The sequence below is a fragment of the Eublepharis macularius genome, chromosome 4 (assembly GCF_028583425.1).
Source record: "Eublepharis macularius isolate TG4126 chromosome 4, MPM_Emac_v1.0, whole genome shotgun sequence".
Lineage (NCBI taxonomy): Eukaryota > Metazoa > Chordata > Lepidosauria > Squamata > Eublepharidae > Eublepharis > Eublepharis macularius.
In genome coordinates this window covers 43,887,747-44,161,983 of record NC_072793.1, presented here as the reverse complement: position 1 = coordinate 44,161,983, position 274,237 = coordinate 43,887,747, and the positions used below count along the sequence as shown (strand labels likewise).

The 274,237-nt window shown below is 42.3% G+C and overlaps 4 protein-coding genes across 8 annotated transcripts; all 4 read right to left on the bottom strand.

The window, feature by feature from the left end:
- Window positions 1–33,698: 33,698 nt before the first annotated feature.
- LOC129328430 (epoxide hydrolase 3-like) lies at window positions 33,699–42,924 on the bottom strand. The gene is made up of 8 exons (XM_054977495.1): window positions 42,645–42,924; window positions 41,578–41,836; window positions 41,075–41,160; window positions 39,954–40,129; window positions 39,568–39,696; window positions 39,104–39,207; window positions 35,201–35,349; window positions 33,699–34,696 (listed from the first exon to the last, which is right to left on the bottom strand). Exons 2-8 carry the CDS (start codon window positions 41,815–41,817, stop codon window positions 34,477–34,479), a joined length of 1,104 nt encoding a protein of 367 aa, XP_054833470.1. The 5' UTR covers window positions 41,818–41,836; window positions 42,645–42,924; the 3' UTR covers window positions 33,699–34,476.
- Window positions 42,925–80,310: 37,386 nt separating this feature from the next.
- Window positions 80,311–198,598, bottom strand: LOC129329171 (bromodomain-containing protein 4-like). The gene is given in 22 exon segments (XM_054978615.1): window positions 80,311–85,097; window positions 86,030–86,282; window positions 87,133–87,344; window positions 93,879–94,006; window positions 94,149–94,305; window positions 94,510–94,622; window positions 97,945–98,431; window positions 98,433–98,491; window positions 98,904–99,210; window positions 100,141–100,193; window positions 113,313–113,423; window positions 114,627–114,925; window positions 122,080–122,279; window positions 124,677–124,886; window positions 131,863–131,991; window positions 135,734–136,096; window positions 138,482–138,756; window positions 141,247–141,382; window positions 142,003–142,140; window positions 143,170–143,488; window positions 156,332–156,416; window positions 198,429–198,598. Coding segments are annotated over 20 exon segments (3,984 nt in total). The 5' UTR covers window positions 143,455–143,488; window positions 156,332–156,416; window positions 198,429–198,598; the 3' UTR covers window positions 80,311–85,028.
- Window positions 198,599–205,281: 6,683 nt separating this feature from the next.
- On the bottom strand, window positions 205,282–235,349 carry LOC129327374 (A-kinase anchor protein 8-like). Of its 2 annotated transcripts, XR_008596812.1 has the most exons (14): window positions 235,264–235,341; window positions 232,257–232,295; window positions 224,421–224,453; window positions 221,903–222,191; window positions 220,735–221,269; window positions 220,154–220,298; window positions 219,700–219,744; window positions 216,219–216,312; window positions 214,447–214,588; window positions 213,956–214,049; window positions 211,554–211,684; window positions 209,843–209,938; window positions 208,337–208,530; window positions 206,686–206,864 (listed from the first exon to the last, which is right to left on the bottom strand). XR_008596812.1 is itself a non-coding variant. In XM_054975956.1 (13 exons), the coding sequence occupies exons 1-13, from the start codon at window positions 235,277–235,279 to the stop codon at window positions 206,433–206,435; spliced, it is 2,091 nt and encodes a 696-aa protein (XP_054831931.1). In that variant the 5' UTR covers window positions 235,280–235,349; the 3' UTR covers window positions 205,282–206,432. The 2 variants fall into 2 exon arrangements, 1 of the variants encoding a protein (XP_054831931.1); XM_054975956.1 differs by lacking the exon at window positions 208,337–208,530 and having other exon boundaries at window positions 205,282–206,864; window positions 235,264–235,349.
- A 5,820-nt stretch (window positions 235,350–241,169) lies between these two features.
- Window positions 241,170–274,023, bottom strand: LOC129327524 (A-kinase anchor protein 8-like). 4 transcript variants are annotated; one of them, XM_054976266.1, is made up of 13 exons: window positions 273,610–274,023; window positions 262,022–262,054; window positions 259,538–259,778; window positions 256,697–257,156; window positions 255,747–255,864; window positions 255,559–255,602; window positions 254,703–254,757; window positions 248,226–248,334; window positions 247,563–247,707; window positions 247,026–247,131; window positions 245,930–246,060; window positions 242,948–243,043; window positions 241,170–242,338 (listed from the first exon to the last, which is right to left on the bottom strand). In XM_054976266.1, the coding sequence occupies exons 1-13, from the start codon at window positions 273,620–273,622 to the stop codon at window positions 241,988–241,990; spliced, it is 1,902 nt and encodes a 633-aa protein (XP_054832241.1). In that variant the 5' UTR covers window positions 273,623–274,023; the 3' UTR covers window positions 241,170–241,987. The 4 variants fall into 4 exon arrangements, with proteins under 4 accessions (XP_054832241.1, XP_054832242.1, XP_054832243.1 ...); XM_054976267.1 differs by having other exon boundaries at window positions 247,563–247,704; window positions 273,610–273,722; XM_054976268.1 differs by having other exon boundaries at window positions 259,721–259,778; window positions 273,610–273,717.
- Window positions 274,024–274,237: the final 214 nt, after the last annotated feature.

Genomic DNA, 274,237 nt, shown 5'->3' with positions numbered 1-274,237 from the left:
AGACAAATCTTCAAACTAAGATAGCCGTCTTGTTTTACTGGCCTTACTCCTGTGCCTTTAATAGCATAGCAACAGAGAAGCTTAGCAGATGAAACTTTTCCAATCACTTTATTTCTACGCTAGGAAAAACTTAATCTGCTAACTCTCTCCATGGCAGGTTGCTATTGAAGAGGAGGGACAGTTTTAAAAAGTGGCAGCTTTAACCCCAATGTGTCTCTGTTGCACAAGGCAACTGTGACAACCCACCACTCAGCTTGGCCCGTCACAAGCAGTACAATGCAAAATACTGTGCATTAATTACTGCTAGCCTTAGGGATACTTGTGGCAACCCTCACTATTTTGCTAGGTTGTTTTGTTTTTGTTTTGCTGCTTCACAGGTTTTCCTCCCTGCAAGCCCAGATAAAGGCCTGCTCCTTCCTTTTTGCTTTGATCCGCCTGCCCCAAGGCCAGGGCAAGAACGAACATTGTCAGCTGAACAAGTTTTTGTTTTGTCTTGCATTCTGATCCTAAACAGACTTGCATGGAAGTTTCACTGAAATCAGTACAGATTACTTCCACATAACTGCTCCAAAAGTATCTCCAAGGACATCTTTTTACTTTATCCTATTTGAGAGAGGTGGAGGAAAACCTTGCACCCTGCCCTAACACAACAGTAGCTCAGTATCCATGGAGGGATTTCCCCTGGGGCATAATGTATGTCTGTGAGAAAACTACATCGAAACACATTGCTCCTCACAATAGGGTTCCCCCTTGCTCATGCCTTCTCTCTGCCCCCACCCCATCATTATAGGCATTTGGCTAGCACAAAACAGTGAGCAGAAAGAGTGAAGAAGGGGCCATTTTTAGTCTGAAGTAATTATAGAGGCCATCAGCCATGTTCCCCTCTGGTCCTGTAAATCCTGGTAGGACCCCTGCATGAGAGCTTGAGTGAGCCCTCACATTATCTCCAGGGTGCCAGGAGACTGTAACTTCAGCTAAGTGAATGTTTATTCCCTTGTCCTTACAGTCACATCTGGCATTGGTGTACTTTGGTCCTCCTTGCTATTTGCATGGAGCTCACAGGCTGCAGCTATAGGTTAATTTGTAAAAGGAAACATTGGGACTTAAAATATGTCTCAAAGTCACCTATCTCAACGGAGAAGACCTGTCCTTAATTCCAGATGCATAACAAACTAGTTGTCTAATCTGTACATTCTAAGAGAGATTCTTGGTCATTCTGTCATGTGGTTCAGAGCTAAACAATTCCTCCTACAATACATGTAGACTAGGCACTTGGGGTACATATCTGTACAAAACAAAAAGTGGATTAACTATCCTCCAGGTCCTTAGTCGCTTGTACCAGAATTCTAAAGTTCTTTGCAGAGCTTAGCAGGGAGAAATTTATGGATAAGACAGTGTGGCTGGAGATGTTGTGGCAGGACAAAAGTGATATATATATCTGGGGCTCCTTGTTAGAAAAGTTCACCTGACACACTTTATAACTTAAGATTTCAACTGTATTATTTGTGCCCAGAAGTCCAAATTCTAAGCCAATGGCATTCACATTCCACATTTATTATAACATGTATTTTAAACAAATTTGCTTAGTCACTTCATTTGCATAATGGTTTATTCTGATTGTAAATTTTTGGTTGCTGGGGCATTTAGAGGATTTCCCCTCCAACAATTTAAGAGGATGAGTAAATTTGTGGGGGCAGCAACAGCACAGAGCAGAGGAGCAAGATAGACAGCTTCCACCAGATCAGACCCCTTTTCTGAGCTTTTAGAAGATTCCTCCACCACCACCTCACCATACTTCAGCACGTTTTCAGGATCATGTTCTCAGTCATGAAGGCTAGAAACTCTTGTTTAAAGGAAAACTGATCCTCAGGAATCCTCGTCCTGTGCCAAAGCCTAGATTCAAAGTTTCACTGAGCACATACAAAAGCACAGACACAAACAATAAATGTTCACGGCCATGTGTTGCTGTCTTTCATTATGCCAGGTGTTCCATAATGGACAGCTATGCTAGTTTTTGTCCCGTGCCTAGACACCTATGCCATGGACACTCTGTTGCTGTTACAGGATCTCAATGCTGTGGCTTCTCCCACCCATCTTTCCCAGCCCACCCCCAAACCACCCAGTCTATAGCTCCTTCTTTTTTCTAGTGGTAACAAGCAGCAGAAACAGACATAGAATACCAACAAAATGTCATGGAGTTCTTACAGAATATTCCCTCCACGGTCATCATTACTGGATTTAGAACATCAGTATAGCATTATGGGAGTTCCAAGGAAGAAAAAACAAATGTAAACCACTCTCATCATTCCATCCTGCTCTCAGTTTCGTCCAGGCTCTGCCCTCTGCTCCTCTGGGCATCCTGCCCAGATCTGTTTGTTTTTCTTTGTCATTTGCACCAAGAAGGGGACCAGCATAAAAGTGTTGGGGAGACTGCAAGGGAAAGCACCTATAATGCCCAGAAATGGAAATCAAGAAAAAATTAGAAAGGGGGATGTATAGAGTGCTTGTGCCCCAATTGTGGGTGTAAGGGACTGGCTTCAGGAGTGACGGGCAGAGGCATGCTTTGGTATGAGTGAAGCAGGCTATTGGCACTGGAGGCAGACAATGACCATACACAGGCTACCAAATATTCTGGAGTGACTGAGGTAGTCCCCAGTCATTATTGTTTTGAGTCTGTGTCCCCCAGTATATATCAGGGCTCAAGCTTGCCTGAAAATGCTACTCTAACATGAAAGCTCTATGCTTTAATCAGAACGTATCCAGGTGGTCTATGGTAAGGAAGAGGCACTTTGCCCATGCACAGAGACATTCTCTTTCATTTATATTATTTCACATTATCCACAACTGAGCTCTGGCACTAAAAACTCCTCTGGGGCTAAGAGCCCTGTTGAACCTTAACACAGAATAAGACAAGGGAAAGTTGACCAGTTGCTAGGCACAGCAGGGGCAAGCTTTGCCTGTGCCAGTCCAGGTAGAGTAGGCAGAGGCATGAAAGCTTTGGAGGCCCCAGTCAAGGTCTCCACATGCCTGCTTTTATGTTTAACACCCTCTCCCCACATGCTGGTCCCAGCTCAGCAGGGCTTTGGCTGGAGCTGCTGCAGCTGTTTCCCATTTAGGCACGGATGAAAAAGATGCATCTTTCAACTTTAAACACACTCCCCTCCCCACCAGGCCTGGCTTCTGGCCCATCCAAAGTCTAAATTCCTCCCCCCTCAAAACCTGCATTACTGTAAGGCCATTCAACTCTCTCCAAATCAATGGCAGTTGGGTGGCATAATGATTTTTGAGATTTGCCAGGATATACAGGGACATAGCCCTCTGGTAGCTGACAAAGGAAGTACGCAGTGTCACCCAGAACATTGCTCTTGGGGTTAATTCTTTTGTCAGATGGACCATAGTCCATCCTTGATCTGGAGTTTTATCCTGGCAATTAGTCGAAGTCTCCAAACCCATGTTTACCAAGATAACACAAATGGGGAAGTGGTAGGAGCACATGCTGGGAAAAGGGTAGCAGGGGTGCTTAACTCCTTCCACATCCACAAATTCAACTCTGCAGTGATCCTTCGAATGTCCTTTTTCTCCTGGGCAATTTCCAAGCTAAACAGTAAGCCTAAGTTGGATTTAAAAAATGTTTAAAAATAGCTGGAGGAGGGGATAGTTTAGGGAATAACTGGCAGGTAAACGACAAGTGAAGTGCCTTCCTCCTGCCCACTGATTCTCTCCTATAAACATTGCCCCTTACTTATGCATTGTAGCATTGTGAGGAAAATAATGGGGCGGCAAGCCTCATAATATGTACTCTTTTTTTACACCTGAAGGAATTAGGTGTTTTAGAGCCAAGCTACAAGTGATGCCTTACACAGGTTGGACACTTGTCAGCTTACCTCATGTTTTGATGGGAAATGTAGGCACAGAGAAAAGAAGGTGTTTCCCATACAGGGGCAGGCTTATGTAGTTTCTTTGTTGCTGCTGCGGCTGCTGATACAGCACAGTAGCAATGGAGCATCCACATGGCGGGTTTCTCCTCAGGCTCCCTGCTCCAATCCTCAGGCAGCAGCCTTTTCTCCCCTTAAACCCTGGCAATGACAGGGTCTAAAGACTGACTTTAAAAAAACAATAAAGCTGGAAATTCAAGCATAAATGACACCTTAGGACTTTTAACAAATCATATCTGGGTTCCTTGGACCCAACCCACATTCCCTGCAATCACACAGCAGCTGCAGGGACCTGATTCTGTTTAGGATTGGGGGGGGCTCCTGTTTCCTCCATGCTGTCTGCTTGAGCCAAAACAGAATGGAGGGGTGTTATTTGCCCCATTTACTTAGGGCTCTAAAAAAGGGATAAACAATGCCCCCCCCCCGGACTGTTTGGGCTTGGGAAAATTGTGTGTGTGTGGGGGGGTGAAACAAGAGCCTCTCCTTCTCTCATGCTGCAATCCTGAGCATAATTGGGCTCCTGCGGCTCTTTAAAAGGTAGTTTTCTCTAGCTTCTGTGAGACTGTGGGGAACACAAGTTGGTCTAGTTTAAGCCAGAGCCTAATACACATCATAGTGATATTCAATTGCCAATTAAAAAAACAAGAAAGCCCCTTAGCAACTCGCAGGGAGGGCAGGATAGAAATCTAATCAATCAATCAGCAGGGGCAGGGAACAGCCACTGCAGAAGCAGGGGAAATGGCTGCTGTTGGGGGGGGGGGACCAGGAAACCTGAATTTTCCTACCCACACAACAGCCATCCAGGCTTTGCTGTGATCATTCCCAAAATCTTACAGCAAAGCAGGACTGCGAAAGACTGAAGAAAAGCTGAGAAAAACTTGTGAGGTGAACAAATGCATCATAATGCTGTGGGACTGCTTCCCAAAAGCACGGAACCCAGGACAAACAACCTATGGGGAAAAGGTGGAAAATTAATTAGGTTGAGGGAGAGATATGCTGACACTTCCAAATGTTTTTAAAAGTGAGACAGCTCCTTATATCCTCTGAGGCTAGGACAAAAAGCAAGGATTTTACATACAAGGAGGTACCTTTAGGATGCCTTTAACCAGGGCTTTACAACTTACTGGTTCTCCCAAGACAGAAATGCTTTCTACTAACCATGGATGGTTGGGTCCCACCAGGAGTTTGGCGAGGCTCCCACTTTTGCTGCCTGCCTGCACCTGCAAAAACAGGGTGGGGTGTCAATAACCTGCCAGGCTACAGTGCACAGCTACTGTGTGGCGGGGTGGGGGGGGGAGTGTTTGGCATAGCAGATCACACACAAGTTACACAGGCCTCTATTAAATGTCACAAACATTTCAGCAGTAGAATGAACTTCTGGTGGAGGCTGCAGTATCACTTTCCTTGAAGGTTTTTGAGAGTATTCAAATCCCAAATATATGTGATGGGAAATTTAATTAATCTTCCTTTTTTTTTTTTTAAAGGAAAGCAGTTTCAGGAGGCTGAAATTGAGAGTAGAGGATCAGTGGGGGCTGCTTAATTCTTTTTCTGCCCGTGATCTATTTGCTTTAAACAACCTTCTTTCCTACTTATGGAGGGTGTTGAGCCATGCTTTTCTTTCAAAGGGAAAGCAGTAGAGGAAGGGCAATTTTGAATAGACAAATGGCAGGAGACAAATGAGTTCCACACTTGCTGTTGGTCTTCTGTTTCTCTTTTCAGCCTTATGTGGCTGCTTTTCATTTAAAAAAGAAGAAGGAAGAATCACATTCCTGTCTATCATCTCCAGTTTGGACCTCAAGGCAGATTAATAAACCTTTACTATTTTTCTTAATTATTAGTTTTTTACAGAATGCAGCCCCAGGGACATGAAACGCGTCAGTGTGTGTTCGTCAAGTGTAGGGCAACGCTATGTTAGCCAGGAAGGGTAGTTTAAAAAGACAGAGCCAGTGGAGATTGCTCCTCAGAGTTAATTTCATCTTCGCCTCTCCCAAGTTTCTGTCAATTTCACCTCTCTAGTCTAAAACTGTATGAGATCACAGGGAAGAATGGAAATGGGCTGGAGCTGCCTTCCAGAGCCAGGCTTGGACGTGGAGAGTTTATAATGGGCTGAAGTTTCTCTTCTGGCATTTCACAGCCCCCTCACATAGCTCCAGTGTATAGCAAAGCCTTTGCCCTGCCACCAGCTGTGTCTTTTAAAACTACCCTTCCCGGCTAAGAATGCATCTCCCAACATGTGTTCTTCATGTGTCAGATGTCTCATGTAGAAAGACTCTAACACATACCAATACACAGAGAGAGAAAAAACTAGAGGCAGGCTGAACTGCAAGAGAAAACATTCAATAAACTCTAAACGCTAAAGCTGCCCCTAGGCTACAAGTGGACCAAACTACCTTTTCAGCAGTATTCACAGTAACTAGACTCTTAACAGGCTGTCACTTCTTCAGCATGTCAGCGATTCTTGTACTTCTTTTTTTCAGGGCCCTAGAAATTTATGCCATGAGCAGACTGATAGGAAGAGTCCTTGGCAAGCCAGGTGTTATTACTGCTGTCAATTAAAAATAGATCCTACTGTATCACTTTATTTATTAAAAATATTTGTATTCCACTTGTCTCAAAAGAAGGCAGCTTTCAATGTGCTGAAGCAAAATCCAGCATCTAAAAGCAAACAACACAGACCCATTCAACTGGTGCTGTTAAGAAGACAATAAAACCCCCGAACAAGAAGCACAGCACAAATTATGCTTGCCAGTTATGAGATGATGCCCTACGGAAAACTTCCATCCTACACACCTTTCTCCCACTTAAAGCAAGAGTCCCTTGCATTTCTCCTGGCAAGATTTTCCAACATGTTGGGCTGATGACTGAAAATATGTTCAAGCAGAAGCAAATCAAATCATTCTTTGGGAAGCGATGCAAAGAAGACAGTAGTCAGCAAAATCTGGCTCCAATTCAGCCATTCCCAGTACCCTAACTTGACCCATCACTTACGTGGCAAACATTCCTCCACACTTGCTCTGTGTATTAATTCTGTTTTCTCTTTTGACTATAGAACAGACTTGTTTGCACACAAAACCATATTTGTCTGCAAAACTACCCAGAACACACCTGCAGCCTGCCAAACTGTGCTTTTAAAACCAGATTCACATTTTTACTATTTAGGTTCTATATCCATTGTATTTTGCTGTTAAGTACAGGTCCAGCCTGTGCAAACTTACTAATAAATTTTAACTAACCCTATGAGTGTAATTGCACTTCTTCTTGCTCATAATGACTCATTCTAAAGAAATTTGGCTGAACTTCATAATTTGAAAAGGGGACTAAACAAATTCATGGAGAATATATCTATCAATAAATATTTATCAGCTATGGTTAAATAGGACCTCCATATTCAGAGGCAGGACACATTTGAAATATCCACTGCTAGTAAGGAACAGCGAGAGAGGGCTGTTCGCGTCATGCCCTGCGTGTGGGCTTCCCAGAGGCATCTGGTTCACCACTTTAGGATAGGAAACAGGATGCAGAGCGAGGTGAACCTTCAGTCTTATCCAGCAGGGCTCTTCTTATGTTGATTCTCATAATTTCACTAGGCTCTCAATCCCAGAATCCCTTTTCCTGTTATAGGGTTATTCCTCTTGTTATGTTTTGTCTATTATATGTGGGAATTGAGGGATCAAAATGTTCTGGAACAGGCTTATTTTACTCTTTAGGCTAAGAATGGGGGATAAAAGCCCAGGGCTGACCCTTAGGGCTTCACTGCCTGCTGCTGATCTGTTCCAGCAATCAACAAGGAAGCATAGTGTGGGTACACCTGCAAGATGTTGTGTCTTGGACCCTTCTGTGGTATATGTACTATCAGCCTGGGAAAAGCCAAGCGATTGCTTGAAGCTTCTATTCGTTGCAGCTCCTCTTTTGCCTCCTTGGTGTGTGTGAGAGTTTGTAACTACTAATACAGGCACATAGCAAAGCCTTGGCCACTAAATGTCAATACAACATCAGAGATTCCAAGACACCCCTCCCATCTCACACGTATAGATATAGAGCTGGAATTTTCAGTGTCTGAAAATTGTTCCCTGTAGTCCTCATGGTCTCAGAGCCCAGTTCTCCCCATCTGTGCCTCAGTCCTGACCTTCGGCTCTGTGCTATGCTAGTCGCCTTGCCCGTTTTCTCTGGGCATAAAATTCCCATGCCCTTCAGAGGTCTCTGATATCAACAGCCCTTTTTTTCTCCAACAGAAGCTCTAAGCTCTTACAGCCACAGCATTTGCTTCTCTACAGAAGCAACCTTTCCATGAGACAATGTACAGTCAATGGCTTCCGTAGGTGCCATTTTTTTTAAAAAAAAGCAGACAACATCTGTTGTGCTTAACCAAAAAAGCTTCAGGGTTTTTTTTCTGGGAAAGGTGGTGGAACTCTCAAGAGGGAAATGAGGAAGAAACACATGGGATTCTTTGAAATAATATTATTTTCATGCGCTATTGCCGAGTTTTTTCAAGAGGTGCCGGAACTCTGTTCCACCGCGTTCCTGCTGAAAAAAAAGCCCTGCTAGTAGGGTAATGTTGTATGAGTGTTGTGTGAATAGGGGGCATGGTACTATCTCAAAGATGACGGCAGGCACACTCTTTAAGCACAAGTTTGCTAGAGTGTTTAGGCTGCATAATTTTGTCCTGCTTCAGGACACTGCTAAAGGTAGCCTGTGCATAATGGACAAGCTGGGTGCTATTTTGGCAGATGCTTCTGCACTACTGAAGGAGGAAAATGATTTCTGATGAGATTCATGGGTTGGGAGCAGAGAAGAACAAAATGCAAGCTTCAAACTGATTCCCAAAAGGCTATTCATAAGATATACATCCAACAAGTGCATCAGCAATGCCCATTACTGGTTCAATCAGAACTAGGCACAGTGATCCATGCCTTAGTTACATCTCAACTGGACTATTGCAATGAGTTCTACTTGGGGCTACCCTTGAAGAGTGTTTGGAAACTGCAGCTAATGCAGAATGTTGCAGCTCAACAACTGGTTGGGGCTTGCTACTGGGAACATGTGACCCCAATATTACAGCAATTACACTAGCTACCGATTTGCTCCCAAGCCCAATTCAAGGTGTTCGTGTTGTCCTTTCAAGTTATATATGGCTTGGGACCAGGGTATCAGAAGGGCCGTCTTCTCCCATATGTTCCTGCCTGGGAGTTCAGATCACAGAGATCGGTCATCCTGACTGTTCCATTGGGGAAAGAAGAGAAGGTCTTTTTGATGGTAGCCCCATGATTATGGAATCACCTCTCCTGAAAGGTACACCTAGACCCCACACTTTTCATCTTTAGGAGGTGGCTGAAGACAGTTTCATTTAGAATGGCATCTGATTGATAATTTTAGGTTGTGATTTTAAATTGAGTTTTTAATTTTTTAGTATCTGTTGTAAGCTGCCTTGAGTGGGGTATGGTAGAAAGGCAGCTAATAAATGTTTTACAAAATTACTAATAAATCAGCCATTATTTATTTAAAATATTACATTTTTATCCTGTCCTTCCTCCCAGAAACTGAGTGTCATTGTACATGATCCTCCACTCCCTCATTTCATCCTCAAAACAGTCCTCTGAGGTATGGTTGCCAACTCCAGATTGGGAAATTCTTGGAGGTATGGGAGAGGAGACTGGGGAAAAGAGAGACCTCAACAGGTTATAATGCTATATAATCTAGCCTCAAGAGCTGCCATTTCCTCTGGGGAAACTTATGTCTGTTGTCTGGAAATCAGTTGTGGTTCCAGGAGTTCTCCAGGGTCATCCTGCAGGTTGGTAATCCTACTCTGAGTTCAGCTAGCCTGAGGCTGAGTGACTATTTGAATCTGGGAGCTAAACTACAAGAGACGAATTACACGAGGATGCTCACATGAAGGGAGTCACAATGTTAGCCGGAAGCTGAGTTTTAAAAGAGATCAGTAGGCTCTGTCAATTTCCCCTTTTTACAGAGCCAGCAAAGATGGCTCCTCAGAAGGTTTGTTTATTTCCTCTTAGCCTCCTAGAAGGGGAGGTGAAACTGACAGAGCTTTTGGGAGGCAAAGAGGAAATTAGCAAACCTTCTGACATGCGATCTTTGATGGCTCTGTAGAGAGGGGAAATTGACAAAGCCTTCCAATCTCTTTTAAAACTCAGCTTCTCAGCTAACATTGAGACTCCCTTCACACATATTCTCATGTAATTCATCTCTTATAGTTTAGCTCTGAGTGACTGACTATTTGAATCTGGGTCTGCCCTTTTCACCATTTTGGGGTGAAAAACATAAAATATTTTGTAAGAAAATACCTTCAAGCTTCTTTATCCAGGGAGTAATTGAGAGAAGCTTTCACTAGAGAAAGGATCTTGAGAGGGTTGCCTACCTATAATTTTATTAAATTATGATGAGCATTTTACATTATGAGACTGAATCCTTTCTTCAGTAGCCAATGGAGACATGCCTTTCAGGTCTGTTTGTTTCACCTTCTGGTGCTGCCCCTCCTCCACTTTTGCTTCTGGGGGCAGAGAAGGCTTATGTAAAAAAGGGGAGGGTGGTGGAAGGTGACAGAAAGGGCGTGATGACTGGAAACTAATAGCCAGGCTTCTCTGGTACAAGGAGGAGTGACTAGGTTAGACAGAGCCACTGCGGAATACCTTTTTCAGAATGTGGATTACAGGTTTCTGCTCAGCCTCCTATCAGCCCAGGCACTGTGAACAAGGAAGCCCAGGCATCCTCGACTGTGCAGTCATCCTCCACACTCGGCTCTCTTGCTTCTCTTCTTCCTTATCTAGCCACACATGAGGAAGTTAAGCAATACTAGCAGTAACTTCGTAGCAGCCAGGGTTGTTGAATAATGTCTCCAGTGGGAACAAGTGTTAATGAGGATATGACCTCAGACACTGAGTTGGTTCTAGCTTACAGATCCCAGAGCAGCGCCATTTTAAAAATATCACACATTCCAGAGCTGTGGTGTTCACCCAGAGAGCAGCAATGTTCTAAAGTGCTCAAGGGGTCTAGCAATTTTTGGAACCATCCTTTAAAATAAGAGATTTAGCAACACTGCACTCCACTGACCCATATTTTTTTTAATGTTGCTAAGGCTGCTTTGAGTATTTAAATATTTGTATCAGCATCACCACCACCACCATCATTATTAGCAACATTACTTCATGTTTTACAGATCTCTAAGCACTTCCCATGCATTACTTTAGTAAGGGAAGAGGCCGATATTTAAAATTATTGTCCTACTGCCTACAGTGGGTAGCTGAGTTAGTCTGCAGCAGGAAAATAAAACAGGAATTCAGTGACACCTTAAAGATGAACAAAATTTATAAGGTTTTATGAGTTAGAGCCCACAGATGAACAACATGTATCTCTTCCACACACAAGTATTTATACAAAAAGCTGCAGATAACAGAAAGGTGGGAAGGGGAGAGATGTTACAAAGAAAAGGCAGTTTAAAACAATATCCAGTCCAAAGAGTAATCACTCCATTTGGCATGAATGAGGAGGACTGCTCCCAACAGTTAACAGATAGGCAGAATAGTAAGGTTGCCAGCTCCAGGATGGGAAATTCCTGGAGATTTGGGGGGTGGAGCCTGGAAAGGGCAGGGTTTGGGGAGAAGAGGGACCTCGGTCGGTTATAATGCCATAGAGTCTACTCTCCACAATAGCTATTTTCTCTAGGGGAACTAATGTTTGTGGCCTGGAGATCAGTTGTAATCTCAGGAGATCTGTATCTTGGAAACCCTAAAGAAACAACAGTACTTCACAGCTCTAACCAATTCAATGTATCATCAGTGCCCTACAGCCTACTCTTGATAATAATATTTCTGTCATACCAGCTTTGGATGGAAGGCCTTTCCTTTTTCCAGAGAGCCCCCTAACCTTAAACTACTCACCACCCACAGCAAAATGTCTAAGACACAGACTCGGCCGGGAACTACACCAGAGGAAGACTGGGAGGTCAAAGCGACCCTGAGCAAGGGTGCCACTCCCCAACCCCACCTCCCTGATGGAAGGAGTGGAAGAACCCACCCACTTGACACAAACTCATGCCTGCCTACCCCACACAAAGCAAGGGCTCTTGGCTGGTGGGGGGCAGCAGCAGCTCCTGGTGGTGCCTCCCCCCACCTCATGGGAAGTGAGGAGCTCCATCTCCTGTCTGCCTTGCATGAAGTGAGGGCTGCACTCTTGCAGTGGCAGCAGCTCCTGCCAGTCCACCTCACACAGAATTATGGCTGCTGGCTTGCTTGCAGCTGCCCTGTGTAAAGCGGGACTTGCCTCACTTGGGGTCAGGGTGACCCCAGGGGACAACCCTCTGGACCCATCAGGACTTTTCCCCGTGGCCTTAATGACCGATCTGCCTCTAAACCAGATCCTGCAACAAACCTAGATGCCAACTTTGTCTTCATATACATTCAAACAAAAATGATCACAGGATAGAATAATATCATCTATACCACTTTATTTATTATGTCATTTATAGTCCACCTTTCTCACTGAGACTCAAGGCGGATTACATAGTATGAGATTAATACAGTCAATATCAAGGACATTTCAGTAAGCAATGTCATAGGGTACATAAATGCAAGTTTACAAAGACATAACATTAGCAAAAATCCACTTGGGCTCATTCATTTGCTCTGTTTGAGTACATCAAAGAACAAGAGAAGAAGAACCTGCAGGGGGTAGCAAGCTCTAGTTAGACTGTACGGGGAGTACCTTCTAATAAGGGGTTTTCTCCTTGACTGCCTGCAGAATGCTACTCTCAAGGTAATATCCTCCTTCTGAGAACTCTCTAGATTTCTCTTTACCAGCAAGCCAGCTAGTTCATTTCTTCTCTTTCCTATCCAGTTGTTTTGTTCTTTTAATAAAGCTTTTGTTACTCTTAATCAGTTCAATATCCTGACTTCTGCATAGGCACTCTGCCAACATGTTCTGGAGGATATGATATGGAACATGAAAGAGGCCCTGTTCCCATCCCTCTCAAAACCCTTTTGAAACAAGAGTATTTTAATCTGTTTTACCTCAGAGGAGGGAAAGTACAAGATGGACATCTGGAAATCACTACTGGCTTCTCAAGTGTTCATCTATTTCTCCACAGAGACAGGTGGACACAGAGAAATCACATATTACATTTGGACCCCTTCCTTAGAGGAGCTCAGGGTGGCATACATTGTTATCCCATTATATCATCTCAACAACCCTATTAAATAGGTTAGGCTGGGAAAGATCAACTGGCCCAAGATCACTAAACAAGCTTTAAGATGGGCCAAATCTAATATTCTGTTCACTTAACTGGCTCATAGAAACTCACAGTCCCACTGACTTCATGTAACCATTGTGTGCAGGGATAAGAAGTCAGTGGTAAAAGATAAGTAACTTTAAAAAGAGAAGGAAGAGCCAGTTTCATAGCAAAAACAGAAACAAAAATTGAGCCTAGGATACCAGAAGGAGAGGTAAAGAAAACAAAAAGGCCAGTAGTTTGCAAAATAGTCACAGCAAAGCGCTCTTGTGCTGCCTGTCAACAGTTTTCAGTTTTAAAAAAACCTTTACAGTTCCTTACACATCAGGAAGAACAAGGCTGGAGTATACCTCTGTTGGATCACACTCCGTCCCCAGCTCTGTCTAAAATGAGCTCCTGCTTCATTGAACGGAGGAGGCTCAGAGTTGTTCATGCCCTACCCAGGGCCCCCAGCATGAAGCCAAGGACCACTCCACACTCCCTTCTAGGCAACCAGCTGTTCCCATCCAGCTGCCAGCTGTGTAAGACAACTCAAAACAGCAGTCCATTGTAGTGTGGAACTGGAGAAGTGCCAAGGGATGGAGGGTGAGAGAGAGGGAGAGAGAAAGGGGGGGGGATGCTATATTCCACGTCCCAAAGTCCTGCGCATCAAGGGTCCTATTTCTCCCCCAGCCCTTCTTGAACAACACAGTAAGATTGCACCACAGTTTTATTTGAGCCATCAGCATATTCTTATCCAAAGCAAAAGTTCTGAAGATGGGTTATCCAGCCAACATCCCGGAGGTGGCTGGAGATCTCCCAGAATTACAACTGAATTACATCTGACAAAGAGAGCTATGGCTCTCAAAAGCTTATGCTACAATAAAATTGATTAGTCTTAAAGGTGCTACTGGACTCTCTACTATCTTACTGAACTACAGACTACAGAGATCAGTTCCTCCCGCCCCCCAAAATCGCTGTTTTGGAGGGTGGGGTCTATGGCATTATACCCCACTGAAGTACCTCCCTTCTCCAAACCCTGCCCTTCCAAGGCTCCACCCAAAAATCTCCAGGAATTTCCAAACCCAGAGCTGGCAGCCCTCTTTATAAAGCATGTTCTACTCCCCTCATTTCCATTCCATACAGATGATCCCCTCCTTCCCAGTTTCTGAAAATGTATTTTTTAAAAATAGCCTGGTTAGAGATGATAGCAACTCAGCATCAATCCTTCCTGTGTTTCTGTCTGAAGTGCAATCATCACGTCTCCAGTCTGCCCACCCCCCTCCACAAAGATGATGGTTTACAACCCCTCCTGGGTGCTTATTCTATTCCTTTAGATCCAAAGTTATTCTGGATGAATACTTGAAGATATCAAATACTCAGGAGGGCTGCAAATCCCTCTGCCTTATCAGTAGTCCAATCCTATGCAGAGTTAGGAGTAGGTGACTAAGCACACTGAGAAATAGCCTGTTGGTCACTATGCCTTCAATTATGGTAGACTGGGAGTCTGCTAATATAAACGTCAACATTGCCCTCACATAAGCCAGAAAACTTCCTGCCGGAGAGCTTGAAAATATTAATGCACGCCTCCTCCTGAATCTGTCCACAGCTGTCTAAATTCTTTAGCTTGTTGGCACTTTCACAAGGAGAACAAGAACACATTTGCAATAAAAGACCATTTTTTTCCATAAAACTCTGCTTCTGGATTTTCACCCACTCAGGTAAAATAAAGCCTTGTTCTGAACTCCCAAAGTGACCTTCTTCATGATCTACAATTGGTTCACCTCCTATCACCGCAGCTGATCCACGCCTATTGTCTGGTTTCCCAATAGTGTTAAGGCTTTCATTTCACATCTGGTTTTTTGTTGTTGTTGTTGTTGCTGTAGTTCAGGTACACTTGTCATGGCTGCGTTGTAACTGGAATGTCCCCACTTCCTCTCAAAGTACTGCACTAGGGAGCCACGTAGAGACACCTAATTGTAAAGTCAAAGTCATTTTAGTTTTCTACCACAAAGACAGTTTTCTTTAATACGTCTGCTATACAGTAGATTTTCGGGGGCGGAGGGATCTGTCTTCTCTATTTGTCCTTCCTTTTATTTTCCTCCTCCACTTTATTTTTAAGGTTCTGTCAACCAATGACCTTAAATCGCTGTTTTAAAAATTGGGGTATCTAATGCAGGGACCTATACAGATAAGCCCTGGAAGATTAACAGGGCTCTGTCTCATACCTTGTACACATCCAGAAATTTTGCTTTTATCCACCTCTTGATTCTGCTGAAGTGGCACTAAGTGATAAGGGAGCAGCAACACGAAGGAATAATAAGCAGCTCCTTCTGATCAACTTGATGACCAACTTTCCCCCCTGCTTTTTGGCTTTTTAACTGAAACTTTTTCCATCATGAAGGCAGCAATAGGAAAAAACTGAATGGCTTCATCCCTGCCTGGCATGCATTTCTTAACAGCAGAAGAGCTCTGCCTAAAAAAAAAATATGCATTCTTGCTTCTAGCTTACTGTGCAAGTCCTGAATAAATATGGCAGACGGGTCCCCTTAGGTTATGATTCGTATCTATGCTGCTGAAGCATGGAGAGTTTCTCTGTTAGTGGCTGCCTTTGTAATTAGCAGCTTTGGAGCTGTTCCTAGAAAGCTGCTGATAGTTGAAGAGAGAGTAGTTGATGCCATTGCACTGTCATTACGTTCATACGCCTCACCTAACCCCTCTGGAAGGAGAAGAAACTGCAGTGAATACCTTTCCACTAGCACTTCAGCAAAGCTGTGCTGCTAAAGATTGCAGAATAACCATCAATGCAGTAGAAACAGATTCCAAGGTTCAGTACAGGGATGACATTTCAGTTGGGGGGGGGGGAATGGAATTCATAAGGTTCAAAGGTCAGAAGTTGCATTACACTATAGATTAAATTATAAAAATAAAAGCAAGTTTCAAGAGCATTTGTTTTGCTTAAACATCTACACTGTAGTCAGAGAGAGGGAATAGTCGCATGTGGTCTGAAATGCGGAATGGCCTGTTGCCTCCTGCCTTCTCTAATGGCACCCCTGCAAAAGTCCTGCAGCACATGCATATGTTCTATCTCCTTGCCCAGAGCTGAGGACAGACACAATGCTTAGTGGTCTTCTTGATTCCCTCTCTGACCTCTTTCTCCACCCCACCCCTCTGAAAAGCCACCATCTTGGGAAAAAATGGTGGTGTTAAAAATAAAGGAGAATGGAAGAAAAGGTCAGAGAGGACTGGAGCAATGCCCCAAGTCACGGGACACAAATAGCTAAGAGGGCCAGGAAAGGAACAACTAATGCTGATATAAATAGCCCTGAAATGCAGACTGTTCCCAACATTTGGGGCCTTTCCTGTACCCAACTACAGGAGGCTTCCTGTAAAGCCTCACACCAGCACACCCCACCAGGCCGAGTTGATGGCACAGCACCAATAACAGCATTCCTTTAGCTTCTGGTGAAGAAATCAGATCTGCAATATAGAAGGTCTCCTGGGGCAGTGGAAGGGGATGTAAGCAAAATCAAAACGGAGGGAGCAACATAGGGAGTTGGGAAGTTTCTTTATCAACACTAGGCTCAACCCAAATGGGCAGAGATCTATTTCTACACAACAGACAATTTTGCAAGGGTTTTTGCACTCTCTCAGCCTTAGTTCAAAACTCAGAACTCATCTCCCACAAATGTCACAGGGTATTTTCCTATTGCTACTGCCAATTGTTTAAAAATACACTTTTTTTGTTGGGGTGGGGGTGACATTTCTACAGGATCTGGGATAACTTCAGTGTCCTAAAGGAACAAATAGGCTTAAAGTGCACAACTTACGGAACAGTCAAGTTTTAAGAGTAACTGTCCCAACTCTTTCCCTGGGCTGACTTTTAGTGGCTAAGTACATCTAGTGCCCTGACCTGGATGGCCCAAGCTAGCCTGATTTTGACAGATCTTGGAAGCAAGGCAGGATCAGCCTTGGTTAATACTTGGATGAGGGACCACCAAGGAAGTCCGTGGTTGCTACGCAGAAGCAGGCAATGGTAAACTCTCTCTGTTCATCTCTCGCCTTGAAAACCCTATGAGGTTGCCACAAGTAAGGTGTGACTTGACAGCACTTTCCACCACCACCAGGTCTAATGTGGTATCTGCCATGTTAGGACTAACCACCTACTTCTCAACACATGCCACAGAATGAGGCATTCTTTAGATGGTAGAAAAGTAACACGCATGGGGAAAGGTTTAGTCCACCTTTTGCTCTGCAGTTATATTCGCAAGGAATTTTTAAGAGAGAAGCATTCAAAAATTTCATTGTAGGAATTTTAGAACAGATGAAGAAAATGAATTGAAATAGTAATTTTTTGGAAGTGTGAAAATTTGTAGCAGTTTTAAATGACACGTTGACCCAGTAAAGAATCATTTCACTTATTCTGCATGTGGAACTAACACAGCTACAATCAAACTCAACCCCCCCACCCTTGACAATTTAGCAGACTTTGGGATTAGTGCTCCTCCTGCTGGAGTCAGGGTGTCATTGTAAAGCAGGCTGCCATCATGAGGAACTGCACAAAAGCAGCAAATCTAAGCAACTGATTTGTCTAGTTCAAAGCAAATAAAAATGGTAGCTCATTACAGTGCACCATGCATCCACTCCCCCCCCCCAAATATGTTCCTCTTAATCACTTTAAAAACATTACTTGGGCAGGTACCACCATTATCAGGTCCCCCTGTCCTCCCCGCGGGAGTTGGGGGCCCTAGCACCTACCTGCTTTGGTGCTCATTGCATGCAAAGTGCACGCAGGTTCCCAGGCCCACATGATGACATCACTTCTGGGAAATGACATCATCATGCAGGCTACGGGCACCTCGGGAGCGCTCCCGCACTCCGCAGGGGGAGCGGATCGGGCCAGATCAGCCTGGAATGGGCCACTGCGGAGCGTGGGAATGGTCCTGCACTCTGCAGCAGCCCAATACGGGCCAATTCAGGCCCAAATCGGCCCAGATCAGCCCCATTGGGCACAAATTGGGCTGGATCAGGCCTGCTGAAGCGCACTGCTCCCCTGAGAGCACGCCCCAGGAGGCCTGTGCCTCCCCTGCCGGCCAGGTAAGTAGGGGTGGGGGTGGAGGGTTGGAGCAGGGGATCCTCCACCCCCGGCCGGGGAATGGCAACCCTAGTTCACCAATAGCTACATTAATCATGGCTTTCTATTTTCCTCCCAAATCTTGTAGTGGCTGAAGTAATTTTCTCTCCCACACCACTGGAATGGGCCAAGATGTGTATTGGGTCCTAGAAGAGGGAGAGCTGAATTAGTATGGGAAGAGGGTACAGATGAGAGTTCAGCAGATTAACAGATAAAAGGATCAAAGAGAGAAGGATGAAGAAGTTTATGAATAAAAACATATACTATAAGATCCTGGTCTCTCGCTTGAAAGGCAGATGCTTTGGAGGCAGCATTAGGCCTGGTCTAGACACGCAGCAGGATGAGGTGGTAACAGGTAGCAGAGTGCTAAAGTGGTAGAATAGATTGTGCCACTTCCGACTGGAGGTGAGAGATTAAATTTCTCAAAGGTCTCTCCTACATTAATAATTCACTCTAAGTTGAAAACTAGTACAACATGTGAAGGACTATGTAGAACTTTTCTCTCTGATGTGCTCAGTGTTTATCTGTAGGGACTTTTTACCTGGAGGAGCATTAAGAAAATGATCTTTCCTCCTGTAGTGTGAAATAGTACATTCTGTTCTCCCATTTCATTCTCTGCATGTGTAGACCAGACTTTATTAAGAATAAAATACACGTTACCACATTTGGTCATGCTACAAACATAACCTTTGCAAAGGGTGGAGCTATATATTACCTTTTATTTTGAGGAGTTTTTGATTTGTTTTGTTTGGAGAATTTTTTTACAGCTGTTGGGTTACAGTTTAAAGGGTCAGTTCAAGGCTATTGGGGACAGTGTCTTTGTAACTTTCCCATCATACCACTGTATGAGGCAAAAAGTACCAGCCTTAGCTGCTTTGCCCCCCCCCCTGTACGTTTTCACCAGCTTGAGTAAAAGTAGCTTTGAGTGGTGTGTGTGTGTGTGTGTGTGTGTGTGTGTGTGTGTGAGAGAGAGAGAGAGAGAGAGAGAGAGAGAGAGAGAGAGAGGATGGCACAAGAGAGATAAAGTGCAGGCAGTCCCTGGTACAGTTTGTTAAGAAAAAAATTCTGTGGGGAAAATAATCACAGAAAACTAAGCCATTTTTCACTGATTATGTTTTGTTAGGTGGACACTCAAGATTCATAGGTGAATTGTGAATGAGATAAACTTACTTAGTAATGTGTTCATTTTATGGGCACATACAGGGCTTCGGTTCCCAGGAGGGTTGCCAACCTCTAAGTGGAGTCTGGAGTGCTCCCAGAGTTACAAATGATCTTGAAACTACAGAGATCAGATCTTGTGGAGAAAATGGCAGCTTCAGAGTGGCTTCTATGGTATCTCATCCCTACTGAGCTTCCTTCACTCCTCAAACTCCACCAACCACATGCTCGATCCCCAAATCTCCAGAAATTTCCCAACATGGAGTTAGCAACCCTAGCTCCCAGTAATAAGCATGGGTTTACTGCCATGAAGTGTATGGAATGGGATGAACAGTACACATGGAACGCTAGTAATGCTGCACCAACTTAGTTCCATATTCCCCATATCCTTCCCATATGTTTTTTCCAACACACATAGATATCCTTCTTTGTTATTCTACTACAATTAGACTCAAAACAACTATTGGGTGGGGCACCAAGATAACTATTCAACTTTGAAGGATTGACTCTATAGAGACAGCAATGTACCCTAAACGGGTATAGCTTTAGGACAAGCACGCCAGCAGTTCCTGGAGAGATTTGAGATAGTGCTGGTAAAGACTTGATAAGAATTTATTTGGGAGATAAGATAGAGGAGGGGTCCATTACCAGAATCCGAAGATAACTTATCACATGAAATGGCTGCTTTTTCTAGAGTAGAAGTCCCTTCTCCTGGGCCACTTGCTTTCATTTTAAGAAAATGGAAAAGGGCTAGAGGAAAATGGAAAAGGGCTAGAGCTGTGTTTCCAAACCAGAGCAACAGAAGGGACAGCTGCTTTTCAAGAAAGTGGGGTTTTGTCCTATTATAATGTAACATTAAAGACCCAAAGCTAGTAAAGCCTCCCCAAACTACATCCTAGTGTTGTTGACACATGACCCCATCAAACTTCCTCTAAGCCTGAGACCATTCCAGATACTTCACATGTACTAGCCTGTTAGCCAAACAAATATTCTTGCCTATGTTTGATAAGAACTCTTCTGTACCTGGGGCCAAGGGACATAGGATTCTACCAGAGAGTTAGAGGGAGTTTTCTGGATGACTTTTTCCTAAGGGGGTACACAAGGAGGCCCCACACTTACAAGGTTGTCATGGAGACACTCTTTTGAGTTAGAAGCTGAGCCAGGAAAAGTGTAGAATCCAAAGTAGGCCTAGATTGTCCCTCTCTCACTGTCATACTCTCTAGGCTCTAGCTGAGCTGCCAATACCCCCTCTCTCACTATAATTACATTACAGAATGGGGCTAAACAACATAACTGACAACTTCAGCTCAGCGTGCCACCCCTCTCTAGCTCCCTATTTTTCCTTCATGCAGCCCTCAGTGGGATTCAGTAAAGAAAGATTCCATTCCACTTTAGCTTTAAAAAATCAAGGCAGTTTCTGGATTAGAGTGATGCAGCAATTATACTAGGATTTACCCTCTCCTGTATTATTCAATGGGGTCAAGACTCTGGCTCCTAGTTCATTATTTACAGTTACTAGTTCTCAGAGTTGCACACACTATTTGAATAAGAATTTGAGTTTCTAGCCCTCCTCCCAATGTTGAGCTTCCCCAAGCCATACAATCCCTGCAATCAATATACTGACCGTATGAAGCAGCCAAAAATTTCACTAGGGCACTTCCAGGTGGGTTGAGCCATAGAATGCAGTTGACATTCCTCAGGTCTACCTGCTATTTATTCATATTATTTACTTACTTTGGATTTCTATTCCATCTTCCCCACAAAGGGCTCAGGGCGGATAACAACAGTTTAAAAATATATTAGAATTTTAGAATTATAACCATAAATAGATTTAAAAGAAAATTTAAAAGGAGAAATTTACTCATAAAATATACACTAACTACAATCAGATGGCAGCAATCGATAGGCAGCAAGCACGGCTTGACAAGATAAGGTAGTGGACAGCCCCAGTAAGGAGGGATTCAGGTTTTATATTCTTCATGTTTTGGTTTTTTGAGCCGGCGGAGGCCAAGCCTGACCTCAACCATATGCCTAGCGGAACATCTCTGTCTTACAGGCCTGGCAAAACAATAACAAATCCTGCTGGGCCCTGGTCTCAGTAGACAGAGAGTTCCACCAGGCTGGAGCCAGGACCAAAAAATGTCCTGGCTCTGGTTGAGGTCAGGCAGGCCTCCTTGGGGCCAGGGACCACCAATAGATATTTCTCTCCCTATTGGAGCATCCTCTGGGGCACATATGGGCAGCAGCGGCATCAGGGTTTTCGGCGCCTGCAGCCAGCCAGCGAACCGGGCGCCTGGGCGCGCACGCACACATGCACCGGCCTGCATGATAACGTTACATGTGACGTCATCACGGACACGCGTGCGCCGCTGGCCCAATCGTTGCGTTGGGAGGCTGGGACGGCACGCGGGTGGCCTCCGAGCTCTCCCGCTCAGTTGCCCTGTGCCACCGCAGACGCCTGCCCGCAGCAGCGGCGCCTGACTGGGGGCATGTGCTGGCAGCAGCAGCAGCAGCAGCAGCGCGGGGCAGGAAGGCTAGGAGGCTGCAGCTCCGTGGCGTGCACTCCCACTCCCGTCCCCCGCGCCTCCTCCGGCACCCCCTCCAGCACCCCATGCCCTGAGGCCACCACCTACCTGGCCTCAATGGGTGCACTGGCCCTGCATAGGGGGAGAGGCGGTCTCACAGATATGCTGGTACCTGATCAGGTTCTCCACTGGCAGCCAATGCAGCTGGTGCAATATTGGTGTTCTATGTGTTCCAGTTGGCGCTCCTACAATAACACGCACTGCTGCATTTTGAACCAGCTTCAGTCTCTGGGTCAGGCTCAAGGGAAGCCCCACGTAGAGTGAGTTACAGTAGTCCAACCTAGAGATGACCATTGCCTGGATCACTGTAGTTAAGTCGTTGGTTGAAAGGTACGGGACGAGCTGCATGGTCCATCGTAGATGGAAAAAAGAGGACCCGGCAACCGCTGCGACCTGTGCCTCTATTTTTAAGGAGGCATCCAGAATCACCCCCAGACACCTAACTGATGACACTGGTGTAAGTGCTATGAGTGCTCTGTGTCAGAACAAAGCCCAGGCTAAACATGTCACTATGGTACCTTGTAAGGCACAGGAATCCAATTGCGTCTTAAAGACTAACAAAATTTATTTTAACATAAAATTGAAATTTGGCTGCTACAGATTAACCTGTCTGGAATTACAAGGTATGGTTTCCCAGTGGCAAGGATACATGGTTTGGGATGGTCCAAAGCTTGTTCTGGGGTGCAGAATTCCAGAGTGCAGAAAACATGCAGGTGAATTACCAAGGCAAAGCCATGGCATTTCTGAGGACAGCCTGCTTCTGTCCTCTTTGTGCTAAAAACTAATTTTAGAGCTGCATTGGTAAAAAGATAAATACTATTGACTATACTACTACTATGTACAGTATGTTGCTCTAAATACAATCCTACTGAGTCAGCACAGATTTGGCCCAAACAGGTCTTTCCAGAACAACCTGATGTTCTATGACTAAGTGACAGGCTTACTGTAGTTTACCTGGATTTCAGTAAAGCTTTTGACAAGGTTCCTCATGCTATTCTAATGGGTAAATTGGAAGAGTGTGGGCTCTAGGATGGTTAGATAGATAGGGAACTGGCTGGATAACCACAAATGAAGAGTAGTTGTCAATGGCATCACGTGTGATTGGAGGGAGGTGTCCAGTGGAGTGCCACAGGGTTCAGTTCCAGGCCCAGCACTTTTCTATATTTTTATAAATGATCTGGATGAGGGTGTAAAGGGATTACTCATTAAATTTGCACATGACAGCAAACTGAGAGGAGTAGCAAACACCCTTGAAGATAGAGAGAATTCAACGAGATATGAACACACTGGAAAAGATGCCAATATTTAATGCCACCATTGTCTCCAATTCAGGTAAAATTGGTCATATGGAGTTCAGTTGAAATGGAAGGAGAACTTGAGGTGTGACCTGGAGGTGTTGGCAACCCTACTATGGAGAGACCTCAGTAGAGTATAATTCCATAGAGTCCAAACTCCAAAGCCACCATTGTGCTTGAGATAACACAACACCTGGGGGTGCTGGCAACCCTCCTAAGGAGGGTCCTCAGTGGGATATAGTGACAAAGTGGCTACTCACCAAAGCATCCACTGTCACTTAAATTGTTAAAATCTCTCCTTTGAAGGTCATTTTGAAATCTGGGAGATCTCCAGGTGAGTTGGCAATCACCTTGAGATGCAATTTAACATGGATAAGTGCTGCATTATCCACCCGGTTAAAAAATGCAAAGCATGCATACTCAGTTAGGGATACACTTCTGGGTGGCAGTGTGTTTGAACATGATCTTGGGACATAGGTGGCTGGAAAGCTAAATATGAGCAGTCACTGTGATGCAACAGCAAAAAGGCAAATGCAATCAACAAAGGCATAACATCCAAATGACAGGATGTCATTCTTCCACTATATACTGCGTTGATTGGGCCCCATTTGGAGTACTGTGTGCGGTTCTGGAGGCCTCATTTCAAAAAGGATGTGGGCAAACTGGAATGGGTGCAGAGGAAAACAAGCCGGATGATCAGGGGCTGGGAGACCAAGCCCTACTAGGAAAGACTGAGGGTTTTGAGAATGTTCCGTTTGGAGAAGAGGAGGCTGAGGAGAGACATGATTGATTTCTTTAAGAATTTAAAAGGCTTTCACTTAGGGAAGGGAGCTGTTCTTGTTGGCCATGGAGGAAAGGACTCGAAACAATGGGTTTAAACTACAGGAGGGAAGGTACTTGCTGAAAATTTCAGATTTCATGTTCTTCCTATAATCTTCTGCCTGAGCCATCTTTGCCATGATGATATGTAAATCTATAAATCTGCATCTTGGGAATGCTATCAGTTGTAAAAAGACAAGTACACACTAGTCTAATCTAAATAGTTTGACCACAGAAATGTTCACAGAGGGTTAGGAGACTCTTAGTGAAGGGTCTAATTGCACTTGCAAAAATGGAGGTACAGATCTGGTTTTTTCAGATTCCTCCTATCATCTTCAGCAAGTCTCCCTAGGGACTTAGGGTACTTTTTACACTAAGCAGTGCTTGGAATTAGCACATTGCACCTCATGGAAATCTTGCGGAGGAAATGTTTGAGACCCAGCCTGATCTGAGTGTCATACTGTGTGACAAGAGAAAACAGTACAAATCCCTATTCTGCAGTGGAAGATGGCTGGGTGACCTCGGGCCAGCCTCTATCTCAGCTTAACCTACCTTACAGGGTTGCAGTGAACATAAAGTAGATGAGGGGAGAATGGGGTGATAAATTGTTTTGGGTTCCCAGGGGGAGAGAAAAGCAATATATGAATAAAAATAATAAGGGAACATAAGTGTATATATAATGCAGCTGCAAGGGTTGGTTGGGGATTGTCGTACACCACCACCACCTTTTGCAACTTTGGACTACTTTTTCCTGTAACTTTCCTGCAGTTCTAGTTCAGAACCAGCTTGTACAGCCTGTATTATACCATGTAGAAAAGACACAAGAGATCAGATCCTGGGAAGAATATGGCAGCTTCGGCGTGTGGACTCTGTGGCATCATATCCCTGCTGAGATCCCCAAACCTCCCAGAATTTCTGAGCCTGGAGCTGGCAACCCCATTTAGGGATGCAACTGTGACCCAGTGAATGATTGGGAAGCATTTAATCATACAACAATGATCAAGTTAGAGAAGTGTGGACTTGATCAGAGCCTCATCAGGGATCAGAACCCCCAATGAGTTTTCCAAAGTACCAGAGTTCTGGGGTCCTGAATACAGATGGGCACAAACCGAAATACAAACCAAAATTAAGCACGAACCAGGCCGGTTCATGGTTCGCGAATCGCGGTTCGTCAGATCCCATTTCTGATGAACTGCCACGAACTTTAGGCTGGTTCGTTTGGTTCATTTTTGGTTCATGACTGCAGACAGCTTCGTGCCAATCAATCAGTTTCCTAGGCAACGGGGGATGGGCTTCCTGCAGACCTTCTGCTGACCCGGAAGTGATGGTTTTCTGACCCGAATGTGATGCTTTCATGAACTAAACGAGCCAGTTTGCGAACCTGGGGCAGGTTCATGAAAGTTCATGATTCGTGGAATTTGACGAACCACGAACCTCATGGTTCGGGGGTTTTCTGGTTCGTGCCCATCTCTAGTCCTGAATTCTTCAAGGGTGTCTGTAAGGGGAGCAAATGCCCTCTGCAGCAAATGTAGAAGCAGGAAGTATGGCATCTAAGGTAGTGAGCAGAGGACCAAAACATCCTGACTTTCTCTTTAAAGCCTTTTGACTTGGGGCTTGAGCTGGAAATTTCTTTAGAGCAGTGGCTGCATTAACCAAAGCCACTTGTTGCCAGTACGAGCCGCTCTGTTAAGCGGTCGCAGATCAGTTTGTGCCATTCTACTGGTAAGCACAGCTGCCTGGAGCAGTTCCTCTTGTGTACTGCCAAGTGCCAAGGAGCATGGGCAGCTGTGACCCTGTGAGTAAATAAAATGTCTGCCTTTGAAGGAAGTAGAGACCTCTGGCCAGAAAGGGTAGGGAGCTAGACCAGAGGTTCCTGTGAATGAGCCTGGAACCAGCCAGCATGCAACTTATCTCCATATGCCTGGCTCTCAGCCAGTGCTCTGTCTCCCCCCTTCTGCCCTCTTTTGCTGTGGGAACATTCTTACTTAAGCACAAGAAATGCTTTGCTCGGTCTAATAGCTAGCACATGGTGGGCGGGCCTAGCCTTGGGAATGTGTATCTTAGGTCCTGCATGCTGCTCATGTCACACTCACACACACACCCATGATATGGGAATGCTGCTGCCTCCTTTGCTGCAGATCAAGGCCCACTGCATCACTGGGGGCTGGACACAAGTTGCCCTATCCTCTTAAGGGGGCAAAGGTACTCTAGGGTAGAGATTAATAAAAGCTCCTAAATCCATGGCTTGTTTGAAGGGAAACAAATGTGTCATTGTCGTCCCCCCACCAAACCCCTGGTTTTGCCTTCAGTCATCAATGATATTGGGCATGTCAAACAATGCATTCTATCCCGGTGGCTAGACTCACTGTGCTGAGATGCAGTCTGCTTCTGTGTTGGAGTGGCTCTTAATATAGCAACTGATTCTGAGGCAATTATTCAGGGAATCTCCTCTCAGTCTTACAAAGCAAATTCTTAAATGTGGCTAAAAGGTAGCATTTAGACAAGAATGCCTTGCTTGGCAGATACTGAAATGGGCCTGTTTCTCAAGTAAAGGTATATGTTTTCAGACATAGCCTGAAGGTACAGGTGCCATTGGACCAAGCTCTGAGAAGACTGAGCCTGCTAGGACTTTGGATATATTATACAGCCAGCCACCATGGTGTCGTTGTTAGAATGTCAGTCAGAGTGTCAGTCTAGAATCTGGGGAAACCAAGTTCAAATTTCCACTCTGCTATGGAAGTTCACTGGGTGACTTTGGGCCAGTCACACATACTCAGCCTAACCTACCTCACAGGGCTGTTGTGAGGATAAAATGTAGAAGAGAATTATGTCAGCCACTTTGGGTCACCACTGGGGAATAAGGCAGAGTATAAATAAAGTAAATACATTCTTTACAACCTACTAACCTGCAATAAGGTGACTCAAAACATTTATAGCGCAACCTGCTAGTAAGTGAATAGTAGCTGTTTAACCACATTATGCTGGGGTCCTTTCAAGACTACATTCATTTCACACAGACTTTCTATTATTCCGCTCATGGGAGCATGAAGGAGTTCATAACCAATCCTGTAAGGCATATGAATTTAACTTGCTTCTCTTGCATGCTTTATACTGGAATTGGGTGCGTGTGTTATGCCTGCTAACCTCCAGGTGGGGTCTGGAGATTTCCCAGAAGTACGACGGTTCTCTAGACTAGAAATAATGGTGTTTCCAGAGAAAATGACCGCTTTTTAAGGGTGAACTCTATGGTATTATACCCCTCTGAGGTCCCTCCCCTTTTCAAATCCCACTCTCTGCAGGTTCTACCCCCAAATATCCAGTAATTTCCCAACCTGCATTTGGCAAACCTGGTGTATGGGGGTGGGGGTGGGGGTAACTGATTAATGGTAAGACAAGACTTGCTTAATATAATTTTTCATATAAATCATATGCTCTGTTCTGGAAACAAAATCCCAGATCTGTGAGGTGAATGATGGTTGAGAGAAGTGCAATCATTTTATATACAGAGGTAATAAGCAGTTGCTGATGGTCCCTGGCCCCAGGGAGGTCCGTGGGGCCTCTACCAGAGCCAGGGCCTTTTCAGTCCTGGCTCCGACCTGGTGGAACTTTCTGTCTGAGGAAACTAGGGCCTGGCGGGATTTGTTATATTTCCACTGGGCCTGCAAGACGGAGATGTTCTGCCAGGCATTTGGTGGGGGCTAGGCTGTCCTCTCTCTGGCCATACCACTGAAGACCGTCCACCACCCATGCAGGAGCTCACACGTGTGGCGCAGAACATGATGTAAGAGCCAAGCCCTGTGCCTAAAATGCTGTATTTTAATATTTATTCCGCCAATCGAGAAATTTTATTGTATATGGAATAGTGTTTTAATGTTTATTTATAATATTTTTATTGTTTTTAAACTGTATGTTACAAATTGTATGCTGTTACATCGCCCTGAGCCTATCTGATGGGGAAGGCAGTCTAGAAATGCAATAAATAAATAAATACCAATGCAGCTCTTTAAAACCATTTCCTCCAGTACAGCTCTGCTATCTAAGTAAAAAAGCCTTCTCAAATAATTCAGTTTTGCATAGTTTGTGCAAAGCCGGGACAGTGGGAGCCTTCTTGACCTCTTCAGTAGTCCACTCCATGAGCCAGGGGTCTCCATAGAGAATGCATGAACATGGGCAGCTGTTGATTTTGCCTACATGAAGGGTGGCACCCGTGGAGGGCTCTGTTCAGCTGCCTTGGTGGAACATCAGTGGAGGCAGTCCCATAGATATGAGGGACCAAGGCCCTGATGCCAAAATCTTGAATTGAACCTGGTAACTGATGGATACCCAATGGAGTGACTGAAGAATGGGAGTAATATGCATGTTCCACCTAGCTCCTGATAATGTGGCATTCTGCACCAGGAGTCTCCAAATTGACTTTGAGGGGAGACCTATGTAGAGCGCATTACAGTAGACTAGTCTCAATGTTATCATGTTGCAGTTCCAGGGGGCTGGAAGGGAGCATTCTTCCAAGCTAGACTGCATTTGAAGAAGGTATTTTTTGCAGCTGCATTAACTTGCTTTTCTACCAGATGTGCTGCATCCAGTATAACACTAAGCTCTTAACCAAGTCTGCAAGGGTCATCTGAACCCCATTAAAAGTGGGGAGCACGATGCCCTTCAATATATCTGCCTTCCCAACCAGCTTTACTTCCATCTTGTCTGGGTTCATTTTCAATTTGTTGACTTTCAGCCACTTTACAGATGTTACACAGCAACTCAAGAAGACCTCACCCACTTCACCATGGGACTTGGTCAGGGAGAATAGTCATGTGAAAAAGACAAGAAGCAAACCTCCAGTTCAGAATCTTCATATGCAGTAAAGTGACACATGTATTTAGCAATCCAGTCCTGACCCTAGGCAGTGCCAAGTGTTGGCAAGTGTTGACAGCTTTAACTTCCTAAAGGAAGGAAGGCAAGACAAAAACTGAGTTCAGACCCTCTTCATCCAGCCTAGCTTTCAATCTTCATAACGAAGGCTCCCTTAATTGTTCCCACCAGTACCCTCTAGGAGTTTCCTACCAGAAATGAGCAGGAATACTCAAAATGGTCCCAGAGCATTATTAACAGCATGGCATGATTACTTAAACGGGTCAGGAAAAATTGTTTCTGCAGTCTCCATAGATAACTCATCAGTCAAGACTGCAAAGTCAAGGCAGTTCTAGACTTAAAGGGGAATGTGTTGTGTATGCTTGAAGCTGTAATATGACTACTTTATCAGTGGTGGCTTTGGAGTGGTGGAGAGAATAACCTTAAACCCAAGCAATCTAAAAATGGGGGAGGCAATCCACACACATTAGCAATGCTGAAAGCACTGGAGTCTACTGGAATAATGTTGCAGGCAATCCCTATTTTGTAAAAGGTAGATGGATAAATCACAAGCAAGGTGAATAACACAGGTTCTTCAAAAGGATATAGTGCCCACAGAGAAGGTTTCATACCTCGTCACAGCTTCGGTCCGAAGTTCTGGTCAGGCATTCCTAGAAGTCCTGTTTTCTGTGCCTCTTTACAGCAACCTGCCTTTGGTTCCTATAAGAGGGGTCAAAGAACAAACAAGAGAGCATAAGGAAATTTAAGGCATATAAGCACATATGTTTAATATCTATGCCCTGCAAGAGAAAACACAATAAAAACAGAAGCACAAGACAGACTATGACTTGTACAGACGATGTAAGCAGAATTCTAGCAATTTTGTTCTCCATTCATGTATACAGGAGAGGTGACCTTGTCTTGAGTAATAGCTTAGAACTAACAATTTCTTTTACAGGTATCCAGACCCCTTTGTCAAAGTAGTTTAAAAGTCCTGCAGGGATGACACGCTGCTGCGTTTTCTATGCTGACTCTAGCCCAAAATATGGCTCGATAGACAAGAGACTGAACTCGACAAGGAAACCTGATGCAACAGACTCCCTCTGCTGGTGTTTTGAACTATGACAGGTCAAAGCTGGAAATCTGAAAAATAGGAGGATCAGAAAGTAGAACATTTACTTAAAATATTTTATTTAAAAGGAGCGTATGAGCGGGAATTGTGACATTGTAGAGACTAAGAATTACTCCGTTACAACTCCTTGAGTGTAAGGAAGTGCAAGCACGCTAGTTCTGTAAATGGTTGCAAACTCAGTTTCATTAACAAGGACACAAACATGCACCTGATCTTGGTAAAAGGACAGCAGACGGCAAATACAAAATTTCACAGGTGTAGGCACCTGTGGTTACATGAAAGGAATGGCCAGAAATAATTCCAGCCATTAAAGAATATGCCTGCAAATGATGTGATATGAGCACATCATTTCCAAACTCTATCACCTAACAGTGGAATCTTCTCCTGTTTTAGCTAGACCAGTGGTCCATAAACTGAGGGTCGAGACCCAGCCATGGGCTGTTACTCTTTTACAGGTGACTTGTGAGGCCAGGAGAGGCCAGCTGCGAGAGGTGGCTCTGGGGAGCTTAAGGGCAAATTTGGCTCTCTTTCTCATATGGTATGACATGACCATAAAATGAAACTTGTCACTTAATAATGCTACTGTGTGTGGTTTGTTTGCAAATTTTTGAATTAATGACCTCCCCAAAGTCCCATTGTTAACAGCCTTGCAAACCAAAGGCCGTAGCTTCCTTTATTGAGGCAATCTATCTCCTGCTGGGTCTTCTTTTCGTATTGCCTTTCATTTGTCCTAGCATGGCCATCTTTTCCAGTGAGTCATGTCTTCTCATGATGTGACCAAAGTACAATAGCCTCAGTTCATCATTTTAGCTTCTAGGGAGAATTCAGGCTTAATTTGATCTAGGACCCAATTATTGGTCTTCTTGGTGGTCCATAGTATCCATAAAACCCTTCTTCAACACCACATTTCAACTGAATCAATTTTCTTCCTATATATTATCTATTAATAAAAATAAAATATAATTTTTTCATTGTTAAGTGATAGGAGACTTTCTTTTTTATATTGTGGAGTTATTTTGCAAATGGGTTCTGAAAAGTAGAGTAAGTTTAGAGGCGGGTCCTGTTGAGCTAGACCCTTGTCCATCTGGTTTCTTCTGTTCTAACTTTGACACTGAAGCCTAGGTTGCCTTATCAGGCCACACACCCAAGAAGTGGACAAGGATATTACCTACCTGTTGATGCTCCTAGACCTGTCAGCAGCTTTCAGCACCCTTGATCATGGAGTCCTGCAAAGGTGGTGCTGGGTCACTGCTGCTTTTCCTCCTTGCCTTTGGAGTTAAGCAAGCGTTCATCTTAACATCTATTTGAAGCTGCTTGGAGAGGAAAACTGAGGGCTACAGTATCAGTTCAATTAAAGAGACTGGATCCTTTAAACTGGGAATCAGTGATGGGATGGATGGGGATAAACAAAAGATAATCCAACCAAGACAGAAATATTTTTGGTTGTGAGCAAAGGTGATACTGGTGGTGGCATGCAATCTGTATTAGACAGCGTAGAACTCTCTTTGAATAATTAAGTTTAGCCATCCTCTTTGACCCAGCTGTACTCTCAAATGTCCAGGTGATGGTTGCGGTTCTCATCACCCTTTAGCAACTTAAGCCAATATATAACCGCTGCAATGCTTTCTTAGGGAAGTTTGACTTGGCCACAGGTACACATATCTGAGTAACTCCAATATTGAACTATTATAACATGATCTACATTGGGTTGCCTTTGAAAAGTTCTCAGAAGTTCCAGCTGGTTCAAAATATAGTTGCCTATACATTGACAGGGACAAGTCAAGCTGAGCTTATTCCATTCAACACGATACATCTTTAACACCTCTCAGGTTGTTCCTAACCTCAATTCAAAGTGCTGGTTTTAATCTTTAAAGCCCTAAATTATCTGGTGATAAAGTACCTCAACTGACCAGGACAGCCCAGGCAAGCTTGGTTAATAATTGGATGGGAGACCTCCAAAGACCGCCAGGGTTACTATGCAGAGGCAAGCAATGGCAAACCATCTCTGTTAGCCTTTTTATCTATTTACATTTATAATCTGCCCTTCTCACTGATACACAAGGTGAATTACACAGTGTCAGTACCGTTAATTGCAAGGACAGTTGCTTTAAAAATCCCAGAAGCGGGTCACGTCTGCTATGACTGGATGGCACTCTCCACCACTACCAAGTTATCTCAAAGAATAACAACTACTCCAACATGCACCTGTCCAAGTTTGTCATGACACTCTCTCTGCCTGTAAGAGACTCATTTAGTACTGTCCTTGTGAACTTGGAAATTGATGTCCGGTTTCCTAACTGTACTAATCAAGCAGCCATATCCGAAGACCCCTAACATGGCACCAGTGGCTCTGGTCAGTGTCATATGCAGGCCCAAGTGAGGAAATATATGTAAAAGACCCCCCCGCCCCAAATCAAGGTACAGAGAAGATAGCAATGACCAGAACCCACAGCAGCCCTGCCACAACCCACCAATCACAGAGTGGGATGCCAACAGCACTCCCACAGCAGGCACATGGAAACAGCTAGCCAACATACACTGATGAAGGCACAAACTCATGACACACACAGGCCGATTCCAGACGGCCCCCTGCCTTGCGAAACGTCGCGCGTCGTCGCGCGTCGTTGCGCAGAAAACGCGAAATATCGCGTTTTCTCGCGCGAGTTTTGCGCGACGTCGGAAAACTCAGAACACATAGGGAGAGAACACAACACTCCCCATACATGGTGGTGCAATAAAGAAAATTCTCTAGGGAATTCTGCACATGTGAACTTGAGTCCCCTCCTACAACTATGTCCCATTCAGTCAGCTGCACACAGCGGGAAGTAAATGTAGCCACTCTGACCACTGTATTCACACGCTTCTGTAGCACGATCAGCAGGACCAATCCCAAGATCTTTCCTGCAAAGGAGATCTGGTCTGAGGGGTGGGAATGGGGTGCACCAGTCTTATTAGGCAATCAGAATATAGGCACTGGGGCAGCAACAAGGGAACTCACAACTCCATAGAGGAGAAAAAAAGACACAACACGTGTCAATCGGGTCATGGATGTAGGATCCCATTAAGGATGGGATAGATACTTTAAGAGTATAAGTATTAATAAATGCACTTTGGTGACACTTGCTTTCCTCAGCATAGCAAAAGATCCATGAACTTAAGAAGAAATGGGGGGGGGTTTGAGGACCATGTGTCAGTCAGTTTCTTCTTGGTCCTTATAGTCCAAAGCAATTATGGCAGCCTTCAGCCCATTCCCTGTTGAAAAGATCACATTGTTGAAAGCCAGATCAGTCAAATGACATAGATGGTACAGTGATTCCACTCCTTCCCAGTTAAATCACTGTCTTGCTAGAAATTCAGAATGGTTTGTCAAGTTGCTTGTTCTTGTGAAGTATTAGGGAGCTACTAGGTATTCATCCCCTAGTCTGCATTCTACTGCTGTTTCTTCTTCTATTTTATGCTGTAATTCTAGAGAACATTCCAAAAATGGCCAACATTACATCTTACCAACTTTAACAGAACACAGGCTTTGGGGTGAACAAGGCTAGTTTTGAAAATCCAATTTGTTGCACAGAGTTTAATAACACATTGACAAGTTTTCCTTGCAAGTGGTACACAGGCACTCCCTTTTACACTGAGCAGTCCCTTTATTTATACACACAGGGCATGCTATACACTCTTAAAGCAATTATTCAACTCCGCTTTGATCACAGGAATAAATTAATTTTAATCTTTTCATCCCAACCAATTATTTTCCTGCGCTAGTAGGTGTTGCCAGGATGTTCACATCTGTGTTAACACCTATTGTGCTAGTAGGTGTTACCAGGACGCTCATGCATCCAAACAATTTTACATGTTAACAGGCAACTTCCTCTTGATTTGTTGATAGTTCAACTTGCTCAGGTTAGTATAAGATGTACAATGGCAGAGCATAGCTTGAATTCATGTTGAAGAACCACTGATTTTCACACAATCCAAGACTAATCCTCTCCCCCTTACAGCCAAGGCAATTCAGTGTCAATGCAAAAAAAAAACCCCAAGGCTAGAACAGAGAACACAGAGATTAGCTGAAGACTCAGCAGTGTCAAGGTACAGAGAACAAGAGAAATACGAAAGATATTGCTCTTCCTCAAGTATTACAACATGACACTACAGAGCTAGACCACTTGTTGTGGAGCACAGCATCTTTGTGGTTCTCTTGTCAGGAAGCCCCATACCAGAAATCCTGAAGCAATCCTCCTTAAAGAACAAGTGTCCGATGGCAAAGTCATTTAGTTCCGTGGGATTCGGGCTCCAATATGGTGCAGAAATGAGCAGAGAAGTTGGGATACTTCTGTATACAGAGCAGTTAATTCATCCTCATTCTCTCTCCCGAAGAAAATCCCATATCAGCTGATTGACTTTTTCAGGTTGATCCTCGCTAACCCAGTGGCCAGCTTCAGGGATGCAATGCACCTTGATGCTCTTCCGTACATACTGCTGTATAGATGGGATAAGTCCTTTTTCCAAGTATGCATCTTTCTCTCCCCAGATCAGCAAGGTGGGCACCAGTATATCCTTGCGCTTTGCAGGAACCCAACTACATGGACAGACAGGGACATATATAAATGTTTATATGAGCACTGAACAGCCACTAGTTCACCAATTTCTTAACTTACTCAGCCAGGGATAACCCTATCAGTTCCCCATGGAGCTCTAAGACATGGGAAGTCTGCAGAAATCTAACATCAAAATAGCATTTTTCTCCCCACTGCAGGTCAAACCCTGGAATCTACTATATCCTATTTTATTCTATTCATAATTCCAATTTCTGACAGCTCCTAAGAAAGGTCACTGCTTTCATGCTAAAATATATGTTTAGAGAATGAGAAAGATGAAGAAAAGTGAAGCCTGGGATTATTTGATTCAGTGGGGTTTTATGCCCTTCTTAAAATGTTAGGTCTACAGCATTACGGCAACCAACTACATTTTTCCCTAAGAGAAAAAGAATGTACTGCAGCCCCAACCCCTGGTGAGAGAGCCACCAAGCTCTAGAACTGCTGCCTTCTTATATGAACAGAGCTGGGGAGGGTTGGGCTTTCACCTGTGCCTGTTCCTGTAGTAATTAATGGGCGGAGTTAAACCTCCAGGACCGGAGAGTCCATAGAGATAGGCATCCAACTCCTCCTCTGTCAGCTGGTGTGCTGGATTCTGAATTCCTCTCTTCTTGCTAGTCATACTCTTCCTTAGTATCTGAGGAGACAAACAATGTCATGTAGTGATTGGATACACCCCCACAACACCCACTCATATTCATGAGTACTTTGTGCATCAAAGTATGCTAAAGAATGCTCTCCTATGTACACATTCCTGTAGAACTAGCCTCTTCTGTATTTACTTTGTATATCTCACTAAATACCTGGTTAGGCACAGGGGAAATATTGCCATTTAGCAGGCAAAGTGTTCCCCAGCATTTATCTTCATGAAGGGAATAGTTTCACTTACTAAATTTCAGGGTACCAGACTGCAGCTGGACTCCCGGGATCAGGGGAACGTCACCCCTAGGAGAAATGCAGAGTGGAGCATAGTACCCACTTCCTACAAGGAACATTTTACACACCAGACTATGCAGTGTGTTACCACGGCCATTCTTTCCCAACCTGAAGACCCTTAACAGAAGACTTGCATCACTCACTCCCACTACCCACAGAGATCAACTGCCAGTGATCCATGGCCTTCCCTGGTCTTCTACAACACTTCCACCATGGCCAGTCTTTACTGGTAACCTTTAAAATGATGAGGACAGGATCATAACAGACTTCTAAAACCCAAAGCTGCTTACGCAGAAGGAAAATGGTCCATTCTAGAGAATTAGGCCAGACATTCAGAAATCGCAGGTTGTAACAGTATTGCAAGTGAGCCACTAGGCTGCTGGCAGAAAGTCTTATGGGGCACCACTACTCCTCTGCAGCTTCCAACACGTTAAGGAGAACACGTTTTCCAAGAAAGTGACAATCTGCTTGAATAACGCACAGGACTTCTTATTCAAAAGCACTAAGGACACTCTGCCTTTAACTGAAAATATATAAAACATTACTTGGCTTCACTGAAGTCAACGGAACTAACAAACTCAGTGGCTCAGTTTGTTAGTCCCGTTGACTTCAGTGAAGACAAGTAATGTTCAGAGGACTGAGACTCTGCTTGGGAGGGAACTGTAAATATACATGGATGTGCAACCTTTAACAATTCTATGTTTTTACCTATGGAAAACAAGTTGTTCACACACGCACAAATCTTAATGACAGAAACACATGGAAGAAATGATATCTGAGCCTGGAGATGAAGTTGACTGATCACAGCAGGGACGGAAATCTTGGGCATATGCCTCTGTAATGATTTCAAGAAATGTGTGCATGTGTCTTTAAATGCTTGGTGTGATATAGGTGAAGAGTGGGGGTGAAAGAGAGAGATGAGTGAGTGATATGATTGGTCGATGACAGAGCGTGGGCAGAGTGAAGGCAGTTTTAAATCTGAGGATGTTTGTGAAAGAACATTCAATCAGGGAAAGAGGCTAGCTGTGTGTTGCCTGAGCAGATTTAAGCATTTCTGTGAAAAATACTCAGTCAGAGCCTTAGAAGAGATCTGTGTGAATCAGTTTAAATGAAGTAACTTTAAGAACCAAGAACTACTTTTATGAAACTGATACACTTCTTGACAAAATAAGGTTATTTTGTTTTTGTTATATCCCAGAGTAGCTGTCATTGCTATATCCTATTTCTATCCTCAGGGCCACATAGAACCATGAAGTAAGAGGGCTGCATGGATAATTTACCTGTCTCAGCATCTCATATGAGCTGTTTATCTTTGCACTATATTGTTCTAACAGGGCCACAGGGTGGATACCGATTAACATAATTTAATGTGGTATGCATACAATCCCTGGTAAACAGGCAGGCTGTTGTCTTGTGAAGAAGCAAGTAGGTTTTCACCATATTTTATCAAAAATGTTTTTATCTTGCCTACTAATTCAGGGTTCTTGTGGCAGCAGGAATTATCTGCATCCACCCATTTATTATGTTTAATTTAGGTATTTCTTACACATTAAGATTCTGGCATAATTCTGGCTCACCTAAAACCAAATGTCTATCCAAGGCAAAGCAGTTCATAAACCTGTGCTGACAAACCAGCTTGGCAGAAAAGGCTCGGGATGAACTCATGAAACTCAGGCAAGATATGCAGTTCACAACTGCACCGTCACCAATGCAGAAATGCACCGTCACCAATGCGGAAAGAAATGTCTGGTCTAAGCAAAATCAAAAAGAGTCCAGTAGCACCTTTAAGACTAACCAATTTTATTTTATTGTAGCATAAGCTTTCGAGAATCAAGTTCTCTTCATCAGATGCCTGATCCGAACTGGTCAAATACAGAAGAGGAGGGGAGGGGAGAGAACGGGACATATATCACAAGAAGACAGGATGCAATTAGTGTGAAGGCAATCAAAACATTCCTTTGGTTGTAAATGTAAACATCTCCTTTTGGTGTGGAGTCAGTTTGCCGCAGTGGAGGTATACAATTCCTATGTAGTATAAGCCCTCGATAACCACAGCTCTCCCTGCCAGCTGCATCTGACAAAGAGAACTGTGGTCCCCGAAAGCCCACACGCACTCAGGCTGAGATAATTGACAAACAAAGCCCACACCAGGCGTCTCTGATGATACGTTGGATGGGTTTGAGCTGGGAGCTATAGGTGACAACCAGTGGTGTTCTGTTGTTAGTTCCTTTAGGTATGTCCTGGAGCAGACTGTTTCAGGGTCACCTATAGCTCCCAGCTCAAACCCATCCAACGTATCATCAGGGAGCTACAACCCATCCTGGAAAATGATACCTCTCTCTCAGAAGTCCTGGGTGGAAGACCTTTCCTTGCCTACAGACAGCCCCCCAATCTTAAACGACTTCTCACTTACAATCATGAATCGGCCAGCAGAGTCACCAGCACAGGTACCAGGCCCTGCAACAGACCCAGATGCCAGCTCTGCCCCTATATCTACCCAGGGAATACAATTACAGGACCCAATGGCATCAACTACACTGTCTCTGGCTCTTACAGCTGCTCATCCTCCAATCTGATATATGCCCTCATGTGCCAACAATGTCCTTCTGCTCTGTACATTGGACAAACCAGCCAACCTCTACGCAAAAGAATAAATGGACACAAATCTGACATTAGAAATGGAAACGTCCAAAAACCAGTGGGAGAACACTTCAATCTACCAGGACATTCCACCAAAGACTTAAAAGTCGCTGTGGTTCAACAGAAACCCTTCAAAACCAAAATCCAACGGGAGGCTGCTGAATTGGAATTCATATGCAAATTTGACTCGGTCAAGCTGGGACTGAATAGAGACTATGAATGGTTATCACATTATCACAGGTAACAGATTTCCTTTACAGAGGCGTGGTCTGGGGGAGCCCAGAGACGCCTGGTGTGGGCTTTGTTTGTCAATTATCTCAGCCTGAGTGCGTGTGGGCTTTCGGGGACCACAGTTCTCTTTGTCAGATGCAGCTGGCAGGGAGAGCTGTGGTTATCGAGGGCTTATACTACATAGGAATTGTATACCTTCACTGCGGCAAACTGACTCCACACCAAAAGGAGATGTTTACATTTACAACCAAAGGAATGTTTTGATTGCCTTCACACTAATTGCATCCTGTCTTCTTGTGATATATGTCCCGTTCTCTCCCCTCCCCTCCTCTTCTGTATTTGACCAGTTCGGATCAGGCATCTGATGAAGAGAACTTGATTCTCGAAAGCTTATGCTGCAATAAAATAAAATTGGTTAGTCTTAAAGGTGCTACTGGACTCTTTTTGATTTTGCTACTACAGACTAACACGGCTAACTCCTCTGGATCTATGGTCTAAGCAGTCACTGAGGATAGATCCATTCATCCAAGCTTGAATTCCTAGCATATGCAAAGCCAGAACTACCAAGCCCATACCCCACTTACATGAAAATCATCACAGGACCACAGAAACTCTGCCACTTTGGGAAGTTGAAACAGGAACATGTAGCTGGACTGCAGTATCTGCCTGGGGTGTTGTGTAATATATTCTGCAAGGTTGAAGGGAAAATAAACCAGGCAAAGTGGCATTTATTGAGGGAGTCCTGGTACCACCTATATACCGACGTAGTAAACTTGCGTCTGTGGCATTGCTTATCTGGAAGGCCTAAGGCACTGGAAGGAGAACCCCTCCTTTTTCTCAAAAAGGAAGCCAGTACTGCAAGGAGAACCCCTCCCTTTTCCTCCAAAAAGGAAGCCAGTACTGCAACAGTGAGGGCCCAGCCTGTCTCTGCAATCAGTGCAGGGAGTCCCCAACTGAGCCAGGCTCCTCTCTCCCTTGCCTGGAATAGCAGGGTCCCAAAACTGTAAGTAACAGCTATGACCCTCTAAGCACAGAGCACTAACCTTACCTAAGAAGACATATGACTGAACACCATTCAGGATAATTAACTTCTCCAGCATGTTGGGGTAATTGGCAGCAAACTCCCAAGCAATGGTTGCGCCCCAGTCATGTCCTACCAGGATGCACTTAGTGAATACTAAAAAACAAAAGCAGGACAGATGTAAGAGAACAGACAGACAGCAAATATTTGCATGTTTGGATGCTACAGGCCTCTCAGACCCTTTCTCAAATCCCTGCTGTCATAAGAAGCCCCAACAAGGCTTCATGCAGACATTTTGGAAGGTTAACCAGAAAGACTGGAAGATGTTTTCCTCCCAACAACAGCAGCCAAGCCCCACTGTAGCCACCACTACAATGGCAGACCTCACCCTCCTCCCACATTTCCCTTCTCACCATTCTTCTCATTAGAGCCTAGTGTCTCGATGATCCCTCGTATATCCTCCAATAAAGGTTCCCTTTGATAGTGCTCACAGCCAACTGGTGAATCAGAGAAGCCATAGCCTCGCAAATCGATTGCCACCACCTTAAACGCCTGCCTAAATTCCTTCAGTTGATGGCGCCAGGCAAACCTGTTGTGATACATTCAAGCCATAAAAGGAAGAGCTTCCCCACCTCCTAAGACACATCACTAGAGATGGGCATGAACCAAAATACAAATCAAAGTTCATCACAAACCAGGCTGGTTCAAGGTTCACGAACCGGTAGTTTGTCGGGGTGCATTTTTGACGAACCACAACAACTTTTACAGTGGTTCATTCAGTTCGTTTTTTGGTTCATCAGTGGGATTTGCCCCCTTGTCCACCAACTGCCCTGCTCGCTCCCAACTGGCGCAGCAACGTCACTTCTGGGAGTGACATTGCCATGCTGGCACTGGGGCACATGCACATGGCACTTTCTGCAGACCTTCCACTGCCCCATAAGTGATGTACCACGAACCAAAGAAATCAGTTCATGAACTGGACAATTTCATGCCAGTTTGTGGTTTATGAAACATGACGAGACAAACTGCAACAACACGCCATTTTCCCAGTTCATGCCCACCTCTACACATTACTCATCACTGCTTATTTGTCCTCCTTTTCCTTCCATAGGATATCAAGAATCTCTTGTAAGTATCTCCTTTAACTTAACCTATTCTCTTCACACTGGCATGGCATTGTTTACTCTGCAAGTCTACTTGCCATCTTCCATTCTATTTAGTGTAAAAGTGGTACAAGATATATTTTACATTTAGATTATACAATAATGAATACCTGAGATTCATTCAATGTAGATCATAAAAACTGTAAGCTATACAGCAAGTGAGTAACATCACCACTCACAGGATATTTCTTTTGGGAACCTTGCCTTTGGATTCTAACAGTATATATACACATATATACCATATGTCAAATGTCACACTATATAACAGAACTGCAGTCTGTCACTGCCTGCGAGCATCGAATCAGGAATAAGCAGGAAACAGCTCACAAATTCTCTGTATTTCTATTGCTACTTACCAAAGCATCACTTACCAATTCTGGGGAAATCCATGCAAGAAAAGCATCAATTGTGCCCCTTCCTGGCCAGCTACCACATAGTGGAACCTCAGCCCTGAGTTCTTCAGCCCCCAGAGGACAAAAAAAACAGAGAAGTTATGGATAGGCGTCCCAAAACACCTCTCTCAGCCTTTCAAACCCTTACAAAGGAGCCAGTGTGGTGAAGTGGTGAGTGTTGGACTAGGATCTGAGAGACCCAGGTTTGAATCCCCGCTCTGCCATAGAATCTCGCTGGGTGACCTTGGGTCAGTCATACTATCTCAGCCTAATCTACCTTACAGGGATGTTGTGAAGACAAAACAGAGGAGAGGAGAATGCAAGCTGCTTTGGGTCCTAAGGGGGAGAAAGGCAGAGTATAAGTGAAATAAATAAAATACACCATATACTTCCTTTGACCACAATTCATTTGCACACCCACACCAAGGATCTGCCTTCCTCTGCCCTCGGAGCCCCTAAACATAGCCGCTCAGCATACTCACCCCAAGTATCAAATATCGGTGCTCCCCGCAGGATGTGTCAGTTAAGCAGCTTGGTGGCACATCACGCTTCCTCTTAAAGATCAGGCTAGTCCCCTTCGTCAGTACCAAATATAATACCCTCAAAGAGTAGAAGACTGCAGTGAGGCAAGCAATACCAAACACACCCAGCCGGTACAAGACCGTGGAGACTTTAAGTGTTAGGCGAGTGGGGATCAACAAAAAGCGATAGAGTTGCACCATCCTCTCACAGTGTCCAAGACTGAAAGGGAAGGATTCTCCTTTTAGGTCTGGTGTACTGGATTAACCCTTCAAAAATCCACCTGTGTATACAACACACTTCACCCAGCTACCAGTTCAATTAACTCTCTGAAAAAATGTGACTACTGTTTTCCTGTGTGTGTCTGATGTAGAGCAAAGGACAGAAATCTGCACTCAGGGCTGAGCCTTTGATACACCCAACAGAGGGAACCCAAGCTTCCACCACTATAGCGGAAAGACTGAAAAGCTTTCACAGAATGTCTGGCCAGCACCTGCTTCTGGGGATGAGGAGAGAATGTTGCATAAAGGCTACAGGTACTGGAACTTGTTTTTTTGGTCAGATTTCACCTGCCAGGGGAGAGGAGTAAAATCAAACGAAATCAACAAGTCTCCTTTTAGCGACTGACTTGACAGACGTTGGAATGCCCAACCATATGACAGGCCAGGCTTTGTCATAGGCGAAAGGGGTAGTTCAGGGTAAAAGCTCCCACCTGCCTATCTTTGCAAAGATCTTCTCCTCCCCTTCTCTCTTTTCTTCGAGGGGAGGGGGGGTTAAACTTTCCATCCCTTGTCAAGATTGGACCTGGAAAACGTGTGGGAGGGGGAGACAGGTGGTCGGTCCCCTGTTTCAGGGCGCTTTCTAAAAAGCTTCCGGGGCCCGCCTTCACATGCAGTGGTAAGAAGTGGGGCCAAGGCCCGCTCTGCAAGAGACGAAGTTAAGCAAAACCACTGCTCCTCAAGCTCCTCGGGGGTCCCCCACACAAACACAAGTGTGAGCCTCCATCGTGCTCCCCTATCCATCCGCTTACCTCGATCGCTCCTACAGGTTTGAGTCCATCCAATTCATTTCTGCAGGACCTCCCTCCCCTTTAAAGCTCCGCAGCTCCGCCCAGCAGCCACACTTCAGCTGGCTTCGTACTGGGAGGAAGACCGGCAAGCAGAAGGTCCTCCGGAATGTCTGCTCAGCTTGCCTGGCTGTCTTCGAGCGCCCTCTAGTCAGAGCCGGGACAGCCAGGCGAGGGCTGGTGACGCAGCCACGGCCACGTTTGAGCCGGGCACAGCCGCCCTCGCCGACTCACGCAGCTTCCGTTCCGGCGGCCGGCCGGTTCTACTACTAGCGGCTTGAGTGGGCGAAAGGAAGCCCAGCCTCCCGGATTGAACCTCTCTGCAAGGAGATCCGCCTCCGCCGGCTTCTCGGGTCCTGTGGGCGGAGAGCGCGTTCATCGCCCGCCCGTTCCTTCTTCCCAGCGCGCTAACCCTCGAGGCTTGTAAGCGCTGCTGCGGAGTACTTAGCGGGAAGAGGGGCGATGCAGTCACTACGACAATCGCTGTATAAATGCCAGAGGAGTCGCCCTGTTAATCTGTTATATCTGAGGTCTTATAGCGTTCTGCTTTCAGTCTATCCCCCTCTTTTCCCACATGGAGCCTCCAAGGGTTCTTATTCTCACTGTGACAACGCGAAGTAGGCTCCCAGTGAGCTTCATGACTAGTTGGGGGGATTTGAACCAGACTCTCCCCAATCCTAGGCCACTGCTCTGATCACTAATACCACATTGGCTCTGATTTTGTGTGCCAGGGCCAGATACATTAATTATACCGTTAATAATTCTACAAATAACCTTTGTCCCTCAGTGCTCTAGCTGCTGAGGTCAGCAGCACCCTCAGAGGATTCTCCAAACAAAATTCCTTCTTAGGTGAGCACCACTTTCCTCTTCTCGCCACCCCTGCACACACTACCCAACCCAAGCTGGTTACTTGTTAACTCCCTTGGGAGCCTGTTGCAATACTAGGGAACCTCTCTTGATCTGGATCGTTTTGAGAGTTATAACCAAGGCAGAGAAATTGCTGTGTGTTAACTTAGCTAAAAGTACCTCAAGTTTAGTAGGCAGAAGCACACTCTCGCTCCACCGATCTCCTTTCCTGGTACAGTTCTTTTGGTCATAGCCTTAAGCCTGATCCCACGTTAACAAAGACCAAAATACTAAAACTACTATTGCCAATAATAGTGATAAAAGAGTCTCTCACTCTACTGTGGAATAACTTAGCTAGCTGGACTCCATGCAGATTAAAATTTGTCTCCACTTAGACCCTCCCTGCTCCAGAATGGGAGCAAGCTTCCATGTCTGCCTCTACAGTTCTCCATCCTTTAGCTCTTACACTCTTAAAAATTGCTCCACACACCAGCCCATGCCCAGCCTGGCCCTGACTGTTTCTTCCCCATTCCCAAGGCCTTTGGGCAGTCAGCTTACTTGCTCCCTGTAAAGGTAATTTGCCATTGACCACATCCATATCTCCAACCCTGGTAATTCTTCTCCCCAACCTTGACAATTCTTGTCAGGCAAGGCTTTCAAAAAAGACGGTTCTACACAGAGGATTTAGAAAATTTATTCATGATTTGGATGTAGAGTACATTATTTGCTGAGTTTTTTAAAAAGTTAGACCAGAGATACTTAAATGGTAGGTTATGAGCCTTTGGATCATGAAATTGTTAGTAATTGGTTTTGTGAACAAAAAAACATAAAGAACCAAAGCGTTTCACATAATGTTATTTCTGGAGAGAATACTCAGGATGTACACAATGTTATTGCTGGTGAAAATACTCAGGATACACATCCTCATTCTTGGGATGCATTAAGCCTCTTGTTGAAGTGAGTGTCAGAGAATGGAATCTTCTTGCTTCTTTATTTGTAGCTGTACTGAATATCTACACAGACTCACTCACTGGCTAATGAGAGGTTTGGAATCCTTATGGAACATCAACTTGAAGGTATAGATGACGTTCAACAGTGCAGTCCTACACTGAGAGCCAGTATGGTGTAGTGGCTAGAGTGACAGACTAGGATCTAGGAGACCCAGATTTGATTCCCCGCTCTGCCATGGAATCTTGCTGGGTGACCTTGGGTCAGTCATATCCTCTTAGCCTAACCTTCCTCGCAGTGTAGTTGTGAGGGTAGAGGGGAATGGAGGAGAAGCTAATGCTGTAAGCTGCCTTGGATCCCCTTTGGAGAGAAAGTAAAAATAAAAAATAAACCCCTTGCCAAAAAGGGATTAGGATAACTTTCCACAACACCATGCCTGTCTTTGCACAATATGGCCGCTGATGATGTCAGGCTGTTGGGAAATGTCCCATGCCCTGAGCAGTATCTTGTTCATGTGTGCCCAACTGGACAGGAGCTGTTTCCAAGTGTGGGACAATGGGATTCAAGCCCGGCTCTGTTTCACATTTTTCTGGCACTCAGCCTATTCTTATGCCAAAGATAAGCTATGCCTTCTGGCCAATGTACCCCTTCCTGGAAATTGAACCCATGTCTCCTGTTTGGCACATGGGTGTCCTTTCGCAGTGAGCTGTTGGGGGTGGACAACAGGCTGGCCATTGTAGAAATAGCAGTTGTATGCTCCCTTGTTGCTGCACTAATTTCTGCATTCCTCCTGCCTAGCAAAAGGGTACTTTGCTGCAGGCAGGGACTCAAATCTATTGTCATGGAAATATGGATTACATTATATTATACTTAGTGATACACATGTATTCTAGTGAACTCTGTATGAACTTTACTGTAGTTTTTTTTCTAGCATGTTGTATCAGGATGTCTGTCTGCCATTCACAGGGTGGCCAAGCCACCACACCCAGGGAACAATGAACATAAAATTAAAACAATTTCTCTGAGGACAGTTTATCAGTTCATGAATCTATTAAAGTGACTAGGTACTATAAAAGTGCAATATTTCATAAATACAGATTCTCATAAGTATATAACAATAAACATTCAAACACTAATCCCACACATTAAATATTTCAATAAATATCAAATAAAAATAGACTCTTTAAAGGTGGCCGCAGCAATTCAACATTCCCCAACGAAAACACTATAACAATCAATCATGTATCCAATGGAATGTCCATTCAAATCTATCTTGACTTCGTTGGAAGAAGAAGCTCCAGGTAAGAATCCAAACAGGTAAGTGTTGTACGCTGACAGACTACATAAATATTATAATGATGCTTGCTCTTTCTTTTTTTAGGTGAAACAGTGATCTCAAGGGATGAGAAAACGAAGACCCTGAGTGCCCAACCAGGGGTCGGCTGAAAAGACAGGTTTCATCCAAAGACTTCCTCAGGGGCACAGAAACCATCCATCATAAACAATAAAAAGATTCTTAAATAGATACATTGTGTTGTTCACTGGTCAATCTCTACTTAGAATGTCAAACAAACTCACCACCCTTAACTCATCCTGTAAAGCGGCACATTATATGATGGGATTGTGCGCACAACATTCAGAACAAATTGACAATTTAAAGAGGTTGCAGTTACATGGGTGTACCATTAAAGGGGTCTTAGGATAAAGCTACCCAACCCCCTAATTACTAGATAATTGGACAACCAGAATAACTTTGTCTCCCTCAATATGGATACAAAATATGAGTAGTACTCCCACACTGAGTATATATATAGCTGAAGAGACCTGGTGTAGAGTAGCAAACTAATTTTAAAAAAGTTTCCTAGTTTTCTTGTTTCTCAGCCGGATGCTAGAAAAACAAGGGGCAAGGCAATTTTTCTTCCTCTCAGATGGTTGTCTTCAGCTGTATGTCTTTGGTGAAAGGCAGTTTTTGTACTGACTTCCATTTCTGAATGCTCTGGAAATCACACCTGGACTCCATAGAAACTACCAGACCTGGCTCCACTCCTGAAGCCACCAGAAATCATTGAGCTTCCATCCCCAGTCCAAATCTTGCCTGGACTAACTAGAAATTGTTGGGCTCTTCACCTGTTTTTACTATTGGGTTGTGCCCATGAACCAGAAATTTTTGCAACCCTACCTTGACTTCCAGAAGAGTTCAAAGACATGTTCTGTCTCAAAATGGGTTTCAAGTGACCTTATTAAAATCTATAAAGCATGTGGATGTTAGACTCTAATCCATTATGTTTATTTTATAAAAGAGGCCAGCATTCCAGCAGGGAAGAAGCTAAGCTCCATATGCGATGGAATGTAAGACTGGGAATTCAGTTTCAAATTCACACTTAACAGTCAGGAATGGACTGGAGAGGCAGGATGGGGGGACAAAAGGGGACTTCCAGTGCAGCCAAAAATAGATATCTGTATTTGCAGAATGCAAGCTCTATGGACAGTACCCAAGAGAAGAGGAATATTGGATACAACTTAAAAATGTATTTTACCCTTGCTTTTCTCATCAACCCATTTACTTGCCCTGCATCTCAAATGCCCCATCTTTACACTTTATAGATGGTGCCACTGTGTTTTGTTCTGTGTGGATGTTTTTTATTCAGCAAAGAGAGCAGCTGAAAATATTCTGGGAACAAAACAGTCACCAATGCAGAATGAGATCTCTGGGCTTGCCCCTCCTGCCCAAACCTTACTGGGAAAGACCTGTTTGTAACCTTATACTTCTAGTGTGTCTGGGTATGGGCTTCCAAATTCATCACCTTTCCCCCACTCTTCAGTAATTACTGCAGTTTTGAGAATAGTTGGAACAGGAAGATGTAGAAGCAGAGTAGGATCTGAGTAGAGTGGTAAACAGCATATCATGCAAAAGTTAAAAATTGCTAGAATCTCCCTTTGTCTCTCTACACATTAAATATCATCAGATCTGAAAAGCTCATCTTGAAAAAGATGAGAGAACAGCTCTATTATGTTCACCATCTGCCCACTTTTTGAATTATTTACTTACTCATAGTCCACCTTTTTCACTTTAATCCAAGGCAGATTATTGGACCGTCTGATGGTCCAGGAAACGGGAAAACATGCTTGTGCATGTGACTTCCTATGGCCTTCTGCCCCAGTTGGTTTATATAGCCAAAGAGCGAGATTCTGTGTACCTAGTATATGTTATACAAGAATTAGGGATTCCCCACCCCATTCTCCAGGACAAAACTGCAGACTTATCAGCTGCCCAATTTACATACCGCTAAAAGAACAAGTATGTTTACATCCTTCCTGCCACATACAAACCTAACTAGAGCAAAAGCCACTGCTGCTGGAGATAGGGAAAGGGGGAAGGAGTCTGTGACAGACAGGTCAAAGTCCTGCACTTTCTGCCAACTACCAACCCTCTTTAAATATTGGTGGACTGTTCAGTGAGATCGTAACGACCAATCAGGCCCCTTGGAACCTTGCTAGCTCAAACTGGAGGAAGGAGTTGGATCAAAAAGTTGCAAACAACCCTTTGCTTCAGAGAAGATTAAGCTGCCAGTGAGGCAAGTTAGGAAATCCTTTGTCTCAGGAGACAGTATTTGTCGTGGAGTCAAGCTACAAGTGATGCCTGACACAGGTTGGACACTTGTCAGCTTCCCTCAAGTTTTGACAGGAAATGTAGGCATCCTAGTCTTACAGCTTGGCTCTCCATTTAATTGAAGTTTATAGAAACCCACACACACACCTAGCGGAGGGGAAGGGGGGCACCCGGTGAGAGCCTGATGCCTGCAATCCCCTCCTGACCGCATGTTCTCCCTCCCATAAACTGCCGCTCTGTAAGCTTCAATTAAATTGAGAGCCAAGCTGCAAGACCAGGACCAGGACGCCTACATTTCCCATCAAAACTTGAGGGAACCTGACAAGTGTCCACCCTGTGTCAGGCATCACTTGTAGCTTGGCCGGTAGAGTGAGGAGTCAAAGAGAGGCACACACTGAACTGTTTGTTCTCATGCTTTAGTCTTCCGAGGCTGGGGAGAAAAAAGAGACAGGCTGTGGATGCATTTTATTATTGTTATGAACTGGGATTTAGTATTCAGGGGCCAGTCACTCATAGCTTTTCTCTCATATTGTAGATTGGTTGTTATTTTCTCTCTGTCCTCAGAAAAGACTGTCTAATGCATAATTATTGCTATGTCCTGTGACCAGCAGAAGCTGAGACTTACATTTGTACATAGTTTCAAGCCTTACTGTTCTACCCTTGAACCTTTTCCAGTGAATCAATAGAAGTTGTTTGGGATTTGGAGGGGGTTAACTCCAGGACTCTAGTGTGATTATAGCGTAGACAAGATATTTTCCTGATTAATAGCCAAAACAGGAGAAGGGAATAAGAGGTCTATTATACCTACTCAAGTAAGAGGGGAACAAGCCCTTATAGGTTACCTCACAGGTGACAGCTTACTAACCATAAGGATCTATACATTTAAACTAAAAAAAAAGTTTATGAAAACCCTTGGTCCAAGTTAAGAATCACCAGAGAAGGCTCAGGATGGTGGCTGCAAATAAAATGAGAACTTGTTACTGAGGTTTTATTAGCTTTTATGTATGAGTCTTCACAGAGTCTTAGAGCCAAACTACATGAGACAAATTACATGCGTACAGCATGTGAATGCACTTACACATGTTTCACCTTTGCTTTCCTGTTCACTTGCCCACCGTGGTCAGCACTGCACTCGATCCCTGTGCTCGGACTGGCATGGGTTTCTTCCCCATTCCTCCCAGACGAGGGATAGTATCCCATGATGCACCTTCTCTTTTTGCATGCTCAAACCTTCCTCTGTAGCTTTTCTGAGAGGGAGATTTATTTACTCAATTGGATTTATCAGGGAAAAAATATATCAAGGGGGCTAAAAACCCAAAGAAGTTACCCCGAGCCACCCCATTTGTTCCTATTGTGGGGCAAAACTGACAGCAACTGCAGAAACACATAGATCATGGCTTCCCTAGGGTCCCATCTCCCTGAAACTTGGGAAGTCTTTAGAGTACAGTTAGGAGTAGGTCCTCTGCAAATTTGATGGATGTTGCTTGCAAAATGCCACCCCAGTCCCCTAGACAGTTCCCCTAATTTTCCCCATAGGGAATAATGGAGATTGGAGGAGTCTGGGGACACTTTCTATGGGGCCCATAAAATTGCCTCCTGAAGTCCAACCTTCATGAAACATGGGGTGTCTTTAGTGAACAGTTAGAAGTAGGTACCCAGCAAATTTGGTAAAATTCAGTCATAAAATGTCCCCCCAGACTCCTGGAAAGCCCCAAATCGCATTTCCCATTGAAAACAATGGCCAAATTTTACCCAATTTGCTCTGGATGTAAGTCAGATCTAAGGGCAAAAAGAGGGGAGAGGGAAGCGGAAGCCACTCCAAACCAATGCTCTGCAATGGCGATTCACTGATTATGACCATGGATACTTGCAACTACGACTATACCAGTCACCCGACACGTAAATGGATTAGGACTACATGACACATGTTCACTTGGGGTAAAATAGACATGGGCAGGTAGTAACAGACATAAGAGAGCCACGGTTTGGTGTAGTGGTTAAGAGTGTGGGCCTCTAAACTGGAGAACTGGGTTTGATTCCCCACTCCTCCACTTGAAGCCAGCTGGGTGACCTGGGGTCAGTCACAGCTTCTAGGAGCTCTCTCAGCCCCACCCACCTTACAGGGTGCTTATTGTTATGATAATAATGAAATACTTTGTAAACCTCTCTGTGGGTGTTAAGTTGTCCTGAAGGGGGGTATATAAATCGAATGTTATTATTATTATGTTATTATTCTAAACACTTGCATAGCCTTGTGTAATTCATCTCATCTAGTTCAGCTCTTAGACTTAATAAGCCAACAGCATCATGAAGAGCATCATCACCGCCCAGAGCCCCTGAGGATGGGCGGTTTATAAATCAAATAATAAAATAAAATAAAGAGGTGCTTTCTGCAAACAAGGGATTGTATCTAACTCAAAGATAAAACCACCTGGGCCAAAGGGCATGAACTTCCTGGACCAGAAGAAAAAAACACCCAGTCGTTTCTGTCAATGTGATCTGAGAGTTATTTCACACTCACACTTAGCAGCGTATCTGTCCCTGGTTTGCATCCCATGTTTTCAGAGTTTTCACATTAGCAAGGCATCCATGGGACGCAGAGCCGCTGTCAGTCCGGGTTATCCCCGATTTTTCTCACTGCGGACATACCGCGAATTTTCCCATAATCTGCTGCCAACTCAATGCTGATCCGATAAATCCCAGTGTGAACACTTTTGTCCCTTTTTTGCTTCTCTCTCCCCCCGCTAATTCTTGTCGTCGGAAGCTGATTGGTCTGCGTCTCCAGCTCCCCAAATGCTTCGTCCGCCATTTTTCCCCCGCTAACTAAACGTTTCAGCGGTACATCTCCATTGGTGCCATCTCTATTCTTCTCTCCCCGTCTTTTGCATCCTGATAACTTCGTGTTACGCGCCTCACATTTCCAACCCCCCCCTTAAAAAAAATGTTTGCCTAGCGGTGAGCGATTGTGGTCATGATGAACCAAACGTTTCATTCCTCAGTGACAACCCCTCTCCACCCAAAACTCTCTGCATTTTGACAATTCAATCAGGAACCACCATCGACATTTTCCAGTAATGAAAAATAAAATTGGCCATAACGTTTCTGCGTTCTGTGGATGCAAAGGTGCATTGGGACATCTCCACTTGTGTGATCTACATATTTTGACTCCTTTTTTCGGGATGGGAATGGGGTTGGGGCAGTGGGTGGTGCCCTCAAACGAGGTTCAAACTCACCCCTTCTGGGATCACGTGATTTTTGTGGACCAATGGGGTGCCATTATTTGCTGGGCGGGAAATTCAACTCCTGCGATCTGTGCCACCTCCGCGCACTGCTCAACGGTTGCTCAAGGAAATGGCTGCACTAAAACCAACCAGCGGGAGAGGGGTCTCCTGGAGGGAGAAGGAGACATTGGACCTCATTGAATTTTGGGGTGAGGAGAAGGTGCAAGAGGCACTATTGCTCTGTCATAGGAACATTGATGTTTTCGAGCGCATCTCAGAGCAGATGGTGGCGAGAGGCCATGCAAGAACCGCACTCGAATGCCGGACAAAAACAAAAGCTTTGAGACAGGAGTACAAGAGGGTCGCAGCACACAATGGAAGATCGGGAAATGCCCCTGCAACATGCCCTTTCTATGCACAGCTTGCAAGAATTTTCAGAGGGGATGCAAGCATACGGCCACAAAGGGTGGCAAGAAGTCTTAACCTGCAGTCGGTGAGCAATGCCGACCCCATGGGGGAAGATCTGTCGAACCATGGCGTTCCCGCTCCATGGGAGGGATCGGAGGAACTATTCACACATCCAATGGTCACTCTACATCTTCAGGCGGTCCCCGCTTCCACTCCCAATGATTCAGGTGAGCATGCAGTTTTGACCGACTTGACTGGTCCTTAGTTGGGGTGGGTTCGCTGTGCCCTCCAGTGTGCCCCGCCTGGGCAGAACTTTCCCGGAGTCTCAGGGGCATTTTTTCCTTCTGCTTAGGATTTCGGAGATATGCTCAACGGATTGATTGTGTTTGGGTTATCACTGCAGGAGAGGGATGAGGCGCAAGTGGGGGGGCATTTCCCTGATTTAACTTTTGTGCATGGAACGCTTCCAAGGATGTGTTGTTTATTCTGCCTATGGGGACGTATAACCAATATTGTGGAAATCCGCTTCTCAAGGCAAGCTAGTGGCGGGAAACGTTGTTTTTTACTGGGGCTGGCGCAGGTTTCAGCGGAGAAGGGCTCTGTGAAAGGAGAGGGGGACTTCACCTTGATCAGCAATGTGCAAGGTATCCCAAAGGTGGTTGGGTTATCTTCCACCAAGCATTAATCCAAACCTGACAATGGTCTGTAACGTCACCTCCCTTTCCCCCCCCCTGGAGAACCATGGTACATAAACTGTTTACCAGCCTATCACTTGTTTTCAATTACTGCAGGTTCTTCCACAGAACAAGAAACATCAATCGGAGAAGCCCCCCCCCCCATGGCCATGACCGATCAAGAGGATGAAAATGCCACAGACAGTAAGATACAGATAGAGTGGGGTGCTTGTGGTCAACAATCAATGCTGCCCTCCCAATGAGCCCTGGTATGCTCCGCTCCATGAGGAACATGGCTATAGACTCAAAATAATTATCTGTTTGTGGGGGTTGGGCTACCATGGCAAATATTGGTGTAAACATCGTTCTGCTGATGTAAAGAAGACTTCTGTGAGCATGAATGAAGAAGATCAACTCATTCATTTTACAACCAAATCTTTTATTTCCAAGATCCAGATTTAACTCAGATAGAGGAGTTCCCGGAGGTGACAGGACAGGGCGCAGAGGATCCGCAAGGTAGGAAAGAGCTGAAATTGTGACCTCCGCAAACTCCTTTGTAACTACTACTTGCCTAACCACTGTCCTTTCCAACAGGAGATCTGAACAATCCACCAGCAGTGGAACAACCGCAGGTCCCCACGGCACAACTGTCTCCTGCTACGCGCTTAGAAAAGGCGCGCACCAGAACCAGGCGCGTCTCTGTCCTCACCAACGTTGCAGAGAGAATGCTATCTCAGGCACAGAGGGAGGAACAGAACAACAGAAAGGAACGTGGAGAAATTCTGGAGGCAACCAGCCATTGGCGTGCAGCCATGGAATCAGAGACAAGATGGCACGAGGACATTATCAGGGAGGCAAGAGAGGATTGTAGGGCTTTTATTGAGGCACAGTCACAAAATATGGAGGGGCTTAATAGGGCTGTTGGTGCTCTCAGCTCCTTGACTGAACTCTTTGTCAGGGAGCAAAGAGCAGGCCCGGTTGCAGAAACTTCCCAAAATGCCAACAGCAAAACACGCGATAACGATCATGATAAGGCACCACTAAGAAAAAGGGCTCAGATCATTAAAAAGAGAGAAAGATATGATCCATCCCTCTGAGCCCCACATGTTTTTCCGGTGCAGCATTTGGGTTAGAATCTGCATATCACACGTATCATTGCTGTTGAAATTATGTTTGTCACAGCTGTAATTGTGTTTTTCGATGTTGACGAGGGGTTGACAATGGCCATTAAAAAAAATTGGTTTTTGTTACCCACCGCAATCCAGGTGCGGTTTGCCAGATCTATTTTTTGACTACGGTTGTTTGAAATGTTGACCCACGGGAGAAACTTCACAGTTTTAAATTTGTTTTTTATTCTTTTCAAAACTTGAAAGATTACATGTGAGGCATCATATGGACACTTAACTAACATGCATGTTAAATAAATCTTTTCTACATCTCCTTAAACCTTGACAGCACATTATCAATGTCGGACCTCAATTTCTTGTTCTCCTCATTCAAATTCCTCACATTGTTTTCTAGCTTCTTCACCAAGGCCTGCAGGCTGTCCATCCTTCTGTTGGTTTTCTTTGCTGTGGAAATAAAAGGTGTAAGCGCAGAGTGGCCACTTCTGTGTTCACAAACGTAGTAAGTCATTGATGGTTACTTACCGCAGCTGAGGCATGTTCCCACTGCCTTGTGAACAGTCTCCAGTATCTCAAGGGGCTGTTCCCTTGCCAAAGGGGAACCCGGAAGTGTCGTGGAAACATTTCGATGCTTCCAGATTGACTTTAGTTAAGATTGAAATCAAAACTTTCCACTATTTCCTGTAGTCCTGGGTTCCCCAGTCGAAGAGGCCAATCCTGATTTGTCAGAGACATCATATTCCGACCAAAATAAACGTCTCTGATTGGCTGTGTCAGGGTTAATCATTGCGAGCAATTCCCCCCCCCCAAAAAAATTCCGCCAAAATAAAGGTTTGCCATTTCTACACACAGCATGAGTGCAGGGGCGAATTCAAATACAAATGTTTCCCACCTTCGCCGAAATGCTTGATAAGGAAGAAAAGGTTCATGCGTACATCGGATTGCTGAACAAAGCTACTCAAAACATGAGCTGGAAATATTTCGGGGATAATAGTAGGGGTGTGCAGGGCCCGCCTGTCTCAGCTGTATATATTTGGTTTTAAGAATCAGGAATTCTTGTCAGTACTCGGGGAACACCGACACGGAAAGCCACCACAGAACCAGCTTACTGGCTAGAATCTCGATTCCGAAACCTTCTGCCAGAGTTAGCAGAGCTTGGGGCGGGGGGTTTCCGACCAAATCCAACACAAACCGTTGGAGACCTTCCCTTCCGTCTCCACATGAATTTCATAAAGATTTTATGGCCTCCCAAACAAGGTGCCCCATTCTTCAAACAATCTCCATGTTTCTATATGGGGAAAAAGGAATTCATCTTCCCAGGTAGTTCAGGGTGGCCTTTTGTAATCAAAATGCTGCCAACTTTCATGGTGCCTGCTCCCACCTGTCCTAACTTCCTCCAACATGGTTCAGGCAGATGCCGGTTGGGTGGTCCTTTTAATGGACTCAAAAATATGTTGTTCTTGGCACCCTCTTTCTCCATCATCTCCCACGTTGAAAATAAGAGAGGCTGGTCGTTCTGGGGTTAGGAATATTGCATGAAAGATGCCCAGTAACATCAGGGGAACGTTTCCTACCTGTCCTCCAACCCCCCAAGCAAGCACCAAGGCAAACCAACTTGGAGGGGGGGCATTTGGTTCCACCTCGAAGGGCGGTTCTCGTGCCACACCACTTCGTGCCTTTAACTGTGCAGTAGACCAGACACCGTCTACATTGGTGGTGGGGGAGAACACCAAAGGGCATCTGGAGAGCTGGGTTTGATTCCCCACTCCTCCACTTGAAGACAGCTGGGTCACCTTGGCCGAGTCACAGTTCTCTGGAGCTCTCTCAGCCACACCCACCTCACAGGGTGACTGTTGTGGGGGAATAATAACATTTAGTAAACCGCTCTGAGTGGGCATTAAGTTGTCCTGAAGGGCGGTATATAAATCGAATGTTATTATTATTATTATAGGGGAAAATAGGGCACAAGTCACTTCACCTTACAGAACAACCCAAAATACAATTGCTATAAGGATTTTTTATGTCACTTGTTTGAATATAAAAACCGGCGGGTGCAGACCTAAGGCCGTGACAGCATTCCCTCAACCCGAGAGATAACACTATGCAATTCACACACAATAATCCCCCGATCAAAATTGCTGGCAGAATTTGTGCATGCTATTTGTGTTATTTGGTGTTGTAGGCTGCTTTCGTGTCCTGTTGTGCCCACCAAATGGGAACCCGAAAGACCTTAAAGAAATAAAGTTTTTTATTTCCTGTGATAGAGTTTGGTTTAATTCTGCACAGTATGGTTAGTTGTGTTATGTACTGCCTGTGTTATGTCTCACACTGTCCTTCTCAATTTTAGTTTGAAGGAGAGAATGGTTTTTTTATAATAGAGTACTTTGGTGTGTAGTTGTCATTTTTCCTTTGTTCTGTAGGTGGTTCCCATTGCAGGGAACACTGTGGCTGAATGCCAAGCCATATCTGTGGGTGGAAGTGTGACTTTGGGGGAGGGTGTTTGTGGATCAGATGCTGTTTCACACGGACAAGCTAACATTCAACAGTGTGCTGACCATCTTGGCACCCCTGGGCTGTGCAATGATGAACCCTTTTTTTTTCACTTTCCCTCTTTGTGGAAACCCCTCCTGCTCACTTGATGCCCACCGAACAGAACATTTCTTACCATGATGTTATAAAAATTTATTTCAAAACAGGAATGGAACAATGAGAATTCACTCATTAGATCATCATTGAATCTCTAAACAAAGCTTTCTAACAAACCATGTTTCATAGGAATCCAACACTTGCAACTGAATGCATGACACATCCAATCAAGGCAAAACCAACAAGAAACATTTTTTGAAACCGTGAGTCCAACCTCTGAACATGCAACAATCGTTTCTTAGTTCAACCAGAGATTTTTTCACAATCAGACTGAAGAGCTTTTTATATTGTTAGATTTCTCTGTTTCGAAACATGTGGCGTGCAAGGGCATCGCGCACCAACTTCCCCTCCTCCCGGTGCCTTCTGTCTCCCACAGGGAGTTCAAGAGATTCCTCATCCACTTCCACAGGCCTCACGGGAGAATCATCCTCTGGAATGCCATGACCTTTCAATTCACAAATGTTATGTAGCACCACACACGCGGTAGCTATGCAGGTCACATTCTCCTCCGCAACCATAAGCTGTGACCTCAAACACCTCCAGCGCCCCTTCAAACGTCCGAAACATCTTTCCACTATGGTCCTAGCTCTGGTGAGGCAGCGGTCAAAGTATGCTTCTGCGGGAGTGTGGGGCCTATTGAAGGGCTTCATCAGCCACCTTCTCATGGGGTAGGCTGCATCAGATATGATGAGTGGTGGCACGGTTACACCCTCTATTGTAAGACAGGGGTTGCCTGGCACAAACACCCCCGCATCCATTGCTGTACAAATTGCAGAATTCACAAAAACAAAGGCGTCATGGTTCCGCCCACTCCAGCCAACCTCTGCATCAATGAATCTTCCAGTATGGTCCACCGTGCCCTGGATGAGAATGGAATTGAATTTCTTGCGGTCGATGTACTCCCGTCCACGGCCTTTAAATTTGCAAATGGCAACATGGGTGCCATCAACTGCACCAATGCAATGAGGAAAGCCAAGTTTCTGAAATCCAGACATAATCTGCAATGAAAGAGAAATAAACAAGATTGCTGTTAGAGAGAATCCCCTCTTTCTCCCACCGCCTATATTCATAATCTTCTCACTACAGCGCTGAGGCAGTCTCACATCTCCAGAATCCAGAGGAGTTAGCCGTAGTCTGTACTAGTAAAATAAAAAAGAGTCCAGTAGAACCCTCAGCACTTGCAAATTTTACTGTAGCTCAAGCTTTTGAGAATCACAGTTCTCTTGTTCAAACGCACAAGAAAAAAGGGAACCGCGACTCTCGAAAGCTCATGGCAAGATAAAATTGGTTAGTCTTAAAGGTGCAGCTCATTGCCTAAATGTCAGCAACATAGTTTTTTGTGCTTCAAATTGTAATCTTTGACCGGTACAGTTTGGATGGAGACTGTTACTCTGGGAGATGAGTGCGTACTCACCCTCGCCACATCAGGTCCAAGGCACACGACTCTACTGAGTAGCTCCAATTCTATCGCCAAGCAGACCTCCAAGACTATTCCTGCCACTGTTGAAAGACCCACTCCGAATTGGTTCATGCATTGACGGTAAGTCGAACAGTTGGCAAGATACCAAAGTGCTATGGCGACTCTCATCTCCACAGAGATTGGATTGCGAAGTCTGGTGCGCTGACGGGACAGGCGGTGCCCTATGGAATGAACCAATTCATTGAAAGTCTCCCTGGTCATACGAAAATTTTCAATCCACAGCTGGTCATCCCATATGGCAGTGACGAAATTGTCCCACCAGTCCCTGCTACGGGGATAAATCCAGTAGCGACGGGGGACTCTGATTCCGGCTACAGCGAGAAAACGTGCTCTGTTCATTGCTGTTCTCCTTGTTCTCCATAAAGGCGGGGGTATGCACCTCAGTGCAAGTGATTTCCTAAGCATTCTCCTTCTTCTAACCACTCGCATCCAGTAACTGTTGCAGGCATCGATCGATCGCTGAATATAGATAAAGATGATGTGAAGCAAGGCCAGTGCCAATGCTCGGACCGCAGACATAATTCAGCAGAATAAAATCGGGCACAAAAAATCCTCCGCAATTCCAAAGTATGCCGTGAGAGAAATGTGTTCACAAGAGTGGAGAACGCACAGTTCCAAGGAAAACTCCCGCCCAAGTTGGCCAGCCTATCATCGTGGCCACATTTTTGGCGGGAGAAAAATCATGACTTCCTGGAGGGGAGGAAGGACATTTGCTAGGGATAGTTGTGCTTGTGTCTTTTAGGGCAAAGAGTATAGAGTAGACTTGCAGGAGCAGATTGACCAGTTCTTCCACTCAAATGTCGAACTAAAGCGATGACTGCACATGTGATGGAGCAAAATTAAGAGGGGCGGATTACAGTGGATTGATGTGTTGACCCCCTCCCCAGTCTACTTTTCCTGACTCTGAAACACCAATCAGAAAAAAAAAAATGGCGGTATGTATGTTTTGTGAAGAAGCGCTTTGTTTTATTAAAAAAAAAGTACTCGGTCCAGTTTTTTTCAAGCACAAGGAATGCAGTCAGTATAAAGCGTTGTGTGATTCTTTGCCCTGTCAATTCACACACGCGCCACTGTCTTGTTCGGTTCCCACAATTTCTTTCCCCTTTACTAGTCACGTGATGGAAAAGAACTCGAGTTTCACGTTCATCCATCCAAGAAAGAGTAAAAAACGGTGCGGTCGGGTAAGAAATCTTGTCCTAGATTTTTTTTTAAAATGGTTTATCTGTGTTCAGCACGAATTAAACAAAATTAAACTTCAATGTCACAATCACAAGTCCACACGCTTCTGAGAAATTATCATAAGCCTCTACTTGATCTGTCCACCAAAATAAATTTTGACTTGAGAACATTCCATGTTTTTGGCGGCCACTTAGATGATTGGCTAAAAGCGTTGAGGGGGCGGACGGATGAAATGGGAGACCAATCACTCTTGAGAGAACTTTTTGGAATTTGTGTGTGGCGCAGTTCACTTGGTGCAAAATGATTTCCCGGCGTCGTGGAAATGTCTGGGAAGTGGAGGAGGTATCTCTTCTTCTGAGGGTTGTTCGGAGGAGTGGGCATGCATCTCGGTTAATGGCCAGCACGCAATCAAGCAATCGCGGCATCTATCGATTTCTTTCAAGAGTGCTACGCAGTCGCGGATTTCATCGAACGGCCAACCAGTGCCAAAGAAAATTCCAAAAACTGAAGTCCGATTTCATGTCATCAATGGAGGCACTGCAATGCATTCCTAGAAGCAGTCGTAGAGTTAGGGTGCACAACGCGATGATGCTAATCTGGAAGGCGGCAGGGAGGCCTCGATGTCAAGAAAGACCTCATGATGGTGAGTTTTTTTAACCCCCCCCCCTGTTCCACGGTGGACCATGCAACTCCCCCATGTTTACTGACACCTTTTTAGTGGCATGTTCTCAAAGAGACTTCATTCCTCATTAACAAATGGTTTTTTTTTAAAGTCAACCTTCTGATTTTAATCTTTGAATTATTTGTCACGATTGGAAAGCCATAGAGTGTTCTTAGAGAAATACCATCTCCTCAAAAGCATCTTTCATGTTAATATGCAATTCCCCCGGTCACCACTTATATGCTATGCATTCTGTTTGATCCCCTTAACTGAATGCCTGGATCATAAAAAGCAAAGTAAGTACAGGGAAACATTATCGGGGCGATCATTCCATTTTTTACCATTGTTCAAATGATTTTTCATTTCAGAGATTATCTGTGAAAGAGCAGTCAAGATTGAAGAAACTTCATCTGAGGATGATGAGAATTCAGAAACTGTTGCAGTGGAATCATCAAGTGCAGCAGAATCTGATGCGCAAGCCTATGCACCTCTTGGAGTGACAACTGAAGACCCAGCAAAGATCAATACAGCAGCATTTCCTCAAGGTAAGTAACTTTTTATGTGATTGTTAGCTTACTAGAGTTTACCCATGGCAAACTAATTCAAAAACCATCGACAGGATTCTTAGGAAGTCATGAAATCCAAACACAGCCACCATTTTTAATTTGTTTTTTGATCCATCATCACATCAGAAAATGGTGCAATTTTAAAAATTTGCTTTCTTGTCCAAGTACTTTGAGAAGTGAGTGGTGTATTCCATGTACCAATAACAAGATCATTAATTGGAATTCTGCTGTATTAAATCACTAGCTTCAGAGAGAGAAAGAACAGATGACAGTGGATCTCATCGCCTCGAAACCGAAGAAACCGTAATCGTTATATCTTCCGGCAATAGTCACGAAGAAGCAACTGATGACATGACTGCTCCTGAAACCATAATGCCCGGAGATGTATCTCCACAACCGAGTACCTCAGGTAATTTTTTGTGTGGTTCACACGTGCCATCAAGAGCTGCTCTGAAAATTGTGGGATTGCATGAGATTCTGCAGGAATGAATGGCCATTATTTTGCCAATCAAAGCACTATTGCCTGGGCAAAAAACCGTCAAAGTAACCAGATCCACTCTCAGCGAAAACAAAACATATTTGTTCTCCATGATGACTCCTTTGAAGGTGAGAGGAGTACAACTAACACCTTGTCAACGTTTCTTGAGTGGTACGTGAAGTGAACACGATCTCTTGATATAGCTCTCAACACTAGAAAACAATTTCAGCCTTTATTTTTCAAGGGTGTTTAGCAGTGTTCCCGTTATCTTGTTTCCTTTGTTTTTTCCTGTGCCTAAGGCTGTTATCTTCTGCGCGGTTTCTCCGGCAGAAAAAATTGTCTCTGTATCAGCAGTCCAAAGTCTTGATAACCCAAAGTAGTGACTTATCTTCCATCCTTCATCATCGTGAACGTAAACAATGCCCAACATGTGGTGATGAGGAGATCAGTGCATTCCTTGAACAAAACACACTGCGGCTCTAAAGATGTCAAGCCTAGGCTCAAACTACAGCCTTGCCAACACTTGCACAACCTTCAGATGTGGGAATCCTCTGGAAATTTCTAACAAAACCTTTTCTCTTTCTAGCTTCTTTAGCAACACACAGTGGTGCCGCAGTGAGAAAGTATGCCATGAGCGCTGAGCACAAACTTCGCATAATTGTAGAAACAACTTCTTCTGACGCTGAGGATGAGGACAGAAACGCCGTTGAGGAAGGCAGAACCGAGGATGCAGAGGGAACTCCAGTTCTCTCATTTTCCCCAGGCACGTTTTAGCTATGCCACATTTGAGTGGAGATACATTTTCCGCTGATTTATTTTGCTGGGTGACACTTCAATATCTGCCTAAAATATTGACTGACTTGAATTTTGCAGGTGATACTTCAGCGGGAGGTTTGCGTGACATGATGCAAAATAAAGACCAATCCGCCGATATTGGCGAGATCTATCGTAATATGCGGGGAATACAATCTCTATGTCTATCAATAAGTAAGTATGACTATTCCAAGGAAAACTTGAGGCAGAGTTTGGTGTGGTGTTTCTGATCACGCGGCTCAGATCAGGCGCGACAGTACCAATCCCACATCACGTATGGAAGTCAGTAGGGAAACATTCACCGAGTCATTGATCTGTGGATTCATAGATCCAGAGAAGTCATCAGTTTTAGTCTGTGGTCACATAATCAAATAGTGTCCGTTCAAAACTATTGACATAACCAATGTAATTGAAGCACAAGATTTCATGAATCACTGGACTATTTGGCAGATGCAAGTAGGCACAAAGGATACATTTTTCATAGGTTTTGAACGCGTGGTGGGTGCAGGGTGGATTCAAACAACTCCTTCCAACATGTGGATGCAAACATCTCCCCCTGGTATGCAGATCAGTCTATCCCTGTAATGGGTCATAGAAGTGGCCACGTTAGTCTGCAGTTGTAGAATAAAAGAGACTCCTCCGGCACCTCCGAGAACAACCACTTCCAATGTTGCGGATTCCTTTGATAACCAGGGCTCTCCCCACCAGATAAAGTTTGACAAAGAGAACTGTGAACCTCAAAAGCCAAATTATCGGCTTTCGTGGAACACACATCTCTCCGTCAGATGCGTCCAGTGGTGAGAGCTATGTTTCTCCACAGATTTTGCTGCATTAGTTTCGGTTGGTCTGGGAGGTGAGGCCATACTCTTTTGCAATTTGCAAACATGTAGTTATAGCTTGGCTTCCATGTACCTTATCTTGGGCAAAATGATCTCAATATCATAAGAATATGGTTGCATTGGCATATCAGATGGAAATGTAAGCATCTACCCCGCAGTGTCCACTCCTTTTATGCACCTAACCATTATCTTTTGACCCACTATGCAACGTACAAAGAGCGCAACTCATAACAACAACTTACGCTTAAATTAAATGGGTCAGTATCAAGGGTACAACTGGACTCTGTTTGATTTTGTTCTCTGGAGCCATCTCAGCACCACCAACCGTACCTGGTGATTGTTTTGTGGATATTTTCAAACCTTGAAAAATGCCAGGAATGGCCTTCAAGTTTTCCACAAGGATTAAAAAAAATTGTTTGTCACTGGTGTAGTTTTGATTACCGCAAAGTTCTCGCAATGTTGAAACCCATCTCTTCATGAAGAAATAAATTTTTTTGCTGTTTCTCAACAGTGGGAAGATACCATGAAAGAATATGCCGATTGGAGAGAAACAATAGAAGCCTTCACAAAGAACTGAGTTCTCTAAAGAAAAAGGTTTCTGCACTTGAGCGAGGTCATCGTAGCTCAGGATCAGAGCAATCAGGAGATGACAAGAAGAATTAGCCAGTGTTATGTCAGCTTGAAGAATGTTTAAGCAATATTTTAGTTTGTTTCAGAAAGAAAAAAAATGTATGTTTAAAGATAACGTAATGGAAGGAAAGATTACAATTGACAACTCTCACATGTCAATTATTTCCAGTGCTTTATGAATCATGTTGAAGTTGTTTGCAATGTGGATAATAATTTCTCATGAACAGCAAAAGCAAGATCTTATTTTCATTTTTTTCTAATCGCTGTGTGGTTCTAATGTCATGCAAAATTGGAATTTCGAATCAGTGACAAGATTTTTGTTCCTTGGTGTTGGGAAGTCTGTGTTATTTGCTTCTGATAAATAAATCTGTTTTCAATGTTAAAAAATAAGACATTGTGTGTGTTAAACGTTGTTATGGACTGAGAATTTTTCAGAGGTGTCCCCGCAGCTCACGAGCAATCTATTTATTATGCTTGACACTTAACATCTATCATGGCTCGGTTTCAATAGTTGACAAGGCCATATGTGTCTGTGATGGGTAAACATGAGAACACCTCAAGATGTTAGTTAATTGCAGCAGTTAGGCAACCACCCCACCGGTCCCTATCTTGGGGAAAAATTGAAAAAGATGCCCCACAGACTCATTCATAACATAGGTTTATGTTGTTTCCTGAACTATCAGTCCAGTGGAGCAAGCAAACATGGAACAGTTGTCAAGGTGAAAATCTATTGACATACTGTTACTGCAAGACAGAAATCCAGGGAGAAGCCGCAGCTTGCAGCAGACTCTAGAACCATAAGTTGACAGACTCACACGTCACCTCCCCTGGCATCCTCATCTTGAATTTATCCACACGGTCAAAAGAAGCCTGTTCCCCTGATCACACTAGATGCAATAGCATCTTTCATGTTGTGGATCAAGTCACATAGCAGAAACAAAGAGAGGACCCACAAGTGACAAAAGGCACAGATGGAACCAATGGTCATATGACATGCTGCTTCGATGCAGGAAGTGGGAAAGCAAGTCTTGAAGCATCTCTGCCTCATTGCTGTCGAGTGGACTTTTAAGCTGTCTGTCGTGTGGCAGAACGCACAGTCTGCTGCATTTCACATTGTAACATGAGGATCAACAACCTTGGTCCAATCTGTGCCGTTTGTCAGCTGATGTTCCATGTCCACTGGTAGTAAGAACTGACAGATGACTTGGACATTAGCCACCCCCCTCCCCCTTTCTGGGCAGAGTGGGCAGGAGAAGGTGGTTGAAAGTATAACTTCTAGGTGGGAGGGAACAAATATGAGACGTTCCACCACACGGGGTATAAATGCGTTATTGCTGGGACATTCTCCCCAAAAGCATCCAACAGGAGTTGAATGAATGGCCTGTTTGATGAACCCGGCTCACCAGGAGCATTACGGGGATGATCCGCAGACACACTTTTCAAGGTTCTCTGAATAAGTAACCAGGATCATATTTAAACCTTGGTCGCTGTACTGTGATGTCTGTGTTCAGCATGCACTCACACACTTTTATTGGGCGCCTGCAACTCACGTATGAATCCCACCCGCGACCCAAATTAAATGAGCAACCATGCACGGGGGACTCCTCTCAGCTAGATTCCACCTCTGTATTAAAGGGGGGGTTAATGAGCTCTCTTTGGCAAGAGGGGCACTAAGCTAAAGAACGGCGCACCTAAGAAGACAGCGGCTATGGCTGGGAAAACAGAATAAAGCGTAGGAAGAGAAGACTCAAACCCTTCTCTAGCTTGCCTGCTGACGCCGCAGGCGCGGTATTTAAAAAAACCAAAAAAACCCCGGCGAAACGTTTCCACGCATGCGTGCTTTTTTTGTTAGTTTTGTTTTTTAATTGAGAGCCCGGAAATTCCGCGGCTAAGACGGGGTATCTCTGGTAATGTGAAAAAAATCTCGGGAGGCTGATTCGGGGATTCGTACAAGTGTGAAAGGACAGGGGGGAAATCCGCAGCCACCTCCATCGGCGTGACTTCTACTTGACGGCGCGGTAAACACCGAGTGTGAAATATCTCTGAATCTTAAATTTTGTTGAATTATGAGATGTTTGTTGCAGCACTGTTGGATTTGAGAGAAAATGGTAGTTTTTTTAAAAAAAAGAACCTGAAAACGTTTAAAGGTTGTTAGCTTCTTCTCTTGAGAGAAGATCGATTTTTAACTAGATACCTGAAGTCTATAGAGTTCCGCCGTTTGCCATGTGGCAAATAAATAATATTTACCTTTGTTCAAAAAACAAAATATGACCTAAAAATGTTGGGGGGAAACAAATAAAATTTGTGGGAATTACTAAGTTGCTTTGGTTTCTATGTTTTGTAAGTCCCACACCCAGTTGCTTCTGATGAAATTTGAGAATGGCATGAGATGCCGTGTATGTGGGAGGTTGATCTTGGAGGGAAACCAGCAACAATAGCAGTACCCTCCCTTTTGTGAGGAAGGCTGGAACCGATGACTCCCTTCTACCAACATCTAGGGTCGACAGCTCCAGCTTGGGAAGTTCCTGAAGCTTCTTGTACACGCTCTTCTACAAAAGGAACAAACACCCAAGATTCAGGGCATAGGGCTTTCTGTCAATTTTCTCTTCTTGCTGCAGCCTCTTGCACTGTATCTTTTTCTCCCATTGCTCCTCTGACCTTGAGAAAGCTTTTCAGGGGGTTGCAAGAGACATGGGGGGTCTGTTTCTTGAACCCCTGCTTTGTCATTGTTCTCATGAAGCTGAAGTAACAGGGTTGGGGAAGGGGAGAGAAATGGGAACAACCTCAGTAGGGCACAGGGGCAAGAACAGCCTGCATAGTAGGCAAGAAAGAAATGGACAGGCAAAGAAGATATAGAGGCTTGGGAATTGTGGGCCAGAAAGCCAAGGAAGCACAGTATTACTACATTTAAGATGTAGAACGAAAACATCTGAACAAAAGCACACAACCATGTATATTAGATGACTGTTGAGGAGACAGGACAGGACAGCACAGAGGTACTTTTTCACTTCATTTACCTAATACACGTTTCCTGTATCTATAAATTTGCATAAAGTGGAACTGAATTATTCTGGGTTTTTTTATTTAAAGTTTGCCAGTAAGAAAAATTAAAAACAGAAGAAGAAACAACTGTAAGATAGTAAGATGGTTGGTTCAAGTACTTTACCAAATTTGCCTGCTCAATAAGGCTGCAGTTCTATGTAACATACTTCTTAGAGATGCAGAGAAGAGTAATTCTGCTAACTATGGTTAGAAGAACTTTCTTGGTGCACACCCCTATTGTATAATATTTACTGAACACATTAATTATCCTATACGTGACTATGGAGTTGAAATGTGGCTAATGCCTGCCCTGGTTTGGTGGCTAATTCTTATGATGGTAAAAAAGTTGCAAATGACTTTCATATTCTGTTTGTACATGATCAGTGTACATGTCCTACAGTGCCAAGCTGAGCATCTCTGCATAGGGTAACTAACAACATCTTAGAGTAAAATAGACATTTTAGTAGAACATGAGAGACAGATTCAATGACACCCAGGCCACAGGGGCATTTTCTGAGTTCATAAGAGGTCCCTTGACATTTACCAACGAAGATGGCCAAAGGCAGTATGTTAAATCGGGCCAGCATTAGCGCCCTTCTTTGATGGGGATCAGTTAGAGAGCAAAAATGGGTGGCTAACTGGCTGGGTGACAAAGGTAGTCCCAGGTGAATTAGGGAACAGGTTTTCCCAGCTGCCTCAAGCAGGTGCTGAAACTGAATGTCTAAGAGCCTCCGTTTAATTATCTGAAATGCTGTTGAAGCAGATGCAAGGTAAAGTGATTCTAAAGGTAGACCCATACACCTGACTTTTTTGTGGATTAGTTCCAACCACTTGAATTCATGGAAATCTGAAAGCATTAGGAAAGTAAAGGAGTTTGAATCAGAATTAAATAAAAGGCGAAGCCAGAATTTGATTGTTAGAAGCGAGGCCCGAGTTTCTAACAGCATCTATCCGGTTTCAAGACAGATTGCAACATATGGGACACAGTTAGGAAGACCCAGAATTTTCCGTAGGAAATAAGATTGTACCCCCTCTGTTGAGTGATTGACTGCACTTATCCATACAGGCACTCCATAGAGGAGTTGAGAACTAGATTTGGCACTGAAGGCTTTTAAAGCCATGGGAACGTACCTATTGCCTCTCAGATAGAAAAATCGGGTGATAGCAGCTGCACTATTTCTTGCTACATTAATAGCACCTTTACGGTGTGTAGCCCACCCACCCCTTGTAGAAAAAGTTAATTCCCAAATATTTAAAGTTTTTTACCTGCTCAATAGGATTTCCTTGAATTAACTAACAACATGTCAATCCCTACAAAGAATGTACATGCAACTATGGATCACAGTACTGGCAGTAGTTAGAGAACTCTGGGCACATGAGAATATTTCCAGAAACAAAACTGATCACTTGCCACAGAGGAAAAGTGCTTCATACAAACCAATGCTAAGGACTTCATTCTCCCTGGTGAGACAGCATTATGATCAGTGTGTCTGATTATATGCTTGGGTAACAACCTTTCTTAATACAAATTAGAAAGAATTATATTGTGTGTAGGCTAGGCTACAATGGGACAATTTGGACACTATGAATTTCCTTTCTCAAGAAGTGGGACAGTGTTTACTTCAGAGAAAACAGCTTCACTCAGAATCTCTATATATGGTACTAAGTACCTAGGGACGCTCAAGTGCAGGATTGTATATTTAGCCCTCAATTTGTGTGCAGGCTGTTCTTGCTCAATGCACATGAATGTCTATCTCAGGGGAGCTCCTTTTGTGTGAGTGTATCTGCAAGTGGTTCCGGAGGGCAAAGTAACAATTCCGCTCTGTTTTTGCTGCTAGAACAAGTACTGTAGGTTCCTTTGAATTGCCAATTTGCATTTCTTTAAGGTGTGAGAAAGTGTCAAGATCTGCATTTCAATGAATGGATGGGGGAGGTGGGGAAACTGGGATACTTTTAGCAGGTGAGGAGGAACTGATATCAAACATGTGACATGGAGCAAATTGAAGTGTGACTGTGTGATTGAGTGAATGGAAAGTTGGAGGGGGGACATGTGAAATGAGGTTCACTTAAGCATCCCTAGGCACTTAGTAACATGTAGAGAGACTCTCAGTCACATAGACAGGATTTTCTTGCAAATGACACCAAAGGGAGGTGCTTCCTTTAGCTCCCAGACTAAGCCTACTTTGAACCTAAGGAATCCTTCTAATTATAAAACCTTAAGTAACATCATAGGCAAAATTATGTAACTATAAAACAGAAACTAACCTGAGTTTAACAATCACACACAGACAAAACAACAACAAAAACCTGAGGAGGCTAGGAATGGAGTTCATTCCATCAGACTCAGATTGCCTCTGTGACAAGTGTCACACTCCTAGGGAATTTGCCTCAGGGTACCCATTGCTTATATGAAAAATGCTATTTACCTACGGTAGCGGGTGGGTAATTATTATTGTTGTTGATGTGAAGTCACAGATGTCTTATGGTGACCTCATAGGGTTTTCAAGGCATAAGAAATTTCTAAGTCATTTGCCATTGTCTGCCTCTGCAATAGAAACCCTGGACTTTCTTGGTGGTCTCCCAACCACAATCAAGTACCAACCAGGGATGATGCTGTTTAGCTTCTAAGATCTGATGAGATTGGGTTAGCCTGGAATAGCCAGGTCAAAACTGGTACATTATTCCACCCTGGAATTACAGTATAATTTCCTTTCTCCAGTAATTCAGGAATGGGGCATGTTTCATTTCTGGGATGAAGAAAATCAGTATACCCCTCAAAGTGGAAAATTCTTTCTTCCTACTGAGAAATCATCTCATTAATTTTCATGCAAACAAAGAGATGCTCAAAATTCTACAAAAAAGACTCTTACCATATTTGGAACGACAAATGCCAGACGTTCAAGCTGGATTTAGAAAAAGAAGAGGCACTAGAGAGCAGATTGTAAATTTACAAGGGTTTATGGAGCATACCAGGTAATTTCAGAAGAAAACCTGTATTTTATAGATTACAGCAAAGCTGCTGATGTGTGGATCATGAAAAGGACTTACCAACAACAAGGTTATGAATATGGAGTGTAAAGTTTTATCGAATAAGAGAAAAAGTATTTTCCACTGGCTATTAAAACAAAAATGTGATATTGTGTGTTTGCAAGAGACTCATATTAGAAAGCAGGATGTAAAATATCTTAAACTGAACAAATTGGGCAATGACTTTGTAGCGGCCTCAAAAAAGAAAAAAAGGGGAGTGGTATTGTATATAAAAGAGGAGCTACAGCCAAAACTAGTGATGAGAGATGTGGAAGCCAGATTTTTAACAGTGGAATGTACATGGAATTTAAAGAACGTGTTGGTGATTGGAATTTATGCACCTAACGGAGCAAAAGAAAGCTTCTTTGAGGATTTGAGGAAGCAATTAGATGAACTTTCTTACGACCAGATAATTCTTGCAGGAGACTTCAATGGAGTTACAAATTTGGAACAGGATAAAAAATCAGTAACTGTACAAAAGAAAAGAGGATTACTTCCAAAGACTTTTTTTGTATTAATGCAACAGGAAACTTTGGAAGATGTATGAAGACAGAATCCCAAAGGCAGACAATATACGTTTTACTCTGCGAGACACTTTACGTTATCACGAATTGATATGATCTGGGCCTCAAAAGACTTAGCGCTCTGGACTAAGGGTGTAGAAATAATGCCCATGGTAGGCTCAGATCATAATCCAATTATGTGGAAGTTTGGAAAAAGAACTAAAAGGAAAGGATGGAGAATAAATGAGGACTTGTTACAAGAGGGAGAAAATATGGAGATGTTGAGAAGGGAAACTAAGTTCTTCATACAACACAACATGAATAGAGAAGTACCAACCAATAAGGTATGGGATACCTATAAGGCAGTAATTAGAGGTATACTAATGGACTTAAATGGAAGAGCCAGGAAAAAAAGAGAGGAGAACAGACAGGAGATTATGGAGAAAATAAAAGCCAAAGAAATACAACTAAAGAAAAGACCAGGGAAAAAGAAAATATACCAGGATATTAAAATCCTTCAAGAGCAGTTGACGGCAATGAATAATAAAGAACTGGAATGGAATCTTAAGAGAATGAACCAAAAGTCGTTTGAAGGTGCAAATAAACCTGGGAAATATTTGGCGTGGCAATTGAAGAAGAGAAAGGAGAAGAAGACAATAAATAAAATATGTGAGGATAATAAAGTATATCTGGAACAGACGGCTATTAGTAGAGCTTTTTACAAATTTTATGCTAAACTGTACAACAAAAAAGAAGTGAATAAAGACTCAATAGCGACGTATTTGGGGAAAATGAAGCTCCCAGTAATTTCGGAAGGATGGAGAGATAAACTGAATAGTGAAGTAACGGAGGAAGAGATAAGGAAGGTAATACAGTCAACAAATCTGGGAAAGGCGCCAGGACCTGATGGACTTACAGCCAAATTTTACAAGGTAATGGTCAATGAACTGGTGCCATTCCTAAAAGAAGTGATCAATGGTGTTTTGAGGGATCAAAGGATTCCAGATACTTGGAGTGAAGCTAACATATCATTGATCCCCAAAGAAGGACAAGATTTGACTAATGTTAAAAATTACAGACCTATTTCGTTACTCAATAATGACTATAAAATTTTTGCGAAGATATTGGCGGAAAGAGTAAAGGGATGGCTATCCGAAGTTATTGAGGAGGAACAAGCTGGTTTTTTACCAAACAGACAAATCAAAGACAACTTAAGGACAGTTATAAATGCTATTGAATACTATGATAAGCGTTGTGACAAGGAGGTTGGTTTCTTCTTTGTGGACGCTGAAAAAGCATTTGATAATTTGAACTGGGATTTTATGTTTGCCACTATGGAACAGCTACAAATGGGGGAAAGATTCATAAGAGCAGTGAAAGAAATCTACAGAGACCAGAGTGCAGCAATTGTGGTGAATGACGAGGTGACTAAGAAACTGACTATAGGTAAAGGTACAAGACAAGGTTGCCCGTTGTCTCCACTGTTGTTTATTTTGGTCTTGGAAATATTTTTTTTTAAATTTTTTTTATTGGAATTAGAAATATTTTGTCATTTATAACAATCAAATTACTTTAATATTCCAGTTCTAACCCCCTCCCTCCCCCCCTGTTTGTTGACTTCCAACAGTTTTCCAACCCTTTGTCTATTCTTCCCCTACTCATTTCAACTTATTTTGTCAATTAAACATATACTTTCACACTCTTCTAAGCTAGTCTATTATAACACAGTACTAAGTCAATTTCCCTTCACTTATCAACTAACTAATACATTCCTGGCATGTTATTCAATAGTAATAATACTGGTAATATTCTCAATATCCTGTACTCTAACTTATTCATTCTAATGTCATCAATATGGGACAAACAATTTATCCCTCCCTATACATAACTTGAGTACTCATAAGTGATGAATACATTTATAAGTCTTGGAAATATTGATGATACAGATTCGAGAAGATAATGCAATCCGTGGAATAAAAATAAAAGACTTTTCCTACAAGGTCAGAGCATTTGCGGATGACATAATGTTAATTGTGGAAGATCCAATTGAGAACATGCCAAAGGTAATAGAGAAAATTAAGGAATTTGGAGATCTGGCAGGATTCTATGTAAACAAAAAGAAGTCAAAGATATTATGTAAAAATATGACCAAACAAAAACAACAGTTACTAACGGAAATAACAGACTGTGAAGTAATAAGTAAGGTGAAATATTTGGGAATTGAACTGACTGCAAAGAATATAGATCTATTCAAGAATAATTATGAGAAACTGTGGACTCAGATAGAGCAAGATTTGATTAAATGGAATAGATTGAATTTTTCATGGTTGGGAAGAATTGCAGTAGTTAAGATGAATGTGCTGCCAAGAGTGATGTTTTTGCTACAAACAATACCAATTATTCGGGACTCTAAGCAGTTTGAAAAATGGCAGAGGAAAATATCGGACTTTGTTTGGGCAGGCAAGAAGCCTCGAGTGAAAATGAAAGTATTACAGGACGCAAAAGAGAGAGGTGGAATGCAACTGCCCAATCTAAGACTTTACTATGATGCAATCTGTTTGGTGTGGTTGAAAGACTGGATGACGCTGAAAAACCGCAAATTACTGGCCTTAGAAGGATATAAAAAAATATTTGGATGGCATGCATATCTGTGGTATGACAAAGTAAAAGCAGACTCTATGTTTTTACACCATTACATTCGGAGAAGCCTCTTCACAATTTGGAAGAAGTATAGAGATTACCTACAGGAAGGAATTCCCTCCTGGGTGGTTCCTTATGAAGTAATAGATCCGAGAACTGTCGATAATGAACAACAGTGTTTAACGTACAAGGAGATAACACGAATAGAATTTTCTAAACTAAGAATAAAGACGCAAGATGAGTTGTCTCCAAGTTACGATTGGTTTCAATATAGACAGATTAGAGATCTTTATAACTCGGACTGTGTGAAAGGAGGGGTAAGAATGGAGAATTCGGAATTAGAGGAGGTAATTCTACAAGAGGATAAAAAGGAAATCTCTAAGACTTATAAATTGTTGTTAAAATGGTACACAGAAGATGAGACAGTTAAAGTGCAAATGGTGAAGTGGGCTATAAACTTTAATAAAGAAATAACAATGGAGGCGTGGGAATACTTGTGGAAAAATACATTGAAGATCACGACATGCACGAATATTAAAGAGAACGTCTACAAAATGATTTATCGTTGGTATTTGACACCAAAGAAAATTGCGTTAGGGAATTTGAACATGTCTAATAAATGCTGGAAATGTAAAAAGCATGAAGGATCTTTGTACCACATGTGGTGGACCTGTGAGGTAGCTAGGCAGTACTGGGGGGAAATAATAAGAGTGATAAGTGAGATTTTACAATTTCAAGTTAATAAGAACCCAGAACTCCTGCTACTGAACTTGGGAATGGAGGATATTCCAGCACAATACAGGACATTGTTATTTTACATGACAGCAGCAGCTAGACTTTTGTATGCGCAAAAGTGGAAAGTACAAGAAGTGCCAACTATCAAGGACTGGATTTACAAATTGCTGTACATGGCGGAAATGGACAAAATGACAAGGAAACTGAGAGACCTTGATCCAGGACAGTTCAACATGGATTGGGAAAAGTTGAAGCAATATTTGGTGAAAAAATGGGAGGTGGGAGGAGAACTGTGGCAGTTTGAAAATTACTGAAATACAACAAAAGAAGAGGGAAGTGACTTTACCGAGGGGAGGAGAGTTAAATGAGAAATTCTAAGCAAATATTTTATTTGACTACTATATATAGTATTAAGTAATAGAGGTGTTATTATAAGAATTATAAGGATAGAAACTAACTAATTTTATTTCTGGCGGATAATTGTATAATGGAGAAATTATATAACTAAAATAGAATGAATATAAGACAGAAGGAAGTAAAGAGCAACATACAGAGTACAAGTTAAATTGATTGACTTATAGTGAATGTATACAATGCTTATAGAAGTACTTAAAGTTATGTAGAATAAGGGACAAATTGTTTGTCCCATATTGACGAGACAAGAATGAATAAGATAGAATATAGAGTACAAAAATTAGACAAACGATTGTTATTATTAAAGAATATATGCCAGGAATGTAATATTTAGTTGATAAGTTAAGTGGGAAAGGGAATAGAGGTAGCACTGTGTTATAATAGAGAAGCTTAGAAGAGAGTGAAAGTATATGTTTAATAGAATAAAATATGTTTGAAATGAGTAGGGGGGGAAAACGGATAAGGGGTTGGAAAACTGTTGGAAGTCAACAAAAGGGGGGGGAAGGAGGGGGTTAGAACTGGAATATTTAAAGGAAATTGATTGTAATGGATATTATAGTGATTTCTAATCCAATAAAAATTTTTTTTTAAAAAAATGAAAAACTATGGATGGTTTTAAAAGAAATGGATGTGCCACATCATCTGTTTGTTTTGATGCGCAATCTGTACTCTGGACAACAGGCTACTGTCAGGACAGAATATGTGGAAACAGAATGGTTTCCAGTTGGCAAAAATATCAGTCAAGGAAGATGACCATGGAAGATATGTTGGTGTGGAGGTTGATTTTTATGATACCTAATCGTTTGTCTTGGGAATCTAGGCCCCAAATGATGATATATTTAGATTTTACCAAAAATGTACAGAATCCTTGACAAATCTGTCCTACTAAAGTTGATGTCTGATAGGGTATTGGAATGGAGTGATAGAGCCAAACATCGACAGGAGCTCTGAGAAACATATTAAACTGCCTCAGGGCAAGTTACTAAAGACTTTTTTCAATTTGATTGACAATCTGGGGCTGATAGATCTGTGGAGACAGAAAAATGGGGATGCCAGAGATTATACTTATTTTTCAGAAAGGCATAGATCCCTTTCAAGAATACACATAATTTTGATAACGAGAGATCTAGTTATCAATATTTCTAAGACTTTACCAATATTTTACCTAAGACTTTTCAGATCATAATCTTGTGACTATGATTTATAAGAAGAAAGGGAGTACCTATAATTGTTAAAGACTTTAAAACAGGATTTTTTTGAAATTAATATGAATAAGAGTATGGATATGAGAGTGGTTTAGGATGCAATTAAAGCTTTTATTAGAGGTTAACGTATTTAATACAACATAACACTCAATTGAAGAAAAAGAAACAGGAGCTCAAACAAAAGATTTTGGTTGAGATAAAAAGTAAAGAAGAAGAATTAAAGAAATCCTCATTAAGTATAAATATTGTGCAACACGTTAAGATTTTGCAGTAATGGTTATTGATGTTAACTTTAAAATACATGGAAATAAAATTGGACTATGCTAAGCAAAGATATTTTGAACTAGCAAATAAAACGGGTAATGGTTGGCATATAAAGTGAGAAAAGAGAGAAAAGAAAATGATATTGAAAATCCATGAAGGAGATGCGGTTTTAACAAATATCCAAGATATACAGAAAGTATTTCATTACTATTATTTTAATTTGTATAAGAGCTGTGATATATCAGATGAATATATTAGAAAAGAAAGCTTACCCAGGATTACAGAACAACAAAGACAAATTTTGAATGGCCCTATAACAATAAGAGAAGTGGTGGATAGTATAAAAAAGATTAAGGGGTGCAGGGAAAGCGAATAGGAACCGAACTAAGGTTTGTGACAGAGGAACTGGCTCCTACGTGCACATAAATGGCCTTCCGTTGGCAGTGGTACAAGGCGCAGCACCGCTGGCGGGCTGGCACCACCGCAAGCAAGAGGTGGCCAGGTGGAGGTGGAGAAGCGGCATAGAGCTCTGCGTTGGCACAGAAGGGGGCGGGGAGGAGGGCGGGACCAGAATTAGTCTGCTCCCTAAGCCCTTCCAGAAGCGGGAACGCCCACAGCGTCGCAAAAGAGCTACGCCACGAAAGAACAAGACGTAGCCCATAGGCGCCCATGGAACGGCGAAAACTTGGCCCCCTCTCCAAGCGCCCAGCCCTGCCCGCGTGGCCCAAAGGAGCATAGGATGGGAACTATCAAGGGGACCAATCAGCGTGCACTCCCAGCGTGGACAAGCCCTCCTCCCCGCACCCAATTACCCGCGAATGCACCCTATAAAACATCCGGCCAGCGCGGTCCCTGCTCTTCTGGTAGGTGAGCACATGGCTGGAAGCTCTGCCCGTTTGCTGTGTGCCGTGGGCACTTTGAACATGAGGCGGGAGAGAGGGTGCCCACGGTGGCTGGCACTGGGTGCACTTTGGGGACTTTGTGAGGAAAGCAGGAGGACTGTACACTCACAGAAGGGAAGAAGGGTAAAGTCCAGAATGTCTGGCTAACTAACAACAGCCACTCCTGTTTCCTTGCAGGTGTCCTGACTCTGAAGTTCCAGCTCATTACGGGGCAAGGGATCACTGACAGGTAAGGAGGAGATGGGGCAATGACTAACCCGTCTCGCTGATTAGTGCTAACTGCCCCATCACCTGAACTCACCTGACCACTAGCCTCTTCAGGTGAGGCCCAGCAGGGGGGGAGGGGGGATGGTGGCAGCCCCTGCCTGCTCCAGAGGCAGTTGCCCAGAAAACTCCCCCTGACCAAGTGTTTGTAACTACCTGCCCATTTCCTCCCTTAAAGGTAAAAGCACCCCAAGGCAGAGTGCATCCTTGCCAGATGGTCTTGCATCAGCTGGTCACTGCTGCCGCCGCCGCCGCTCTCTACTATGTGCACCTTCTCAGATGTTGGAGTGTGGGCTTTGCCTCAGCCGTGGACCGAGGCAAAGCCCACATGTGTGTCTTTCTCTCGCAGGCATGTCGTGACCCATCTGGGAGATGACTGACCAAGCATGTCTGCTTCCTCCCCCCCCCCCCCCCGTAATCCTCTGTGAGTGACATTCAGATCCAGCCCAGGAAGCAATATCTCACAGCAGTCCGCATCTCAGCCTCTCCCCTGGGAGCAAGAAAGAGGGCTGTGCGAAATGCCTTGGCTCCCTTTCCAGCCTAGAAACAATGGCACTTTTTCCAGTTTAATAAAATGAGTTGAAAAACAACTAACTTCTGTGTTTGCATGTCTGACTGACATTGTCAGTAGCCTCTCCCTAAACACCGTCACACATTTCCACCCACACATTGCCACACATATATCAAGCAGCACCCCGTTCAGCCTCCCCTCCCCCTTCCTCCCCCCAATGTAATGTCAGGCAGAGGGGTGGGAATTGAACTGTGGCCCATGAATGTCTGCAGGGAGGGGGGAGGCACTGAGGACTTTCATTCTCTGGTAGGCTGAGCGGCTGGCATCAGATAAGCCAGGAAGACGGGTTGCAGGTGGAAAGCTGCTGCCAGGGGGTGGGGGTTGTGTTTGCGGAAGCAGGGATGGGCTCGGCATGGGGAGGGTCTCTCAGTTCACTTGGGGGGGCATCTCCCCAGTACTGGGACATGGCTGTCAAGGTCCAGCCCCTGCTCTCACTTTGTAGAGATGCAGTGATGTGTTCACGTTGCACGGCAGCAAGTCTGAGCACACTTTTCATTCCCCTCATTCCAAACAGCCTCCCAGCCTCCCACGTGGTTCCCAATGGGCGTTCTTGTCACTCATTGCCAGCCCCACCTCCCCCCCCACCTGCTTCTCCGGAACCTGGAGACTAATTAGGGTTGCCGGTCTCTGGGTGGTAGCTGGAGAACCTTTTTCCTTGGGGGGGGGGTAGTGGAAGCAGCTATGTGCAGGCGCACTGAGCGCCTCATCAGCATTGGGGGCTGGACGGGCAAGGGAGGTGTTCGATCTGGACCTACACTGTCACGTCTTCCCCCCTCCCTGGCAGGGATGCCTGCCTTCTTATTGGGGCCTATTGGAGGCAGCGGCAGCGGGGATCATGGCCTCCCCATTGGCTGCGCCGCTGCTTTTCCCTCGCCTAGATGTGAGGGGAGGGGTGTGGCCATTGGCTGGTGTGCGTGGGGTTGTCATGGGAATGGTGGGCGGGACCTCCCAGGGGCCACTGCATTTTGCCTTGCCACGCTCGGGCGCTGGTGGGACTATCCTGCAAAAGTCAATAGGGTACCATCCAGCGCCGCCCCATTTACACCAGCGCATGAGCGATGGTGCTGCCTGGGGGGTTAGGATTGCACTGTAAGAACGGGATGTCTCCAGGACCTGATGGACTTCCAGGTAGTTATTATAAGTGTTTTGAGGATGAACTGTTACAACCCTTACGAAATACAATGAACTCTATTTTAGAGGGAAGTAAAATGCCTGAGATGTGGAAGGAGGCGAATATAATATTAATACTAAAAGAGAGTTAAGATCAGACATACAAACTATAGGCCAATATCATTACTAAGTAATGACTATAAGTTGTTTACTATGATTCTAGCTGGATGACTTAAAACAATTCTTCTGGATGTTATTCACAAACACCAAAGTGGATTTTTGCTTAAAAGACAGTTGAGAAGAACATTAGAACAGTATTGAAAATTCTGGAGTATCTGGAAAAATATAATGAGAAACAAGCAGCTTTGTGTTTTTTAGATGCTGAGAAGGCCTTTGACAACTTAAATTGGAATTTTATGTTCAAAGTCTGGGAGGATATGGATTTTGGAGAAAATTTTATAAATTGGGTAAAATCGATTTATACATCTCAAACAGCTCAAATAATTGTAAACGGTCAGTTGACCAAACCGTGTGGAATATAAAAAAGGTACAAGACAAGGTTGCCCACTGTGACCATTGTGGTTTATACTTGTTCTGGAATTTTTGAATAGAGATATAAGACAAGATGAAAGAATTCAAGGAATAAAAGTTAAAAAGGAGACTTACAAATTAAGAGCCTTTGCTGATGATTTGGTGTTGGCTTTGGAGGACTCTCTTAAGGGTATTGAAACAATGGTAAAATTAAAAGAATTTGGTACAGTAGTGGGTTTTAAGGATAACAAACAGAAGACTAAAATGTATTGTCGAAGGCTTTCACGGCCGGAGAACGATGGTTGTTGTGGGTTTTCCGGGCTGTATTGCCGTGGTCTTGGCATTGTAGTTCCTGACGTTTCGCCAGCAGCTGTGGCTGGCATCTTCAGAGGTGTAGCACCAAAAGACAGAGTCAGACTGCACAGGGAAGCCATTGAAATTCACAAGCATAAGCAAAACTTCAACAGGAAAGAAGAAACCTTAAGAATGAACAGAGCACGGTTTCCAGTTCTGAAAAACACCAGGCTAACAAAACATTCTATCCCCGACAATAGCCCTGCAGAGAAGATTAGCACATCAAGTACCAATCCATACGCAAAAGAACCTCCTCAGGATACAGTGAAGCCTCCCGCCATTAGCATTCCACACCCGGGGAAACTCTTACAGGATGACTCAGCTCAACCCCACCCCTCCTGAGTAGATACAAATGACCTACATCTTTTCCACACTGTGACACTGAGAGATCTCTGTCTTTTGGTGCTACACCTCTGAAGATGCCAGCCACAGCTGCTGGCGAAACGTCAGGAACTACAATGCCAAGACAACGGCAATACAGCCCGGAAAACCCACAACAACCAGAAGACTAAAATGTTAACAAAAATATGAAATTGAAATTGAAAAACAAAATAGGTTATAAAATTGAGAAAAAAGTTAAATATCTGAGTATTGTTTTAACAAATCTGAATTGTATGTTGTATCAAAATAATTATATTAAGAACTGGAATGAAATTATAAGAGATCTAGCAGGATGGGAGAAAATCCAATTGTCATTTCTGGGAAGAACAGCCGCAATCAAATTGAATGTTTTACCTAGAATGCTATTTTTATTCCAAACAATTCCAGTTTTGACAATGGAGGCACAATTAAAACAATGGCAAAATGATCTATCTAGATTCATATGGCAAGAGAAAAAAACAAGGGTTAAATTTAAGATTTTGAAAAATGCAAAGGAAAGAAGGGGATTGCTGAAAAACAGATGATTACTGGATTTAGATGTCTGGACTTGATGTCTCTGGGGCAGAGTTCAAGATGCAGGTTTGGGCAACAAAGCTGGCGACAACTTGTGCCTCCCTATCAGTCACTTTGTGGTCTTGAATTTCAGCCGGATAGCACTGGCTTTAGATCTCCATGTGCAAGTTTTAAACATAGGGTCTCACCACACGAGACAAAATACATTCGAATTACATGGGTAATTCGAGTGTATTTGAGTGTAATTCAAGTGTATTTTGTCTCGTGTAGTTTGACCCAGAAAGAGCACGTAGAGTGGGGTTCTTGGTGGCAGCTCTGCAAGTGGAAAGCTCCCTTACCTTGGAGATTGAACAGAGTTTTCAGAAGTGTTGTAAATTAAGCTTTTTTATTTGGACTGGCTTTAAGGAGTCATAGTTAAGTTGGTAAACTGATGAGTTTTAGGTAGGTTAGGGGTTTTATGGACTCACTGCAGGTAGTCCAAAGTGCACCAAACACCTGATTGCATCCTTTGATATTAGCTGTAGACATTACACCCTACTCGTTTTATGTTAATTAATTCTTTAACAGGTGGTAACGGAGTTATCACTTGGTAATGAGTAGCTGTTGACATCAGCATCCTGTTTTTGGCACTCTTTGGAGAATGTACATTTTGGTTGTTTGACTCTAATTGACAGCGTCTTGCATGGAGCAAAATTGAAAAGGGGGGCAGAAGCATGTTAAGAACTTTTGTTGAAGCAAAAGGAATTAACAACAGTTGGGGAGATGGACTTTGGAACTGCATTAAGTATTTTTAAGACAGTGCCATTCTAAGCAGCGTTACACCCTTCTAGATCTACTGAAAATCAATGGCCTTGGAAGGGCAAAACTCTGCTTGGGAATGTACTGTAAATGTGGAAGGGAGGAGGGAAAGCAACCCCATTGATGGGTTGGGACACCATAATTTAACTGAGCCCTAGCCATGCCTCCCTGCATAAGAGTGAAAGACTAAACAAAAAATAAGGTTACTTCATATATTCAGTACAAATGTTTATTTTTGCAATGAGAACTGCACAAAAAAACCTTTAGTATATAAGTGAAAACTCTATGAATTCCCTTCTACAAATGTCTAAAGTGTTTAATACAAGTTTCAAATTCACTGACATAATTATTTGCCAAGCGTTCCGTGCATTAAGTACAGTGGGATTGTACATTTCTCTTATTTGTACAGGACTGAAGAAAGGGAAAAAAATAACCAAGATTACATATCATTTAGGCGAGACTCCTACATCTAATGTCTGTAATTGTTAAAAATCATACATGGGGGGAAAGGAAAATTTAAATATGTCTCAGTCTGATTAACAACCAAATTATAAACACAGAAACATTTTGTAAAAACAGAAAAATAAAACACAAGAATAGCAAAAAGGAAAAAAAAAACCTTTGGCAGACCCCCCCCAACAAATCATTTCTCCAGCTAACAATACCACTCTATGTTCATCATTCAGAAATGCATAAAAATAAAAGTCCAAGTACAGCTTAACAACAACAAAAAACCCTATATAGGTGCAAGCTTGTAAACATTTTAAGAAGTTTGCAAAAGATAAAAGTGAGCAGAAGAGGGGATTGGCGAAGAGGAACAGGACAGTTATGTAAGCCACCAATCTAAAAAACTCTACCGCTACGTGGAACTCTCAACTACTGACAAGAAATGTTTGGCAAATGGCAAATGCAAAGAGCACTAAACGTTTTAAAAAAAGGACTAACCACACTAGTGTCCAGATACAAGGGGGAATTGTTCTTTGCATACATATAAATTATATTTTATTTTTAAATTGTACAACCGAGGGTGCTCTCTTGGTAGAAGTTCCAGCATCTCCATTTTGTTATGCCTTTATTTTTTGCCAGTGTGGTGGTTTTTATTATGTACAATTGTGATAAATTCATGTGTGATCAACTCGTACAGCGGATATGCACTTAAAGTACCCCAAAAACCCTGAGCTTAAAATTAAAGGAGGGAGATGATCATCCAAAGTGCTTCATAAAAGGGGGCGGGGGCTCTAGGAGTAAGGAATACTGAGAGAAAGGATTGGTGATGGAACTGGATGGATCAGAACGTGTTCAGAGAAACCAAAGTGTTTATTTCCCCATAATGGGTCTGCACAGAAACTGAGAAGATTAAGGCCAGTTTATGAACCTGTGGCAAAGAGGATGTGCTGGCGACACAGGCAAAGGGCTCTTTCCACTTAGGTCTGAGCTACAGCCATGAGGATATGTGAGCCCCTTTTTTCTTAGGAGCCCCCTTTTTCTTAGTCTTCCTGGGAGACTATTTAAAAGCAAAGGCTAGTCCATCAACTAAGCCTGCCACAAAGAACCTGTGTGAACTGGAGAGCCAATATTCCAAGCATTCTGGGGGTGATAAGGCCACACACCAGCACTTAAAGGGTGGAAGCCATTTTTATATACAGGTGAGCTTATGGTAGCTACCTATTCATTGGTCCTAAAAGAGCTGCTACATGTTCCTACGTGTACAGTGTCCCAAGGCCTGAGTGCCACCTTCAGGAATCCAACATCCTTCAGACCACACCACTGTATTTTAAACCTAATGGCAGTTATTGGCCTCAGCCAGCCAACAATTCTATGCCCTTCCTGATACAAATATATCAGGCTTGGAAATGAAGCCAGGAAGAATATGAAAGCACAGCAAGATTTGATTAGTTTCAGTAATTCATAGCAGTAGAAAGAAAGCCTCATTAACATTAGCATACACTTCAATTTTTTTTGGGCCAGGTAACAATCAAGCTATCCTGGGTTCATCACACCTCCTTCCATTCCTTCACTCACTCAAACTACCCACCAATCTGGTTCTCTGTGTAAAAATACAGAGATTTTTTCTAATGATGCAGAGCTAAAAAGGCACCTTAAGGTAAAATTTTAATACAAAGACCAGCTGCTCACAAAAATGCTAAAAACTCTTGACCCCAAAATTTAATTTCTTTCTTGTCAGTGCATGGCTAGTGCACTGAGTTATCAATAGTGGTATATGAGCCTGCAGCTCTGACAAGGGCATAAATATCTGAATGCGCAATTAAAAGCTGAATCAGATTCAAAAGGTGATCTGCCACACTGACTGGCAATGGCAGTCTCTAAGTCTGGTCTTGGTACTAAGCAGCAAGCCCAATTACATACTTGCTGCAAAAGACCTGAAAATAATGCAAAGACAACTGAAAAATACAAGGATATACTACTGACAGGTAGTAGAGAACTAACTCCATGTTTCCCCTTTTCCATAGCTCTCAGGCCACAAAGGGTATGAACGTAAGGAATGGGAAGAGTATATTTTCCCCAAAGCTTGGAGATTTGAAGGTAGCCTGGCACAAACTGCATCTATTTAGGCTACATGGGGCCCTGCCACTTTCATAACATACACCCTGTAATACTTTACGTGGCTCAGTTGATCTACAAATTGTGCCAACCATAATCTGTTGGGAGGACAGATTCTTCTAGTCTCAAGTGAGCAAAGAGAAGAGATGATAGTAGGCTGTGAGTGGTCTTTCCAAAATTTGGTAACAGAGAAAATAGGGCTTTTGTTGGCCGAACCTGCACAAGCATAGATGGCTGAGATGTTCACATGTAGAGTGACAGCATCCTCTCCGGCAGCTAGTCGGGGAAGTCTGAGCCAACAGGAACAAGCACACTGAATAACAGTGTTCACGTGATATAGCCCAGCCCACCGACTCAGCCAAGGGCAGTATCCACTAAAAATGGCAACACAAATGTAATTTTGCAAGTCTGCATTTGTCAAATCCTGTGGCTCACAGTTCCTGCAACACCTCTTGTTGGGCAAAATGCATAGAAAGGTGATGTGCATATCCATTTCTTCCTTTGCTTTTATAGATTCCTTATAGGGACAGCTACAGCCTATCCAAATACCACTACTCTAGTACTTCTCAGGCAGCCATTTTTTTTAAAAAAGCTTTTGCTACCAACATGGTGGATCACAATTCACTAGGTGTAGGGCAAATCTTTCCTTTTTCTCACTCCAGAAATAAACCAGTTTTTGCTTTTAGAAGCAGCATTGTACTCTCTCTGAAACATGTGCTCTGCAGGAAAGTCACTGAGAAAAGTCACTGTGTGCTCTTCCCTAACTTTTGGTTTAGAGCTGCAGTTAAACCAGCCATGATGGAAGTCCCCTCTGGGCCAGTCTTTGCTGAGAAGGAACCAACTGTTGGATACTTGGTCTCAGTACAGGTTCTATGGAATTCTGTTGCTCTTATATTGCTGCTTCCAGGGTGAACCTCCCCTAGGTTGGTGACAAGTTGGAAACCCCATGGCTGAAGATTTCCTCTCTTCCCTACTGGAATAAGACAGGTGAGAGGGAACAAGCTGTTCTCTGAATTCTTGCTCCCCTTTTTAACACAAGCAGGATTTAAAAGAAATGTCAGTACGACACCAGCTTTAAAAAAAAAGAGATGAGTTTATTCCATGATCAGTACAGACCAAATGCATATTCACCGTATTAAAGTAAAACCAATTAATTACTCCAGAGCTTGGCCAATACTGACACACCAGTATTGTACTGTATAGTGGGTATTTATGGCACATAAACTTGGAACAATTCAAAGAGTAAAATGAAAAGAACACACTAAAGGTGCTGGGAAACTGATCACTGCTAAGTGTGAGAGAGAAGGCTCAACCGAAGGCAACAGCAGCAGGGCTTCCTTCCTCCTGACCCAAGTCCACTCCCACCACCTGCCCTCCTGTGAGCTGCTCCTTTGCTGTATAAAAACTAACCTTAACAGACGTCATGACATTTAAAAACCCAAAATGTAGCTTTCTGGTATTACAGTTAAAAATATAGACTAAAAGTCTGGAACTGAGCAAAATATAAGCAGTGTCTTTACAGAGTTTGGTGGGCTCACCAGTTAGAACTCAAACAAATATATGCCAACTATATTCACTATACAATACAGCCACAGTCAAAACACTATTGACAGGGTGGGAGCTTCCCCTGGTGCTAATGTTTTCCCCACTCCACTCCACTCCGTAATGAAGAGACAAGAATACCCACTCAAGAGTTGAGCAGTGCCAATTCGTCTGGAGGAAAATAAACAGATTGAAAGAAACCGACTTTGGTTGGTAGTCTAGCTCAGATTCCTGGACCTCCACACAATGCTAAAACAAAAAAACCTCACTCAAATGGCCAGTTACACTTGACACCTCCACTAAATTATTCCCTTTTTCACAAGCGAACACTTACAGAGAATGGCTCCCAGCTAAAGGCTTGTGGGAAGTTTAGTTAAAGGCAAAGCCAGTGACGAAAGGACCAAAAACAGCTTGTGTGTCTTCCCTGCTGAAGCCCAGGCAGGGTCTTCGTGTACACAGCCTCTTAATGCAGAGTGTCTTGTGCACTGTAGGGTCACAGACATTCTGCAACTCAAGAATTCTTATGAATAGAAAAGGGGTGAACAGCATAAAGTCCTGGATATACTGCAAGTAAGTTTGGCATAGAGAATATCAAGTGATCAGGGGCATCCTTCCCAGCTACTGCATGTCCACCGACTCAAACCTAGTACAGAGTTAGCTTGTGTCTTGGTCTCTCTTTCTTCAGTGAGGTGGGGGGGTGGGGAAGAAAGTCAAATTGTAAGGCAGACTCTGCTGATTCTTCTGAGGCCGCAACTGTCATACATGCAGAAGGCTGCAGGAATGCACTCCTCCCAGCCGCCAACAACACTATGGAGAGTCAAAGATTTGCCGGGAAATTAAGAGTCAGGAGAAGAAAACCAGGTGCTATTAGAAAAGATTCTCTTCAAATATTGCCAACAAATCACTCTGGAAATTCATGTCAATAGTAGCTGCCATCTAGAGGGGAGAAGAGAAAAAAGAGATCAGTCATTTGAATTAAAAAAAAGGGCTATATATTCTTTTAACTTATAGCTAGAAAACAGGAGGCTGCCACTGTATTTCCCATCCTGGCCTGGCAGGATCAACCACTGGCTTTCTAGGCTGGGTTCACTGTCTCTTCCACAAGAGGGCAGGATGCATTCTCAAGTGAATCACAGGATCAATTGCGGACTCTGTTAAGGAAATCAAAGCAGTCTAATGTCTTCTAGGATTCTAAGGTACAAGACTCTCTCATTGTCTTAATACTCTCAGAGGACAGGGGCAGAAGGGGAAAGGGACCTGGGAAGCCATGGGATGCTGAAGTGAGCGTGCAGACAGAGAGAAGTGGAAGGAGAGATAAAGGAGGGAGGTAAGAGTGGCTCACGCCACAAGACTGGATAGCTGGCCATGTTTGGATGAGACCGTGCTAATGTGGGAGGATCAGTTAATAGGGTAGGGCAGAAGGATTTTCTTAAACTTCAGTGGTTGTGTTAAGAATGTTTCTATGCACTTGCAGAAAACAGACTTTTGGTATTTACATGCAAAGAATAAAAGAAAAAGGAAGAAATGGAGGGAGAAAAGAGAAGACAGATTGAGAGAGGAAAAAGCCAGAGAGTTAGAAAAGCAGAAGCAGCAGCAGAAGAAAACTCTTTCTGTGACTTGGCCACTGTATAACTATTTCTAGGAAGGCTCTCTCAGTGCTGTGTGACGGGGCTTCACAGTGGTAGCTCTTCCCTTGTTCAAGAATTGGCTGTGTCTCATTTATACTTGGGGAAACTAAAATCCTTCTCAAATTCAAGTGATACTTTGACATGACCCATCTGCCAGCGCAAGTAAGCTTCTGTTGCTTACTCCGTGGCACCACTTCCTTGTCCTCCACACCCTAGAAACAGCTTTGCCCCTTCACTTACTGCCTCCCTGCGCCTTCGTTCCTGCTCTCGTTTTCTGGCCATCTCTCTCTGTTGGTCCAGCATGGACTGAGAAGACTGCGGCTGAGAGCTCTGTGCTTGTGGAGCAGAAGCTGCAGCTGGCACCGGTGGAGGTGGTTGCTGCTGTGGCTGCTGCTGAGGCTGTTGATGCTGCTGCTGCTGCTGCTCCTGGCGCCGCCGGACCTCTTCATGAACTCGGCGAGCTTGCTCCAGCGCATCCTCATCTTCACGACTCCTTTCCACCAAGACAAGAAGCACCATTAGAATAATGTGGTTCTTTGCATCCCTTTGATAGCACATCAGGGAAACTACCAACATCACACCCAGAAATGGTGCTAATTTGGAAACCGTGTTGCTTATTATATTCTAGGGTCAGCATTCTAATAATGAAAATACCAAAAAAAAGAGGACTTTTGGAAAAAGAGGACTTTTCCTCCTGTACTTCCACTTCTCATATAGCTTAGAGCAGATCTGCACTGACTACCCCACCCAGAAAGTTAATCATTCTCTGTGCCCTATTAAGTATGCTACTGGATCGCAATTGCTGGGCCAACAAACACACTGTGCTTCTGCAAGTATGTAACTTTGGAATGGAACTTTCTAGTATTACCAATCGTAGTTTCCCAATGTCACGTTGCAGAGCCAGTGAATTCTGAAAATCACATTAAAAATAATGGATTGTTCTTTGGCTCCCTACTGCCACTTTCCTTGCCCTACCTCCCTGAAAGCTGCTGCAGATGAAAAAGAGGTCCAAACTGATGGCTAGATACTCCTTCCTCACAGAAGCGCCATCTCTTCAGATCTCTTACTATCACATGGGCTTTAAGCAAGAAGTCACGTGAGCAAATGCTCAGTTCAGCAATGTTCTAGAGCAGCTATAGCATGGGCATGCTCCTTACTTCCAGGTGAATAGGTTAGCTGCAGATCTTCTAGGGAAGAGCATCTCCAAGCAAGAAGAAGACACTGACTTTTATCCTGCTGTTTTAACATCTCCCCTTAAAATAGCAAGAGAGTCTCCATCCACGAAAGAAGCAAAGTATCATGCAAGCACAGCAGGGCCTCCCAGGTAGGCAGAAGCCTCTCACCTCATTCTCTCTTGCTCCCGCCTCTGCCGCTCCTTCTCCTTCTCTGCTTGTTCTGCCTGAGCTTTCAAGGCCTTCTCACGCTCTTCCTTTTCCCGGGCTGCCCTCTTGAACTGCTCAAAGCTGTCACTACTAGACTTTACAGTAGAAGACGGTGTGGTGGGATGCTTCTGCACTAAGCTTGCCCAGGAGCCCATGTTCTTTATTTTTAGATCCTGTGAGGAGGGGAAAAAATATCAGTTAGCAAAACACAGGAGAGAAGTCTCTGCACTCGCTAAGGAAATTGGGAGTAGTCAGCCTATAGCACTGTTTTATGTGAATAGGATTATTTTTTGTGTGGACTGTTCAGGTTTCTCTTGAGAAAAAAGTATGGCCTCAGCACGGAATGTGTAAACACAGTTTGCATAAGAAGTCAAAACTGCACACATAGAAAGTTTTACTCCATGCAGGCCATAGGATTTAGAATAAGGTTGCAAAGAGGGAACTGTCAGCAAACTCTTATTTAGTTAAGGCTGGAAACAGCTACGATCCATTGCTACCATCCAAGTCAAATATTTGTGGTATTTTGAGGCCTGTGTGTTGCCTCAAATGGCCTAAGGCAGGGGTCCCCAATCTCTCTAAGCCTGCAAACAAGTCTAGGATTTTGACAAAGGGTAGTGGATACCACTATAAAACGGCTGCCACAAGGTAGGGCCAATCGGCAAAAGACTGTAAGGAGGAAAAAAGCCAATCACCAAATGGTGGGACGGTCTATAAAACATAGACAGGTTCAAAGTCAAGTGTTTTCCTATAACACAGGCAGCTATTTCCAAAGGGGGGGCGGCTGCAGTTGCAAAGGCAATCAGTCCTGGACTCTTTTATAGAACTTAAGCAGCCACAAAAAGAAGCTGCAAAGCTTAGATATGTAAGAAAGTGTAAGGCTGAAGATGCAAGTCTCTAATACCTCTGCCTGAGATGAGCTCAGCACTCCACTTGTCAGCCAGCTTAAAGAGAGCCTCCCGAAGATCCATTTTTTTTGTCCCATTCAAAGCCTGAAGGCTCAAGGAGTAAGCAGACCCTGAAGAAAATGTTCACAGAGGCCATGGACCTTTAAGTGCCAGGCTGAGGATCACTGGCTTTGAGAAAGTCTGTAGCGCATAAGAGTTTCTTTTCCAAAGAACATTTGAGATACCTTATGAGTGCTAGGTACAGGAGCGCTAACTGCTGTCCATCTACAGGAGGAATCTATGGGACAGGATATCCAACAGCTTCTCATACACAGAAACTATACTCATTTAAAAACTGAGGCTGGACTCAGAAGGAGTCATGAGAGCCAGTTAAATGTAGTAGTTAATAGGGGTCACGCTTCGGGTTTCTGATTTGGGTTTTTAACCCGAATCAGGCCTGATTTGGAAAGATTCGGAATTCCTGAATCAGCCTCAGCATTGCTGAGCCAATTCAGGATTTCTGAAGCAAGGCTTCCAGAAGCTATTCGTATAGCTTCGGGAAGCTTTGGGCACAGAGCAATACTTTTATTGCCATTTGCAAGTGGCAAGAAAAGTGTTGCTTTCAAATGCCTGCTGCTTTTCAGATGATGGGAGGGGGATCCCCGCCCCTCAGCTGAAGAAAGCTGTTGGCGTTTGAAAGCAGCAACAGTTTTCTTGCCGGGCAAGAGAAGTGTTGCTGCTTTCAATCACCAGCTGCTTTTTTCAGCTTAGGGAAGGGGGAGGAGGGACCCTTCCCCGTCCCCTCAGCTGAAAAAAGCCACAGGCATTTGAAAGCAGCAACACTTTTCTTGCTGTGTAGAGTTTGAAAGCTTTCAAACGTGCAGATTTTTAAGCTGAGGGGAGGGGATCCCATCCCTTCAGCTGAAAAAAGCTGCTTTCAAACCTGGCAGATTTTTTCAGCTGAGGGGAGGGGGAGGAGGGACCCCCCCTTTTCTTTCATGCAAGAAAAGTGTTGCTGCCTTCAAATGCCCACTGCTTTTTTCAGCTGATGAGGGATCCCTGTGCATCAGCTGTAAAGCAGCCAGGATTTGAATACAACGTTTTTCTTGCTGTTTGCAAACGGCGAGAAAACTGCTGCTTTAAGCTTCAGTGTGATCTGTAAAGATTCCCAAATCTTTACAGAGCATACTGAAGCTTTTAAACACCTAAATTATTTTCTTGCTTTGGGCAAACCCAAAGTAGGAAACCTGAATATTTTTCGGGTGCACATCTTCATAGTGCTGCAACTAGGATCTGGAAGACCCAAGGTCAAATCTCTACATTCCTATATTGTTTTTGTGATGATTAAAAGAGGAAGGGTGAATTATGTATGCCACCCTGTGCTCCTCAGAGAAAAAACCATAAGAAAAAAAGTACTAGAATTAAAAAGAGCAACTGCTCTTGTTTCCTAAAGGAGACGCTGGGCACAGATGTATTCTGTGTTCCACTTTGGAAGGTGATTAGTATCTTACCTAGACGATTACTGTAGGTTAGTACTAAGATGACTCTGATGTCCGTGCAGTACTGAAAGCATCCGGGAACTACATTAAGAATAGAAACCCTTTAAAGCTGACTTCAACTTAACAGTAGAATGAAAAAGGTGAGCAATGAAAAAAACATCCACTGAACCAGTGATTCTTACTCAGTGGTTCAGGAGCCTCATGTGGCTCTTTGACATGTCACTTGTGGCTTTTCTAAGCACTGCTCCCAATGTGGTGACTGCCCCATGTTTTAAAAATGTGGGCAAGGTCCTTGCCTGGTGGGCCTTGCGGTTGGCAGATGGTCTCTACCTTGAAACAGCTGCCATTAAAGGAATGGGTCAGCTGCAAACTACCCTAGGGTACAAGCCTCATGCTGGGGATGGAAGTACATGTGGCTCTTTTGGCTGACAGTGATTGTGAATGTGGCTCGCTGCAAGCTGGAGAGGGAGTAACACTGCATTAAACCATGCCGTTACTTTTATAAACATGAAGAGGAGACTAAGCTTTGGTCTATGTTTACGCCTGACCCTGCATTCCCTGCTTTTGTTTTCTTCCAATCCCTGTTGCGCAAAAGGTATTCATGAAATAATCAGGTGAGGTTAGTTTCCACCAGGTTTGTAGTAGGCTCCCAATCTAGGAATTTGCGGCATGGGAGCAAATGCAGCGATTTAAACAAAAAGTTGTACCTAGCAGGGGTGTCAAATCTCTTCCAGGTATCACAGAGCAAACCATAATTCTGAGACATTTATGTGCTACAGAAAATATAATCTAGGTAAGATTCTGGGGCACCTAAATACCTTTGCTTAAAGCAAAGGTGGTAGGAAACAATGAGATCTGCATTAGAATAAAATAAGTTGACATGTAGTGCAGACAAACTTCAGGAACACTACAGCTGCCAACAAATGGATAGGAGAGATTAAATAATGGGTACTATCCTGGATTCAAAAGATAAGCCTTGGGCCTTCATATCTACACAACTGTTTCTCTCCCTATGCTCCGCTATGCTCATCTGAGCAGGGCCTTCTGTAGGTGTCACCCTGCAAATGGGCAAAATCACTATTTGCCCATATGGGTGGATGCTCTATGGCAGCCCCCACCTTATGGAATGGCCTGCCCAAAGAGGTCAGGAAACCTGTCACTCTTCTGGCTTGCTGCAAAATATGCAAAACTGAATTATTCAGGAGGGCTTTCTTACGCAGGTAGGAGGGCTATACTGTATCAAAATGGTTCCAAGAGAAGCTTTGGAAAGGGGATAGGGACTGCAGACTATACTACTGCGTACTGCTTGTTGCAACAAGGTGCTCCTACTGGGTAGTTTCTAAGTTAATATGTCTTGTTAAATTTCTTACGTTTTGTTTTAGCATTGTTTCAGCTGTGTATCAGATTTCTGCTTGTTTTCAAATTTCTGCAATCCATACCCCATTGTATTGTTTACTGAATGTCCCAGCCATTGAATGAATTGATTTACATTGTAAAATCCACTTTGAGCCTCGGTGACAAAAGCGGACTATAAGTAACATAAATAAAATATAAAGCCACTATGGATTGCTACTTTAGTTTACTCAGTTAAACTAGAAGATGCACAGACTAGCTTGGCTTCACCAGAAATTTCTGCTGACAGGAGTTCCACCAGTGGGTACAATCTTCTCATTTCTCCCTTCAGACAACAGCCCCCCAAATCCCCCCCCGATGATGCTCTTGGAGACAGAGGACCCACCAAGAACAGCATGAGGAGGCGATTCAGAGGTTTGCAGTGGGAAGGAGGAATAGGCAAAAATCACCTCCTTTTCTATCCATACAAGTCCTCTATGGGACCCAAGCCACTGACTAGTAGTTTATTTTCTTTCTGCTCTCATCAGGTCCACCATGGCAGCTAACAAGTTAAACACATACATAATAAAATCATGTCTTACAAACCATTAAAACCAACAATGAAAAACACACACTTATTAAAACAATCAAAACCAAAACTAAAATATACATATAAAAACAATTAAAACATAGGGCAGGAATGAGAGATCACTGTGGGAATGCCAAATGAAACAATACAATCTTCACCTACTGGTGGAAGATGGCAACAGAAGGAACAGATGAGACTCCCTGATGAGAGAGTCCCAGAGTTTTAGTGCTATCACTGAGAAGGCCTCCCATCTCAGAAGGTAGAGGAATCCGAAGCACGGCCCCTGCAGATGACTGCAGTGGTCAGGTAGGTTTATAAGGGATTACACAGTCCTTCAGATATGCTAGTCCTAAGTCATTATAGGGCTTTACAGATCAACACCAGAACCTTCAATTGTGCCCAGAAACAGAATGGGAGCCAGCACAGACAAGAGTTGGCCCCTAGGACCCACTGTAATGATTTCAAGAAACGAGGGCATGCGTCTTTAAATGTTTGGTGAGATAGGTGAAGAGTGGGGGTGAAAGAGAGAGATGAGTGAGTGATATGATTGGTTGATGACAGAGTGGGCGGAGTGAAGGCGGTTTTCAATTATTGAGGGAGAGAAAAAAGATTCAGTTAGGGCAAGAGAGGCGAGCTGTGTGCAGCCTGAGTGTGTTCATGTATTTGTGAGGGAAAGGCAACCTGAGTGGAAGCCTGAACTGAATGTGTCTGTGAGACTATATATTCATTCTATTTGAAGCAGGCAAACTGTGTGTGCGCCTGAGAAAGAATTGAGAGTGAAAAGAAAACAGGCTAGCTGTGTGCTGTCTGAGGAGTTCTCTGTGAGAGAAATATAGAGCCTAGAGAAAGAGGCTAACTGTGTGTGAAGCTTTACAAGAGATCTGTGTGAATGAGTTTGGATGAAGCAACTAGAAGAACTAAGAACTACTTTTATGTAACCAATACGCTTCTTAAAAAAATAAACTTTTATTTTGTTTTGTTATATCCCAGAGTAGCAGTCATTGGAATCTCCCATTCCTATCCTCAGGGCCACATAGAACCATGAAGGAGCCTGACGCATAAACACGTTACCAAAGGGAAAACTTAAATAAAATATATTGGAATTTAATATTCCTGGTGGCAGCTAACTACCCAGAGGGTGTGAAGGGAAAGATTAAAGCAAAATCCACCCTAAAGAAAGTGAAGATCATAACACCCACGCTAGTCAACGTCTTGGCTGCAGCATTCTGCACCAACTAAAGTTTCTGAATACTTTTCAAGGGCAGCCCCATGTAAAATACAGTGCAGTAATCAAATCTAGATGTAACCACAGCACACAGTGCAATAGTGGCTAGATCTTTTCTGCCCATGAAAGGCCATAGCTGGCTAACTTGCTAAAGCTGGTAAAAGACACTCTTTGCCACAGCAGACACCTGCTTATCCAGAAGTAGGTCGGGGTCAAAAAGTCCCAAATGAAGATCTCAAGGAATACGCAACCCTGTCCAGAACAGGTGACTCCTCAAATCCTGGGTCAGACCATCTGCTCACCAATAGCACTTCTGTCTTATCAAGATTAAGCTTCAATTTATTCAATTAATCCAATTTAACTCACATATATTCCAAAACTGCCTCCAAGTTCTGGTTCAAAGTATCTACACCCTTCCTGGAATCAGCCAGAAGTACAAGATAGCGCGGTGACAACCCAGCCCAATTTTCCGGATAACCTCAGCCAGCAGTTTCACATAGATGTTGAAGAAGACAAGATGGAGCCTTGCAGGACCCCACAGTTCAAAGGCCAACAGGCTCAGCAGCAATCTCCCAGCACCACATTCTGAAACCTACCCTTCAGGTAGGACTAGAACCACTGCAAAATGGTGCCTCTCAGCTCCATTCCGGAAAGACAGTCCATAAAGTTATCATGATAGGTGGTACTGAAAGATACCGAGAGGTCCAGGAGCATCAACAGAGTTACACTCCCTCCGTCCATCTCCCAGCACAAGTCATCCACAACCAAGGCTGTTTCAGTCACATGACCAGGCCTGAAACCAGATTAGAAGGGACCTAAACAATCTGCTTCATCCAGGAATGCCTGAAGAGGTCCAATCACCATCTATTCAGTCTGGTACAGCCTGGTACTGACCACTGTATTTCAGAAACCATGCCAAAATTTAATATTCCAGTAATCTGCAAGATATAGCATTGAGGCACTTGCTATAATGTAATATTAGAGAATCTGGTAAAACATATTCCCAGAATGGGCTGCTGAACATATGCAATCCTTAAGAAAGCAAAGAACACAAACTTAGATATCACAGAGTTCAACTTCCTCTGGTTTTCATTGCCACTGGAAATATTACATAGTGGGAGTGACATAATTCAGCACTAAAACTGCCTTTCCAATGGCTGGCTATAGTGGACTGTTACCTTTTTAGGGGCAACTGGTGTTTTTGGTTCCTGCTTTTGTCTTTCTTTGTCCTGAACTCCAGGTGGTGCATTTTGCTCAGGGGGTCTTATAACAGGCCGTCCACTGTCCACTGGCTTCATCTCTGTTCCTGAAACAACAGATATTACTGTAAGACTATCTTCCTGTAGTCCAGAACTGTGGAAACTGATCAATGGGTATGATATGCCTTTCACCCATTTCTGCAGACAAATCTACACATCCTTGGCCAACACTGCTCAGTTGCCACTCACGTTGTTGGATATGTGCAGGTGGCTTGATGCTTTCTGGGTGTTTGGGAGGGTCCTGCCGCAAGGCTGGGTTGAAAGCCTCATTTCGGATGACTGGGGATTGCATCTTGTCCTCTTTCACCATAGGCTGTGACTGAACCACAGACGCTGCTCTCAGTTCCTGTGAGGGAAGGCCATCAAAAACAAGTCAGTTATCGTTTCCTTGAGTAAGCCCAGCCCTCCTCCACATGGCCCAGGCCCAGGCCCTCCGCAAGCATCCAGTAAAGAATGGCTTTTCATTACACAAGTGGAGAATGATGGCTGCCCTTTCAAAGGTGCTTGGGCAAGCTGGGAACTCTTTTACACATTCACAGTGTACCTTTACCTGTTTTTTTGGCTGGACATTTGGTTGTGGTGGAGAGTGGTGTGGCAGCCCCTGGAACTGTGGCATCTGTGGGGAATGCATCATGAGAGGGGAAGGTGCTTCTCTCAAGTGACCTGCAACAATTTAGCATCGGTCAATAGCTGTTCATCATATTTTGTTCAGAAGCATTAACCAAAAAAATTGCAAAAATAATTCAGAGGATTAGCCAAGTTAGTCTATTTTAGCAAAACAAAGCTGAAGTCCAACGGCACCTTAAAGGCTAACACTTATTCCAGCATGAGCTTTCATGAATCAGAACTCCCACTCCATCTGCAGAAGTGGACTCTGACTCACTGAAAGCTCATGCAGGAATAAAAATTGTTAGTCTCCAGTTTTGTTTTGAGAGAATAAGTCTGTGATCTGTAGCTGATATTTTATCATGCTATAATGGGGAGTGGGGGTGATTTAACTGCATTTGTTCAAAAGTTCTCCACTGTTTGCTACCCAGTATGCTAGTTTAAAAGCTTCTTTGGATTTTAAGTTCTTCAGGTCCATTAGGTCACACATCGAATGAATGAAGAAGAAAAACATTTTGCTTCAAACCCTGCTTCGAATTCAGCCCAATGAAGCAATGAAACGACCAGAGGTCAGGACAAACACACAGTCTAAATTAAGACATTGCCTTGTTTGCATGCCACACTATGTGGCCTAGCTACAGCCTACGGGTCTGGATCTCAGCTGCGTCCCACAACAGCTTCAACGGCCCAGTCTCTACTTTTCAAGTACTTTTCTCTCCCTCCTTCCCCTGTGTACTCCTATTTTCGTGTTGAGCATACACTTTCTACCATGCTCCTACATATGTATTGAGCAGCATCCCTTAATCCATCTGGTGGTCTTGTTTCCTTCAAATTCTTTGTCAAAATTCATTTCTTTAATAAAGCCTCCCCAAACAATTTCAAACTCAGTTTACTTATTCCTACACTGCCATGCTACTCTGCACTACTCTATATAATACTTACATGGAGTGATGAATGAATCCCACCCTCTGATCCAAAAATGACTGCTGCTTTTTTGAAAGTACCACTGTCAAGGAAAAAGCTGGAGAGCCTTTGCAAGTCACAAAAAACACACCTCTCCAACACAAATGGCTCCCTTGTCAGTACCACCTCCCTCCTCAAACAACAAATGTTACCTTAGCCTCAGAAAGAGGAAATTAAATGAAAATTATTCTCTGTATTCCCCAGTCATCATTTTATGACAGGATTGATGAGAATTTTAGTACTCTTTGCCTTCCAACCTGAATTGGGAAGGGGGGGGATGCTACTCTTCCCATAAACCCCAGCTATCATTTCCTGGTGAATACTGGGGGGAGGGAGAGACTGGCAAGAGGGGAGGGCAGGGTGGTTGAGGGGAGGAGATTGGCAAGGAGGGCAGGGTGGTGGAGATTTGAGCCCCATTTTTAACCAGAGTCTAGATTTAAAAGACTTGGACTTGTTTTTTAAAAAATGGATAATGTGGGATTTGTTTTATAAGCACCATTTCATTTGTATCATTATTTATGCCCATGACTTTCTACTGTCCCATCTTTGTTTTGTTTGTCTATTACATACTGTAAGGTCTTTAAGCAGATGCCCTCAGTGGCTGTTGCTAAGCAACCATAATAGTTTAGCCAGTGTAACAGTTTAGCCAGGCTTGGTTACTGTCAGTAAATGGCAGGGCTCTTTCCAGGGATGTTCTGGCCTTTGAAAGGATTCATTGGAGCTAGCACAGAATCACTTGGCCATTGGATACAACATGCCTCACCTAGGCCTGCCTGTTTGCTACTGTTAAACAGCAGCAACCCCCTCCAAAAAAAGTTAGCACAGTATTTAGAGTTTCTGAGCAAGATCTGGGAGTCCCAGGTTCAAATCACTGCTCTGCTGTGGAAGGTCGCTGAGTAAATTTCATCCAGTCATACATACGCAGCCTAACCTCACACTCAGTCTACTATGGAGGCAAGAAGAATGATGTAAGCTGCTTTGGGTCCCCATTGTGGAGAAAGGCAGTATATAAATGAAGTAAATCAAGAAACACAGGTGAAGTTGAGGGGCAGATAAAAGGTAAGTTTAGTGGGTTTGAAGGAAAGGAAGTATGGAAAGATGAGCACATGGAAGCTGCAAAGAGGACTGAAAGAGGAAATTGTGTGGGGGAGGGGGCACAAGGAAAAGTGAAGTACCCACTGCACATCCTTTCAGGTTCCCGACCATATAACTGGGCACAACTCAACTACCACCATGCAAAGGGGCCATAGGAGAGAGGCTGCTGGGAGGTGAGGGTGGAAAGTGAAGACAAGAGGGCAGACAAAGATGGATGAGGAGAGATGGAAGCAGGAAAGGGGAAAGTGGCTATGTGGGGCAAGGAAGGGAAAGAGGACCATGGTGGGGGAGGAAAAAATGAGATGCCCCCCGCAAGTTCTTGTGGGTCCCCACTTATAATACTATTTAGCATGTATAGAGTACTTTCAATATAGAAGTGCTTTTAACAGAATCACAATAAGCCTTATAGTAGCTCTATAAGGTGGGCCAATATTAACCTCATTTTTTAGATGGGAAGGTTGAGACTGAGAGAGAATGGCTTGCCTAAGGCCCAGCAGTGACTGACATTTTAACTGGTCCACTGCTTACAGTGTAATCCTAGGCAAAGTTACATTCTTCACTGAAATTAGAAGGGTGTAAGTATAAATATGATCACCATGTTTGGCCCTCCATGCTATACCACAAATATGACATAACAGGCTGCTTTGCTGACTGGAAATGCCCTCCTCCATCATTTATGGAGAAGGGACACAAAGATGACATTGTTGGCAGTCCCTGAGGCACATGTGGTATTATTTTCAGTTGTTTTGTTGTTAAGCAAAACAAAGTAAATCTACACACTGGGACAGACAAGGCATGGAAGCGCCTTCTGCTGCTCTATAAAAACGACTGGATGCACATGGCTCACGTGGATTTTGAAAGCAAGGACAGGGAGGGCTCATGGAGACAGTGAATGAGCAACAACAGGAGGCTAACTGGCTGTACAGATGTCAGCAGACACTTAGAAGCTTCACAGCCAACTGGAGGTTCAATTACTCAACCGTGTGAACTTTTCTTTTATTGATGATATTTTTGTAACTATGCAATGTTAGCATAATGCTATCAACCTGAAAAAAATCAGAGGGGAACCTAAACAGGAATACTATTAGAAAAGCCTTTCCCCCCCATGCACCACCTTAAATTACCTTCTGTTTGCCAAGCACAATTCAAAACCTCAAAAGGTTTTCGTAAGACTTACAGCAGTGTAGCCTCCAAAGGTCAGATGTTGTTATCCCACTCATTTGGTGTTCATTTGCAGTGGTAGAGTTTAGAAGTACCCAGAGAGGCAGTCTGTCTCTCTACCACTTATAAGCTTAAAGTTAGCTCATGCTAGGCTACTCACCGGCTGAATACGGGTCCGGCTTGTGATGCCGCGGTGATGGGTGGTGTTGGATGACTTGCTGGGGCTTTGACGGCTGCTGGGGTGGTGGCTGCTGCTGCTGCTGCTGCTGCGGGGGTAGGTGCTGCTGTGGAGGCGCCTGAGATTGAGGGATATGGGAAGGGTACTGCATGGGCTGCATATGTACTGGCCTCTGCTGTGGCTGATGCTGCAACTGTTGCACTGGAGGATGAGCGGGAGGCTGTAGGGGTGGCTGAGGCTGCGACTGGACCTTCACTGAAGGGAGGAGAGACGTTGGTGGCTGCGCTTTCTGCAGCTGCTGTAGGTATAGCTGCATCTGGCTGTTGCTCAGGGGCAGGTTGTGGTGAGGGGCAGGAGGTTCTTCATCCTCCAGAAGAACCTGGGGAGGCTGGGGGAGCGCAGGCTGGGGAAGCATGGGTTGCTGGTTAAGAACTGGCGACACTGCTGGAGGCCGAGAGGGTTTGGGGGGGGAGGGCGGCAGCTCGATTGCTGGGTCGGGAGGGCTGCTGAGGCAGAGCGTTGTGCAAAGCTGAGGAAGAAAAACAGCAATGCCTGGCATCAGAGACTACAGCACAGATATAGAGACCAAAAACAAGTGGTGGCCAAGTGCCCTCATATAGACAGACATTTGTCTAATACAACTTTGTCCTTTTAACATCAAAGGGAAAAAAACACAACACCCCCCCCCCCCCAGAACACAGCTATGCAACCAAAGCCAACAGGCCAATAAAAGAAGCTCCTGCATATCAGGGCATATGTTTTGCATTCCAATTCCTGACCCTGCATAGACAACACCTCTTCATCCTTTTACCATCCTGCCACACCACTATGTTTTATCTTAGGTGAAACTGATGCTTCAACTCCCCACCAAGCTCTACCAAGGGCACAGCAGCTCAAACAACCCTTAAGGCCAAAAAGCAAGTGACTTGAGGCACGCTCACCTGGAGGGGACACCACTGTATGCTGATTCAAGTGAGGAGGAGTGCTGTGCTCAGGCTGCTGTGGGAGATGGGGAGGCATCTCTGGTTGAGGAAGATGCATAATCGGCTGAGTGAAATGTGAGATAGTGTCAAACATGTTCCCTGGGAGTGGATGCTCCATAACTGGGATCTGCGCTGGAACAAAAGCTGGAGGCGAGGACTTGACTGGAGGGGCTACTTGTTGAGGGACAGGTGGTGGGGGCGGTGGCAGCTGCTGGGGTTGCAATTGCTGCTGCTGCTGCACCTGTGGATGGTGGTGATGGTGATGCTGTGGGAAAGAAACAGATCACAAAAGTCAACAGAACAGTTCTGGGGCCATCTTTCATAGCCCAGGTCACACACAAACTCTCACAAACAAAATCATCTTTGGAGGAGGAATTTTTGTGCAGAGAAGCAGAGAACGTAAAGTGTCATGACACCGTTTCCCCACCCAGTATGCTGTGCCAGTTCTTGCCTTCAGCTATTGCTCATCCCCAGGTGACAACTGCCTTTTTGCAAAGCTGAACACCCAACTGGATCTTCACAGCTGTTTGGGGTGTAATGAAGGAAAAACGGTGAATGGAGAACAGGTTACGTGCCCCTTTTCTCCCATGGCTTGGCTTCTCTCCTAAAGTGCTTTTGATTATAAACAATTTAGCTACTGGGGCTTCATTATACATGCGAGCACATAGTTTCCCCCTTAACAAGAATATCACCGATCACTGAACCTTGGGCTTGGGAAAACATGGGGGAGAAAAAAACAGTGTTGGTCCTCCAAATAATCAATGCCAGTTTCAGCAGAGTTGCAAATGTAGATGAGCATTCTTTCAGGCAACAGTCGTACAGAGCAAAGGGAAGGCACAGTGTGCGGCTCAGCTTTCACCCCCTGCTAGTAGTAACTGCACAACTAAACTAGCTGAAGGATTTTATGACCTTACAGCAGGAGGATTTCGAAGGCCAACTAAGAGAGGGAAAATCTCTGGTTAGCGACAGCCTCTTTTGTTTGAATGATACTTCTTTATTTTCCATCACTTTCACCTGGGAAGAATATTATCTAGGATACCAATTAAATCATGCTTCTCCATGGCCAGGAATTCAGTCCAACTTCTCAAGATGAGAAGAGCAAAGAGTCTCTTGGACTCTTTGTTGGAAGATCTACCTAATGCTAAAGAGATATCTATCACATGGAAGGTCTCATTTCCAAAAATGAAGACCTTACCTTCTTCTGTTCACGTCCAGAATGTCCTTTTTTCTTAAGTTTTGGGGGCATTTCTGTGGGAAAAGAACAAACAATTATTATGTGGGAACTTTACAATGATGGCGTTCAAATCAACGTTGATTGTTCTGATGACACTAAGAATCTTGGCTTGGTATAACTCAGTTTTTATGTATACACAGTCAACTCTCTTCATTGCAACTTAAGATGAAACGCCCCAGCACAGAGAACACATTTTTCTTGCTTTGTGCACACAGAGACACACCAACCAGAAACTCTAAATACTTAGAATATGACTGTAAGTAATAGCTCCAAATCAATGAGCTACTGCAAGCTGTTTAGCTAACATCTCAGAGAAAGAAAGCAAAACTTGTGCTCGCCTTTATGGGCAGTTTTCCTCCAACCAGCATGGTAGCCAGCATAATTTACCAAACCTTCCCTCCATATTTTCTTTGAACACTGCTAAACAATGTAATAAAAATGACAGCAACTGGTTTGTTTTGAATTAGGAGCTCTAAATACCTCCCCTACGCAGGCTGCTGGATTACCACCAGACGTCCAGAATTCCATCTATACAGCAACAGTACAGGCAGGCTTCCTACAATGTTTGCTTAAGCTTTGTATGGTGCAGCAAAATGCCCCAGAAATGCCTTCACATCACCATGCTTTCCTGAGACTGATGGATTTCTGGTACTAGAAGAGTTTACTGGACATTTCTATGTCCATTGAAGTCATTAAGTATAACTCTGCTTAGGATTGCGCTGTTAATTTTACATTATAAAAACTATTCTTTTTTGAGCAAATTGGGAAGCTGTGATAATCAAGCCGTATCAAGCTGGATGTGAGCAGGAAGGACTATCATTGAACAATTCATCATTTGTGTAATGCTGTCTGGCTACCGTTGTTCTTATGGTTCACTTTAACAAGGCAGCCTACTTAAAGCACAGACCAAAGGAAAAGCTTTTCTTTTCCAGAAAGGAAAATTCAATCTGATTCTAACAGGTATTTGTTGTAAAGAAAAAGGAACCTTTCTTCACAAAGAGTAGAACAAAATCTTTGGATAGCTTATTTTTAATGGTACCATTTAAAATACTGGCATGTACAGAAATGAAATCACATGGGATTTCCATAGGCCAAAAGACGTTTGAACACAAAAGGATTTCCCTAACAGACGATGCCAACATTTACAGATGGGAGTCTGCCCAACTGGGCAACAGTTTCAAACTCTTGCCAGGCCCACATCTACAACTCCTCCCTGCCTTACGCACAATGCCAAATAGTATGGATCTATGTAAGTCTTTGAATATGCTGCTAAAATAACTCTTCAAGTTTCTACTTTTAAGTTGCTTCTTCCAGAATAAATGTCCTTTTTGCCCAGCATGAAAAACAAATAGGGAATTGTCCAACCCAAGTCTGGATTTCGTAAGATCAGATCTTTCCGCAACTAAAGTTGGTGCAACTCAAACCCAGATTTATTTCTCCTCAATTTCAGATATGTCAACTCAAGGGCTTTTCAGTGACCGTCTGATAAGGACAGCATATAAAGAATCTCTTGCAGTGTCACACAAAATTTAAAACTGAAATGGGAGAATAATTTGTTACTAATAATTTGTTACTATTATTTCCAATAGTAATTATAGAAGGCTAACAATTTAGCACCTGCACATTATTTTCTTGGGAAAATGCAAGCAAAAGAGCTCTATCAGCTTCCATGGCCTGTTTTAAAGATCCCCAAGGTTTCTTAGTATCAAGACCTGTACTAGAGGAAGTGGTTTATAGTGCCAACTAGTGATACCTTAATTCTATTCAACTTCAACTTCTAGGAAACAACGTCATAAAAGGAGGACTGAATCCAACAACTCATTTACGCAAAGGAAAGAGTCTTGCACCAGCAGAACAAATACTTTAACCTCCAAAGCAGGATTTCTTGTTATGCAGAAGTGAGTTATAAGATCCAGCCCACAGAAGAGTTCCTTTTAATTATTTATTTTACTGCAATATAGAATGCAGCTTTTACTGATCAATTTGTTGCTGAGACAGTGAGCTTGGAAGTGTGCAGATGTTCAGTAGTCAGAATGTGAACAGATTAGAAAACAAGCAGGCACCAGCCACAGAAGACATTACATAGGTCAGCTACACAAAGTCACTATTATTGCTCCTAGTTAAACTTTCTTTAGGAAACTTTTAAGATCGTAGCTTGATAAGATCTTAACTATGTCAGTTTCCAAGTAGCCAGTTATTGCTCAGTAGTCTACCTATCATAATTACATTAAAATACTACACAAAATATCTAAATGGACCATAAGGAATGACAGGTTAATAATACAAGATGCAGGTCCACACAAACGTGTGTGGTATGTTGTTACGTACAAGCCTAGTATCCCTTTTAGTAACATTACATTCATTTCCAAGGAGAAAAAAAACTACACACAAAAAAGCAATGCTGTAATTTCATTTTACGACTGGGGAACTAAGCAGATTAAAAAGAGGCAAAACAGTTATGGCTGAAATCCCAAAGTTTTGAGGCTGTGCTTTTGCTTAGGTCTGTCTCTACCACTGTTCCACAAGTACTGTCTTCCAGGCTCACTCAAAGAAACCAAACAACGTTTAAAATTTCTCCTTAGTATGCATGCTATGCTGGGAAATGCTGCCAGGAGGTTCTATGGGGAAAGCATGCATATTTGTGCTAAGTGTGCAACTGCAGCCCATAGCAAGTACAAAGACTTCCCAGTCCTTAATTTGAAGAGCCAGGCCTTTCAAATTCAACTTGAGAATCCAATCAGATCAATACTTTTGATATTTGCATCACAAAGCCTCAAAGAAAATAACATGCAGTCCAGCTGTTACTAGGCTACCAAATGGCACTAACTCTCTCCATCCTCTTAGAAATCACAGGGACATGGGTGCAGTCTTTCATCTGAATCCAAACCTAGAATCCTTGTTTGTGGCAGCCATAGAACTTGGCTTGCAAAAGTGTGCAGTGTTAAACATTCCTCAGGAAGGTTCTCCATCCTAGTTTAGTTATAAATTTTACAGCTAACGGCCAATTAAAATGGAGGCTCCACTGAACGCTTGTGCGCACGAGTATGTGTACACTCAGCTACCTATATATATTAAGAACCTGAAAAAGTGTTTGCAGCAATGTCTAATTCTTCTCTTTTATCATTTGTTTCACTAAGATGAAGTAATGAAACAGATTTGTTACTACAACCTCCCTTTTAGATTGCTCAAAATCTTAGTAACAGAATTTGCAGATATCAACAGTTCTCACTCTTAAATGCACTCTGTTACTCTAAGAATAAGCTAACCTACCTTTACCATATTTGCATCATGCTTTCCCAGTCTAGAGTCACCAAGTTGTACTGTTGGAAAAGGAAAGCAAACTTCAGAAAGAACATATGCTGTTCTGTTTTACTGGGACAGGGCCAAACAAAACAAAACAATGGAAAGCCAGAAAAGGCTTTTAGCATCATGGCAAAGAAAATAAGTTCTCAAAATATCAAAACACTTTTGTAGGGCATTTCTAAGGCCCGACACAATTTAGAGTACAGATGCTGCTGAAAAAGACTTCTGCATGGTTGGACTTGCATAATGCTGTAGAGGCATCTTCCCATATGGGGGGGGGGGCACCAGATTATGAAATTAGCACCTGCCCTAGGCAAGTGCAGCACTAATATGGTACTTGCTATGTAGGCAATCCATTCCAGATGTTGTCATAGCTGCATGGAGCACCAACTAGAGTGAAGAAATTTTAGCAATTCCTGAAGTAACTTTTGAATTGGGCCTAACTGGTTGCAGTCTAAAAATATGCCCAGAGGCTTCTGACAAAATTCAGACAGGTTGCAGCTTATCCAACTAAAAACTACTGTAATTCAGCTAGTATCATTTCTGCCAGTGTGGAACACAGGAACTGTTTGGAAGACCTCGCTCAGTTTGACATCAAAGATGCAAATATATCAGCTATATGCTCTTGAGTTTTTAAAAAATGTTTATTAGCCCCTTTTTTCTAAGTCCCATAGGTGATCTCTGTAAATAAAATAAACATTTTTAGAAGATCTTAATATTTTAAACAGGTAAACATTATCCCTGAGTAATAGTAAACTTCTCTTTTGGTAAAACTCATCTTCTATTATTGCTATTTGGCTCTAGCTCACTGCTTTTACATGTGTAGATGCCCAAGCCTACATAACTCTGCAGTACTATACCTACCCCCTAATTAGATCCTCTCCCTGAAAGAAAGCACCTCTTGCCAGTATTTCATGTAGTGGTTTATTTTTAGAAATCCTCATTCCAAATTAAACGAATATTATAACCTAGTGAAAAAATGAATATCCAGACAAGATATGATCATATTGCAAAGGACCCTGCAGTCTGTCACCAAGCACTACCACCCATGCTTTTAAATGAAGATTTTCTAGGTTTGTTTCATCAAGCAAAAACTATTAAGTATTTTGACAACAGTATATTAACCTAAGTTAGAAAGTCCTGAGCCTTCCAGAAATACTAAAACATTTAAAGAACTCACAGTTCTTATGTGTACAAAATCCGATTCACTCTCACTAAAAATATTGACTATAAAGGGGGTTTTCTACTCCCCCCCCTTTTTGTACTTTTTTAGACGGCACAGGGGCTGCAGTTGTGGGTGGGGAGAAATTGGGAGCGATCATTGCCCTGTGCATGCAAGGAAATGCTTCTTGTTCATGCTGGGGGGGGGGTGTTTTTATTTTAGTCCTGTAGAATGAAAATGATCAGAATTCACTGAGAAGATTCTAGTTTGATTATTAGCGCCTAAGAGGTTTCAGTAAAAGAAACTGGTTTGTAAGAAAAATTTTTATTTGCCAGTTGATCATACAAGACTACTCAAAGCACATTAGGAACAAACAGTGCTTTCTCAGAAATATTAGGGACTACGTAGTTTATGTGACATCTTTCTTTATATTGCTAAAAACTGATTTCCTTTGGAGAAGTAATCACTGTAATTGGTAATAATATAATATATACAAATAGTGTAATAGTATACAAAAAAATAATTTACCCCATTCTGAAATGTGTTAAAACTACAGTTTTAGTTTTTATACAACAGGTACATTTTTGTAGCAAACCAAATTCTTTATTTTTATTATTTTAGAACAAAAATAAACTATACAATTTGCTTCTAAAAGTATTGTGATTACATCACTGTTAAATCATTAGCATGCACATAAAATATAAAAAGATTATATAAATTATTTGTAAACGTAAAATAACTGAAGTGCTTTATAAACAGCTGAATAAAAATGACAGCAGACAGTCAATTCATTGGCAAATGCATTTTGAACAGTTCACACATTCGAGTAAGAGAGTGCAGAATTACAGCTTTGCTAAAACATGCAGTTATACATTCCAGCAAAAAAGTCAAGTCCTTATCCCATCCCTTCACAGAAAGTAAAAACAAACAACAGGAACAAAATGAAGAAAACAATTTAACAATGCTAATATTAACAGTATGTTTTTAAAAATCCTGAATATAGTATTTTGATTTAACTTTCACTTTGTAAGAGAAACTCTTCATACTATGCTGATGTGGGGATCCACAGTATGAAGTTTTGATGTGTTGAGTGGCTTGCTTATGTGATACTGTTCTTTTCATGTTTTAATGGAAGGCTTTGGATCTGTTTCCCTTCCTATGCATGGTCTTTTTTATTGTGTTAGGTATGTAGTACACCTTTCCCAAAAACATAAAGTAGATCAACTGATAGTTATGTACAATGATGCTGCTCTGTATTATTAATCTAAACACATATTAACATTTAGATCTTAAGTTTGTATTGTCACGCTCTGTACTTAGCATTACAGAGAAAGGAGTAACCATGTTTAAAATGTACTTCTAAGACAGCTGTTGGTGGTATATAGCTTTCAAGAAAATTAAAATATTTCACTGGAGGAATATAGATTTAAAAGTATGAATAATCTCTGCTAAAATAAAATAAACAATAATAATTTAATGCTATTCAGTGATCTTGCAAGCATCGTGGTTGCTAACCACAGCTCCAAAATGGCAAGGGCTTTCCCAGTTATTTCAACATGGCTGCACTTTGCCACTGGGGCAGGGCTGTACCCTATATTGAGCTTTACAAAGAAAGCCCTTCCTCACGTGGAAACTAGGTAACTTTCCAAGGCTTGCAAAGCTTAACATTAGGCTACATATAATACACTAACATTACTCTCTATTGTTTAAGATAGATCTAAGCCTGAAACACAAATCTTCCAAGCATACACACGACTGCACGGGCATGCACACACACACTGAGTAGGCTGTAACAGGAGAAAAGGTGGTCTACTTTTCTGCAACTAGAAAGAAGGAAATTATTAAAATGAGGCAGTATATAATGAAATCAGGCAGGGTCAACTGTAAATGGTTACTTCCCATAAACATCCATATAGAGAAGTGGGCCATCAGTTGCCTGGAGAAGATACGCTACCTTCTGACATATTAAAGGATCACAGCTCAATCATGGAACTTTGTGTATATGAGTGTCTTTATATCTTCACTAGTTTTCAAGACAAACCACTGAATGGCTTTTTAAACTAAAAGAATAAGTTAGAGGTTCAGGGGGACAAGCCATTCAAAGAGAAACTAAGAAGCAGGTGCTCACATAGCTATCATTGCTATCACAAAGAAAGTAGTCTACTCAGAAAATTCTCATGTAGCAAATTTTTTTAATAAAAATGTGTAAGTTTTTATAGCCAAAGCCAAAGGGAACATCATTTTCTGTAAAATTTTTCATTAGCCTAGATAACTCTTAATGAACTGAGTCTGAAGGGTTTTTTTTATAAAAGGAAAAGGATTGAAAGGAGGAAAAAGGAAAGGATTTAAAAGCTACATGCGGTCCGATAAACGGCAGTCCAAATCAAAAGAAATCCACTGAGAAAGGGTACAACTACTGTACAGAGTAAAGTTGCCCCATACGCTGAGATCTAGCCAGCTACACTGTTTGGCACTGGGTATTTAGCCATTGTTTCAAAGCCTGCATTATAAGAAAGAAAAAAAGTGTTCTCTTTTCTTAACTAGCACCTAAATATATATTTACTGAAAATGCTCCCAAATCAGAGCACTATGCTGAGCTGCAGCACAAGGAACAAGACAGGCAAAGTGCTGGCAGTTCTAGATATGAGCTCGCAAGCATGTGAGAATTTGACCTGGATCAGGACCATGGCTTGGGGGTGTTGCAGATTCTCTATTATACCTTGTCGAAGTGAGTTCTACAAGCAAATTCTGTTATATCTGAAGTGATTGGTTTTGTTTGATCTGAATCAATTTCACTGGGTAACTTCTAAGTTTTAGTATTATGGGAGGAGAAAAATTTATCTGTACCTATTTTGTACGTAACTTACAATTGGATAAACCTCTACAATATCCCTCCTATTTTTTTCTAAATTAAAAAAGCTACTATTTTAGCCTTCCCTTGTGGGGAAGGCACTCCCACCTCTTGATTTTCTGCAACATTTACAGCTCTATGCTACTGTTTTTGAGCTGGGGTCACTAAAACTATACATAGCATTCCAAATGCAACTACATCATAAGCATTATATAAATTATTATTACATTGCCTGTATCATATTCAATCCTTTTCCCCAGTGTGTAACCTGCCCTTTACACCGCAACCAGAAATGATTTCTTGCTTTCATTGAACTATATCACTACTGGCTGCAGCAGTGGTGAAAATGGCAAAATCTATATTAAGGATTCAGAAAAGGACTGAAAATTGAAGGTACCGTAACAGTATAAATCTATGGTATGGGCTCATTTTGCTACTCTCGTGGATTCAGACTGCTGCTCTTCTGGTAGGATGTTTGCAATTTACATTGCACATTAGTCTTAGATATTAAAAGCCAAGTGGTCCGTATCTGAGGATACTTAAATCTGGAGATTGGAGCCATGAACTGACAAGACAGATCTTCTTACACACCTGAAAAATGCCCCATGTTTGCTGAAAAATCTGAAATCTTAAAAAAAAATGAGGAGTTAAAAAAGACCATAAATTACAAAGGAACACCTGCAGCTTTAACCAAATCCCCTCAGTGGCTATTGCTAGGCAACGGTAACAGTTTAGCTAGTATTCCAGGCTTGGTTTGTCAATAAAATGCAGGACTCCTTTCAGGGCTGTTTTGGCTTTTGAGGGAGGACTCATCATGGTCAGACCCAGAAGCATCCCCAAGCGACTTGCTACCATGCAACTGGCATGACTAACCCAGGCCTGGCTGTTTGCTATTGTTCAACAGCAATGCCCCTCACTCCAAAAAACAGTGTACTGTAGGGGTTAGAGTTGCACCGGGGAAACCCAGGTTCAAATCACCACTGTGCTGTGGAAGCTTACCAGGAGACTGATACAGTTACACACACTTAGTCTAGCCTACCTCTTAGGTTAATACTTCTCAGGATAATATAATATGTTGTGAGGTTAACAGAAAGGCAAGGAGAATGATGTAAACTGTTTTGGGTCTCTATTGTAGGAAAAGATGGTATATAAATGAAGTAAATAAATAATAAAAGGTGGGTTGTCTGGTGGGTGGGAAGGACAGAAGGAAAGGTGAGCATATAGAGGCTGCCAGGACGATGGAAAGAGGAAACCGTGTGGCAAAGGAGATACAGGGAAAAGTTTATTACCCCCCACAAGTCCTTGCAGGTTCTCCGCCATGTAACTGGGCCCAGCTCAGCCAGCCCCATGCAACTGGGCCACAGGGGACAGGCTGCTGGAGGGGGTAAGGGAGAAAGGTGAACACAGGGAGGCAGACAAAGGTAGGTGGGAAGAAAAGAAAGTTGGGAAAGGGGGAGAGGCTATGGGGGCAGGGCAGGGAAAGCAGACATGGTGGGGGGAGGGGGAAATGAGGTTCTCTCTCCCCTGCAAACCCTTGGAAGTTCCACTCTTGTATTGTTCTGAACCTACTGAAGTCAACAGTCTTAGAAGAGAGCAGTAGTTCTACTTAAAATTACAATGTAATTATCCTAACTGACACTCAATCAACTGTAGACTGAACAATCTCTGAGGAAATATATTCTTCTGCTTGAATTAGATCATACCTGCAGAGTACACTTTCAACATCATTTTCAGGAAAAGCAGTCAAGGAAATCTGGGTATGAACTTCCAGTAAATCTGACAGTGCCCTATATATACAGCAGATGACCTATTTTTTATCTTTACTATCTGAGACTGCTGATAGGGGCTCACATGTATACAACTCTCTCCATCACTTCTGGCACATAAAAACTAGTATGTCACACAGGGTTAACCCTTCTCGCTGACATGCTAGTCCTTTACGTGCTGGCAATGTTTTTTTTTATGGAAGTTCCTTCAATCCTGTGAACTTCCACCAGCGACCTCAAGTAGCACAAGCTGAGAAACAGTTTTAGCCCCTCATCCATTATTCTTTACAACTAAATCTATGTCATAAAAACTGAATGGAATAATCCACATCCCATGCAAGTGAATGGCAAAAACCTTAACTCTCATTAATTTGAATGGAACTGAAATGCAGCCTAAACGTGTCCAAGGAAAAAGATCAAGTTAAAAAAAATCTAGCCTCATATCATAAATCAGCTCTATTTATAACAGCTCTTATTCTCCCATTCAATAGCTCTATTGATACAACTCTGATACGACCTACACCCTTGACATACATAATTTAAATGGGCAAAATATCTCATGTTATGTTTTCACTGTTACTACTGTATTCACTCAAATGCAAGACTAGGTCCCCCCACCAGGTACTGCCATCCCCCCCAAAAGTGATCATTTTAAATTTGGATACAATTTACATTTACGTCTAGTAAAGTTTTGTATATAACTTTTTTAGGGTGGGTCATCTTACATTCAGTGTTGTCTTTCTTTTGAGTAATTACATGTAGTATAACCATCAAATGAGTGTATTCCTCTGTACAAATAATGGCTGAACAATTCCTTTAAATGAAAATTTTATTAACGGCTTACTCTTTTTTCTGGGTCTAACACTTTATTCTGTTCCATCTTAGCGACATATGCAAATATTTTAGCTAGGTTCTAAAAAAGGAAGATACATGAAAAAACTAACTGCACATATTGATGATTTATGCACCTGGTTTCTCAGGCACAATTTCCACTACTTTTCCCTCAGGCAATTTTTAGCACAATGTATATTGTCTCTTCAGGGTTTGGAATTGTCAATAGGGAAATGAGAAAGCAAAGCTCTGAACTGTGGGCAGGTCACTCCTGCATATACATCCCTCTTCTATGGATCCCAAAACCTTACCATTTAACACCCTAACCTAAGAAAAAAGTCAAAAGCCAAAGATCTAAAGCAGTTTTATGAGGAGTTGGAAGTAGATAAAGGTTCGCTAGCATTTTAAATACTGTTCTAGTCCTAGATACAGAGTGCTCTGTTGGTTTGTGTGACAACAGGAAAACTGGAGCTTGATCCAAAGGAGTGTAAGCAGAATTTCATCACCACATCCGGATTTCTCTGCCTTTCCCTTTCTGTTGCAGCCCCCAGCTGTTTCTCAGGGTTGGAGCATGGGATGTGGTGGTAGGGGCTGCAACTGGAAGGAGTCATCTGAGGAAAGTCAGGGCCTCTCTTCCATTACGGGAAAACCACTTGTTGGATTCAAACCACTTAAGTTACAGTTTTTATATTCAATATATGATATCTTATGACCAAATATATATACAAACTAAGAGCATTTGAAGGTGATAATGAATATTTGAAAACTTGCCTTAAATATTTTGAAGTGGTTATTTCCCCCGCCCTGCCCCGCCCCAAAATCAGATGCTATGCCTGACACACATGCCTGTCCTTGCATTAAAACACAAGCACCATTTACAGACTTCATTCACATGAAATTGCTGGTTTTATAAATTGCAAAAAGAGTACAAGAGCTTGGCCATGCTTAAGACTACAACTATCTCTGAGAGTAAGTGCAGAAGTATGACACGATAAAACTGAGACAATAATGTAGCAGCATCCTGGAGCTCTCTCAACCCCAACTACCTCAAAGGGTGATTGCTGTGGAGATAATAACATACTTTGCAAACTGCTCTGAGTGAGCGTTAAGTTGTCCTGAAGGGCAGTATATAAATTGAATGTTATTATTATTATTTCCTCTGAAATACTCTCCTCCCATCAACCCCAAATATTTAAAAATTGCAGTATAAGCAACACCTTTATTGTGGCCAATTAAAAGCTGATAATGATGATCCTATTTTATTAGAACTCACATGAGTTTTCTGTGATCTTTCAGTAAACCCTAATGAAGGTACTTCTGGATTTTTTCTGATGAATCCCCAACGCTACTACAATTTTAAATTCAGAAGAGTTTGTAAAATATTTTGAGCATTCTTTGGTTTTAACTAGTGAGAGAAAATCTCTTTCTTGAAAAATTCAGGTATACATGTATCCCTCTGTATTGTACCCTCTGAATGTATTATGCTCATTAGGCAGCTGGATGTATATGACAGCTATTTATACTTGGTAAAGTAACATACTTTGGTCTATATTCATTGCTAGCAAGAGCTGTGACCTTGCAGTAATGTGGAGATCAAGTTTTCCTGCTAAATGTGTACAAAATTCATACAGTTTAAATAAACGTTTTGGAGAAAACCATCTTTTTACTCCTGTCTCTCTATTAAGAATTACAATTATATTCAGTCCAATGTTGTAGGGAAAAAACCACAAACTACAGAATAAGATTTTTTTCTTCTGCCAATCAGAGATTTCTGTCTCAAGGATTGCCCAATAGCCAGAGACCATTCCATAAGACTAATACCCTATCAGTACTAATAACAAGATTCAGAACTGCTGTTTCTGTGCTGAACAGCAACAGAAAGAGGGCTTCACAAAAACTCTTATTTAAAATACTTGCTTCACATATGTAGAGAGCTAGAACATTAAACAGTTTTCCAGATACAACTGCCAAATGAAAGAAATACTATTGAAATTCCTTCCAACAGGCAGTAAAAGAACAAAGCTTAAAAAACCCCCACCAACTCAACTGTGAGCTTGAGAAACAATTTTAAATCTACAAGTAGTTTTGAACTACAGCTGCACAGCTAAATTCTTTTTACCTTAGCCACACAGATAAAATCTACTTTCCCTTCTCTAGGCCTAAGCAATTTATGGAGCCCTTTTGCATAGCTAACTAGGAAGGAGGGTTCTTTGCTGCCAATATGACATTTCTTTTTGTGATGTAGGAAAGTACACCTTACCATTTCATACACAACTCCTAATTACTGCTTGCATGAATTTGATTAAACTTTGAAATGTGTTAAGTTTTAAGATGCCATTCCCAACTTGCTAAAGTGCAAGTCAATTTTGAAACTGATTTAATGAATAAAACTTCTACAAGTTGGCCAGTTTCTGAACTGCTTACATTTGTAAAATGCTTACAGTGGTATATACATGAGAACTGTAAAACTAATAGGGCAGCAAGGCAGAATTCTTTTTATGGTATATTTTATAAGACACAGTTAATTTTAAAAATGTTTCTTTCTTTAAAAATACACCATTAAAAATACACTACTTCTGGGTCCCATATAACCAACCACAAAAGCTAGTTTGACCTGGAAAAATGCTTATGTACAAAGATAGGGGTACAACATTATTATTAAAAAAGTAATACCATTTGTGAATCATGTGAAACCTGCAAAAGCTCTCAGATTAATAGCTAAAACAACACTGATGTGGTATACAGGAAGATGTTTCAGAACATTTCTGCCCAGAGTTCAGTCTATTTCCCCACAAAATCTTCTTAGTCCATTTTTTTATCAGACACAATCAACACATCACTGGATTTCACTGACAATATTCCCAAATAAAGGTGCTTTTTACTCACAGTAATATTAGAAGACAGTTAAGGAAAGGACTGTTTTCTAAAGCTGTGACTCTATATAATTAGACACCTAAAGTTGCATCTTGGCACATATTACAGAAGTGTCCCCTACATCCTAAATTAATACAGCATTTTAAATGTACCTTGCAACAATAAAAACACCTTCATTATACTGCTGGGTCCAAAGTTCGTAAGCTCCACATACAGAATCTATACCATATATAGACTGTTTTATTACAAAGACAAAAAAAATTAAAGACCAAGCCAGTACTAAAAACATATTTATTTATACAGGAAACAGGTATAGGACCGAGTCTTTAAATAATCTGCGTCTAACCTGTTTCTGAATCTTCACTGTCGGAGGAGCTGGACTCACTGGTGCTCTCAGACTCTGAGGAGGAGAACCCCTTCATTTTAGAGGAACCAGCAATTACATCCACTTTCTCTGCTGCAACAAGATAATAGCACAATATTGTCAGTGGATGAGAATATAATCCAAAACTCGTTCTTGTGCTATGCAGTACTCCCACTAGATACAGAAAGTCAGTCATGTTTTCCTCATGGAAAATTTCTTATGCTGGCATGTATTCTATGACTTTATTCCCCTCATGCTGCTCTCTGGTAAGCTCTCACTTACACTTTTGCATGTGTAAGGGGGGCTCCATGAAAAACACTGGTCCTGCACAAGTGGAAGTGCTAGAACAGGAAGAAGGGAGCACCACAGCAGAGGAAAGTTTCCCCAGCAGCTGGAGAGAAGGGTAATGATGACATAGGATCTAAATCCATGAAATGTTGTTTGGATTAAACAAAGCACTCCTTCAAAGGGGCAGTAAAACTGCACTACGCTGCTATCATTTTCTTCCATAGGTTTCAAGGAAGGCAAGTGGAAGAGAATTTGCCTTACTGTAGAAATACAACAGAATTAAAAATTCTGTAGCATTATACTGAAAAATAGTGTAAAATACTGTAGCATTATACTGAAAAAAGTTACTAAAGCTGCCAAATAGGTATTTGTCAAATAGCTCAGCATCCCTTAATTGCAACACCAAATTGGAAATCTTTACTGCTGCCCTGCACCTCTCTTTAAAAGCTGTCTCCTTTCTTTGAATATTTATGAGAAACAAACACAATATAAACGTAACACTATTAATAGTTTTAAAAATGTGGAAAAATATCATAAGGTATGATACCATCCAGTTCTGTCTTACTCTTATACCCCAAAAATTCTTTGTCTGGGCATGGGGGCGGGGCGGGGCTTGCAACACAAAGTAAACAGTTTTGAATAGAAAATGTATAAATTTGAGAAAGCAGTGAAAACTAACTCTAACAGTGTATTATGTTCCAGTGAAACAATGTGATGTGTTTTTATTCTTGAAGAAAATACTTGCAACTGTAGTCTTACATACAGGAACACTAAAATCCAATAGCCTGTACCAGAGGCCATCAAGATGAAGTCCAGCGTAACATCTAACACATCTGCTCCTGTTATTAATCTAATCCATCATTTGTTGGAAAGGCTGCAGCTCCGGAGTGAGGGCCTTTTTCCTTACATGAGTTTAGAATGCCTGAATACTATTATCTCTACACAGCGGTAGGAGATTTAAAATACAACGCCGAAAGGTGAAGCAACTGCTCTGAGCTTGAAAGGTACCTTGAGGTTTCCTCTTCTTCCGTAAACAAGATGTTACATATCTCTCCAGCTCCCGTAACGTGGATGGCTTTAATGTCTCAAAGTCAATTTCAATCTCATCAGGATTGGAGTTTTTGAGTGAGGGTTCTCTTGACTGGATGATATGGACAACCCGACCTAGTTTTTCACCAGGGAGTTTATTAATGTCCAGGCTCAATTGTCTTTTCTCCTCATAAGACATTGGCTTACATTTGTCCTCCTCCTCAGATTCATAAGCAGGAGGTGGCTTGGTGTTCTTCACAGTCACAGGCTCCTTCTTACTACTTAAAGAACAAGCATAATGCATTATTATAAGAAACAAAATGATTCCATGTTTTTAAATAAAAATCACTATACCATTCTAAAATATGCCATTAATTACATTTAAAGTTTACTATCACAGAACTGGATCCAGCATAAGGACCTTCTGAAAATCACTCAATGATCCCCAATCTTCCTGACTCTCTCTTTTCCCAGCAATATTTTCAACCCCAGCAAAGTATAATCCCAGGGCCATGGGACCCATGTGTAGTAATAACCATGTAGGCTGGGAGGCTGCTGTGGGGAGGGGGTAGAATCGCTGCCTTCTGTCTCTTAACCACAGGAATAAACTGGTTGCTGGGGGGAGACAAGAGCTAGGAAGACCCATGGCTGTCACATGATCTGATCCATAGTCTAGGGCATTCTGAGAGCAGGCATAAGCTTAGAAAGTGTACAATTCAAACGTTATCTCATTCTTAAGTTCATTAGGTAGACAAACTTTCATCTCACTCTCTCAACACCCATCCACAACACAGGAATAACAACTGTGCTAACCAAAGTCACAAAAGTGAGATTCAGGATTACTTGGGATAACATATGTGAAGCATTTTGAATTTTCAAAGATCTTATACAAATATAAAGTCTTATTATTTCATCTTATTAACAGTACAACCAGACTGACAAGTAGATAAATGGCTCAGAAAGATACTCTGGTAAAGGGATAGGAACTGCAGACTATAATACTGCATATTGTCTGTTTGTGGCTGTAAGTATGCTCCTACTTGGTAATTTCTGCACTGTTTAACATGCCATGTTTTAATTGTTTATGCTTTGTTTCAGCATTGTTTCAGTTCTGTATCAGATTTCTGTTTGTTTTCAGATATCATGTTTACTGGCATTGTGTAATCCAATCTACCTTGAGTCTTGGTGAGAAAGGCCAACTATAAATAAGTAAATATAAATAGGAGAGGCTAATGGATGAACATTTGCAGCAATGTTAAACAGTGCAAGTGCAAGCAACAGATGCTATGAAAAGAAGGTAAAGAAAAAATACCAGAGATAAATGTTTGCATAATAGAATATACCATTAAAAGGACTGAAGCAAATTATTCATTTGATTTACCCTGACGGTATGGAAATAAGGCCACCCCTGAGCAAGCTTGAAACAGTGACCACAATCCAGTAAGCCTTATTACTCATATGCTAGGCAGGGAGAACCCATGTGCAGCACTATGCTTCCCGTGTTTCCAAAGAGCAGCCTCTTTATGCCATACTAAAATTAAATTAAACAGTTGGTGTACACGTTAAGAATCTGATCCACCAAAAGTTACAGTATTTACACTATTTTCTTTTCAAATTTCATTAACAATTGGTGTACACTGTAAGAATCTGATCCACCAAAAGTTATAGCATTTACACTATTTTTTTTCTTTTCCACAGGCACAGAACATTCATAACCGCAAAGACGCTTACATGCAGCAAATGATGTTTCTAGCTGCCGGGTTGCTCCTCCAGGAGGCTCCCAGAGGGAGGATGGCAACGGGTATGCCGGCCTCGATGGTACCCCATTTCGCTGTGCCTTGCTTCTTCACAAGCCTTTATAATGTGCAGTGTAAAGGTTCAATTTTCCAATTCAAAAGTCAATGCATCATTCCCAGCTTGTTTCAACTTGTGAAGAAGCGAGGTACAGTGAAACGGGGTACCATCGAGGCCGGCATACCCGTTGCCATCCTCCCTCTGGGAGCCTCCTGGGGGAGCAACCCGGTGGCTAGAAACATCATTTGCCGCATGTAAGCGTCTTTGCGGTTATGAATGTTCTGTGCCTGTGGAAAAGAAAAAAGAAAATAGTGTAAATGCTATAACTTTTGGTGGATCAGATTCTTAAAGTGTACACCAACTTTGTATGAAATTTGTATGACTCTGAAATTCGTATGACTCTGAAAAATAAGTACTATATGGTCTTTTTGGGTTGTCCTTTCTTGGTATTGTTAATTCAAGACCATTCCCTCATATAGTTGTTCATACTAAAATTAAAGACAGCTTTTAAACTCAATGATTTTTTTTAAAGAATGATACAGGATACAAATGTGCCAAGAGTTCTACAAAACTCTTCATCAGGTGGGATATTATCAAACAAAACAAAAAAGGGGTAACAGCTTGCAGTCACAATCTGGGTGTTTTCTGCTGCAGACTTCCAATTTGCCCCTTGTGCCATTCCGAAGGATCCCGTTGCCCAGGAGCAATATTTTAGGGAGATCAATGGGCAGCAGCAGGAAGGGGTAGGCAGGAAAGCTCTGTTCAGGCGACTGAACTGCCTTCTGTGAGTGGAAAATTTAGTCTGAAGCCAGCTCATGGGTTCTACACCTGATCAAAACCAACTGCAGGAACATTCTACAGTGCTGGCCAGGAAGCAGGCTGCTTTGCAGTACAGGGAAAGTGACAGCAGTGGAAGGGAAGGAGAGGAAGTAGTAAAACCACAGAGATAACTATCTGAAGAGTATCAGTTATAGTCTCCGTGGAGCTCCACATGGATGAATAAACCATGAAAATCTGCTCTACCAAAAGCTGTACCTGCTTTCACTCTGTTCATTCAAGACACAATGTTGCACAAGCACAGCAAAGTGGGGGCTGCTTTACGCAAGTCAGTTATAGAAACATACTGGAGAAAGCTGAAAATGCAGCTTTACCCTGGGTTAGATTACTTTTCATGCTAACAGGAAGCTGCTGTTTGTTTTGACAGTTCAAAGGATATGGTAAATCACTAGAAATTTGTCTGGGGTATCCTATTGAGGTTTAGCATAACAAGTGAAGAGACTGCAGTCCTTTCTCAAGGATGCTATCATATGCAGATAGAAGTGAATGCGAACCTAAGGGACCACAAATGTGGTTGTACTTCAAGTCCAAGAAACCAATGGATATGACAAGCTGACAGTTATGACGCGGGTGGAAATTGCGTACACACAGCCCCATGAAAGATATTCTAGCCCAGGAACAGAATCAAGGACTCCGAAGATATTGAATCTGAGCAAGCAACAGATGATAATTCTCTTGACTGACACAGAGACTGAGGAATTCTTGGAAGTTAGACATACCACCGGTTTGTATGATCCTTTCCTCTCCTGGTTGCTTAAATCTGCTGGGGGGGGGGGAGACACTGGTATATTGGGTCTGGGAGATAGAGAGGGGGTAGTTCATCCACAAAACATGCAGTGGTGCACTGACTCCTACAGAAATCTACTCTAAAAGATTTAAATAAACCCTGTCCAGTCTAAAACATACCATTCTTGAACAAGGTGATTGAACGAGGTAGCTGGACAAGTTCAAGGATCATCTCCCAAGGTGCCTGCTCTGCATTGCCTCCCAGTTTGCTTTCTGGCCTAATTCAAGATGCTGGTATTGACCTATAAAGCCCTATTTGGCTTGTGGCCAACAGACCTTAAGGACCATCTGCTCCCATATCAATGTACCCGACCATTAGTTATTTTGGGGGACTCTACTTTGGGTATCCCCATCATCTGAGGCAAAATGAGTGGCAGCCCAAGAAATGACTGTCTCAGTTATGGCACCAAAACTGTGGAATTCTCTCCCCAGGGTGATTCATCTGTGACTATCATTATATTCCAAAGACCTTTTTGTTCTTTTGTTTGGCATTTCCTTACTGACCTTCCTTCCCATTTATAATTGGTATTTTATATACATACATATTTTTTAAAAGTTGATTTTAATGTCTTTTTAACTGCTTGCTGACTTAAGGGCCCTAATAGGATGGAAAGGAAAGACAGAAATGTTAGCCCACTATCTCCCTTTCAGCTCATCTAATAAGCTCCAACATACAATCAGGTTAACTGCCACTTAAGGTCCCAGGATGGAAGTCTCAGGAACTGGAGGCACTACTTCTTCCTCACCCACTTCTCTAACTGCCATCTGGCTAAGCAGCCTATTTATGTAAAAACATCTGTGGGTGTGTAAAGTTAGCATATAACCACTAGGGGGCAGAGAGCTTTCATTAATGTCTTCCTTTTAAGCTGTTTCTTGGAGAGCACTGGTGGTCCCTTTTTCTCCACTACTCTTAAAGGGGGCGGGCAGGAAGAAAGGGGAGAATGCTAAGACTCTGAGCCAGGTTAGTGGGCTCTACTCTGATGGCTTCTCAGAGATGAGAACACGGGGATAAGAGAGGACTGGCTCTAGTGCCCAGCAAAGTGAGCATAAAGTGACATATCTCCTTAAAATGGGTGACTTGGAAATAATAATAATAACATTCGATTTATATACCGCCCTTCAGGATGACTTAACACCTACTCAGAGCGGTTTACAAAGTATGTTACTATTATCCCCACAACAAAACACCCTGTGAGGTAGGTGAGGCTGAGAGAGCTCCAGAGAACTGTGACTAGCCCAAGGTCACCCAGCTGGCTTCAAGTGGAGGAGTGGGGAATCAAACCCGGTTCTCCAGATTAGAGTCCCGCACTCTTAACCACTACACCAAACTGGCCTAGGCACTATTATCCTTCACCCATATGGTCTCCTATGCCACCCCTCCCTTCTGTGTCCTCTGTGTTGTGTTCTCATCGTGCTATGGAACCCGTATACACATGCAGATTGGGGACAGGAGGCTAACGCCAGGGTTTGTAGTTTTGAGCTCTCTTAAGTCTTAGAAGAACTCTCCTGCCTGGCTACAACAGGAAGCACTGCCTTCTCCTTGGGAGAAGTGACAGTAAAAGCTGAGTGGGGTTCAGCTAGTAAATGCTTCCCTAATGGCAGACCCAACCAGCCTCATCTGAAACTGACTGGGGAGGAGAAAAAGAAGAGAAACTTTGCCTGACTGCCTAAACCTGGCCAAAAACACGGGTTGCTTGAGCTCAGTTCTGCTAGCCAAACACAACTGGAACTGTAGGGAAGCCCCCTCCCCATCAGGGTCTATTCTGCAAGAGTCTTGTCTGCTGACCAAGATGCTGAAGATGGACTGCATGAAGATGGACTGCAATTACCATGATATATTTGGTAAAGACACCCAGTGTTCTGGAAAAGCCAAAAATGTAACACAATATTGGAAGCAACAGTTTCACATAGTTAAGAAAACAGGCACCTGAAGACTAGCTGTGAAGTAAACTCTAGGATGGAGAGGGAAGAGTATGTAACAGCAAGACCATATGTAATTTATTGAGATTTATGGATACCTGCACATCAAGGAAAGGTTAAAGAGGAAGAAACATGTGGCTATGAGGTGGTATTCTCGATACCATCCTCCAAAAAAAAAATTGTAACCACTTGGGACTTCTGAGGCAATAATATATCCAACAGATGCCACCATGTGAAATGTTACAATCGTTCCCATCTTCTAGTACAGATTTACTACAGCTAAAGTTGAGGTAGGAGCATACGGGAAAGGTGGATAGAGACTGAATAGTTAGTGTCAGGGCCTAATCAGGATTTAGTATGGCATTTTTTCTTGTTCCTATTGAGTATCTGCAGCTGCACTTTCTAACCTGATTTTTAGGCCACTTAGGAAGCTATTTCAAAGAATGCTCAGAAGCAAGGCTTACACTGTGGTCAATGGTGGAAACCTGAGCCATCAAACACAACTGAATTTGAGATGGAATTTCTGCAGAAGTCACTGATGGAGAAATAGAGACAAGAACAGAGACTGTTCTCCAAACTAATGACCTGAAGCACCAGCACATAAAGATGCTCAAGGCCTTGAAGAGTGTGTGGACTAGTAATGTGCCTGCTAAGAAGTGTGAGTGGGAATCCCTCACCAACACAAAATAAATTCTTATCATGCAAACCCAGTGATATGGACCTCTCTTTAGAAACCAAGGAACTTTTTAAAGGATGTTTGCCTATGACGTATAGGAAATGGAAAGAGGGGGCTGAAAGAGGAAAAAAGAAATGCTCAATTAAGTAAGAAAAAGAGAACCCTTGTGTAAAGAAGAAGAAATATTGTTAAAAGATCACAGGAAAGAAGACACCACTGAAAATGTTACTTGATTTGCTGCTGTGGTGTTAACCACAAGTTTATCCTTCAATACCAAAAACAAAACAAAACCATCTCAGGGAGATAAAAAAAATGCCAGCAAAAAATGCCAGCATCCTTGATAAAGAGTTCTAGAATATGCCCAAAGGTGGCTCTGCACAAGCACACAGAACTCTACATGTGGAACTCCTGAAGGGACAGATTTTAGCTTATGCTTACATAGTCCCTACTCATATCTCCATCTTGTCCTCATCATTAGTTCTCTGCAGCACCACAAGTGAATCTTCTTGGAAGCTAATATTTGGATCCTAAACATTTGCTCTGCTAACCGTGGAGCTTTCCCCTGCCACAAAAAGTGTTCCCCTGGCAGAAAAGACATGGTTTGCTGGTCTGAGGCTTCTTGCACTGAACAAAGACTCTGCTGTTACTGGAACAGATTCACAGGATCTAAAATTCAAATGTTCAATGTTCAAAAGATTTAATTTAAACCAACTACAACTGTTTGTCTCAGCTATACTTTCAAGTAGCTAAAGATTCCTGCATTACTTAGCAAAACAGCCTTTATGATCAAACACATACTGATATTTGCTGTTGGAAGAGGTCTGATTGATACTGAGATTTTCTGACAATGCAAGAAGCCATTCACTGTCTCAGAATCTATGGCACAAACTGGTGTCCGCTGTAGGATCTGCAAAGGAACTGCTGCTTAATGCAAGAAATGTGCTAGTACTGAAACAGTGGCAATAATTATTCAAACAGCCTAGAAGGTGTCTAAAAAGTTTGAAATCTAAGTTCAAACAAACAGCAGTACTGCTTAACTACAGTTACACTATCATAATAGTGGTGGTGGAAAGTGCCATCAAGTCATAGCTGACCTATGGTGACCCCCCCCCCCTCCCTTTCCTGGAATTTTCAAAGTAAGACACTAACAGAGCTGGTTTGTCTTTAACTGGTTCTGCAAACCTGGTCTTCTTTGAAGATCTCCCATCCAATTACTGACCAAGGCTGACCCTTCTTAGCTTCCAAGATGGGGCTTGCCTGGGCTATCTAAGCCAGGGTATCATAATACTACGAATTCAAAATTCTATTACTTCAACTAGATGCTTCAAGTACTTGAGGCAATCTTGATTACACTCTAAATGTTTCTTATTCTATACTTATCAAGTAAAAACTACAGAATGGCACACACAGAAGGCTAACCTTGAGTTACTGCTGCTGCTGTTACTTTTCTTGGCCTTTTTAGGTGGAGGATCCTTGGTTTTATTTTTCTTATTCTCTTCCACTTCTTCTTTCTTTTTGTGCTTCTCTTTCTTCTTTTCTTTCTTATCTTTTTCTTTCTTCTTTGGTTTGTTCTGTTGGGGCTGGGACAAGGCAGCCAACTGCTCATGTACTGCTTTAAGCTAAAAAGACAAAGATTGAGACTTATTTTGCTGACTTTCTTCTCTCACTGATTCATTCTTAATTATTAAAGGTCAAATTAAATGACACACCTACTGCTAATGGTTTTTTTAAAAACAGCTGGACTATGCCTTCAAAGCATTTAATATCATCGGCACCATCCTGCATTAGTGCTTGGTACCGAGATCATAAATCATCCTTCACCAGTAATTGGGCTAAGTTGGCATAGAGCTGTGGAGTCCATTTAAGCTTTCTTTTACCAGGCTGACACCCTTCTAGTGGATCTGAGACAGGGTTAAGATGTTCTCCCTAAAACTAAACAAAAGTCTTAATGGGCAGTGGTCACATTCTCTTTTATTACCAACCTCAAAGCCCAAAGTATGACCTAAAAGCGAAGATGAAATTGCTATAGAGTTGATTGTACTGGCCCCGAGTGGAAACGTATCACCAGAGTGGTCAAACCCAGTGCCATGAAGAATATGCAGCTGATGGGAAGACAGCAGTTCTAATAGTCTTAAACCTGATTTGTTCAGGGTGGGGTCCTGCGAGGACCAGTCCAAGTAACAGGCTTGCTCAGCAACCTGATTATTAACATTGGCCAAAGATACAGAAATGCCAGGACCTATTCTAGAATTGAAGTCTCCGCACAGGATGAGATGGAAGTTTGGAAAACGGAGAGTTAGGGTTTCAAGAGTGACAGAGAAGAGATCCCATATGTTCTCCACACTTTGCACTTTTAGGAGGAATACAGATGTTAACACAAGTAAGAAAAACAATGCATTGACCTTGAATCAAAAGGACCTGAATATAGTTCTGGGATCCACCTTCCAGGAAATGGACATCTATGTTTAGGTCAACAGAAACAAAAACTACCAGACTCCCACCACAATGACCTTTTGAATAGGTTTTAACTGCTGGTATTGCATAGGCACAAAAGCCCTGAAAGACAGGAGTACCAAACTCCTGAGTCCACGTTTCCTGTAAACATAATAAATTGAACCGTCACAGGAACCAAAAAAATCATGCAGCTTATTCCCCCACCCCATCAGATTCCAAGACAATAAATTTAATTGTCAATTAAATTACTCTCTTGTTTTTAACCCTTCCTCAAAATCCATAAAAATACACCCATTGTTGAGAGGGGCCATTCGATTTGGAACAGGAGAATTATCAGGTTGGTTCTATGCGAGGGGCCACATGTTCCCAGCTCAAGGTAATGGCATGAGATTTTGTCCTTGCCTTCTCTTACTTTAACAGGGTGGTGAGTAGAGATGTATTCCTTGGACAAGAGGAATTTATGATCTGCCAGGGGGGAGGGGCTAGATGCAGTGGGGAGGGATAACGTTGGAGGAGGCTCAGCTGGAACCACCTCTACGTTAATCATGACATGGGGGGGAACCTGAGACAAAGGTGTAGAGCTGCCCTCCTGTGTTTCCAAAAGTCTAGATCTCAATAACCACTGTCTGTCAGAAATTTCCACCTGCTCCAAGACTGGCAGGGCTGTAAAAGCACTGATCAAGTCCTCCTCTAAGGTATCTTCAGGAAGGAGACACTCAGCATTACCTGTAATGGGGACAGATGAGTCAACCCAGATTAAATCTTGCTGGGAAGCACTAACTAAATTTCCTTTAAGAGAATTAATCACAGCTGCTGAACCAGAGAAGTGAGAGTCTTTCACTATGGCTGCTGCGGCTGCGGGCTCCTGCAGCAGAAAGGAGGAAGATTAACTATTTCCCCCATTTCTGAGATCTCTATAGTTCTGGAGCTATATGTCCTGCTGGGGAAGATGTACAATTACCCTTTCAATTGCCTGTGTGTTTTCCCTAATGGAGCATATAGGAGTCACATCAGCAAAGGAGAAAGATAAGAGACCACAACAATGGCATTGGAAGAAAGCGCTCATATATTCTTCTTCCTACCACACTGTAGCCCAATCTGAATCATGTGCACACATACATACCTATTTATCAGTAAAAACATGAAAAACATCCATTTACAGGTTTCCCAGCATTTTGCCTACTTTGACCCTTAGTTGAAGCAAGGGTGGCAAACATATTGGTCTCATCCTTGTATTGTGACAAAGCATGATGACAAAAATAAAAGTAATTATTTGTTGCTTTGGGGCTAAAATATTGCCAATCTGACCACTGACTTAGGCTACCAGATACCAAGTTACATGATTTCATATTTCTTCAACCCCTCCCCTCCTCTGTTAAGCACTACATTGACCGCTCTTAATAATTATGACTAACACAAGGATGAAAATGAGCCCCAGAATTTGGGTTCTGAGCACCTCCAGGTTAGTGTATATGACATTAAATAAAAGACAGGAAGCTAAAATTAAGCAAATAACTGACCCTGTATCCTTCAGGTTCACAGTAGCACAATAAACATTTTACCTGTTCCTGAAGTTCTGCTAGCCGCTGTGCTCGCTCCTCCTCGGAATCATCTGATGAACTGTCACTATCAGAAGAGCTATCACTGCTGCTATCACTGGACGAAGGTGGGGGCATTTTGGGAGGGGGCTGCACCACTACTGGGGAGGAAGCTGGTATCACGGGTTCTTCAGGTTCATCTGGCATTTTAGCAAAGCGCATCTCAAAAACATCCTGAGGAAAACACGATAACTATATGTAAGAGACTATTCCAATGTTACATTCTACTGCGATCAAGAAACTATGCAAACTGCTCAGTGGTTCCCATTACATTCTGCAGAACTAAGTAAATTGGTCACAAACTGCACAGTTATTACCATCAAAATCTTTCCTTCACTCTAGATACTGTAATAATCACCAAAGGAAAGTTTATCATGAAACCAAACAAAGTTCCAAGTATATTCTTTCACAAAACAATGGCTGTTCACGCCATGGTGAAAAAGTAAAAAGCTTCAACTTCTCCTACTTGCACAGAAATTCCTGTCTCACTTTCTACATATACCCTTACCCATAGAAATGATAGGTGTGTTTTCAGCCTTGTCTTGATAAGGTATCTGAAAGCATAATGGTGACACAGCTCTGTGTGCTTTTGGTAGGGTTGCCAGCCCCCCACTGGAAGTCAGGGTTCCCCTGTCCTCAGCCCGCACTTCCTGCAACTGCTCATCTGGCTAGCAGACTTTCAGGTCTCAGTGAGAAAGGTGGATGCTAAATAAGTAAAATAAATAAATAAATGTGCTGACATCACTTCCTTTATGCCCAGAAATGATGTTGCTCAATGAAGCCCTGGTATTTGGGTGAAAACCATAGTTTTTTCCAAATACAAAAGCACTTCCGGCAGGCTTGCCATGTGATGATGTTATTTCCAGAAATGACACAGGGTATTGCTGGCTAGTGTGCCCTGCAGCCTTGTCTTAATAAGGTAAGTCCTCCCTTCCCTCTGTGGTTGTCTCCCAGCTGTCTGTTACGAAGGGAGACCTGGCTCTTGACAGTATTTTTAAAATATCTGTATCAGTTCGTGTTCAGAGAAAATTGAGTGATTGTAACTTTAGTTATGCTGGTGGATGATTAGGATTTAGACAGTTGGCTAATTTTTCCAAAGCCTCTCAACAGCATTTGATACAATTTCTCAGTAATTCTGTTTGAATCAACTATGCCTGTTGAGAACTGCAGGCACTACTTTATATTGGTTCTACTCTTACCTTGCAGGTCCTTTATCAAGTGGGTGACTGTAGAGCTAAGCGAAGGTTAACAAATTGAAATTTATTCAAAGATGACAGGTTTTCATTAGACTTGTATGTTTCTTTCATAATTAATTACACTAATTATTAAAATGCAGTGTTTTAAAAATTATTGTAATTAATGTGAAAATGAAACAGATTCCAATATAAACAGCCTATATAAAAATCCCTTGGTTTTATTTAATTTTGTTTTCTTTCTTTTGTTATTGCAGACTCGTCTCTCTCTGACTCTATCGGTTTTACTTTTACAAGCAGCCAGAAATTTTCCTAATAAGGGAAGCTACTGTGTTCCTTAAGGAGGGGAGAAAGACTCTAGACTTTCTTGATTTACCAGTGCTCATATTCATTATCACGGACGTAATTTCATCCATATGATCAACAAGTAGCTGTTGCTGTCCCATATCTAAATTTGGAAAATCAAGGTGAGAGAAAACATTTCCAAGTCTTCTCTTGATAGTTCTTTGCCCTTAATATAAAATTTAAAGTAAACCTTTTAAAACTGCAATTTTTTTTCAGTAGTGGTAGTATGCATTAGATTCTCCTCATCCTCAATCACAGGAATATAATTCTTATTCTTTGTTGCCTTAAACGATGGACCAATAATCTGCCAGCTTGCTTTCTTCTTTCCCAGTATGGCCGGTACAAGCACATCAAAGCATCTTCTGCTTTCATTGAGAATATATTATTTATCTCATATTTAACTTTTTGCAACTCCCAACAGAGATCGGGATTGGGAAATGTAGCAAATGGAGTTAATGAATGTTTCAACTTATTTTTCATGTTCGTTTCTTCCCATTCTCTAAGCTTCTTCTTATAAGACACATATGCGATAATCCTTCCTTTGATATAAGCTTTACAAGTTTCCTGTTCAACAGTACAAATGTTCATAGTTCCTAGGTTAATATTAAAATACTCTGCAAGCTGAGCTATCATCTGTATTTTAATAATAATAATAACATTTGATTTATATACTGCCCTTCAGGATGACTTAACACTCAGAGCGGTTAACAAAGTATATTATTATCCCCACAACAATAATTACCCTGTGAGGTGGGTGGGGCTGAGAGAGCTCCTAGAAGCTGTGACTGACCCAAGGTCACCCAGCTGACTTCAAGTGGCAGGAGTGGGGAATCAAACTCGGTTCTCCAGATTAGAGTCCTGCACCCTCAACTACTACACCACACTGGCTCTCAGTTTCATCATTAGTTTCATTAGAAGTTTCATCATTGATCAGAGAAATGTTAAGACACTATAAGCTTGGTGGTCTAACCCTATTAGGAAATTCGAGAACTAATGAAATACAGGCATGATCAGAAAGAACAATTATATTTATATCAAATGCTTTAATTTGAAACATCAACACAGCTGAAACAAGGAAATAATCTAATAAAAAAAGTTACGATGTAAAGAAGAAATAAAGGTATAGTGTCTGTCTTGTGGGTGAAACAGAGGCCAAGGATAAATCAAACTTAGTTCAGCCATATAGTTTTAAAGTGCAGATCTCACCAATGAAAGTTCCTTATGTGGGGGTGTGCTTCAATCTAAAAATGTATGTAGCATTTCATTAAATTCTCCCCCCACTAACAAATAATCATATCTAAGATCTACCAAGTTACTAAAACACTGATGAAACTTATATGGAGATTCTACATTTGGACTCTATACATTAATCATAACCGTAACAGAATCAACGTTTTTCACTACCAAAATAATAAAACAACCATTTGGGTCTGTTATCACTTCTTGAACCTGAAAAGAGACATGTTTATGTATTAATATAGCCATACCTTATATACATCTCCAACCCAGTCTTTACATAACTTGTTTTTACCATTTGCCATTATATGAGTTTCTTGTAAAAAAAAAGCCATGTCAGTATTAAGATTTTTCAATTTGGAGATTGGACATAGTTATGTCCAAAGTTTTTACTTTGGACATAACTGTAACTTGTATGCTAATTTAAGATGAGCCCCTCTTTTTTGATGGCATACCAGGGGGGAAATATAAATACCTGATTAAATACTGCAGTATTAATGGCCAAATTAATCTGTTACAGCTGGAAAATTAACATGCTTTAGTGCTGACAAATTTATTGAGAAGGGTATCTTTTGTAATTTTCTGGAATATTTAATACATTCCAGGAGCCTATTCAGCCCTATATAGTAACAGAAAAGTGTTTTTATTGTTATATACATATATTATTAAGATTCTTCTGTGACAGAGATGGGAAGGGCTGAAGACTAGCATTAATTTTTTTTCTCCCAGATTCAACCCTCCCCCAAGGATTTTTTTTCTAAACAGAAAAACTGAAATTTAGGTGAGTACTAGAAAAAAAATCCCCTATGAAGCATTTTTATTGAATGAGTGAGATGCTTTAAGACAAGGTGTTACTCACTCCAAACTCATAGTATGAAGATTTTTATTTAAGATAATCTACAGCATTAGCTAATGACAAGTGGGCTCTGGGACTTAAGGGGGGCATCTCATTACCCCCCACCATGTCCTCTTTCCCTTCTTTGTCCCCCACAGCCTCTCCTTCTTTTCCTGCTTCCTTTTCTTTCCCAACTACCGTTGCCTGTCCCCCATCTTCACCCCACAGCAGCCTCTCCCCTATGATCCAGCTGCACGGTGCCAGCTGAGCCAGGCCCAGTAGCATAATGGAGGACTTGCAGGGGATACTTCACTTTTCCCTGAATCCCTTCCCCTACATTATTTCCTCTTTCCCTCCTCCTGGCAGCATCCATATGCTCACCTTTCCCTATGTCTCTCTCTCCTTCAAACCCATTTAATAATGTACCTTCTATTTGCGCTACATCTTCACGTATATTTCTTAATTTACTTCATTTATATACTGCCTTTCTCCACAATGGGGACTCAAAGCAGTTACATCATTCTCTGTGCCTCCATGACTGGATCAAAGTCACCCAAGGGAGGTTTCACAGCAGAGTGGTGATTTGAACCTGGGTCTTCTACATCCTACTCTGAAACTCTAACCACTACACTAAACTGGCTTGGGTAGGGGGTTGCTGCTGCTGAACAGTGGCAAGTAGCTAGCCCTTGGTGAATCATACAAGTCATGTATCAAGTTACCCAGCGGTTCCTTCTATGCTTGGCATCCATGAGGCCTCCTGCAAAGGCCAACGCATCCTGAGAAAGGTCCTTTCCCCCCTCCCCCTGCCTTTTACTGACCAAAACCAAGCATGGAACACTAGCTAAATTGTTATAGCTGCCTAACAACAGCCACCGAGGGCAACTGGTTAAAGCTACAGGCACTCCTTTTATCATTTTGTTGTTGTTTTTTAAAAAAAACAATGCATTTTTTTAGATTTCAGATTTTTCTGCAAACCTGGGGCATTTTTCAGGTGCAGAGAACGATCTGTCTTGTCCATTCATGACTTTGATCTCTGGATTTAAGTATCCTCAGATTTTGCCACTTGGCTATTAGTATATAAGCTAATTTTTGTGTATATAGCATATTTTCATAGATATATTCATTGTTTAAATGCAAGCATTTTTGTCCACAAACAATATGCTATGAAACATAATACGCTATTGAAGAGTTTAGTGTTTCCGATATTATGAAGGTTATTGATATCCAAATACAAGGTAGTCCTATTGCAGCTAAGAGGCTGTTTCTGTCCAACTAACAGACATGTTTGTTTACTACAAAAGCCGTTTTTATTTTCAACTTTTTTTCCCTTACCTCTCAGATAACAGAACACGTGCCAAAGTAGCCTAGGGTGAAGCAGTCTGCAGCTTTCTCTCTTACGTATTGAGTACATTTGCAAATTTGTTCACAGAAAATTATGCCATTTATACTCCTAGATTCCACAAATATGCCAGATAGTACAATTACGTATACAAGCTGTTAAAGCAGTAAAATAAGCTTAGGTTTGATAGGAAAAAGCACTGCATGTATTTAAATGTCTCCCAAGTTTCTATTTTAAAAAGGGAAGGGCTGTTTTTTCCCCAATGGTTTCAAAATGCCAAGAAACTTTATATCTATGTGTGTTTCTTTTGCTCTCTTTGAACGTGTTTTTTAAACACTGCTTTTCTTAAACAACAAAATGCCCTCCTGCTTAACGAAAGCAAGAAAATAAAAAGGGTAGATCTGAACAACACTTTGCCTTATATAGAGAAGATGTGTGCTAATCAATGCTATTTTAAAACACTGGCTCAAAATTCATGGGGCTGTCTAATAACAGGTTTTAATCTACCTTAACTGCTCTTGTCAATTTCACCTAATAGCTTGGGCTGTCAAAATGACTAACTTAAAGCAGTAGTTAATTGATAAAAAACAGACAAATAAAATGAGTTCAAAAAGCAGTACAGTCACAGAAAAATGCAGGCCCAAAACAACTGTTTAGACAAATCAAGTGCTCTATCAGACGCACTAATACACTACATCTCAGTTATGCATGCTGGAATCCAAAAGGGCAGCAATCCATATAAACACTGGCTTTCAATCACCTCCATGCACAAAAGTAAGATGCAAGCGCACTACAAGAAGTAACTGCATGAGGGGAGGGAGAGATAGTGGCATACATCTATGTGCACATGAAAGTGCTTTCTGTGTGTATCTTCGAAGCTCAGCTATATTACCTGTCAAGAGCTCACATACTGAATTATAGTATTAATATGAATAAAACTTGAAGTCTTATGATGCCCTAAAAATTAGCAGAATTTTATTCCAGCGTAAGTGTTTGAGGACCAGAGTCCACTTCTATGAAAATTTACGCTGAAATAAAATTCTGTTAGTTTATGAAGTGCTCCAAGATTCCTGTTTATTTTTCCCCGCTATAGACTAACACAGCTGCACCTCCATACTAACAAGTAAATATATCCTCTAGCTACCAGCTAAAATTTTTCAGGAAGCTACACAATACACTAGAACAGTTTTTCCCCAACAATCCAGACTTTACTTTAGCCATCTTCTAAAAATACTTCCAGGCTCCATCTCAGCAATCTATTTGGTGTGTGCACATTTGGAAACTCTCATACGCAACTATATGCAACACCAATGATGGCTTAAGAACTAAGTGGATTGATATAAAAAGCTATTACAGGTAATTTTAGAAGGGGTGCTATACCCTTCTGCCTGGCTCCAGACCTACTCATTGAACTACTGAAGTCAAAATTACACAGCAGGCAGATGACTGAACTCTGTGAAGATGGGATCAAGTAAAAAGAATAAGGAAGTGGTAACTGAGCTCCACCTGGCTGTTCTAAGCACTGACCCAAAGGGTAGGAGTTGAGTAGCTCCTTTCTCCAAGTGCTGCTTCAACAGTTTCTTTTTGTGCTTCAAAGAAAGGGAACAGTTTTCTAGGAGTGTGTGAACTCCCTGCCATTATTTGTGTTCTGGTACCAGAGGATCATCAAGAATCCCTGAACCTGTGACACTCTTGCAGATGCCAGACACTACCAGCCTTCCAGAGGAACCTAGGCTCTAAAACAATAGAGTGCAAGGATCATCGATCTTTCACTTGCTGCCCCCTCCCTGCACTCCAGCAACAGTTTCTGAACCTGGGAAAGTTGACTCCTAGAGTTGAGGGACCTATAGGAACTAATAGCCATGCACATCAAGAGGACTGCAACTGAGTGAGGAGAAAGAAGGTAAAATCACCCTCTCCTCCTCCTTCCATCAACACCAAAGTGCTAGGGAGAGGGGAATACAGGAAAAATCCACATTCATCAGCACTTTCTGCTGAGGGATCACTGGATTCAACCCACTGAAGATTCCCAGACAAAAATAAAGCACTATTAAGGTTTTCCTAAGCACAACAGCTGAAACTCTAAAATTCCAAATGTATAATGTTTTAAATAGTTTGCTTTCAGAACTATGCTGCAGATTGATCTTTTTAGAAGAATGAACTTCAAGCAGGAAATTATTCTGAATAAATCTTTTTCTTTACCTGCAATTTCCGTGCCATAGCAACCACCTCGTGATCAGGAGGATTATACTTGTAGCAATTGGAAAACATCAATCGGACATCAGCTGCAAATTCCTGAGCATCTCTATAATCCCGGTTCTCCAGTTTGGACTGGAAATGTAAAAATTCTACCATTAATATTGCAAAAACCACAAGTGGAAAATGTGACAAAATTAGACCACTACACTTTGGGCATCAATCACATCCCAATGTATGCAGATGTGTATACCACAGCCACTATAAAATTTACTACAGGAAGTGGCTCAAATTCAGGGATATCTGCAGTATCCTTGTGGCAAAGTATACCCTAGAGTGTTTTACAATAGTCTGGAAAATTCATTGTAGGACTATGTAAATTACTCTTCCTATAGTAAACCTCACAGCAAACTCCTGGCAACTGCCTGATGAGTATGTAAAGGAGTCCAGAATTTAGTTTACACTAAAATCTTGGGCTACTTGCGAATAATACAGATTCCCACCCCAGCTTCATTTGCTGAATAGCAGGGAAAAGCACTGTGAGAAATCTGACTAGGCCAGTTATGCTATGGGAACAGGTATCCCATTCAGCAAGGGCAAGATGTAGACAACATCTCCCATAAACAAAGATCAGTAACTTTGGTGATCAATCCCTGAACTCATCACGGAGGTGAGTACATGGACTTAGGTAGTCATTTCCATTCAAAGGCAGTGCAGATATCCTATTTAGGGGTGTGCGATTCGGGTTTCGGATTCAGATAAAGTACCCGAATCAGACCCGATTCACAATGATTGGAAAACCCTGAAACAAATCCTCCTGAAGCTATTCGTATTGCTTCAGGAAGCTTCTGGTTGAGGGGTTTAAATGCCCCTTTCCGTGCAACTTTGCAGCAGCAGGGAAAGCGGTATTTAAACCTGTGGATCAGTTGTTTGGTGGGGAGATCCCCGCCAAGCAACTGATCCAGCCGGCTGGTGTTTAAATACCCCTTTTTTGTGCCATTGCGAAGCAGCACAGAAAGGGATATTTAAACCTGCGGATCAGCTGTTTGGTGGGGGGATCCCCACCAAACAACTGATCTAGTTGGTTGGGTGTAAATGCCCCTTTTTCTGCCACTGCGATACAGTACGGAAAGGAGCATTTAAACACGCGGTTCAGCTGTTTGGCAAGGCGATCCCTGCCAAGCAGCTGATCCAGGGCGTCTCCACCTGCTGTGGAGGCGGCGGCGGTGTGGACCCCACAGGAGCCATCTCCACACTTCCTCACTGCCTAGCCGGCCGCTGCACAGGCGGGGGAGCCAGCACCGGCCCTTCCTGCCCCTCAAATGGCCACCGCTGCCCTCAACTGGCCCCAGTGGACAGTTGAGGGGCAGAAAGGGCCAGAGAAAGCATCTCCGGCCTTCTCTGCCACCCAGCTGGCTGCTGTGGTGGTGGAGGAGCCAGCTCCAGCCCTTGCCGCCCCTAAAATGGCCACTGCAGTGGCAGAGGAGGTGGAGGAGGCACTTCCTGCCCCTCAAATGGCCGCTGCAGCGGACATTTGAGGGGCATGAAGGGCTGGAGGAGGCAGCTCCAGCCTTCTCCGCTGCCCTGTTGGCTACTGTGGTGGCACGGGCCCCACAGGAGCTGGCTCCACACTTCTCCGCCGCCCAGCTGGCCACTGCAGTGGCGGAGGAGGTGGCATGGGCCCCGCAGGAGCTGGCTCCGCCCTTCTCCGCTGCCCAGCTGCGGCAGAGGAGGTGGCGAGGGCCCCACAGGAACTGGCTCTGCGCTTCTCCACCACCCAGCTGGGGGCTGGGGAGGCAGTGCGGGCCCTGCAGGAGCCAGCTCTGGCTTTCCCCACCACCCAGCTGGTCTTCCTAGCTCCAGGTAAGTGGGGTGGGGGTGCAAAGGAGAGGAGAGTAATTGGGGGCTGAGGGGAACTAGGAGACAGGCAGCTTCCCCTTTATTTCAGTATGCTCTGAATCTTTACGTAGCATACCGAACCAATTTAAATACCTGAAGCCGAAGCAGCTTGCTGCTTCAGCTTTTGGGCTATTACAGATCATTTTCCCGCTTCAAGTAAACATGAAGCAGGAAAACCGAATTTTTTCCAGGTGCACGCCCCTAATCCTATTCTGTTCAACACAAAAGTGAGAGCACCAGGAAACATAGCTGCAGCAACAGAGAAGAGGACCTCATCCTTTTGACTGACTTGGGTATTCTCTTTCTCTCAGCAACCACGTCAAACTGAAGAGAACCAGTGGCTAGAAGAGTTGCATACTGTGCTCATCTTATACAAGAAGCACAGCTAATTTAATTAAAAGGAATATCCCATCAGGAATCCATGCTGGAGTGAGCAGGACTAGGACTGTAAGGTTAGATCTTAGAACCTGTGATAATGCATAATGCTGTATAAAATTATCAGATATGATCCCTACTATTTTCTCTTGCAGTTAAGCTTGTGGATTTTAGCTTGTTTTGGATGGCTACGCATTGAAAATGGCCACCACAATGTTGGTGATTGTAATTCTTCTGCAAATCTGTGTTTTCAACAACACAGTAGTCAAGACCTCAGAACTGATTTACATTGCAATTCTATGGACAGTTACTTTAATTTAAGCTCATTGATTTCAGTGAGCTGAGACTGGAATAACTTTGCATATGTCTGCATTGTAAATGTGGCTTTCCTATGTGGTAAGGTGGTGACCTCTTACTTTTGTCACAGTTCCCTGGTTACTGTAACTGGCAGTACAATCCTATGCAGTGTGACACAATTCTAAGTACAGTGAAGTCAACAGATTTAGAAAGGTGTAACTGTGCTCAGGACTGCACTGTGAATATTGCTTTCAGTCCTCTGGGATCCAGTTCATAAAGTTCAGAAAGATGTTAGCCAAGAGGAAGGGAAGAGACACTAGTAACTGATTCCTATCAGAGCTCTAGAAACATCTGCATTACAGTTTGCACAGCCACAGATCCACATTTTAGTGCACAAAGACCAAAAAGCAGGACTATTATGATACAGTGCTAAATACTGTAAATGTAGTGTCAGAGTGCAGCCTTATATCCTAATAACCCTCCCTCTCAACTACTTTATGAGCTAAGTCATTATTATTTACATGTTTCCAGTTGGAGATACAGTGATGGCTGTCCAATGAACTTATGTTTTAAAATAAAAAACAGTTTGCATTTGCAGGCATGAACTGCTAAGCTAGGCAAATCCTTCCCCATAGATAACGACTGTAAATATTCCATCAAAGTTTTTATTACACAAAGCACACCTTCCCCCTGGATTCCCTTGTACAATACAGATAGCATTTTAAACTTCAGTTTATAAAGTGACTTATGAAGATTCCCCCCCACCACAGAAATTCAATCAGATAGAATTGGATGTAAGGAAAAAACAGATTACTTCTCTAGACTACTGAAGCCTAGAAATGTGAAGGCTTAGGGAAATACTGGGAATAAAATAAATGGGGAAAACACACCAGCCTTCTCATCTCTAGCAGAACTACAATATTTGCATAAAAATGAAGCTGGCAGATTACCACAGCTTCCCTGTGCATAAAATGTATTATAAACACACAACATTCCTTACATTCTTAAGGAGGAAGAGAAAGGCCAAACATTTTCAAGTGAACAGGTTTTTTTTTTAGAGGAAACTCATTTCTGTTTTTTAAAAAATCCTGCTCTGATATTCTTCTAAAATGTCATCTTATATACAAAGTTGATCAGGAAGACCAAAATAAATATACAACTGTTGCGATTGGGAGAAGTATAAGCTGAATTAGAAAATAAATATATGCATGAACACACATGTAGAAACCCAGTTCCAGCCCTTGATAAATTCAGTTGCATACATTTTTTTTGCAAGACGGCATGTTTGTTATAAAATTGCACTTACTTTAATTGTGCTCAGATCCATGGGATGCTTTATGATATCACAATAGTCATGAAGTCCCAGTGCTTCCACATCCACAGGTTTGTAGAAGGGCCATGCATAAGCAGCATGCTTTTTAGCAAACATCTCTTTTATAATGCCACTACAATACTTTAATTGCTCTGACACTTTGTTACTGTTACTCTTCTCTACCACGTGCTGCTGAGAGTCTGGAACATCTTTCTTTGGAGGCTTCACAGGTCGAGTTTCCCTTCGTGGACCCGTCTTGGCAGACTTGGGTTCAGTGGGCAGTGATGAGGATTCATGAACTGGGTCTATTGTTGTTGGAGTTGTAGTGTCTGCTTTCCTCTTTACACCCTTTTTTGTCTGCAAAAAAGAAGAACTGTGATTTACTTATCTGAAATATCTAGACTCTGTATTAACAAATGCCCTCCAGCTCACAACAAAAACAACAAATAAAATCTGAACACATTTACCAATAAGACTGTTTCCCCAAAATGTCACATTTTTGCATGTTTTATAGGTTATCTTATGCAAATATCTAAGATCTTTTTCATGTGATAGCATAGATAAACTATGATTGCTTTGATGCTTAAATATTCGTGTTTTCTATTGTATAATCTTCTCAGCCAAAAAATGATGTTACATCCAACTTGCACGACAAAACTATAAATCTGTGAAAAATGACAGAAAGAGTTAAATTGGTAGATCACCACTGGTCTATTCTCTGATAGAAGAACATTAATCTAGATAGAGTCCACTATTTTTAATTAGCTATCAAACATGAAAGCACACCTTTAGTCACCTAACATTCTGGGAAAAAACACAGACTGTTCAAGCAAAGTTTAGAAGTTCACCTGGAATACTAGTGTATTGCTTTATACTGCTTATAACTCAGGAACACAATCCTAAAGACATTTTTTGAGAATAATTCCCAGTGAGCTGAAGGATTCTGAGTAGACCTATGTAGGACTGCAGTATCAATCACTCAGTGCCATTCATAGCATGTCGACTTAGAATCCTATTCAGGTTTATTTGGTGGGGCTTACTTCAAGGAAGTTTTCTTAGGATTGCACTATACACCACACTAGTTAAACTGCCAAAGTTAGACATTACTGAGATTAGATTACAAACTTAACCAATTGGAAGCAAGCAGTACAAGCTATGAGTTCTTCTCCAGCTCAATTTGTAATCCAAGCTGAAGAATTCCTGTCTTCTGCTAAATAAAAAAATAAAAGCGAGGTATTGCTGCAGCATTAATTTTGGCTGTATTAACAGCCATCCTACGGAGGAAGGTCCAAGTAGCATTCGATTGGAAGGAAATAAGACACCCAAGTATTTAAAGTGCTTCAGTATTTAAACAGACACCCAGTATTTAAATAGACACCCAGGTAGTTAAAGTGACCAGTAATGTTAGAACCTGTCTTAGATGTGATTTTGTTTGATTATTTTGAAATAACTGTAAGCTGCTTTAGGTTTCTACAGGGAAGAAAAATGGGGTAACAAGCTACCTAAATAAGTTCCTTCAGTACTGTTACTACAAGATAAGAAGGCCTGGGGTCCATGTGCAAGCAACTGAGAACTCTGCTGTACTCTGGACTAATGGGGGTAGGGGTGGTAGCTTTTCTAAGCCTTACCCCAAACTGAGTTGGGAGAAATTAACTAGTTCTCACTTGAACTTTACTACCAGGATCTCAGATAAAATATTTTCCAATGCACCTGTTTAAGGTCCTTTAAATTAGAGGTGCGAAGGATAGAACATGAGGCATTATAAAGCACAGCATCTGCATACAGCTCTACACATTACCTCAGACTGGCAAAATGAAGGGAATTGTATTTTAAATAGTTGGGATTTTAAATAAAAGTTAGAGCCTCACCAAAAAAGTGAGTGACCATTAGCAGAGAGATGCTGTCATGATCCTAGGCCTGCAGGCCTCAAGGAAGCCTGAAGCCTTATAGCAAATTTTCTAGTAGGTCCGACTGCCATTTCCCAAGAGCCTTCCCAGCTTTAGGATAGGATTAAGGAAAAATGGAGGGAAAAGGAAGGCCAGTCAGCATCAGGAAAGCTGTGCCATGGGGAAAATAATATAAAGCCTCCCATGAAGGGGGAAAGTATTCTTCTCTCAGCTGTGAGGCAAAGCAGCTGCCAGCAAGAAATGATCCCTCACCCAGCGAGAGTGTGTTGGACCTAGGAAGGTTAGGTATTGTAGGGACCATTCAGGTAGCTACATTAGGAAGCTTTATTGTTTTCTTGCTGATCTTTTACATATATATTAACCTTGCCTTGCTTCCTGAAAAGTATCCCATTAAAACTGCTGCTCACAAGTGTTCTTTTTTGCCCTATTTGTTTGGTGATTACCAATCTTGTTAAATAAAACAATTTGTTTTATTCTGTCTGGGTTCTCATGTCTCAAGCCCAATCAGTCATCTGGCAACACCCTCACCAGTAGAGGAGTGGCTGCTTGGAAGGGTGAAGGAAGGGGGGGTAATCTGGACCCTTCTTGGGAGAACTCCCAGACCAGAGTGGTAGCATCAAGACAGGCCCTTGCCTGTTTCAGGGTTGAAGAAGGCAGAAGGCTCCTGGAAGGAGATGCCTTAAATTGAACAGACTAGGCCTCCCAACCCATGACAGATGCCCCAGGTTTGTATTTGATTATACCTCTGCATTATTTTTGTTCAGTTATTTTACCAGATATTTTCTCCACAGAGAGCTACTGTCCACTAAATAAATCAGAGTGTTCACTTACTTACCTTCATGGGCTGTGCAGTTGTTGGGATAATTGGTGGGTGTGTTTGAATGGGCTGGGGGGCTGAAGCTGGAGGTGCAGGAGGTGGCGGTGGGGCAGGAGGCTGGGGAGGCACCACAGTCATTACAGGCGTCTGAACAATAAGGTCAGCAGGGGTCACAGGAGGAAAGGAATGAGTTGTTTGCACCGGCTGAGGATTCTGCTGTGGAGCTTGTGTCTGAGCTGGGGATGATGTCTGCGTTGTATTCTGTATCGTTGATGCTCCTGCCTTGGATGTAACTGTCAAAAAGTGAAACAAAATCACGTTACACGTCAAATCTCTTATGCTTAAATACACAAAAATATAATTACATAACATCATTATATAACCTTAAATAACCTAAAATAAAAAGATTCTCCTTCTCTGGTATCCATATTTAATCTTTTAAAAAATGCAACACAGTGATTCTGATCAACCTATCCACTACTGAGTGCACTGAAATGTTATTACAGTCATTATATCTAATTCTGTACATGACTTCAATGCAGATCAATAAACCCAGAAAATGGGGCCACATACAAACAAGAGCCATGTTTCTACAGAAAAATCTCAAAAGTTTTAAAAATGGGAGGGGGGGAAACAAACAAAACTCCCCTTTAATAATGATGATGATGATGATGATGATGATGATGATGATGATTTATATACTGCCCTTCAGGACAACTTAATGCCCACTCAGAGCGGTTTACAAAGTATGTTATTATTATCCCCACAACAAAACACCCTGGGAGGTGGGCGGGGCTGAGAGAGTTCCAGAGAGCTGTGACTAGCCCAAGGTCACCCAGCTGGCTTCAAGTGGAGGAGTCGGGAATCAAACCTGGCTCTCCAGATTAGAGTCCCACGCTCTTAACCACTACACCAAACTGGCTTCAAAGGGGAACACTGTCCATGCCTACACAGGGAACACCAAGGAAAGATGTGGAACAATTAGCAATAGTGGGGGGAATGGGGGTGGATAGGGAGGAGAAGATGGGCAGGAAAGTGGTGGTTGTTGATAGGGTAGATGGATGACAGCGCCATTGCCAAAGGGGAAAGTAAAGGGAGGAAGCTGGGCTGGACAAGCAACAAAGCAGCAGCACCTTCTTTCCTTCTCAAGCTGCCCCCCATGCCCAGAAGAGAAGGCAGAGGAGCATCTCTTTGGTTTTTTTCCCCTTTCTCCTGCTTCCTTGCCTGGGAAAGAAAATGATGAAGCAGTAGAGATAGCGGCCAGAGGGAGAATGCTGTGGCAGCTGTCCTCCTCTCTTCTACAATTTTCTCAGAAGTACTGGGTGGAGGTGACAGAGAGGTGGTGGTAGGAAGGGTGGGTGAGCAAGGCAGGTAGAGTCAGGAGCACTGAAAGCTACTGAGGAGCCTGCAAGTATGAAGCAGTGGCAAGGGAGGCAGTGAGGAGGGCAAGACAGGAACCAGGGGATGAGACCAGCAGGATGAGACCAGCAGCATTTTAAATATTTCTTATTTAAAATGACAGTGGAAGTATAATTGTAATCTTTCACAGGCTGTATTCATAACAAACTTCTGCTTGTTTATGATGGACACCAAGACACTTTGTTGCAGTACTTGTACACTGTCCTCCCTCCTCGTCTGTCCTTTCATGCACACGGCAAGACTGAAAGCTTACCAAATTTGGATGTCAGTTTCCCTGACATCCAAATACAGGTGCCCAGGAAAACTGCTGTTTGCTTCCTCCCTATACATCAAGATTCTAAACCAGGATTAAAAGATGGTTTCCAGTTTGTGGAGAGGAACTAACTCAGATTTGCCAGGGTGCTTGCATTCAGAAGCTTTTTCAAATCAGTGTGACCGAAAATTTACAGAATCTGCATTCATGCATGCCAGAAACAAGACAGATGTTTGTTGTGCTGTGAATGTATCCAAAAATATGAACTAGTTTTTGCAGTTAACAACTACTGAGAGCAACAGGACTCTAATCTGGAGAACTGGGTTTGATTCCCCACTCCTCTGCTTGAAGCCGACTGGGTGACCTTGGGTCAGTCACAGCTCTCCGGAGCTCTCTCAGCCCCATCCACCTCCCAGGGTGATTGTTGTGGGGATAATAAGGGCATACTTTGTAAACTGCTCTGAGTGGGTGTTAAGTTGTCCTGAAGGGCGGTATATAAATTGAATGTTATTATTATTATTAAATTCCTCTTGACATTTCTTTGAAAGTGTTATCCTAGGATATTAGTTAAGTTACCGTAATTTTTAATTTTTTAAATGCAGAGATTAGACAGGAAAACACATTTTTACCTTGCAATTTTTTAACCACAATTAGGTTACTTCTACTATTACAGGAGACAACGTCTTAATGATACAATTTCCTTTGTGCTGTTATTACATGTTATACCAATGTCATTTTTAAATTTAAAAATATAATTTTGTCAACATTTTATGACGTTGTCCGAGTGATACCATGTATTGCTTTTCTGGGTGTAATACTACGCCCACGCTTTCTCACCCTCCTGAACATAGTTCTCATTCTGAAGCAATGCTAACTCAGAAGTCCCAAATGTTTGAAGGATCACACATTTAGGTGGTCACAAAGTACAGAAAGCGATTCAACTGAATGAAATGAATAGTGAACCTCATGACCACAGAGTCCCCTGCTTTAAAAAAAGCAGAAGCTTATCAGTTTATGATAGCACTAAGTCTTACTGCATAGTTTAGCAGAAACAGTTGAGGTAAGAAATAAGGAAAACTGAACACATGAACAGTAGATAACACATTTGTACCTGGTTCCTTTCTACCACGTCCTCTTCCTTTTGCCTGGACTATAACAATTTCAGTTTCTTCCTGGGGCATTTCAGAGATTTTCTGGAGAAAAAGCTTTTCTAAAGCTTCTGCCATTAAAACTATATCATCCCCTGGCTGAAAAAACAACAAATGCAAAAATAACATCCACTTCTGGAGATAAAGACATCAGGAGAGAATGTACAATTGTTTAGTACTCTATATAGAGCATGATAAGGACAGCTAAATGAGCTTAACTGAGATCAATGCTAATACCTGCCTATCATTTTCATGAACATATTAGATGTGCAAGCCATAATTATGTTACTGCTTACTTCAAGTTTCTCCACATGAGCTTTAAAATTATTCCAAGCTTTTAACATGCATTGCCATACACGCCTAAAAATTGGATTTCTAACAAAATTCTTGGGCCTCAGATTGTCCTTCACTTCCTATGCTATGTCTAATGCAGTTACTTACATATTCTCCAATTCAGTCTCTCCAGCCCAAATTTACACACATTATGAGCATAGGAAGTAAAACCATTTTAATACAGCAATGTTGACAAGCAAAGAATCCTTGCAAATTACATAAAGAGCACGCCAAATTTTAAGAATAATGCTGTTTAGCTAAATGCATAATTTTAGACTGAAAAGATGATGAAACTATGTAATACTACACTGGCCAATTTAGATGTGAAGTGGGCAATGACTGACGGAGGTATCGTTTAAAAGCCCAAATCCATTCGGTCAACACACCTTATTGTAGATATAACAATTTGTAAACATTGTATTGAAGTCCTGGATACATTCTTGAGCATTCCAGTAGAAGTTATTCTCCAAACGTCTCTTTATTGTTCCCATGTCCATAGGAGTTTTAATAATTTTATAATAATCCTGTTAGAAAGAAGATAATTAAATATAACAACTAAAAATTCCATCAATACTGCTAACATGTTTTTCAAGTAAAAAACTTAAGATACAGCACTGGACGCAAATCTTTTTTGCAGACAGAAGGGCACTTCTGCTAATGAAGGGGGGCATTTCTTTGGATTCCACCCTTCCACTGCAAGCTCCCCCACATCATATCCAGTTCCCTCTTTTCTCACTCATGCTCAACACAGAGCAGTAACTTTCAACTGAAAAGAGCAGACACAGAGAGGAAGAGCTGAAGCCTTCTTTGAACATTTCTAATCAACTGATATCAATGCAAACAACAATTTGTCCTACATATTAATACACTGAAACCAAATGAAGAGAATAATGTGAAATGTGAATAAGCAAAAAAAAAGTATTGCCAAAATAATAATTTGCAAAATCCCTCTATAGGCTAAAGCTGTAGTTAATACTAAATATCTATTTAATTCCAATAATGTGCTCTGTGGTAGTAAGTGCTCAGAATAAAACAGCTATTAGTCAGCAGATCTGCAATCCACATTAAACAACAAGGCTGACTGAAGGTTAGGGACTAGCCATGAGGAGTGGAAACAAATGTCAAATGGTATCCTCAACCTACCTCCGCAGTCTAACAACCTACCTACTCTTCCATGATCTCCGTATCACTGATCCGCATTATCTGTTATTCTTTCTTTACTCTTCACTCATTTTCTTGACCTTACTATCTCTGTTCTAATAGATACTAGCCACATGTTCTAATAGATACTAGTCACCCTACTGTGGATACATCTGTTGCCTCTCCTCCTGTGGTCCTTCAATCACTACCATGCTTTCTCTGCTCTCACTGTCAGTATGTCAGTAACACTTTTGAAGATTGTGTTGACTTTCTCTTTAAACCCCATTCTCTTCATTGACAGAAGCTTTTCATGCTCTTTTCTATCTTTGACTTTCTTCTCAGATCTTCCCTTTCACCATATTCTATCTGTCCCTCAGCACTGCTGCTCTTTTCACTTTGCAATCTATACTTACAGGGAGGTTTAGTTTGACAGCGTCCACAGGCTGCTGGAAAGGCCATGAAAACTGGTGTTTCCATAGTGTCTTAAGCACCACTTTGAGCAGATACTGTAGCTGGTTGGTCATACGCTTGGGTCTGTTAGGATTTGCAGTTTCTGGTGGAGGTGGGTTAATGGCTACAGTATTGCCTTGTTGGGGTTGGGCCTGTGCCTGTGTTGTAGACATTTGTGTAGCTTCTAGTCCATCCCCCATTACTGGTAAATTTCTCAGTCTTGTCCCAGGGCCACTTTCCGCAGACATGCTATTGATCCCATTGCATTCTCCACCAGGCACCCTGTATAGCAAATAAAACAACATTAAACATGAGTAAAATGTAGTTGACTACATATCTGTGTACTGAATATAAAGAAAATCCATGCATGCTTTAATGGATACAAAGATGTGCCCATGTAAATAGCATGCAGCTTAGCTTACTTTTGTTTTTTATAAGCACAGACAAATCAATGACTTGTTTATTTGCATATTTAGTTATTTATTTATTCATTTAGACATCAATGGTATCTCAGCAATCAGGCTTAAATTCAGATGACACAAATCTCAGTTTGCTTATTATAGCTAAGAACATGGTCACTTATCATACGCACAGACGTTCTCACTCACTGCTTCCCCAATTGTGGCATGCCAAGAAAGTCTTCAACTAATTAACTGTAATGTCTGAAGATGGGTGCCAGTGCCTTCATTAACAAAGTTTAATTTCCTTCCATGTAAATGGGATTAAACAATGATTAAGAAAATCAGTTACTTCAATAACTGAAGTTAACAATTTATCCTCATTTAAAGGAAAAACAAAATGCTTTCATGCACAATTAAAACAATCTAGTAACATAAATAACTACTCTTTGAGAGCAAAAAAAACCCTTCATATCTCCAACAATCATTGAGTAAAGCCTAACTCAGCATATAGTTGCAGTGTGACAACATAATATTGCCATAAAGCAGTCTTTGGCAGCACCATCCTAAGGAGTTTTACCCTTGATTTCTGAAGGCTGTTTTGGGTGGCACCGTGGGTAACTCCAGGACCATTGCAGCCTTTTCACACTTCAATATAATGTTCTCCTCAATAAATATGTTACATAATCTTTATTCATTGTTAGCAGTAGCCATAATCATTGCTACATGTGTTAAATTCACTTGTATTTGCAACAAATGTTAAGATAATATGAATATCTTTAGATATTTCCTATACAAAATTTGATGCAGGAAATTCCAGAGCGTATAGAATAATCATATGTTTTTCCTGTGGTCACTTTTCACTGAATCTGGAAAAAGTTTTTTCAACAAAATGGAAATAAAATTAAGCAAAAATTTCTTAGCATTCTCATGAACAGTCTGATTTTGTTCTATACGTTCTCAGGCCTTCTTGATCACATTAAAAATGGCTACATACGTTCAGAAACTTGATGACAGTAAAGAGCTAGTAGCTGCATTCAGATGTAACAACATGACATTACAAGAATGAGCCTTAGAAGTCCTCAGGCTCCCCAGGGAAGCGAATTGGGCCCAAATCTGAGCCGAATTGGCCACTGCAGAGAACGTCTGTGCTCCTGTGCAACACAGAGGCCCGATTCAGCCTGAATCAGGGCCAAATTGGGCCACTGCAGAGCATGGTAGAGCTTCCGTGCAACACAGCAGCCTGATTCAGCCCAAACTGGGCTGCTGCAGCACGCAAGGGTATGCTGTGCTGCCCAGGAACGCACCGCGCTAACTGGGGCGTGCTCCGAGTGGTGCGTTCCACCCCACTGGCCAGGTAAGCAGGGGTGGGAGTGGAGGGTGGGAGATGGGGAACCTGCCCCCAGTGGAGGACTGGTATCCCTAGCAGTGCAGTATTGCCTTCAAACCCCAGAGCCAGTTTGGTGTAGTGGTTAAGAGCACGGGACTCTAATCTGGAGAGCCAGGTTTGATTCCCCACTCCTCCACTTGAAACCAGCTGGGTGACCTTGGGCTAGTCACAGCTCTCTGGAGCTCTCTCAGCCCCACCCACCTCCCAGGGTGTTTTGTTGTGGGGATAATAGTAGCATACTTTGTAAACCGCTCTGAGTGGGTGTTAAGTCGTCCTAAATTAACTTTCTGTATAAAGCCTCATTTTTAACCTCCTATTCTCACTTGTAAAATAAGGAAATAACTTTCCAGGAGTTATTTATGATAGCAAAATCTATTTTCTTTCTTCAGTGAAAGTAACACTGGACAGAACCCATGCTAAAGTGTGGGTGAAGAACAGACATTTTCCCCTCCCACTTTCAACCCATTTTTGCCTTTTGTTCTTATTAAACACACATGCACTGGAATGTTTTTGGTCACACTACTGGAAAAATACCTACTTCACAGCTGAGAAACAGAATAATCAATGATGGGTGGGAATCAGTGGGAGAGGGGACGTTTTCCAAGTCTTGTTTTTTATTACAAATGGGCTTGAACTGCAAGCTTGGTCCTGTGATAGTTAACAAGTTCAATCCAATTCTCTGGCACATAAAAAGCAGGAACCAAGTATCAAGCCCAGAACATGTATTGCTTCACTAAATTCCATCTGGTCAAAATGTTCCAAGCTCTTCGCATATTTATCACGAAAACTGTTACAGTGACCTTGTAATATAGTTCAATATAATTAACATTGTAATGCAGATTGAAATAGTAGGGAAAATCAAAGGATAAAAAATATTGGTTTGCCTAAAACCAAGTAAGTTAATAGACTCAGATGAAATCTGAACTGGGGACTTCAGAAATCACCATTTACATACTTAGCTACCACATTACATCAGAAACATTAGTGCCAAAAGAAAAACTGGTAAGAAATCAATACTGAAAAGAATGAACTTAGATCAGTTATGCTCATTTGATCTATGAATCTTTCTAGAATTTGGCCCCATTCTTCACATCCCATGCTATAATATGCTTTGATTTGATAAAGTGACCACACTGTAATGGACTGTCTTATCTGCACCTTACTAAACATCCAACTATCTCAAAACAAAGATTTATCTTTGACTCTTGGGTAGCTTTCAGAAATTAGTAAGGCCTGTCAAACAGGACTGATCTTTGAACAAACCTGCTTATCAGTACATTATTTTTAGGGTCCTTTTTGCTTTGCCCTTCCCATCAAAGTACACAGACACCTTTCCAGAGCTTATTTCCTTTATTGAAATTACACCCTAATTTCTTTATGAAGCATGTTATCAAAATATATATGGTTATTAATATAAATCCTACAAAAACAGAACACAGAAAGGCAGTAAGAATTAGGTTTGCTAACATTTCCTAATTAATTCTAAGTTTAAAACAATCAAAATTTCTATGAAATGCATTAAGATTTCCATAGCATACAATGCAAAAATAAAATCCTCACCTAGATTCTCATGAGATTTCTTTCAATCAGAACTCTAACATGCTATCTGACTTTGCATATTTTATAAATTATCTTATGCAAATATCTAAGATCTTTTCATGTGATAGTACAAACAAACTGATTGGTTTGATGCTTCATTAGATATTCATAATTTCTATTGTATAACCTTCTAATTAGCCAAAAATGAAATTATATCCAACCTACAAAACAAAACTATAAATCTGTGAGAAATGACAGAAAGAGTTAAGTTGGCAGATCACCATTGGTTCATTTTCTGATAGAAGAACATTAATCTAGATAGAGTCTGCTATTTTTAATTAGCTGTCAAAGATTAAAAGGACACCTGTTTTGGTTAGCTAACATGCTGAAAAAAACACACAGACAGTTCATGCAAAGTTGAGAAGTTCCCCCAGAATACTCGTGTATTGCTTTAAAACTGCTTACTGCAATATGCTTTAATCTATATTACTGCAACAACACTGTTCTGCTATAAGGATAACCCATTATCCTTAGCAAAAATTTTAATACAACTCTCTATGATCTAACTGCAGATCAACTGCGTACAATTTTATGCAGCATGAAAGGAACCCTTGAGGTACAATTTTTGAGGCTGTTCCCTTACTCAATATCTTATACACTAATATGAGCAAATTCATCAGAGCTTCTGCAGAAAACACTCTCTCCACCTTGAGTAACTTCAGTAACTAAAAGTTTGTTATGGCCTAAAATCCTCCTGTACTTTTCTATGTTTCCTAACACACATCTTCAAAAGATTACACTGTCATGTATGACAGTAACACAAATATATCATCAGAGTCAATATCAACACAAAACATTTGATGTTGTAACTATGCATTTACCAATGGGCTGTACCCAGTGCAAGGACGTTGTGAGATCCTTGCATGAATCCCCACTCTTCCTGGCTTTCTGCCATTAGCTATTTCTGATCCCAAGGAAGTTTACTGCCAGGGGTTGAGGGACCTATAGGAAATAATAGCCATATGGTTAAGGAGGCTGCAGTAGAGATGGGAACAGAGATGAAATCACTGTGTTCTGCAGGACGTGAGTTCCACAACCCCAGGAATAAATGTTCCCAAGGTTGAAGAAGGCTACTGGGGGAAAGGAGAGTTTGGAAGATACAGGAAGACCCATAGCCATTAGCACTTTCTCCTAATGGATTGCAGGATCCAAGCCAGTAGTTTATACCATGTATTATCCTAATAATTTGTGAGGTGATGAGGCACATACTGATGTTCATACCAATACTATGTTATAAGTTGTTTCTCTTGCTGTGTGAGATAAAGAATAACTTAAATGTATGTGATACTCAAGTATTCCAATATTGGAACCCACATCTTAAACCCAAAGGCAGTCCCACAAACATGGTCCGTAACAAGCCACTAGTTAAGTCTATTTTGTGTCTAAGGATCTAAAAATATACTAACAATTACCAGAATATCTTTACTACCCACACTGCCTTCACATCAAATGATCACCATCTTCATCATAGACAGTGAGTTCAGGCATTGAGCTGAACAGAGCCCCAGAACCTGACTCACCTTGCTAAGAAAATAATTGCCTGTTACTTAAGCTTTATCATGGAATACTACTAAGCGCGATACAACTTCAAAATCCCGCTGCTACCACCATGTAGGGTTCAAGGCCCTTTACATCCTACTTCAGGCACTGAAAAAAGTCACACTGCCAGTCAGGCAGAAGAGAAGCTTGACCAAGTTTTGCCTTCACCGAGGCCCTGACTCTTCAACCCCTGGGTTTGTCTTTAGGGTGTACTCATATCTGTCAATAAATGCAGGCATTGCTTGAATGAAATATATTCTATTAAGTTTAAAGAGTGCTGCAAAGCAAGAAAGCACTCAAACAAAACAGGCAGCAGATATAAAACACATAGAACAGGGTTTCACTCACCTGTAACTGCTGTTCATCAAGTGTTCTTCTGTGCAGGCACACATGAAAACTGTGGAACTGCACAGAAGACATGACAATGAACCTTTACTGTTTTATGTAAAACTTTGAAAGCTAATTAACTTAAGTTTCTCTGGCTTGCATCCAATAGCTGTTCATCTTACTTATCTGGTAGCACATAGTCCCTCTCCATACTGAGTTGGTACAGCACAGAGGCTTGCCAGGTGAAGGAAGAATGGTAGGTGTGGAAAAAAACTATACTGAAAGGGCTCTCTTTTCTAGCTCTCAGTGTATCACAAGGGAACTCAGGAGCTAATCAGGGCAAAGCAACTAACTGGCTTTTCTGCTATGAGAACATTCAGGCAGGATAGCTGATGGGACTCTGAGCCTGGTCTTCAAGGTTGGAGAAGGCTAGAAGGCTCTATTCACTAAAGACTCCAAAGACTGCTTGCAGGTGCTGTTGATTAGCAAAGGCACCATGTTTCAGCTAGGTCTGGGCCTGCAAACACTACATTGAACCACACTGAACCAATGTTCAGCCATGCTTGCTAGAATCCTATACATTAGGTCAACTTTCCAGACATATACTTCCTTTGATAACGTAAATACAAGTATCTTGGCTATGTACAAATCATAAACAATGCTTTATTTATCAGAAATGTGTAAGGATTACAACTGGCCTCCTGAAAGCAGAATATAATCAATAGAATGATACTAGCAAGTCAAGTCTGATGATGCTAAGGAATTCTGGTTGTTCTGCCAGCAACACTGCCACCACAATAGTCACTTTGATATAGCAGAAACGGCATTTCTTTCCCGCTAGATGAGATGAAGAGAAGGAAGAAAACAGAAGAAATAATTTATGCTGTTGTTAGACACTGAGAAAAGAGCAAATGAGTCAAGCAAGATAGGTCGATTACAGTGGGCTTAAAAACAAGTATTTTTTACTGCACGTACTTGGCAACAGACAGAGGTGAGTATGTGTTAAGCAAGTTGCTTGCATGGTGACATCTGCTTTGTATGAAGGTTGTGGATATCATGAACAATGAATGAAGAATTTTAGATACTGCAAGGGAAGAGGCAGCAGGTATGATAAATATTAGCTCCAAGATCACTGGGAAATGAACTCCCCAGCTGACAGAAGAAAATTTTAGTTCACTATGCAGGATGTTGATATTAGATGGAAGAATCAAGAGAAGAGTCATTTTGTCCCCTTCTAATCTTCATTCAGCCAACTGATCTCTCTGGCCCCTTAACAATGAGTAATCTCTTTTTCCCTAATAGCCCTGGGCTGTAGCTGGGTGAGGGGAGGTACATACATCCCTACATCAACAGACAGTACCCTGTAGAATAGTCAACAGTCCCAGTCCCTTCACCAAAGCATCTCTCTGAGCCATTTCTTACAGGACAGTCCTATTACTTGAGTAAAAACGCCCTCCTGAATAATTCAGTTTTGCATAGTTTGTGGAAAGCCAGGAGAGTGGGAGCTTTCTTGACCTCCTCAGATAGGCTGTTTCATAAGGTGGGGGCTAGCACAGAGAAAATGCATGTGTGCAGGGAGCTGTAGATTTTGATATCTGCAGGAAACAAAGCTGCTGTGGCAGAGCATACAGGGAGAGGTAGTCCTCCAGATATGAGGGTCCAAGGCCATGAAAGGGTTTCTATGGGATAGTCAGCCATTACAGAAACCATCCCCAATTCGCTTCTAATGACACCTTAGGGAGCTGATCCTGAGTGCAGGTGCTGCCAGTGCTGGGTCCCGCCACCTTTCTGGTCTCACTTTTCAAGGAGGGGAGCATGTTTCTCAGGGGAGGGGGTTGCAAGCTAGTGGTGCTTCAGCCACAAGCTTGGCCCTTGTAGGAAATGGGGGTTGTGCAAGCAGGTGCCCTGTCTAGACCTTCAGTGTTGCCCCCCCCCTCACTGGGCAGGGCTTCTCTTGAGCAAGCACCTCTGTTGGGGTGAAGTAAGCCCAATAGCAGGGCTCTTTCTGCACTCTGCACCCACTACCTGCAGAGTGGGGGAGTAGCCATGGCAGTTAGGTAACAAGTAGAGTGACATGCTCCTGATAATAAATGAGCTGCGGTGTTCTGCACCAGGTGGAGTCTTCAAGTTGACTTTGAGAGGAAAGCTATGTAGGTTTCATGAAGTTGGATTCTTATGCTCTCCCTCCCAAACCCATTCCCTTATTTTACTTAGATTAAAATGTAAGGAAGTTATGCAGCAATTGTCACCATACATTAAAGTGGTAGAAATGATAGGAATGTGTCAGAAATTAAAACCAAATTCCACTACCTATGAGTAATCTTCAATTTTATGCTCAAGAATACTTCGGTCAACCAGAGACCTAGAATAACAACAACGGTAAATTTACTATTAATTTCTCCAAATGCAATTACAGGGACAAAAGATTGATAGCACTACTGCTAGTCCTCTACAAAAAAGGAATTAAAAAATTGTCAACTTCAGTCTTAAACAATACTCAAGGCCCATGTAAAATAAAAACCCATCTGCTTCTTATTTACTGTTTGGAATTACACTGAGCAGTGCTCTTCCAATACTGTACAAGACAAGAAGGCAGACAGAAGAGGGTGCTGAAAGATCTGAACATATATCAGAGAGCATACTGTAAAGGCCAAATTAGAGAGGACCGATTATGTCTCCCACCATTTCTTTAAAGAACAAGTTAACTCATAGAGTTGTTCTGAGGACTGAAAAGGGGTTTAGTTTAATGCTTTCCTTCATTGTTTTCCCCATCCTCAATTGCAATTAGCTCTGCAGGAGAAAAAAAGGCAGGTACAGCACCTCTACCTGTCTGCTCCACATCTGATTGCAGCTTCATGAGCATAATTTACAAGAGGAACTAGGAAAGAAAGGTTAACCCCTCCCCCAAGACCAATTACTCAATCTTCAAGACAAACATACAGGGCTGCTAATTAATTTTAATATGTCTAATATGAACCTGAGTGCTGATAATTTCTGGTGGATATCTTATCTTTTGGAAGGATTGCCGTTCTATCTCCATGTGGTTAGTGACAGGTGTGGGTGCCATATGGGTCCTTGATGAAGAAGGTATGGCTGTAGTGGAAGTTGTAGTGGAGGTCTGATGGTCATCTATTGTACTGCGGAGAACCAAGGTCTTCTCGGCCACCACGGGGCTATGAGTATAATGTCCACCCTCTGTTCTGATATTCTCCGTAGGAGTTTGGGTATTACTGGTAGAGTAGGAAATGCATACAGTAGCCCTCTAGGCCACTGGGCTGTCAGGGCATCTGTGCCCTCCACTTTCAGATGGTAGTATCTTGAAAAGAACTGCGGTACCTGGTGATTGGTGTGTGAGAAGACTAAGTCCTGAGATGGCGTCCTGAAGTGAGTTGCAATCTGTAAGAGTATCTCCCCCTTGAGTGTCCATTCTCCTGAGTGGAAGGGCTCTCTGCTGAGCCAGTCCACCTGGGTGTTGTTCATACCCTGGATGTGCCGCCCCGGTGATTAATCTGTTCATTTTTTGCTGTAGCTGGAAGGACCTGGAGCTTCCCTACTTATTGATGTAGGTCTTGGCAGCTACATTGTCTGTGCGTATTAGGACATGTTTGCACTTTATTTGGTTGCTGAAGTGCAGTAATGCCAAGTATATGGCTCTCATCTCTGGGATGTTGATAGGTAGAGAGGTTTCCTTCTTGGACCACAGGTCCTGAGTAGGTATCTTGTTCAGAGTTGCTCCCTAACCTGTCTGGCTGCATCTGTGAAGATCTGTTGGAGCTGTGGAGTTAGGAAGCTCTTGCCCTGTAGTAGGTTGCAGTTGTGGGACCATCATTGGAGGCTTTTCTTGACTTTGAAGGGAACATGTACCCTCATGACCGTCTTTTGTGCGATCCGATGTTGTAGTGGGTCTCAAGAGCACTTGGAGTGGTCATACGTGAAAATGTCCCCAATATATGGCCTCTGTGTTGGCTACCATGAGGCCCATCAGTTTGGTCAGATCCATGCGTTGTGAGCTTGGACTCTTGATGACTGATATGGCTATGGGATGAAAATGGCCCTGGTGGCCCTCTGACCTTTGTTTAAATGTAGATGAAGGCAATGCCTCTCTGCTACTCTTACTAGACTTATCAGCAGCCTTTGATACAGTGGAGAGACCTTAAAAGACTATGCAGAAACTACAACTGGTACAGAATGCCACAGATCAATTACTATCAGGCATCAAGCAAAATCTGTGTATCGACCCTTGAAGACCTTTCCTTGCCTACAGACAGCCCCCCAACCTTAAACGACTTCTCACTCACAACTATGAATCAGCCAGCATAGTCACCAGCACAGGTACCAGGCCCTGCAACAGACCCAAATGCCAGCTCTGCCCCTATATCTACCCAGGGAATACAATTACAGGACCCAATGGCATCAAATACACGGTCCCTGGCTCTTACAGCTGCTCATCCTCCAATCTGATATATGCCATGTGCCAACAATGTCCTTCTGCTCTGTACATTGGACAAACCAGCCAACCTCTACACAAAAGAATAAATGGACACAAATCTGACATTAGAAATGGAAACGTCCAGAAACCAGTGGGAGAACACTTCAATCTACCAGGACATTCCATCAAAGACTTAAAGGTCGCTGTAGTTCAACAGAAACCTTTCAAAAACAAAATCCAACAGGAGGCTGCTGAACTGGAATTCATATGCAAATTTGACTCTGTCAAGCTGGGACAGAATAGGGACTATGAATGGGTATCACATTATCACAGGTAACAGATTTCCTTTACAGAGGCGGGGTCTGGGGGAGCTCAGTGGCACCTGGCGTGGGCTTTCGGGGACCACAGATCTCTTGGTCAGATGCATCTGGCAGGGAGAGCTGTGGTTATCGAAGGCTCATACTGCATTGGAATTGGATGGTCTAGCTGTTTGGCTGCTACAAACTAACAGGGCAAACTCCTTTGAAGCCAACTGATCCACACACCAAAAGGAGATGTTTACATATACTAGCAAAGGAATGTTTTGGTTGCTCCCTCTCCCTCCCCCCCTAATTGCCTCTTCTCTCTCCTCCTCTTCTCCTCCCTCCTCTTCTATATTTGACCAGTCTCTGTATCATGCATCTGACGAAGAGAACTTGATTCTCGAAAGCTTATGCTACAATAAAATTGGTTAGTCTTAAAGGTGCTACTGGACTCTTTTTGATTTTGCTACCACAGACTAACATGGCTAACTCCTCTGCATCTATGACCCTTGTATGAAATGCAGACCACTAGGAGCTAGAAAGTATTATCTTCTGACTATTGAAATTACCCCTTAGACCAGTTCAGCTTTTTCTTAGTTCTAGCAAAAACTGCTAACATGGTTCTAGGCATTCCCCAAACCCGTTTAGTTATGTAAAGTAGACGATATTTAAAACTTCCTATTCAAGCCATAATCTTGGAGATTTGCAGAGTCCTTTGGTAATTTTTCTTATCTCCTCATGCAGCAAAATAAAATGTAATTCTTTGTTTCAAAATGTGAAAACACAAAATTCTTATTTTGTTACTTCTTATTGCCATTCTGCAGTCACTCCCTCCAAGGTCTGGGCTATCACATATGAAGCCCTTCACGGCCTTGGTCCCATATCTACATGACTGCCTCTCTTCCTATGTCCTGCCATGGCAGTTTAATTCATCTGAACAAGGCCTTATGCTGGTGGCCCCCACCTTATGGAACAGGCTGTCTAGGAGGTTAGGAAAGCTCCCACTCTTCTGCCCTTCTGCAAACTATGCAGAACTGAATTATACAGTAGGGCTTTTTATACAGGAAATAGGACTGTGCTGTAAGGAAATGAAGTCCTGGGGGCTACTTAATTCTCCTCACAATAGACCTGCTCCCGCAATTGTTTTTGCCATACAAATCAACCCCTTCACAGTTATAAACCCTCTTGATCCATAATAAGTAACACCATCTATTGAGAAAAGTTCTATAGTTAACAGTACATGCACTTAATCACAATACAGAAAAAATTCAACAGAAAAAGTAATATTAACATTTTGTTTTCCTTACAGTTAAATTAAACAGTTTCTCATACCTTGATTAACTGATTAAGCTGAGTAAAACTTAAATCCTCTCAACACCTGTAGTATTTTATCAAGATGTCACATTCCATTTTGTTGTTATATAAACAAAAGTCACTCTGGACACAATATGGATAAGCATGCACAGTTTGGGATTTCCAATCCCCTCCATCTGGCCACACAGTATTCTGTAGCACATAAAATACTTTATTTGGTTTTCAGTATGTGACTGAAATATCAATCTGTACTTTTTCACCCAAGTTAATTGATGCAGTCCTATCAACCCTGTGGATTATCAGCATTTAAAAGATGTTTCCAGTGTGTTAAAGGGGCTGTGTTACCTCAACAGCAAATTAAAACTTAATATTGGGGGATTACTAGGCTCTTAATTTTAGTTTATCACATAAAAAGCATCAGCTTCTATACAACTAACCTATTTTCCCTGTATGTTTTAGGATGTTGAGCAAATTACTTGTCAAATTATCACTAACTATTTTCAATGATTTTCCATTTTTTTCAACAAAAGTTAAATTTAATACATGGTGCTTTGACCTCCACCCCCCAACTCACCCCTTCTTAAAGAAAGGAAAGTTGGAATTCTTTAGCAACCCAAATCCCAGAAACAACATTATACAAAATGAATGTACATTTATGTAATTTATGCTCATTGTGGAGTTTTGAGGTCCTTTGTTGCAAGATTTGAATTTTACCAATTTCCCATATAGAATGCATGCTCATGGCAAAAATTAAAGAAAAGCTAAAGCAGTAATTAGTCAGCAGAGTTAAGTTTAAAAATGAGGTGTTTATGGGGAAAGAAACAAAAGAATAAGCAGCCTGAAAGTTACAGGATGTATTCCATACAGAATGACAGACAGTAAGATTTAAGGTGACGGAGATAAAGGAGAAAATTCAGTGGATGTGTGATAAATCAGAACAATTCTTGAGTGACTGCAGCTCAATGAAGGAATTTCTTTCAATGTGCTCTGTCTGTGATGAAGACTAAACTTCTGAAGCTTGGTTATGCCAATTCATTTTTCAAAGCAAATCATCACCACCAACAGCTTTTGGAATCTGACTGAGACAAGATATATTTTGGCCTCCTAGAGTCTGGCTAAATGCTTTAACTTAAACTGGATTGGAGCTGTGCCAGTTCAAAGGTTGTTTGGTCCACCCACAGGCACTCAAGGTTCTGGATTAAAACTAGAAATTCTTCCCTTCCTTTATCATTAACCAATTATTCTAACCCCATTGGGAGAGGTGCATAGCTTTAAGCCACAGCTTCTAACTGTAATCAATGGCAGCACCATCTGAATAGGACAACCTATTTATTCTGTCTTTGCAAAGACAACCTTCTAGTTAAGGATCTGAATAAAGAGCCCGCAGCAAAGTCAAAAGCCTGGTGTGCCAAAACAGTGATAATATACGCAGAAGCAGCCAGCAGCTAGTACAGATGGGTATAGATCCCTCAGGCTGAAATGAACTAAGGCACTGAAAAGATGCATTGCAACTCTTATTCGTGTTTAGATCATCAAATGAAAAAACTTTAAAATGGAAAGATAGCAAAACCTATCACTACTCTTCAGCCACAGATTCTTGTACTACAACAAAGTCACATGTTTAATGTAAGAAATACAATTAATTTAACATCATGTTAGCAGTGGTCAACAGTTGGATTTCTTCACAATTTTATTAAAATGGTAACAGTTTTACTTTCCTATGACCCACAAGAAACCCTGCAAGACAAACACTCAAAATCAGAAAAAGAAAACCAGAGCAATGTTAAATAACATATCCTCATGTACACAAAATGAATTGACACATACCTTAATCCAGAGTTTGTCCTTCTCTATTTTCTTCCAGTTATTATCCTTTAACTTCCATTTTGACACTTCACTTTGAAGTGTAACTCTGTAAAAGAATACATTATATCAGTATAAAAATATCTAGATAAATAAAACACATTCCCAATATTCCACTTTTTTAAAAAAAAAAAAACCTTATTTCTAAACACAAAAACGCCTTCCTGGGTTTAACTAAAAGCAAAACCTGCTTCCAACAATAGCTAGCCAATACTTTTAGGAAGTTCACAAACAAGACATGGCATTCTCAATTTTTATCTCCCTATCTGGTAAAGCATTGTTCAAAAGATTACACCTCTACAGAAATTTCACTTAGCTATGAGGATTAATATGTGAAGACAAAGCTAAACTCCATGAAGCCCTCCAAGGACCCATGTACACTACTGCATTGACCATCCTTATCATTTGCTAAGTTACTGGTTAACATGCCTACGTACTTCTACTTCTAAATTTATCTGAAGAAGGGAGCTTTGACTCTCAAAAACTCATTCCTTGGAAATGTAGTTGGTCTTTAAGATGCTATTGGACCTTGTTCTTCTACTGCAGATCAACATGGCTACCAACCTGAAACTATGGTCTACATCTGTAGCTGGAAAGTTCTCCATTCTGAATGCTGCAGCTACCAAGGATAGCAGGATTTAATTAATCATCTTTCCCTCAAAAAACAGCCCCTAAATCAGGGATGGAGGAAATATCTCAAACAAGAGGAAATCCTAGCATTTCCTTTTTTCTGTATCCAATGTACAGAGTACAGCGGTGGAGGGAGGAGAGGCAAGGAAAGACAAATTTGTGTGCCCTAGATACTATTCTTTCCTTTAGAATATCTTAAATGGAAATCAGATGTAACTCTCCTGCTACATTTCTTCTCTCACCATTGTGTCTCTATTCGTGTTTATGCCTCATTGTGTCACTGATTTACATTAACAGCTGCTTCTCATAGCACGTGCACCAGACACCAACTAAGTCACAGCACATTCCAAGGACCTTGCTCTACTATATAGGATGCAAGCATATTGCCTATACTGTCATGCACTGGATCCTACAAACCATAAATGAAAGGGCACTCACAATCATTGATCTTTGTAGCTTCTTCCTTTCCCAGCAGTCCCCAAGATCTCCAAAAAGCTGATACCGGGGGTCTCAAGAGTCTTGTAGACAAAATGTCATGAAGGGGATTACCACAAGATGGGGGAAATGATCTTTATGCTTCCACCAGTGCATTTTCCAATGCTACTAGAGTCCTCATAGAAGAGAGTAGGGGTAATTTCATTCAGTGTTCTCTGTTGCAGGCCCCCCCATGCTATTTTGTCCACAAGACTCCATGACTCCCAGTCTCAGGAGAGCTACTGGGGAACAGGGAGGTGAAAAGATATGAATGCCTTACAACAGTTATACTCAGTGGCTCTTCAGCATGCCACCTGTGGCTCTTCTGAGCACAATCTCCCAGTTTAGCAACCCCACCCCACAGGAAAGTGGGCAAGGACTGGTAGGCTTGTGATTAGCATATTGTTCCCACCTGGAAACAGTGCCAGGAGAGGATGAGTAAGTGTAAGCCACCCTAAGGTGCTTGTCTTGTGCCCAAGATGGAATCTGAGCACTTGTCCTCTCCATTCCCATTCCATCCACACACACACACACACACACACACACACACACACACACACACACACACACACCATTATCCAGGCAGTTGTCAAGAGAAAAACAAGCTGGCCACAGATGAGAGTAAAAGCACTACCACAGCAGACATCCAGGAAAAAAGAGCATGCTAGCCACATGCATGGTTTTCCTCCCCTTTCTTCACAACCAACTTGCTATGCTCCAGGCAGCTTGGCAATATGACTTGCCAGAGCTGCTGTGCCTCTTGCTTGTGATACAGCAAGAAGGCAATGAGAGAAGTAAAGGTGCACAGGCTTCTTGTGAAGAAAGGCTTTGTAACGCTGCTGGCTGGCTCAGAGCAGACTCCTGCAACAGGACGCCACTGTACTCTTTATTTCCTATGCTGCCTGATGTCTTCTTGTTCCAAGGCTACTCTACCTTTGTCATGAAAAGAGCAGAGAAGTGTGGTAGTTTGGAACCACCCTCTGGAATGCTCATGGCATGACCCAAGCAGGCGCCTGCAGTAGAATGCATGAGCAGCTTTTATTTCTATTTCTTCCTTCTTACTTTTTTTCTTGCACTCCACAAATGCAAGAGCTGGCTAAGGTACAATAGTGGTGGAGAGATAAAACCCTACACACTTATAACTATTTAATAATAGTTCTATCTTATTTAATATTTTTGTGGAGCATGGTACAAAGGAAATGCAATAGTCAAGTGGATCTTTTGGTTGATAGTAATTCTAAGTTTGTAACTTTACAATCCATGAAATAAGCACCACTAACTTACACTTGGTGTGTAGGAACCAACTAAATCTGAATTGTTCCTCACACTTTAAACATAACTGAGCCATATGGAAGCTTTGGGCTTGATCACATCTTTCCTCTTAATTGCAAAGGAACATTTGTAGTTAAACATTTAAAAAATACTAGCTAGCTGGAGTAACAGTAGAGGAGGGTTACTGCCTTCTTTCCAGCAGATTCTGATTGGTGATTATGGTGAAACAGGATACTGAATTGGACATTGTGTCTCTCAGCTAGCAGAGATTTTATGTTTTAACTTTGTCATTAAATTCTGCTTTCTGCTCTGTTAATAGGCAATCATGGGGAGGGGAGACCAATCCACTCATCTGTCATATGGATGTTACACAAAATTGCAAACAGGGCTTTTTTTGAGGGAGAACGCTCCAGAATGGTGTTCCAACAGCTCTAGAATCTGTCCACGCGATTCTTTCCTCGCAGAGGAGGCTAAGCAGCTTTGAATTCATTCTGCTTTCTTTTCATCCCTTTGTGAGAGTGAGAGAGAGAGCGCAAGCTGGGGCCTGGCGCAAGCTCTGCAGAGGAGGTGTAAGCTGCTTTGAGTTCATTCTGCTTTTCCATTCAGGGGTTTCTGTGTATGTGTGTGCCGCTTTGAGTTTATTCTGTTTTATTTTCATTGGGGGAGTGGGTGGGTGGGGCTGTGTGTTATGTGTGCTGCTCTGAGTTCATTCCGCTTTCTTTTCATGGGGGTGGGTGGGGCTGTGCGTGCGTGTGTGTGTGTGTGTGTTATTTTAATTCTTTTGTTGACTGAAGTTGACACTGTTACGGTTCCCACCGCTTTTGAATGCAGATTGGTTCTGTGTTAGTTAAATATATCAGTTATAGTTATTCCAGTTTTATGCTAGGAATGGATAGCTGTGTCCAAGTCACAGACGGCTTTCATCAATATATTCATCAGCATATAAGTGTTCTTATGTCTTAATAGCTGTAACTCAAATGGTTCTCCCCACCCTCAGCTGATTAACATCACTGAAATAGCAGTGGACATATGGATGTTAAGGAAGTTTTTATGAATATTGTTTGTCTGGGACATTGGAATATTTATGAGCATTTCACAATGTCACAACAGTTTAGCCACTGGTAAGGTAGAGTTGGCAGGCAACAAAAAAAAAAAGCCATTTTAAACTAAGTATAAATCTAATGCAGCTAAATTTGAGTGTCTAATTTTGATTTGCTCTAGTAAAGCAAAACCCTCCCTGAAGATTTGAAAATTCAATATTCATTAGATTAGGAATTTCAGACTGTGGAATTTTGAGAACGAACTTTGGATTTTTTTTTCTACGCTGACAGAGGGAACCTGTTAGAATTTAGATTTGTGAGATGGGTTTTGGATTTTTAGAGGCCCCCTCCTTCTTGCATATTTTAAAATATGGTTCCAAATATGATTCCTTTATGAAGAGGGTTGGGATGCAAGGAATATGAAAGTGTCCAAAAAAAAAGATGGAAACCATATCCTAGGTAAACTTTTTTATTATTGGGGTGGCAGGAAAGGAAGCTGTTTGTATTTAATTACTTATTTATGTTATGTATAGTCCACCTTTCTTACTGAGACTCAAGGAGGATTACACAGTGTCCGTCAACGTTATCAACTGCTAGGACATTCAATAAACTATGCAATACAGTATGGACTGCAGACATGTGAAAACAATCCTAAATCACTTTTAAAGGGAGACATAATACGAGACCAAGATCTCAGTCACTACTTTTTGGTGCTAGCCATCAGCACTCAAGATTTGGAAAGATTTAATTTAATTTTAATTTAATTTATTGGATTTATACGCCACCCTCCCCACATCAGCGGGCTCAGGGTGGATCACAATACAACTTAAAACACATTACATGATTCAACAACCATTAAAATTATAAAATACTACATACTATCATTAAAATTACATCTATACACACACACACACACAAAACAGGGAGACATAGCAGCACATAATTTAGACGCTCCATAAATCAGTTTTTCCCAGAACAGCATGGGAGAGATGGAAGGTGACATTGGATAGGAGGGCATATGATTTATCCCTCCCCCGACTGGGGGGGGCACCACCTAGCATCAACCATATGCCTGGCAGAACAGTTCCATCTTACAGGCCCGGCGAAATGCTAGCAAGTCTTGCCCGGCCCTGGTCTCATGAGACACAGCGTTCCACCAGGCTGGGGCCAGGACCGAAAAAGCCCTGGCCCTGGTCAATGCCAGGCAGGCATCCCTAGGGCCAGGGATCTTTAATAGATGTTTATCGCATGAGCGAAGAGTCCTCTGGGGCTCATATGGGGAGAGATGGTCCCACAGATACGTCGGTCCCAGTCCGCACAGGGCTTTATAAGTTAGTACCAAAACCTTTGAACCTGATTCGGTACTCCACCGGCACTGTAGTCAAGTCATGGGACGATAGATAGGGGGCAAGTTGCCTGGCTTGTCGAAGATAATAGAAGGAAGACCTGGCAACCACAGTGATCTGATCCTCCATCTTCAGGGAAGAATCAAGAATCACCCCCAGGCTCCTAACTCTTGGAGCCAGTGTAAGCACTGCCCCATTGAGTGTAGGAAGCCAGGGTCCCAAAACCATACCTCCATGACTCAAGTAAATGATCTCCGTCTTCATTGGGTTCAGTTTCAGCCAACTTTGTCTCAACCATCCAGCCACGGCTTCAAAAGCACACTCCAGGACACCCGGGGCCGATCCAGGCCGTCCGTCCAACAACAGATAAAGCTGAGTGTCATCCACATATTAGTGACACCCAAGCCCAAACCTCCACACCAACTGGGCGAGGGGGCGCATATAGATATTAAATAATAATGGGTAGAGTATCGCTCCCTGTGGCACACCACATACTAGTGGCCTATGGGACGATAACCTTTCCCCTAGCCCCACCCTCTGTCCCCGATCATGGAAAAAGGAGACTAGCCACTGCAACGCTGTCCCTTGTATCCCCACATCAGCGAGACGGTGAGTCAGAAGATCAACCGTATCGAACACTGCTGACAGATCTAACAAAATCAGCAGCGCCGATCCACCCCAATCCAGAAGCAACTCAGTTAAGCCACTGCTAACCAGTAGTGTGTTCAACACTCCATGCATAAAAACTGGCAAACTGAGACAGCAAATCAATTCATTCAAGTGTTCCTTGATCCATGAGCATTCATTACTCCAATATGACAGTAAATTAGTACTCAAAACAAAGTCCAACAATGGTCCCAAAACCAAACTTATCAGTCTAGTCTATGCTGAAGTGGTCAATTCCTGAGCCACACCACTGAATACAGACAGAACTTGTTCCCACAGGGTTGCCTCAAGGCTGGTGGCAGCAGCATGAAGATCTTATCTAGTGAATAGAGATGCAAAGGTCCAGAAGAGTTTGGAACACGTTTTCTGCCCCCTGGACTTTTTTTTTTTAAAATGGAAAGCACTTTCAGGCAACACTGAACTATCTGTGTGAAATACTCTTTTTGGGAATGAGTCAAGCATAGGGTACAGCAATTTGCACCTCTCGTTTCAGTACTGGGTGTATTTGCAATTTTGCTTGTAGAAAAGTAAGGCACGTATAATTTTAAATCCCATAAGTATGTTAACTAATACAATTCTATATGCTCAGCAATAAATGACGCATTTCATGTTGTTCAAGCAGCAGAGTATGTTTAAGTCTGATAGGAAAGTATGTATTGTAGATATTACAATTTCACCCCAAATTTCCATGTTTTCCATGGCTTGAAAATTTTCAGAAATTTTACTTTTCCCCAGTGAATAGCTGTTAATACATGCAGAATTCAACTACCTTATATCTGCACCCAAACTGAGGAGCAAAGATTGTGCTAAGTAAGAGCAAGGCAATATACTACAGTAATGAAGCTACTTTTAACCCAACCCATGCATCACATATATATGCAGTCTACTACTGATTGTAAAGGAGAGGGAAAGTATAGTAGGGAGTAAAATAAGAAATTTCATTTTAAAGAGAATGCTTAGCTCCCAAAGTGATAGTGAGAGTTCTCAGTGATGCAGCTCAAGCAGTTGGAGAAAAACTGAGTAGCAAGGTGCAGCTGCCCCTCCAAGCAGGCTTGTCAATACTCCCTTAAGTACAGCAAAACTACCACCAAAATTTTAATTTAGGCTAGAAGACTCCACAGGAATTCAAACATCCAGAGCCTTCAGTTGTGCAAAGATATCCTATGCTTCCATTAAAATGATAAAATATGAACGTTAAATTGCCATAGATAACTAAGAGAGCAGCCTTTCACTTCTAAGTAATCATCACAAGATTTAAGTTGTTACCACCAGTTTAAAATGCAAGATAAAAATTGCTTACCAATGAAAGCAAGTCATCCATATCTTTATTCCACAAAGATGGACGATTCAGAAGTGAAAGGTTACTGAATCATAAGGGGCAAGAGTTACATCTGACTCCAGGTTAAGAAATCCTTGATATCTATTGATAGCTTTCCAATTAGTAAATCATCTGCATGGTTTACAAGTAGTTAGTGGAAGTGATTTTACAGTAGACAGCAGCACTGGAAGACAAATAGTTTCTTGCAATTTGTATTTATATTGCTTATCAGCTGTTACATTAGTAGCAGAGTCAGCATTGCACTACTTGTTTTCCATACTAATACTATTGCTGTACATTTCATCATCTCAATACCAATCCTTTGCTGCAGTGATGAACATGGGGTGGGGGGGGTGGGGCTGAGAATCCCCAGCTGAACTACTGCACAATGGAAATGGAAAATTAAAAATAAATCATACCCAATTTTTAAACTTTAAAAACAGAGAGCAAGATACCCCTCCCTGCATGGGTACAGCACTCATGCCAGAAGTACACCCCCCCACATCAGCCATTACAAGGAATGAGAGCCTATATGCATGAACTACACCTCTGACCAGCTAGCAATCATTTAATCTGTATTTACTGACCCAGAAGGGTGTAGGGGCTGCGTAGGGATCCAGGAGAAGTGCAAAGCCTCACACTGCGGTCTCTGTTTAAATTCAAGGGTCTGAAGAGAATGGAGGCTTTAAGGGCTCACTGAATCCCATCCATACAGAGGCACTGCATATGCATGGGGGAATGATCATTACCAATGTATTTAAACAAGACTTCACTGCCATTTGATACCCACACCCAAAAAATTAAACACCCTACCCATTTTACAGTAGAGTGCAAGAGTCCAGTAGCATCTATAAGACTAACAAAATTTGTGGTAGGGTATAAGCTTTCATGAGCCACAACTCACTTCTTCAGATACCTGAAAAATACCTGAATATCCTTCAGATACCTGAAGAAGTGAGCTCATAGCCTACCACAAATGTTGTTATAGGTGCTACTGGACTCTTGCTCTTTTCTACTACTATAGACAGATTAACACGGTTACCATCTTGATCTATACCCATTTTACAGAATGTGTCACTAGTATGTTCCTCTGCAACAGATTTTTATCTGCGTCTAATTAAGGCTTCCGCTGTCTCCAACTAAAGATTTATTTTTACTCCTGGACAATTCTCAGCACTTAGTCAAGACCTGCAAAACAGAACTTGCTTTTTATACAAGGCTGCTTATCAGCACAAAATTATTTATCAGGTTCTTCTTGCAAAACTTTTCCCCATCAAAACATACAGAGTCCTTCTAGAGTTTGTTTCTTTTTATTGAAATACATTCTAGTCTTTTTAAAGAAGATATCAAAACATATTATGATTATTAATATAAATACTACAAATATGGGACACAGAATTAGGTTTGCTAACATTTCCTAATTAAGTCTTAAGTTTAAAACAATCAAAGTTTCTATGAAATGCATTAAGATTTCCATAGCATACAATACAATGGTAAGATTCTCACCTAGATCCTCATGAGATTTCTTTCAGTCAAAACTCTGACATACTATCTGAGTTGGAACTTTTATAGGTTACCTTATACAAAAATCTAAGATCTTTTTCATGTGATAGTATAGATAAAACTATGATCGGTTTAAGGCTTTATTAAATATTCTTATATTGTATAATGTTCTAATTAGCCAAGAAGTGACGTTATAGCCAACTTGCAAAATAAAACTATAAATCTGTGACAGAACAGTTAAGTGAGTAGATTAGCACTGGTCCATTCTATGATTGGAGGACATCCATCTAGATACTGTCCACTACTTTTAATCAGCTGTCAAAGATGAAAAGCACATCTGTGTTATTCAACAAGTTAAAAAAAACTGCAGCAGAGTTCATACAGAGTTCATAAAGGTCACTAGAATACATGTCTATTACTTAGTATAAGATGCTATAATCCTTATATCTGTGACACCTCCCAATGTAAAACTCATCCTTACCTTGTGTTGGTGCACTGTATGATTTACAAGAACGTTACAAGCTTAATGAAATACAACCTTGGGCCTTGAAATGAAACTATCTTCAGATGTATTCCTATCAAAGGAGTCTGAATGTTATTTGGGCTTTAAGCTTTTGGATGACAGCTAGATGAAAGGGAGACACAAAGTCACACAATCAAGTGCCTTACCTGCTTTGATATTCTGGGGATTATGCCTAATTTGGGAAGGTAAGTTTTATTTCAATAACTGCAAAATCAGTATCATTGATTCAAAATGCAGCTCAAGGTATTCAGTGCAGTAACTGATGGAAGTGAGAGGAAGAATGAATACTTCATTTACTTACTATATTACAAATGCAAGAAATACAAATTATTCTCTGCAGAAAAGAAACTAGTTGGGATCGGACCTTTGGATACTTACCGTGAAGGGTCCTTCTCCTCTGAGGACAGGAGTACATCTTGGGCGTTTCCCTTCGCCCAATCAGGGAGGCAGGAAGTAGAAAAAAAAATTTCTTCCTCTTCCTATTGGCGTCTGGAACACCGCACTCTCCAGTTCGGGTGACTCCAACAGCAGTAAAGAATTCACGGAAAAACTCAGCCCTTGTAGCATAAGAGGGGAAAAAACAGATCCCTAAAACATGGGGACATCAGAAACTAGAACAACGTGAGAACACGGAGAATAAACATACAACTTCAAGGGTACAGGACAACAGTACTGTCAGACATGGAGAACAGAGTGATGCAGATAGGCAAACAGAGGCAGAGGAATTAAGAGAACCCTGGGAGGGCAAGATGTTCTCCTGTCCTCAGAGGAGAAGGACCCTTCACGGTAAGTGTCCAAAGGTCCGTTCTCCCTCTGAGGTGGAGGACATCTTGGGTGCTCCCAAAGCAGTTAATATCCATTGGGTGGGTCAGGGTTCTCATCCCGCATCACATGTTGCAAGACCCTTCTGCCGAATGCGGCGTCCGCAGAGTCGTATAGGTTCAGCTTGTAATGTCTGACAAAGGTGGAGATAGTGGACCATGTGGCCGCTCTGCAAATTTCTTCCACTGAAGCGTTGTTATGTAATGCCGCGTTGGTTGCCGCACTTCTGATCGAGTGCGCCGTAATTCCTTGAGGGACATCTCGCTTGCAGGCTTTGTAGGCCTCGGTGATGCAGGTCCGAATGCTCCTGCCAATGGTAGACTTGGACATTCTCTTGCCTACGTTCGGTGGAGAGGTATTGACGAATAGGAAATCCGATTTCCTTATCGGTTCAGTCCTGGTCAGATAAATCTTAATGGTGCGCTTCACATCTAAGTTGTGCCATTCTTTCTCCTTTGGATGAGAAGGATTGGGACAAGATGAAGGCAGGTTGATCTCCTGAGATCTGTGGAATGAGGAAATATTCTTGGGCAGGAAGGTGGGGTCCGTGCGCAAGACCACCTTGTCCCTATGAAATTCGCAATGTCCAGGTTTGATAGAGAGAGCCCCTAGTTCGGAAATCCGTCTGGCGGATGTGATGGCCACTAGAAAAATCACCTTAAGCTTCAGCCATTTCATTTGGACTTCTCGCAGAGGTTCGAAGGGTGCCTTGGTCAGTGCTGACAGAACTATGTGCAGCCTCCACGTAGGAAAACGGTGTACCATAGGAGGACTTAACAGAGCAGCTCTGCGCAGGAAGTGGTGAATGTGCGGGTGTCGAGCCAGACTAAGCCCGTCCTGTGAGGACAGTACTGACGATAACGCTGCCACCTGCCTGCGCAAGGTGGCCGGTTTCAGTCAAGTCCCTCCTGTAGAAAGGCCAGCACAAAGTTCAGTTGAGGATGCATGTAGTCCAGCTTTTTCCTCTTTGCCCACCTGACGAAGGCCTTCCAGACGGTGTTATAGAGTCTCATGGTCGACTTCTTCCTGGAAGACAGCATAGTTTGAACTACTTGTGTGGAATATCCTAATTTGGAAAGCAATTGCCTCTCAATTTCCAGGCGGTCAGACACATCCAATCCGGATTGGGATGGAGAATCGGTCCCTGGTGTAGCAAGTCTGGAGCAGTAGGCAGTCGAAAAGGTGGTGACACTGCTAGGGACTGTAGGGACGAAAACCAAGGTCTCCTCGGCCACCATGGGGCGATTATTATCACTTCCGCGTCTGACTCTACTATCCTCCGGAGTAGTCTTGAGATAACCAGAAGAGGAGGGAAGGCACAGAGGAGACCCTCTGGCCAGTAAGCTGAGAGGGCGTCGGTTCCCTCTGCCAGCGGGTGAAGGTACCTCGACAGGAAGCGGGGAGTCTGACAATTCAGATGTGTCGCGAACAGGTCCATGATGGGTTCCCTGAGTCTGTCCGTGACCAGGCAGAACGTCTCCTGTTTTAAGGACCACTCCCCTGGGAGGATGGACTGTCGGCTCAGCCAGTCTGCCTGGAGGTTGGCTGTCCCTTTGATGTGTTCCGCTTGGATGGAAAGTAGATTCGACTCTGCCCACGAGATGATTTCCATCACTTCCTTGTGCATCCTGGAGGACCTGGTACCCCCCTTGCCTGTTTATGTATGATTTGGCAGAGATGTTGTCCGTCCTTATCAAGATGTGCTTTCCCTGTATTGAGTTGGAGAAGTGAGTTAGAGCCAGGCGGATCGCTCTGATCTCCAGGAAGTTGATGGGTAAACGCGACTCCTCTTTGGACCACAAACCTTGTGCTGCGTGTTCGTCCAAGGTTGCTCCCCAGCCCGATATGCTCGCGTCCGTGAACAGTTGTTTCGACTGGTGGTTCAGGAAAGACTTTCCCTGAAGTAGATTCGAGTCCCTGGTCAACCACCTGAGGCTCTCCTTGACCTCCCGGGGGACTATCACCGGGCAGTCGAGCTTGGACATGATCCGAAATTGGAAGGGACGTAGGAAGTTGAGTAGAATCCGGGAGTGGAAGCGACCCCAATAGATGGCCTCGCACGCGGCTACAAGGGTGCCCATCACTTTAGCCAGCTTTAGTAAAGGCGTGGATCTGTCCTGAATCACTGATCTGATCAAGTCCTTGGTTTTGAGAATCTTCTCCTGCGGCAGGAGGATGAGACCCCTCTTGGTGTCTATTATCATCCCTAAATGTTGGAGCCTTTGTGATGGAACAATGGAGCACTTTTTCATGTTGATCAGGAAACCATGGGCCTGGAGGCAGTGAACAACCGTCCATGTGTCCTGGGATGCCTTCTCTCTCGAATGTGCCCGTAGAAGGATGTCGTCCAGGTAGGAATGGACGTGAATCCCGGACTCCCAAAGCTGAACAATAGGATTGATCAAGACCTCTGAGAACACCCTGGGCGCCATGGCCAGACCGAAGGGGAGCGCTCTGAACTGAAAGTAATGTCCCCCAACGCAGAACCTCAGAAAGCGTCTGTGGGAAGGATGAATGGAAATGTGCAGGTAAGCTTCGGTCAGATCTATCGAGGTCATGAAGTCCCCCTGCCTGAGAGCCTCGGAGATGGAGTGCAACGTTTCCATTCTGAAATGTTTCAGCTGGATGAATTGGTTCACGAACTTTAAATCCAGGATTGCCCTCCAATCTCCATTTTTCTTTGGGACCGTGAAAAAGATGGAATAGACCCCCAGGCCTGTCTCGTGGTGTGCCACTGGCTCTATTGCTTCGATGTCCAGGAGATGCTGTATCGCCTTCATGGTGATTCGTTTTCTTTGCAGGTTCTTGCGAAGAGGTGACTTGAGGAAACAATCCGGTGGTAGGGATTTGAACTCGATGACATACCCTTGGGAGACTACCTTGGTGGTCCACTCATCCGAGTGAGTCTGTTGCCATACATGACGGAAGTACTGTAGTCTCCTCCCCACCGGAATCTGCTCCGAGTCAGGACTTTGGAGCTTTGGGCCCGAAACCTTGTCGGTCCCCTCTGTACTGAGACACTTTGTAGGCTTTGGAACCGAAGGATCCTTTCCTTTGAGTGGGCTTGGGGGAGCTCCAGGATGGTCATTTGTCGTCTTGACGAAACCTGGGTAGCACATGCTGTGACCGAAAGGACTGGGAGGGGTAACTGCGTTTATCTGACCTTCTGAGTGTCTTAGGGAGCGCCCTTTTCTTATCTCTGGTCTCGACCAGGACCTTGTCCAGGGGCTCTCCGAACAGTTTGTCGCCTTGGAAAGGGTAAGCCATGAGAATAAACTTTGAGTGTAGGTCCGCAGGCCAAGCTCTCAGCCAAAGTAGTCTCCTGGCAGCGGTCGCAGAAGCTATCACCCTGGAAGAGAAAGTCAAAGCGTCCAGAGTGGCATCGGCGGTAAAGGTGTTGGCTTTTAGGACTCTGTTGGCTCCCTCTAGCAGACGTCTGCGGTTACCTGGCAAGAGCTGGATAAGTTTACGTATCCATACGATCGCCGCCCTGGACACGATGGAAGCAGATGATGCCGCTCGGATGGCCATAGCTGACGCCTTGTGCGCCCGTCTGAGTGCAGTCTCCACCTTCCGATCCAAATTATCTCTAACCACTCCTTGACCGTCTTCAGTCAGCAGGCCGGAGGACTGGAGTGCCGCTATGGGTGCGTCAATCTTAGGTACCTGCAGGAACTCATTGATGAAAGAAGGTAAGGCATAAAGTTTTTTAACAGAGCTGTGGTATTGTTTGGGGGCTGCTGGTTTGAACCACTCTGCCCTCAATTGCCTTTCAAAGTACTCGGGGAAAGGAAAAACCCTTTCTGGGGTACTATCTCTAGGGAAGAATTCTCTACAGCCTTTGGGCCTTGAAGACCCCTTGACACCTTTGGGGTCCTCCTCCCCCTTTTCCGGAGACTCCTGGAGTTCTAAGGCAGCCAGGGTCTTGGATAGTAAATATTGGTAGTCCTCAGCCTTGAAGAGCCTATTAATCTGTTCTGGGATAGACATCTCTTCTTCCTCTTCCTCAGAAAGGAAGTCCCCTTGTTCCCCTTCCTCGCTATCGGAGGACGATGCATCCCCCCAGAAGCACCCGCTGTCCCTGGCGTACGTTGGGGCAGACTTTTGGGCGGCTTTAGTTGGCCAGTGAACCTCAGTTCGTCTCTGCTTGCTAGGAGGGGAGGCAGAGGTAAGGGGCCGATTGCTAAGGGACCTGGAGACAGGCTGGTGAAGCTTTCCAACCTCCTCCCTTATCATTTGTCTCAGGAGTGGAATGAAGTCCCCAGCTGGGGGCTCTCCATGGGCCTGCGGCTGCCCGAAAGCGATGGGTACAGTACCTGCTGCTTCAGCATTTTCAGTAGTCAAGGCAGGTGAGGCAGGCCTGGAGTCGTTTTCTGCCAAATCTCCCGGCGGGAGGATGGCAAGCACGTTGTTCTCAGCCGCACGGGTAAAATCGCAAACGCTGCCGCTTTTTCCCCGCCTTTTCCGCGGCTGCCTTTTCCGCGCCTTTTTCTTCTTCCCGGTGAGCGCGCGATGTCCGTTTCGGGTCCTGAGCTATTCTGGGTTGTTTCTTTGAAGAGATACATGGCTGGCTAGCCGGAAAGGTGCCGGGATTCCGTTCCAGCCCGAGGGACAGGACAGTACCGGGAAGATCGCTCAGGGTCTCGGATGGGATCGCCGCTGCCGAGTTCTCCTCCTCGGCGTCCGTGAAGCTCCCGTCGGAGTCCCTGGATTCCATCTCAGGGGGACTCAGTAAGGTTGGAGCAAAGAGAAGGAAAGGAGCACGACACAGAGGGGAGGCTAATGAGAGAGATGAGTAAAGAGAATAGAAAGCAAGGGCTTAAAGAGAAAGTGAAAGTGAAAGCAAAAGTAGCAGATAAAGAAGATAGGCAGAGAGAACTGCCTAGGCAACTGCTCTCCCTAGAGGCAGGAAAGAAATGGAGAGTGGAGTGTTCCAGACGCCAATAGGAAGAGGAAGAATTTTTTTCTACTTCCTGCCTCCCTGATTGGGCGAAGGGAAACACCCAAGATGTCCTCCGCCTCAGAGGGAGAACCAGTGTCTCCATGTAACACACCAGGGAAAAGAAAAACATCAAGGAACAAGTAACAACGTGACTTGTTCAGGTTCCTCTCACTACTGCATGCCAACTGCTGGAATTGGCAAGGATGAATAAGGATACTACCTACCTTGCCACTACCCTCCATTTTAATCTAGGAAATTCCATCTTCTTAATACTACAACATTCATCAAGTCAATGCACAAGGCAGGTTGGATAAAAATCATGATTAAAAATACTTTATGACTGAATCTTCCTGACTAGTGAGTTAAATCAAATCCACCTTGGCACATGGTTTCTTCCCCCACACTGTTTTATCTCAACTACTATCCTATGAGGTAGGTTAGGTTGAGAATCTATGACAAGCCCAAGAATACACAACGAGCTTGATGGCCAAGTCATGGTTTCAATTCAGCGACTTCAGTTCAACAAACTGTAAACTACACCATACTGGCTTTCCTTCTGAAATGCAGCAACTGATATTTTGCTCCAGTCACAGAGACAGCTGGGAGTACTATAAATGTGTTTTCTCAACAGGGGTAGATGCCACATGCACAAAAGATGACAAGGTCACAAGGCTGAATCTAGCAGTAATTTCTGCTGAGAGAAGGGATTTCCATGAGTGGATCAAGGTCTTCTTGTCCTCCCCCAAAACATCCCACTGCAGCTTGAAATATTCCCTGAAATGCTGTTCCTGTAAGACAGGGTTCCACAGGAATAACATGAGGGATGATTCAGAAGTCTGCAATGGACAGAATAAATCATTTTTTAAAAAACACCTTAGCAGCTGGGAAATCTACTGTAGAAAAGTTTTTCTGCTGATATTTCTGCATCTCTCAGCAACTTGTGACATAATATATTCTGACAATCTGTGTCATGCCGTTTGCTCAGTTTGGCAGAAGTATCACAGTTGCACGAAAGATCTATTTCTTCCTTATCCATTAGATCACAGAAGGTCACACTGTACAATTATCCCAGTGATCCCCAGGATTTTTGTTTGAAAATGTTACACAGGGCTTGATTCAGTTTCCTCTCCCACTGCTGAGACAATATGGAAGGGACACATTTCATAAATATTTTCCATGCACTTAAAGCACTCAAACACCTTCTCTATCAACTTTCTACACACATTTCAGAAAGGGTGTGAAGCCATTTACAGGCCAGCAGGCAACAGGGAGAAAAGGTAATACAGCCTCATCATCAAAGCAATGAGGCCCAAGCATCTTGTCTGGTCTAGATGTACAGAGCTAAGAACAAAGTATGGACAAAACATAGCTGTCTTTGGCAACCTCTTCTGCTTTCTTTTTGATGCTGTAAGCTCAACTAGAATAAGACAGAGGCTAGAATGAACATGGGAGAGCACACTGCACCAGTATAAATTGAAGCCCATTCTGTTCTTGCTTTTTTTTTCTGGCAGGTAACAACTGAGAGGGTTTTTTTTTAAACTGAAACCAAATTTGCTACTGCTATCTACTAAGAATATTTTACAAAGCTAAAGACTTCCAGTGATGTTCAATCTGATCATATACATATGTATGCAGAACTAATGGGGGTTACTCCCAGGCAAGCACCCAAACTTACAAAACTGACTTCAACCAAATCAGTCAGCCCAGCACCATCTACACTGAAGAGCAGCAGGTCTGAGGCTCTTATCAAGAGATTATTCCTCACCATGCTAACAAAGATAATTTTACCTGGAGATGCAAGCACCTGAAATTTGGATGCTTCTGCATGCAAACCATGTGCTCTGTTATTAAGCTATTCCTCCCTCCCTCATTTAATCTAGAAAGCCTATTATCTGGAAAGTGGGTTCTATATGAATCCTTGATACTGAAATGTGCTACTGTTTAAAGTGCCCCGGATCTTGTTCTTAAGACATTTGTCAATCCTCTTCATTTCCATAATCAGTTCGTTTGAACAAGAATATAAACTGAATATTATGTAGCTCAAATACTATACACAGGCTCGGACTCGGCAATGCACAAGCAGAAACATAAATGAACAGCACGAGATCTTGTGCAACACCTAGAGTTCTCCTTCCCACATATTTTAGAATGCCCAGAAATTAGATGCACAAGATCTTTCAGAAATGAAAACATAAATGAGAATACAAGCAGTTTAATTTAGTGCAAGCTGCCATAGCGTTTTGGCCAGAATGTTCCATTGGATACTGACTGTAAAGGGTCCTTCTCCTCTGAAGAAAGGAGGACATCTTGATGGGCGATTCCCACCCTCCATTCAGGGAGGCAGGAACAAGTTTTCTACTTCCTGTTTTTCTAGTGGGAGTCACCCTTTCTTTCAGTTTTGGCAAATCTGAAAGCAGTTATAGCATCATAATTATGAATATGACACTCTAGAACTGAGTAACAAGGAGAAACGTGAGAACAAACATGTTAAGGACAGGAAGTAAATCTGTCAAGCAGAAGAGAGTGAATAGACAATGACTTCAGGAGGGGCAAGATGTCCTCCTTTCCTCAGAAGAGTAGGACACTTCACGGTGAGTATTCAATGGTCTGTTCTCCCTCTGAGGCGGAGGACATCTTGATGGGACCTCCCAGACCAGTGTCCTTATTTTCTGGGTGGGTCATTCTCATCTGGTCATAAGATATGTTGTAATACTCTTCTCCCAAACGCTGCAGCCACTGAGACATAAGTGTTCGGCTTATAGTGTTCAACAAAGGTAGATACAGATGACCAAGTAGCTGCCTTGCAAATCTCTTAACTGTAGCATGTCTGGCAAATGCTGCGTTGGTGCAACACTTCATATTGAGCGCGTAGTAATCCTAGCTGGTATGTCTAGTTTTTGAATTTTGTGTGCTTCGATGATGCATGCCTTGAGGTTACTGCTAATGGCATATTTATTCAGTGAGGATATAGAGATAAATAAGGAAGCAGTTTTCCAGATTTGCATTGTTCTATAAAGAAATGCTTTTCTGAGTAAGTCTTACGTCCAGAGTATGCCACATTTCTTCTTCAGGATGAAAAGTATTTGGTTAACTGATAGTAGACATAATTCCAGTAATCTGTGGGAGAGATCACTTTTGGTATGAAGGACCACTTTGTCCTTGTGTGAGATACATAGCTTAGGGTACCCGACTCTGATACCCTTCTTGCAGATGTATCTGCGGTAAGGAACAAAATCCTCAGCCACTTAAGAGGAATTTCCTTGATAGGCTCTCAAAGGGGTGTCTGGTAACAGCAGACAGAACTGTATTCAATTTCCAAGTCAGAAATTGGTGAACCTGTGGCAGATCCTTCAGAGTAGCACATTAGAGGGAGCCACATATATGAGGCGTCTGGACAGTCTCAGACCTTAGTAGTGTGGCAGCAATGTTGTTAAGACTGTGACCCAACATCTAATGTTGAGACTCTGAGACTGCTTGCATGACCGACCTGTAGGAAGTATAGAACGGATCTGGTTTTGGGTTTCATGACATTAACTCCTTTTTCTTTTGCATCTCCTGTGAAGGCTTTCTATATATTCTGTTACTGGACTGTCTCCTAAAGGCCAGTAGCATGTTGGTTACTGCTTGAGAATAGCCTAGCCAAGAGAGGGTGTCTTGCTCACTCTCCATACGGTTAAATGTAGCTATTCCAGGTGTAGATGTGGAACTTGGCATCACTGGAGTATATCCAGAGATATTGGAGAAGTTAGTGGTGGAAGCACTGACAGCTGTTGAAGAGCAGAGAGCCATGGGAGCTGGAGCCAGTAGGGTGCTACCACTATGATTTCTGCTTTTTTGTTTGTTTTTGTTCGCTTATCTTCCTGATTAGGAAGATAAGAGAACAATTCAGCAGCATCAGAGCAGCTGGAAGGCAAACAGCAGAATGCATGGTCACTGTGATGTCAACGCATCGGTTACTTTGGCCCCAGGATGGAAGCACCTGGTGAAATATCTGTCCACTTAATTGGTTGACATGCTGTCTGTTCTGATTAGAATGTGTTTGTCTAGTATTCGTGGTCTGAAGTATAGTAGGGCTAGATAAATTGCCGGAAGCTCCAACAGGTTGACAGAGGGCCTCATCTCACTGCTGGACTATTGACTTTGCACTGGTGGATCTTCTAGTACTGCTCCCCTTCTGGACAGACTGGTGTCCGTGGAACCTGTTCCATTACTGGAATGCAGTGTTACTTCCCTTGCAGAAGGCTGGTCATAGTTGTCCACCATACGAGGCTTTTTAAAATATATATATTATTTTATTTATTTTTATTGTGAGGGGGAACTGAATGGAAAGACCTTTCTTGCTCATAATTTGTAGTTGGAATGGTCTCAGAAGTTTGTAAGGGTCTGGTATGCAGTCGACCTCACTAGATGGCTTCAATACTCAGAATCAGTAGACCTATCAGTTTCACAAATGTCATCAATAAATATCTGGCCTTGATGATCACTTGTGACATCTCCTTTCTCTTCTTTACCACCGCTTCAGTTAGGAAGAAACAATTGCACGTTGTATCTGATCGGGCTTCCAGATGTTCTAGTCACTGTTTCAATTATAAAGAACTTCTCTGAAAGTTGATCAGGAACTGTAAGCTTGTAGGCATGCAGAGCTTAACCTGATCAGCAAGTTGTCCAGGTAAGTGTGTAGATGAATGCTTTTTCTCCCTTAGCTTTACACTGGGTTGATCAAATTCTTTGTGAAGGCCTTTGGTGCCGTGGAGAGGCCAAATGGAAGTACTCTGAATTGTAGATGAGCTGGTGCTCGGACAAGAATAGAATGTGGAGATATGCTTCATTAGCTCTAGAACAGTAAGGTAATTCTTTGGTGTAGGTTGGCCCTGAGATCCATGAACAACAGATGCCAGGGGCTGAACCTGAGACCTTCTGTATGAAAGGCAGGTCATCTGTCACTGAGCTATGGGCCCTCCATTAGTAGGGATTCTGTGATGGATCTCATCGTCTCCAATCTGAGATGCCTAAGTTTTATGAACTTGTTGAATATTTTAAGTCTAGTATCACCTTCCAATCTCCATTCTTTTTGGCACTGTGAAGAATACAGTGTACACTCCTTTTCCCCTTGTCCTGGGGGAGGGGAGGCATGAGAAAGGAGGGATGCACTTACCTGTAACAAGAGCGCTGTCTATTTGGACTGAAGAATTCAGAGTCTCTGTGAAGTCACAGCAAGTCACTATGAAATACACAGATATCTGAAAAAGTAAACTGAATTCACAAAAACACATAGCAAATAAACGTTAGTTCTTAGGGAGCCACTGGGCTTTTATTTTTCCTACAAGGATGCAATCTACTATTAGAGATGATCAATGGACTCAATTCATAGCACTTTGGCCCATACCTTTTATGCCCTAGGATAGGGTTACTTAAACATGTTTCATACTCCCTTCAAGGGGATGGCAGAGCGGTCATAATGACCTGTTCATCAGTAGCTTAAAGGAAAAATTGCAACAGAGAATTCTGGTTCTCACATAGACTAACAGTTTATAGCATTTGCTGTCTAGAGAGTGAAATAGAGCTGAGGTGCTATTTAACCTGTAGATCCTCAACAACAATAATTATGACCACTGGAACAAAGAATATATTTGCTAAGGGTTACAGCAGAGGCCCTGCCAGTAGCCAATTCAATGAAAGTTTGTTCATCAAGGGCTTCTTGCCCCTGGGCACCCTTTCTGAGTAGAAAGATGGTTGTGTTTATCTAAACCCCAGCTTTTGGCCCCAGTGGGGGCTCCAAGTTGTATACAGAATTTCATACCTTTCCATTCTAGCCACACAACAAACCCGCAAGGCTGGTCAGGCCTAGAGAATGCAATGGGCCCAAGGCCACAGGTAGGCTTCCCAGGAAGAATGACATGAGAATCTGGATCTCCCAGATCCCAGCCCAACACTCCAGCCACTACACCAAACTGTCTCTTGTTAAAAATGGTGTCATACAGGAAAGATTCCAGAGACAGGATGAACACAATTGCAGCAAGAACTCTCAGCATAGGCAATTGTAATGCTGTGGAGTCCGTTTCATGTTTTTTGTTGGTCTCAGGGTACTAAAAACTGGAGCAGTTCCACTCCAGCCCAGGGTTTACTCATGTCTACATGAGCTGGCTGAAGGCCTGCTAGGCCTTGTGCTCTTTTCTTTGTTTCTACAGAATAAAGTTACTCTGTGCCAGGGTGGATAAAAATCAATGATTTTTTTAAAAAATGAAAAAAATCAGATTTTTTAATTTAAATAGGATTTTTTTTATTTAAATCGGATTTTTTTAAATAAAATGCTTTTTGAGGAAAATATATTACCATCCAAAGGTTACTCCATCATGAAATAAAGATTAATTTTTAATTATGTAGAATAAGGCTGTATATGTTTAATTTTTTTGGTAAATAAATTCCATTAATCCATTCACAATGTCATGCTCTTCCAGAGGTTTTTGTAAGATTATTGGTCAGTTTCTCTGCCTACAAGATATTATCACAGATGCTTGGTTTTGCAGTTTTCAAAACTGAATTTGTGTCAGCTCAGCAGAGATCACATGCCTCTTCTTCACAGCAAAAATGTTATAACATGAACAGAGTTGAGAAAAAGACCTTAATCCTATTGTTCTACAAACCTATGAAGACAGAATCAACCCCTCCAGTGCTAAGTTTCAAGAAGTTCAGTGAATAGAAACAATATTTTTCTGATTGTTTGGAGTGGAATAGATCTGCATAAGAAGAAACTAAGTGTGAGGAGGGAGGGGCAAGCAGTACAAAATGAAAGTGAAACTTTTTGAGCACAATACTGCACAGGTCTTTGGATCTTTTGTGTGTATGACCTGAGTTTTATCACATTCTTTCCTTGGAGGAAAAAACCTATAATGGCAGCAGGCCATAAAAGAGACCCAGTTTGGGAATACTTTAATGAAGTTCCTTTACCTATCGGTAAGGCAGGCATCTACTTGCATATTAAAGTTATACCAGCAAGAACTAGTCTTTATGTAGAAAACTATGATTTAAATCAAGCCTTAATGACTAGTGATTTAAATCGTGATTTAAATCAGTTTGATTTAAATCACATCCACCCTGCTCTGTGCTGATTAAGAGACTGAGAATCCTGGGGAGAGCAGGCCCCATTCCCTGGAGGAAAAAAGGGGCATGTTTCAGTTTCTTTCATTTTCTCTGTTTCCTTTCTAGCTGCCTCAAGAGGGCTGGCTAGAATTCCCTTTGTAAGAAATTGCCTCTTCCACAGTTCCCTGTTTGAGGGTATGGGAGACCTGTACGAAGAACCAGAGGGAGGCCTGTCTCTTTCCTCAGACAAAAAATTGGCAGTCTCAGTTTATGTAATCAAGTTTAGGAAATCTGGGAATAGCATCACAGTGCCTGACCCAATTGCATTACTCACAAGTAGACCATCAGCAGCACTGGACCCTGGGGCCATTGCTATTTGGTGATCTCGCTGGGTCTGTGCCAATTGCTTTGGATGTGGGAAACCACTCTACAGCCACCTCCCGGTCTGTTGGCAAGGTTGCCAGCTTTGGCAAGGCCAGAAATGGGTGCCGTAGCTTTCTGAGGTGAGATAGGCTAGTGCTTTTTTATTATTATTAAAATAGTGTGTCTAATGACATTTAGGAATTTCTGGGGTACTACCACAGGTCCCAATCCCATCACATTACTCACGAGTAGCCCTCCTTCATTCTCCATGGGCTCTGGAGGCACAAATGATTGTTAGGAGTTAGCCGTGTTAGTCTGTAGTAGCAAAATAGAAAAGAGTCCAGTAGCACCTTTAAGGCTAACCCACAATGTCCATCTGCTCTGTAGATTGGACAAACCAGCCTTTGCGCAGAAGAATAAATGGACACAAATCTGACATTAAAAATGGCAATATCCAGAAACCAGTGGGAGAACACTTCAAACTATCAGGACATTTAACCAAGGACTTAAAGGTCACTGTAGTTCAACAGAAACCTTTCAAAAACAGAATCCAATGGGAAGCTGCTGAATTGGAATTCATATGTAAATCTGACTCAGTCAGGCTTGGATTGAATAGGGACTATGAATGGTTATCTCATTATCAGAAGTAACTGATTTCATTATCAGAAGCTACTGACTGCATGTACTCCCCCCTCCCCTCTCCACCTATATATCTGACCAGTTTCTTCTTACCCTACATGCATCTGACGAAAAGAACTGTGATTCTCGAAAGCTTATGCTACAGTAAAGTTGGTTAGTCTTAAAGGTGCTACTGGACTCTTTTCTACAAATGATTGTTGAATCTCAGACCGGCTTGGCTGCCCTGCACTGGGTCTTATGCCACTAGACTGGCTTAAGGATGAGGAGAAATCCACTCCATAGCTGCGACCCAGCTGGTTGGCAATGTTGTCCTCATTGGCAAGGCCAGAAATGGCTGCCCTTTTTCCTTTGCTCAGAGAGGAATAGTGCCTTTTGCACTTCTGGTCTCTTCACAATATGAGCGGCCACAGCTGCGGCTTCCTCGTGGTTTGCCCCACTGTCTCTTGAGGCTGTTGTTAGGAAGCGACGGTGAGGGGGGCTTCCAACTCTCCTTCAGAGAGCAATCTATTGTGTTCCCCGTGATTTCCATCCTATCATGATGGAAGAGCACGTTCTACTGGTCCACAGTTCTGTCTTGCCATGAAATGGCTGCCACGGCCAAAGGAAGGAAGGAAGGAGAAAGCTTCCCCTGCAAGCTTTCTAGCAGGCGCACAGGGAGAAAGAATAGCAAGGAGGTACAGTAGAAAGGAGCAAACAAGGCAAGAATCAGGTTCTGGGAAGTAGAAGGGAAGGGAAGGAAGAAAAACAGTTGAAAGGCAAGGCAGCGCTCAGATGAAGCTGCTCTCCCTGTCGAGGCAGGAATAAAACTGAAAGGGTGACTCCCACTAGGAAGACAGGAAGTAGAAAACTTGTTCCTGCCTCCCTGAATGGAGGGTAGGGATCACCCATCAAGATGTCCTCCGCCTCAGAGGGAGAAGGTAGCATCTTCTACCTCTCCATTATCTTCAGATATCAAGAATAAAAAAAAAAATCCTATCTGACCATGACCCCAATGCCTTCAAACACTGGGAATGCTCTAGATGTGCCAGGTACCATATACTATTAGCAAATGATAAAGTTATGCCCTTTGAAGCTGTGCTGGAAATTGAAAGCAATTTTTTTTTTAAAAAAAAGATAGTATTTACAGATTAAAAGCATTCTTGTCTCATAACCAAGGAGGGGAACTCTCTTGAGCAGACTAAAAAAATTGAACTGTCACTGAACTCTCTGCTGGATGTTTTCTGTGTGTGATATATAAAAGTAAAAAGAAACAGTAAAAAACAATCTTAGTACAAACAGCTATTGCAATTTTTTTCTTGCATTTCCACTTGTGCTAGAACTCTAGTACAAGTGAATATTTTGTGTTGGATCCAACCCAACTGCATATTTCGGGATAAAAACAAAATGTAAATAAATGTTTGAGCTTGGGTAAAAGATATACTGAGAAAAATATTAAGAATCTGAAAGGACAAAACCAAAGCTACACAACTTAAAAAGTTGAGTATCAAGCCCACCCACAAGTTCTGGACTCCTGCTGTACTATTTATCTTATTTCATTTTGCTGCTATAGAAAAATCTCTCTGTTCAAGAGAAAATACTACCTTAATCTGACCCTTTAGACTCTTCAATAAGAGTCCAATGTAGTTAAATGTCCAGCCATCTCCTTTACCAATTTTATCTGCTTCTAAAATACTTCTATTAAAGGATGCTTCGGGAAAAAATGGATGAATAATGTAAATAATACGGGATTAACAACTGTTGTACATCATGTTTCATTTGTGTTTATCTGTAAGAGGTCAGAAACAGTTGAAACTAAACTTTAAGAACAAAATAATTAGGTTGAGCATGCCATATTTGCCTTCATTCATGTTCAGAAACAACATGTTCCTACATCTTTTGTAATGAGAATATGGATTAGAGCACATTAAACCTTAGTGATACACATGTATTCTAGTGAACTTTGCGTGAACTTTAACAGGTTGTATAACTACACAGATGTTCTTTTTGTCTTTGACATCCAATTAAAAATAGTGGACAGTAGCAGATAAATGGCGCTCTAGCTCTTGGAATGGAACAATGATGATCTGCTCATAACTTTTCCAGTCATCTTTAATGATTTATATAGCTTACCTTGCAGCTGGACATGGCATCACTTTCTGGCTAGGAGAATGTCAGATGATTGAAAATCAGAGTAATCAGTTAAATCTTAAGCCAATCATAATTTGATATTGCTATCACATGTAAATGATCTTAGATTTCTTTGCAGATATCATATATCAACTTACAAAAGATGCTAACCCAGATAACAGATTATAGTCTTGCTGAAAGAAATCTCATGAAGATTAGGTGAGAAAACTGTACTTGCCTGGGTGCTTACTGAAAATTTATAGCATTTCATAGTAAACTTGAGTTTGAATCAATCTTAGATTTGAAAGATTTAATTAATCTTTGTTGATCATATTTGTTCCATTCTTTTTGTTTCTATTTTAATGGTCCTTTATATTTTGACATCTTACTATATTAAAAAAATTAGTTTATTTCAATAAAAAATAAACATAAGACTAATGAGAAGTCTCTGTGTGTCTTGGTTGGGAGAGTAAAGTGAGAAGAACCTATATAAATTATTTGTACTAAGTGACAGGCTCCAAAAGAGAGAGCTCTGTTTTTAGGTTTCAAAACTAAGGCCTTGAAGCTTCTCAGTTAGGATATAAATCTTGACACTGGACAGTTAGAAAGCCTAATGAGACAGGGATAAGCATTCCATTACAGTGTTTCCTACATACCTTGCATATTATTTATATCCAGAAACAGGGAATCTTCAAAGAACTGTTTTATATTTTCTGCCATTATAAATGATTCAAATTCAACTTGATGTCATCTGAAAAGATCTTTTCAGAAGTACTTTTTGTAGCAGTAATGTGCACTCCTCCCCCCTTTCCTCTTGGTGAAGAACATACTGGAATGAAAGAAAGCAGAAAGGGACCTCAAAGAGCCAGAATTATTTTGAGGCACAGAATAGTCTTGGCTAAAAACAAAAGTAAAATCAGCGCAGGCCTAGAGCTACGCGGCTCTTAAAGAAACAATGCAAAAGATCACTTTGCTTTAAAAGGCAGTTAGCAGGAAGGAGCACTTCCTGACCACGGACAATCTACACAGTACTTTGTAGAACACTGGCTCCACCTATCTTAGATTGGAATATTCAATTGCATTTAAGTGTAAGATTAACACACATTGTAAGAGCCCATGAACATCCTTAAGTCTTCTGTTTCTCAAACTGGGAGGTTAATCAGGGCAAGTAATAGATGAGAAACAAGCCATAATTAAAGAGACTGTTAGATAAATTACACAGCTGGAGCAGTTACAGGCAGTAAAACGAAAGTTAAAACTTGATACACTCAGAAGTTCACTCACCAAGGAAAGTTCTCTATGATATTTCAATATTGTTTATTGTATTAGCTGTAAGTGAGTTTGGAAAAGGATAAATTTTTATTGTCATCCACACAAATTAAGTGATCTGAAAGCTTGTTTTTAACAATCTAAAAATATTCTGATATATCAAGTCAAATACACAGTTGGTCCCAACCCTGCAAATAGCTTAATTTATTTATTTATAACATGGTTAAGCAACTGGGAGCGTGCCATAACATTAGGCACTGTTGTGAGCCCTCACCAACAAGTAGGTTAAGCAGAGTGGGGATTTGAACCTGGGTCTTCCAGATCTTACTCCAACACTCTAACCACGACACAAGTCAGGTCTACACTTCTCTACGAAGTCTGAATTTCTCCTAAAAATCTGAAAACAGCAATAAATGTATAAGGTTTAAAAATGATAGAAACAACTGAGACCAAGATGTTCTGGTGCATTTCTGCTAGGTGGTCACCATAGCTTTACCCCGTGTCCCTGAACCTCCATGCTCCAGCAGCCAATTCCATGTGTGCTGTATCCCACCCTACAAGCTCTGTGTTCCAAAGGGGAACCTCATTATGTTCTTTTCATCAGCAAAGATCAGTGTTTTTGATCACAGACACAAGAAGGTTCATCAAGCTGCATGAAGGATGGACAGTGCCTTACAGTTCAAGCACCATTGCCACCCCAAAAGGGAGTCACATACACCAACCAGTAGCAGTAGCCTCCAACACAGTGCAACTGCATAAACTCTCCCTAGCTGGCAACCCTATCTGACCCTCCCTTTCAGACTCTGAGTCTGGGAAGAAGTCACTACCTCCCAGCTAAGGCTAAAGTGTTGTCATAAACACAGCATATGCAAAATTTCAGTCAGATCCAGTGGGTCCCACACTTTCCTGGCTTCGCCCATGAAATATCAGGTGTCTCACGACAGTTGCCAAGATACTGTAGTTCTGTGGTGACTGCAACACTTTAGCCTCAGATAGAAAGCAGTGATTTCTGTGAGGCCAGGTGCCCTCCTCCTCCAGTCTCACGGGAATGAGTAGATATACTACGGTGCCACAGCAGCCAGGCATTTACATTTGTCAAGCCCTGTCTTACCTGTGAGCAGCCTCAAACAGATCAGTAGGGATACATACTGTATATATTTTCTAAGTATATAAATCCCACCTCCATACTTGAACCAAGAAACAAAGTGTGCTCAGATTCACTAAAGCATGTGCCAAAATGTAGTATTAGTCTTCAAGGTGTCACAAGACCACTTTGGCTGAAGCTAGGGATGTGCAGGGCCAGGAAGCTTCGGGTTTACCTGAAGCGGGGGGGGGGGGGGGAATCCAGAAATATCTTAATTCCGGCACAGCGGCAGAGGAGCCGGAGCCACTGCTGCCGCCGACAAGGTAACTGGGGCTGGGGATGATGTTTAAAGGGCCCTGCTGCTGCTTGCAAGCAGCGGCAGGGCCATTTAAACTCAGCCCCAAAGCATTCCGAATGCTTCGGAAAGCTCTGATTAGGGATTTCTGTCCCCTGTGCTTGTTTCCTTTTAAACGTATTTTTCACAGAATTGACTTTAGGTAATTCTCCTCCTGATATACATGCATTATAAACACCTCATTTGTAGAGTTTGACAGTGTTCAATGTAAATGTGTTCCATGCCAGAGAACAGAGAAACAAGCCAAAAACATGATAGCAAAACAAACTTCTTGTCAAAAACTTAATCAGAACAGCATCTTTATTCTATAATATTTTTCACTAGGAGTTTGCCATGCCGTGTCATTCCCTTGGAGTGTCTAATGCAAACAATACATGCTGTGATATGATCACTCTCTGTGTCTCCTTGCTGTCACCTCAGATCAGTGAATGGCAGGAGAAAATGCACGGTCATGATACATTGCTGGCACCAGCCATTACAAGGAAAAGGGAAACCTACAGTGGTGGACAGTGTTGCTTATTTTTATAGTATGTTTTCTTTTATCTTATATAGTAATGCACTCTTTGATTCCCTGAATGGCAAGAAGCTGTAGGAGCAACGCTGGCAAGTTTAGTTTTGTTTGTATGTATGAGAGAGCGCTAGGGAGTTATGCTGTTTTATAAAGTTGGACAAATAGTGGCTCCCTGGGGTGATTTCAGGTCAGAAAAATGCCATAGGTAAGAAGGCTTAAATCTCCATACGCCATGAGCCCAATCCAAGTTGGGACCATGCACACCTGGAAGGCAAAAAAGTGATAGTTATTCATTCAAGACCAAGCTATTCTTTTTAAAACCTTCTCAAAGGGGAGTCGGCAGTGGTGGCAGCTCTGGCCTTCCCCACCGCCCCATAGGCTCAGGCAGCGGTGTGGCGGCGCAGCAGCAGAGGAGCCGAACCGGCTGGCTCCAGGCCGTTGCAGCCTTGTGCTGCCGCGGCGGCCCACTGCCCAGCTGTCAAAGACCCTCCACGCCAGGTAAGTAGCTGGGGGGGAGGGGTTGCCCCGGGGGGGAGGTTGGGGGGGAGCTTTCCCCCCTCACTTCAGCATGCTGGCCCCGATTTGGATAATTTACTCGAATCAGAAACCTGAAGCGCACACCCCTAGCTGCAGCAGATAAGGCTTTTGCTTTGGAAAAAACACTGAGTAGTACTACATCAGCCAAACGTGTATATGCATTCTGTATCTAAGTTTTCCTTCTAGTGGGTTGGGAGGATTCACAAGCTGGCCCTGGAAGAGAACAGGAAGGAATTCCTGCATGCCAAAAGGTCTTCCAAGCATCCAGGGAAATAATAGTTTGAAGATCCCCTCTCAAACTCAGAGCTCTCTAGCCCTCAGCCAGATGAGCTGAACACTACAGTGAAAAGAAACAAGTATCTTGCTGCTTGCTTCCCTTCAAGTTGAGGACTACATGAAGAGAAGAGACTGGGGTCAGGGGATACACGCTAAACAAAGCATGTTCTTCAAGCCCAATCCATCTCCTGCATAGAGACTGTGGGCGGGGGATGCAGGGAATAGAATTTGCCTGCCCCTCCCCCCAAGGCTTTGGGAAAAATTGTGAAAGCACTAAAACACTTCACATGAAATATTCTTTTAGAATGAGTAAATGGACATTCATACTCAGAATGCACAGCATGAAAAGTCTGGATTTTTTCAATTTTTCCAATGGAAAAATTGGGGAATGTTGGGAACACTGACAAAATCTCATATACTGTAGACATACACAATATTTTCAAGGTGTTTTTTTTTAATGTAAATAATTTTTGCCATGATCTATACGCTACAGTGTTTAATGATAAATTATTACTAAAGTTCAGATTTCAATATTATAAAAGTGTGGTACAATATCCAAATATGGCAGTCTCACCAATTGTGATTGAGTTTCTGTCTAAATGAACCTTCATTTACTACAGAATTTGTTTTCTACCTTTTATTTTTTCCTAGCTTTCAGATGGCAAAAAATTAAAGATAGATGTGCTAAGGTAGCATAGAATGCAGCTGTTTGCAACTTTTTTCAAGTATTGGGTATACTTGCAATTTTTCTTATTAAAATTTAGATATTTATACCTGTAAATTCCATAAATATGCCAAATAGTACCATTGTATAAGTTAAGTTATAAATGATGTGTTTTATTGTTCAATGAATAGAAGTAGTTTAGGTGTGACAGAAAAGTACTGCATGCATTTCAAATTTCCCTCCCCCACCCCCTGAAACCTGTGTTTTTAACATGGCTTCAAAATTTTTGGAAATTTTATATCCAAAATTTTTTACAGACCCTTTCAGCATCCTGTCCATGATCCAGTGAAGGAAGTCTATGCTATCAGATGCAGCAAGAGACAACCAGGAAGGCCCCTGGTCAATGAATGAAAAGAAGTGATAAAGACCCTGAATGCTCTCTATCCCACCCATGTTTGCCAGTGTCATATGCCTTTATAAACAAGGAAGTGGGAGGTTTCTCAACTTTTTTGCTACCCTGAAAATATACCCTCCTGGGAATACATCATTTCTTGGTGTATAGGAAATGGGAATGTTTTTTCTACTCTTTTCTCAGATATGCCATACTATGCAACATGTGCAAACAGCTGACTTGAAGTTTAGAATACTGAAGATTACCATTTCTTTTGAACAGCAATATGCAGAAAGAAAAGTGATGTAAGGAAAGCCTGCATAAAGTAACATTGAGATAGGAGCAGCTAGATAATTGGAAATCTAAAACCGAAACTTTTTACCACCACCACAGGTTTCATGAAATACAAACAGCTGAAGACTGAACTAAAAACTAATTAAAGGGGGAAAGGATTAACAAAACAGATTCTTCACAAGAAAAGAAGAGAGAAGAAAACTCCTTCCCCCAGCTTGCTGACTTCTTCTCCCTGATGGAAGGAGAAATGGTATGGCACATTTTTCCGTCCCAGTTTTACCAATTTTGTATGTGACCCATCTGAGTTTCTCTTTTGAAGATGACAGAACATAAATAAAACTCAGGTAAGTCACAATACAAAAATCCCAATGGAGGCAGAAACCATAGGATAGTAAGAAGAGAGCAAAAAGAGGAGAATAATCCTGGTCTTTATTGTTGCTATTAATTCTCATGTCTGCAAGCAAATCTGCCTGGTTCAACTAAAGAAAGCCAGTTTGGTGTAGTGGTTAAGAGTGTGGGACTCTAATCTGGAGAACCAGGTTTGATTCCCCACTCCTCCATTTTAAGCCAGCTGGGTGACCTTGGGTCAGTCACAGCTTCTAGCTCTTTCAGCCTCACCCACCTCACAGGTTGTTTTGTTGTGGGGATAATAATGACATACTTTGTAAAGGGCTCTGAGTGGGTATTAAGTCTTCCTGAAGGGCAGTATATAAATAAAATGTTTTTGTTGTTGTTGCTGTTTTTACATCATGTAACTAGTGCAGGACAGATCTTGCTGCAAACTTGAGAAGAAGAACATACTGTTATCTGAGGAATGACTGACCATCCAAGAGAAAGTCCCCCCAAAAGTTCCTCTGCCAGGAACTGCTTAAGTGAAGAAACATGGCAAGGCACCCTGAGCAGCAACTCTTCAGAGCTTTTGTGATAAGAACTACTACCCCCCAATTCCCTGCCTTACCTCAAACTTATCTGAATGCAGTTTGCATTCCTTTTAACTTAGTAGTATAGTTGCTTGGTAACCAGCTCATCCTGCCTTCAAACTAAGAAAAAAAGCGAAGAGTGCCAAGCTAAGCCTAAAACAAACCTGAAAACAAAATGAACCTATATTGTAATATTTCGCGTTTAAATAATTTGGATTTTGTCGAAGGCTTTCACGGCCGGAGAACGATGGTTGTTGGGGGTTTTCCGGGCTGTCTTGCCGTGGTCTTGGCATTGTAGTTCCTGACGTTTCGCCAGCAGCTGTGGCTGGCATCTTCAGAGGTGTAGCACCAAAAGACAGAGATCTCTCAGTGTCACAGTGTGGAAAAGATGTAGGTCATTTGTATCTACTCAGGAGGGGTGGGGTTGAGCTGAGTCATTCTGTAAGAGTTTCCCAGGGCGTGGAATGCTAATGGCGGGAGGCTTCACTGTATCCTGAGGCGGTTCTTTTGCATATGGATTGGTGCTTGATGTGCTAATCTTCTCTGCAGGGCTATTGTCGGGTGTGGAGTGTTTTGTTGGCCTGGTGTTTTTCAGAACTGGAGCCCATGCTCTGTTCATTCTTAAGGTTTCTTCTTTCCTGTTGAAGTTTTGCTTATGCTTGTGAATTTCAATGGCTTCCCTGTGCAGTCTGACAAAGTAGTTGGAAGTGTTGTCCAGTATTTTGGTGTCCTGGAATAAGATACTGTGCCCTGTTTGAGTTAGGCTATGTTCAGCCACTGCTGATTTTTCAGGCTGTCCAAGTCTGCAGTGTCTTTCATGTTCTTTTATTCTTGTCTGGATGCTACGCTTTGTGGTCCCAATGTAAACTTGTCCACAGCTGCAGGGTATACGGTATACTCCTGCAGAGGTGAGGGGATCTCTGCTGTCTTTTGCTGATCGTAGCATCTGTTGTATTTTTCGGGTGGGTCTGAATACTGCTTGAAGGTTATGCTTTTTCATAAGCTTTCCCATCTGATCAGTAATTCCTTTGATATATGGCAAAAACACTTTTCCTGTGGGAGACTGTTTTTCTTTGGTTGTTTGATTCATCCTGGGTTTGATTGCTCTTCGGATTTCATTTCTGGAGTAGCCATTTGCCTGAAGTGCGTGGTTTAGATGATTAATTTCCTCATTGAGAAAGCGCGGCTCACATATCCGTCTTGCACGATCCACTAATGTTTTCATTATGCCTCTTTTCTGTCGGGGGTGGTGATTGGAGTTTTTGTGTAAGTACCGATCAGTGTGAGTTGGTTTCCTGTAGACCTTGTGACCTAACTGAAAGTTTGCTTTGCGGATGACCAAGGTATCCAGGAATGAGAGTTTTCCCTCACTTTCTTTCTCCATTGTGAATTGTATGTTCAGGTGGATGTTGTTGAGATGATTCAAAAACTCCATCAATTCTTCCTCCCCATGGCTCCAAATGATGAATGTATCATCCACAAACCGGAACCATACACTGGGTTTGTGGGGTGCTGATTCTAGAGCTGTTTTTTCAAAATGTTCCATGTAGAAGTTTGCTATAACTGGGCTGAGTGGGCTCCCCATGGCCACCCCATCCATCTGTTCATAGAATTCGTTGTCCCATTGGAAGTAACTGGTTGTCAGACAATGATGGAATAAGGCTGTTACATCCTCTGGGAAAATCTGATTAATCAGTGCAATAGTGTCTTTTACTGGAACCTTGGTAAACAGGGATACAACATCAAAACTGACAAGTATGTCTTGTGGATTGAGTTTCAGAGAACTGATTTTGTTGATGTAATCTGCTGAATCTTTGATGTAAGACGAGGTTTTCCCGATGTGGTCCTGCAGGAGATCTGCCAGATGTCTAGCTAATTCATATGTCGGTGAACCAATGGCACTCACAATGGGTCGGAGTGGGACTGAATCTTTATGTATTTTGGGGAGTCCATATAGTCTAGGTGGCTGTGCTTCTGTCTTGCATAGTTTGCTGTGCGTGTCGGGATGTAGTGAGGAATTCTTGATCAGCGCATTTGTTAGCCTGGTGATTTTGCAAGTGGGATCTCGTTTTAGTTTTTTGTAGGTGGAGGGGTCCAGGAGTTCCTTAATCTTCTTTTTGTATTCCTCCGTTTTCATATGCATATGCAAAAGAACCGCCTCAGGATACAGTGAAGCCTCCCGCCATTAGCATTCCACGCCCTGGGAAACTCTTACAGAATGACTCAGCTCAACCCCACCCCTCCTGAGTAGATACAAATGACCTACATCTTTTCCACACTGTGACACTGAGAGATCTCTGTCTTTTGGTGCTACACCTCTGAAGATGCCAGCCACAGCTGCTGGCGAAACGTCAGGAACTACAATGCCAAGACCACGGCAAGACAGCCCGGAAAACCCCCAACAACCATCGTTCTCCGGCCGTGAAAGCCTTCGACAATACATCGAACACCTCTACGGGGAGGAAACATTCCAACAGACCCGAAGATTGGAAACACTTCGGAACAAGAAAGCACATCTACTCTGTTCTTTGACCTTTCTTCTACGCTGCAGGGACACAAGAACCATTCCATCCTTTCTCACAACTAAAAGAATCTTCAAAACCACACAGGCGAACCGCATTTATGACCGTCTAGAACAGGCCCTCTTACGTGAGAGAATCCACACTACCCGCAGAGAACTTGCTGCCACAGACAAGGAGCTATTTTGCTTGCATATCAACACCAGCCATAAAATGAGAAGTCAGGATTGGGACAAGGTCGATAATCTCACCTATAGGAAGATGGAACAAGTGTTTACCAACCACACATCCAGACAGAAGCAGAAGTTTAACAAACTACAGGAAAAAAGACAGACAAGCCCAATGCTCGACAATGCACGCATTGTCATCAATCTGACAGACCGTCAACTCTCACCAGAAGAAACCTCCATCTTGGCAAAGGGAGGAAACTTTGCAGTCACCCCCACCAGAATTCCTGTGGAAGACATCATTGCAAATGTAGAAGCTGCCATCCGTCATCTACCTGAAGAGGAAGCTGAGGAAATAAGAGGAGAGACAGCCAGGATTCTACGAAAGGCAAAGCTTCCCACCAGCAATATAACACGCAAGGAGAGAAGTGCCATCAAGACCCTCAATGCAGATCCAGACATCATCATTCTACCAGCTGATAAAGGCAATGCTACAGTGATAATGAAAACGGAGGAATACAAAAAGAAGATTAAGGAACTCCTGGACCCCTCCACCTACAAAAAACTAAAACGAGATCCCACTTGCAAAATCACCAGGCTAACAAATGCGCTGATCAAGAATTCCTCACTACATCCCGACACGCACAGCAAACTATGCAAGACAGAAGCACAGCCACCTAGACTATATGGACTCCCCAAAATACATAAAGATTCAGTCCCACTCCGACCCATTGTGAGTGCCATTGGTTCACCGACATATGAATTAGCTAGACATCTGGCAGATCTCCTGCAGGACCACATCGGGAAAACCTCGTCTTACATCAAAGATTCAGCAGATTTCATCAACAAAATCAGTTCTCTGAAACTCAATCCACAAGACATACTTGTCAGTTTTGATGTTGTATCCCTGTTTACCAAGGTTCCAGTAAAAGACACTATTGCACTGATTAATCAGATTTTCCCAGAGGATGTAACAGCCTTATTCCATCATTGTCTGACAACCAGTTACTTCCAATGGGACAACGAATTCTATGAACAGATGGATGGGGTGGCCATGGGGAGCCCACTCAGCCCAGTTATAGCAAACTTCTACATGGAACATTTTGAAAAAACAGCTCTAGAATCAGCACCCCACAAACCCAGTGTATGGTTCCGGTTTGTGGATGATACATTCATCATTTGGAGCCATGGGGAGGAAGAATTGATGGAGTTTTTGAATCATCTCAACAACATCCACCTGAACATACAATTCACAATGGAGAAAGAAAGTGAGGGAAAACTCTCATTCCTGGATACCTTGGTCATCCGCAAAGCAAACTTTCAGTTAGGTCACAAGGTCTACAGGAAACCAACTCACACTGATCGGTACTTACACAAAAACTCCAATCACCACCCCCGACAGAAAAGAGGCATAATGAAAACATTAGTGGATCGTGCAAGACGGATATGTGAGCCGCGCTTTCTCAATGAGGAAATTAATCATCTAAACCACGCACTTCAGGCAAATGGCTACTCCAGAAATGAAATCCGAAGAGCAATCAAACCCAGGATGAATCAAACAACCAAAGAAAAACAGTCTCCCACAGGAAAAGTGTTTTTGCCATATATCAAAGGAATTACTGATCAGATGGGAAAGCTTATGAAAAAGCATAACCTTCAAGCAGTATTCAGACCCACCCGAAAAATACAACAGATGCTACGATCAGCAAAAGACAGCAGAGATCCCCTCACCTCTGCAGGAGTATACCGTATACCCTGCAGCTGTGGACAAGTTTACATTGGGACCACAAAGCGTAGCATCCAGACAAGAATAAAAGAACATGAAAGACACTGCAGACTTGGACAGCCTGAAAAATCAGCAGTGGCTGAACATAGCCTAACTCAAACAGGGCACAGTATCTTATTCCAGGACACCAAAATACTGGACAACACTTCCAACTACTTTGTCAGACTGCACAGGGAAGCCATTGAAATTCACAAGCATAAGCAAAACTTCAACAGGAAAGAAGAAACCTTAAGAATGAACAGAGCATGGGCTCCAGTTCTGAAAAACACCAGGCCAACAAAACACTCCACACCCGACAATAGCCCTGCAGAGAAGATTAGCACATCAAGCACCAATCCATATGCAAAAGAACCGCCTCAGGATACAGTGAAGCCTCCCGCCATTAGCATTCCACGCCCTGGGAAACTCTTACAGAATGACTCAGCTCAACCCCACCCCTCCTGAGTAGATACAAATGACATCTTTTCCACACTGTGACACTGAGAGATCTCTGTCTTTTGGTGCTACACCTCTGAAGATGCCAGCCACAGCTGCTGGCGAAACGTCAGGAACTACAATGCCAAGACCACGGCAAGACAGCCCGGAAAACCCCCAACAACCAAATTTGGATTTTATTGCTGCGTTTTAATGTGGGGTTTTAAATATTTGCTACTGTGGGTTTAAATGCAGGCCTCTGAGGAAAAAAGGAGAGCTGCTGGATAGGTTAATGGAATCTGTTCAGACTGGACAGTAGCTGTACTTTCAGGGCGGGGGAGGGGTGTGTGAACAGCAGTTTTAGTCCAAAGATCAAAAATGTTTATTGCGATACATAAATAGCACAATAACAACCTAAATGAATCTATAAAGTACATAAAAGAATAGCGTCAGTATCAAAGAGCTATCAAAGAGAGCTTAAAATGAACATAAAAGAGATTGGCTATAAACATTTTTGGTTTCATGCTGTGATGAATCGACTCAGGTGGATTTACTGGAATAAATATAAAAATATAAATATAAAAACAATATAAAATTTAAAAATTAAAAAAAAAATAAAAGTCAAACTCAGAGAAACAAGTAAAAAATGGAGGACTCTAGTATTATGTGTCCAATGCCTTCTGTAATTGATCCTTGAAGCAGTTTTAGTCAGAGACCTGACAGAAGAGGCTTTCAGTCAGTCAGTGGGCATCTCAGAGAAAGGATTCTGGCTAAATCAGGCAAACTGCATGGAAAGGCCTGGATGCATCTACATCTGTGTGGATGAGAGTTTATTCAGTTAGTGAAGACCTGTGTGGAAAGTTAGTTTGTGTGACTGAGTCTGAGAATATACCTTTAAGAGATAATTATGTGTGAAACTACCAAGAATAAGAACTAGTCTGAAACTAATACACTTATCAAAACTTTGCAACCATCACACTTATAAATAAATCCTACTTTTGTTTAAGAAAACCTCACATCCACCCTCATGCACTGACTGTTCAATCAAACTACTGTCTATAACAAGCCTTCCTATATTACTAGTTAAACCAAGAAGGTCTAAGGCAAAAGCCTTTGGTGGCAGTAAAAACCTTTTAAGGGAGTTGGGGAAACAGCAATATAAAGGTCACAAACACAAAAAGGAGTGTTCTTGAGGTAAAAGCCTAGGGAAAGTAGAGAACACCTGAAGCTCTGGGTCAGTGGAAATAAAAAGTGTTGGCTTTGACCAGAGCCCTCCTGAACTATAAGTTTAAGGTAATGTAAAGAGGTGATGAATTGAAGGTCCAACACAAACGGTTTAAAAATAAACGGCAAATCATTACATATATACTTGGACAATCACTAACGTACATTCTCTCTGGACACACTTCCTGTAGGAACTGGAAAGCAAGGAGTCTTTAATGGTTTGGGGGAAACAAAAATATCTTATCCTCACCATTTCATTATATGCCTGTAACATAGTCCTATTATTTTACTTAACTGACATGTCAAGAAGAGAGATTACAACAAAATAAACGAAAAAAGAAACAGCACCATAAACCCCAAGGAAGGATGTAAATGAGGTAGCTGACAGAAAAGGGGGCAAGTAACAGAACAGTGGGGCAAAGAAAATTGAAAAGTAAGTTGAAACTGGTATTTGATGGCCTATCCAGCTACCAACTCGTTTCCACACCCAATTCAACATTTATCCAGCAATGCATACATTTTCATTTATGTTCCATGTCTCTCAAGTGTCAGTCATGCTTCAGAAAAACAAACTGAGATCAGTGTAAAAAAACCAAAAGACAAGCAGACAAACAACTACTGTGATTTATAGCTACTATATATTGTAATCAATAAAGTTCCATATAGTCCTTGTATAAATGTCAGAAAATTACAAAAATAAATATGATCCTATATCACTGGATAGATGTACTTAACTTATTTCTCACCATACTGATGAAGACATTTCTTGACTTATCTGTAAGTCTGGCCTGGAAAAATCCCAGGTCCCTTGTCTAGTCCCTACCCCCCAATGCCTTAGAAGTTGAAATAATACTAATAAGAGTAAGAATGCTCCATTGATGTAGGAAGAGGGAGAAAATGGAGAGAACACTGTAAAAATATGCCTAGAATACCTCTGTATCACTAAGAGACACAGACTATTAATTTATTTAAATAAAAATAAAATTAACACCCTACAATTCTCCCCAATGGAGGTCCAAAGTATCTTACACTGTTTTCCTCACAAAAGCCGTTAGGTAGGTTAAGCTGAGAGTATGTGACTGGCTCAAGCTTTCCATGACAGAGTAGGGATTTGAACTAGGGTCTTCCAGTTCCTAGATGGATATTCTAACTACTATGAAATACTGGTTTCCTGTTAGGAAAATCCACCTAGAGACAAAACTCTGAATAAAAGCAATACCTTCAGCGAGCACGGAATCTGATAAATGGAATGAGACCAAGATCTAAATAATTTAACATCAAGTTTTTGCAAACATTTGCATAGTTGTTATTGGTAGGAAATAAAGACAGATTTTACTTAGAATTATAAAACATTTCTGTAGGCCTATGGTTTTTAAAATTCCTAAAGATCTGGCTGCACATGCTTCTGTAGTAAAAAGCACAACTGGTAAGGAAAGATCTCCTGCCATCTTTACACTGAACAGAGTACAGCATTAGAAGCTATATGCATGTGAAAAAATGAACCTATTTTTCCCCTTAATCAACAAAAAACTGCAAGATGTTCTAGGAACTGTTAATCAGTGACCTTACAGATTTAATGGCAACATCTCTACAATAAAGAAAACCATACCACCATGAACTATGTAACTTCCTGCCTCTTGCAGGAGACTAGCATGCCAAATAGAAACCTCATGAATATCAGTGGTCAATGTTAGGTAGTCAAAATAAAATAAAGAGTGAAGAGTAGCTGTACAAGGCGAAATTACAGATCTGAAAAACACTGCATATTTGATGGCAAGACTTACTAGTTTTATCAGTTTGATTTCACACAAAAATTTTCCTACATTAGGAGTGTGGTAAAACACTGTCATAAAGTCACAAGAGTACTTTGCTACATGTAGGAGTTTAGATACCACAACTTGCAGCAATTCTAAACAAATGTATACAATGTAAATCATTCTGTTTTCATGAACAGCACACTTTCCCCTCTATAGTTATATAGGGAAATGTCACTCAGTGAGCAGACTTTAGTTGAACTACAATGAAGGCTAAAACAATACCACAATTTGTACAAATCTGAAGTAAACATGGAAAATTACATGTTAAGATACCAGGCTTGTGTCCATAAAATGGTGTTTTTCAAACTGTGGGTCAAGACCCAAAAGCAAGTGTCAGCTTTCTTCTAGACAGGTCATAAGGCCAGGAGGAAGGAGAAAGAATATAGTGAGCAAAAGTAGGTGGCTCTGGGAGGCCATATGGCAAATCTGGGTTTGCCTCTACACATAATAAACAAAACTGCTCAATAATAGCATATGTAAAAGTACTAAAAACAAAAATATGAGATCTTTGTATTTTATACTAGAGAGGGCAGAAGTAGCACAGAGTTTGCACTTGGATCCCAAAATAATGTTTGTAAGTGGACCCCACTTCTGAAAGTTTAAGAATCACTGCTTTAAGATGTTCCTCATTAGTACTCACACGTATCATGAAAGTCTAGATAACTGTTTCAAACGTCTATTAAAGAAAGACATTGGTCTATCCAGACATTAAATATGGAATAGCATTGTTCATGGAAGCAGGACCCCCCCCTTCTTCCATTATGTGATCTAGGGAGCAAGAATTTTTTCACAGCAAGTGGTACCACTACAATCAATTCCACTCTAATGCTGCACAAGGCTTGGCACTTGCCACTAGCACCAGTGACTCACCAATTTGATTTCCCCGTTAACATTAATACATCCCTTCTAATACAACAAACCCTGCCAGGGACAGGGGCTGAAAGGAAAAGCTAGAAAGTATTGCACACCAGCTGGGAAGCCCTATACAGAAACAGATGCTTTTTTCAAGAACACATCTGAACTCAACTTCCTTCAAAGTGGAATTTGTGGCAGCTGCTGACTGGAGGGCATCCACAGAGTTCCAGGGCACAAGCTGCTCTTATCCAGCTCCAACTAGCAGCAGAGTATCAGATACCTCCTCAAAACAAAATCCCCTACTTATTATAAATCAGGAAAGCATATGACTTGTTATAAAAATTGCACAACATGGATGCAAGACTAACAGATTAAAACCATTAGCCTTCATAACTGGTTGCACTTTATATCCAGACTAGTTTTTAATAGACTGTACAGTATTTTCAAGTTTCATTTTCTTAACACTTAAGCAACTGCATAAATTGCATGTTTTAACATCTGCCCCAGGCAACATGATAAAAGTGAAACACGGACAGTTTCACTAGTTTTGTTGTAACACAGCAAACACTATATTTATGCATACTATAAACATAGCATCACTTCATATTATGTCTATTAAATCTTGATTTATACAGCTACTAGCATTGTCTATTGACTTGTTAAATTAGGTGATTACAATTTACTTCCAGGAATGCCATCACCAAACACACTCCATATTCCCCTGTGCTACAGCTCACATAAATCATCTTCAGTGAAACCATTTCAAGATTTTTTCTAGTTCTAGGAAGCAGTGGAAGAAAGTATCAGTACTCAGGTAAGCAAGAATATCAGCTTCTGTTTAACATCACACATCCTGGAAATGCTGCCCTTAAACACTTATTCAGGCACACTGTTTTTAGTTGAACCCACTTCTAAAGACACTTGAACTATAATCCCTATTCATATTTAGGTCTCCTTCACGCATAGGAACGTCTTCAGGCCTCCTAAGTGATTTGAAAACTGCAGGCTAAGGATGGGAAAGCCAGTGGTTGAGAGAGCTGTAGAAAACATATTTGGCATTTAAGGGGGACAAATGGCAAGATATTATGGTACGAGACATCTTTAGAGTTCAAGATGTTCAGCCTAAGGGGACAACTCCAGGCAATACTCAGGATTTGGCCAACAGCAAACGGGTCGCTGCTTTTTATGCACCCACTGACTTCGGCCTTGGCAGGCAGGCCTAACACAAGGATCCGGGGGAGGTCGTTTAGCTCGCTCCCGTCAGCCTTTCGTGTCGGGCTACAAACGCAAGAACCGGTGGAAGCCTGCAAGGGCCAGAGCCGAAGCGAAGACGCCACCGGGCCAGGCCTCCACTCGCGGGCTTCACCAAGAGCCAAGGCGCACACAGACCTGCTCCTGGAACACCAGGTGGAGGCGGCGCTAAGGCACGACTAGCGGTCGGGCTAGGCCTACGGGGCTCGCCGGCGGGGCAGGGCACGGCGCGGAGAGGCGGAGCCGCCCTGCGTGTCACTTCGGGGCGTCAGTCTATCGGCCACTCGCCCCCCGACTGACGCCCGCCCTCCACACCGGAGCCGCGGCTGCTCCCACCGCCGCTTCCCCCTCCTGCTCGATAACAAAATGGCGGCGGCAGGAAGTACGATCGGCGGCCGCCCCGCCCAGGCTCGCTCACTGCGCAACCCGCGCACACCGGACCCGGACCCCTTTACGCAGAGCCCGAGAGCGCCTTCCAAGTGCCCGCGTTCCCCTCACGATTCCGGTCCCGAGGCGCGAGAAAGGCACGGCGGAGTGGGCGCCCACGGCCTCGACCGCTCTTAGCGGTGCGTGCGGAGGGCACAGGCACGCTTACGACAATCACGTACCCTACAGGGATCGGCGAAGACTCTCGTACGCAAACTCCGCAGCCACCATAAGCCTTGCACACCGCCTACCGCAATCCGCGTAGCTGTGCAAAAGAACGAGCCACATCCTACGCAATAAACCGGCGTAGAACTTAACCGCGAAATGTGCGTAACGCTAAAAGGAGAAAGATAAACCCGTTCACCAGGCGCGGGAGAACAAGAGATTCCCTTCAATAGACAACGCAAATTTAGAAGGTTGGCGTAAGACCTTTGCGCAATAGGCCTCCGCGCAAAATGCGTAATCCGCCTGACGCAACGGTCATATTACGCAATGCGGGTTACGCCGGCAGGACCGCGTAACTGAATAAGGAGAATACCAACCCCCGCAGCCTCTCCCGGCCCGGCCCTGCTCTTACCTGACGCCAAACGATGAGCCGGAGCAGGCCGTGGTATCGCCAGCCTCCTACCAGGCCAAATCCTACAAAGCCCCACGAGAAGAGAAAGCACCGCACTCCGCAGGGAGGGGTGGGGACCACACCAAACCGACCAGGGTAGACAGAGCGACGGGCAGCGGGACCAGCAACGGCGGCGCTGCACTGACCTCACCGCGCAACGCGTTACGTCATCACGTAACAAACCCCGCCTCGCGTAAAACATGGCTGGGAAAGCAAGGTTCTCACACCTCGCAGCCACGCCCCCTTAAGTAAGAAACTGGAGCGGATTGTTTTTCGGGGTCGCGAATGAGAGAGCGCGCTGCGGGGAGTGAGCCGAGCTCGGGCAGCTTCAGGAGCGGAAGGCCGGGATTTCTGCTTCCTTCGGTGCTGCTTGTTTGCTCTTGAGGGCACGCAGGCGCTCCTGCAATCATACACCAAAGATACTTTCAGGTGGGTAGTCGTGCTGGTGTGCAGCAGCACCTTAAAGACGAATTACATTTCCAGGGTATAAGCTTTCAAGAGTTAGAGCTCCGTTCTTCAGAGACACATAGAAGTGGAGATCCTTTACATCCTGCCTCCCGTCCCACCTCCGGACTGGGATATAAAGGCTCAGGGATCTCAATTTCTCCCTGTATCTGAAGAAGGGAGCCTGGACTCCCGAAAGCTCATACACTGAGCTGCTACCACGAGTTTCAAAATCTGCTGTATAAACCAAAGACATTATCCCGCCTTTTAAAAAGTCTCCAAAAATGTGACAAAGCAAACACACACTGAGAGCCCGTTTAGTGTAGCGGTTAAGAGCAGGGACTCTAATCTGGAGAACCGGATTTGATTCCTCACTCCTCCACTTAAAGCCAGCTGGGTGACCTTGGGTCAGTCATCCTGAACGGAGGTGTATAAATAGAATATTATTATTAAAGTGCAGTCCTAAGGATGATCCCCCAACATGTTTCTGAGTTAGGGTTGCCAGCCTCCAGGTAGTGACTGGAGAGCTCGCGGAATTACAACTGGTCTCCAGGCCACAGAGATCAGTTCACCTGGAGAAAATGGCTACTTTGGGGGGTGGACTCCATGGAATTATGCCATGCCAAGGTCCTTTCCCCTCCCCAAACCCCACTTTCTCCAGGTTCCCCCCCCCCCAAGATCTCCAGGAATTTCCCAACTTGGGAGATGGCAACCCTAACCCACTCAGGGTTGCCCTGAGGCTCTACTCACAAAGCCTGTACAATTTCTGAGGGAATTTCTTATTTGAACAACCAATTGATTTATCTAACGAAGCCGGCCGCGGCTCCCAAAAGTTTAAGGTGAGCTCAGTGTTGAGGTGCCCCCGACTCCTGTGCTTGTCAGAACCCTGAGTACTCGAATTCTTGCCGTGGTTGGAATTCAAATCCCACACCCCACCCCTGACGATGAAGCGTACGGGTGCGTTTCGGCTGCAACCCCAATCCATAGTTAATGCCTGCTGAGCGCCAAGCGCGCCGCCGATGCGCAGCTAATCAGAGCTAATCGCTGCGTAGGGCCGGGTGCCTCGCCGTACTTCGCTTTCCACAGCAGCTGCCGCCTCCAAGCAGACCTGCGACACCCGGGTCTAGCCCTTGCAAAAGGTACGCGTGATGCTGCCGCTTCAGTACCGGCCGGCCGCCAACGGGTAAAGGCGGGCAAGGGCAGAGAGGCGGGAGGCACTTTCTCCGCCTCTCCCTGCCAGGGAAGCGAGAGTGCCGCTGTCAGCTCCCCGGGGCTTCTTGCCTTCTACGCTCGGCAGTCGGCCTGCCTTCATTTTTCATGGGAAGGAAGGCCGGGAGAAGGAGTCTTCTCTCCGTGGACCTACAGAATGACCCCTACAGAAAGCCTCCATGCCCTCAGGCGCCTCGGCTCATTCGACTCCCGTGAGGCCATGAAAACTTCCTTCCGCTGGCTTTCTCTTTTAAGGGGGTGGGGGCGCCGGGAAACAAAACGAAATACAGGTCCTAGCTGTAGTAGCGGGAAGCTACAACTCTGCTTCTGAGCCCAGCCCTCTCCAGAGGTAAACACGCTGCTCCCTGTTCTTCTAATCCCGTTTTTATTCACAGATACTGCACCTGGGCTACTTTCCAGAAGACTGCGGTGTGATGTTTCTGCAAATATTTGGTGTTTGTAATGTTCACAATTACAACATAACTTGATTAAGGTCACTTTTTTAATGTGGCAAAGGAGGGAAGTATCATGCCAACAATACCTGAGCAACCTAATGCTGTTGGCACTACCCACGAAGCCTGTACAATTTCTGAGAGAATTTCTTATTTGAGCAACCAGTTGATTTATCTTTCATAGCTCTTCCTTGTGTCAGTCTTCTACAATTTGCCCTGTACTTTTGATTGGTGCAGCTGAGTTCACAACACTTCACAACACCCTCTGTATTAATTATGCACTGTAAAATTGACTTGATTTTACTGTGACAGAGTACAGAGCTTTATGCACCTTTTCATTGGGACTGAAGCACAGCTGAGACCCAGAGCCAGTTTTCTATTCCAGAAGTCCATCCTAGAACCCATAAAAGAATAATAAATCAGTAATTCAATGTGCACAAACCTTAAATAACTGCAGCAAGTCCTCATACAAGGAGAAGTAGCATGACTTCTAGGCAAAACTGAAGCTCTGCGCTTCCAAGTTTCTAACCCATTGTCTTTAAACAGTAAGTAATGTGTTTGTCATAATCTTACTGAATTTCTTTGTAAACTGAAGAACTCAACTGCACAATCACCAAGTCGATCACCAAGTTTGTGTTCATGTTTGTGTGTGACCTGTGACTCACTGGCTTCCCTGATAGAAAATATGTCCATATCCCTGAAGGCTCTACATAGTCTGTTGTCCAGATTTGCACTCTTACCCCTCTCCCCTATATCTCCTCCATATAGTGAAAGAAAACTACTCATAACAGATTCACAAGATACCATACAAAATGCCTAAGAAGCAATTGGACCCTATCACAACAGAGTAAGACGCACATTATTTTCACCAGTAGGGGGAACCTATTAATAAACAAATGTTCTTGCTCCACACTTGCTGCTGGTAGGTGCCATCAAGACACAGCTGGATTATGGTAACCTCTGCTGGGGGTTTCAAGGCAAGATACTAACAGAGATGGTTTGCCATTGCCTGCCTCTGTAACCCTGGTCTTTGGGTCATCCATCACAGCTGACCCTGCTTAGATTCCAAGATCTGACAAAATCAGGTTTGTCTGGACTATCTAGTTACGAATTACTTTAAAATGTCAAAAGAACTTACAGTTGCCCATCACACACAGGGAAAGCAATGAGGGGAAAAAGAGCTGACTTCAGCTCTTTCAGTTCAGGAAATATATAGCACCAACAGTGTCAAATTCTGCTATTGTATTTAGTGAAAATTGTCCCACGCTTGCCAAGAGTGTGTATATAAAAGTTAGGTTAGTTTGTGGCAGGAACTTAGAATCATAGAGTTGGAAGGGATCTCTAGGGTCATCTAGTCCAACCCACTGCACAATGCAGGAAATTCACAACTCCCCCCAAACTTGTCTGTATTTATTTAGGTAAATAACACATTTAACAAGTGGTTGGGAGAGGTAATTATGAAAAGTAGCTTCACTGAGGCTGAGATAGGAGTGTTCCACGTTTGCTCCCAGTCTAGTAATAGAAGAAGCCTTGATCCATAGCCCATACTGTTCAAACTGTAATGCCTTTAGTCCACTTCAAATTAAACATGAATTTTTTCAGACATCACCTCTGTGAAGACCTGTGTTTTTCATTCAAATATAGCCCCCTCCCCCCACCATTCTGTAGATCTATGTCAGAAAGACTGTTTCCCAGGACACCAAGCTATACCACTAAAGGAATGTTCTCAATTCTTACATATCGCTGTATCTTATAGAAAGCTAGATGGCACCCACATGAGTGGCAAAAGCCACAAATGTAGGCTACCCACAGATAATGTGAAGGCCTTTACCTACTCAAGGGATTTCCCAGGTATACAGGAAAAAATTACTTTGTAAATTAAAAAAAACTTTAAAAACATTCCAAGGTATGATTTTAATTTTATGGGATGTCATAACACAGGCTGAATGAATATAGTTTTATGTTGAATCAGGGTATTTGTGATTCTTGTCTAAGGCTATGTCACTCTCTTGGTACCAACTGGCCACTTTTATGTAGAGATTACTACATGTTACATTAGGTTGATGTTGCTCCTGTCACATGCCTACTGCCCTCATCTGATGTAGGTAATGTTTTTGATTGACTGAGGCTGCAAGCCTAAGGACACTTTCCTAGGAGTAAGCCCCATTGAATTACATGGAACTTCTTATTACAACATTCAAAAAGGGGTAAGAATTAATAGCAAACCAGAACATACTTGACACCTCTTCTATAAGGCCTACCCTGTCCAATAGGAGAGGAAAAGCCCCTCAAAAGATTTTTTTTTTAAAATCTGGAGGGGAGAGGTTCTAGTGCCACCTCAGTGAATGTGGTGGAGCTTTGGTTGCTTTGCTTGATGGCACTCTCCACTGATCGTTAGCATATTTTTAAACAAAATTAAGCTCAAATAGAGAGCTGTTCTGGTTCTTTCAGTTCATCAGAATGAGCACGGTAGAGCAATAGATTCCATAGTCATCATGCCATCTTGTAGCTGGAACAATTACTGGGGAACTGGTGTTATTCTAGTTTGTATGGGAAAGATGTGAAGCAGCAAAATAAATAACTCTCACATTTAAAATGGTTAAAGGCAAAATAAAGCACGGATGAAGTGATGTTTCAGTAAGTTTAAAGATTAAAGTGAACATGGGAGAACTACTTGATTTTAGATAAATTCACTAAAAAATTAGAGATCAGACTCAGAAAAATGGATGAACCGATACTGTTGATACAATTCATTTATACATATAAAGCCCCTCCAAACTTTATATAATTATGTGTAAACACCTAGAATGAAACAAGCTATCAGGTAAACCATTTAACTTCTATAGAGCTTGGCTTCTCAAGACCCTTTCCCCCAGTTAGACTGGATGCACAGACTATTAGGTAATGTGACTGCTATAGATAAAGCTTTAACCAGAAAATACATCTTTTAAAAAGGAGTGGGGGTTGTTTAATGTGCATTACATTTATCCAGCCAACATCTTCATTCAACGGGTACTTCTTTGAGATTTCCCCCCTCCTCTTCACCCCACTTTCAAACTAGCTGAGACTTTTCTGCTTTGTTTGGCATTCCCTATATTTGAATTTTTTAAAAAGAAAATTTGATTGTTTGCCAACTTGGGGCTCCCAAGCTGGGTGAAAAGGGAGCATAAATATGTTTGAAATAAAGTAAGTTTTCTTCAAGAGAGGGGTGGTACTCTTCTTGACATAAAGTGTGTGTTCAAGCCGTGTAAACATCCTTGTAAGCTTGCTGTTCCAGGTGGGTGCAATCAGATACTCAACTGCTTCTCAGAATGAGATAGTTCAGGTGTGCACTTCAATGAGTGCTGGCGTTCCCATGCAAAGCAATTTCTTGTCGTGTTTCTTGTGTTTCTCTCTAGCCAGAACTTTTACTGGTACAAAGTTTTTGGCTCAATTACTTAAGAACATCTTGAAAAGGGAGAGTTATCATTTTGTGACTTAAGTTTGCCTTTCTAGTATGGTCTTTACCAGCTTTGATTGTGGAACAGTTTAAACATGATCGTTGTGGGAGGCTACTTCTAGTGGGCCATTCAAGGAGGAGATCATAATGTTCAGGCCATTCCAAGTTGTTTTGAGTATAGAAGGCCCATGGAAAGGTTCTGGCTACTGCACATCTCTAATTCTATTTTAGCCCATGGTGAACAAGTTTTTTCTCTAGAAGGTATCAGCAACTGCTTTGCTGTGATCTTTGCTGTTGGGATACTCTCACATCTGCTTCCTCCACCCTGGCAATATTTTTTTGCACTGCTGCCCTGGTTTCTGCCATCTCTGCCTATAGAATTTTCAGCTTCTTTAAAACTCAAGTGTCCCTTGCTGCCTTCCTCAGTATATGTATACTGATGATCTCGAACATTCAGGGTCTAGCTCAGCTGCCGTGACTGCAGGTTCTGGGCTTACAGGTTACCATGGAAGATGATGAAGAGGCTTACTGTGTGAACAGGGAAAGGCTGTTCACACAGGCTGTTAAGACTTTTGCTGTCTCCTGTTTTGCTTTCTAACACAGGATTGCGCTTTCTCGTAGAGCAAGATAGTCACTTGCTAGAAAACAGGAAGGGGTACACTATGTACTTTTCTCCCTTCTGTTTGGCCAATACCCCAAGGGTTGCTTTTCTCTCCTAACAGGCTTGAACCTAACTCAACAGCTGGACTGTTAACTTACCTGCAAATGCAGGATTCTAAAGCTGCCTACCTAGTTCTTGTGGGGTGTGTGCAGATGAATTATCTTTATTGTGGCGGTTCCTTTGATTGGCTTACACACCCTGTGGCCTCAATATGGATGTTTGGGGGGGGGAATCCTCGATAGTATTTAAACAACCACCTACTGTACACAATGAGGAGAAATCTAATTACCTGCCCCCTCTTGCTGCTACCATTGCAGCAAGGCTTAGTTTACTTTCTTCATTTTTCCTGTTGTGACCTGCCTATCACCTACTTATTGTTGCTTGGCTTCAGGCTAGAAAGTGGGGGGCGGGGGGGGGTTGCATAAATCTGTGGCAAGCTTATTTTGTCTGGAATTTTTTTGAGGTGGGGGGGGAGATTATCTTTCTCATGTGTGGGAGCTCAGCTAGATGCGGCCAGCATTCCCAAAAGTCTTAGCAAAAGTCAAATACCAGAATTAAAAAAAACCACACATTTAAAACAAAATCAACCTGTAAAACACACACACATAATATGGAAAGATAAAGCAACTTTAATATCAATCTGTCTGGTCATTCCCCCTACCCCCAAATGTTTTCTCTATAGCACAAGATTCTAGCATTTGTAGGGTGAGAAAGATGGAAAAGAGCATGTATCCCAAACTCCAGATAGCGGAGTGTTCTTTTTGTTCAACTAAGTTATCATATAATTGCATACTTAAATGATTTAAAGACAACTAAATTACAAGTAGATACTAGTTCTCAGTTTCACAAATTTATTTCAAAGCTGAGACAAAGAACTTTGAATTTATTGAGGACAAAGCAAGAGTGTGCATTCCACCTAAAACTTTGTAAGACAATTGTCATTCATAACAAATCAATTCCTATTATGCTGGTCTTGGTAATGCTTCAGTATTCTTAGAGCAGTTTTTGGCAATCTCCTCTGTGAATGATATTTCTGTGATTTTTACTAAAATGCGTGAGAAGGGAGGAAGGGTTTCAACAGTAGTATAACTTTGCTCCTTCAAACTAAGCCTCTTTACCAGTATAATATACAAGATGCATCTTGCTATCCAGAGTATCTGTAGTAGTACACAATATAAATGATGGTCCAAGTGTGACACACAATCAATTTATTATTTTAAGCCTATATTGTTAGGGGTGCTATTTTTCATGCAATACTGCAATCTGGATAAATGAAGTTAACAGCCCTCATGACAGCAAGTCCTTTCTCAAGGAACTTGAATGAGCAAATAATTTCACAGGAAATAATAAACACATTGATTTACTAAGCTACTCCCTCATTAACAAGAGGATCGATTTTGTTTCCAAATGAAGCTATACTACTTTTGTACTGAAAATCTAAAACAGGAACTAAATGATCAAAAATTGTTTTCAAATACTGCTGTTCATTCTAAAACGCAAGACTATCAAGTGTTTCTTGGGAAATGTAGAGCATCCTGAGCTCTCCAACCTAAAAATGAAACACACTGGATGATTTTCACTTGACAAAATCGCAAAGCACAGGACTGCTTCTGTAATAGTACTGAATCCCTTTCTTCAAAATAAGAACAAAATTGGCAGCAATCCAGCACCTCACAATCATGTACTACACTGACATAAAGACAGGAAAAAAATTATACAGCTATGCAGGACAAATTGCCTTCACAGAAACATTCACATGGTCATTCTTGCAGCAGCTCTGCACTTTCTACAACTGTTTCCTTCTTAGCATCATTTTCAGCCACTGATGTTTCAGTGGAGTTCTCTCCCATCTCAACATGTTGCTCCTTCCCTTGGCTTTCTACCGATCTCTCTTCTAGACTTCCTTGAGGAGGAAAAAATGGTTCTTCTGTTCCTGCTGCCTCTGTTCTCTTTTCTTCCTCTTGCTGCTCTTCTACAGATTCATCTTTAGAAAAAGTCTCAGTGGAGCAGCTTCTCTCATTGCTTCCTGGTTTGTCAGTTTCACTGTCTTCAACAGCTTCAATCCCATCTCCAGCATGTTCTTTTTTCTCTGCTGCAGAACTTTCTGTAGCCCTTTCACCTTCAGGCCCCTCTAAAGCTTCTGATTCGTCAACATCTTGGTCAACGTTTTCATCTGTAAATGGGTCATCGCCCTGACAAAGGAGGACACACTATGTTATCACATGGTGGCAAATTTTCTTAATTTCTCCTATAAGGAACCTCAGACCTAAAATGCAGAAGGTTGCCATTAAGACTGAAGTGTGGGTGCTGAGTTAAGTCAAAGCAGGTAATGGCAACCCCTCCTTTGTCTCAAAACTACTTGCAACAGAGAGTATATTTTTACTACAATTATGCATATATGCCTTCTGGAGCCCTAATCCTATGGCACTATCTGAATGCTGGCAAAGTCGCAACCTCACAGGAATAAGAAAGGAATGCAGTTTGCTGTAGGAAGTTCACCATGGCATCAGCAATGGATGAAATCTTCACCAGAATTAAATGCCTGTGGCCTCATAAAATAGCTTTAAAGTTACTATTTGAGAACTCAACAAAGTGATAGATTCTGCTGCCTTCAGGAAATTGCCAATTATCTTGGCAGATAAGATGTAGTTAGCTTTCTCCCTAATCTATTTCATTATTAGAAAGACCCGGTGTTGGTATATGGCTACAAGCTAATGATGGGTGCTAACACGTTTTGGGAATCTCATTAAGTTGTGCACTCTTCGTGTTCAAAAACAGTGAGGACTATATTGGGAACTGCTCATATACAAATTATGCTAACTTTATTCAGAGGATAAGGCTTTCTACTGCACACATTGTGGATGGTGCTCTGTGGTGTTTTGCTTTGGCTGGGGTTTCTTTGCTTTAATAAAATAAACACTAGAACTCAGCAGACTGACACATCTGTGCTGTGCTGTGCTGCTGGATTTCAAAATTCTTGCTTGTCATTTGCCATCATCCAGCAATGCCTAAGCCCTTTTTATTGCCTTCTCACAGATCATTTTCATGTGAAATTGACCTGCAACACGTTTATGAAAGGAGGCAGCGTGACAGTGGCAGAAATCTTGCAATAAACTGATTAAATGCAAGTGACAGGTTCTGAAGTCTTATACTCACAATGCACAGGAAGATTAGAGTCCTGCTCCTCCATCTGTGCCCATAGTCCTCCACCCACAAGAGCAAAGCTGAATACTAGTCAAGGATTTCTGCACCCAGCAATTAAGTATTTCTATTTTATGACCCCGCTGGATCAGATCCAGACCATACTAGCTGCCTCCAGGAAAGAAGATCCATGCAGGTGAAATATAAGAGGTAGTATCTTCTTTGGCTGATTTACAGCCAACTAACCATATTCTGGAGTTTTAGAGAACTCCAAACTATACCCTGCGATTTGGACTTGTCCATTATCGCTAGTGAAAAAAGGAGGGGAATTCAGAGCCCCCAATTGTTGGAGACTGTCACAGACTCCCTCAGGAAGGGCCAAGTGCCAGCATCCTTAGTGGAGGAAGCATTATGCCCATGTTCAAGAATCAACTCTTGATGATGACAGTCTCACCCTGCCTCCAACCTTCCTTTCTTGGGGAAGGTGCTGAGAAGACCTTTGATGGGGCAGCTCTGTCATTACCTGGAATCCTCAGATTTCCTTCACCCCTTTCAGCTTGGTTTTGCACCTGGGTATGGTACGGAGACTGTGCTGGGTGGGTCGAAGATCTCCTCCTGCTGATGGACAAAGGTCAGGTGTCCATGCTGATTCTGTTAGACCTGTCGGCAGCCTTTGATACCGTTGATCATGAGGTGTTGCTGAGGCACCTGCGGACCCTAGCAGGGGTAGACGGAGTTGCGCTTGAGTGGTTCCATTTTTTCCTCCGAGAGATCCCAGAGGGTGGCACTGGGCAACTGCTCATCTGCCCCAAGGGCTCTCTTGGGAGAGCTACCGCAGGGTTTATTCTGTCACCCCTCTTGTTCAACGTGTATGAGGCGCCGCTAGGGGAAGACAGCCTCAGTATATAGGCCACCAGTGCCAAAAATCGGCTGATGTTTTCAGCTCAAAGTCTCTTTCTCTGGACCCAGAGAACGGAGTCTCAGTTTTGCTAGTGCTTGCCTAGCAGAGACCAGGTCTTTCTTAATTGGCAGAAGCTCACTCAGAGGGGCAGGGGGGGACACTTAAAGGAGATGGCAGATGCAAGACCTGCTCCCCCATTAGTCATGATTTCCACAAGAGGGTCCTGTTGAATCTTGGGTTGCTCCTGGATTCCCAGGGCAAAGTAGCAGCCAAACGAGTTTCTTTTCATCTTCACCTGGTCAGAAGGTTGCAGTCTTTCCTCTTGGAAGCAGAATATACCTATTACCCATGGCCACATGTTCTACATGAGCAAACCCTTGACAGGCACACAGGAGTGTCTCCATGTGCTGCAAATTCCCATGCAGGCAGGCATGGTTACCTGTAAGAGCTCAGCAAACCCCTACTTTGGAGACTGTGCACTATTTCCAATTCTCACCAGGTTAATGCTCTGGTTTTAATCTACAGGGCCAAACCAAAATATTTTCAAGGCCCTGCTCTATATCATGAAATGGTCTCCCCACAAGAGATTTTTAGGAAGAACATAGGGACTAACAATAGACTTGAGGTTAATTTTTTTTAAAGTCCCAACTACCAACTTGCTTGGATATATGAATGCACAGCCTACCTTTTATTCAAGAGACTATCTACCCATACTGTGAGCAAGAAATGCAGTGAATGTAACTAATAACTTTGCCCATCAAGCAGTGCTTACACTGGGCGCAGTCCTCAACGCAGGATTTTACACAATCTTTGTCAGAGGGCTACCTTGAAGACATCTTTTTTTTCCATTTTGTTAATTTGTCAGATTTTAATCTGAGTGCTTTTCACCACTAGCTAAAAGCTGGTAGATATTTGTTATAAACCACCTGCTAGTGAGAGTATCCAGCACTTCTGACGGGAAAAAATGGCATACTGCTCAACAAACACACACTTCTCTAGGCTCAGACAATGCATAGAAAAACAAAGCAGTAACTCTCCTTCTCTCCAATTTATGTGAAAGTCACATGCAGCAATACTAGTCCAATGCTCAGTCAAGGCCAAGCTGGAGCTCATGCCCTGCTTACTTACCTTGAGGTACTTTTCTAGCATTTTCACAATGTGTTTGCTATTTAGGACACTCTTAGCTACATGGAAACTAGCTTTCTTGAAATGTTCAGCCGCCATCTGGAAAGAGCAGATATACAAGTAATTATGATGATTAAATACAAAATAAGCATGGATTGGATGCAGGATACAGTATTCCTGGTTCTCTCTATTCCTATTTCAAGACATCAGTCCACTACCATTATAGACCTATGTCTCTACAAAGAAATAAATAAAAACTTTCAGACTGTGGCCAGTAAAGTCTCTTCCTGTAGACTTCTATTGCAAGGCTTTCATCCAGGAACCATTTATCCAGAATCTTCAACTTACATGGTCATCAAAGCAAAGAGATTTATGGAAGGTAAGAATCTTACTACAAGCAAGAAACTGAAATAGACTTGTGTGAAAAAAACAGATAATTAATGCTTCTCTATTACCCAAAGTTAGTTATTGAGCTAACTATGGACAGGAAATATAATTGATAAAATATTTCTACTGTACTTTTCTTGCATTGTTTGTATCTGATATTTCATGTTCTTCTGACTACTCACACAAAAAAGCATCAAAAGCTACAGGATACAAACACAGATGCCGCAAATTCTCTTTGTACACAACAGAGAAAAGTAAGACCCAGTCAGGATTAAAACAGTTTATGTTACAACTATAATGGTAAGACAAAAGTACATATTTGTCACTAAAAGTATGAAATGTGCAACTATTCAAGCACCAAGAAAGGCAATATGCAATCTTCCTAACATATGTATTAATGTATTCTATCATTTCTGAAAAATTATTCCTGGCCTACAACAGGTGAGCAGACTATTATCTTAAGGTATCTCAAGGAGAGAAAGATCATGATCTACAATAAGCTTCAGGAAACTCATATCACACTACTCTCTCCTCATGCCTTTTCACAAAACTGGAACAAGAATAAATATCCACAAATTAAGAAGTGGGGTAAAAATGAGTAAGTAGGAAAAATGGATAAAATGTTTACATTTTCTAATTTATATTTCTATACTACCAGAAGTAGACTTTTTTTCTTTGCTGCCGGTGTCACGCACAATACCCCCCGCCCATTTTTAAAACTGTAGTGTCAGTTCAACCCATACACTAGATCAGAAAATTACATTTTTTGTATGTGTGAGGGATTTATGGACTGTACTTAGGGCTGCAATAGGACTCTGCTAAGCTATCCAACAAGACATTTCTATAGATTTTAATTTTTTTTTTAATGGAAAAGGTTAGTTGAACTGACAGCCATCTTTCACCCAGAAAGCAAACAAAATCAGAACATACATATCTGTCATTTTGGAGCAACAAATAACTCCCCTATTGATTTTCTTACTATTCATTACCAGAGATGTAGCAATCGTTAGAAATCTGAAAGCATGTTAGTGGTTTCTTCAAACAAGTGCTCTCAACTATAAAAACTACAAAAATCTAAAATTGGTTTCCCTTATATTAACCCTGAATACAATCCAAAAAGTCTGAAGTAACCTGTTCAATTCTCCTAGGAGGTATCAGAATCACCTAAAAGATACTAGGATTTATTTATTTTATTATTTATGTCATTCATAGTCCGTTTTTCTGATGGAGACTCAAGGTGGATTACACAGTGTGAGATTTGTACTGTCAATATCAAGAACATTTCCAATAAACAATGCCATAGGGCAAATAAATACAAGTTACTTACCCTACGGTTCCTGTTATGATCAACAGACCGGAGGTGTCTCTGAAGAAGATGCTGTTGGGCAGGAATTAGCATATCACAAGCCAAGCAATGAGCGGCTTCTATCTTCTTAAAAAAATGTTCCTGGCCAATTCCTAAAATGGTACATGCTTGAGTTAGGTATTAGCCACAATAGCTGAAGTTAAATCATTAACTTGGTCTGGTATGAGATGAGATGGTATGAGATTTCACAAACAACTATCCCATCAGGAACTGGATCTCTATCCTACCATGTGGCCACGTGAATCGTTCTAAGCGCATATTTTTATAGCCTTAAAGTGTCCCACAAATGTTACATCAGTAATTCCTAGGGCAACTTGACCCAGATACACAAAGTTAATCACAGCAATGGCTATAATCTGAAATTCACATCTAAACATTGCTGTGAAGCCACATCAACAAAGCTTTGCTCCATTTACTGAGCACTTATGCCCTAGCTACAAGTCTTAACAGGACACCAGGAAAAAAGTCTACTTCTTGGTGTTATTAATGGCTTAAATCATCCACACAGGTTTCAAACCTTACATCATTCATCATCAGTAGTTAAAAACCCCTGCATTTTTCAAGACTAATCTTAGGATGTCAGTGATCTTATTATCAAGGGTGTCTGCAAATTCTGGAAGAACGAATCCCAAATTCCAATCAGAATATCATAAAAGTTTGCCGGTCTGCTTTATTTGCATAATTTCAACACAATACAGAATTTCTGACAGAAACTGAATAAAGCAAGTGCGATGGAGGTTGTGGTGAGCCTCAAAGAGATGTTAGATTTAGCAGTAAGGGGACACAACCTGAAGTTGCAGTTAATTCCTGCCCATTTTCACCTATGAAATCTACATCTTTTTATTATTATTTATTTTATTCAACTTATATTCCACTCTCCCTACAAGAGGACTCAGAGCAGATCACAGGCGGTAATAAATACAATAAAAACAGAACAATAAAGTCTAAAATGGACAGTCGCGCCCATATTGTCTGGTTCTAATGTTACATTCTTTCAACTGCACCTTACTCGGTTGCCTTCATGGCCTGCTTTTGGGTTTCTAAGAAGCACCTAGTTAATCACATTTATGAATGGGATACTATATTAGATGGATTTTTAGTCTGATCTAGCAGGGCTGTTATGTACAGACCTAGATGATGAAAAACAGTAACAAGGAATCATGCAGAGCTTTTCAAAGGGGTTTACAAGATTAATAACTATTCCAACCCAAGGAAGATTGCCTTTTTGACCAAGTTCTCTACTTGTTTCTTTATATGAAACTGCATGTTACTGCATGTACTCATGTCCTAATGTCAGAACTGGCTTCACAACAGTAACATGCAGTTCCATAGCATGCTTTCCTCCTGGTGTATGGACTAAGAGACTCTCCCTGCCTCAGTTTCAACTTAAACTGTGTGTCCTTATATCTGTACAAATGAGTCTTGAAGAAGCACAAATATCAATACATAGTAGTTAAATAAGTAAACTTTCAGCATATCTTTCTAGTGTTTTATAATCCTAAACAATGTTTAAGAGGTTAAATTTAGATATTTTACTATCCTGTAATGATTATTAACAGAAAGACACACTGCATGCTAGCAACTGTTTGATTAAGGAAACCTGTCTCAATTAAATGTAACTACAAATATTTTCTGCAATCAGCAGCTAGTATTTCTGATATAGTTCTCATCAGAAATACTAGTACTAAACATGCTAATCCCTAATTTAAGTATTATATGAGGCTATAATGGGACTCTCTTGAGGAAAGTCATCAGTGGCTCAATTTATTTTTGATGGGGCACACTCCCAGGAAGTACTCCCTTATCAATGGGACACACTCTGTACCTTCAGTTCTACCAATTATGAGTCCCAGCCTCTGAGCATTCGGCCAAACCCCAACAGATGTTGCAGTATTTGATTAATTTTTTTCATATGATTCTCAACAGCTGGCTTTAATTAGAAATCATGATGGCTTTTAATTGTAAACTGTGTTGGAAGGATAATATAGCTGAAAAGTGGAGTATACATTAAACAAAAAAAGCATAATCCGTACTGTGTGCCCTGCTCTGATCCTATAAAATGCAGACATTGACTGAAATAGTCCATGTACTTTATTTCAAAATAACAAGCACACAGTTTTAACCATGTTACTAAGTCCAGGGATTATGGAAAGCAGAAAGCTCTTCTTTAAAAAAAAATTCAATTCTACTGCCATTTTTTAAGGAGTACCTGCTTCTCATGGTACAAGCTGCACCAACATTACACCCAGAAATTCAAGAATATTGCAGTTCATGAGCTAATGATGGCCTTCCAGTGCCATCCTAGGCAGATGCACCCTTCTAAGCCCAAATGGACTTAGGAGGTTATAATTATGTTAACTTACCCTTGAAAGGGTCTGGTTTTGGCTTGGTGCCTTCTTTCTCCGTCAATTCTTGACGGCGTTTCCCAATTTTCTTATTTCTGTTCACAATATACTTCTGGAAATTGGGGAAAGAGAGAGTCTACATAAATATATAACCCATTGCCCTCCAACTAATAAAAGTAACAATAGAAGGAGACAAATTTATACAATAAGGTACTTATTCCCTCGCTCTCTGGGTGAGCTTATACCACAGAGAATAGATCCAATGCAGTAATATCTTTCCTTTAAACTTCTGAGTGAGACTTTTCAAATAAAGGCACTAATAATCAGTTACAAAAAACAACAAGCAGAAACAGTCAGTACTACTCAGAACCATGGGCGTGCCAGACAAATGCTGCACTAACAACTCAACAAACATAGTTTAGACAGACTTGCAAGGAAGATCTACAACGGGCAATTACTGGTCGAGTGGACAGCAACAGTTACCCTCTTCAGATCTGAAGGTCACATACCTGCAAAAACTCTACCGTTTTGTCAGGAAGTTTTGTTCCAATGTATCGCAACACCTCTTTGTGAAATTTGCTCTGCAGATGTTTCTCAATTTCTTCATCCTCAAAGCTTCGGAATTTACACACAGAACAAGCAAACTGGATTCTGAATGAAGACAATGAGTTTGATTTCTTTTCCACCCTGCCCAAAGTACTTCTGAAAGTAGTTAGGAAATTTAGCTCTTTACAAAAAAAAAAGACAACTTACTCTGCCATCCTGGCAAAACACACACACACACACACACCACCACAGCCCCATTGTCTTTCTACTTATTCCTATGCTACTTCGTGTACTGCTATGCTGTTTGCTGTACTATACTACAGAGTATGACCCAAAATTGTACCTTTATTCTATTCTGGAGATCAGTCAGATTTTTAAATTATTTTTTTATTGCTCTGGGGGAAAAGGTATAAATACACCACAAAGCTTAAAAATATGCCAAATTTTAATTATATTCTGCCAGCGTGTAGCAAATGTTAGGTTTTCCATCAGGAATTCTGCCCATAATAATAAAGCCTATTTATAGAAGGTGGGCATAATCAAACGTTTCTCTATCATGTCCGCTGCTTAATACATGCATCATTCTTCTACCCCTCCTGCCCAAAATACAGAAAAAAGGGAAACGACTATAATAACTTAAACCATAAAAAATGTTGTTGGTTTTGTGCTCTGGCTGGTTTTTAATTGCTAGTTATGCTGTTTTCTGTTCTTACTGTGTTTGCAAGATGCCTCAAGCCGATTCCCTAGAGATGTGGCATAGATATTTTCTAAATAAATAAACAAACCTGTTACAGTAAATAAAGTTTTAAATTTCACTATCTGAAAAGTCTCTTTTAGATATAATAGCCACTGCAGTGCATCCTAGATAAATAACAATGGTTATTGCTGGAATAGGGTCCAAGAGACCCAAGTCTGAATCTCCATTCTGCCGTGGAAGCTCACGTTGAGCCATTCCCAGACTCTCAGCCTAACCTACCTCAGAAAATTGTTGAGAGGATAAAATGGAGAAGGATGTAAGCAGTTTTGGGTCCTCACTGAGGAGAATGGTGGGGTATAATAAAGTATTTTTAAAATAATTTAAAAAAATAGTCGAAATGCAAAGGCTAGGCTAAACTGAGCACGCAAGGAAACATTTCTTAATCAGCTTTGAAGCTGACTCCTTCCACAAGGAAGTGAGGGTTAGCTTGAGAAGCTTCTGCAATGAAGCAGGGGCCTCTCAGGAGGCACTCTGTGTTTCCCATTGGTAACAGATAGATGGAGAAAAGCCAAATGAAAATTATGACGAGGGCTAGGCTTACAAGCCATTAATCTGCTACCAATAGTCTATGCAATCATTGTTTAAGTTTAAAAAAAATACACTTTCCAAATTTTGTGGTCCAAAGCATTTCACAATAGTAACACAGTTGTCAATCAACATGTATATCAACAGTTTATTTCCTTACATCTGTGATAACAGATACGGCTGAGACATGTAAACGAAAAGGAACTGCTTAATGGGTGCAAAATTTGTCCTAATATATAGAACAGGATTAATGAGACACCCCAGATAAATTTAAATTTGAGTTAACAATACTTTAAAGCAACAGATGTTCCACACCCTCTGCTATGTATTCAAAGACTAGGTAAGATGTTAAACCTAATCTTATCCATGAAAGAACAATGGAAGAAATCCAAAAATGTGTTTAACTTGAAAAAGTTTTTATAGAAACAAATGGGTTTTATTTTGTTTGCTTACCTGTCCATAGCACGGTCCCGCATTCGATCCCGGCGCTTCTGTTTCTCTTTTCTTTGCTTGGTCTCTTCATCATCATCACAGCCATCACCAGATGCTACAGAGTTATATTTAAAGCAGCTCTTTAAGAACCAGCTTTTTACATTTGCTTTAGGCTGTCTCCTCATCCCTTGATTTGCTTTACTTAGACCAGTTATAGACCTGCAGTGCTCCATGTGGCAATCTTTTCATCACCACGTAAGTGTGTATCATCTATCCACCTTTATGGCCACCGTTCAGGTTATTCAATGCCAGAGTGCAGGCTAGCACATTATGTAAGCATTATACCCACCATGTGAATAATGACATGGGAATATAATTTCCAGAAGCACTTCCCACTTATTTGTGGGAGCTGTAACTTTTAAATCACTTCTAAGAGCAGCTGTAAGACGTGGGGAATAGTGGCTAGATTCTGCTGGGCCTGGGATGGGGGAGTAAATTATGAAAATCACTGGGCAGCCTGAGACCGTCTTATCTCACAGGGTTGATCAGAGGCCAGTGTTCCACTCTGAGCAACTGGCAGGAAAGACAGGCTATAAAGAATGCTGTTTTAATTAGTGGCACTTAGGTTTTATTTCATTATGCTGTTAAGCTTTTTAATTGGAAGCTGCCTTGAAAGCAAAATAGAATTCTTTAAACTTTTTAATAAAACTGAATACAAATTGTAATAGATAAATTTATACAGAAAACCAAACACTGGAGTCCAGAACTTTTCATCTCAAAGAAAATAAGTTAGATGCTAAAAAATGAGATATAACCTACATATTCAACTCATCCTTACTTTTTCAGTTTTTCATTAGAATGTTTAAAGAGTTTAACAGTGCAATATTAAGCAGTTAGACCCAGGTCTTTTTTTTCTGCTGGAACACGCCCAAACGCCATTCCAACAGCTCTGCAAAGAAGTAACATGTTCAGGTGACTCTGACTAGCTTGTGAGGGAAAGGAGCTCTTTAACCCCCACTCTTCAGAAGGTTGGGGAAGTCCCCCCCCCACCAGATGAAGAGTAGGGGTTAAAAGAGCTCCTTTCTGCTTGGCAAAGCTGTGGGAAAGGAGCTCTTTAATCCCTGCTCTTCAGCTGGTCGGTGGAAGCCACAAATGGCCTTTAAACTTCAGCTGAGAGGGCGTCTTTCTTTCTCTTCCTTCCTCCCTTTCTCTTTCCTTGTCTTTCCTTCTTTCCCTTCCTTCCTTCCTTCCTTTCATGTCTTTCCTTCCCTTTCCCTCTCTTTCTTTCTCTTTTTTTTGGGGGGGGGGGCCGGCAGCAGCCACACCGCGCACAATGACATCACTTCCTGGAAGTGATGTCATCACACAGTCCCAGGAGCGCCCGCCTACTTTACACGAGTAGTGACAGGGGTGCCACCTCCTGCAGGGAGTTGCTCCAGGTGAGTTTCCCCACCTCTTTCCCCAGAAAAAAAACCCTGTAGACCCTTCTAACCTGACTGACTTCAAAGTATATGCCTCTGGTTGGGATTGCACTGGAAGAGATACCAGTTGATTAGCAGGGAAATGAGTGAATGACAGAAAAGCAAATGAATTCAATAGCAGAACTCAGGCTTTGCAGGCAAAAAGCTTCATGTTCAGCTCTGACTTCTGTTAAAGATGACTTCAGGTAGCAACACATATGCTTGAGACCCAAGAAAGGCATTGTTAATCAGAACTCACATTGGGGTCAAAGTAGGAAGTTCCCAGAATTCAATTCCTTGCACCTATTACATTAAAATACTGACTGAAAGTTACAAGAATCAGAACATTATACAACTCTACAGTGGCGGCCACATTTAAAACACACCATTTTAACTACCTGTCTCAAAATTGGTATCAGCAAAAAAGGTACAAAAATTGTCAAGTGTGAGCACGCTGTCTGAGTATCTTCTATACAAGTTAAAGAGTTTGGGGCTTTTTAATGAAAAGAAATGGGACAATTAAAAGGGGCAGAGTCTGTGCACATGAACATTATTTTATATATATACAAAAATCCCCCTCTTTAATTGTCCTATTTTTCTTCACTAAAAAGACTCAGACTATAATGATGTGTAGACAGCAGAGATCAGAATAGAAGTATTTTGATGGGAGGCCACCAAGGAAGACTGTGGTTACTATGCCGAAAAAGGCAATAGCAAATCACGTCTGCTCATCTCTTACCTTGAAAATCCCATCGTTTTGGGGTCACCAGGAGTCACTTGCAACTTGACAGCACACAATTATTATTAAGAGAGCAGACACACATCTCTCTCTCAGTCCTAGAACTCAGGCCAATGAAACTGAACTAGACTAAAAGAAAGGACTTCACATTATGCATAAATGCAACAAATTAACTACTATCTTAAGTGGATTGCTACATGGACAATTAGCCTAGCCAACTAAAGGGAAATAGCCTTTTCAGATGAATTATCTCCAAGTACCAGAAGCTAGGGACAAGCAACAGCAACAAAAAACTAGGAGACAGCCATCATACTGTGTCTTATTTGTAAGCTTTCAGTGGCATCTGCATGGACAGTATTAGCATTCTAGACTAAATAGACTGCAGGCTGGTCCAGGAATGTGATTTTGATTTTTCTCTCACACTAATTAGCACCTCAATTTGAGTTCTAGTGACAGATACTTCAGCTGTTTGTTCAACCCAGGGACAAGCACACTACCATTTTTATCAATACTCTGCCTTTAAAAGAAGAGCATGCAATTATAGCCCAGAAATCAAAAAATACCACTTCTACATGTTATATGGTTTTGATTCAAAATTTAAACTAAAATTCAACAATGTAAAAGGGAGGAAATATAGTAGATATGCCTGTTGAATGGTGAACTTCACCCTACCTTTACAGCTTTAAAACCTCCATAATGCTCCTTTAAAGGGGAGACAGAAAGAAAACCATTAATACTACATATTATTTCAAAATGTCATACGTTATGTTGTGTTTTGATAACACATAATAAGCATGTTTAACTAATTTACAAATCCATATCTAAAAACAAAAATTGTAGCACTATTTTCCATCAAGAAATTCAGACATACTTCAGATTTTCTAGACTCTTTAAAGATACCTACATAATACTCTGCACCCTTAAAATGTAATTTTTCCTTCTGAATGAAAGCAAAAGCTCCTATTTTGGTAGCAAACAGTTACCATGGTAACAGCAAGAGAGTGTTTAAGGCTCATGTGAGCCTTGTTCCTATCTATTTTATTATGTTCTGTCCAGCCTATATTGTATTTATGTTAGGCCAGATCTTTCTGATATCACAATTTAGTCTCTAGGATGAAACAGAAATGAAAGGATTGAAGGACCAAGAAGTTCATATAGATTATGGTTTGGATCAACATTATGTTGTGTGTGTACAGAAAGTACATATATTTAAGCCTGTGACTTGCTTTCTTCACTGCAATACAGCCACTGAAACATCAAGAGATACTTTTTTCAGTGTAAATTCACACAAAATTACTTACACCTTTATCTCCTTCATCCCCTGATTTGTCATCTCCTTCACCATCATCTGTCAAATATACAAAGTATAATTTACCCACTGTGGGAAACAACACTCCTTCTTTTCATAAACCAGTAACAGCTCTTTGTAAGAATTTCTTAAACTAGGAAATTCGTTCTTAGCCTCTGATTACAGACAATTACTTGCTGGTATGTCTTCTCCTTTTTCATCTCTGCTTCTAATTCTTCTTCATCTTAATTAAGAGATTCTAAATACCAATTTCTAAGGTAAAACTACCACACTGACAGTTTAGTCCAAGTCTAAAGGGAACTGAATTTCACAGCAGCACTTTAGTAAAGTAAAATTCTATCATAACATGTTATAAAGTGGTTATATATTTAGAAATCAGGCGTGATTAAGAGCATGTTACCCCACCCCACCCCAGCTGGGTAATACATCTCAAAAATAAAATCCTTACCATTATCAGAGTCCTCGCCTTCACTGTCTGTCTTTGCTTGTTTGCTTTCTGGTTCATCCCCACTTTGGGACTGCTTCCGCTTACGTAAGCCACCTTCGTTATCTGAACGTCCACCTGGACGACCACGGAAAGCTCTCCTCTTGGGCTAGAAATACAATTGAGCAAAACATGCTTGGTCAAATTATCTGCAAGAACCCACACTTTTAAAACTTCATCCTGTGTTCTCTTCCACTAAGTCTTCATGACCACGTCTCCAGCCAACATGTCCCACATGGTATCCATGAGTCCTTGCTTCCCAAATAGGCAATTGCTAAAGCAATTATTTTTAGTCCAATTGCTTCAATTATTTTTAATCCAACTGGACCTCTGAAATGGTTGGAGAACACTGTCTTATCTGTCAAGATGGCTTCCTAGTTATTGTAATGAATAGTAAAAGTTGCTTTTAACAATAACCTACGTAAGTGTTGTAAGAGTTCATCTCCTTTTTCCATTAACACTTTTGGAAGCAACCTGAATACTTACAAAGAGCAACAGAAACAGTTAAAACATAGCAGTTTCTGATCATAGCCTTCTGAACTTACTCTGCTTCGTGATCTGCCGTAGCCATAGGGCATGTTCCCAGGAAACCTTCCCCTTCCTTGCATTCCCATCATGTTGTAATCATAATCGCCATAGCTGCCATAATCTCCATAGTCACCATAATCTCTGTACTCCGGGACGAGTGCTTGGGAAAAGAGTGATGGAAGCCTGTTTGGTCCAGGTCCTGGTCCTGGTCCCGGTCCCGGCCCCGGCCCAGGCCCTCCCATATTTCTCCCACCCATATAATTCAGCTCATTCCATCGTGCAGACAGCCGTTCTGTACTAGATGGCATGAAGCGGTCACGATTAAAAGTGTTTAGACGCCCTCGATTCTGGACTCTCCCTCTAGCAAAGCCATAGTTGTTTCCTCTGTTGTGGGGCTGATCTCTGCGGTTACCAGCAACATCATAGTGGCTTCCAAAAGAATCATTTTGGTCAGATCCAACTTCACTATAGTCATAACTGGGTCTGTACAGGTCTCGGTCAGGCACTGAGGCTCTAGAGTCATAAGACTCAAAAGACTCAAATCTGAAAGAGCTGAATCACAAACAAAGAATGTAGTCAGTAGCTAGCAGAGGCCTTGATAGCAGTTTACCATACTAGAGGCTTCCTAGGGTGGTTATTTGCTTCTCTAACAAAGAGGGGCCTTATGTCAATGATGGGATACATGCTTTGCATGAAACAGATCCAAAGTTAAAAACCAGCATCTCCAGTTCAAAGGATTTCAAGTAAAGGGTTGGACTCTGCCAGAGACCCTTGAGAATTGCAGTTAATTAATACAGCATCAGACCAATGCCTTGATTTAGTTATATAAACAAGCTTTTTACAGAGTTTCTTGCAATATTAAACAAGAATAAGAAATGCCTAGTTTAGACAGTAAGGCAAAGAGATGCGCTGATATGAAAACCTGCTTGAAACATTTCAGATGGCATTCATTACTGATAACAGGTGCTGATAAAAAGTATAAGCAACAAACATTCCCTTTAACAGGCTGCCTTTTTATGAAAGATAACAATAACTGAGAAAATATATTCAGCTTAACAAGATGACTACATTTTGAGCTATTCTGTATATCTTATGGAACAAATATTATCCTATCATAGTTCAAGAATTTAAGCAGAATCTAAAGCCAAAAACTGGGTTTTAAGAAGAGGAGAAACTTCAAATCACCTTCCCTGTTCTTCTATTCCTTCTCCAGTACCACCACTGCTTTCCTTTGACAGCATATCCAGACGCTGGTTTATCTTTGCTATAATGGAGTCAGAGTTCTCAGTGCACATTGCTCCAGCACTGTAACTTGCAACTGGCATAGTGGTGCCAATGTTAGCATTCATTGTCATGTCAGCAGCTTTAGTGGTGTCCCAGGTAGCGGCACTGACAGCAGCAGTGTCATAGTTGTATGTGGCAGCTGCAGTAGAGTTGTTTGTTTGGGCACTGTAATAGTCATAGCCTTCATAGCCTGACAAAATGGAAAAATACAAGTTGCAGATACTTCCACAGCGACAAGATTGGTGGAGAGTTGTCATTTCAATACTGTATCCTCTCTGGTTACACTGATGTAACCTGATGTAAGAGGCATACATTTTAAGTACCCTGTGTATTATTATTAGGGGTGCGCGGTTCAGTTTGGAATTTGGATTAACATACCAAATTTTGGCTGATTTGCTAAAGTCCAGGAATTTTGAATAAAAAATCAGGTATCTTGAATTTTTACTGGATTTTCCAAAGGAAAAAAATTGGTAAAATTTGGGCATTGTTTTCTATGGGAAAATCACTCCTGGAGCTATTCTGTGGACTGGAGGGGTCATTTTTCAACCAAACTTCATCAAATTTGATGGGAACCTACTCCTGACTGTCTTCTAAATATCATTCAAGTTTCACAAGATTGGACCCCGAGGGCCAATTTTATGGCCCCCCAAAGAAGATGCTCCCACCCATTCTCCATTATTTTCTATGGGGGGGAAATATCTGGGGGCTGACTGGGGGAGCCATTTTTCATGTAAACTCCAGCAAATTTTCAGGGGACCTACTCCTGACTGTCCTCTAGAGACTCCCCGCCATATTTATGAAAGATTGGACCCCAGGAGCCAATTCTATAAGCCCCTGACCAAGGTGCCCCCAGCCACTCCTTTGTTTCCTATGAGAAAAGAGGCAAAGCTGACTCCCATTGCAGAAAAACACTGTGGCAAAGCTACCATGGCCAAGGCCCAAATGCAAGCTGAGTTAATCCCAGAGAAAGCCCAATAGAACCAAACTGAAGCACAGGAACAGAATCGCCCCCCGGAAGCAAAGTGAAGGGGACCAGCACTACATCAGAGAATCACATCCATTCCACCCAAACCAAACTGAAGCAAGGGACACTGTTGCAAACAATGGCAGTCAGCTTTTTTCCTCCCTTAGGAACCAATGGAGAGGCTGAGGACACTTTGTTCAGGGGCTCATAGAATTGATCCCCGGGGTACAATTTTTCAGAAACCTGGGGGGTCATTAGAGGACAGTCAGGAATAGGTCCCCTGAAAATTAGGTGGAGTTTGCATGAAAAATGCCACCCCCATCCCCTCCAGATAGCCCCCGATATTTTTCCCCATAGGGAATAATGGAGAGTTGGTAGGGGCACCTTCTTTGGGTTCAATCTTCTTGAAACTTGGGGGATATTTAGAAGGCAGTAAGGAGTAGGTTGCCTCCAAATATGGTGAAGTTTGGTGGAAAAATGACCCCTCCAGCCTGTTATGTTTGACTGTACCCATTCATCCACGCCAATATTTCTTTTGTCAAGTATATGCTCAATTGCCATAACTCTGTATGCTTAATTGCCTGGTATAATTCAATTTCCTGTTGCCAGCGTTCTAGTGGGTTCTCACACGTTCCCAGGTGGCTGTTGTCTGTTTACAACTTCAAACCTTTCTTCCAGACTATGATGTGTCTTCTCTCTTTGTAACATGATAGCACAAATATGCACAATGTTCTCACACAGAAAGAACAACAATGAATTGTTTGGAAATTAGGAGGGGGAAGGAAAGTCGGATAGAAAAGGGATGTGTGTTTCCTATGCTGCCATTCTGGTCAAATTTCTACTAGCACTACTTAGCTACTTACTCCTAAGTAGACCTTTGGATCTGAGTATGGAAAGAACTAATTTCTGAATAAAAGTCATTTAACCAAGGACCTGCGTCTTGCTATAATGAACCAGGGATTTGTCTGCTGTATTCTGTCATCCAGAGCCTGACACAGCCCACCGGATACCTCTCAGAGTGATTTTCCCATAGAAAACAATGGCTGAATTTTTTGGAAATACCCGAACCGTATTAGATAATCAATTCAGCATTTGGGGGATTCCAATGTTTTTCTCAGATTCAGTAAAAATAATTCAGATTTACCGCAAATTTTTGTGGGTGCACACCCCTAATTATTATATCATCAATACTGGCTCAAGGAGCATGACTCCATAAAAGCAAACTTACCTGACCCTGAACACCTTATAAGGTGGGCATGATACAAAGAATGAACTACCTCATCTATATCATTTAGTTATAATGGATACTATATGAAATACTTACTAACACCTCCAAAGTGCCCCCACTGATTCTTCCCATTAGTCCCAAAAGATCTGGCAAAATATTCAACAGAATATTTTTTTAAGTGAAAAGCAAATCCACAGAAACAGCAAGCATTCTTCAAAATGACATACCTTGCCAACTTGCTGGATTTGTAGCATATGCACCTTGATGGGATAAAAGGACAAAGGTTGATTACTACATTAAATGCATCAATCAAGGCAATATTATTGAATTGCACCAGAAGAAATTATCATTCATCCTAAGTTATATCATTTACACTCTCATACTCAAAAACCTTCTTTAAACAAATAACAATTTGCATGTATAATTTAAATTCTCCCATAACAACACAATAAAACATGTACAATATGTTAAGTGCTTGAAGTACAATTGCCAAAAAATACATAATGCTGAATGGCATACTGGTCACTTGTTGTGAAGGTTCCTTTGATCTGGAACTTGAGAGCATTATTTTGATAGCAGGGGGAATTTCTCATTATCCTTTTGAGTTAGGAATAAAATTGCAATCCCTCATCTCCTTCTCCTTTTACGCCCGCTCCAACTCAGTTCTGCAACTTCCAGCACCCCGAGAGAACTTACTATTATACACAATGCAACACTGATAACATAGCACTAACAGGTGATCAACTTCAGATGAGAAGCCACTGAAGAAGGCAGTATACTAAAACACAGTAACGGACAAAGTCTAATGGGAAGTTAGGTATTAGCTCTCCAAAGGGGTCATTTCGTAGAAAAGAGCTGGAGGAACTCATTAACATAATTCATTAGCATATGCCATACCCCTTGACATCACCAGAAGTGTGTCATTGGCATAGCTGATTTGTGTATGCCACACCCCCTGACATCACCTATCCTGGCTGTTTTGGACTCAATCTTGGCCATTCATGGCTGAAATTGGGCCCAAAATGGCAAAAAAGGGGCTGAAAATGGCCAAGAGGGGCCCAAAATGGTCAGGATTGGACTGCTGCTGAGTGGGAGAGTGATCCACCACCCGTCTCCGATCTGGGCCATTTTGGCCCCAATCCAGGCTGAAATGGGCCCAAAATGGCTGAGTCAGATGGGCGGGGCTACCTGACATGTGACCACTTTGGGGAACTGCCGGAACTGTGCTCCTGCATGTTCCCCCTCGAAATGAGCCCTGGCTCTCCATGTCAAGGGAAAAAAACAACAAACCCAGAATATCTCCAGACAAGGAATTTTCACATTGACTAATGTTCAATTCTCATCTGGAACTGACAGCATAATTTTGATAGTTGGGATGTCCAACAGCTACACAGGAAATCTGGGGTGGGACTTATAAGAAAACAGCCATATATCACAATGCAGTCTGTAGAATCCTCAACTCCAAAACTGTCACTTGCGGCTATGGTATCCAGCTTACAGTGCCTTATGAATATAGACACAGAGGCCCATGTTTCCACTCTACAAATGTCTTCCACTGGGGCTTTTGTGTAAAAGGTAACGGATGTTGCTGCACTATGTAGTGAGTGTACCATGATGCCCATGGGTGGAGGTAGACCTTTTGCTTCATAGGCTACCACTATACACGATGCAGCAATCTGCTAAGTGATGTTATGGACACTCTCTTACCAAGGTGAAATTTGTGGAATGCTATAAATAGAGTCTGAATTTCTTAATAGAGAAAGTCCTCCTGATACATATTCTCAGGACCCTCCTTAAGTTCAAAGTATAACATTTCTATTCCTGTGTGAGAAGGACTGGGACAAAAGGGTAAGTCTCCCGACTCCTATGAAAGGACTCCTTTAGAATGCAAGTTGGGTGTGTATATAAGAACATAGATGCAGAGGAGTTAGCCGTGTTAGTCTGTGGTAGCAAAATCAAAAAGAGTCCAGTAGCACCTTTAAGACTAACCAATTTTATTGTAGCATAAGCTTTCGAGAATCAAGTTCTCTTCGTCAGATGCCTGATACAGAGACTGGTCAAATACAGAAGAGGAGGAGAAAGAAGAGGCAATTAGGGGGAGGAAGGGGGAGGGAGCAATCAAAACATTCCTTTGCTAGTATATGTAAACATCTCCTTTTAGTGTGTGTATCAGTTGGCTTCAAAGGAGTTTGCCCTGTTAGTTTGTAGAAGCCAAACAGCTAGACCATCCAATTCCAATGCAGTATGGGCCTTCGATAACCACAGCTCTCCCTGCCAGATGCATCTGACAAAGAGATCTGTGGTTCCCGAAAGCCCACACCAGGTGCCACTGAGCTCCCCCAGACCCCACCTCTGTAAAGGAAATCTGTTACCTGTGGTAATGTGATAACCATTCATAGTCCCTATTCAGTCCCAGCTTGACAGAGTCAAATTTGCATATGAATTCCAGTTCAGCAGCCTCCTATTGGATTTTGTTTTTGAAAGGTTTCTGTTGAACGACAGTGACCTTTAAGTCTTTGATGGAATGTCCTGGTAGATTGAAGTGTTCTCCCACTGGTTTCTGGACATTTCCATTTCTAATGTCAGTTTTGTGTCCATTTATTCTTTTGCGTAGAGGTTGGCTGGTTTGTCCAATGTACAGAGCAGAAGGACATTGTTGGCACACGAGGGCATATATCAGATTGGAGGATGAGCAGCTGTAAGAGCCAGAGACAGTGTAGTTGATGCCATTGGGTCCTGTAATTGTATTCCCTGGGTAGATATAAGGGCAGAGCTGGCATCTGGGTCTGTTGCAGGGCCTGGTACCTGTGCTGGTGACTCTGCTGGCCGATTCATGGTTGTGAGTGAGAAGTCGTTTAAGGTTGAGGGGGCTGTTTGTAGGCAAGGAAAGGTCTTCCACCCAGGGCTTCTGAGAGGTATCATTTTCCAGGATGGGTTGTAGCTCACTGATGATACATTGGATGGGTTTGAGCTGGGAGCTATAGGTGACAACCAGTGGTGTTCTGTTGTTAGTTCCTTTAGGTTTGTCCTGGAGTAGACTGTTTCTGGGTACTAGTCTGGCCCTGTTGATTTGTTTCTTCACTTCATGCCCATACTGCATTGGAATTGGATGGTCTAGCTGTTTGGCTTCTACAAACTAACAGGGCAAACTCCTTTGAAGCCAACTGATACACACACTAAAAGGAGATGTTTACATATACTAGCAAAGGAATGTTTTGATTGCTCCCTCCCCCTTCCTCCCCCTAATTGCCTCTTCTCTCTCCTCCTCTTCTGTATTTGACCAGTCTCTATATCAGGCATCTGACGAAGAGAACTTGATTCTCGAAAGCTTATGCTACAATAAAATTGGTTAGTCTTAAAGGTGCTACTGGACTCTTTTTGATTATATAAGAACATGTTGTCTTTGTGGAATACACGCAAGTCTTGATGAATGGAGAGTGAGTTTGAGTTCCAAGACCCTTCTGGCTAAGGTAATGGCTACCAGGAATAAGACATTAAAGACCCAAAACGGAGAGTATTCTGCTCAATCTCCACACATGAATTAGAGCCCCCCTCCAAGGTCCACTTGATATGTGGGACTCTTGAGATGGGAGATGTTTCCCCAACAGTAGGAACCAAGGACACCGAAGAGACAGTCTCACTAGAGTTGAGAACCAGGGACATCTTGGCCAATAGAGCATGACACAGATCACCACAGCCACCTCTTGAATGATTTTTTCAAGAATTTGAGGGATCATTGGTAATAGGGGAAGGCACACAGAAGACCTTTCAGCCACGCAGAGGTGATGGCATCTACTTGCTCCCTGTCAATGAAAAAATGGAGGTCTACATGTTCTCCTGTGAGGCAAAGAGATTGACTAGTGATAGCCCAGCTGGTTGCAGATATGTCTGAATACCCGAGGGCGTAGGTGTCATCCACCTGGCAATACCTGCCGTCTGCTAAGCCAATTCACTTTCATGTTGTCCACCCCTCAATATGGTACACCTGCAGGCTAAGGATCTATTCTTCTGCCTAGGAAGACGCCCTTTTGTGTTTCCACATCCAGGATGCTGGCTCTTGTTCCTCCTTACCTGTATGGGTTCTTTGGTTGTTGTGTTTTCAGTGAGAATCCTCACATTCCTGTGCAGCAGTTGGTCCTAGAAATGAAGGCGTGCTAGTCTAATAATTCTAAGCCCTAGAAGATTTATGCTGAGTGTGGATTACTTCTGTGACTATGATCCTTGTATCTAGCCCTAGCTGCAGTGGTCTCCCCAACCAGACAGGCTTGCATCTGTGATGATGGTGAATTCAATGTTTGGCTGGAAGCTTCTATCCCTTGACAAGTTTAGTGGTTTCATCCACCATATTGATCAGAAGTTGTGGGTCTATCAGGATTCAAAGGCAATGTCTGGGGGCTATGGCCTTTGAAAATACAAGTGATTTCCACTGTAGTGATCTAGAGAGAGAGTTTGCCCATGACACTGTTTATATGGTATCTATCATTTGGCCCTAAAGTCGGGCCCATGTCATTAGGTCTATTGACTATGCCTCACAAACAAGGTGTGCCACTTGAGTCAATTTCTGTAACCTGTCTAATGGGAGGAACACTGTCTCCTGAACAGTGTCTATCACAACTCTCAGTAGAAGCAGGGACCATAAGACAGTTAAGTGGCTTTTGAACCCAGGCAGCCATAGAAAGGACAGAACTTAAGTGATGTGTTGGGGGACTTTTTGAAGCGATGAGGATTTGATGAGTAGGTCATCCAGATATGGTTAAATGCTAATCCCTTCACAGTGGAGGCTGGCTACCAACAATGCCCTAAGTTTTGTGAACACTCTTGGGGTTGACAATAGGCCAAATGCTGGTTTTGATTGTAAACCTTAGAAAGCGATGAAGGCTTGGAAAGACTGACACATGCAGGCATGCTTCTGTGAGATCTGTTGAGGCCAGATTGTCCCTGGGTTGCAGTGCTTCTGCTATAGCCTTTAGGTTTTCCATCTGGCACTTCCTATACTGAATGAAATGATTTATAAATGTTAAGTCCAGAATAGCCCTCCAGCCCTTAATCTTTCTGGGGACCATAGAAAAGACTGAATATATGCTATTCCCCATTTGTGACAGAGGAGCAGCTTCTATAGTTTCTGTGACTAGCAGGTATTGTAGTGCCTGAAGTGTTTCTACCCTGTTGACTGAACATTTTGACAGGGGGGAGAAAATCATCCTATTAGGTGAAATGCAAAGGCTCTCCATAAAGTATCCCTAGGGTTATTGTGTTTGGAACCTGTAAATTCCATGAGGCCTCTGTCCCCGCTTGTGCAAAGACTTGTAGATACTCTCCTACTGGAATCCCACTGCTGTCATCGGGTCTGTTTGTTGCTGGACTTATTGCCCTTAAAGTCAGTTGCTAAATTGGTTGTGTCCAATGTTGCCTGTGCCCTGTCTAACATTTCCCTGGTTTCTGTACCAGGAAGACTTGTTTTGGTTTGATCTGAAACGGGGTAGCATTTGATGAGACTGAAAGGAGAAAGAAGAGTTCCTGAAGCTCTTGTCCTCCTTTTTAGATGAGTAGAGCATTGCTTTCTTTTTGTCCTTGGTCTCTTACAATGACATCTTCCAATTCTTCCCACCAAAATTTACCACCAGCCTAAAGGGCTATTGCTAGGGTAGTTTTGGTGGTTTGGGCACGCTCCCCACTATGTTCGACCAGGCTTGAGATCACTGCTCTAGAGAAGGGGTCAAAACTTGTGTCAGCCATAAACTCTGTGGCTCTTTCCAACTTCAAGAGGAAGTCAGCCACCTTTCTACTCTCAGTGGGTGAGCCCGTGATTAGAGTCCTAGTCCAGGCCAGTGATATTCAAGCTATCAGGGAGATGTAGCTGTTGCTTTCAACACAAGTCCAGTAGCCTCATGGCTTCACTTGAGAGCCGTTTCAGTCTTTTTTCTGGAGACTCCTTCAGTGAGCCTTTGCCACTGTGATGAAGAAGTACTCCTAAAATAGTAGCTGCAATTGTAGCTTTAAGTAGCGGGGTGTGAAATATGTTATCGTTTTTCTTTGAGAAGTTATAGAGGCCCTTGAGTCTACCTGTCCTGAATCTAGGAGGAAGGAGTTTTCCACTGTTCTTTGATATTTTCCTAAAAGAACTTGGGAAAAGTAAACATGCAAGGCATGTATTTAAAACTTAAAAAAAAAATTCCTTACATCCTAAGGATCCTTGATCCACTCTCTCTTTGAGGGCTTTTCCATTTTGCATGTTGAGTTCTAGAACCTTCGTTGCATTGAGAAGGTGGGGGGATTATTTGGGGCAAATAGGCAGAAAAAGTACTGAGTAAGAGTGGCTACCAAGGGAGAAGAAGCTGGTGGATTTCAACTTGTTCCTGCCTCAAAGGATTATGGCTGAGTCCCTCAGACTATTGAAATGATGCCCTCAGTTTCAGATGAGAAGTAGATATTTCATAAATATAAACAAGTCAATTTATTACAAAGCATAACACAATACAGTCATTATTGAGATTTTAAAAAGCATCATAGGTCTTAAATATTCTAATTGCCACCACAGTCTAATATAGTCGTATTCACAATATGTCAAATTCTAGCCATTAACATAGAAAATTGGGGCATTTTTAGGGTTGCATTAAAGGCGGGATTACAATTTTTTCACTTTTATTTACAATATGAAAGTTGCCACAGGGTTCTGTTTTCTCATCCATCCTCTTCACTGTCTCTATGAGGCTGCTAAATGAGAGTATCTGGAGCTTCAGGGCTGAGTATCATCAATATGTTGATGACACTCAGCTCTGCATTTCATTATCCGGAACCAAGCCTCCCAATGCATTCACCTTGGCTCTGAACCCGTGTTTTTAGGCTGTGGTCACATGGCTAAGGTAGAAAACACTGAAGATGAATCCAGGTAAGACAGAAGAGGTACTGGTCAGGAAGGCTTATGTTTTAAAGAGACTGGATCCACTTGTCTTGCAAGCAATGGAGCTGGCATTTGCAGAGCTTGTTAAGAGCCTGGGGGTGCTCATGGGCCCAGCCTTGCTGTTTGTTAATCAGGTTGCTGAACTGGCTAAAAGCGCCTTCTATCAGCTGCATCCGTTTGCCAACTCCTAGCCCTTAGACTCGGCTGATCTGGCCACACTGATCCATGCTTCTGTAACCTTACATTTGGGGTACTGTAATGCTCTCTGTGTTGGTGCCCTTCAACAGAATAAAGAAACTGCAGCTGGTTCAACTTTCAGCAACATGATTATCATCAGGGGCTGGCTGAAGGGGACCATCTTAGAACAGCTACACTGGCTGCTAGTTAGTTTCCAAGACCAATTCAAAGGGCTGGTTACAACCTTTAAAGCCTTTCACAGCCTAGAACCCACATATCAAATGGACTGTCACCTCCCTCGTGTCTCCATGTGCCAACTACAGTCTACAGGCTGTTATGTACTGGCTGCCCTCTGTTTAAGATGACCCATTTGGCATCAACCACAGCCATTCCTTTTCCATTGTAGCTCCCTGTCTGTAGAACCACCTCTCTGAGAAGGTGAGGGGAGCACCATTGTTAGAAATCTTCAAGGGGTGCCTGGGGGGAGTTAGAAATCTTCAGGGGGTACCAGACCTCTTTTCTGCCTGGGATTTTAATGACTTATAAATTGTAGGCATCCTTGGGGGCAGTATCTGGGGTTCTAACCTATTCATTTTAAACTGTAATGTTTTAACTGTGATGACTTAGCCACCATGAAACCACAAGGGATGAGTTAGCCACCATGAGCCACAAGGGAAGGTGGTAAATATAACTTATAGGATATAAGATGCCAGAAGAGGGAACATTACAGAAACATAACCACCTAGATATTCAAGACTCAGGCTGCATTCAGACAGCAAACTACATTTTGTTTATGATAAATGAGTCTGAAATCCTCATGAGCAATTCTGCATCGTTCCCTTTGCACAAAGAGCCTCAGTGTAATGTACTGTAACATATGAATTTGGACACTTAACAAATTAGGATTTGTTTCTTTCCCCCAAAACAGGATTGGTTTAGAACCCATTTCTTTTCTAAACTTCACTTAAGTGCCATTATCACTTACCTTGAGTACTAGTTGCATCAGTACCCCAAGTACCATAACCTGTAAGGTAAATTAAGTAGCTCATTAGCTTAAGCTAAATCTTCACAATTCACTTTTCTTTAGTCCTCTAGATCTGTTCTATTTCTCCTCTCAAACACATCAAAAGGCAATGGATTTTGATTCAATTTCTGTAACTGTTCAAGTCAGTTCTTGTAACTATTGCTATAACTGTAACTTTGGTCACTGTCGGTAACAGCTGATTTTCCCACATTCTGAATATAATGGGTAGTCCATACATAATAAATTCATCTTTGAATTAACTTTAAGATGCCACAAAATTCTTTGCTATTTAGACATTCTGAAGAGTTTTTGTTCTGCCTTTTCTTCTTCAGTCACACTACCAATTAACTACAAATCTTAATGTTGCACAGAAGCAGAGTTAACAAAAGCATAGCTGAGCTGTGAAAGCCTCAGATTACCCAGGAGCAGAGTTCTCACTGTAGCTGAAAGTAGCAAGACATTCATTCTATGTTGTAAAAGAAGCAGGAAATAAAGAAATGTGAATCAACGTGATTTTGCTTTCCCTCTATTATGTAAAACTTGACTTTGTTCTTGAACATTTTGTTGTGCTTATGTGATTTTATACATATTTACTCGGATCCTGCAAAACACCAGGAGAAAGCACTGACAGTCTGGGACTTCTGTATACTAAAAGTTACACTGATCTGGCAGCTATAGTGACGAGGAGGAAAGGAATGAGACTCCCCTTTTTTACCTCTTGCATGGATGGAGTGCCATTCTTGGAAGAGAAAAAACATACAGCCATCCAACTGGTATAAATATTAGTACGCTATTAGTCCCTTAGCTCTGGGAATAAATTATTCCAGGATGGAAATAGTTCCAAAGGAGAGAGCAGGGAACATTGTGGGAGCCTTGTGCCCACAGATTGCAGGTTCCACTTCCAACCTATCAGATGGTGACTTTGGCAAGATCTCTCTCACACACATTGTTTCTTGCTCTATATAGGAGCTAAATGAACCTGGAGACAGCTGACAGGACTTTTTACACCTGCAACTATCTATGTTAACAAACATAATCTAGTTCTGAGTGTAAAGCAATACTGAAGCACTTATAGAAAAACTATGGGCCAGGAACACTGGAGCAGTAAAGCATCCACAAAAACTTCTGAAGCACCAAGAGTTGTCAGAACACACTAATATTGTATTGCAAGATGTCCTATGCAAAATCAATAGCATGTTTAACATTGCATCAACACAACTGTGCAGTATGGGGGTATGCATGGGCTCATCCCTGCTTCTGCACAGGCCATTAGTGGTATAAACCATATGTACCACTACACCTGCATCTTTCCTAGAAGCTTAGTGATCATTCAGATTTTTCAGCTACATAGCCTTTGGATGCCAGGTCTGCTGCAGTGGATTTTAAAGTTTAAAGGGCTGCAGCATTGGCACAATCCAGTAGGGAGCTCTCTCTCACCTGCCCTGGCATGCCTGTGGATGTGTGTGTGTGTGTGGGGGGGAGCTAGTTCACGTGCATTGGGTCCTTTATTGTGAGTGAAATATCAAAATATCATACTAGGTACTGCTGATTTAATATCAAAATATCATACTACCAGGTACTGCTGATTTAGTATCAGAAATATCGGGCAATGTATCAGGTTGGCAATATCCAATTACATGCCCTTAATTATTGCAGTACCTTCCCTCCTCTTCCCTTTAGTCAGTAGGTTGGCTAAGTCATTCTGCTTTAGCAGAAACATCTGGACTATCTTCAGGGATTGTCCTATATAGAGTGCCTACTGCAGTGATCCTAGAGGTTACAAAGATGCAGGTGATCACTAAACTTCTAGAAAAGGACAGTCACTGATATTAGGTGTAACTGATAAACTGAGACCTGCACACTCCCTCAAGCACTCCCTTCCTCACCACTCCTGATGCCTCTGGAGGAGTAGCTGGTCCACAGTACGTTGGCTCCTTTAAATTTAAAGGGCCATTATTTTAAGTGGTGGTACTTGGAGGTCTTTCATTCAGAAGGTTGCCATAATTAAGAAGCAACTTGATGGCACATACACACAGAAACGTGGCCTTTGGGGAGTGTGGAGGCGGGTCTAATGCCTGTTTAAACAGTGTCCCTTTACACTTTAAACGGCTTTTAAAGAGCCAATGCTCTGAAGACGCAGGTTTAGGAGTGCTTTCATTCCCTCACTTTTCCTGCTGCCTCGGGGGGGCAATGCAGGCTAAAAAATAGTTTTCATTTTATTTGGTAATTTGAGTAAACGGAAGGTTATCCAATTACTCTCAAAGCCTGAGCATACTGGATCTTTGTTAATATAAAAGAGGTGGTGCAAGAGCTACCTCTCAAAATAGTTAGTTTGTTTACATTATTTATAGTCCACCTTTTTCACTGAGACTCAAGGCATGCAGCTTAACAACCTCTTAGTGGGCTCTCAGGTCTCCTGCCTTTAACAGCAAACAGGTGAAACGGTCCCTGATTGACGTCATCTATGGGCCAGAATAAGCTTCACCTACTGCAACCGAAACTGTCAAAACACACAGGAGCCCTGCCAGAAGCCGAAGAAAGACCCTTCCGCTTTAAACAGGAAAGAGTACGCTGAGGAAGGAGGTCGACAAGGCCCCTTCACAACTCAGCTGAAAGGTCGCCCGGTGTAAAACGGAGCCGGAGCGGGAAGACGCCATTTTGTGTCGTCTTTGGAAATATGCCGCAATCCCGCCTTCCTCCGCAGAACAGGAGGATTAAACCCTCTGCCGCGCACACCAAGCCCTCACCAATCACTAGGAGAAAATCCCTGAAAGACAAAACCAATGGCCAATCAACGTTACTGCTGCGGAGCAGAGACGGGGAGGCCGTCAGAGGCCTGCTCAGCGGCCGGGTAAATCCTAGTCGCGATAAAACGAACGGCGCTTCCCGCCGGAATTCTTTAAGAGAGTGCGCGCGCGCGTTCTTTCGCGCTCCCGTTGCCCAGCACGGCTATAAGAGCAACACTCACCGTATCCCTGATCCATGGCTTCCCCCGCGTCAACCTACAGCCACGCAAGACAATTCTAGACCTTAACGGTGCGGTCACCACTGGCTACTAGTGATTGGCTACCGCTGTGGTCTCAACGGATTTTTATTGGTTGCAATCCCCCAAAGCCCTCCCAGCTGAATGCTCACGAATGGCTGTTTCTCCCGCCTGCCAATCTCAAATACACTCACATTGGTCCACCTGCCTTCTTCTCCGAGCTTTGGAGCAGCTCAAAATCCACAATCTTAATGGTTTGCTACAGGAGTTTCCAGTCCCGTTTCTTCTGTGTACACGCTCAAAACGGGCAGAACTGCATGGGGATATCAGACCCCCATAAAGCAGTCTGGGGTCGAGTATCTCTGTCGCTGCGATGCCGTGAAATAAGCATGACTTCCTTAAAGATAAAATAAGAGCAGGACGGACTAAAATTCCAAAAAGGGTTACTGTTAAAGCAAAATAAACAAGTCCAGGGGGCAATTTAAACATTAACCAAATTTATTCCAGTATGAACGATAGCAAGAGCTCGCTTCCTCAGACGCATCAAGTGTACTTCCATAGCAGATGTATTAAAACTTTGAAGCGGCTTGAGGAAGTGAGCTTTGACTCAGGAAATTTACACTGGAATGAATTTGGTTAGTCTTTAAGATGCCCTTGGACTTCAAGACAAAGAAAGTACTTTACACAAGGTTTATTTCTTTATACAATAGTGAACAACAGGACATTCAATAAAAGAGAGACAGTAGGACATGGTAGCAGAAATTTTTAAAAAGCATAAAGCCGAGCGCAGAGATGAAATCTTTCTGAAACAAAGCATAATTTACAATGAACAAGCTGAACTCAGTGCTGAGTTCATGTAAAGGATACAGTGCTGCTCCTTTACCTTAGAGGGCTTTAAAGGGGGATGAGAGAAATCATCATGGAGGAAAGAGCATTAGTTGGGCGTTAGTTATGCTGGCCAAAATAGAACTCTCATGTTCCAGTAACTTTCCGAATACCAGTGCTCCCTAGCAATAACAGAAAGAGGCCTTGACCTGTGGCTATCCTGACAAAGGATGCTGGATGAGATGGGGCTATTCTGTCGATACAGAAAGGGCTCTTTTTTCTGTTATGTTCTTAAACTATAAAAGGATAACATTTTTTTCCGGCAGAGTAGAGATGGAGATTCACTAGAGGCACTTCACCTGTTGAATTTCCACCTGTCAGTCAGGTTTTAAGGCAAAAGAACTTTAAGAACTCAACAGGCGTCGTTTTGTTAGATGAATAAATGGACTCCTTCTTTTATATGTTATGTGTAGATTATTGTGCACGCAATGTAAACTAAATTTCAACCACACACTACTTATTCATGCGTTCCTGTGAGGATTTCTAGGTCAGTATTGCTGAAAATGAGTGCTTGTATACGACCTGTAATCCAAACTATAGTATTCCCTATTACTATGTATGGATGTGAAAGTTGGACAGTGAAGAAAGCTAACAGGAAGAAAATTGATTCATTTGAAATGTGGTGCTGGAGGAGAGTTTTGTGGATACCATAGACAGCCAAAAAGACAAATAAGTGGGTACAAGATCAAATCAAGCCTGAATTCTCCCTAGAAGCTAAAATGACAAAACAGACTATCATACTTTGGTTGCATCATGAGAAGACACGATTCTCTGGAAAAGTCAATAATGCTAGGAAAAGTAGAAGGCTGTAGGAAAAAAGGAAGACCTAAACCGAGATGACTTGACTCAATAAAAGAAGCCACATCCTCCAGTTTGCAGGATCTGAGCAAATCTGTTAAGGATAGGACATTTTGGAAGTCTTTCATTCATAGGGTCGCCATAGGTCGGAGGCGACTTGACGGCACATAATAGGACCTGTAGTTGCAGGATGCGAACTCCTGTTTCTTGATGAACGGATCATGCCACGTTACTAGTTCTCTTTTTAAAAAATCAGGTTTTTCTAGGCTGAGGAAAAGCTGTCATCATAATCCCCACTCCAGCCACTGGAGGAAATGCTTTTGCAAGTTAGGAACCGACCCAATCCCCCCACAAGGGTTTAAAATGGAAACTACTGGCGGGCACACCCCGCCCCCTCCAACTGTATCTAATAGGCGCAAACATCCCTCGCTCTCTCATGAAAGGGGCGGGCGTGTTTCAGGCTCGTTCCCCCACCACCCTCCGCCTGTCTTAAAAGCATGTACGCTCCAGTCCACAGACTGCTGCTGCGGGTGAAATGCCAACGATAGAACAATTTCCGTGCCTTTGTTCAGCGATGCCGCAGAAAACAGCTCCAAAAACTGATCTTTTGGAGCGGAATGACATAGTAAAGGTGCCAGGGGTGAGGGTTCAAATGGGGAGTTTCGCACTCTCTCAAAATCATACAGAGATTCACATACTTTCAAGCTGCGGTAGTTGCAGGGCTGCAGTAGTTTCACTGCTGCAAGACAGAGGTTTGTGTAGGTTCTCTCCCACCTTTTTTAGGAGAGTAGTTGTTGCAGCAAAAACAAATAGCAGTTAAAATGCCAACCGTCAAATGGATCCCGGAGCTCTCCTGGAATTACAACCGATTTCCAGTTCTCCTGAAGAGAATGGCTGCGTTGGAGGGTGGATTTTATGACATTCAGCAAATAGTATTTCCACTCTATTCTCTCCTTTTCCTCAAGACAGTGTATTAATAGCTTTGCACCCCATCATTTTTGGGTTTTAAAAACATTTTTGAAATGTGACTGCAAAGTCTTTGTGTGCATACATCATACACTCAACAGCAAATGCAGTTTTGCTTTGGCACAATTTGTAAAGTGGCTGAGATAAATAACTTGTACATAGGTCTTCCTAAAGCAGCTTGTTGGCCTTTCAAGTTTACAAATCTCTCTGTGTATGTCTTCTACAAATTTTGTGGTACAAGTTCCTTCACCATAATCAACATTTTAGATTTTCAGGAATATCCTTTAGGAAACCAAAATTTCAGTTTTTCATACCAGAAGCTTTCATGTCATGCAAGAAAAGTTTTAAGGCCAGGGGATGGATGAGAGAAGTAGCATACTGCTAGCTGGTAATTTCTAATCAGGAGTAGAAATGTGCTGGGATTTGCAGTATGGAGAAGTTACTACAGTATTTAAGTTACGTTTTTAATCATGTGAAACATTGCCAGGCTGCATTTTTTTACTGGCATATTTTGAACTTCAGAGTTCAGTATACTAGTTTAAAACCAAAAGATAAACCAAAAAATAAAATAGGCAAGTAATAAGCAAGATAGAAAATTCATTTTGAAGATGGAAAAAATAGTGAACTTTTAATATTTTCTTGAATAATAATTAGGCAAATTGTTCTGTCTGGTAAAGAGAGGCTAGAAAACCAGTAAGGATAATAAGGTGTGTGTGCAGGGATATTGCCCATCTTCCCTGCAGTTTACCAAGAAAAGACTACACTCTGAAAGAAGCTCCAAGTCACTGCTTTTAGACTCTACAGAATCTGTACAAAATTACACACACATGGCCAAATCTGTAAATGTAACAAATTGCTCTGACAGTTTTTAGAATCACTGCTGGAAAAAATCACATCTTGAGTTAAATCAGTTTTAAAGACACATACCTCTGACAAAGGATAACAAAACCAAAATAGAAAACATATGTAGCATAACACAGAGATGGCATATAAGCAGGTGGTTACTTTGTCATTTGAAGGAGGCAGAATGTACAGAGATCGTGAACTACATTAATGAAGATAAATTGAGGCTACCAAGATTTCAGAAAATGCCTTTTAAAAACTGCATAGAAATCTTTACATTTAATACTTGCTGTTTCCTTTCGAGACCTACGATGATCTGTCTACCCAATCATTAAACTCCCCATCTACATTGCTTGAATAGACAGGTTCGTCTCACTTGATGTTTACTAATCACAAAGAGTACGATAAATAGATGAGATGAAGAAAGCATGAAGGTTTTGGAGAATCACCAAGTTCAATCTGAAAAGGGTATAAGCCTATTCCTCGATTTATCCCAACATGAACCACTCTGCCTGCAGAACAGAACACCAGCCACCCTCCTTCACTGACTTTTGCTCTTCTGCTTGCTACTGGTTGCAAACGATGGAGGTAGTAGCAGGATCATCTATTGGTTGCAGACGACGGAGGTAGTAGCAGGATCGTCTAGTATCTTGAACCACTGGCATGCCTATCACACCTTTAGCTGTCTCCAATTTCACAACTTTGAAATAAAATATTATAGGAACCACTATTTCAGCCATCCACTGCAGCAATTAATTGTAGAAACCTCACTCTCACCTTAGAGCTGCCAATTCCATTCTTAAGAAGCCTCCGGTAAATTAAAGAGTGTAAAGGAGAATTTTATTCAGTGCAGCCTTTCCCATCAAATTGACAAGAAAAGCTGCATCTGTATGAATTTTTAATTAGTTTTTAAAGGTAGCAAAACTTATAGACGATGGATTTGGAAGTATATTCACATTTCCAAAATACAGACACAATAACGAGCATGGAATGACAGAATATTAAATTAAGATTTATGTACACAAGTTCTATGGTTTTTGAGGTTCTCATCCATAATGGTTCCAAAGGAGCTCTCAGTTGCAGGGCAGAAGTCTGGAAGTAGAAATGTGAGACCAGGCAGGTCCAAACTAACCACACAGCTGGGTAACACCTCTGATACTTTCTCTCCCCTGCTAATGTCCCCCCCACCCCACCCCACCCACCATCAACATCAAGGCAAACACAAGTGTGGGAATCCTTTTCTGCTTTGCAGTGTGTAGTTTCACCCTTATAGTGCAGTATAAGCAGACTCGCTCAGAAATAAATCCACTGAATTCCACGCAGAGCTATTCCAAAGTAAGCCCATCAACAGCAACGGACTTAAACAGCAATTCTAGATAGGATTGTGCTGTCAGTGTAACAAAGACTTTGTGATTAGCGCAGTTTTTTAGGATTGTATTTAAGCCTTATAATGACCACACATGAGCTGGTATACACACTAAGTTATGGAAAATGGGTGCTAAAATGTAACACCTTTCTGCAACCCACACCATTTACTGGTATCAGTACTATGAGCTGCAGAAAGATAGTAAATCCTAGAGGTAATTAGCATATTACTTACATCTTGAAACACAGAGTGTATGCAGCACTTTGACTATGTAAGTACTAGCAATCCATCATCATTGGTTACTGCCATAATAATCAGCTAAGCAATGTTCCCAAGTACATAAAAGTTGTCCTAGAACTCTTCTTTCATACTGCTAATACACTCTCCACCCCCGGTTCCCATTCAGATTTCTAGATAGGGAGCACTGTACTGCAGTTTTTCATTATTCCCAAGATACACACAGTTTATTTTCAGGGACATCTACAAGTTGTTCATGCAAGATATAGCTACTGTTATGAAAACAAATTAGACATTGGGGTTTGCTGTATTTAAACTGTTAAAAACTTCTCATTTGATTTAACACACTTGCCTTTTCCATTTTACTCACAATATTTTCTCACACTGATCATCAGATGCTTAAGGGGTTAACGCAGCAGGAGCGCATATGGCTTCAAAGCCCCCACCCCAGTTCTTCAATGGTATTACTGTTACCTTTCTGTTTAGTCTGATGCAGCTAATTGTCACAAAACAGAATCATAAATCTTTTCCAGTTCCACTGCTTGATGCCCACTACAGGCAGAGTGAATGTTCATAAAGAGAAAGACAGGGTAATCAATGGAGCATGAAGAGGACTAGCTACATGATTTGCTTTGCCAGCAATTTGGGGTGGGGGGAGAAGGGCTGAAGTCGGTAGGTAGTATTGATGCCTTGGTGGAGGTGGGAGTGGTTCTATTAGAAACTATAATACAACAATAAAAGAGAATAGAGGAATGAGCTACTGTTAAGATTCAGAATAAGACAACTGCCAAAGAGCTCCGTTGGTAAGGGAATATTTAATGTTTCTGCAACACTCTTCATCAATAGATTTCGTATAGACCACCATAGCCTTCATTTACAGTATAGCAACCTTTGTTCCCCTGAACAAAGTCAGGTCAAACTTAAAAAGGAGCAATGCCTTTTAAGAGCGTACCAGGCTGCAGAGCTCCCTCCTACACATCCAACACCTTGCTGCTGCTTTCAGAACCCCACATACGTAAGTAGTCCTGGAATAGTGCTTTCTCTCTATCCACTAGAAGTATTCACTCTTAAACAAAAAGCACTGCAGAACTACTGTGCTGACCCCAGGTATTTCTGTTGTATACTAAAAGTAAAAAGGTAGAAGAGAAGAATGCTACAGTTGCATGGAAGTTACTCCAATTGTGCAGAATTTAAAACTCAGAATTCCGCTTCTGACATTTCTAGGCAAAAAAGGTACAGGGAACAAGAACGTTTTCAACTATATACAAAATCTGGGCTGGGGGTTAGAGGATACTTACTTCCCAAGGTTGTAGCATGGAACAAGCAGATTAACACAATTTGGTTTTGAGTATTTACTCAAAGGGGGGGGTATTTTCCTAGTACAAAGCCATCTAGAAATTGTACTGCACAAAACCTAGCTAATACAATGAAGATTTGATTAAAAAAGCTATTTCCAAAACACTTTACAGATAAAGGCTTTTAAGTGCTGTAACTAGGTGAAGATGTAGTCAATGAAAACCAAAAGCCGCGTGCCATGTAGTGTCACAAATACAGTTATGGTTTTTAAAAGTTTTAAATGCAGAGTCTCCAGATGGGTCAACCTTCTTTGGAAGTTCACTCATCAGGTGGTTCCAGCTCCTCTGAAGGTATAATTCCTTTTCTTTCTTCCTCAGATTCCTGCTCCTGCTCAGCAGCAAAGGATTCCTGGGACGTGTTCAAGTTCCAGTCCTCCCCCTGTCCTGGTTCTTTCCCTTCCCCTTCCCCTTCCTCTTCTTCACCCTTATTTTCTGTGCCACTTTCTTCAACTGGGTTTTCTTCATCCAGATTGTCTCCACCTTTGGTTTCCTCATCATCCTTGCTTCCTTCACCTTCAGGCACTCCTTCCTCTATGTTCCCACTAGTTCCTGCCTCACCTTCCTCATGTTCCTCTTTCTCTTCAGGGTCATCTGTGAAAGGATTCTCCCCCTGCAATGCAAGACAGAACCACAGATCAGCTAGCGTTAGGAGACATTAACTCCTCACATCACAGAGGGCAATGCAAGTGGATGGCTGAGAGAACAATGGCTAGAATGATGCCACAGCATATGAAAGTAATTAAGTCCTGAGTGTTGTGGCAAGTGGAGTTAGAATGGGATACAGATAGGGAACTATGAGGTGGGGAGGAGAAGAGAAAAAATGGGGGGTGGGGTGGATAGAGAAATCTGCACTGCAGACAGAAGATAACTTGTACTTTGGGATGCAATGAGAGCTCATGAACTAGAGAGAGTAGGAATTGATAGAGAGGAATTAGAGTGGTACCAAAAAGGAGGCTAACTAATCAGAACAGACCATGCAGTTAGTACATAATAGATAAACCAGCCATAGTTTGAAATTCTGGGTTGATACCAGCAAACAAACCCATTTGTTATTATCTTACTGATGCCACATCTAACAATGGTCTGATTAAACCATGGTTTGTGCCATCTGAATGCTGCCACAGCAGTGCAACCCCCCTGAGTTAGTAATATCATGCAGGGCCCTCAGATGAATTAGAATTATGTACCAAAATGTAGCCTCAAAATGGCACTGCATTACCTTGAGATACCGCTCCAGTTTCTTGCTGATAAGCTTATTGTTAAGAATACTTCTTGCAACTACTAATGATGATTTCTTGGACTGTTCCATCATAGCCTAGAAGCAAAATATGCAGAGACATCACAACCTGTGCCATTCTTACTTGTATATATTAATGAAATGTTATTATCTTTAAGAACTGGCTCATCTCAAGGGGGTAAACATAACAGTTATAGAAGCTTTGAAACCATGGTAAAAATAATGTTTCTCCCCCAAGAAATAAAGGGAATTTCAAGAAAATTGAAATATGTGCTGAGCTAGCTTATCTTCACTTCAATTATCTAACAAAATAAAATAGGATAAATAAAATAGCTCAAAGAAATAAAAATAGCTCCCCTTCAGGTAAATCAGCTCTGATTAGGCACCAATTAAACAATAATAAAAAGTAAACCAACACAAATACCATTAATTAAACTACTAGGAAAGCAAAAGTCAAAGTGAAAGCAAAATAAGAACAAAGTCACCTTCTAACATCCTAAGAAGCCTCTGAATTTTTAAAAAATACATATTTCGTTTCTACTCCCACTCCATCGCTTTCCTCATAGAGATAAGCGGGTGGAAGAGACTGGATCTACATAGTTACACAGCTACATTGAAATGATAAGAGCTACAAAACATAAAGACAAGGAAACTCAGCAGAAAATAGGGAGAAAGAGGAAAAACAAAGGTTTAAAAGTCTCTAGTAGTTAAAACTGGAAGCTACAAGCTTCCTTCACTATCAAACTGGAATCAGAACACAATACTCTGGGTTTCTTTTCAATCATACAAATCTTTCACCTTTTACTAAAGAACTTGTTTATTAAAGAAACTTAACCTAATGCTTTAAGATAAAATGCACTGTGCAGAACCCAGCTCATGTCATTCTACTGTTTGGCATATTTAGGAGAGTTAAAGACAAATGAGGGTTTTCATCAAGTAAAATAGTGAATATACACAATACAAGAGAGAGCAAGAGGCCAAACCCTATGCCACATCAGCACAGCTCATATTAGTTTTTGCCATCTGAGAAGTTGGATTAAAAAAAACAACGGGGTTCAATCCAGCTTGAGGACCACAGATATTCCTGGCTTTATTCCCAGGGTCACAGGTTACAGTGGAACATTAGCCACACAGGTCAAGAGGAAAAAAAGGTCAAAACTGCTCCCTTCTTAACTCTTCCATTAGCAGAACTCCATACATGGAAGAGGTAGGAGGGAACTACTTTTGTATCTTCCTCTCTCTCTCCACTCAGCTGCCTGACCTACAGGGCTACTACTTCATTCAACTCCAGGAATAAACTTCCATGGGGTCAAGGGAAAAGTTGGGAAGATCTGATATTGTCAGCACTTTCTGCTGATGTATCATGAGATCCAACCTAAATTTTCTAAAAAAGAGAAAAAAAACAGCCCCAAGTACTATGCAATCAGAGCAGAACTTGCCACGTGGCTGGATACTGAATTAAAATGTGTAACAAGAACATTCAGTTCTTCAAACGTTCATATACAGTTCTTCAAATTATCATACACATTATAAGGTATCAATTGTGGACAAAGTCAGATTTAAACCATACTTCTGAAAGTGTTTTATGCATCTTCAGTATACAAAGCAATTCTAATTTCAACAGTTATCAATGCCTGCTCTGTGCAGAACAAAAAATCCACAAGGCAGGCTAGGGTAGTTTTCTACAAATTTGGGGCAATCCCCTGGTATATGCAAAACACAATGCAAAAACACTAAAAGGCAGCAGATTTCAGAGGTAACCCTCCATAACCCAGTAACTGCAAGGTTTGTGTGTTCACAGACATCACGGGCAAAAAGGAGTTTGTCTGGCATATTGTTTGGGAAAACCAAGATGCCATGAGAAATTTTGGCAAAATACAGGGAGTAACATGGTAAGAAACTTACAAAAGCAGAGAAAATCCTGTGTAAACTTACTAATAAAAATTAACATATCAATCAAGGTACAAATATAAGATATTTAATCATAATCGACAACAACTTAGGTCCACAGTGGAGCTTAATACACAACAACAACCTTATAAGAACTCAGACCCACAGTTGGAGCAATAATTCATACAAATATCTTTTATCTGTACCTTGATTGATATATTAATTTTATTAGTAAGTTTACACGGGATTTTCTCTGCTTTTATGAGAAATTGTGGCTGCAATAGCCACGTCAAGCAGGAGATGGGAAGGCTTGAGTTGGCTGCAACTTGCCTCCTCCAACAGCCTGCTTCTCTACCCCTCTTACAGTGAGAGAAGCAAGACTGGAGCGGTCAACAAAAATGCAAGAAAGGACAAAGGAAACCCCCTGGCAGGTAGGAAGAGTGGACAGATGAGGAGAGACCAGGCAGATGGGAAAACCAGAAACAGGGTTTTCCCTTAATTTTTAGGTTCAGATGTGTTTGCTGCACATACACTGTAAAGTTCCTAGAAACAGTTGACTGCATGAAGGAAAGAGGCCTATCTATCCATGCAGGGGCACATAACAAATTGCAGCAACTGGCCATGGCTTCCTAAAAAATATCTCCCATGTGTTTCAAGCCATACATCTCCCTTTCACATCTTACAATGTTCAGTACAACAAACAAATCTGCCATGTGAAGTGTGTATTGATCCTGGTTTCCAGTACTTAAAACATTAGCTTAACACTGAATTTAAGTGAACAGATCTTTTTACAAAACCAAAAGGAAAAAAAGATATTGGAGCTGCTGCAGCAAAGGACTGCTGAAAATATGGGGTGCCATTAGTAGCAGTGTTTCTGCTTCATACAAGCTCTTTACATTGTCTTCACACACATTAAATAAAAGCACTAATAAGCACATTATCTCATCAAATTATTTTAGCGCGTATCTGTGTTTGCTTTCAAACTAAGACAGGAAAAGTTCAAACAGGCAGCAAGTGACCACCCCTACACAATGAGCTATCTGCTAGTGCTCAGTTCAGCAAATACATACTTACTCTGCGGTTGTGGTTATGGTCAGGAGACTTCAGATGTTTCTGGATAATTCCATACTGCATTGGGATGAAGAGGTCACATGCAGCACAGTGAGCAGCCTCCACTTTTTTGACGAAGTGCTCCATACCTATATCTGAAGAACGGTCAGGAAATCATACTGCTGTAGAATGTGCACTCTATTATAACCACCAATATTTCCCAAATCTGTCAAGTGATCCATTCTAAAGAGAGTGGAGGTACTCAGTATCTGGGATTCCCTGCATCACCAAAAACTTGGCTACAACTGTATGGATTGAACAGAAAAATAAAAACAGAAAAACAAAAATGGAAAGCTACCAGTGCTTCTTACTGTCTCTTCCTGTAGTTAAAAAGCATGTAGAGTTCTACCCTTGGGGACTGAGAGCAAAGAGCAGTTCTCACACAGACTCAAGAACTACTACTTCCTAAAACAAATTGTATTTCTGATCCACTGTATTTCCTATGACTATATATATGTATCTACGCCCAGCTCCTTCCCCCCACCCACATTAAAATCACACCACTCATTTAGTCATAAAGAGGTGCAACTGTTTCCAAGGTGGTTGTTGTGGGTTTTCCGGGCTGTATTGCCGTGGTCTTGGCATTGTAGTTCCTGACGTTTTGCCAGCAGCTGTGGCTGGCATCTTCAGAGGTGTAGCACCATCTCTCACTGAGAGATCTCTGTCTTTTGGTGCTACACCTCTGAAGATGCCAGCCACAGCTGCTGGCGAAACGTCAGGAACTACAATGCCAAGACCACGGCAATACAGCCCGGAAAACCCACAACAACCATCGTTCTCCGGCCGTGAAAGCCTTCAACAATGTTTCCAAGGTGCCAGAAAAGGTCGTTGGGCATGCATATTAATGGGCAGCACAGACAACGTAAGGCCATCTTGCCTTTCCCATAGAAGACAGTAAAATGTAGATTTCCAGCATCTTTTGCAGCTCTGCAGGCATGCTCTCATGCAAGAAACATGAACAGGTACTCTAAGCAGAAAGTTAATTCAAATAATTCACTGCTGAACTTTTAAGACAGCTTTCACATACTAGACTATACATTAGTTGCAGGGTAATACATACCCTGGGTAAGATCTTGGTCTTTGTAGATCTGTTGTATGACTGCATTAATATCTTCAATTGCTTTACGGCGTTCTTCTGTTTTTTTTGTTTTGTTTGCTACATATTCCTGCATTGTAGAAGAACTTACTATGAACACTCAAGATAACACTGAGGAAATACAAGATACCTTACTGGTCAAATGCCAAGCCTGCAATGAGTACCCCATAATCAAGGCTGTGACCCCTTTCCCATTCCTTTTCATTCCAAGCAATGTATTTTTATGCATAATAACTTATTTACCAGTGTCATTTCTTCCCAAAAGTTAAAAGCAAGACTATTGTGTGGATGGGTAGCATAAAGAAAGATGCAGGCCAGGGCAGGGTCAAACAACTATGAAGACAGGATTGTTGAAGTCTGACACTACCAATATTCATCCCCCAAACTGTTTCCAATTCACACAAAATACTTCCGAACTAAGTGACACAGACATATTGGAAAAGAAAGAGCCTCAGCTGGCTCAGGCAAAACAGAAGACAACTCTGCTCAAAAAAGGCACACCTGGAGGAAGTCAGCTGTCTGCTGGGGCAACTTGGTTCCAACAAATTTAAAGTGTTCCTTGTGAAACTTGCTCTCCAAATGATTGGTCATCTCATCCTCATAGAACGTACGATATTTGCACAACGAGCACACAAACTGAATCCTGCTTAAGGCACACAGAATGAAAAAAGCTTTAATATGAAGGTTTACTACAGGACCTGTTTTTGTAGAACATTTTTTAAAACATCTGCTTTACATATACACAGCTTCACTCAAAATCAACTACAATATATATCTGGCAACAATATAGTCTTGGGCTCACTGTTTACTCATGTAGATCAGCTATTCCACAAACTGTTAATTAATAAGACTATCATACGCCCTTCCTTAGAAATCATCAGTCAAACTACACAAGACTTCTATAAACAATTCTGCGGTGATATTTAGAGTTGTAATGACACTGGTCTAAATACTTCGCACTTAAAATGCCTCTAAAACTCTAGAAACTACAATAAATAAAATTCGATCTTCAATAGCCTGCCAAAGCTTGGAAATGGCATGTTATATAGGAAGGCATGTTAAAATAGTGAACTTTACCTTGTCCTACACAAGAGGATACCACATTATCCTAATCCCATGCTGTAACCACTAGCATACTTCCAGTCTTCTGGAGAAGATGCCTACCTTTCTACCATGCGATCACGGTACCTCTTTTTCTGCCTCTCCTGAGTTTTCTTGCCAGCTTGCAATTTCCGCTTGATTTGACTGATTTCTTCCTGAATAGTCAGTGCTCCTACATGTAATACAAGTCAGTCTTTATTTTCAGTATACTTATTTACAGATCCTACTGAAATAAAAAAGTCCTATATAAACTAGGGTCCAAGTTCCCAATCGTGCTTTTCCGGCCGGACAGGAAAGAACTAACAGACTGTACTAAAGCTTCCTGGAGATTAATCAGAGCTGAAACTGTAACTGTGTCACCTAACAAGCATCTCAGGCTTTAACAAACAGAACGTTTGTAGAGAGGGTTCTTCCTATATAAGTCTGTTTTTCTACAGATGTAGTACCCTTAAAATTATGAGATGAAGAGCAAAACCTCAATTATAGTTTGACTTTGGACTTGATCCCACCATCCAAGATCGTTATACCAATCCTCAGAAATGCTAAACAGTAGTGCTAATTATATGCAGTATGGTTGTTGTGGATTTTCCGGGCTGTATCGCCGTGGTCTTGGCATTGTAGTTCCTGACGTTTCGCCAGCAGCTCTGACTGGCATCTTCAGAGGCGTAGCACCGAAAGACAAAGATCTCTCAGTGTCAAACTGTGAAATCGCTGTCTTTCGGTGCTACACCTCTGAAGATGCCAGTCACAGCTGCTGGCGAAACGTCAGGAACTACAATGCCAAGACCATGGCGATACAGCCCGGAAAATCCACAACAACCATCGTTCTCCAGCCATGAAAGCCTTCAAAAATATATATGCAGTATAAGCTATTGGCCCATGTTCTGCTTCTAAGAACTGGTAACGTAGAATAGTTCCATGAGCTGAAAGTGATGTTACCACACCTGCTAGAGATAAAGATTGCCCCACCGGTACAAAGAACTGATAACTCAAAGTAGCCAGCACTCATTCCATCAAAGAAAGAATAAACTGTCTAATAATAGCTAGAATGGTCATTTCTCTCTCAAGGGGGAGAAGGACACTCTGATATGCTTGGGTTCCTTTTCCAACAATACCTGGAGGCAGGAAACTGATTACACTGATTGTCTCCAGGGGGAGGAGGAGCCCGCCACCATTTTCCTGCCTCTACCTGCAACAGAAATGGATTTAGAGAGTTCCTGAGGTTCTCCTGCTGGGAGCTCTTTGGTTCACCTTTTTCTTTCCCACTTGTGTGCCATAGTGTGCCCTTCCCTTCTTTTTAAAAAGAAACCATTTGCTTGTCCTTCCATCTTTCATCTTCCCTGAGGCTACCTTTTCTTACTTGCTGCTTCAGATGTGGAATGCCCTTGCCTGGACTGGCAGCTGAGACCTCTAACCATGGGGCCTCCTCTAAGGGGGAGCTGAGGAAAGGTATCCCCAGGCAGCAGAGTTGGAGGACTCTGCAATCCCGCTGGCCTAGACATCCCACTGCAGCAGAGTTCCTGGAGAGAGCCGTTGATCGTGACACATCCGGCTCAGAGTACAAAGTTCTCAGCGTACGAGTTCTCTTTTTTGGCCCAAAAACTGCACCTCCTACTGACCAGCCAGCACAGCTAATATCAGCCTATCAACCCTGTTCTACATAGCTTTCAGGAGCCAAACTGTGAGTCAATAGAAGCTCCCTATCATGCAGGACGCCAGGGTGGGGAGCTCTTTGTTGCCCCACCAGCCTTTCAGGACTGACTATAACAGTTTGTCTCCAACCAGTTACTGAAGAGAAAAAGAACCTCTTTACTCTCAAGGAGAGGGTAAAGTGAGACCTCTCATTCACCTCACCCCTAACTCATTCAAAGAAACTAGCCACTTCAGAGACATTTCACAGAGAAAAAGTCTGGGCTCTTCCTGCTCCACCAAGGTAGCTTGTAAACGCTCTCTTCCCATTAGGAGCACTTATTCAAATCTGATGACAGGGATTCCCTCTTAGAGTCTGATGGTCCTGATGCAGATTTAGATAAAGATAGATGCCAGCTGTCTGATGAGGAAGTCCCTCAACAGAGCAAGCCGCCTCACTGCCTTTTTTTCTCATGAGCAGCTCCTTTCTTTGCTACAAACAGCATTTAAAATCCTACTTTCCCTTTCCATCCTTTTTTAAAACTGAGATTAAAGAGGAACTTGCATATCCTACCAAAACCCGCTTGCATTCTGTACAGGCTAAAATAATGTACTTTTCCTCCTATCAGGTAGCCAGTTTACTGAAGGTCCTGGTGGTGGATGCTCCTCCATCTAGTTTGGCAGCAGTGATGACTATTCCAAAGGAGGGAGAGGCCATACTTAAAGACCCTAATGATCAAAAAAGCAACACAGCTCACTGCAGGGCTTACGCTGCCTTTTCCATTAAAGTTTCTGCTGCCGCTTCTCTGATGGCAAGAGCCTCATACATGTGGCTCAGAAAACTGTCCCAGGAATAACCAGATTTAAATCAGCACCTAATCAGTTACATGCAGAAGTTGGGAGTGGGTGGCAGTCTTCATGTCAAATGCAAGCCTCAACACAATTAAGTTCTCAGGAAGAGAAATGGCGTCCATAGCGGTAATCAGAAGACACCTTTGGCTCAAGTCCAGGAATGCAGACTCCCTTTCTAAGTCTCATGTGGCATCCTGGCCTTTCCCAGGTGGTAAATTATTTGCAGACAGCCTATAGGACACCTTAATTGAGACCAAAGACAAGAAGATAATGCCATTCACCTATAAAAGGGAAGACAGATGGCAGGAGATTTATGGTTCTAAATTCTTTTTCTCCAACAGAATGCTTCCATGATTTAGACTAAACTCCAAATGACAGAAATGGTTCAAATCCAGGCAAAACTTCAAAGCCACAAATCAATACAACAACTCAGGCCAAGTGCCTGCCTCTGCGAAGGGAGGAAAATGACACCAACGACAGAAGTGACGGCAGGTTAGCTTCTGCGGAATGACAGCTTCAAAAATTCCATTAAGCCTAGAAGTTATCAGTTATCCACCAAAAAATAAAGGAAACCATAACTTATGGCTATTCAAGAGAATCTGTCACCCCACATCACAACAGATGTCTACAACAGAGACACCTACTGGAGATTGCCACCATGAAATGCTTTTATCTGATGTAATCCACACTGTGCCTGCTCTCAGGGAGGGTGGAATAAAAGTTTTAAATAAATAAATAAATAATGATGTGTCATCATTTCAAAGTTCTTAGGCATCTATTCTATTTTTTTTCCTCCACAGTCCCCCAAAAGAACAGGATTGCAGGGCTATCATAGATCTCAAATTCCTGAGCAGGTTCATGATGTACAGACAGTTCAAAATGGGGACCCTGAAGACCATCGGGGAGGCCTCCATAGATTTGCCCGAGGCATATCTTCATATGCCCAAAATTCCTCGGTACAGATAGTTCCTGAGGTTCACTTTGGTCAAAAACACTTCCAGTCAGGGCCGTTTCATTCAGGTTGGCATCAGCCTCCCAGATATTCATAAAGCTGATAATCTCCCTTGTGGCAAGCCTGCATCGCCAAGGAATTCATACCAATATGTATCTTGATGCTCTGCTTATAAAGTCACCCTCCCAAGATCAGGCAGTCAGGCATATTCAGAACACTATTCAGTGCCTTTCCAATCATGGTTTTCTAATCAACTTCCAGACGAGCAAACTGACTGTGGTCCAAGTTATTGTGCAACTGGGGGCAGTGACAGATTCAATGCAGGGACAACTCTTTCTTCTCCTAGACAGAGCAGAGAATATTCTCCAGGCTGTGAAACAAATTTCCTCTGCTAAGTCAATGGACTTGACGTTCCTAGTACATCTGCTAGGTTACAAGATTGCAGCAATCAAGACAGTCCCTCAGGCCTGGGCACATTCTCAGGTACTTCAGTGGACACTGTTGCCATATTAGCTCTCAGAAAACACATCAGAGTCAACATTAGTCACTATCTCAGGATGGACCTCCTTTGGTGGGTGACTAAGAAACACTTGTGGGAAACCCTTTCAAGTGAGCACAGGCTTCCCAATCACAGAAGATGCAAGACTGTTAGGGCAGGGAGCCCACTGCACACTGGGTCATGTACAGTGGACTTGGTCCCACCAAGAAGCTGCTCTTAGCATCTATCTTTTAGAACTGAGTGCAATTTGTCTGGCACTTCTTCATTTCCAAAACCGTATGTCTCAAACATAGGGATACAGACAACCCCAGTGCCAAATCACATGTGAATCGTCAGGAAGGCACCAACAGCAGGAAGCTACAGCAGGGAACAACTACCCTTATGTCCTGGGCAGAACAGCATCTAGCTTTTCTCAGGGCAGAATCCTAAGTACCATAGCAAATGTTCAAGCAATTTGGCTCAACTGCTCCAGACAGAATCAGGAAGAGTGGTCCCTCAGCCAGGAAACATTTCAGTCCCTGATTGATAACTATCACCTAGCTTGTGTGGACCTCTTTGCCTCCCTAGTCAATGCCAAGACACCCAGGGTCTTCTTGATGCATCAGTGTCAACAAGTAGAGCAAGAGAATGCTCTGATGTCCCCATGACCATCGAGTCTTCTACATGCCCCCTCCCAATACCTTTGATTTCAAAGGTTCTGAAATAGGAGAAGGAAGAGTTGATTTGCCCGGCCCCATATTGGCCCAGGAGACACAGATTTCCAGCCTGATGAAGTCATCACTTCAATCTCCATGGGAACTTCCAGCATCCACCAGCATGCTAACTCAGGACCCCATCTCTCATCCAGACCCACCCTGGCTTCGTCTGACAGGCAGGAGATTAAGTAACAACCACTGACTGCACAGAGTTTCTCTGATGAGGCTGTCCACACTATGATGGCAACCAAGGGAAGTTCAACTTCCAAAATTCACAATTCTTGGAAGGACTTTGTCAGATGGTGCAAGAGGAAACACTTGCAACCAGGCACCTTAGATGTTCCTCAGATACTGTCTTTCCTACAGGATGGGGTTTCTCAAAGTCTAAGAACCAATGCTCTTTTTTGCTGCCTTGAGCTCTGTAATTCCATCAGTGGTGTGTCACTTTCCAGGCACACAGCAGTAAATAGACTTCTGAAGGAAGGTGCAATGCCTCAGCCTCTAACTGTGCACATTTCCTTCTTGAAGACTTTATGTTGTACTTCAGGCTCTGACTAATCCTCCATTTGAGCCTCTGTGGGAAGTTTCCCTGAAGTTCTTTACTCTGAAGGAACTTTTCCTGGTAGCAGTTACATGAGCAAGGTGAGTGCTCTTTTCATCAGAAAAGGTTTATGTATCTTCCACAAGGACATGGTGTGGTGTGCACAGATCCCAACTTCATAGTCAAGATCTGCACACTTTTCACTCCTCACAGAATAAATATTTGCCATCCTTCTGCGCAAAATCTTCTCATTTTAGAGAGAACTGACACTCACGAGACCTTTGTAGAGCACTTCATTTTTATATCAGGAGTAAGCCATTTAGAAAGTCTGATTTCTCTTTTAGGGCTTTTCATCCAACAGTCAAGGGGAAAAGGGTTTCTAAGAATATACTGAACAGGTGACTAAAGGATTGCATCTCTCTGGCATATGAATCCCAGGGCTTTCAAGCTGCAGAGGGGATCACGGTTCATTCAACAAGAAGTGCCTCCATGTCAGCAGCGTTCAACACAAATACATCCACTTCAGATATATGCAAGGCTGCTACCTGGGCCCCGGTGTCAACATTTGTCATGATGGACTCTTAATGCAAGAGCTGAGGCAGCATTAATGCAGAGTCCTAAAGCAAACAGTTTAGTCTGACATCTTTGTGATTGTTAAGCACGCCTTCCCTCCTTGAATCAGATGAGCTTTTAACATCCAAGTGCATCAGAGTATCCTCCTGCTCTCAAGAGAGGATAATACATCGGACTAATCATGATGGTTCCTTCTTCTCAAGGGCAAGAACACTTTGGACCCACCCTAGCTGGAGGGTCTCTTTTCAACAATTTACTCTTAAAGGGTGACTGACTGCAGCCCCAATGTTTATTGTTTTTTCTCTGTTCTTACAGTTTACCTTTGCCTGAATAGTTTGTTCTTAGAGGGCTCTGTAGACCTTGTTTGTCTGTTTGGCACGCATTATGGATCGTTTTCGGCTGCAGACTGATGAGCAGACTTCTCTTCCCCGGGAGATGGAATGTGCAATCAATTTCCTGCCTCCAGGGATTGTGGGAGGAACCCGAGAGCATCAGAGTGTCTCCCTCACCCTTGAGAAGGCGCCTTCACTGTAAGTTCAATGTTCTATTCTCCAGAAATAATTAAGCTGCCAACTCTTATCTCACAGACCTATTACATCAGAGTTAAATTCAACAATATAAGCTACAAGTTTATAGGAAAACTTGTTAGGTCAGTCCCTAAACAACATATAACACGAGAATCTTGGCTCCTGTAATCTTGCATACTAGAGCCATCTATGGACACATGTTATTATTTCAACTGCACCTGAGAAAACTGTCATCATTAAGAGTTCCCTTATACATGCTCATTTAGGCTTGCCTTTCTCAGAATCTCCTTTTCTTTCTTCATCTTCACCACCTTCTCCCTCTCCTTCCTAAAATGCAATTAAAGATACTGAAGCATAATACTGCAATTATTTTCAGCAAAGGTCAAAGAACATGTGGAAATTAGTTTCTCATCAGGTGATCAGAAGTGTTGCTAACTACCAAGATGATCTTATATGAGCCCCAGAAACAGAAAATACTCATACAAAAATGCCACTTAGTAGATGCAGAAATATAAATTGCCTTCTAATCTCTTATCTTTCAACTATCAGTAATATGAGCTTTTCTATGTCAATGAAGTATAAAAAATTAATCTTTAAAGCTGCAGAATTCTAACCTCATGATTTACAGTGCTAAGAAACTTTTTAAAAACACAGTTACGACCTGTGAATGGTTACTAAACGTTTGGATAAACAGTAGGATTTTGTTCAGATGGGAAATTTATTATTCTCTTCTATACTGAGCAAGCCCTATGACCTCATTAGTCAAACACAGATGACGCAGAACATGTATGCTGGGACTGCTTGGTTGGACCCATTTGGCACCCATGTATAGAACAACACACTCAATATGGTGATAGCATGATTTATACTACTTGAAATTTGGGGTAAGTATTCCATCTTTTTTTAACCTAAATGTAAAAAAGGACCCAAATTCAGTGAGAGCAGTAGTAACATGCAATGTATTTAATTTTAAGTTGCTGCCCCAACCCCCAGGAGCTATTATCTCAGATACGGGGTGAGAAAAATCAGTAGCTTGCCAGCCCTGACTTCTGAACATTCTTCTGTAGCCTACTCACATGAGTTCTGCTAGTTAACTGTAAAACTGTACTGTAAGAAATTCAGACTCACAGCTTTAGAACCTTTCTCAGCAGCTTCTCCTTCAGGTCCCTCCTCTGAAAGATACAATACAATGACAGAAAAGTTTAGTGAACAATATTGTTTTAACACTAACAAATGTAAGATGTAGTCAAAGTGAAAAGGCTTAGATACAAAAGGTCCTATCTCTGTCTAGGCAGGTTTTACTGATAGACTCTTACCATTATCAGAGTCTGAATTGTCAGAGCCATCGGTTTTTGCAGCTTTGCTGTCAGGCTCATCAGAACTGTTAGCTTGTTTCCGTTTATTAGACGCCGGCTCAGTCTTTATTCTTTTTTTCTATGGGTTGAAAGACAAAAGTATTTTCATCCATGTGCACACTCTAACAACTGCCTTACCACCAACCAAATCACATTCAACCTTATTTTGAGTACTCTATGTACAATAAAACATGCTTCACCAGGTACATTCCACATGGGCCAAATCTTAGGACAACAGATTTCAAACAGAAATAATCCTAGATCACACTCTCTAGCTATTACTGTAAGATTCAGAAGTTAAACTAACAGAGTAATCCTATGAAGAGTTACTCCAGTCTAAGCCCATCAGTATCAACTGACTTAGACTGGAGTAATGCAGCATAGGATTGTACTGTAAGGCTACATACTGAATACAGTATGATATTCCTAGAACAGCAGTTGTCAAACTTTTCTTTAATAAGAGCTACTTCTGAGTAATGAAGAATATCCCAGCCTACTCCTCCCTTGCTCTCTAGCAAGTTTTGTTCTGTCCTAAAAACAGAGCATGGACTAGAAGAGCAACAGAAATGAAGCTAACAGCTTTTCTACAAAAAATTTAAACTTAGAGCAGAGCTTTCTGCAGTCTTTCCTGGGTCTTCTACAGGATGCACAAGCTACTCTGCAGCAGCTGGTGATCCACCAGGAGTTGATGAGCTAGCTGTAGGAGGCCCCTGTCCTAGAACAACTGTCCAAGATAACATTCAAGTACCAAGCAAGTGGGATAGGCAGAGAAGAAAAACAGCTGTTATAATAAGGCAATCTAAATCACAATGCAGACACCTTTGCACTTGACCCTAGGCAGTATTGCTTGCTAGGCGATGCCCTTTAGAACTTGTAGAAAACAGGTGGGAGAAGACTGCATAGGTACTTACTTTAAAATCTGCATCCCACATTTTCCAGTTTCTCCTCATGCGTTGTTTCATGCCGCCTCCTCCAAAGCGCATGTTGCCAGAGAAACCTCGCATTCCCTGGAACATATTGTATTCAGGGAAAAGTTTGTGGGAGAAAAGGGATGGGGGCCTATTGGGGCCATGGCCCCGCCCTCCCATTGGTGCTGGGGGGTCATTCCATTGTCCACCCATGCGCCCAGAATATGGAGCTGCCATGGATCTGTTATTTCGCCCGTCTCTGGGCCAGTTTTGACCCCGATGGCCAAAGTTGTCACGTGCTCTGTTGTGGTACTGGTCCCTGCGGTTCCCATAGGAGTTGTCATAGTGGCCTTCATAGGCATTGTCGGTGTCATGTTCAGCCTCACTGTAATCGTAGCCGGATCTGTACAGATCACGGTCGTTCAGTGAAGGCCTTGAGTCGTAGGACTCATATGTATCATACCTGCAAGAGTTGCACAGCAAGCAAGGAATCTAGTCAGTAGCATATAAAGCACCATGTTAAAGAGTCTGCCAAGAAATGGCAAAAGAAAAGTTATATTTTTAAAAAACTGAAACCAAACACAAACCACCCCAGAACTGTTCTAGTTTCATTTAGGTCAAAACAAAGCTCAGTGTTTTAACTCAACGTAAGCCTCTCCCCTGTGAAATACATTACTGGGATAAGGCCATTAATGAAAGGGCCACACAGAAATTGTATAAATCACAGAAAAAGCAAAGCACTTGGATCAGAGCAACACAAATATGCCTTCAGTTATGACTAATTTTTAGTTTTGCCTGTTACTGGGTCACACACACCAGTCCCTTCAGGGGTCAACTCTGCTAGAAAGCTGAAATTCCTGGGTACAACTGCTCATGGTCAGCTCCCACCTATTCAGCTATTCTGAGTTGAAGCAGAGAAAGTGCTTTAGGGGAAAAAAAGCAGAGATAATTAGCTATACATTAAGAGGTGCTTCATACATGACATTTTGCCTGATTATCACAGTGCAGAAAAAACACTGCATGAGTAGACTTAATCACATCTCCTAAGCCCACTATAATGGCTAGGCACACTAGTATTTTTCTATAAATGGGAATTCTGAACCACCATAATTTCATGAGATTATTCCAAAAGCTACAGAGGAGTTTAACGTTGTAAATTCTGCACACTGTCACTTAAAAACAATTGCAACAGAGCTTGTATGCTGATTAATATGCAGAGATGACAGCAGTCAAGGCCAAAGTGCACATTATTCCCAATTGCTTGCTGTTTTGACTTCCCTAACAGAACAAAAGTCAGGCTGCATGTAATAAACCAGCACTGGACACATGTACATAAATCAACAGTTATGCTTTATATCAAAAATCTACAAGCAAGGATATTGAAAGGAAACAATGGCTGAGGAGGAGACTTTAAAAAACTAACTAAGAACAGAAAGTGTCACTCTGAAAAAGCATCAGGGCAAGCTAAATAATTCCATGTATTCCATTGTTGCAGCTGAGCCTTCACTGCTGCAGTGAGCCTCCTGCAATGTTTTCTGAGTAACTCATTGCAGCATCCTGCAACTTTCCATCTTCAATGCTCACTTGAACTCACTACATTTAATTCATGTTAAGGTGAACAATGCTGAGTTACCCAATATCCACCCAGTATACAGAACTGAAAAATGGGAGAACAATAAGGTCACAACCCAATCCTAGGCACCTTCTCTCAGATGTAAAGCCCTCTGACTTCAAAGTGTGCACAGTGGCATGCCTTTTAACCTGGTTCTGCACCTTCCAATTATTTAGAGTACCTTAATCTTTATGCTTAAAAACGCCTCTAGCATATGAGAACTAAAGACCAAAAAGCAAAAGTATCATTTCATCATAATGTGGCTCAACTATTTGCAACAATTCCTTTCCCAAGACAAGAGATGCTATTTGAATAAATGCAAAGGAAGTACACCACCAGAAAGAGATTCAATGCAAAGTAATACCGTAAGTGTTCTATAGTCTACTCTGTCTTCTACTTGTTATGAAAATTATCTAATGGAATGAATCTGTGACAACAGTTACAGGCAACTAATAACCAAGAAGTTGTTTTCAATAAAAAATGCATTAAATACCCTGTGATAGTGGTCTTTAAAACTGCTCAAAGAAACTCATATATAAACAATGCCAATATAACAAGAAAACAATGCAGAACAGTATGTATAATTTAGCCACTGAAGTACTACTAAAGTATGCAAAATTAAGTAATCAACTTTAACACTATGTTTCTTCTAATTTTTTCCAGCAATGTTTCTATACTACTCCAATGAAAACCTATACTTTCCTACATATGAGCAACAGTTTAACTAAACAGTATTATAGATATACACGTGCACATCAATAAATGGCTAAAAAGATTCTTAAAAATCCCCATTTTTCATCCTGATAGTTTACAGCAAAATCCAGAGAAAATTATATTGGCCAGCTAATAGTACTGCAACTGCACTCACTGAATCAAGCTCCTATAGTTATAGAAATTTACTACAGCACATTCTTATTTTGCAGCATTATATTAAAACTCACCTATCAGCTATTAGAGCATTAACAAGCTTTTCTCACTCCAAAGCATAACTAAGCACCTTATTTTCAAAGCTCAAGCCAAAAATGGGAAAAATACAACTTAGCTAATTCTATTTTTCCAACAGCTTCCTTGTAAGCAAGAGAATGGATATGAAGCAAAGAACAAAGTTAGAGAGCAAGAGGAGCAGCTCAAAGGCAACAGCACAATATTTCATCAGCCCACCCTTCAGAAACACAGACTAGCCTAATCTATGACTATTACTGAACCTTTTTCACCTTCATTTCTACACTCACCTGTCTCCACCTGAGCCATAATGTCCTCCTTGCATCATGTCAGTTTCTAGATGAGACACCATATCTAAGCGCTGGTTAAATTTTGCTATTACATCATCAGCACTGGTACCAGTAGAAGCGTTAAGGTTCATGTCTGTATCTGAACTAGGCATTTCCCAAGAGTTTGAAGTGGCCATACCATACCCATAATTGCCAGAGTTATCCTGACTGTATCCATATCCATAACTATAGTCTTCATAACCTGAAATAAGAAGCAGCCATTGAGTTTTCCAGCAAGTAAAGATTGCCATATATAAGCACCTAATACAAGATAAATAGCATCTCTCAGATATAGTAGTAATACCACAGGCTTAGAACAGACATTTCTATACTTCCTGCCAAATTTAAGGAGTAAGTGCTAATAATAATAAAAAATAAATTTGTACAGTGCTTTAAAGTGTAATTATCTTATTGTAACCCTTTGAAAACCTTCTGTGATGTAGGCCAGTATTATCATCTTTGCATTGGAGATGGACAGCTGAAGCTTAGATGAGGGTGACTTGCCTAAAGGTCATTAACAAGCAAGGTCATGACTGAGGTGAAATTTAAACTTCTTAATCTAAAACCCAATCTTTTAAATTACTACATTCCACCAACTGACTTTTCTACATGCCAAATCCAACCCTTACTTTTACCTCCACACAGTGATGTGGGATGGAAAATATTAAGCTGTTATATTTTTCTGTGGAAAAATTTCCACATCACATGGGTAAACATTGTTTGTAGTTGTCAAGGTTGTCTGCTGCAAATCATGTTAGATAGGCTAATGTAAGAAATGAAGCATGGACAACACCTAGTTCTTATAAACAGTATATTAGCCTTCTTTCACTAACATTTAAGGAATATTTCCCCCAACAACTGACATCACTGCCGTCACACAGAAAAAAGGTTGTACTAACAGAGCACCTGCTTTCAACCACCTCTTCCCAATCACATCTCTCTGCCACCGTGCAATTGGGTTCCAGTGTTAAGACAAGGCCACAGGTTTATTAATCACAGCATTACCTTCAGGTCTGCCCAAGTCAGAAATGCCCAAGCTGGCAGCACACATTGCCTCATGTAATGACATTGTCAGGCATTTGGAAAATGAAGCTCAGAGGGCTGGTAGTTCACTTCTCTTCAGAAATATTCCAGGAGAGGCAATCAGCATTGCCTACACTCTGCCTATTCAGCTTTTTAGTATGTAAATAGGTAACTGCAAGCTCCCAAGAAAATCATCTCAAATGGACTCTGGTACATAGTCTAGGATCATATATACGAGCAGAATAGAACACAAGATACTGGCCTGTAAACAACCATGCAGTTCTGAAGAGTTAAAGGAATTTAAGTTTTCTTAGGCTCCACTTTCTGTTTATTCCCACTCTTCTACTGCAAACCTCCCACTTTGCCCCCTTTGCTGTTCCCGAGGCTCTGCTATAAAAAGAAGTCAGGGAGGGTCAGTTGGCTATAGTAGGAAGGGGAACTCAGAAGAGACTGACAGGGCTCTTAAGCCAACAGAAGCACCCTTAAGTCTCTGAAACTGCATGGCTGGACACAGGCCAATATATTTAAGTTTAACATGATGACCACTATACGCAAGGGCACTTGTTCATTAAAAACAATGAAGCCAGGATTTTCTGTGGGTCAAATATTGGTTTTACAAATTAGTCCCAGTTTAAGTAAACTACGGTTTTGCATCTGAAGCGGCCCATAGTGAGGAGGGGCAAATTCATCACAATTAGTAATATTTTAAAAGCATGCAAGATAAAAACTCTAATCACTGAATTGCAAAATATTCCAAGGGTCCATCTAATCTGAACCGCAAAATATAACCATCTCCAAATAAATGCAGACCTGGGTCACCTACATGCCTTCCACATGACTAACTACTTGTTTTTGATCCTGTACTTCTCTGGGAAACAGTCAACTATGATCTAACTGGATCACAGCATAATTACAAGATGACAAGTCTGAATGCATGCCAACAGTGATCCATAGAGTGCATGGTGCTTTATTACCGTATGTATAACTCTACAAGCAGAGTGCAAGCAGAATTTGTTTGCAGTCCTGCAGATGCTTTCTTTTAAGTTTCATCAAAACTAGTGGGATGCTACTGAACAGCCACACACAGGATTGGTCTGTTAGTATTACAGTGCCTTGCCGCTGTCATCTGATAGACAGCACAGGAGACATGGAAAGAGATTAAATGCTGCTATCTAAATTAAACAATCATATTATTGAAGGTGAACCATAGGCAACTATTTTGCACAGCTTTATTTATAGCAGCAGGCATTGGCACAATAAACTTGGTTTTAGCAATGACCATAAATAAAGGTTTGTACCACTGACAAAAGCAGACATTCACTGGTAAGGAACACAAAAGAAGTTCCTGAACTGTGGGATTTAAGCATTACTTTCTCACTAGCTAAGTTATAATTAACATTATACATGCACCATTGTACTTGCCTCTGTTTGTGCCAGAGTTCCAGTTTCCATAACCTAGAGGAAAGATACACCCAATTATTACATAGCTGTTCTATGTATAGCATATATATACATATATATTTTCATTCAAAGGTACAATTTAAGCAGATCCCCCCATGAACATCCTCTGAGTAAGTCTAAAAATAACCTTAAAATTTAATTAAAGGAAAAACAAGTTTTTGCTAACCAGCAACATTTTCATGATGCTTTTAGCTCCCTCTTAATTACCATGGTTCACAATGTTACTCTGAGCATTGCCTGGAAGTCAGGAGTCAATAGCAGTGGCAAGGTCCATCTTCTCACAAGAAAGGTCACAGCATCATACCCTCAAAGCGCATGCCTCCTATGCCAATCATGTAAACAGTGCAAAACAGCAATGCCCAAGAAAAAAATGAGTTGTATGTATACCAGGGATAACACCCAGGCAAGCAGAGAAATACCTGCTTCACTTTTTACCACTTAAAATTGGGCAAAATTGCCCTAGAATCAAGAAAGATAAGGTAGCTCAGCTTTGAATTTAGGCACATACACTATTCCTTGACTAGGATTAGTGAATTAGGCAGAAGGCTGCCTGACTAAGGAAAGGGAGAGGAGATAAGATTCTTCCAATTTAAGAGATGGGTAGGAAAAGCTGGGATCTCTACAAAGAGCTTCCAAAAGCAGCAAGGTATCTATTGCCATGCTTTCCGAATCTCTCAGATTCAGCCCCAAAAGCAGAAATTCCCCATCCTTTCTCCAGATCAGAAACCTCCTCTACTGTGTAGTAAAAAGGACTCAGATCCAGCCCCAAAACTGCAAGGGTGGCAAGTGTTCAACTCCCCTCCCCCACACTTAAAACAGGTTAGGGGTAACCAGCTCCCAATCTGCACGTTATCACTATCTGAGGTGGGTCCAGACAGTGGGAAAGAAAAAAACGGTATCATCTTTACTTCTGTCCCTTTTGACCCCTCTCTCCTCTTCAAGCCCAATCAAGAGAAATCTATACAATTCAATTATTCCAGTCTGACTAGGGTGATCAACAACCATAATTCTACTGTTGCAGGATCCCTTTTGTTTTGTACTAGTATCTCCTGAAAAAGTAGGAGCATATGGAGATTTTAGACAAAGGATATTAAGGAATCCAAAAGTACTCTGGGTTCTTAAAGCAAATTTGGCACATAATTATTAGGTCACCCAACATCCTACTAGCCAGACTCATTTTTCCTCTCATCCCTTTTAAAAAATACCAACACGTCAATAAAAAATTGTCTGAAACTGTTTCATAGCTGCTTTGTCTCAACTGTACTCTTAATCTCCGAACCACCACCTCCCCACAATTTTATATACTAACAGCCAATGTATTTATTTTCTTTGGATTTCTATTCCACCCTCCCCACGAAGGGCTCAGGGCAGATTACAACATTTTAAAACACATTAAAATTAATTTATAAAATTAAAACCATAAATAGATTTTTAAAAAACATTCACACGTGAAAATATACACTCAGATATAGTGTGGCCTCGATTTGTGGATTCTTAAATCTGAGAAGAGGCACCACATGGCTACAAAGCAAACAGATGATTCTGTAAACTTGGAAGAACTCCCAAGTTTGCAGAAAAATCTGACAACCGCTGAAACTTACACGGCAGGGCTTAAATTCCCATCAAGAAAAATGTTTTCTGAGCAAGCACAGAAACACAGCTCACTCTTACTCCATGTGCACCAGCAGCAACAAAGGCTGGGAGACATACCAGAGCATTCTTCATTAAAACAATGGACTATATTATAAACCTTTAACCTTTATTATAAACCTTTATTAACCATCTAATCACATACCTGCAATCCATGTACATGCAAGCTCTCAACTTGACAACACACATACAAACCAAACTTTCTTTTGGTCCAATGAAAGTGAGGTTCAGACAGAAATATATATCCCATTCAGATACGCACCTGCCTACACGCTGGAGAGTTCTATACAGATAGAAATAAGCTGCATGATGATACGATTCCATCTTAATAGCGTTAAGTGCCACAACCAGTAAAGTCTCTGTTCAGTACTACTCTGACTGAGACTCAAAAGAGTTCATATAGCACCACAGTAAGTCTTCATTAATTCTTGCAACAGAATATTAGATATTGAGCAATCATTGTAGGTCAGTGCAGTCATAATACACAACTACCCTGCATAGCACAGGAGCAGTCTACTTGGTCCCTGTTCTTTCCCTCTCATACTGTAATTTCTATCTCGACTCTGATCCAGCAGAGTGTGCAATCGTTGCTATCCCTGGTTAAAGACAATACTAAACTTGATTGTTTAGGAAACTGTTCATCAGGGTTACCAAAAGTGGCAAATCACTGAACCACAATGGAGGGCCAACAGAGAATTACTACACAAGACGCAAGTGTTTATGCAACCTTATCTCCAAAACAATGGTCTGCACTGGCCTTAAAGGACAACAGTAACAGAACAGACCATTGGATACTCACCGTGAAGGGTCCTTCTCCTCTGAGGAAAGGAGGACATCTTGATGGGTGATTCCCACCCTCTAGTCAGGGAGGCAAGAACAAATTTTCAACTTCCTGTCTTCCTAGAGGGAGTCACCCTTTCTTTCAGTTTTGGCAACTCCGAAAGCAGTTTATAGTTTCATAATTATGAATACGACACTCTAGAATTGAGTAACAAGGAGAAAGGTGAGAACAAACATGTTAAGGACAGGAAGTAAATCTGTCAGGCAGAAGAGAGTGAAAGACAATGACTTTGGGAGGGGCAAGATGTCCTCCTTTCCTCAGAGGAGAAGGACCCTTCACGGTGAGTATTCAATGGTTTGTTCTCCCTCTGAGGAGGAGGAGATCATGATGGGACCTCCCAGAGCAGTGTCTCTATTTTCTCGGTGGGTCATTGTCATCTGGTCATAAAATATGTTGTAATACTCTTCTGCCAAACGCTGCATCAGCTGAGTCGTAAGTGTTCAGCTGATAGTGTTTAACAAAGGTAGATACAGACGACCAAGTAGCTGCCTTGCAAATCTCTTAACTATAGCATGTCTGGCAAATGCTGCATAGGTGCAACACTTCATATTGAGCGCGTAGTAATCCTAGCTGGTATGTCTAGTTTTTGAATTTTGTATGCTTCGATGATGCATGCCTTGAGGTTACTGATAATGGCAGATTTAAACATCCTCATTCCTTTATACGGTGAGGATACAGAGATAAATAAGGAAGCTGTTTTCCAGATTTGCTCTGTTCTATAAAGAAGTGCTTTTAGAATAAGTGTTATGTCCAAAGTATGCCACATTTCTTCCTTGGGATGAAAAGTATTTGATCAACTGATAGACATAATTCCAGTAATCTGTGGCAGAGATCATTTTTGGTATGAAGGTAAGATCTGTTCTCAGGATCACTTTGTCCTTGTGTAAGATACATAGCTCAAGCTAACAGGGCACCCAGTTCCGATACCCTTCTTGCAGATGTAACTGCATTAAGGAACAAAATCCTCAGTCACTTAAGAGGAATTTCCTTGACAGGCTCTCAAAGGGGTGTCTGATAACAGCAGACAGAACTGTATGCAATTTCCAAGTCAGAAATTGGTGAACCTGTGGCAGATCCTTCAGAGTATCACACTTGAGGGAGCTACATATGTGAGGCATCTGGACAGACTCGGACCCTAGTACTGTGGCAGTACCATTGTTAAGACTGTGACCTGACATCTTAAGACTGAGGCTCTGAGACCGCTTGCATGAGCCATGTGTAGGAAGTACAGAATGGATCTTGTTTTGGGTTTCATGACATTAACCTCTTTTTCTATTGCATCTCCTGTGAAGGCTTTTTATGATGGATTATATATCCTGTTAGTGAACTGTCTCCTAGAGGCCAGTAGCATGTTGGTTACTTCTTGAGAATAACCTAGCCGAGAGAGTTTCGCTCACTCTCCATGCAGTTAGATGTAGCTATTCCAGGTGTGGATGTGGAACCTGGCATCACTGGAGCATATCGAGAGATATTGGAGAAGTCAGTGGTGGAAGTGTTGACAGCTGTTGAAGAGCAGAGAGCTGTGGGAGCTGAGGCCAGTAGGGTGCTACCAATATGATTTCTGCTTTTTTGTTTGTTTGTTTTTGTTGTCTTATCTTCCTGATTAGCTTCAGGAGAATCAGAGCGGTTGGAAGGCAAACAGCAGAATGCATGGTCACTGTGATGTCAATGCATCGGTTACTTTGGCCTCGGGATGGAAGCACCTGGTGAAATCTGTCCACTTAATTGGTCGACATGCTGTCTGTTTGGATTAGAACATGTTAATCTAGTATTTGTGGTCTGAAGTGTAGTAGGGCTAGATAAATTGCCCCAAAGTCCAGTAGGTTGACAAAGGGTCTCATCTCACTGCTGGACTATCGACCTTGCACTGGTGGATCTTCTAGTGCTGCTCCCCTTCCGGACAGACTGGTGTCCGTGGAACCTGTTCCATTACTGGAATGCAGTGTTACTTCCCTTGCAGGAGGCCTGTCATAGCTGACCACCCCATACGAGGCTTTTTAAAAAAAATGTATTATTTTATTTATTTATTTTTATTGTAAGGGGGAACTGAATGGAAAGACCTTTCTTGTTCATAATTTGTAGTTGGAAGGGTCTCAGAAGTCTGTAAGTCTTGTATGTAGTTGACCTCACTGGATGGCATCGAAACTCGAAATCGGTAGACCCATCAGTTTTGCAAATGTCATTAATAAATACCTGACCTTGATGATCCCTTGTGACATTTCCTTTCTCTTCTTTGCAACTGCTTCAATTAGAAACAAACAATTGTGTGTCGTTCTAATAGGGCTTCCAGATGTTCTAGTCACTCTCTGGATTATAAAGAACTTCTCTGTAAATTGATCAGGAACTGTAAGCTTATAGGCATGCAGAGCTTAACCTGATCAGCAAGTCCTCCAGGTAAGTGTGTAGATGAATGCTTTTCCTCCCTTAACTTTACACTGGGTTGATCAAATTCTTTATGAAGGCCCTTGGTGCCCTAGAGAGGCCAAATGGAAGTACTCTGAACTGTAGCTGGAGCCCCATTGCACAGAAATGGAGGAGTCTTCAGTGCCTGGACAAGATCGGAATGAGGAGATATGCTTCCATTAGATCTAGTACAGTAAGGTACTCTTTTGGTGTAGGTTGGCCCTGAGATCCATGAACAACTGACACCAGGGGCTGAACCTGAGACCTTCTGTATGCAAGGCAGGTGATCTGCCACTGAGCTTTGGGCCCTCCATTAGTAGGGATTCTGTGATGGATCTCATTGTCTCCAAACTGAGATACCTAAGTTTTATGAACTTGTTGAATATTTAAGACTAGTATCACCCTCCAATCTCCGTTCTTTTTGACTCTGAAAAATATGGTGTACACTCCTTTTCCCCTTCTTCTGGGGGAGTGGAGGCATGAGAAAGGAGGGATGCACTTACCTGTAACAAGAGCGCTGTCTATTTGGACTGAAGAATTCAGAGTCTCTGTGAAGTCACAGCAAGTCACTATGAAACACACAGATATCTGAAAAAGTAAACTGAACTCACAAAAAAACATAGCAAATAAACGTTAGTTCTTAGGGAGCCACTGGGCTTTTATTTTTCCTACAAGGATGCGATCTACTATTAGAGATGATCAACGGCCTCAATTCATAACACTTAGGCGCATACCTTTTATGCCCTAGGATAGGGTTACTTAAACACGTTTCATACTCCCTTCAAGGGGATGGCAGAGCGGTCATAATGACCTGTTCATCAGTAGCGTAAAGGAAAAATTGCAACGGAGAATTTTGGTTCTCACATAGACTAACAGTTTATAGCATTTCCGGTCTTCAGAGAGTGGAATAGAGATGAGGTGCAATTTAATCTGTAGATCCTCAACAGCAATAATAATGACCACTGGAACAAAGAATATATTTGCTAAGAGTTACAGCAGAAGCCCTGCCAGTAGCCAATTCAATGAAAGTTTGTTCATCAAGGGCTTCTTGCCCCAGGGAATCTTTCTGAGTATAAAGATGGTTGCGTTTATCTAAACCCCAGCTTTCAGCCCCAGTGGGGGCTACAAGGTGTATCCAGCATTTCATATCTTTCCATTCTAGCCACACAACAAACCCACAAGGCTAGTCAGGCCTAGAGAATGCAACAGGCCCAAGGCAACAGGCAGGTCTCCCAGGGAGAATGGCATGAGAATCTGGATCTCCTAGATCCCAGCCCAACACTCCAGCCATAACACCAAACTGTCTCTTGTTTAAAATGGTGTCATGCAGGAATGATTCCAGAGATAGGATGAACACAATTGCAGCAAGAACTCTCAGCATAGGCAATTGTAATGCTGTGGAATCCGTTTCATGTTTTTTGTTGGTCTCAGGGTACTAAAAACTGGAGCAGTTCCACTCCAGCCCAGGGTTTACTCATGTCTACATGAGCTGGCTGAAGGCCTGCTAGGCCTTGTGCTCTTTTCTTTGTTTCTTACAGAATAAAGTTACTCTGTGCTGATTAAGAGACTGAGAACCCTGGGGAGAGCAGGCCCCATTCCCTGGAGGGGAAAAAAAGGGCATGTAGGCATATATGGAACCAACAAGGAGAAAAAACTTCACTATCTGCCTAAGTTTCAGTTTCCCTTTCATTTTCTGGTATAGGTTTCCTTTCTAGCTGCCTCAGAGGGCCTGCTAGGATTCCCTTTGTATGAAATGGCCCCTTCCACAGTTCCCTGTTTGCAGGGTAGGAGGCCTAGAGGAAGGACTAGAGGGAGGCCTGTCTCTTCCCTCAGCACTCTGACAAAAATTGGCAGTCTCGGTTTATGTAATCAAGTTTAGGAAACCTGGGGATAGCATTGCAGTGCCTGACCCAACTGCATTACTCACAAGTAGACCACCACCAGCACTGGACCCTGGGGCCATTGCTATTTGGTGCTCTCGCTGGGTCCTGCGCCTATTGATTGCTTTAGATGTGGGAAACCACTCTGCAGCTGCCTCCTGGTCTGTTGTAAGAAAAGGAGAACACCCTTAGAAGTAAACTGCAAGAACCTGGGTGGATAACCACGTCTAAGGGAACAAACAACATATACCATTAAAGACTCTCTTCAAAATTATATTATGTGAAATATTCTTAAAGTGTCGCAGTGCATATAAGACAATAAATATTTTTACAATTTTATACTTAATTCACACCAATTTACAGTGACTATAAGACACAAAGTCCGACCAATAATGGGAGTAGGATTGGCTCCCACAAAGTGCTGAAAGTTCAACAGGGGATTGCCAATCAAGTCCACGCTGAAATGTGCAAATAGTTGCTGTTTGATTGTAGATATTTATGTTGTAGTTTTCATATTTCTTGACAGATGGAACAAGGAGATGACACAACTTGAAGGACTAAGGACCCGACAAGGTCCTTAGTCCTTCGAGGGTCCATTGCATTACTCACAAGTAGCCCTCCTTCGTTCGCCATGGGCTCTGGAGGCACAAATGATTGTTGAATCTCAGACCGGCTTGGCTGCCCTGCCCTGGGTCTTACACCATTAGCCTGGCTTAAGGATGTGGACAAATCCACTCCATAGCCACCTCCCAGCTGGTTGGCAATGTTGTGCTCATTTGCGAGGCCAGAAATGGCTGCCACATTTCCTTTGCGCAGGGAGGAATACTGCCTTTTGCGCTTCTGGTCTCTTCATATGAGTGACTGCAGCTGCGGCTTCCTCACAGTTTGCCCCATTGTCTCTGGGGTTGTTGCCAGGAAGCAGCGGTGAGGGGGGCTTCCAACTCTCCTTCAGAGAGGAATCCTATTGTGATGGAAGAGCATGTTCTGCTGGTCCATGATTCTGTCTTGCCATGAAATGGCCGCCACAGTCAAAGGAAGGAAGGAGAAAGCTTCCCCTGCAAGCCTTCTAGCAGGCACGCAGGGAGAAAGAGAATAGCAAGAAGGTAGAGTAGAAAGGAGTAAACAAGGCAAGGATCAGGTTCTGGAAAGTAGAAGCGAAGGAGAGGAAGAAAAACAGTTGAAAGGCAAGGCAGCGCACGGATGAAGCTGCTCTCCCTGTTGAAGCAGGAATGAAACTGAAAGAAAGTGTGACTCCGACTAGGAAGAGAGGAAGTAGAAATCTTGTTCCTGCCTCCCTGACTAGAGGGAGGGAATCATCCATCAAAATGTCCTCTGCCTCAAAAGGAGAACAAACCAGTGTTCCATCTCATCAGCCTACTTCTCCAGACCCTACAACAGGGGTGAGGAACCTTTTTCCTGCAAAGGGCCAGCTTTATGTTGTCCTGCGCAGGGAGGGCCCTTTCTTCCATGTGTGTGACATTGCTCCCAGAACCGACGTCATCACGCGTCACTTCTGGGAGCGACGTCACACACGCGGGAGAAAGGGCGCTTGTGTCCCCTTTCTCCCTGCTGCCACCGCTGCAGCCCGCTTGTGGGAGTGGCAGCGGCAGCTCTGTCACCAGTGCCAGAACCCCCCTGCTGTCGCCACCGCCGCCACTTGCTCTTGCTGCAGCGGCACAGGCCACTTTCACCAGCGCTTCAGGTTGCTCTTGGCAGCAGTGGCAGCAATAGCAGGTGGCACTGGGAACAGGAGGCAGCAGCAGCAGCACACCTGCTCTTGCGGTGTGGGAGTGTGCTCCCCCCGGGAGGGGGCGCCCCAAGGAGCGTGCTTCCCCGCCAAGTGGGTAAGTGGGAGTTGGGGGGAGGGGTGCAGGGGGGTTGCCTGCAGCTCCGCCGCTCTCGGTGGGCCAGTCCAAATGACTTCATGGGCTGTATATGGCCTGCGAGCCAGACATTCCCCACCCCTGCCCTACAATAACCAACTACATATTACCAGAAGGCCTGCAAGCACGGCAGAGGCTCCTAGGCATTGGCTGAGCTCGTCCTTGTTTAATAATACAAATGACAATCCTAAGTAATGCAACTAGTATAAACTGAAAAGCCTTTCCAACAAGATTTAATATATTTATACCAGGCCACTATTTTTTTGGCACTAGGAGCTTGCCCCCAAATTTAGAAAGCAGCCTCACTTTAGACTTTATGGTTTTGTACTTTAATTACCATTTTTATTATTGCTATCACAAAACTTAATCCTAAACGCTTCACAGTTTTTCACAATTTTATTAATGCTATGACAAAAGTGTTGCATATATTTTATTTATAAATTTGTATCTCAATTTTTTTCTCCAATGGGGGCTCAAAATAGCTTAACAATGAAATAAAAAAATATAAGAGAAACAAACAGGAAAAGGGAGTAGAAGATTTCTGGGTGCTAATCAGACTGTCTCGCTACACTAAACAATTTTCTGCTCAGTTCAATGGTGCAGTCCTCAAGCTAAGAACCAAAGGACAAGAGCTATTTGCCCCGTGCCATTCAGCTCTTATCAAAGTGTTCTTATCTCTAGGCACATCCAGGCTTTATATATGTATGTTCACACTGCGAGATGTTATTCAGCTGCTACTAGCTAACAGGATCTTAAAATAAATGAATAAAATATGTTGTAATCTTGGTAGTCATCAAAACAAAAAGCTATCCTCAATCCCTAATTTAACTTCTCCCCAATTTCTCATCATTTCATTCTTGCTTTAAAAAGCTCCATTTTACTAAATATTGGAGCCATAATAAAGTAACTGGTACATCACTGAATAGTGTAAAATTAACATTATAAACAAAGAATTACAGAAGCTTTATGCATGTGCATTTTTATTCTATACAACAAACTATATTCTGATGTGAAGCGATTAGGTAATAAGTAAACTTTGTACTTTGCAGATTGACAGATGGCTGAACAATAAAATCTACAACTAAAAATATTTTACACCACAATGAAATTTCTAGGTACCATTGTGACCTGGCTCCTGGGATTTGCTGAGCCCTAATTTATAGTACTCTGCCAAGTAACTCATACGGTTCTTGAGATATCTGAGCTGTAGATCTTGCAGAGAGCCTAGATTAAAAAGGACTGAAACTGTTTCAGCAGTTGCTGTGCAAAATGAAAAATATTTCAGTTGACAAAATAAGAAATTTCCTATATTCTTTATCATGTAGTCAAATTCAAAATAAATTGTGGACACTCGATTTCTTTTCACAGGGCCATTGAGTTTAACTGCTAGATTTAACAGTGTCAGTTTCAAGCCTATTTAAAAGTCACATTTTTTATACTCTGCTCCTTAATCCCAGATATACCAGATTATTGTAGTTATTCAATACTATTCTGTTGATGCTCAGAGGCACTCTCCATATTACAACACACATTTGGACTCCCAATCTTAAAAAATGCTCTTAAGGGTTGAGATCTGGCAAGAGTTGATTCAAATTAAGTGCACCAATGGACTCACTAAATAGAGTTATTTGCCATTTAATCAGTTTAATCCATCTGGAATCTAGCAGAAGTCATTGTTTTCTAAGCAGCCATCAAATTAAGACACAATATTGCCACTGCAAAAAAAAAATTTTTTAGAATGCTGATAATAATGGGTCAAAACCACAATATACTTCTCATATCCCAGTTTCTCAAACATTCAGAGCCAAAGCATGAACAGATTAAGAAAATGGGTCACATTTTGCAGTGCACATGCACTGAATGACAGGCATGCAGGACTGCTACTCTAAAAGAATGTGTGTCATTTCTGCAGTTAACCAATAATCAAACTGCTTTCTTTGAAATTTTCAGGTAGACTGAGCAATCATCCGTCAAGGATCTCTCTGGGCTCATGCTTTTTTCATGCTTTAGGGCATAGCACACTGGACTCTTTAACGCGCCAATATCAGTAGCCTGACAATAGCCCTTACAACAATAAAGAAACTGGCTCAATAAATGCAGCAATAAACGGCAACACGCTAGGCATCCCGAACCCGAGTATCTTAAGAGAACAGAAGGGTCATGGACTCCACTACACTCTAAAATCTTAGCCGAACAAGCTTCAAATATACGCTTCAGAGAACCAACCCTGAGCAAGAGGACATACCCTCCATTGCTTCCCCCCTCCCCACCCCCCGACACACGCGCATACACAAACACACAAAATGGCAACACTCCTTTGGTAGATCCCAAGCAGAACAGCGGGGCAGGAGTGAAACGTGACCATGCCAGTTATTTCAAAGAGAAGCTACGGTCGATCTGGCCCAGGAAAAGGGCTTCTGCGCCAGCTTCCCACACCCACTCCTATCAGAATCCCTCATCGCCCAAACCAGCGGTGCGCGTGTGCAGACGGCAGGTACACCGACAGACCCTCCCCGCTCCCTCCCGCTGTGGTGAATGCAGAACAGCAACTATAGCCTTATTCGCCCCCTCGATCTGGAACCCAACTGGCGGGGGTCGGGCGTAAGGAGCAGCTGGAAGGCAGGGCAGAGAACTCGGATCCGTCGACCGAGGGCCCTCCCCTTTGCCTTCATAGGACCCGGAGCCACGAGGAGATGACACTGGCCGGGCCCTCAGCCCAGAGCCGCGGGGGGTGGCGACAGCGGGGCCGGGGGGGGGGGCTCGGCGATACCTCCCCCCCCCATATCCCCGCCCCACACCGATCCCTGCCTTTCGTCCCCACCCCCACCCCCGGCGGGAGCGCGGCCGCTCCTCGCCTCTTGAGAGGACCTTCTTGCTTTGCAGGAGACTCACCTGAATAGCTCATGATGGCGACAGCGTCGAAGGCGCACGACAGCCCCGCTCCTCTCACCCGTTACCTCCTGCGCCAGACGGCAACGGTACCCGACAAACCCCGCCTCCCGACACTGTTGGCCGCGCTCGCTCACCAGCCCGTCAGCTATTGGTGGCCGCGGCCGTTAATTCCTCCCCTCTGACGCTGTATTGGCCGCCAGGCCTAAAGCCTCGGCAGTTTATTAGGCACCGCGGAAATCTATCAAACATGCTCTTATGAACCTGTAGAAAATTACGGATGTCAGTCAAGTCCTCCTAGCAAATGATGATTCCCAGTATGAGTTTCTTAAGAGGTCATTGGGCCCCACTACTTATCAATCATTAACGAGAGGCTGGACGGCGGACCCTTCATCTGTACACATTGTCTCGGAGAATGCCGCAGGCCCACCCTCTTGTCTAGTTGGTCTTTCCAAAGGAGGGAACGCCGGCTTCTGTTATTGGTTAAAAAGGGCGAAATTGATCCCGCCTCCCTCGGGGCGGCTATCTACGACGAACTATATAACGGGAAGAGATTGAAGTGGTTCCGAGTGTCCTGGGCTACGGCGGCTGAGCTGGTGGATTGAGTAGCTGTTTAGAGGCTCTCGCAGTT

What these genes read in the sequence shown, in the direction of transcription:
- LOC129327524 (XM_054976266.1), bottom strand. An exon ending in GAACTCTGGCACAAACAGAG is followed by an intron (nt 259,779 to 262,021) that starts GCAAGTACAATG and finishes TTCTTATTTCAG; the next exon opens with GTTATGAAGACTATAGTTAT. An exon ending in AAAAGGAGATTCTGAGAAAG is followed by an intron (nt 248,335 to 254,702) that starts GCAAGCCTAAAT and finishes TATTACATGTAG; the next exon opens with GAGCACTGACTATTCAGGAA.
- LOC129327374 (XM_054975956.1), bottom strand. An exon ending in TGATGCAACTAGTACTCAAG is followed by an intron (nt 224,454 to 232,256) that starts GTAAGTGATAAT and finishes TATCCCATCAAG; the next exon opens with GTGCATATGCTACAAATCCA. An exon ending in AGGCGAGGACTCTGATAATG is followed by an intron (nt 219,745 to 220,153) that starts GTAAGGATTTTA and finishes TATATTTGACAG; the next exon opens with ATGATGGTGAAGGAGATGAC.
- LOC129328430 (XM_054977495.1), bottom strand. Translation starts at nt 41,817, where the DNA reads ATGGTGCAACTCTATCGCTTTTTGTTGATCCCCACTCGCCTAACACTT. An exon ending in AGGCTCTAATGAGAAGAATG is followed by an intron (nt 39,697 to 39,953) that starts GTGAGAAGGGAA and finishes TTTGTTTTTTAG; the next exon opens with TATTCACTAAGTGCATCCTG. An exon ending in TACTACAGGAACAGGCACAG is followed by an intron (nt 34,697 to 35,200) that starts GTGAAAGCCCAA and finishes CTGTCCATGTAG; the next exon opens with TTGGGTTCCTGCAAAGCGCA.